Source organism: Semicossyphus pulcher, unplaced genomic scaffold (genome assembly GCF_022749685.1).
Source record: "Semicossyphus pulcher isolate SPU_LCO1_2020_fin unplaced genomic scaffold, fSemPul1.0.p SCAF_15, whole genome shotgun sequence".
NCBI classification, from domain to species: Eukaryota; Metazoa; Chordata; class Actinopteri; order Labriformes; family Labridae; genus Semicossyphus; species Semicossyphus pulcher.
In genome coordinates, this window is record NW_027211659.1 from 9,050,038 (window position 1) to 9,284,000 (window position 233,963).

Below are 233,963 nucleotides of genomic sequence, written 5' to 3' on the forward strand. Positions count from 1 at the left end.
TGCTCGTTAGGTCAATTAGTGATTAAAATTGTCAGTAGGTGTGAATGTAGAAAGACTGTTGATACCCTTCATCCATTAGCCATCATTCATCATGCCACGTTCTCCTCTCTCTCCCTCTCTGTCCTTACTGTCTGGTGATCTTCTGATTATGGGCGTATACTATTTAAGTACTAAACCAACCAGAGTTAGCCTCGACCAATCGTCCCGCCACTGTCAAATTTTAAAGATGTGATCCTCTCTTCCACAGACAGTTTGAGTCCACCAGCGTTTAGACTCCATCCTATCCTGCTCTCGACCTCTCTACCCCTTCAAGTACACGAAGATATCACCATGGAGTCTAATCGCTTTGCAGACTTTGCACATTTAATTCTTTCCAAACTTGTAAATAAATAATTGTTCAATCTTAATGAAGTCTCTCCTGATTGAACTGTGAGTGTGAAAGGTTTTCTGTCTCTCTGTGTCAGCCCTGTGATTGACTGCCGATCAGTCCAGGGTGTACCCCGCCTCTAGCCCCCCCTGCGACCCTGAACAGGATAATGGATGAGGGATGGTAAGGTCTCTTAGGTCTCGTATTGTTTATAAAAGGTGGATTGGTTTAGTCATTTGATGTTTGCTCATTGATTTTTAAAACCAGCCTTTCACACAAGTGTATAACTCTTATAATAAAGTTTCTTCAGTAATTCTTTATTATAAGAGAACAAAAACATGCTTATATAATGCATTACCAATGCATGAATCTTGATGATTAAATATATGTATCATAAATTAATCTATATCTCTGCTGAGTCATTTCAAGTGAGTTTATGTGGTTGGCACACGCTTCAGTGATCATCACTTAATGATTCTTCACTCGCAGTAACTTAAAGGCCTTTTTACACTGCAGTCCCACCACAGCGCCGTAACGAAGCTCTGCCCTCAAAAGTGCACAAGGTGCACACACAGTGCTGTTCCACCCTGCTCAGAGGCGGAACAACTTTGCCTCACCATTCAGAGGCGTAATAATCCCACCTTGAACTGGCAGTGTAAAAGGGGCTTTAGAAATACATTTTCATTGGCTGTATTATTAAATATATTGAAAGGCTGATGGAATATTGGGGAGCAAAAGGCTGTTTTTTATTTTCATAAAAATGAATGTTATCCTATGATATTGTGAAAGAGAGTGATTGTGGATGGGCCGCAGCAAACAGAAGACAGACACAGTTAGCGACTAGCTGGAGAGCAAAGTGGAGCTTTAAGCATGTAAAGGGGTAGTTTAAGAGAATATGAATGAATATTGGACTTGCATAATGAATAATAATGTTGCTACATATATGCTTGATTCTTGCCTGGAGAGCCAAGTGTTGGCCTGTGGAGGTTGGGTATCAGGGCTTTGCAGGCCAGTCACTTTGCAGGGCGTACACGGCCCTCAGGCATCACAGGAGAGGGAACGAAGGAGAGCCATTTCCACCACCACAGACGCAGCTGAGAAAGCATCAAGACGACTCTGGCTAAAGAGGGCAGATCCTTGGGTTTCTTCTAGGGACAGGGTGGGGTCTGAAACACCCGATGACCTCCTGATGATGTGCCTTAGCGAAGCATCATGAAGATATTTCTGGAAGTAGATCTGTAAGGATGCGTTTGCTTACTTGTTGTGAAATCAACTTCAATGTGATTTATGTCAACACTGTGTTCAAGAGTTGTGTCTACTGCCCTCTAGTGGCCAAACACAATCAGAATATTGGTAGTAAATCTAAATGGAAATTTGCAAATTGTTTATCAATATCAACACATAGTAAACAAATGTTGATAAATTAACGTTTTTCTCAATAGCTTTGATGCTTCTTCTGTTTTCTTTTGCAAAAGGAAAACACTTTGTTGGGTTTGTCGCTGTCTCTGTTGTTCTGCCAAGGTCACTCCGGCTGAAGGGGAGGGAGGGAGAGCACCAGGAAGACAACAGCACTCACCGAGACGAGAGCTCTAATCAGAGAGAGTGAAGCTATAATCAAACATGGACCTCTGGCAGAAAACAGACAAAGCGTGACAAAAGAAAAGAAAAAAACATAATCATAGCGAGGCAGCGAGGTATTTGATGAAAATACATCTGAAGCAAAACCTTTAATCATACCGAGAGAAAGGGACAAAGGAAAGCCATGTGGAGGAGAAATTAAAAGAAAATGAAAGAGACTAAAGACAGAGTGGGAGAGGTGGACAGAAAGAGGAGCCAGAAGGCAGGATGGAGGAGATGGAGGTGGTGCAGGGTGGTGGTATTTTAAACATGTTCTGTTCAAGGCCGGCCCAGCAAATGTCCATTTGCAAAAACGCCCTCTCAGTTAATCAGAGCGAGAAAATACAGAGAGAAGTTTGCCAGATCGAGGCCGTGGAGAGCCAGTCGCAAATATGCCGTATAAAGAGGAGGTGTACAGCATACGGAAATGAGGACAGAATTGTCCTCCTTGCGTAAATCTTTTCCGCATGAGAAATTCTTCCCGAACACTCGGGGACTTAATAAACTGGCGGGGGTTGGGTTGTTCCCCCCCGGTCCTGTCTAGTCCTGTCTTCAGCCAGCTCACTGGGCCGAGAGAGAAAAGGAAGAGGAAATGAGTTTGTGTCTGAAGGCAGAGAGGCGGACACCTCATGTTTGCTGGGGTTACTCTGTTCTCACTCTGCACCTTATAAACCTGCTGGCACAGACTGTCCTATCTGACAATTTTAATGAATCCCAGCAGATTAACGGAGGCAATTACTCTAATCCAGAGGACACTCAAGTAAACCTTATGCTCTTTTCAGTCACCAATCTGCTGCAAGTGTAAAGCGCTAATAACGTGTACATAAGTCATAAACATACATGGAGTGAAGTTCGTCAAAGGGGTATGGTACAGTTCATGTGGTAAAAATAGACACCCCTATAAATGTTTATGTGTCTGTAATAGTAATTTAAGGGCAAATTTCAGTGTACTCTACTTGTTACTCTATAAGTGTAAAACATCAACAGGTCACTAGACGGCACATAGTGGGTTTTTTTGCCTCTTTGTTTCTACCACAGACATAGAAAGATGATGCGTCTCCATCTACTCTCATTGTACTTAGTCAAGTCAAAATAACCCTGAGGTGGGCGCTGCCATCTGGCACTGGTGACGTTATTTTGGAGTCATAATCTGCGCAGTAGAGAGAAGCTGCGGTAAGATGTCACACATTTAACCTACCGAGAAAAACCTTGCAAAGATACCTCACATCAGCGTACTTAACAAACATTCGCAGATATGGAAACTTGTGACTGTAAGTTGCTGTACTTTCCTCTCACCGTTCCTCCTCTACTCTGCTACTCGGGAACAGATCGGCTGTAGAAGCCATATTTGTCAACAGAGCTGTCAATCATGTCGTTAGTCCATTTTTATAGCAAATAACTACTTAAAACTAAACTTGTCAGGCAAATGAACACTTGGACATAAATCATCATGATAATAACAAACTATTATGACAGAAATGAATTTCACTCTGTGATACCTGTGGAGTAGCTTAACATAATTTAAAACTCCTCATTTTTCTCACACTGGTGCTCCATGCGGGCCCTCATACAGCCTCTGCCTGAAACGACTCAGTCAGCTGTCTCTTTAATAAACCCCGCCCCTACAAGCCTGCTTTCTTCTGTTTGGCAGCTTGACGAGCAGAGCTGTTGAGCAGAGCGGTGAAGTAAAAAAAAAAAATGTGCGAGGCAGATTGAGCTGCTGGGTGGGCGTGTCCTTGAACTGTGCCAGGGGCAGGAAGTTCTGCTGTGTCTCGGGCAGATGCCCAAATAAAGACTTCCTCCACTTTGTGACTTCACAGAGTGAAGCGTCTGGTGAAGTCTGTCTGAAAGCAGGCGTTCACAGCAGCCTGCAGACAGACTTTTTTTTCGCATGGGATTACTCCAACATACTTTTTCCTACAGATTTGAAACTTCAGCCACATTAAGTGTGGACATCCAACATTGTAATATTGTATTTATGTCTTAAAATATGAAACCGTATAATACCCCCTCTTTAAAGTTGAGTTGTTTTGCAGTAACGTCCAAATAATGATGTTTAGCTGTCATGCTAGGCTAATGAATCTGTCGCTAGAACTACCGTACAACACTGAACTGCTAATGAAACATGTAAAAGGGGGTTTGTTTTGTTTCAATAACCGCTCTGAGGCTGCCGGGTTTATGAACACACTCCTCCCTCGGCCAGTTTAGGTGACATACGGTAAAAGTGTGTTCTAGCAAACGATTTCATATTACAATCTCCCCGCAGACAGACGGGCAGGCCGTGTGTTTGAATTCTACCATTGTTTTGAAAATGCGACCAGAGAGTTTTTCACTTCTGCTTGTTCTCTGTGAGGAATAAATTGTTTTCTGTACCTCTTTATGGCTTTGATAAATATTCATCTCGCCGATGCTTGCGCCCTGCTGCCGTGCGAAAGCGTTTCAGAGCCGAGCTGTGAGGGATATTGATGAGCTGCGGGTCTGAGGATGCTCAAATCGCACAGCAATCAGGCCTCATCATGGCTCCTGTGGCTCGCTGATCAGTGCAGGCTTAACACTTAGGTACATCTCGCCTTGTTTTTTTTTTTTCTTTTAACAGGGCATGACTTTCCCCAGCCATTAGCTGCCTGGTTTCTCATACAGACGGATACGTTGTGGTGTTTTCTAAGGTCTGCTCAAGGGACAGAGAGTCTAATCCAACACAGAGGCGTTCAGCAGCATCCAGAGCGTGGCGGGACAGGGCAGCGGCTTGTATGCAGCTACGCACTTCCAGCCAGTGAATTCAGAAGGGAGTGGGATCGTGAAAGCCTTTAAATGCGTCTAGGGGTAGGATAGTGGAGGTTATTATCCAAAGAATCATGACAGGAATTCAATAACGGGCTTTTGTCCTGTGAAATTTCACTCTTCCCATAAGGATCCTTCTGTTTCTGCCTCCCTTTCCTCCCTCTCTCTTTCCCTCTGCTCCCTCTGAGGGGAAGGAGTTAAAAGCATAATACTGGGAGTACTTGAGTGCTGAGGATTCCTCTTGAATGCTAAACAGTTTTATCAAATAGCACGCTGCAGCACAGGATCTGAGGTACTGATGGGCAGTGAGAGGCAGTACAGACATCTGACTGCATACTTAATGCTGCACTGGTTACAGTTGTACACAACCTTCAGGAAGGATTTAATTTATGTGTCAGGGAATTCAAAATGTATTTCAGTTAACATATTGAGAACTTTTTGGATGTGTATTCTTAATGTATGGAAATGCAAACCTTAATTTTTCATATTAACATCATTTCAAGAGGCTGCACTGAGGAAATGTTCCTCGTACTGCAAAAGCATTTGAAATCTGCACCTCCAAAAAGCTTCAGTAGCTTGATAGTTCACTGTTTCTGTTCACATAAACCCACTGGAGGAAAGAAAAACTCGAGTTGAAGCTACCTTCCTGTCATAAAAAAAAACAAAAGGTAAACAAGAGAAATGTGTTTAAAGCAGAACATCCAACAGGCTGAGACACTGAAATGTTTCTCTCATTTAGCTGAGACCAGGAGAGGGCTGGAAAGAAACCGGGGTTTATTTTTCTGCATTGCAACATAAAAGGTCACACAGGATGTACATCATGTTCAGCAGTAGTCTCGTAATGACACAGAGCCACTTCACACGTGCATTTTCACTTAAATCTGCACTTAAACTGGAATCATTTCCTGGTAAAATAAAGGTAAAATAAATACAAATTTTCACTTAAATCACCAAAGAAATTGCAGATGTAGGAAGCAGTATTTTTAACGCGTTTGACTTAATAGATTCATTTTATTTACTCCGTTTTCCCGTGATAACGAGTAATTTCCGCTTGTTTTCTCAAAATCTCGACTCATTTATCTCGTTATCTTAAGATAGCGTAACGTCTGATGATCATAGCTCCTATCCCCAAAGTTGCAAAAGCACAAAACAAACATAGAATCAGGCTTAACTTACCTCATCAGTGTGGGCGATGGCAGCGTGACCTGGTATGTAATATCACAGCGACCAGCCTGTTGTCTTGTTTTCTACATCGGCAGAAAATTATCTGCCTATCACTAGAAAATAAGCTTTATTATCTTGAAATAAAGTGATTAATTGATCTTTTATGATGGGAAAACCAGCTTTGTTATCTCAAAATAAAGAAAATTAACTCGTTATCACGGAGAAACAGAATGAATAAACTGTATGGATGCATGTCCGCTTAGGGCTTGTGTAATTTTCTGACATTTTATAGACCAAACATTTCATTGATTAATCGAGAAAATAAATGAGTATTTTCTGTCAAATTCCTTCTCTTTATTTGGGCCTCTGATAAAACTGTGATCTGTTGATAAGATTAGTTAACCACTTTGTTAATCATAAAAACAATCCTACTTGGCATTCAGGACACAGATTTGGCTTAATGCTTTAAATCACAGTCTCTCACACCCTCTCTCTCTCTCTCACACACACAGAGACACACACACACAGAGACAAAACATTTTTCAGTATAACACTCTGCCTACACTGTTCCTATCTGAGCCTCAATAAGAAGCACAGTGCTGCTGTGGGAGTATAAGTCCTGACTGATTGCTTGTGCAAGTGGAAAGGATGCTGCATGTTTGTGTGTGTGTGTGTGTGTGTGTGTGTGTGTGTGTGTGTGTGTGTGTGTGTCTTTGTGTGTTTATGTCGTGGCAAAACCCATTTCCATCCTCCAGCTCTGCTGTAATTACACATAACAGTTTTGTCAGTGAACGATACTTAAAAACAGCGTAGAGACAGAAAACAGAGCACAAACAGACACACACGCTCCCTCTGCTTCCCGCACAAACAAACACACACACACACACACACACACACAACAGCAAGACGCATAGCATTGTAAGAGAACTGCTGCATAAAGATTTAATGAAACCGTAAGGGATGTCGTCTGGTGGGGTTTAAATGTTTAAATGTTGCTATTTCTTACAGCGGGATGAGAGAGTTTCCTGTGACAGTGCTCTTCTTCCCCTTCCTGCTCCCTTTGCTACGATAATTTCCCCCACGGCGTAAATACATCTATGTGCGTATGATGTAAGATTTGCATGACACAAGAGCTGCTGATCGTAGCAGTCAATGGGCAGGGGCTATCACACGGGGTGGGTAGTGATTTGTACTTTTTACTTTTGGAGATGCCTTTTTTTTTTTTTTAGACCTCCACCCATCCATCCATTAACTACACCGCTTATCCTGTTCAGGGTAACGGCGTGGCCAAAGCCAATCCCAGCTGTCATTGGGCGAGAGGCGGGGTACACCCCGGACTGATCACCAGTCAATCACAGGGTTGATACATAAGCCGCTAACACTCGGCTCGTTTGCTTGATGGGAGAGGCTACAATCTGCATTCAGACCCGGGTCAAATGACTCTGCAGTAGACCCGGGTAATTATCGCCTCGGCTCCCATCGGCATTGATGGGAACACCAAACCCACGTCGACACGTTAATCTCTTAATCTCTCTTAAGAGACCGACAGGAGTATACTCCACTGGCGATGGGAACAGAGACAATCGGCATTTATAAGCGGGTCTTCCCGCGGTGGGAACGGGGTAATAGAGACAGACAACCATTGCCCAGACAACCTTTCATGCTCACAGTCACACCTAGGGACATACAAGCATGTCTTCGGACTATGGGAGAAAGCCGGAGTACACAGAGGGAACCCACTCATGCACGGGGAGAACATGAGTGGTGAGGCACTTACCACTGCACCAGTGCAGCCTTGTTGAGACCTCATGGAATTCATTTTGTGTGGGACCCATGGTAATGTGAAGGTAATGTGATGATTATTTATGAAGAAAAGCACCAGTAAAAGTTAAGTATGTAACAACTGTGTAATGTAACAACTGTGTCTACCTTAACGCTATTTGTTAAAGTAGATATAAATAGTAAGAATGGTTCATAATTATTATTCAGACATCTTTTCCGCCACCCCATCCTAAAAAGTCTGGACACGGCCCAGGCAATGGGAGCTGTAAGTGTGCTACAAACTGGGCTTCAAAGAGCAATTTCGGAAACAAAGAACAAAACAGAAATAGTTTGAAGTTTGAGAAAAGACAAGAAAAGAAAAGAAAAGAAAAGAAAAGAAAAGAAAAAAAAACACTTAACCCCTGAGGGTGTCGTGCCATGTGCTGCGAGCATCGTGCCACCTGTTCAGAGATGAGTACTGCTCCTGGAGGTTTTCAGGGGAGCTCAACTCTCAGAGTGCATTCTGGGTAAGCTACCAGTGGAGCCAATTTGGTAGCAGGCAGCAGAGGAAGGAGATGTCTTGGAGGAAACCTGGCTTGAGGCTTAATTTAACATCTAAAGAAAACAGTGGTACTGACATAGATTTCATTTGACAGCCACCGCCCACTCACACTCAGCTGCTCCCTCTCACACACACACACACACTTATTTTCACACTCTCTCTCCTCTGCCGCTATCTGACATATACATACACATTTACAAAATGTGATGCAACAGCTCCCTTCAGCTGTAATCCAGCGCAAGCATCCATAAAGAAGGCCTCTTAAGATGTTCAAAGGAAAGCGCAAAATATGACTGGAGCCGGCAGCCAAGCAGCGCCATTAACCAGCCACCAGATCTGGATGTTACCACACTTGTGAGTGTGTGTATGAGTGTGTGTGTTTGGTTAATACTTGGGTTCTTCCAGTCGCAAACGTCATATATTCCATTGATCTGTTTGTCTATATGCTCATGTAACCGCCACAAAATACAACCAGGAAACCCGCTGGATGATCTGTGTGTGACATTTCCCTCTGCTGTTTTCATTGTAGCTTAACAGACCCACTCAGGTTGCAGCTCTGTAAAGCTACGCTGGCATTTATATGAGGTCATTAAACTCCATGTACTTATAAGATGATAGAGTTGTAACTTGTCCTGCGACGCACTAACAGTAGAGTGAGAGAGGTGTCCGTCAAGCTGAGTCTGTGTGCGCCCTCACAGTCCTGAAAAATAGTGTCATGAAATAATTATAATAATTATTAGAAACTACATGTGGGGGTGGAGCATGTTAATGCAGGTTTATTGAGTTCACTGACAGATGACGAAATCTGAATTTTAATTTGCTTCCAGCTGCTTTCATTTTAATACATGAACAATATAAAATCAAACCTGCATGGTCTCTAAAATCTACACATCTTCATACTTCTAATTTGTCGATGCGGTAATAATATTCAGTGGACTTTTTTGTAAGTGTAACAATAATAACAAAACGTGGTAAACAATGTGTAACTGTCTGTTTGATTAGGTTTAGGCACATATGGGTTTAAATCGAGTAATTACCTCCATGACTGTAGAATGAAGCCGACACAGGCCAACTTTGTAGCAGAATTAACATGTTAACAAGCTGGTACAAAAACAGTTTTGGCCTCTATAACTAATAACCTAATAAGAGTTTGGAGCTTCTAACTACAAAGAATACGCACAGCAACAGCTGAATTGCTGAGCTCGCAGGATTAAAGCAGCAGGCTATGTAGTTTTCTTAGACACAGTCTTTGGATTTAATAAGTATGTCAGCAACGACAGTTAAATATACAGTACATCACTGAAATTATATACTTGATGCATGTAACTTTAAAATAACCAAGGTTGATTTTTGTTTTCACACAGTTTATAAACCTGTTTGTTTAAAGGGGGGTATTATGCTCATTTAAAGCTTCATTTTTCACCCTGTGATGACTGTGGAGTAGCTTAGCATAATTTACAGTTTAAAAAACTTTTCTCTCACTCCGGTGCTCTGTGCAGGCCCTCGTGCAGCCTCTGCCTGAAACGTCTCAGTCAGCTATGTCCCTTTTAAGAAACCCCGCCCCCACAAGGCCACTTTCCTCTGATTGGCCAGCTCTCTGAAGCCTGCTGAGGCTGCACTTTGTGACGTCACAAACTGTAGAAAAAAAGACTGTGTGAAACCTGCCGTTCACAGCAGCCTGCAGACTGAGCTGAGAAGCCTGGGGATTACTCCGACATACTTTTACCTGCAGATTTTAAACTTCACCCACTTTAAGTCTGGACATCCAACATCGTAACTTTGTCTTAAAATGTGAAACAGCATAATACCCCCTCTTTAACCCATTGACACACCTGACCTCTTTCCCATGCAGACTGTGTCACTCTTTATGGAGTATCACCTGCATGCTCAATCTGACTTTTGGGTATGCACTGAACACATCAAGAAAATGTGGAAAGTAAAAAAAAAATCTGTGTTTTTTGTACAGTTAAAGTGGCAAAATTGTCTCTTTTGCAGGAGCTGTTTTGATTATTTTCATGTTCCCAGCCACAAATTATCATGTCCCCTTCTTTCATTATGCTAAAACCAATGCAGTTCCCACTGAGGGCAGAGTTTCACACACACAAGTGTCAGATTGTGGAACAACATTTGCATATTTAAGAGCTCAGCTGATGTCCTTCCTCTGCAGCCAGAGTGTTTGATCGGAAAGGTTAGAAATACAAACAGCCTTATTAGCAGATCAATATGAGACACTTATTGTAATCATCAGAGAAGGTTATGACCATGTACAAGAATAGATCTTTGTTCCTGGTGTCTGATTCTGTCTGCATTGCAGCAATTACAGGTCATGCACAAGCGAGATGTAATGATATCCAAATTTCATATTTATTTACACACACGAGTCAAATCGTTAGATTATAAGTAGGCCTTTATGCACAGACAATCTTCTTCAAAACCACTTTGAAGAGGAGCTGCAGGAAACCGGTGCTTTTCCATACTTTAATTTATGGGGAGCACAATAAGGACAACAAAGAGAACAAACGGAGGAGAACAATAGTGTCACTGTTCATCGACAAATAATGGATAAAAGGTGGCATCGTGTAGCTGCAAGCCTGCTGGTGGGGACAGATAAAGTCAGGGACACGGTGCCATCTTGTGGTCAAAAAAGAAATGTTGATTACAGACAACTAAAGGGAGGCAGACTGTGTTTATGTGGTTTACATCCATAGATCAGGATGATTTAAAGTAAACGTTTTTTGTGTTGTTGTTTACATTAATTTTAAATCTTAATATGTACTTTAAACACACAAAAACCCAGTTAAATTTAGGGTAATTTGGTGGGAAATGTTTATTATATATAATGTTTATTTATATAAGTTTTATTTAACATTTTCAAAATGAGTAATGATATTGTTACGCAAAATTTTGACCTAAAGATAATCTGACAGCTGAATTAAAAAACTAACCCACAAGTCTGCTGTGGCACATAAGGCATCAATTTATGACTTTGTAGGTTCAGTACAGTATATTCGCTTTTTTGGGCACTAAACAACTGTTTGCCCTTTTCTTACAGAGGATTAACCAGGGAGAATAAATTCTAGATTATGTTCATCTAACTGCACAAGCCTTCTTGCACTAGCTTGTAGTCAAGTTAGCCGACGCACCAACGGCGTTAGCATCACCCTGTGTCTTGTGAGTAAGAAGACAAGTAGTTGTCAAGATTTCTGCTTACCATTCGGATACCTCCTGGGAACTCCTGGGTTGCTGCGCTTGCTCCGGTGTATCGTCTTCCCACTCAGGGTCCGATTCTGGCCCGTACATGTAAGGACGAACAACCGATCCTAGAGCAGCCATGTTTTCTACAACTTTGGAGTGACAGTGCAGGGTGGCCGCTACCCCACATAGGATCTCACACATGGGGGAAAGGCTACGCGGTCACTCCAAATACTGTCAGCCAATCAGGGCTTTGATCAAAGCTTTGAATGGCAAAACGGCTTGTTCGCTTCAGGAGGAAGGAGAGGCTCCGAAAAAACAATGAAATGAAAATATGTATACAATTTTTAAAATGAAACAAACTTTACCAACGTGATTCAAAAACATATTTGAATAATAAAAAATTTATTGCATAGCTAAGATATGTCCCCTTTAAGAATATATACTATAATAAATTGTAAAAAACAACCCAACAAAAATAGCCTACAATCATTATAGAGGACTAAGAGTCTACAGCCATGCTACCTGCTCTGAGAGGCTAAAGCACAATGCTAACAACAGCCTGCTAACATGCTCACAATATAATTTATTATGAGATATAAATGTATGTCGACATTAATGTTGTCACAAAACACCCACCCATTATGAAAATGCTAACATGCTGATGTTCAGCAGGAAGGAGTTAACCATGTTTACTGTCTGTCCGCATGTTTAGCATGCTAATGTCTGCTAATCAGCTCTATTTATAAAAGTAGCCTACAGTGTTACTTTTGGATTTAGTAACAAGCCAAAGTATTGGATGAATGCTAAAACTCACTAAGCTGTTACTGTTTATCTTGAGAGGAATATTTATGCCAGGACCAAATTTCATAATAAGTCCTAAAGAAGCATTATATACAGTTAGCATTATATATTTCACGTTGACGGACTGACCAACTGATTACTATCTCTAGTGCTAAGTTACTAGCTTGGCTAAAACATGTTGTGGTCAGGATTAAATGCCATTGTAAAATATGAAGGAGTCCATGACACATACTATATATACAAATAATAAAATCTTAATATCGCAGTTGTTTAAAATAATATCACACTGATATTAAAGTCCTGTGTTCAGATCAGATTTCAGTGCCATATTCTTCTCATCTTTCTTAACTGTCGTATCAACATAGTATCAACGATTTTAAAAGCTTCCAAGCACCATTCAGTGTGTGCAGACACCTGTTCATTTGTTGCTCACATCACGTCACATTCACATTATTTGAATATATACAGCCAATATCAAACAACAAACATTTATCAGCACGGAAACATTTTTTTTTTTTTAAAAAGAAAAAAAAAAAGAAAAAACAACTTTTCTCTATCTAATTATAAATGAAAGACAAAAAGAAAGTACGATATATATACAGCATTTGATATAATGAGTGATGGGTAACCTATAGATGGCACAAGAGAGCTAAAACTGTAGTGCTGAACTTTGACCCTGAAGCCTGACTTTGACAAACCTAAGAAAAACATGATACTAAAACACACTGTATGTAATGGCACAGTGCTGCACATTTGATGTTAATATAAGAACCTTCTTCCAAACCACTGAAGGATAAATGCCCATGTTTAGGAAGCTACAAGGTTTTTGCAAAATCCAAACCTGTTTGTGTCTGCTTGTGTTTGAAGATCTGTGTGTGTGTGTGCTTCCGTCCCAGGACGCAGAGACGCAGACATCCAACAGTGAAGAAACTTTGGAGTAACTTCCCAGCGTGCTGAAGTTTCCACTTCAGATTGTAGAAGGTTTGAAGTCAAAGTCAGAGAGTGCTTTACCCTCAGATCATGAAGGACTGAGTCTGTTTGTAGTGCTTGAGCTGTAGAGAGCAGAGAGACATGCATATCCTTTAATTAGCAGGGGACCAGTGTTATCAGCAACTTATCAACACAATTTAATGGCAACCTTAATTCAAGGCAGCGAGCAAAACAAGCCCGGACACGATAACAACTCAGATCACTCACGTTGCGGATGGGAGGAGGAGGTGGGGGAGGAGGGTTGTAGGACTTTGTGCTGAAAGGCAAAGAGTGGCAGTTCAGTGAGAGCTAATTACCACTGAATAACACACACAGCTACAGGGCAAGATAAGAGTCAGACTGAAGAGTGAAACTCTCACCTTTTTGTTTTCTTGTTCTCTGTTTGAAGAAACATCAAACGGGGAAAAAAGAAAAGAACAACAGAGTTAACACTATCATATGTGATGAAGAAGTTGGGCCTTTATGTCTGTTTCTAGATAGAAATTAGAACGTAAATACAAGTATGCATTAAAAGTTGTGTTTACCTACACCAAAAAATGCAATATAGGTTTATCATTCCCTTCCCTTCAGGTGTGCTGGCGGAAATATCTGTCTGTTTGGCGTTTTTATGCTCCATGAGCTAGTTCACATAACATATCCAAGATGGCGGAGTCATAGGCAATGATGTTTTTGCTTTGATATCAATGCTACATGTTTACGACATGTTGGACATATCAAACATATCAGGGAAAGAGTGGAAAAGAACATACTGGCAAGCAGAAAACAGTACGGATGTTTGTGTTCATCCTGTTACGTGTTGCTCTTCTGGTTTCGCACCAGTCGCCTGATTAAAAACCCGCCCGCTTGCTCGCGGTGAATGTTCGATGACTATTACCTGCTGCATGCACAAATTAGTTCACCCCAAATTTTGGCAGACATTTTACTAGAAGGCTGGCAGGAAAATGTCCGCAAAAAGTCAGTCTTTTGAGTTCACACCTGCACCCACTTTTCAGAAGTGCAGTGCATGTGGGAAAGGGGCTTTAGAGAGCATTTTTACTGAAACAGTTGCCTTAGACTTATTAAAACAGCAATGCTGCCACAAAAAGTGTCCTCAAGTGTTTAGAAACTTTTATTGACCCATTTCCATTTTTCCATAGATATTACCAGTCATTTTGCAGATGACACTGTGGTATTTTTACCTAAACAGGATTTTAAATGTAAAACCTCACTCACAAAACACTTTAAGCTAAGTAAAGACTTTGAATACTACACCCATCAGTCTGTAAGTACACCGATACAACTCTCTCTCTCTCCAGCTCTGTTTGTCATCATTTAAGCAAAATTTTATATTTTGACTTTTGCCTTAAAGATTACAGTTCTGTCAAATAATCCTCCAGCTCAGAGTCCTTACGACTTCGCTCAACCATTCTGACTCTGTGCATTTAACATTAAAGACGAGATAGAGGCCTGCCTTTAACTGGCAGAGTAAAAGGGGCTAAAGATGGAACATGGAACTGTTTACTGATCTGGTTGCCATATTGCTTGATGTCAATGAATAGACACTCACCTTGAGAAATAAATCAAAACTCTAATTCACAGCAGAGCAAAGGGAATATTTAATGAATCGGCGGGATGGAGGAGAATTTTGGATTTTTGTTTGAGAAAAAACGTCAAGATTCATTTATTGATCGTCTGTACATTAAGAGCAATGATTACATGACAGACACAAGTGGATGCATCTCTCTCTCTTACACATACACACACTCTGAAACAGTTGCATCACAGTACTCACTCTTGCAGCAGCCTCGGCGTCGGCAGACACACACACAGATGCAGCAGAGGAGGGTGAGCGTCAGAATACCTGCAGCTCCTGCTATCAAAACTGTCATGTTCAAAGGATCTAGAGAGGGGAGAAAGGGAATGTTTCCACAGTCTTTGGTGGGTTGAAGAATAACATTTGAACTCTAACAAAGAGCTGTAAGTAAACCACTTACATTCAGTAACTTTCAGCTGCTGGGCCACACAGCTCTTTGGTGCCCCCACATTATTGGAGGACTCACAGCGGTACATCCCTGCGTCTGTTTTGGACACGCTCTTAAACTTCTGCTCCGGACAAAGACAAATAAGAGACAAATTCAAGAGAACAGCTGTGTGTCCGTGTATATGTGTATAACTGTGTTTATATACTCATTAGTGCATTTAGTGTGTACCCACCAGTGTGCCCTTGTTGGAGTCGATGCTGTATGGAGTATCTGGTGTGGCCGTCAGAGCCTTGTTGTCTTTGAACCATCGATAGGTAGCAGGAGGGACGCTGAGTTTGTCCTTACACTGAAGATCCAGCCCTGCGCCCACAAACACAGAGCCCGGCACCTCGCAGGACGGGACATGAGGAGGCACTGAAGAGGCAGAGGAAAAACAGATCAAGATACAGCAAAAAAAGTCACATGGATATGCATGTACATGGAAAGACAACCCCACCATAAAACACTACAGAAAAACACAGAGGTTCCCCGTCATACCGAGCACGTTGAGAGTCACAATGACCTCTCCGAGGTTGACGTGGTCCTTGCTGGCAGTCACCTCACAGCGGTATTCCCCCGAGTCTTTCTGAGTAACAGAGTGTATCGTCAGCGTCGCTCCCTCTATCTTTGCCCGTCCTTCATAAGGTCCTACAGTGGAGGGGGTGGAAAGATAAGAGGGGGGTGGTCTTTTACAGTTACAGGGGGCAGATGAGTTGAAGCAGTAAATGTTTGTCATTACTTACCATTAAATTTCTGATCATAGTACACAAAGGTCACTCCCTTTCCTCTCTTCTTCCACTCGATTCGAGGGCTCTGATCTTTCTCTGTCCTGAACTCGCAGGAGAGAACAGCGTCTGAACGGGCAGGAATCAGATTAGCACAAAAGCCATCAATCCACCATAGATATACTTTTGACATTGTCTAAATTTGCAGACATCTTTCAAGTAATGTTGCTTATTTTTTTATTTAAGCCATAATGCTGCGTTAACATGGATTCAGGCAGGCGGTAGACGGCAAACCGGATATCATTTTAGAGAACGAGAGCAGGACGGTAAAATGTAGTGAGGCCGGCAGAGATCGCCGGCAACGGTAACGGTAAGCGGCATTGCGGTGCAAAATTAAAATTGTTTTAACTTTTTGCCGTCCTCCGCAACAGAATTTACAACCGGATGTGACGTACCTCCCTATCACAACAAGAAAACACGGGCGAACTGACGCAGACGCAAATAAACAAAGGATATACCAAGTGCAGTTCTCCTGTCACTGTCCATATTGTAAATGAAATAATTAGCTTACGTTTTAAGGGAAATCTAACAATATGTTTTTGCTTTGCAAGAGAATATCAATAATAACAATCAATAATTACATAGAATGATGACACTAAATAAATGTATTATTCGATTATAGTTTATTTAACATCACCATAGCAACATCTCGTCATACGTGTTTTGATTTGCCGTCCTGCCTTTCTGTCGGAGTGTTTGTTTACTTTTCCCGCGCCGTGCAAAAGGTGTTGTCCATCTGCCGTCTACCGTCTGCCTGAATCCATATGAACACAGCATAACTCATAAATGTTCCTCAGCACAAGTAATAATGGACGTGTTGATGAGGTTTAAATTACCGTTCTAATGAACAGTGACTGATTTAGCTCATTTCCTGTTCCTTCCTGCAGAAATGACTTGTAATATTTGATTACAATAATATTTATTATAATATTTGCATCTTTGTACGTTTTTTTTGTCATACAATTTGTGTGCAGACTCAATCAGTTGCAAATATCTGTTGATTTGTGTCAGAGTTTTCCAATTTCTGAAGCCAAATGTTCAAGTCACGATGGCGTGTGAAGCTGTTCTTTAACCAAGGTGAGTCAATAAACATTAAAGACGAGGAAATGTTTAAAGCCACCAGAAGTTTCAGTCACATTAGAAAACGTGTTCCTCTCATTGTGTGAATTATAAGGACAATGAACAGATATTAAAAAGCGGTCTCACCTGTGTGCTCGTGGACCTCCACTTTAGGTTTACTGGTGCTCACTGTCACTGACAGACACACAGGACCTGCAGGGTAGAAAGGAGCCCTCTATTATTTTAACTATTAGACGTACAACAATGTTACATGGCACCTTTAAAATGGACATGTGTTTGGGCTGCAGTGCGATTAGAGAGAGCAGAAGCACAAACTGACACGTAAATCAGGATAAATTACTCTACTACATTAATTTCCCACAACAGAATATGTGCATATCCACACACACACACAGAGTGTGTAGCTACATCCTGGTGGTGCCAGGAGCGGTGCTAAGGAGGAATGCAGGTGATGGATGACTCTCTGACAAGCTGCTTTATCCCGAACTGATAACCTCTTTTAGTGATCTGTCCCTTCTGCCAACGCGAACACACACACAAAACACACACAGAAAGTAGAGCCTGTATATTCCCCAAATGTGTTGAAGTTAAAACAAACTAGATGTACAAATGAAAAACAATTAAAGTAATACTGTAGCCTGCCCAGAATAACTTAGTCTAATAAAATAGTCTAATGTGGCTAAATTTAAATCTATTTTAACAACAGTAACATAAAACAACCAAAGCTTTACCAAAATGAGCTTGAATGTACTTATTAGAACAAGTCTGGAAGCTGTAAGGAAGATGAGAGTGTAAAAAGGCATGTTGAATTAATGATACCACAGAGATGGACAGAAAGAAATTGGACAGAGAATTGCTGTAATTTTGTGAAGTTTATATCGATGCTGTGTTGCCGTTTGAGTTGCAAAAACTTAAATCCACTCTAAATTAATTGTAACTTTCATAATGCTGTCCTCAGTTTTAGTTTCCTGTAAAGAACAAACTACTTGAAAACAGCCGCCACTCCAGACGACAACAAGCAAATGACAAAAGCTAGATAAATTCTCAGTGGATCTTGAGGAAGTAATTTATGATTAAAAGAACATTTGGGAACAAAAACATCAAAGCTTAAGGAGGCAGACGTTCAAGTGTGTGTGTGTGTGTGTGTGTGTGGTGCACACATTCAAAGAAAGCGTGCTTTCCTTACGCAGACAAAGCAGCTCTATGTGACGGTAACCTTACCCTCCTCAGCTGGCACAACACACACGCACACAGATATCTGCAGCACACACTTGTGAGGGATGACACTGAACCCTTAACCCTCTGTGGTTTACCTTGACCCTCTGCCTAACCGAAACCTGATTCAGATTTTAACACTAGTCCTGAATTGGTGCCGTGAGCCAACTTATTAACATCACACACAATAATTTATGTGACAAAAATGGTAAATGATCTTTTAAATGGAATCAATGTTGAGTTATGAATAGCTTAAATCTATTAAAATCCAATATTAGCATTCAGGCCATTTCATGACGATGCACTGGACACTAAAGAAAACATGCACTTGGGCCAAAATATTCCAAACATGTCCTTTGTCGTATCTAAAGATAAGTATTTCAATCATTTAATCTCTGTGAGGACATTTAGTCCTCTTGAGTAAATACAAGAAAGATCAAACACGCACGTCATAGCCGCAATTATAAACATAAAGCAGTTTGTTTGGAAAACAGCCTCTCCTTTAAAAAGTCTCACAGCAACTTCAAATGCATTTTTTTCCAGATAGCGAGTGGTCGTTTTCATCCCCGTCCAATTAACAACAGGGTCAGTCAGGGGTTATCTTCAAACTGAGAGGGTGGGATCTGGGACTCCTCCATGTGATGTGTCTGATCAGCCCGTGAATCTCGGGTTCAAACAGCTTCAGAGCGGGTTCAATGTAAACATGGCACCCCACCACACCCACTCCATCTCTGCACAATCTCAGCCCCAGTACACATCACACCTCCCCCCCTGCATATGGCTTTAACATGCACCCACACAATCACCCAAACTAATGACCGTTAAGAGAAACATTAAGAGAAACAAATCACCTCGCTTTTAAGCACGACAAGGTATCGCAGTTCACAATTTCACATAAGAAATCTTAACTAATTAGTTGGACCAGGAACCAAGCAAACCCTGCAGGCCATGTGAATGTCTCTTTTATCTAAACACTCTTTAATCAACTAAATTCCAGCCAAATCATTATCCTGCATTTCTGAGGGACTGTGCCAAAACATATCAGGATAACAAGGGTGAGAAAATGGGAGGGTAACTCTGTTTTGCTTTTGGCTGTGAGAGGAAAAGTTGTCTTTTTTTTCCTTACCAAAGATTTCTATTTAATTTAAAGTTATCTTTGAAAAAAGTTTTTTAGGGTACACCATATTCATTATTTATATTTCTCCTCTTTGAATTTCTGAACCTACCTGTATGAATATCAATATTGTTATATTATTTTAGAGTTGATGTGTGGGTAATGCTGTGTATTAAGAGGAGTCTCCAAAACGATGCTAGAAACAATGCTGATTACCTTTACAGTGAAGCAAAGTTTTACACATCTTCTTACACCGGTAATTTGCCCACAGTCCTACTATTTACTACCTACCTACTTTTTTGAAATGGACAAATTTAGATACTTCACTATTCATTTTAACATGAACTATTGCTACTTACACCAACCAAAATGTAAGTGAAAACAGTATCTGTTATTGTTTAATATCTTGTAAAACTTTCGGGGAATGTAATCGAGAATTTCATATCCAAAACACACTACATCTACTTTTTCACATGCCTGTTCACATCATAAATTGACCTGTCCATTTTCTGTTGAATAGGCTAACCCACTGCTTCTCCTCTAAACTTCTAGCAACAGATATATCATGGTGTACAATTAAGTGTTAATTTTAGTCAACGTCAGCAAATTGTTTAATAAAGTTTCTTAAACAAAAAAAAAACTTACTTTGCATTAAAGTGATGAGAAGAGGCAGCGCCACAATCTTCATGGCGTCCATGGTAAGTCACGGGGAGTTGAGGTCTATCCTGAGGTCTGTGGGGGTCCAATGAGTCTGGATAAGATTGGTTTAACTCCAAACTTTTAGCAGCTTCTTCAAGTTTCATCTGCAGCACGCGCGCGCGCTCCCGCGTATCCTAGACAACTGACGGAGGGCGCGCGCAGGCGGGAGACCAACAGTGCAAACGTGAAATATGATCTTTTACTTTGACTTGACCTTATCTCTCCCGTCAAAAGGTTAGTAACTCATTAGGACAATATTTAAACCAATCTGGTATTTTTTCTAGTTTATTTTAGTTTATTTGACATCATGAGAAGATTCAAATTAAAACGTTGTTAAGAATGGTTAGGATTTCACAATAAAGTCCAAGACTCATTACCATTGTGGCACTTGGAACATATAGCAAAGATGCATGCATGATTACCATTTTGTAGGAACAATTTGACATTGTAAGAGGACTACTGACGGACCTACAGAGAATTATCATCTAAATTTGTAGTTCTTATTGCTTGCTTATCTAATTGCATAATAACAGCAGGAAGCATTTTTTCTCCTAAAAAGCACCCAAAAATGACTACTACCTGCTCAGCAATAAACAGCTGACTGAAACAGTTAACAGCTAGCTGGTGGAGCATTTAGTAGCTCAAGACCCAGATAAAACCTCAGAAATTAAGGTTGACAAAAACAGGACTCTAACTGAATGATAATGTCGCTTTCTAACCGCTGGATATACAGTGTGTTGTGTATTTCAATTTTATGCTACCTTATACTTCTGCTACACTACTTTTCCTGGTCAAATATGCCACTTTTCTCCATATTTCTGACAGCTCCTTTGGATAAAATTCACCATGGTTAGAGCTGTGAGTTTTCTGCATGTCACCATGGATGAGTGTAATAGGAGGTGCAGAGATGAGACAGCTGCCGGCTGAGCTACTGTGTCCTTGGCTATTAGGTTTCTCACCAGCAGTGCCCACACAACAGCACATTGTCCCTCATTCTGGTTAATGTGCACACATGTCTGCATTTGTGGCCACATGCATACACAAAGACACACACAGGGGCCATACGTGCAGACACGTGTGCATAAACACACGCAGAGAGAAAGAGAGAAATACAAGCTCTGAAAATCTCTGCCGCGGCACCTGTTCACTATCGACAATCCCAGCTGCTCTGCTGTGAGTCGGACACACTGTTGACATGATATAGGCGAACACACACAGACACACAACCACATATAACAACACAGCTTGGTGCCCTCTGCTCATACATAAACAACATAAATATCTCTCCCACATTGTGAATCTTATATGAACCAATTAGACATGAAGGAGAGATTTCAAATAAATTGCATCTTTTTCAAGACAGCCGGTTCACGCATGATTTTAACAGCTGTCCTCCTTACTTTGCTGCACACAAGCAGCTTTCCAAACAGTGTGATACGTAAAATTGATTCAAATTTACAGTTTAATCTTCAACTAGCAGTGTTGAGACCAAGTCACCTTTGCTCAAGTCCCAAGTAAGTCTCAAGTCATTTGGTCCAAGTCTCAAGCAAGTCTCTTGGTCAAGTCAAGTTCGAGTCCTTAGTTAAGGCAAGTCAAGTCCCGAGTCCCAAGTCACTTTTTTCCACCTAAGATACAGCACTCTTACCTGTAGTATCCGGTCTTTATAAAGTGAAAAGACAAGGTGTTAGTAGCTCGTTTAATAATGATGTTATTGGCCAATTTATATAACCTGTTCAAAAAGTATGACAGTGAATTGTATCTGTATTATCTTGGCACAGACGCAGCCATGATGATGGTCTGCTATGAGACCGTATTGAGGAGTAACGAGTACGACCGATGAGGCTTCTATTTGGGGAAAAATCATCAGGTAGTGGGGGTGTTTGATGTTGCGTGTTGCCATAGCGAGGAGTTTGACTGACAGCCAGTAATCCAATTATGACATTCACATACCGGGGAGCTTTTTGAGTCGTCAAATCATGATTCCCAGTTAACATACTTGATATTTAGACAGAAACTTGAAAACATCGAATTTTATCATTTTATATTTAACAGCAAACATTCAAACTTATGAACACACGCAAGTCATCCGAGTCATCATGCCTCAAGTCAAGTTTAAAGTCATTAACTTGCAAGTCCAAGTCGAGTCACAAGTCATCAAAACAGTGACTCCAGTCGACTCGAGTCCAAGTCAACAAGTCTTAAGACCACATCTCTGTCAACTAGTGACATTTTATACTCACCCTTTATCTTGTAGCTTCCTGGAGGCGTGGAGGAGGACCTACAGTGCAAAACTCACAAAAATGTAGAAGGCCCTCTTTAGAATCTGGCCTACTGTAGAAACAAGACTGACTCCATGTAAGAGAACCTGCTTCTCCTGTTGATACAGGAGACACAGTTATTCCTATTTTCAGGTAATTATAAGAAGTCTTACACACAGTCCTTTGAATACTGTCAAATATTAACAAAAAATGCTTTGATAAAATTTCTGTAACACCTGATTTTAAATGTAATTTCACTCAAACAACACCATCCTCGTAGCATCAACTATATTGGCCAAAGTTAGCTAGCACACACTCACTGTGTTCATACATCTGTTACAGTGTCTCAAGTTCACATTCAGCTCGACCGTACAAGATATTTTGACAACAACAGAGACACAGACAGGTGCAACTCGTTACATTTACGATGGCTTGGCCCTCGTTACTGTTATGTGTCACACCTGTGCCTTTTATGCTGTTTAGGGTCAAAAGGTCAAAAGGGCAAAAAAACAACTTTTTCTGACTTCAATCACCAAAGTTTTTTTATGAGATATCTCAGGAGGAAACATGCCGAGTTTAAAGGTCGACTGGCTGTGAGAACATCCAAAAGTGGATGACTGAAGTAAAAAAAAAGAACATTCATTCTGAGTCAGTGAATCCTATTTCTGTTGAGACATGAGGTGTTAGGAAATACTGTGACTCACCCATTAATATTTATGCTCATCGATTCACAATATGAGGTACTTTTTTCTGAGCACATTTCCTCCTGACCTCAGTCTGCCCTTCCACTTTACAGCAGAATTTTGAGTCATCCAAGAGAGACAGGAAATACAAAATAGTTCACCAGTCGAGGCGGGGGTGAAATACACACTGAAATGTGGTTTATTATTCTCAGTAATTTAACAGGTCAGAGTCCAGATCGAGGGCCTTGAGTAAATTGAGGTTGTTGTGAGCATTTGAGAGATAAACTTCTACTTCTTTTGGAGATACAGTCAGATTTTTGTAGCTAGTTTGTTTGCTATATTGTGAGCATTGATTGTGTAAAGTTATATCCTCTGTTGTTTAAATAACCTGCCAGTTTAACTCTTTGGCCTCCAACCAACTTTATTCTTACCCACTTTCAGTTGAAAAATCATTTCAGCATATTGCAGCCGTGTTGAGCTTCTAAATCATCTGATCTATAAAGAACTTGAGGTACAGTTATCACGTATTAATGATTAATACCTTCTATTGAGTTCTTTGGAACCTTTACGATGTGAACTTTCTACCCTCTTAATTATTCAGTGCATGCCAACAGGAAACAAGACGAGAAAAATAAGCTTTTGAAAAGATAAGGGAAAGGTAAGGTTGCCCTGGTTTATAGTTCACTGAAAGAAAGTAGACGTATAAGGGGCAGGACTAATGTTGCTCATAAAGATTGGGAGAAACAAACAGATAAATAGCAGTGGGAAAGAGAAGAGTAGCATTGGGCACTTAAACAGGTAGTAATAACTCACTGGTTGTACGCGTCTAGAATTCTACATTTTTTCTATACAGATCAAGATGAAGACCCTGGTGTTACTCTCACTGAGCCTAGCAGGTAAGAGATTTCAGTATGATTTTTCTACAGGTGCATTCTCCCAAGATGGTTTGCATCTTTTTTTAGTGTCAGGAAAATTTGGTCCGTTAAATTTGCAATAAAAAAAAAATCACAGCTGAAAAAAATCTCTGGAGAAGTTTCGATCACTTATTATTTGTCATGACTGAAGTTAAACGCATCTGCCGTCACTTGGTTTATGAGCTTTGTCACGTTTTTAAGGAGAGTCTAGTGTACTATCATTTCATGCTCATCTCGTCATATCATGTGCTCATTATTCTGTTTTTGTTATTGTTCGGGACAATTGTAATATATATACATACCTACACGCTATACATACACATTGTGATTTGGCAAAAAATATATATAATATATATACAAAATATATATATAAAAACAAATTATATAAAAAATGTTGTCAAAGTTGTATAAAATGAATTAAACGGTATTTTCTTTTTTTTCACATCTATGCAGACATGACTCGTTTTCCTTCCTTATAAAATGATAACTGAAAGCAATGATAGATTACTGGACCGAGGGTTCGAATGGGGCAGAACCCCTGATTTAAGTGACTCTTGACATTTCTTCTTGGAAAGTCAACAAATGTCTTCATGGAGACCAAAATATATGAAACGTCACTGAAAGTGACCAAAAAAGATTCCAAACGACCGCAAAAATTAAAAACAACAACCATAGAGACGTAGAAACACCACGAGATACAAAATTACTGCAAAGAACACAGGCGTTTCTTTCTGTCTGAGAGTCTTGCTCCTACAGTCTAAAGGAGAAGTGGAGGGTCTTTTATTAGAGGTTCCAAAGGCTCATTGTCTCATAAGCCTTCAATGGATGTACGTAAAATAATCTTATGTGTTGTTATCTTTTTGCAGTGGCTCTGGGAAGGCCTCCTCTTGCTCCTGGTGTGGAACAAAGTCCTGTGTTTGCGAAAGAAGAGCAGAGCCCCGTGCTGGGAGATCTGGTTCCTGTGCAGGGCCACGTGGTGGTGGAAGATCCTCGGCCACAAGTCAGCCTGGGAGATAAGGAGGAGGAAGTTAAGGTGAAGCCAGAGGTTAAGGTGGAGCCAGAAGTTCAGGTGAAGCCAGAGGTTAAGGTGGAGCCAGAAGTTAAGGTGGAGCCAGAAGTTCAGGTGAAGCCAGAGGTTAAGGTGGAGCCAGAAGTTAAAGTGGAGCCAGAGGTTAAGGAGGAGGCAGAAGTTAAAGAGTTAGAGGTTAAGATGGAGGAAGAGGTAAAGGTGGGGCAAGAGGCTAAGGTGGAGGCAGAGGTTAAGGTGGAGCCAGAAGTTAAGGTGGAGCCAGAAGTTAAGGAGGAGGCAGAAGTTAAAGAGTTAGAGGTTAAGATGGAGGAAGAGGCAAAGGTGGGGCAAGAGGCTAAGGTGGAGCCAGAAGTTAAGGAGGAGGCAGAAGTTAAGGAGGAGGCAGAAGTTAAAGAGTTAGAGGTTAAGATGGAGGAAGAGGCAAAGGTGGGGCCAGAGGCTATGGTGGAGGCAGAAGTTGAGGTGGAGCCAGAAGAGGAGGATTTAAATGCGTACATGGAGTCAGAAGTAAATCTAAATCCAGAAGCTGAGGCTGAACTTGAGTTTGAGGAGCAGCCAGATGTTGCGGTGGAGAATGAGGCCAAATATGACCCAGGCTTTGAGGTGGAATCAGAGGCACAGGTGGAGCCAGGTGTTAATGAAGTGTTTCCCATGTCTGACGAGGACCTTCAAGAGGAGTTTGGGGTGCAAATGGAGCTCCAACCAGAACCTGAAACAGAACTTGACTCAGCTGACAGGCCCATGGACATGGAGGGAAAATATGAAATGATGGAGGAGCCAATCATGGAGCTCTTGCCACTGGATGAGGAGAACGTGCAGGGGGAGGAACCGAGCGATGCAGAGCTGTTAGAAGAGGAAAAGTATATGAGTGAGGCTCTGGCGGAGGAGGAGGGGCTCATGAAGGACGATGTTTTAGATGAAGAGGAAGAACCAATCATGGAGCTCTTGCCACTGGATGAGGAGAACATGCAGGGGGAGGAACCAAGCGATGCAGAGCTGTTAGAAGAGGAAAAGTATATGAGCGAGGCTCTGGCGGAGGAGGAGGGGCTCATGAAGGACGATGTTTTAGATGAAGATGACGAATCAATCATGGAGCTGGAGCCCGAGACAGGGGAGGATCAAGAAGTCATGCCAGATGCTGCTTTCATGGAGGATGGGCCAGCTTTGGACTTTATGGGTGAGCCGCTGTTATCTTCAGCGGAGTTATTCTCAAATGAAGAGGCAAGGATGGGGATGGAACCTGGAGAACAGGGAGGCACTTTCCCAGTGGAAGAGTGGGACAACTTGATGATGGAGGAACCAGGAAGTGAGTTTGTTGAGGAGGAGCTGCCTGAAGAGGGAGGTTTATTAGAGCAACAAGACAATGAAGGTAAAGTGTATATTACACACACACACACACACACACACACACACACACACTAACTGTTCCTTCTCACTCTTAACCACCCTAAGACACATAGAACTGTTTTCTAGGTTAGGTTAAAGTCATGTTTTGTTCATCCAACCAGCCACTCAGACTTGCTGCTCTTTCACATCACAGGACTTCCTTCTTTTCTCCTGTCATATTATTACGGCCACTAGAGGTCATTGTCGCTCGATCAAAAACATATACCATTTAAGGTGGAGGAGGAAGTGATAGGGACGTGTAGAAGGATTACTTCCCTTATTGTGACCATGATTTGTTTAGATTTGAAAATAGGGGTAAGATAAAGATATTATGTACGAAGAGACACCCATGGCTAAAATAAGCGATACAAACAAACCAACAAAACAAATTTAGGGCTTAGGTCACGGAGCAGATGAACCAAAAAAACACTAGAAGGGTCTTTTTGGTTAAAGTATATTACTATTTCCATATCTGTTGATAACTATTTAACTTAATACTATCTGACTTGTCTCTGTTAGACAGCTGGAACCTCATATAAGCTGCAGCTAAACATATAAACCAACTAATAAAATAATTTTATTCATACGAACACTGGATTCTGGGTGCTGGTTTAGCTCAGCAGTTTAATCCCACCACCCACGTACTGAGGCTGTGGTCCTCCATGCAGCGGCCCCCAGGTTCAGCTCCCACTCTCGGCCCTTTGCCACATGACATCCCCCACTCTCTCTCTGTTTCTGACACTATCCACTGTCCTCTCACTTAATAAAAACATAAAAGGCCAAAAAATAATTTAAATAAAGAAGAAATAAAGACTGGATTCTGTCCTCAACCACATGTATTGGACTCATGTTACAAAGTGATCTCTTCATTCACACGAGGAGAATGATTACAGTGATGAAAAAACAGATTGAAAACAGTGTAATTTTCCCTTTCAGCCAGCAGCCAGCGCTATTGTCCTGGTGTGTTACTAGAGGGGAAGTGTTACCTGTTCTTTAATGAGACAATGAGCGCGGCAGATGCTGAGGTATTTACACAATCTCCACTATCTTCAAAATGCACCATGGCATCTTTATAAAGTTTAACCTTTGCGATGTGCATAACCCACCTGTTGCTGTTTTCATTGCAGTTTTTCTGCCAAGAAAACTTCCCTAGCGGCCACCTGGCCTCCATCACGAGCCAACAGGTGCACGGAGAGGTGATGAAGATGATGCTGAAGCAGAGCGAGGCTGTCACCAACGCCTGGATCGGAGGGCTGCGATATTTGGATGTAAGTGTGCTCAGTCAGGGAGTCTGTTGTCATAAATAAAGCTTCTGCTGATTGCTGTGTTTGTGCATGGAGAATGATAAATAAGTGACCCCTCCATGTGAGTGCACTGCCTAATCTCCTGTTATCCATCAGACCGGTCACTTCATCTGGTTGGACGGATCCCACTGGGTCTTTGCTGATTGGCAGACAGGAGAGCCCAGTAACACTGAAAAAGAAAACTGTGTGGCCCTCGGTAGGAGTCCGATTTTTGTTCAAAGTTTCACTGATACTTTGTTTTAAATGTCATGCTGTACAAAGTATGAATATGTAACACTTGTGTGACTGTCTTTCTGATCCGCTGTCTGTTTGACTTCCAGGAAAAGGAAAGTTCAATGACTCCACGTGCTGGGAATCTCAGGCCTTTATCTGCTCCTTCCCTTATCAGTGAACGTGCAGCAGGCCCTTGACATATCAGAGTTTATGGCTTGAAGGTTGACGTCACATCTGGGAAGGAAATGGACACACAATGACTTACAGTAAAAACAATATCACAATAACAGTAACCAATACTGCAGGAAAATCAGACTTCAGGAATGTTTGTCATGTGTCATGTTTACATTTTATTGTAATATGGTCTTATTTGTTTTTAATAAGATAAATCGTGTGTAAATAATTTTTGAACTTTTGAAAAAAAAATGCCCATAATTTAAGTATACTTCATGTTCACTCATAACTGAATACTAATCAAAGATGGTTTTGTATATATGTATATTTAAGCTACACAATATTTCAAATGTGCACTTGTATGTTTATACTTGTTTTTCTTTTAACTTTGATCACATATTATCACGTTTATGACTCTTATTCTTGTTATTGCACATTAGCCTTTTTAGTACAATGTTTAAAGTGTGTCAACACCACAATAAGAAAAAAAGTTTTGCACTACACTGAACTGCACTTGAAGGGGCAATTTCGAGATGCCGATTAAGAGAGAATAAAGTGTCAGTCAGCTACATCAATGCATATTTAATATAAGAAATCGATTTCAACATGATCTATTATGTGAAACATACATAGAGAATATTATATGTTTAACTAAAATGTGTCCACAAAAAGTGTATTTAATACATTTTGTGCAACTTAATGTTGTCCCAAAACATCCACAGCAAAGTGCACTGAGGTGTATTTCAATACAGTGTGTGTATAGAGTGTGTATAGTCCTTGTAAATGAACCCAAATGTGTCAAAATTCAATGTTTACCTTTAATTGTCACAGTATACGTTTTAGTCTTTTCTATTTTTTCTGTGTTATTTGTTTCAAACGTTTTGGGGCTTTTATTTTGAAGTGATAGGCCACGGAACACCATCATTATCCTCTCTCTGCATGATTTAGCAAGCAGCTGGAAGGTGTACAAGCTCTTACGGTGTGTTTGCGGAAATTACGGCACTGCGTAAGAAAAAATAAAAGTTTCATAAACTGTCAGCCAAAGAGTCGACCGTTGCTCTAGCTGGGGATGCTACAGTGTGTCTACATTCAGAAGTATAATGTTTTTAATAGAGTTATGACATATACCGTATGTCATATGCATTAATCAGACTTTTGAGTACAATTACATATTTGTATACTTTAAATGAGCGTGAAATGCAACCCTGTAGAATGGGCTGTTTTTAATGTTTAGGCACTGACACCACCACCGTCTGTTAGGTGTAAACGACTGACGTCTCCTTTTGTCACATCAGTGAGCAGATCGCTCACTATTGCCAAAACACTGCCAAAACTATTCGTGACTATTAAAGCTGTTCACGCCTAGATTTCATATGTTTTCATTACCTGGCCTCCCCTTTAAAATTACAGGAGCTTAGCGCCCATTAACTTATACATTCACACACTCCGGCTCACATGTTGCTACCGTAAATCCTGCTGGGACTCACATGTTGCCGTGTGTGACCGTGACTCATTTTCCACTGGCCTACACGACCTTTGGACACTGAGGTGAGGATTACCAACTGGAAGGTGATGACTGGCAGCTCCTTATCCTCCTATTTTAATTGCGGGCCTTTCTACACAGACATAAATCCATCATTACTACACAGAAACTCATTCACTGATCTGAATATTTAAATAGTTTGATGCTACATGAGCTATTGTTTGAGAAATACAGTATTTGGCACGTGTGAGCCGAGCAGATTCTCCATTGTCCCCTACCAGGAAAACAGACTTTTCCTGGATTTAAGAGCTCAGAGTTGAGTTTGCATCTTCGATCTATTACTGGGGGGATTTCTCTAAAAGCTTCGCTGCACATTACGAAACTATATTTTTAGACTCAGTACGTAATCACATCTATTTAGTCATCATCAGGCGAAGATAAATGTTGGAAAATATGAAAAGGAATTGAATCCAGCGGGAGTTATTTTGGCAAAACAACAAAGTCTGTGCAGTAAATCACTCGTCATCAGTGACTGACAAATGAAATACGGAGCGGTGGATTCATTGCGATGCTCAAATCCCCTAATACTTTGAATGATTATCAGAGTTGCTGTTTAGGTGAGAGTGACTCAGTGTTGCTGTTTGCCATCCGTCAGCTCAGGTCATTTTCAAGCCTCACACAGCTGTCTGCTGGCGCGTCTGTGTGCGAGATCGAGCACCGAGGCTGTGAAATCTCCCGACTGAGCCCCAAAGGCCGGCTTACAAACACATGTGGATGCCACTGTATCAGTGCTCAGTCATAAAGTCTGTATTACAGGCTCTGCACACCGTCTACAGCACCGCCTTTTATAGTGCAGAAGCATACCGGCAGTAATCTGTGTGCTTTTCTGCATGTCAGAGGCAGCTCGGTATGAACAAATTGCAGACAACAACAGATTTTGAAAAGCTCACGAGTAATTCTCCAACTGCGTGTCGTCAAATATGACAGTTTTTTTTGGGAGAAAAAATACTGTTAGCTCTTCTTGACATGTTAGAATGAACTAAAAATAATGTGCATGTGTTCATGTACTTTAAAATATTTGTTACCATTTTTGTGCATTCTTTAAATTTTGAGATAAATTTGATTTATTGATTCCTTTCATTTATGAAGGGTCAGTTTATAGACTCACTAAAACGTGAAATCCATCTGAGATTGTAAATGTGACCTCCGATCAGTCAGTTGAAATAATTATTGATTCAATAATTCTGATCTGCGTTTACCTCATAACAATAAAGTACATAGATGCAGAAGTGCAGACCCCAGTTAAAACTGATGGCTGTTTTAATAGGAAGAAAAAGCATATTAAACATATATAGGCCCATTGCACACATATCACCTAATCTTTAAGTCACAGTTCATTCTACAAAACACTCTGTTTAGATGTGCTCATGCAACAAATAACACCTTTCTACATAAGCATCAGCTAAGGGGTGACATAAGATAAGATCCTTTATTTGTCCCACAACGGGGAAATTTACAGTGTTACAGAGTGGATAGTCCAACATTACAATAAAGGGTAAATTAAAATAAGTGTATCCTTAAAAAAATATGTACAGAACTAATAAGATAAGTAAAGAAGTATTGCACATGTTCATGAAGTGAAGTGATATTGCACATGTAGATTATGGAGCGTTACAGCACTCTTAACAGGAGATTTAATGCATGTTGCGTCTGTTTTGGTGCGAGTGTTAACTGTTGATTATAGAATAATAATAATAATGATACAACAACTTTGGCAGCTCTATATAGTCCCATGGTTGTGTAAAAAAATTATATAATATGCAATTATTGTTTGCATCCTCTCAGGTGATTCCATCTGTGATCACTGTGTCACTTTACAGAGGCAGTTAGTTGGCATGTGTTGTGTTTCGCTTGTCACATTAAGGGACTGTATGCAAATTATTAGAGGGGGAAGTGTAGGGTGTTAGGCATGGTAGTTATTATATTGTATTATTTTAATTTTTTCATATCACGTCATGTGATGCCAAGCCAGGGTTGCCATGTCAACCCCCTCACAGTTATTTTCACACAGTCCCTAAAACAGTTTTCCAGTTTCACCAAGAAGATGCCACAGACACCAAACCGTATTCTAAACTGCAACAACTCACCTCTGTGGCGCTTTGTTTGTGCTGTTGACTGATCCAACTTGAGTCCAGAGTGTTGTGTGTGTAACACAGTGAGGAGGACCTAGAGGAGAGGAGAGAGACATATCAGGGGGATGAAGAGAGGATGGATAAATACATGATAAAGGTATATAAGATGGACGTCCTCCATCTTTGTCTGATACATTACCTCATTCCTCTTGGAGAATGTCAGCTGGCACACATCCATAACACACCTCGCATAGATCTGCTCACCGTCCTCCGAGGATAAACAAATATGCAAATATATTAGCACAGTGTGAATACATGTTGTTCTCTTATGTTTACATGTCAAAACCGTCCCACCTGAAACTGTCCTGTGACACAGATGTTTGTTTCATTCATGTTAGGAGGAGGGAATCATGGGAAGATCTCTCTAAGCCAGAATGTTAGAGAGCTGATGTTAGAGGTGCTGGGAGGGGTCAGGGGTTGTTCATCTCTCTGTCAGACATTATTGTCTCTCAAATCAGGCTGTGAGAGACCCCAAACTCTCCTGCCTCTTTCAGGGGTGTGTCACACACAATGCTGCACCTATAAACACAAGAAGACAGCGGAGAGACCTTCAGACACAACGAGAAAAGAGGAATAAGAGACAACTGCTTCATACAGGTAAGATTCATGCACTTAAGTCTTTGAGAAAATCAGTACATCTATCATTCCATCAATCTGTTACCTTCATATTTGCATGCAGCTGAATGTTCCGTGCATGTGATGTAAAAAGCCACTCACTGTATCCATGAATGCAGCATGTTGACCAGGGGGGGTTTAACCAGCTGTGTTTCAGGCTCCAGACTGGAGTCAGTGGCGGCCAGACTGACTAGTGGACTAAATCTAGTCACAACTTTTACTGAGCTTCAATAAGCCACAAATCATATCAACAAGCGTATGAAATATTCAACATGATGTCCAGAGTCTGGAAACAATGCAAGTTTCCATACTCTGTCTGTTTCTATTTTACGCACCTATCCCAAATCACGTCAGTCGTCAGGCACATCTGAAGGGAATCCATCCATACTGGATGTCCAGACGACAAAGGAATAACATGGATTGAGTTTAAAGCTTAAAAGAAGTGAGGAGATGATTTCGAAAGGTGCTATTTAGTTGCATTATGGGAAATGTTGGCTGCAGGGGCCAAATAAGAAGGAAAGCCAAGCCTCTGCAGCACCTATTTTGACCATTCCTTTACATATCATTTTAACTGTACTATTTTGATGGAGCACCTCTTAAACATGCCTTTTTTTTAACAGTATGCAGAGATTGTCAAGAGGCAGCCAATCAGTGCGACAGGAAAGACCAGAGAAAGAACCAGAGGACAAGAGACAGGATGGGAAACAAAAGATGGAGCAGGGGAGCACAGATGAAGGTAACTCTGAGCTGAACACTTTATAGTGCATCTATTGTATTCTGCACTGCCCTCATCAGTCTAGTTTCTGTGCTGCAGAGGAGAGGAACAGGTGAACAGAAGGCTTGTAGGCTTCTTTACTCCTTAATGTCACAGTCTCCTCTACAGCGTTAACAGAGCAAAAAGCGATGGCAGGAGAAGCTCTGGACAGGAGGAACATCTGGGAGCCGAGTGTTTACTACGCGCTGGGGAAGGAGTCTTTTTACTTTGCCGGTCATGACATCAGCATCCGCGAGTCTATGGATACTTACGGTGCTCTGATCTGGCCTGGGGTACGTCCCAGCATGAGTGTGTGTATCTGTATATTCTCTGATCCTGGTTGTTGTAAATATGATTATGAGGATGTATTTTGTAGGCGATCGCTTTGTGCCAGTTCTTGGAGAATAACCAGCAACAAGTGAACCTGATGGACAAAGCGGTACTGGAGCTTGGAGCTGGGACAGGGCTGCTCTCTGTAGTGGCCAGTCTGCTTGGTAGGTTTATGAAATCAAATTGAAATTAATCATGACATATTTATAAAAGCTGCTGTTTTGTATTTCTTAAGATAAATTAAGAACATTTTTGTTCAATTTGGCAATTGAGGCCATGACGAGCTTTTTCCCTTGGATGCATAAATATGCACTTAATTTGCGTTTATCTCTTTTTTTTGTACAAAATGTACATTTTTTGCCAGTTTGTGGAGCTGGAGGAAATATCAGAGGGTCACTAAAACACAGCAATTCATTGTCTGAGGAACATGGCTGTCCACCCACATCACATTTTTTGCATTGCAAACAGGCAACAGACAGAAACTTGACAAAAAGAGTGATTATTAGACTGATATGACATTATTTTGTCTCATTATTAAGCATGCAGGGGAAACATTTTACATTTCACAGGGTGCTTTGTGGGAGGATCGAGGACCAAGGGAAGTCATACATACATTGGAATTGCAAAGTTTTATCATCCAAGTTTAATGATTTTCAAAATTAGCTCAGTATTTCTGAAAAGACACACTATTACAGAACAAGTTATTTACTGTTGCAGATTAACATTTGGTGCATTATGTAGTATTTGCAGCCACTGGCTAGTGTCACAAATATATAATACAGTGGCTGTTATTCCAAATTAATAAAGGAATTTGTGCAAAAGTGCAGCTCACTTAAGTAATGTTAATTTTTTTTTACAACGAGATTGTTGTTTAACTTGCAGGAATAATCTGTCAGACCTAGCAGTGAGATAATATACACTATTTGCTGCATTATAAATATCTTAACATTAAAATAACGACCTCACAAACTGCATTAATTGGAAAGTTAGCCAACAATCTGAAACTAACAGAGTATTTTGGTGCCGTGTTCTCATGTAACCCACAGCACATGGTGAAAACAAAATGACAAATGGTCTAAAGTCCAGCTAGAAGCTCTGTGACACTGTGCCTACTAAGCTAAATGATGACATTAGCAATAAAAGTAACATAGCTAAAGTAATGTTTGCAATGCTCACTCTTCTTTTTGTAGTGTGTTAGCATGCTAACATTTGGTAATAAGTGCTAAACATAATAAACAAATTGTTAAGCACATATTCAGAGGACCACGATTGTCTATTCAATATTTTACTTCAATTAAATCTGTAGTTGTATTTCAGCCTGGAGTGGTGGAGAAAATAACTGACAAATTAGCATTGCATCTTACTGTTAGCCTAGCTTAAATAGCACATATTTCTTTAACACGTAGTGTTTGTGTTTTTCCATCTGTACTTCAGCTGCCTTGTTGTTACTCTAATCTTTTCCAGGTGCGTGGGTGACAGCTACTGACCTACCAGACATCTTGTCTAATCTGACCTTTAACCTTCTGCGGAACACCAAAGGTCGGTCCCGCTACACCCCTCAGGTAGCTGGGCTTACCTGGGGCCAGGACCTAGAGCGAGACTTTCCCCATCCGTCCTACCAGTACGATTATGTGCTCGCAGCCGATGTCGTTTATCCCCACGACTGCCTTGAAGAACTGCTGGAAACCATGCGTTACTTTTGCCAACCAGGAAGTGGAACAACGCTGCTGTGGGCCAACAAGATCCGGTTCCAGTCAGATTTGAGGTTCGCAGAGAGCTTAAAGAGCAGCTTCAACGCCACGCTGCTCACTGAGCTCCCACAGCAGGAGGTGAGGATATACAAGGCCACAGCGAAGGAGTGACAGAAGCTTCCTGAGATGTTTTGAGATGAAAAAAAAAGGGAAATGCCGCCGTCTTCTTCCTGCTGATTTAAATCAATATAGAGAAAGGTTTGGTTTTAATGTGCGTTTACACGACATTCCTCTGCAGCAATGAGACCGTCAAGGTAAAAGCAGAAATGAAGCTCCTGACTCAGATGTCCATTCTCATAAGCTATTTTATTTGCCAGTGCGTTTTTGTACAGTCTCTGACTTTATTCAACTTTTGCTCAACAACTTTGTTTTTAAAAATAAACTGATTTGCTTTCAACTTTTCTTCATATTTAAATTTGTCTCATAACAACTAAACTATGTAAATGTTTAACAAAGGTGCTCTGATTGCTTTACATTAGAGCAGATGGGCAGTTGTTCGGCGCTACTGTTGCTTGGAAGCTTTTTATGCCAAAACTCTAAATCCCTTTTGCTTCAAAATGTAACGTAAGCTAACAGAGAAATTTTCCTACAGTTTGAGGGTATAATATTGTGTGTGGAGTGAAAAGTGTGGGCTGTAGGGCAAAGTGTTTGGAAGTGCTTGAAGATATTTTACGGCTCCATTCCACTCTAGCGACGACATCACCCACTCTAGACACGAACATTCCGCGCAATACACACTCATAGTAAAACTGTAACCATCTGATGTTTTAACGTTAACTGTGTTTACGTGAAAACTGTGCTAGCTATAAAAACTCCTCTTTAGGCTAATAAAGTCCCGAATCTTGTGACTTGTTTAAACTTTCAATGATCTTTCTCTGATAACGTAGGGCGAAGCTGTACGGTCCCAAAGACGGACAGGTTTGGGCTCGGATTTTATTTTTTAGGTTGTCTGTTTGCTTTTCAAACCAGCCACCCTAATTAGTACATAAGAAAATGTTTCCAAAAGGAAAAACTTCTTGTTTCTGGTGTCTTACCCTCTGATAATCAGAGAGCAGTATTAATTTAACAATACACAAAAGCTAAGGGACAGCTGACCCAAAAAGAAACAAAAACACTCTCCATTAAATGGCATAAACTTAATGGGAGCACAAATGCAAAAGTGGAACATCAAAATTTTACATGTTCAACATGTGACTGTCACTTAGCACCAGGGATGTCATGTTACTAAAAACCTGCTTAATTTTCAAAATGCATTTTAAATTTGAAAGCAACACGTAATTAAACTCTAAATCTATTTCTATGTTCATTCCAGGTCGACAATCCATCTTCATTCTGTCCTTGTTGTTCACTGCGCTCAACAATCAAAAGTTTATAGTCTCAAACTGACTCTGTGATCAGAAAGTTCAGAAGAGACTTGAGTCTGTCCTGAGTATCATGCTGCATGCGCTGAAGGAGTTCAAGTCTGTACACCGGATAGTTGATGCATTTTAAATATGTTTTCATGACTCTAAGATAGACAGCAGGTTGATGACTTTGGCTGCTCTAGTATGGACTCCCTGCGGAGGTCATTGGGGATGCTGCCTTCAGGGCCCCAAATGTTGAGCTCTCCATAAATGCCCATATCGATCATCTCCTCCTGCCAGGGGATGGGGATGTTGCCCGAGGAAAACTCATCAAAAAAGGTCTTGTCAGGGTCCTCCAAGGTCACTCCCTTCACGGAGGAGAAAGCCCCGACGTCATCCAGACTTTTAGCGTACACCACTTTAGGGTCAGGGACAAAAGGAGGAGGCAGAATACCTGAAGAGATGAGAAATGAAAAGTCATTATCCTTAGGATGATTGAAACCATTTTAAGGACTAAAAGAAGACAGATATGCACTTATATTTTGGTCGATACGCTTATTCATGGGAAAGTTATATACAACCCTCACCAGACAACCAGACGAATCTGTGAGCTCATGTATGCATCCTGTTCAGACGGATTTGCATCCGACCTGATTTAGGTCAGGCCAATCTCATTTATCTAATATAGGGCTGGTTTGATACGATGGCTGATACAGAGGCATTATTAAGTGTTGGCTCCTAAATCATGTCGTGCCAAATGTCTGTGTAATATGTTGAGTATAAAGCCAAATGAATTGGATGTCGGAACAAGCTATGTGGCCTAGCACGCTTATGCTACGTCATCAGTTCTGTTGTACCTGTTGATAACGCCCCTTGGAAAATCAAAATTAACCTCCAGGTCCCAGACTAATTCTGTTGTCTCATAAAATCGAGCTAATACAACCCTGAAAGTATGAAAAATAGGTACCTGCGTTCAGTTTCCTCCAGTTGATGTCACTGAAAAATGGGTGGGCTCTGATCTCATCGCAGCAGTCATTCTTAAAACCCATCCTCTTATCCACCTCTCTGGCTAGCAGCCCTTCACAGAGAGACTTCGCATGCTCGCTGAAATTATCTGGATAGGCCACCACCCGCGTCAGCATTCGCTCTTTCATCTCCTCACGATCGACCTAAACAGGAGAGAAAAACTCATCCTCTCGTTATTTCATATGATCAGCCATTATGTTATCCTTAAGGTAAAAGGCAATAAAAGGCGGCTAACCTTTTCTCCCCTGTTTCTGAACGGGTTCTTAGCAGCCATGAACTCAAACAGTGTCACTCCCAGAGTGAAGTAGTCGACGGAAGAGTCATACTTTTCTCCTTTCAGCATCTCTGGAGCCATGTAACCTGCAGGAACCAAAGGCAAACAATGCTGAAATGATCTGATCAAGTGTGTTACAGTAAAATAACCTCTGACTGCTTTGTAGGTACAGATGGGACCCACCTGGTGTCCCTGCATATCCTTTAGTCAAATTTTTGCCTTCTTTTAGCTCCACAGCAAGACCCAGGTCAGATATACGCACATTCCCTGATCGACAGCAGACAAATATCTTTATTAGCAACTTATTACACATAAAACACTTTATGTGTATTCCTTTGTGTTTATTATTACCGTCATTATCTAGCAGCACATTTTCTGGTTTGAGGTCTCTGTAGATGATTCTTTTCTGGTGGAGGTGCTCCATGCCTTGGATGATCTGAGCGATGTAAAAACAGGCTCTGGGCTCCTCAAACCCGGGTTTGTTCTCATCCACCAGGTAGATATGGTACCTTTAGGGAACACAGAACAGGTGAGCTCTTCTTCTCTGACATATAAAAAGGAATGCCATTTGTATACATTTGAGGCCTTACACAAACACAGCTTGTTGATATGTTGTTGTTACATGGGTTCTACATACATTTCACATTCAATCCTGTTGTTTCTGTTAGGGTGTGATTTGCATGCTAGTCTTATTTAGGTTTGAGTATTATTTATCATGTAACAGAATCAGTTGCAGCTTATTGAGGAACCACTCAGTGTTATTGTTGTTATTGAGGGTAAATATATACGCTGTGTGTCTTTTGAGAATAACATATATTTGCATAACTGTTACATGCTGTTTTTAGCGCACACATGCAGCTGCACCCATGATCCTGACATCCAGATATGCAGCAGTTCAGCTGTTAAGAGCTTAATGTGCTTATTACTAATAATATAGTCAATCCAAATGTAGGGACGCTATGTAGGTACAGTTTGTGGATGAATTAAGGCACATTTCTGAGATGATAATGGAATGGTATTGTAAAACAAATAAAAAATAAAATCTGGCTGCCAAGTTACACACATTGTAAAAACAACAATACAGTAGGAAAGGGAGGAAGAATATGTTCATGTAAGTGCTCTGAGATTTGAGTGTGAAGTTACTTGAGGTCTCCTCCATTCATGATGGTCATAACCAGACAAAGTTCCTCTTTTGTCTGGAAGGCGTACGCCAATGACACAATGAAGCGACTGTGAACCTTCTCAAGAATCCTCTTCTCCACCATCGCCCCCTACAGGAAAACATAATACAAGACTTTGAACTGTAGAGACAAAAATGTAAATCTATGGAGACCTTTTTTCCCTCCCTTGGTTTGAAGAACAATATGCTGATGTACATGCCAGTTGAAAAGGTCCATTTCAAAGAATGACCTCAGACAATTCAAGGGCAAGATGTAGCTGTGCCAAGAAGTTCCATTCAGCAGAGCTTTTCACTAAAGCTCCCAGTAATCACTCTATCCCCGTCTCAGTGTTTAATGCTGCAGGCTAAAGCCAAATGAGACAGAGGCAGGGACAAAGATGATTAGCACCATCGCAGGCCGGGCGCTTTCTCTGGAACACGAAGCCAGCGGAATACCTTCAATTATCATGTAGTGTATGCATCGCATTTAAAAGAGCTTTGTGTTTCCCTGAAGTCTCATGTGACAATATCAAGCTCATTTACTACTGCTTTATGAAGTACAGCAAGGGCCATCCATTGATTTACTATCATTTGATTGATAAAGGGATAAACTATATTCGCTGAGTGCTTAGAGGCACCAATATGTCAGACAAAAATGTCCCATTTCAAACTGTAAAGCTCCCCAAACTTGTGTTTCATTTTGTCCCTAAACTTGTCCTTCATTATAAACATGTTCGGGCTCAGCTGATAGAACAGGATCAGTGTAAATGTAGTCATACTTACTACATATCAAGGCTGATAAAGAAGAATAAATGTTGGCCTAATGCATAAGATTGTTCTCTCACCTCGTAGCCTTTCCTCTTCTTCAGCCTCTTCTTGTTGAGTTTCTTACAAGCGTACAGTTTCCCCGTAGCTTTCATCTGACAAGCAGACACCTCCCCAAACCCGCCTTTCCCCAGCACACGAAAGTCTTGGAACCAGTCTGCATCCATGGGCTGCATCTCCAGCCACTTCCACTGCAGGAACCTCTTCACATACATGCTCTCCAGGAAGAAAGTGTACGGGGCCTCGCGTAGGAAGTCCAAAGTTGTCGCCAGTGCTGCAGCAAACAAATCATCTCCTACAGCCTCCTGGCCTTCCTTCACTTTAGCCATGATGTCCTCAGACAGGAAGGGGCAGTAATGTTTGGCAGAGGGGTCCATGTAACGCTGGACGATCTTTGAGGCCTTCTTGGCCCGGTCAGAATCCTCGGCCAGGTCATACTCCTCGATGTCTCTCCACAGGCGACAAGCACCGTGATACTCTTTATTCGCGTTCAAGAATTCTCTAAAGAGGCGTTTGCCGATGGGCTGATTCACGCAGACCGAGTCAAAGGACAAATCCAGGGTCTCCACCAGGCCCTCGCACACGGTGATGTGGGGCAGTTTGAGGCGAGAATGGTACTTCTTGTCCCGAGCTGCTGCTGAATTAGAGCCGTCGATGCTTCCACGAGCATTGATGTAGGCAGAGTTTGCAACCACTGTGGTCAGACCTCCGATATCCATGCTGAGGGAAGGTGACTGTTAGGCAACGCAAAAAGAAGACATTGCATAGAGGAAACAGAAGCAAAGCGTAAATCTTTCTTGATGACGTTAAACGGTGAGGGTGTGTAAGGAGGAAGCAAAGGTGAGAAAACAGGCGACAGATCACAGAGCGGAGCAGGAGAGAGAAAAGAGAACCCGAGACTGGTGTGTGAGCTAGATCCCTGCACACTTTGAGCAGCGTACCACCCTCACCCTACACACACACACCTGAGTCAACACCTTTCGGTAATCCACTAACACCCTAATGCCCCAGACAAAGTGTGCGAGCACAGGCTCAAACAGAACAACACAGGCCGCATATGAACCTGGAGCTTCACCAATCAACTAGGACATCACGTTTAGCGGCAGGATGTTCATGTAGAATAAAGATGCGTTCACGTGCTGCTCTGATGGTCCTGCTCACCAAGAGAGGGGAGGCTTGAGTCTTACAACTTCAGAGTGTTCAAGAGCTTTCAGTTGTAATGTGGACACAACACGGATGCTTCAAAGTAATTTGAGGAGTTGTAATTCAAGGTTAAGAATATTTAAAAAACATTTTGACAGTCGTTTTTCCTCATACTCCTGCTCGTACTTTTAGGATCCAATATAAATGTAAGCTCCCCTAGTTTTCTGTATATAGTTACAGCTTTAATATAGGGATGCACGATATTGGATTTTTGCCGATATCCGATATGCCGATATTTTTTTCCCGCACACCCAATTGCAGAGATCATCAACTCTCTTCTGTATTGGAATTAGCGTACAGTATAATGGTGATACTGTTATCACATTTGTTACAACGGTCGGGGTGACGGGTCTTGAGATGGTTAATCAAGTTTGTAGTGTTGAAAGACTTTGCCTTGGCTCCTCCTCGCATCACTGAAGCTGAGCAGTCATTGCAAATAGCAGTTTTGTTATCTATTTCGGACACTTTGAAAAACTTCCACACCACTGACATTTTGGCTTCTAACTCTCTCATGCTGCAGGTAGACACACGTGACTTCATCAGGCTGCGCCGCGCAGGTCTTCTTTGCGCCAGGGACATTGCGCCGAGGTCGGGCATTTAATCAAGTATGCAGCAGCCCATTATTTTATCGGTTAAATATAACGGCGGATATTGGCGTGTTGGCCGATATCTGATAGTTCATTTTTAAGCCAATATCGGGCCGATACCGATAACGTGCAGATAATATCGTGAATCCCTACTTTAATAACTTGTGTGATGTAAGCACATGTAGGAAACCCAATGTGTAAACTGTTAACAGTAGAAGTAAAAGCACACAATGGTATGTATGTTGAGTGCCGGCGGGCAGGGTGAATATAAACATAGTTATTATGTAAATGTAAGTGTAGCAGGATAAATGGATGTATTCTGAGTGAACTAACATGTGGCTGAACTTTTTTTTCTATGGATATAAACTGCATGTGTATAAAAGACTGGAAAAGAGATTATTGTAAGAAATATCCAATTGCTATCTATTTTGTGATGTTACCTTTTCCAAATAAAGAATTTAAAAAAAAATAAAAAAAGTTTTTTTTCACGTGAATTATATAAGTTAAAGTGATAATCTCGAAGATTTTCATTTAAATAAATGTCTGTTAGGTCACTCTCTATCGCTCTCTACCCTAACCCTAACCCAGGTAACACAATGGTGATTGAGCCGATGGCCCACTGATGAAAGCCTTTGCATTTGCAGTATATAGTATTATTATGGACTGGCTGTCTGGAAAATTACAAGCAGCGCCCAGTTAGTGACGCGTTTTCCATCACCCAGCAGTGGTTGGTCTGCCAGAGAGGGTAGGCGGAGCTAAGCAGATGCATTTCCAGTTTCTGTAAATGTTGCAAGTAAACAGTAATCTACTATGGCTGAACAAACAAAGAAAAGATGGATGACTACAGATACAACTTCAACAAGAAGTGAAAATCCAAAGAAAAAGAAACAAATACGACGCTCAGATGAAGGCAAACAGTCTAAAAGGGAACGCGACCATCAAGAGTTACAACCGTTACAAAGGGAGTCAACTGTACAAGTCTGGTTAAATAGGGAAGCGTCCTCCAACTGGTACTGCATATCACTATGAGGTGGCGCCCATGAGAATGAAATTGAGTTCTTTGAGCTTGTCAGTTTAAGAACTGGTGTTTTAGATTATTCTGGTACCACATGTATGCAGGGTTATTCAGCAATTGCTGGATATTACCCTTGGAAAAGCAATCATGTTTTGTGATCAACTCCGGAGATTCCAGGTAGGCTCAATACACTTGAATGCTTTTTTTCAATACAGGAGATGGTGTTTATATAAAGAACTTGAATAAAATTACTTTGTGCATGAAATTATCTCTGCAGTGGGCAATATTATTGGACATGATCACCATTTCTTCTGCAGTCTGAAAGGACAAGAATCATGTTACAGTTTTATCTTCCTGCCAGAGCTGAGCAAGGAAACAATGTGGAAGCACAAAGAGGGAAGAGATCAACTTTACCAACTTGATTTGTGAACGTTTAAAAAGTTTTGTTTTTTTACAGAAACCACATATCTGCATATTAGTGTAGCATAGAGATAAAACTAAATCCTGCTTTAACCCACTTGATTTGACTCAGACAGCTTAAGTCTCATAAAAGCTTCAGCTGAACTTTAAAGTTATTCTAGCCACAACAAAGACTGTGTATCGTGTATGTTTTTTTCCATCAATAGCTTTTAAGGGTGAAAATGGAGCGTAATGTCAGGTTCCAACATGTTCTCCTACTTAAGATCAGACTCGTCAGGAAGACACAGAAAGAAAAAACCTTCAGAGTGCCTGCAGCATGTGCTTCACTTGGGCCCTTATCGGTTCTCCATGTCAAAAACATTTGGCCACACCTCATTTAAAAGCCCAGTGTCATTTTAAGCAGCTGCTCTTATGAGCCCATCTCTGTTAGATTTATATTAATCAAATGCAGACGGACATCAAACAGAAGCACAATATAAAGACTAATAGCAGGGTGAATAAAGGAGCATATGATGAATAGTCTCACCTCATCGCTCTCCTCTTCCTGAGGATGTAGCATTTCGTTTTACTGTGGCTCTCCTCTCGACGCCCTCCTCTCTACAGCACACGCAAGTCTGACAGCAGACCACCCTACTCCCTGGGCTCTTAGAAAAGATTCAACAGTCTAAAAACAGGTAAGGGTCTAAAAGACTGACGTTCTCCGAAAAAAAAACCTATACAACATGTACAATTTCTAACCTTTAAACAGACATAATTATAAATACAAAATTATTAAAACAATCTATATTTATTTTGCAAACTTATATTAGATTACAGAAAAGGTATTTGGAAGAGTCAGTACATGTGTTGCTGAGTTTTAAAAGGGAGATCTTTGAAGGGAGTACATAAAGACCTAGGCAACCACACATTTATTTTTACATCGATAATTTTTGAAGGTCTATCTTTACCACTGGCCTCTAAAAGGATACTATAAGCTACAATCGTTGAAGGATTCATATACGTAATTCACAAACAAAGCTTATTTACCTATCAGGAGCCTGGGTTATAAAAGTCTTTACCTTGCTGGTGCCATTATTTTGTAAACACTACCAAGGCGTTAACAGGGCGGTGACGGAGAAGTCCTTTTAACTCCAGAATACAAAAAAAACAAAAAACTAGCAAACAAGATCAGGAAAAGCAGCTGCCTACAGAACAGAAGGAAGCCAGCCCAACACAATGGGGGATAAGAAACTATTTCAAATTATTGCCCAGAACAGAAACAAAAAAGTATCAACACATCCGATGGAGCCCCATCCTGTGCTGCCATGGCAACTGCATCAGGCCGTTCAGAAACCACGGTGTTGCGCTAACACGGCATGTGCGAGCAGACACTTTGGCCATCTTGGAACATTTTGATCATCGTCATGTCTGCCACATGTCATTGCAAAATAAAAGGAATAACTATTCAGACAGGTACATTATACATTCTCCAACAGCAGTAGGTTTTACAGAGGTTTGTTTTTTAGTGGGATGGCTTATTGAGAAGTGGATTAGACATACAAAGACTTCAGCGTGGTGGCCGGGCCACCGACTACAGTTCCCTTGGACGACGCCTCCCCCAGAGCTGTGGTGGTGCAGGTGCACGTGATTCAGGAGCAGAAAAAAAGATGGGTGCCTTACACACCTCTGTTCCTTTAATATTCATCTACACCCCTGAGAAAGCCGGACAGAAATACAGGCGTGGGGAAACAGGGGGGGAAAGGTTGAAGAAGCACACACACAAAAAGGGGGACTTAAATTCCCACGGTGAAGGTGGTGGACTGTGCTTGTTGGAGTGGCGCGGTGTAGACAGTTTAGTCCTCATCATCGTTCTCATCATACTCGTCCTCGTCGTCCTCGTCGCCCATATAAGACACTGGAGTCTCCACGCGGGAGCCGCTGTAGTGAGAGTCATTCGAGCTAGAGGCCATGGTGCCGTCAGTGCAACCGTCGCTGAGAGGAGAAGAGGAAGAGATTTATTAAGGTTAAAAAAAATGCTGTGTCACTTTTACAGGCTGAATTACAGAAAAGAGCTCTCACCTGCTTGCAGGGTAACGGGCTCCGTTGGCAGAGGACCCTCCAGTGATGTAGACGTTACTGATGGGACCCTTTGCCATTTCTAGAAAAATACATGAAAGCATGACTCCGAACGCTGATATATAACATGAAACTGCTGTATTCACTGGTTTTAATCGTCTTTACTTTACAAATAAAGCCTCAAATTGTGCGATAGACAACTTCAGAGCAAGTTATTGAGCAGCAGCAGAGGCCAAATTGAGCATGTAAGTGTTGTGGCACTGACCTATAACGTAGGGCTCCAGAGCTTTGGGCACCAGGCTGCGTGCGACCTTCAGATCCTCTGGAGAACACTTTCCCACCTCCAGGCCACAGGCCATGCCCATCCGCTTCAGCACCTCGATGTCATCGTGGATCTCAAACATGCTGTCGAAGTTGAACAAATACTCGAACCTGCAGGAGAGAAACAAGAAAGTGTTGATTATCAATTTTTAGAAAAGAGATTGTGTTCCCAATGTCTTACAACAACAAAGATTTGTGGGAATTCTTGCTAATTGTTGCAGTGCAGGAGATCCTCACTGACCACTTCCAAGGAGGTTTATGTTTTCGGTGGCATTTGTCTGTTTGCCAGCAAATAGCTAATTCCAAGCTTCATATTTCACTCTGTGATACCTGTGGAGTAGCTTAGCATAATTTACAGTTTAAAATAATCATTCTTTTTCTCACACTGCTGCTCTGTGCAGGCCCTCATGCAGCCTCTGCCTGAAACGACTCAGTCAGCTCTGTCCCTTTAAGAAACCCCGCCCCCCACAAGCCCACTTTCTTCTGATTGGCCAGCTCTCCGAAGCCTGCTGAGGCTGCACTTTGTGACGTCATGTAGAAAAGCACTGTGTAAAACCTGGCGTTCACAGCAGCCTGCAGACTGAGCTGAGAAGCCTGGAGATTACGCCATCATACTTTTACCTGCAGATTTGAAATTTCACCCACGTTTAGTCTGGACATCCAACATTGTAACATATACGTCTTAAAATGTGAAACAGCATGATACCCACTCTTTAAGCACGGGCTAAGGAAGAGCCCAATATATTTTGAACCAGATCCATCAAATGAACAAGCAACAGTAGCAGATCTAACCAAAGATTGAGCGCATTCGGTTTCTGCTAACAAGCTGCCATGTTCATAACGTCATTTCAGTCACGCATTTTATATTTGTACAAACAAATGTCTGCTTTTCAAAACTGTATTTTTACTGTGTGAAATATTTCACTGTACATTACATAATGAATGCACAGCCAGGGCGCCGGTTTAGCTCAGTGGGTAGAGCGGGCCCACAGACGCTACAGTCTTTGAAGCAGCGGCCGCAGGCACGACTCCCACCCTCGGCCCTTTGCTGCACGTCATCCCCCACTCTCTCCTCCTAATATTTTCTGACTGTCTTTAGCAGTCCTGTTAGAGGCGCAAATGGCCAAAAAAATAAAGACATATTTACCTCTGCTAAGGCCAATAGCCTTTCTAGTTAAGCATGCATTCTTTACATTCCCTACAGACAATTAATGTTCAACCAGGCGCCTGAAGAGTCGTGCATTAAGTGTATGTTAGGTGCAGATCACACTATGATGGTTAAGATACGCTTCTCCACATGCTGATGGGAGTATTATACGTTATCATAGAAGTTATTAGAGCTCAAAGAGCAAAGCTTCATTTAGCCCCTAAAGCTGCACACGGGCCTTACACCACAATACCGTGGATAGCATACAATCCTTTGTAATGACAGACACTTGTTTGAAGGACTGGAAGCAGCTCAGGGCTGCTATAGCATGTCAGTGGACTGTTCATGTTGGACCCTTGGTCATAGTTTAAAGCTGGAAGACAGTTTGCTTGCACTAACATATCAGCATACTTTACTAGCATTGATTATTCTGCATTAAGGGAAGGTGTAACATGGAGGATTTTAAAGTCAGCAGTTGACATACTGGATTGTTGAGTCATATTGTAGAGAAACTGTCTTCATGTGTATCAAGCTCATCCTGACGCCCAACCTTAATTACTTGGCTGTCAATATTTTGAAAACCCTTTCACCTTCTTGCCAAGGGCTAGGCAACTACTGAGCTGTAAATCATTTTTTCCAGCATTATAGACACAACTATATAACATGACTTGCGCACATGGCTAGTAGAAATCCTTTCTTACTAACCAAGTAATCCTAAAATTCAAACCTGACTAGTGGAGAATAACTTGACACAATATAGACGTCAAATACAACTAACAATATTTAAACATAAAGTGCTAAAAAAAGAAGGCAATCACAGTCACATACTTGTCGTTAGAGATGCTGCAGTCGATGACAGTTTTCTTGCTGGTGTTGACGATAATGAAGGGAAGGTGGATGATGGAGTTGGGCGGTGGAGGTCTGTTTGCCTGCTGCTCTGTCTGTCTGTTCCTCTGAACCAGGTTCTTAAAAGCTATTTGCTGTAAAAGAAAAGATCAAAGAAGGATGGAAACTTAGAAGCAGCAGCAGAGAGCTTTGAGTTTGTAGTACGAGCACATTCAACATTTCAGAAACATCCTTCAGCAGCTCTTTAGCTGCCGTTGGTTGTTAATCATAAAATGTTTCTAACTCATTGTTCTTCCACCACCATGGCACTTACAGCACAAACAATTTATTACATCCCCAAGTCATAATAGATACACTCACTAGACAGTTTATTGCGTGCACCTGTAAAACGGCGATCCATTTCAGCAGTTCAGCCATAAACGTCCTTTACAAAAGATGGCAATGTTCAGTTTTGATTGACACAAACAGAGAAGTATTTATTTAGCTATAAGCTTATCACTGAGCTAATATACACTGCCTGGCCAAAGAAAAGTCACCACCTGGATTAAACCAAGCAAACAGGTAAGAGCCTTCCATTGGATAATTACTGCAGGGATTAATATGTTTCAGCTGGCAACAAGTTATTTAACCCTCACTGATGCAGTGAGTAGCTTCTCATTTCTTAAACAACGCTGTCAGAAGACACATCCTGTGGTCGTGGAAAAGATGTTACTCTAGTCACTTTCCCACTAGTCAAAAAACCCGCAAATACTCAGCTTTTTTGCTCAGTGGGAAAGGCTACAATCAGCAAACAGACCCAGGTAACTTTCGCCTCGGCTCCGATCAGCATTGATGGGAACACAAAACCTGTGTTGACATGCTAATCTCTGCGTGCTATGCTCCGTCGGTAACTTCTGCGACTCCTTGTCATCTCCGCTACAAATTCCGCCCGTCTCCGTCCGAGCAGCGCTCGAACATCATTCCAAATTTGATGGTGCCGAGTTTGATACACAGACTAAATGAGTAATAGATACAGTAAAGACCTAACCACCGTAACATCTTCACTGTTTGCTAACCCTGTCTCCGGCACATTTGTGACGGCAGGCGGTGATGCAGCAGAAAAGAGACCGAAAGCAGGATACTTCACTGGCAATGGGAACAGAGACAATCGGCATTTATATGCGGGTCTTCCCGGGTCTGAAAAACCTGCACCAATAATTGCAGGGGGAAAGGGGCATCTGTTTGAGAAGGGTGAAATTGTTGGCCTGCATCAAGCAAAGAAAACAGTTACGGAGATGCTGAAACTACTAAAACTGGGTTAAGAACTGTCCAACGCATTATTAAAACCTGGAAGGATAGCCGTGAACCATCACCTTCAAGGAAGAAAGGTGGTCGGGAAAAAATCTTGAATGATCGTGATCGGAGATTTAAACCAGTGGTTCTCAACTGGTCTAGGCTCAGGGTCCAGCACCACCTCCTTAATGACAAATAGCGACCCAAATTTCTGACAGTTTTCAAGCACTCAAATGTATTTAATAAAAAATAAAAAAGCCGAGACAGCTAACTGACCAGCAGGTAACAGTGCAAGGAAAATAGTCCCTCTATAATTCATTCAACTAGCAGCCTAAAACTAAGAAAGTGCGACACAAATGCAACTACTGTAGAGCTCATCTAGTATCAAGAATGTAAATGTAACTGTGGCTGGGATTACCCAATCAGTGGATACATGATAATGAGCTACACTTCTACTGCACGCATGTCATAGGAAATGTCCTTCAAAATAAAAGTGCAGCATAAACTTTTTGCCACAACTTTTTTTCAAGCACACATCCACGACTAACTGAAATCAGCTCCACGACCCACCAAAAACTCAACGGTCGGTCGCAGAGGCGTCACAAAAGTTGAACTGTTTTTAAAAGAGAGTGCTGAAACCGCTGAACTGCACTGTTTTTGTATAGACAACAGGCAACACCATTAGTGGACACAGGCCCTGATGCTTCCCTCTTTGTTTTAACCAACTTTCAACCCTTTCCATTAACCTCACCAGAAATGAACTCATCATAAAGCTGACTTAAAAGGCAATTATTTTTACCATTCCAGTACAAAAAGTTTATTTGGTATGTTGCTACATTTCTGTGACAATTTATATAATACAAGATCAAAACCTTGCATCACTGTGTTAATATAAATCTGCCACATCAAATATTGAGACGCTAGGCTGTATGGATTTCTCAGCAACCCCTAAAACATGACGGGGGCTGAATAAAAGAAACATCTCAAGACCAGTGCAACCCCATTATAAACTACAGCCTGACTAAATGCTTATTGTTTCATTCAGTGGTTTTCAACCGGTGGGTTGGGACCCAAGAGTGGGTCGCGAAGCTGTTTTCAGTGGGTCACAGATGTGTGCTTGGAAAAAAAAAGTTGTCAAAAAGTATTTTATTTTGAAGGATACAGGTTTCCTTTAACATGCATGCAGTAGTTGCGTAGTTAAGTCACACTTCATGTATGCCTGTTCACTGACTGGGTAATCCCAGCTGCAGTTACATTCTTGGAACTTGATGAGCCCGACAGTTGTTGCATTTATGTTGCAGTTTTTAGCAAATTTCTGTAGAGGGAATATTTTCCAAACTGCACCATTTTCCTTTAAATAAATTTAAGAGGTTGAAAAAAAAATCTGAAATTTATGTCGCAATTTGTCACCAAGGAGGAGGTGGTGGGTCCTGAGGCGAGACCAGTTGAAACACACTGGTTTAATTAATGCTTTCTCACACTGTACATTATAAAGACCCCCTCCCTCGAACACACAAGAACAAGCACTCTGCTGATTCCCACCTGCAGAATGAGCTCCTGAAGCTGTGATTGTTTCTGCTTAATCCTCTCCAGCCGTCTTTGTCGCTCCACCTACAGTGAAAAAAGGAATAACGATGAAGAAACATAAAGGGAGAAGACTGGATATCAATAACACAAGCCGTCTCCACTGGTTGTTATTTTACCTCTAGGTTTTGGCACTCTTGCGCTGAGTTGGTCGGAAGGCCGATCCATTTGATTTCCTTCTTCTCCTTAGAGATAATGTTCATGGCCATGAGCACATTAAGTGCGTCGTACACACGCCGCCGAATGTTCTTCTGGTCATACACGTGCTAAAACGGAAAAAAGATTCCAAGTATTAGCAAAAACTTGTCCGTTGTTATAAGATATAAAGCACAATATTCCCCCTTTTTAAATATTTATTCGGTTTGCATCTATGTGAGAAAACGCAGCCGCAGCACTCACCGAGTCATTGGGTGACATGTGGTTGTCTGCAGAGCTGAATTCTGCGACCAGTTCGTCTGCCACCTCATTGTAGGTGGTAACTCCCTTTTTCTGCACCTTCTCGCACACTTTCATAGAGAAGTGCCGTAAGCCCTTTCCATTCTTCTCCCCTTTTTTACCGCGTTTCCTGCAGACAGAGCAGATCCCCACATCACTACATGTTTACATCAATCACTACTATTGAACGTCATCCTTGATTGAAATGACACCAGACTTGATATTTGTTAAAAACACCAACTCTATATAAAAATAACGACGACTATGATGATCAAAGCTTTTAAATGAACAAATGTTTTAAGACGTACCCTGATGACCAAGGAGAGGCGTCCGATGGCTGACTCTGAGCGAGGAACTGGGAACTGGGTGTATGTGGACTGTTTAACAAAATGGCATTGGGTACCGTAGGCCTCTGTGGTGTTCCAATCACCTACAGAAGGAAAGAGCAAAAAAAGGAATGAAAATATCAAAAAGATTGTTTATAGTTCTGCTTTAAAATAACAGTCAGGAGTTAAATAAAAACAGGCTTTACTTGCTGATAAAAGATTATTGTAATTTCAATCTTAGTGACGATGACAAAATTCGCAGTCCTAATTGCTCTGTACAAAAACACAGTCCCTCCACTCCAGCTCTATAACGAATTACTGTCATTGGAAAAACAAAGAGGTATTCCTTTTACTAAACAGACTAACTTTGGTATTAGGGCGGAGCAATATATATCGTTAAAACAATATGAAAATGTCTATCGTATGTGTTTTTCTATATCGTCGTTCTCGTGATGTCACAAAACCAGCAGCTGAACTGCTTTACTGCAATTTTTACATCATTTTGACAACGCTTTACGTTCTAATCCTTGCACGTGGGAGTGAACCTGAAGTGAACCATAGAGGGAGGCGCTGTTTTTTTAACATGGACATTAACATGCAGAAAAGGACTCAAGGAACTTTTTATTTGTCAAGTATTTAATTCACACAAGATTATCCAAAAATAGGCTTTACCATGAGGTTATTCCATATGGATTATTTGTTAAATTACCAGAAAAGATGATATATGGTGATATACGTCGTTATCGAGATATGATCGTGATATTGTCTTATTTGGAATATATGAATTTTATATCTTTGGAAGACATTTTTACACTAAATAATGAGGATTTTGTCGAGGACAGTCCCTGCTTATTTGAACACAGAGCTCACAATTGCATAAATCTCTCTTATAAACAGGAACCCTGTAGTTAGTGTCAATACAAACAAGAATCATTGTCTGGTTCCAGGGCCGAGTAATAACGTGCACAGGCAGCTCAGTTAAATGACTTATTTTATCTCATTTGTGACTCAGCAAATTTCCTTTTAATTCACATTATTTATAATATAAACATATTTGGATTGTGCTGAAGAAACACGCATTGACATCTGTTTAAATACAGACCTACTGATGGAAGAATACATATGAAGTGTTTTACACATTTTTAACGTACTAATTAATCCTTTATTGGTGAAATAAAGTGCTTAAATTTGCATCCCTGTTGGTAATATGAGGAATCTAGGAGTGATATAAGGTGATACTACTGAGGTGATACTACTAAGGTGATATCTAAGCAGATTTTCGTTATGTATACATTCCATATATATAATGGGATGATGGGTGTAATCCTGCTGACTGTAGAGTTGATAAGCTTAGGATCAACTGCCTCCACTTACCCTCCGCCCGGTCACCTCACAATGATAATGGAGGGGCTTACACAACCGTAAGACACAGCAGAGAAAACTAACATGCATATCTATGTACAAATGCATCTGTGGATCATTGACGATTCAGAAAGCTGAACTTTATATTTCTAGGTTGTAAGGGCTCAAACATTTGTGGTTAAGAAAGCAAAAAAGCCCAACACTATAAGCCCAAACAGGATGCTAGTTGCGTGGGGTATCACTCACCATGTGTGGCAAATGTTGCATGTGTGCAGCAACGTTCACATTGGATGGCCCAAGAGTTTTGGGTAGTAGCTGTTTGGCCACAGGGGTGGCTGTAGGCTGGACAGTAACCAAAGATAGGACACCTAAACAACAGGAGAAGACCAATAATGAGTCAAGCTATTTATTTATACTCCATTGCCCCCTATGGTCCAACGGCAAACACATAGGCCTACACCTGAAGACACATTGTTACCCTTTATGGGCCAATTGTAATTGAAGTAATAAAGGCAATTATGAGAAACTTGTACCTTTGCCAGGGCTCAGATTCTGATCGATGAAAACCTTTAGCTCTCCATTTGTTTCAATCAGACCAGCCTGCGAAGAACAAAACAAGAACTTAATACACTCCAAGAATCAAAACATTAAAGTCCAGTTAAACAATAACAGTACTAAAGGAGACACATTAGTGTAATGGAGATGTCCTATAGCAATACCGCCATCTAATATTTCATACCTTGAGGCACATGTAATAAATCAGTTTTCATGCTTTTTATTTGAAACAAAAAATGTAAACAAATACTTACATCTTTAGCCATGATCCCAAAGGACCGGAGAAGTTGAGCTTCAGGCTAGAAAGGAAATTTTCTTCGATTTGTTACTTTTCAGACCCCTGAAAACATAAAGTGAGCAAACCATTTAAGTGTGGTAAAGTGTGGTAAGTTTGTAATTTCACAAAATCTCACAATTCAACCATATTTCCCAAGCTTTAACATATTTTCATTTATTGTTGGTGTAAAATTTAAGACTGATTTTTAAGGCCCATCTGAACTGCCAGCTGCAAGCACACTGTACAAAGCTACATCACCAACGTTAGCTTGAGTTACCGGGTATTCTTCTTACAAGACAAAACTGACAAAAATGTGAACATTTTACACCAAGCTCGATTCGTATGAGCCTTTGATGGCCATTTCAAAATGCACAGTATATGGAGAATACCATATAAAAGCACCTCTTGATGCTCACAACTTTTACTACGGTAAGTGTGCACAAGGCCTACTTCAGGTACCGAGCACGTCCGGAGGAGAGGCACCGTCGAACTTCTGCTACAGGTCACGCAAACGTGCTAACTTTAACACACAAGCGCAAAACTATTAGTGTGGCCTAATTGATAGTGCAATATGGTTACATATGCTACTATTGCAAGCAGTAGTAACAGCATTCATTTCATACGACGATAGCAATGAATCTTTTGTTGAATGCAGCTAGCTAACAGTCACTGCTAATGTTAGCTTTACATTGAGCTTGCTGGCGTTAGCTAGCCAGTTAGCTTCTGCACGTTTTCAGAGGATTCATATTAAATACAGCGATTATTGTTTCCGTGCTGCAGATTCCAGACAAAGTTGAATGCGGCTTAACATTTAAGAAACGTGTGTGCATTAAGCACGACGAATGAAGTTGTAATAGTGATTCTGTGCACTTACGAGGCACTCTGCTGTTTCTTCGACGGCTGTTGTTGTTGGCATTTGAGAATGGAGGAAGAGGAGGTCTAAATCCCTACCAAACAGGAAACAAACTGAGCACTGTCGAAGTACTTTTCATTAATTCTGTAGTTATTTACAAGGATAAAATATTGTTTAAGTGTCGAGTAGTTAAGTCTTAAGTTTATTTTCCCCAAAGTTTCTATATTTTGGTCTTATACAGGAGGTAATGCCAGGCTTTGCCTGATGGTCGAAGCTGTATAAAAAGTGATCGTTTTCCATTGAAAGAAGACGAACCACTGAAAGAGTAAACATATAGATAACAATGAAATAAAAACAAAACTAAATGGGCTTTTTTCTGACTGTAATAGTGTAGAGAACTCACACCCAAAATATTTCACAACTTCCCTTTACTCACTGCTAATAAGGTTGTTGAGGGTTAAATTGTTTATTGACAATCATGAATCTCTACTTGTCAGGAGCCAAACAATCGGCAACTAACAGTAATGATAAAGCTGTCGCCCCGAAGTTACATGCAGAAACCCTCTATCATTTATCATCAATATATATCCAACTACATATCTTCCATGCCTTATTATTATTATAATTTGAATAAAATATAGTCTTTAAGATGAATAATTTTGGCTACAAGTGAGATATGTTCAAACTGACATGAACACACATTTTGAATGTTTGTTTTTGTGACATTTCATCTTAAAAACCTCTTTAAAACGTTTTCTTTCACAGCAGATGAGTAAGTTAAATGAACCAACCGGATCACTATCGTCGTTGACCGTTAATGTTAAACTATATAAAGCTCTGCTAATGAGTGGTTTGCTAGCTGCATAGGGTAAGTTAGCTTCTCCGACGATAATATTAAAATAAACCCATATAACACAGCGACCACTTGCTAGTACTAGTACATGACTAGACAATGCATACTGAGTGTTTAAGCAACGAGCTAACTGGCGATCACGGTTGAAATGCCAGGACCACCGACGCTTTGTTAGCCAACGCTAGCTAGTAGCTCGCGGTGGAGCTAATCCACAGCTGTCATCCAGAACACTGTCACAACTAGCTGCAGTTTCACAATGCTAAGCTCCGTGTCTGTTTTCAAAACGTTTAAAATCACAATAACAGGTGAAACATATATCTAACATCTAGAACTTTCTTTTGCAGCAGCTTTGTAGCGAGCCACAAGTGGATAAATGTGTCTTACCGGTGCACTTCACAAGTTAGCAGAGTGTCTGTTAGCCTTTCCTATCCACTCTCTGCTAGCAGTGCTACAGCAGCGCGTCTCACAATCTGATCTTGGCGGTGTCTCGCTTTAGCGGAGTCTGATTGGACGGCATCGATGAGACGAAAGCAAAACAGGCAAAGTAGTTCATGCCCACAACCTACATCTCCTGGGATTGGTCGATACCGTCCCGCGTCAAAGATACACACACCGCCATCTGCTGTTCAGGAGTATGATGACGTGTTTGACTGCTGCACTGTTTTAGAACAGGACTCATCACTTACTTTTAAAAGTGGTTCTCTGAACAACAAAAAATGGTCGCCATTTTTAGTCACCATACATTTTTAGTAATTAAGAAATTAATCTTAATGATGAAATGTGAAGCATTATACAGGATATTGTTGGCATATTATCGGTATCTGCAGATTATGGCTTGAATATGACATAGGCATGTCATTTTTCTGCCGATATTTTCCACAGATAAAACAACACTTTAATTATGCCTAAATGCTCGATGATTCCCTAAAAAATGTTGAAAAGCACTGTATTATGTTATTTCTGCATCTGCCAGTGGGCCACTACAATAAGAGTAGGTATGATATTAATTCCACTACAGAGGAGACTTCATGTTCTCTGCAATTAGTTGGGAAAAAAATATGTGCATAATATATCAGTATCGAAATCAGCAAAAAGGGTTGGAAAATATCGGCATATTGGATATGGGAAAAAAATCCAATATTGTGCATTCCTAATTTGACTTTGATGTTAGACTTATTAAGGTGTTTTTAAATGCCTTTCAGTATATTTTCAAATACAGTTCAAATCCAGTATAATGGGATACTTTGCACCCAAGACAAACTTTTGTCAGTGTAAACAGTTTGCATTTCAAAAAACGTTCTATCTCACATTCAAAAATCTTAACTTCCCTATTCCCAATCTTCAGACCAATTTCTAAGTGATAGGACTAAACACATCATGACACATGCAGGGTCGATGTATGACTTCTAATGAATTAAACACAAATGAGCTCCTGACTGGACTGAAGAACCAACCTTTTTGTAATGTATGTATATAGTGAAAACACTCCAAACTGTACCTGCAGCATCAATATACAGTAGATAGATTTTACTAATCCATTTCACCTGTTTTTTGTTTTGTTTTGTTTCTAATAACTATCAAAATGTTTCTCTGCACAGATGTTGACATGTCAACCAGCAACCAACTACTCTCTTCCCAGCTGTCATACAGCGACCATAAAATCGCCATAAAATATGAACGTAAACAGCTGTGAGTTTATCAGGATGTTATCAGACACCTGATAAGAAGGCAGATCTCATAATGAAACTGACACGAGATCAAGGTTTAGACTCTAAATGAGTTTTTATTGTGTAACCTGGAGCGCTCAAAGAATAATAAAAAATGGTCAGATTGGCTGCAAATCTTTCCTTTTTTATCATCATGGAGCCTGTAATAAGAAGTTTATATGAATGTGTTTCAAAAGTAGAATTAATAAAATGAGTTTTCCCTTCACATAATTGTAACAATCAGTCACATGCTGCATCCTGGGAGTGTGCTGTGGTCTGAAGCCTTTTTTTCACTGTATAAAATAAAAGGAGGAAGGCTGACGTCCACAGATACTCTATCAGCTGCAGTGCTGTGTGTGCTTTCACGCTTGTTGAAGGGTGTATTCATAATTTTCACAAGAGATAAAACTCAGCTGAGCTGGACTTGGCCCAACAAACTGTCTTTGTATAATAAGAGCACAAGTGGGTTTTTTCTAATGTTATATGATAACATTAGAAATGTCTTACATGTTAATGTTATTACACGACAAATAAAGATGACAAAAGCTAACCCTGGAACAATTTTACAATAATTACATTAATGTTCAATAATGTACAATAAAAATTCAATGAATAAAGAAAACAAAGTGTTCACCTACAACTCTACATATACTCTACATTTTCCAGTATTCATATGAAAGCTATACTCACACGTCAAAGAACTTAAAGTGTAGCACAGATCTCACTTGAGCACAGTTTTGACCCCTGGCAAGATTAACCTGTCAGGGGGCAAAAAAGGCAAGGCCCCATTAACCCCCTGACCCACATAATCCATGTGTAAAGTGTGCACATTTTCTGTGACTGGATACTGCCCGGCCCCAGATTAGTTTGGTCATTTGATTAAACAAGATGATTTAAGAGTATGCATCTTACAGTACATGCACAAAACTAAAAATGTTTAGTCCTTTTATAATTTCTGATTATATTGGAAAAATTGGGTATTTAAGGGTCACTAAAACAAATGGTAAACCTCGAGTTCTGGGGCCCTGAATTACACACGCTGCTTTGGCATATCGTTGTTTGTTGGAGAGAGATTCACTTTCAGTTTTGGATGACCACCAACTCTTAATTCTCGAGTCTGAATGCACTTATCATGAGTCAATTTGAACAAAACTGTCGGATGAATCCTATGCAATGTCAATGGTGCTGATGCATGCAATCGGACAGTGTGTGTTGTGAAGTAGATGAGGGACTACTTTTTGCAGATGCAGTATTTTATTGTATTTGGGATGGTGTATATGGATTGGCAATCAGCAAGAGTGTCTGGAAGAAGCAAAAAGGGTTAAGTTTAGGGTTCGGTTTTATATTCAACTATGTTGTTTGCAGTTTTGAGGAGTTTTCCTGTGGTGTACATATTTTAAAAATGTAGTGTAAACATAGCTATCTTTCTCTCTATACACATACACAATTATTCATTTTAAGAAATGATTACAATTAAGTCAAATAAAAACAGCAGTTCCTGCAAACCTCATATTTCCACTGGAACCTTCAATAACTGCTCGACTACTTCCGCGCAGGCGCACAATGAGCGACAGTCGGGCTACCAAACTGGTCAAACAGCGGGTGTGAAAATGGTAGGTAACCAAAATAAACACAAACCCAGGCATTGGCTTTGGTGCCATTAAGGCTTACCTTCAAGACTATTGTTGTAATATTAAAGTACACGCTCTGTCGCGTTTTGGGCGAGCCTACAATGGTCAGTTTCTTGTGTTCGCTGCTATTCTAGGGAAGGTCAGTTGATATTTTGAGAGCAGCTAGCTAGCTACACGTCCCTTTTTGGCAGTGTGTAACTTCGGCTGTGAGCAGGTCAGCAGTTAGATCTCAAAGACAGACACACAGGGTCGTTCGGGTAAAATTGGACACATCTATAGCCATACTGTCAGGGTTTTCCCGTGTTATTATCCCCATCGTTGATGTCAGTGATACATCCTGGCTAACTTAGCTAACGTTAGCCTGTATAAGTTACTAGCTGGTGGTCTGTTGACAATGCTAACCTAACGTTACCCAAATGGTCGCACAGTAATCCGTGCAGTTTGAACACCAGCCAGGACAGACGTTTGACTTCTTGTGGTCGTTACTAACAGAAATCATTCACGGTGGGTGAAGTCACAGAGTTTTAGTCTCCGGTTTCAGGAAATGCTGCTCTTCTGTCAAGTGCTGTGATGCTGCAGCTGCTGAGAGGAGATGGCATGGGGATCTTTTTTTTTATGCCGCTGTGGGACATCTCAGGATACTGTTGCATTGGGCAGGAATATAACATTACTTACAGTATCGATTTATTTATGTTTATCTACTCAGTTTTAATTGTTTGGTGTTGGAAATGTCAGAAAAATGAAGGAAGGTTTACATCACAGGCGTCTTCATTTCGATTGTTTTGTCAAATGAACAACCCAAAACCCAAAGCTGTTAAATTTACTAACATACAAGATTAAGAATAGAAACAAATCCTAACCAGTTAGCACTTAAGCGCTGGATGTTTGACTTTTTTTCTATAAGAAATCTATCATTAAAAGTGTTTTGCTAAGCAATGCAATGATATGCATATGGTTTTTGGAGGCCAGATAGCCCCCCTTTTCTTGTCATTCATAATTAATATCTTAAAAATGAGTATAACGATAATACCACAAATTATCTTCAAAATAAAAGTATATTTCCTCCGATTTTTTTTTAAATATTGGCAAGTATTTTTGGTGGGGGGTGCTTGTGTTACACTCCAGACTTGTTGCACCTCTAGGTCCTGGTAATGGCATCCCATTTCCCTACTCATGTTACATCTATGACTGTAGTTATCTGAGGGGCCCACCCGGGTACAGCATGTGCTCTGAGAATCCACAACATCCCCCTTCAGAAAAGTCCATGTTGCTTTTGGACTGGACATAATCACCACCACCACCACCACCACAGCGTCTTGGCTCACCACCTTTAACGTGTTTGTCGGCGTGACAGACTAACCTTTGGAAATGTGCGTCAGAGTGTTTCCAAGTGTCTCCCTGTCTCTCCTGTCCTCTTCACCGTTGCCTGAATGCCTGTAGATGTGTGTGTCTCGCTGTGTGTTTTTGTTTGTGTGTCGCTCTGTGTTTGCGTCTTGTTGTCTGTACTCCCTGGTCTGCTCACTCCCGTGTCTGACAGCCCCTGTCCTGTACTTACGCAGCATAAGCTGAAGTCTTCGCAGAAGGACAAGGTACGGCAGTTCATGTCCTTCACACAGGCTGGGGAGAAGACAGCTGTGTACTGCCTCACGCAGAATGACTGGAAACTAGAAGTTGCTACCGACAACTACTTTCAGAATCCAGATCTCTACTGTAAGGAATCCATGAAAACATCAGTCGACCGGAAACGCCTCGAGCAGCTCTACAATCGCTACAAAGGTAAGTGTTTTATGCTGCAGTTTATGAATATTTACAAGGATAGTTTTGTTCCAATTATAAACATATTCTTGAAAAGTTATGTGCTTCTTGTTTGTGTCAGTGTAACTGTTTGTTTTTCCTTCATAGATCCCCAGGATGAGAATAAGATCGGTATCGACGGGATCCAGCAGTTTTGCGACGACCTCTCGCTGGATCCAGCCAGCATCACGGTGCTGGTCGTAGCGTGGAAGTTTCGCGCTGCCACTCAGTGCGAGTTCACCAAGAAGGAGTTTCTGGATGGAATGACAGAGCTGGGGTGAGTGTTGACATCAACAGGGTGTGACATGCTCTCAAAGTGGGACACAAACACTGAGCCTGAGGTATCTTCGCATGGCGTTTCTCTTAGTGTAGCTCCAGAGAGGGAAGGCTTTCTATATTTAGACTCACTCAACCACAGCTTGAGTATTCTGTGTCTTGATGGAGTGACTCAACGGTCGAGCTGCGGTGTTTTGACTTTTGAGTTTCGTGTGTCAAAGTTAACTTTAACTGATTTCTCATCTGCGTCAAGACTGTCATGTTACAAGTGGTTTGGGTGTCTGTGTGTCTTCAATTACAGCTGTTTACAGTTGTCTTTTTTTATTGCTTAAATTGTCTGTTTATTTTAGGTGCGACAGCCCAGAAAAACTGAAAGCCCTCTTGCCAAGATTAGAGCAGGAACTCAAAGATAGTGGGAAGTTCAAGGACTTCTACCAGTTCACCTTTAATTTTGCCAAAAATCCTGGACAGAAGGGTCTAGGTAAGAAGAGTGACAACAACAAGTTGCTCAATAGTTTCACTGACTCACAAACTGCTGGAATTAAGTGTCTTGTATTTTCTGTGTGCAGATTTGGAGATGGCTGTAGCCTACTGGAACCTGGTTCTGTCAGGACGATTTAAGTTCCTCGACCTTTGGAATAGATTTCTTTTGGTGAGTTGGAAAAGTGAAATTATGGATCCACTAATGAAAACAGGCTCGAGTCAATGAGATGAACGTCCTCAACATCGATTCATCAAGTGGCAGCCAATCATTTGTATGGTCACAGAAAACTTCATGCTACACAAACAACATTTCAATGAGTTTTGCACATTTAAAATTTTAAACCTGAGGAAACAGTTGGTGTCAGATCAGTACTGAGTTCAGATATCAGTGCCGATATGAGGTGAGATAAAGTTTGATTGTTGCATCACTCATTGAAAACAGTTTGTCCTGGTGATAGTGTTACAAAGAATAACCTGCATACTCGGGGTGGGACAAAATATCGCTACGGCAATATATCATCGGCATGAATGAGGGTAACGAGAATGGAAATTAATTGGCCTAAGAAGTTGTTCAGATGTGGTGATGTATCATTATATGAATTATGAATTATGGCAGAATCGCTGTATCGTGATATTATCATTATCATGGGCCACGTATCCCGTATCATATCGTGAGTTACGCTGCGATTCCCACCCCTACTGTACACTAACTTACACTGTTTTGTCATAATGGCTAAAATGTCAGCAATTTTTATTGAATTGAAAACAAGCTGTGTGAAACTGTATTTACCGATATGTTCACAGGAACACCATAAACGATCAATCCCAAAGGACACATGGAACCTATTGTTGGACTTTGGCAACATGATTGCAGACGATATGTCAAACTATGACGAGGAAGGTGAGCTTGGAATGACAAACTCATGATTTCTTTACATGGTGCATTCACTGGGATTCAGGCAGACGAGAGGACGAGAGCAGGAAGGTATAATGACACGAGGCTGGCAGAGAACTACTTCATTTTTCCCTCCTCTGACAGAATTGAGAACCATATGTTACGCAGCTCCCTTACAAGCTGAAAGCCAATAACTTAGTTGCAACACACCGTCTCTTTTTCAGACACATGTAAACAAGTTGTCTGTCTTTATGTGTCTGCCCTGTGATTGACTGCCGCTCAGTCCAGGGTGTACCCACCTCTTGCCCAATGACAGCTGGGATAGGCTCCAGCCCGCGACTCTGAACAGGATAAGCGGTATAGAAAATGGATGTATGGATGGATTATTCTTTCACAATAGCAACATATCTTAATACCTGTTTATTCTTGCCCTCCTTTCGTTCAGTTGGTTATTTTTCTCGGCCCTCTGAGGTCTGTCATGAGGCGTCTACCTTGTCCCTGAATCGATGTGAATGCAGCTTAAAAATGGAAACATTGACTTCCTCTTTAAACTGTGACACTGACGTCCTCTCTGTCTTTCTTTTTCAGGAGCATGGCCAGTCCTTATAGATGATTTTGTGGAATTCGCTCGACCGATTGTAACAGGATCCAAACGTAAAACTCTCTAAATCCAACCCCGCCTCTGGAAATCCAGAACCTTGTTTCTTTTACAGTGACTTCATAGTTTTTTTAAGACTTGTACAAAAAAAAGTGAAAATTGTAGAGCAAACAGAAGCACTTGAAACTGTCAGGAAACCCATCTTTCAGGGAGCTGAGGAAAACTATGAGAATAACTGGCAGCAGGTTTTTTGTCCTTGTGAGACTGAGGCGTCACACGGACATCGCCAGATTCACCTCTGCCCCTGCTGCTGGACTCTCAGCATCCTGGACGCCTCCTCTGCTCTGCTCCGGGAGGAGCCCCCACCTGTCAGGCCCTGTGAGTGTGGATGCACACGACACTGGGAGGAGGTTCTGGCTGTGTGTACTCTAAAGGGACTGGAGAGGAGGAAGCTGTGTGTTTTAGGATTTTTCCTAGTCAGCTTGGTTTTGTTTATGAAGCTCTGCGTGACTGTGCAAAGTTCCCACGTCTTACTCCAACTTTGGGACAGAGTGCTCGCGACACCAGCACCAACAGAACTGTTGCAGTTTTTACTGTACATACTGTATCTATTGGGACAGTTTACAAAGACAGCTATATGAAGAATAATATAAATATGTTCAATTTATAAATGCAAAAGATGATTCTTTTATGTACAGTAAATGCTCAGATCTCTAACGGGATGCCTCAATATTGTGGATGATATGCTGTTGGTTTAATTATTAGGTGGATGTGTCGAGTCATGGAGTTGTGAGCTTCTCATTGAAAGCATGTTGAACACATTTTACGTCACCTCGGGCTTCACAAAGACATTTCACTAAAGTAAAGGCAGTGCTTTAACTCACATGTCCGGTTGATCCCAGTCGGGAGACGGTCTTGGATCCTAAATGTAACCCAGCACCACCACTTTGCTTTCAGAACATCGTTTCTTTCTCACTGTTAAAGAAAGAGTTTAATCAGTTGATCCCTCTGAGAGATGAATGATGCTGAAGTAACGCTTTAAGCTAAGAAACAACTGACCCTTACGGATTGCATGGCACATATCTGTATGTTAGAGATGCAGAGCCCTCAGATCAGGAGCCAGGACACTAAAGACGGTGACGACAGGACAACAAAGTAAGCCTTAAGAGTGAATATCTCTGTTCAACCTTTCTGTTTCTGTTAAAGCCCATCTGTCCAGTGTTACTGACGGTAGTGAACATTTGAATATATTGTTGATACATCATGTAAGTAGCCTAACTATATTGTTCATTTGAGAAAGATGAATAAAGCATGAGTTTTTTTCATAATCGTACATGTAAGGAGTTCTTTTGTCGCTGATGGGTTCGATTGTAGACGCACAATCACACCTGAAGCAAGTTGATGGGGAAGATCAGCAACAGCTTCGAGCTGCTATCAATGGACAGGTTTTTGTTCTTTTATTATATAGGACAAGTTGACAGGAAATATTGGGAGAAGAGAGTGAGGATGACATCAACCAAAGGGCTTCAAGTCCGAGTGGAGCCGACAGCCGATGCAAAGAGAACTTTGCCTCTGCTCTACCAACTGAGCTAAACCAGCGGCCCGGGTTCACTTTTCTTAAACACAAAAATAGTCAGGTTTCATGTGGATGACAGTCCCCATCTCTTGGATGAGCCTTGGATCTCTAAACAGCAAACATGTTTCAATACACACCTGGCAACCCTAAATAGATAGATCGATACTTTATTGATCCCGAGGGAAATTTCGGCATCCAGTAGCTTACAAAACATGAAATCACTTGAATCACTTGAGGAGTTGAGCAGACTGTTCAACTCCTCTCGGTGATGGCAGGGGGAAGCAAATGTTGTCCTAAGGAAAGACATGAAACGATGTGACCCTATTCTTTGAGAACACCAAGGCCGCGTCTTTTCCGGTATCTTTAAACGACTACGCTGATTATATTTGGGGTCCTGTTCTAAGGGAAATATAGTTTAAATCTGTTTATTCACTGTTATTTAAAATAGAGAAAAACTTCAGTTTCATAGGACAGCTGCGTAAGTAATCTCCCACACACTGTCTAACTTGCAGAAAATACATTTATTTGCTTGCAACGTTTCGGTGCTGGACCTTCATCGGGTTTGCCTGATGATCAGATGTGCAAGCAAATAAATATATTCTCTGCAGGTTAGACCGTGTGCCAGAGCTCTCTTGCAATTTACTCACTTGTTTTAGAGAACAAATTAAACCAACATTAACTTGGCCACTTGAGGACAGCTGAAACTAATTTGAGACAATATTTTACCAACGTGTTAGCAAACAGTGTGTCCTATCTGCACATCGCACATTTGTAGCATTTGCAGCTTTTTTGTTTGGTTCTGAGCAGCTCGTGTACAAAGACTTTATCGGTGAGCTTGAACCAAAAGAGCAAAGTTGTGGACTGAAAACCCAAAACAAAGAGCTGAAAGATGCTAAAACATTCTGTAGAGGTAAAGTGGACCGGCGAGTCATGTGATCATTCTCGTGGTTCATCATGAACAGCACCTTTAGCATTTAGGAAGCCTTGTAATCCAACAATATTGACAAAAAGACATTTTGCTTTTATTTATAAGTGTGTTTTCATCTGTGTATAACAACCTGAAAATACATAAATACCTTGTGTTACCTACAAGGAGCCTTTTACGTCAGCAGAGGGAGTGAACGCTCTTCCATTGAGTCCACTATGTTGCATTGACATGTTCATACAGTAGCCCAGAATGGACAAACAACACTGCCTCTAGAGAGAGTTTTTTAAAGTTTCGGGCCACCGTAGATCCTCCTTCATACTTGCAAGAGTTTTTTGCGATCTGCAAACTCCCCACTAGATGCCACTAAATCCTGCACTAAGATGTATTTAGTCTTCTTACATGAGTTTGATTATATTCCTGGCAGTGTGCTTATAAAATACTTGCAGCGCTTTGTGTTACAGTGGAGGACTTTGGACGCTCTTAAATCCTCGCTCCGAGGCCGACTAGGACATTTTACCATCTGTAGAAGGTTTATAAAACTTTATTAAATTTCCGCTGTCACTTCTATTAACACATGTATTGCAAAGTGTTCCCACTATTGTATATCATGAAGAGGAATTTAAAAGGGGATATACAAGCAGATTTGACTTGTTTCTCTTCCTCCCATTGTTTTGCATGCAAATAAAGCACCTACCTGTGTGTGGATGTTACCTGGGTGTTACTTAAAGTAGCCCCTCCCCTCAGAGAACGCTGTAAGGTGAGACAGTAGAGACTCGGACCGCTCTGTTATTTACTTTGACAGCAGTTCTTTTCCAACTTAAACAAACAGAATAAGCTCCTCGGTGCAGGTTGTCTGTAGCCTCGGTGGACTACTTTACCTGCAGCACTTTACACGTAATGGACATGGAAATGACAGGAAGCGCTTCTCAAGCGCTTACAAGTAGCAACGACAATGAAAGGTGAGCTCATGATTTTACTTACACTTGTTACATGTATATTCTTCTTTCCTTCATGACCTGTGATGACATCAGCTTCTTTCCTCATTGTGTGTTTGCACTTTCTGCTTTATGTAACGCACCTGTAAAGCTGCTGTTGAAAGTAAACTACCAAGCTTACTAAAACATTCTATAAGATATTACTTTGTTGATTTCTAAGAACATTTTTTATGTTATTTTTTGGCTTGAGTTCTGCTCCTTGCTCCTAATCCTGCTTGAAGTAATTTAAAACTGACTAATCGCCCAGCCGGGGCATTTGATCTCCCTGCTACAGAAACTCTATCCGCCCGAGGTTGTTGTAGTGTCTTTCATCAGGGAACAGAGGAGAGAAAGACGGGCGGGGAGGGAAGTGGCCCTGCTGGTAGTCCTTTCATCAAAGATGTGTTTTTTGTGCATACATTCGGATTTGCCCCAGCAGGGTCGACCCCTATGGCTTTGAAAGACGTCACGATTTTGAATCGTACAAGGAGATGATGAACGAATACGTAGCTGTCCTCAACAGAAGGTCGCTGAGATGGTCCAAGCTCCTTCAAGAGAAACCGCACGTGGAGAAGAACCTGACAGGTACGACTAACAAACAGCATAAGCACTTTTTGTTTTGGTCAGTCTGGTGCTCTGTGATCATGTGATGTAATTCTAAAATCTCTTTTAAAAGTGAAAAGGTATGTGCGCAAAGGAGTGCCGAACGAGCACAGAGCCAGGATTTGGATGGCAGCTAGCGGTGCACAGGAACAACTGGAAAGCAACCGGGGTTACTACCAGTCTCTACTGGCCATGGAGCACGATTCCACGCTGAAGGAAACCATTCGAACAGGTAGAACGATTTTTTACAGAAGACTATTTCAAAAAAGCCAGCGAAAATAATTAAATGAATAATGGTTTAAAGTTATAATCTAGAAGGTCTCAGTTTCGTTCTCTTTGGCGGAGCCTGTGGCGATAAACGGTAATTGCGGGAGCACACTTCCCAGATATCCAGACAGTGTCAAATGTGTGACGTCCACGGTTGGCTCCGGTTGTAACTCTTGATTTTCCTCACTGACAGTCGCTTTCCTTTTTAGACTGTCCGCCTTCATCTGAGCGTCGAGTTTGTTTTATTTTTCTTTGGATTTTCACTTATTTTTGAAGTTATATCTGTAGTCATCCATCTTTGTTTCTTCAGCCATAGTAGATTACTGTTTACTCGCAACACTTGCAGAGACCGGGAAAGCAGCCGCTTAGCTTCGCCTACCCTCTCTGGCAGACCACTGCTGGGTGATGGAAAACGCGTCACTACCTGGGTGCTGCTTGGGATGCCTTCCACAAAAGTCGCACCAGCCACCCAGTCCACAATTCTGCAAATGCAAAGGCTTTCATCTGTGGGCCACAGGCTCAATCACCATTGTGTTACCTCATTCGGCGATAGAGACTTAACAGACATTTATTTAATTGAAAATCTCTGATATTATCACATTGGGTCCTGTTTTGGGGTTAATGTCTTGATGGTAAAACTAGATTAGGGAAACTCTCTCACATTCTCTTTCATCCAGGAGCCCGCCATTTGTTTCACATGTCAATGTTGACCTTGATTCTTGTAGCCCAAACCGTGATCATTTTCAAGACCTTACCAAGTGAGGTTCCTGGTTCGAATCAGACGTTCAGACGTAGGGGGCCTTTCTGTGTGGAGTTTGCATGTGTGGGTTCCCTCAGGGTACTCCAGCTTCCTCCCACAGTCCAAAACCATGCTGGTCAGGTTAATTTGTCACTCTAAAATTGTCCATAGGTTGGAGCATGGAAGGTTGTCTGTCATGTGGTTTAACTCTGCCTCTCACCCAATGACACCTGGGATAGGCTCCACATGACCCTGAAAAGGAGAGCGGTATAGATATTGGATTGGACACAATCACAAACAACACGCACAATGAAGAAACAAATCTAAGGTTACCATCTAAACACGACCCTGGTATTGTTCATGCTGACTCACTGTCATTGTTTGCTGCAACACTTGAACACAGAGGATCCATTGGTAAAGTTGTTATTAACACCTGTCCTGTCTCTTCATCCCCCACGGTCCACCATTCTCCTTCATTGTATCAACACACAGCTCCATGTCACAGTACTCTTCTTGTTTTCTGGCAGACATGCACAGGACCTTTCCTGACAACGTCCTCTTCAAGAGCAAAGCAGAGCCGAGCCTGCAGAGGGCTCTGTTCAATGTGCTGCTGGCCTACGGACACCATAACAAGGAAGTGGGTTACTGTCAGGTGAAGAAAACACTTTCTCTCCTCTCACTTTAAGAAACCTCTGTTTACATTAAGAACAGGACCGCCTAGTTCCTTAACAATTTAAATACATGTGAAGGATTTAAACCAAATGAAACTCTCTGGTTAAAGCTTTTCCCTGTTAGCTTTTTGTAAAGCATTAGTAAGTTACATTAGTAATTCCGGTTTTTAGTTGGACTTAGGTTTGCTGAAGGTGTGTCTCCACAGTAAGAACTTTTTCCAAGGATGAGGGACCTACTGTAGCACTCAGTGCATTTCCACTGCAGGGACCAGGGTCTAAATCAACTCTCAGGGACCTTTTTTATTGTACCCCCTTTAAGGTCCCTGCTAAGTGGGGTACAACCCTCTGAAAGTACAGGTACTTTGGGATGGAACCGTTCTGATTGTTCGAGTTCTCGCAGCTTTCAGAAAGTCTGCAGTAGAAAAGCAGACAAAAATGGACGGAAGGAACCTTTTAATCCCTTGAAAAGCAGTACCAAAGCTCCCTGGTACTTTTGGTGGAAACCAAGCTTATTGGATAAAATGACAAGTGAACAGTTGCTTGTGTATTTTGTCTGTAAATCAGTGACCGAAAGCAAGTAGGGTCACACGTTCATATTATCATTGTCTCTGTTTATTTTAGGGTATGAACTTCATTGCTGGTTACCTCATCATCATCACCAAAGATGAAGAGAATTCCTTCTGGCTCATGGATGCATTGTTGGGCAGGATGCTCCCAGGTAGAGGTTTTTTTTTCTTTAATGTACACACAATCTTTTTCCTCAGATCAGAAAAACAAAATGTTTGTAAATGTGCTTCATTTTCCTTTTTTATTAATTTGCACCTGGTCAATAAGATAAGTAATCAGTTTTAATTAGATTTTTCTCTTTTTAAATCTTTCAACCAATTAACTACTTTTAACCAGGTGTTGGGTAATTGATGTCAGAGTCGACTTTTAACGCAACTAAGGAAGGTTTAATATTTGTTTTCAAGTGATAAAGAATTGTGTATCATTAGCTCATGATTAATCCTAGTTTTAATATTAGAAATAAAGAGTAGTGGACCCAGGTTGGAGCCTAGGGGCACCCCACATGGAAAATTCCCTATTGCATCATTCTCTCAAACATGTGGATTTGACATCACAAACAAAACTGGTTCACCACTCTATTTGAAGTGCAAAAACAACATTACTGCACTGATGAAGACAAGGCAAGCTTATATATTTTGGTTATATTTTAGACTACTACAGCCCGGCCATGATGGGCTTGAAGACTGACCAGGAGGTTCTTGGGGAGCTGGTGAAGGCTAAATCTCCTGCAATAGGACAGCTCATGGCCCAGTATCCTGGCATATGGACACTAGTAGTGTCACGCTGGTTCATCTGCCTCTACATTGACATTCTCCCGATTGAGGTGAGCAAAAGATGGGGTTCATTGGTAGAGGCAAATGAGCCATTCACAAGGCATTGAGGTACGTCATTTCACAAACATCTCTCTGGTTTCTTGTTCTTGCAGACAGTACTGCGCATCTGGGATTGTCTTTTCTACGAGGGCTCCAAAGTTCTTTTCCGTGTCGCTCTGACGCTCATCATTCACCACCAGCCGGAGATCCTGAGAGCTCGCTCTTTGATTGATGTGTGCGAGTGCTTCAAACAAATCACCAGTGGAGCGTTCACTTTGGATTGCCACACCTTCATGCAGGTGCGATGAGAATATTTTGTGTGCATGACTTAAAAGGAATAATTTTGAAGCTTAATCCATTTTGTGAAATTATCTCAAACTTTTTATTTATTTATTTTTTTTACAGAAAATCTTTACAGAACCCGGGAGCCTCTCTATGGCAACTATAGATAAACTGAGAGAGAAATGCAGACAACAAATACTGGAGGAAGAATCTAGACAGCCGTAACTTTTTGGCACCAACAGTTTTCATTTGGTGTAAGAATGAAAAACTACTATCAGGGAAATGTAACTATTACCAAATGTGTATATACTGATGACTCTGCTATTTTACACTCTAATCCAGCTGACAGGAAATCTAAATGATGTGCTGAAGCTTCTCATCTGATGTAGAATATTTCTGCTGCTATAGACACTTCAAGATCATCGAATTCTATACTTTTTACAAAGTACTAAAATCAATGGTTTTTTTTACTTGCACTGTAGTCATGGTTATTTTGGGAGTGATAACATTTGTTTTGCTGCTGTGGAGAAAAGGGGAATTAATGTTGCTTGTATTGGAGCTGTTCAACCGTACATCTCTTCTTTTTATGAGTTAAAATGTGTGGTGACTGTTGTCCTAATGAACAGAACCATGAGTTTCACTTTGTTGATAATTGGCTTAATGTTTTTAGGCCTTAGGTTTGGGGGTTGTAAAAATAAGACTCAAAATAACTAACAGTAAATTAATTGTACATTATTAATGCGTAAAAAAAGAATATATTCTTTGATGTAATAATATAAATAAAAAGCTATTTTGAGAACACAGGTGGAACACTACATGATATGACATCTACAATGACAGAGAGTAAAGGCTCTCTTCCGTTTGTTATAAATAATATGTCACTTAAGCCTTCTCTCATTTTATTATTTTGTTTGTTCCTGGGCCTTTTTGTCTCCTTTTGTTTTGTCTCTTTTAAGTAATTTTACATCACTTTACACTTAAGTCTCTGCTATCCAGTAAGAAAGTTATAGCAGGGCGCCAGTTTAGATCAGTGGTTAAATCTGCGGTTAAATCTGCAGCCATATACAGAGGCTACAGTCCTCTATGAGGCGGCCCCGGGCTGACTCCCACCCTGTGCCATCCCCCACTCTCTCTTCCCGTGTTTTCAACACTATCTGCTGTCCTCTCTATAAATAAAGGCATAAAAAGGCCAAAAAATGGTTGCAGCAGTCAAACATCTTTGGACACCCTTGATGTACAGAAAACACTGTGAAAAGAAGTGGTTTAAGCTACTGTGAGGAACTTGAGGACAAAGCCGTACCTCTTATCTCTCTACTGATTTTGTCCTGTACTTGCTTAAGTGGTTGTTTTAAACAAAAAATCTTACCCTGCTTTCTTCAACAGTCAGTTCAATTTTTACTCTGGAAAATGTAAACAAAGGCAGCGTTTCGTCTGACACCTACCCCCCCACCAGCCGTTTCAGGCACTAAAAATAACTATATAGAAATAATCAATCTTGTCGCTGATGGTCTGGTTTGCTTTTGTAGGTCATATAGAGCAATCAGAATTAATTTCAGACTGTTTCATAACCAGCAAAAAACTCGACACAGGAGCTTTAATGTGGCCAAAAACGAGAGAGAGACTGAATTCATTTTAAAGACATAAAATCTACATGAATGAAAACCATTTAAGTTTATCAAACCTCAAAATTCAAACTGGGGCTTAACTGGTCAAAAAATTAGTAATAACAATCTTGTACTTTAGTCTTTGATATGTTACAAAAGCATTAGCAGTAACTCTTGAACCTATAAACATCTAAGGAGTCCGAGCAAACAAAAAGAACCGGGAACAGGTTTGACGGCTGATCAACTGTATGAAGGCAAAACAAAGTCAAACAGTGGTTCGTTCACTTTTATTGACCTCTCCTTTAGAAAACAGTTCAAACAAACACATTAAAACCTTATTAAATCACTACATGGATATTTAGATGAGGGAGGAACATAAAAAACAAACATCTGTATTTTTTTCCTACTACATCAATCAATGATTATTTATGGTAGTAACAGTACATGAAGGCTATGTGAGACACATGTCCCATACATGACAGCACGCGGTGTCAGTGAGCGAGTGAGTACCTTTGTGGTATTGGCTTTACTTTAATCCCATCTCTGTCACAGCTGGGAAGGCACTGATGAACACTGACCAGAGCGTTTTGGCCACTTTAATCATTACTTGGGGCTGTTTCTCACGACTTTAGTGCAACTTCTCTCCCTTCAGCAATCAAAACCCCCCCAAGTGGGCACATATTCAGAGAACAAAAAACAAACAAAACCACCCAGTGGACTGTAACACTTCAACATAGTCTTACAGTGATGTCCTGAGCTTTTCAAGCACCTAAAGTGTACGGGTACTCTTATTTTATTTAAGCTTCTCCTGTTTTGTGCACAATGTAACAGCAGAATCCAAAAGAGTGGCTACTTACGACTCAAGAAAGAGGAAAATTTGCATCCTCCCTAAATGTTAGATGAGAAGATCAACACCACGCTCATGCCTGTGAGCCAGGAAAAGGGTTAGCTTAGCTTAGCATAAAGACTGGAAACAGGGGGGAAAAGCTAGCCTGGCTCTGCCCAAAGGTAAGCATCTCTAAAACTTACTGGCGTAATTTCTCATTCGTTTAATCCATGCAAAGAAGAAGGTGGAAAAATAACACAATGATAAATGAAGACACACAAAACCTTGTAAATCATCAACGTGTTGTTTGTACACTTTAGTTTTTCTGCTGGTTTTGCGCCAGGAATGTTTTTCACTTTCATTTCCAGACTTTATGCTAAGCTATGCTAACCTCCTGCTGGCTGAGCAAACAGGAGAGCGGTATCGATCCTTTCAGCCAACTCTCAGCAAGAAAGCAACTACACCTATTTCCCAGAATGCTGACCTATTCCTTTAAATGAAAATGCAGTCTCCATACAAAATGTGTAGTGTACCTATATGAGGAAAAGGAGGACAAATCATCACTAATCCCAGAGGACAAAATGAATCCCTACATGCATCTTTACTCCTAAGGAGACTCCTCAAAAATCACGATTAGGTTTAGTTACTGTGTTTTTAGTGTGTTCCCAAAAACCTGCATACTCAGGGCTAAGTTCAGAGTCAGCCTTGCGTTAATTAAAATGTTACTCTCTGATGTGGATTAGGTCAAACAGCCTGAAATATTCCCTTTATGTAACAAACATCATTCAGAGCGAGACCACTAAAAATGGTCGCAGATAAACAATAAGAAACGCTACAGGAGCAATTCCCTCAAATCCCATAATCCCTCAAAATTCCTTTCATAGAAATCATAAATAGTACAATACAATGAGGACGCGCGCATGACCCTCTGATCAACATCCAAACCCTGCTTTACTTGGTTTTTTCTCATTTCATTGCAATCTCCAAACAAAGTCCCCCTTTTATAAACTGAAGGAGCGGGTCAGTTCATAGAGCGGATCAACCTGCACAACGTGAGAGTGACTAGTGTTACTGATGAGGGCAAAGAACAGCACACACAGAGGCAGGGGGATGGAGGGTGGAGAGATGGGGAGGGGGGACAGGGTTGAGTGTTAAGTCTCAGAGAACAGTGGTTAATCTGGAAGGGGAGAGGGGGATAGCGCGCTCTGGCCTCTGCAAGCATTAAAGTGACCTCAGATGGTCTGGTAGCCGGCGTGGCTCCTCTTCCTACCGATGAGGTAGGCCAGCAGCACGATGAGGACGAGACCGGCTAAAGCCGCTCCGACTATGATGGGGATCAACATGTCGTCTTCATCCAGCTGACACTCCTCAGCTGTGAGAGAGGAAAACACAGGTCAAATAAGAGCAAGAAAGGAAATGATGCATTTAAATATTCAAATGGATAGAAGCGCTGACCTGCTCCAAACTGATTCCCGTTGAGGCCAAAGGGCTGCACCTGCAGCTGGAAGGTGTTGATGGAGAAATCCTGGGCAACATCCAGAGTTTGCTCCTCACGGCACATGTAGGAGTAGCCCAGGGTGCCCCGCAGGTAGTCCAGGCTGTTGTTATGGGTGGAGAAGGGCTCTGTAGCAGAGGATTACAGAGGAAAGAGGTTTAAAGTTAAACAACAGGAACAGAATACAAAATAAGAAATGAGAAGACCTTTAAACCCTGGATATATTTTGGGCTCTTAATGACTTAAAGAACCAAAAATGTTTTGAACTTCAGAAGTAGATCACCTCAGCTGCCAAACTCGCGGTTATGGCTGCAACTAATCCTGTTCATCTGCTGTATCCGATCAGAGTACGTCTTAGTTCTTGCACTAACAGGCTCAGACTGTTATTCTAAGGGTCTGACAACATAATACTGCAGCTGAATTAACACATCACTGACACAGTTTTTAAATACTGGATCTTTTGCATTTGGCTGCTGTGTTGAATTTCATATCAGTCAGGTTGTTAATATTTTTCTGATTAGATATTAAGAATTGTAAAAAACATACGTGGGGGTCTGCAAAGTGTTCCCTTTGTAATATTCATTGTTAAAGTAGAGCTGCAACGATTAATACACTAATCCATCAGTCGATTGAAATAATCACCCAAGAAATTTGATAACTGTTTAAGGAATTTTTCATGCAAAAATGGCAGTTTTGGGACAAAATATCAATAAAGCAATATATCGTCGCCCTGATTCGTGCAATACAATTATCAATAGGCTGATGCCAAATAATGATATTTTAATTTACAAACATATGGCGCTCTAAACAGATTTTCCTGCGATTTTGACTCACCACGTCACTACTTCATGACTCCTCGCGGTGGCGCTTATGACATGAATGAGGGTAAAGTGAACGGAAATGAATTGGCCCAATAAGCACTCCTTCTTTTTTCTGTTTATATCATACTTACCCAAATATCTTAGGGTGTCACCTTTGTCTTGTAAGAACTGATATGATTTTTTCCCCACTATTTTCTGACATTTTATAGACCAAGATAATGAAAGCAATCATTATTTACAGCCCTTCAACAAGGCACTTTCAATATTTTACAAAAACACATAAAAGGATTGGTTGGACACATACTTGATACTCTTAGACAAGGTAGTGATTATAAACCCCAGGAGTTGAAGTGTACTCACCTTTCATGTCTGGCCAGACTGCAGACAAAGACACTTCACTCAGGTGGTACTTATTGGACGTAGTATTCTGCAGAGAACAAAAAAAACACAAGGCAACATTTTTACTTTGAGTGCCTGCTGCCATCTAGTGGCTGTTTCAGGAACTACAAGGTGAAAGTGCATGCTACAATATAGACGTGACAGCTGGTTTTATGCACACGGTTGTGAGATGCAGTAACTCACCAGGGTGAAGAAAAAGGTGAGGTTGGTCTTATCTGCATCGGTTGTGAGCCGCAGGGAGGCGCTCTCCGCCTCACATGACCCAGAGCTCTTGGTCACATTGGGCTGGAGGTTCACGACATCCTGCAGAGTCTGTAAACAAGTGATGCAACATGAAGCATTTCACACCTGCTCAAGTGTTAATACGTTTAGCTCTGACAGTATTCATAAAAGTGTACCTTATTCTGGGCGGAGGTGAAGGTGAGGTTGAGCTGCAGACCCATTGTAGCCAGTAAACAGGCAGTGCCATTGTTTCCAGTGACCAGGTAGTTTCCTTTGTCAGGTCTGCCAGGGTCTTTGTGCGGGGCGGCCGTGGTTGGCGGGGCAACAGTAGCAAAACCCTGGTGCAGGACGGCAGCTGCAAATAGAAATCAGATAAGAGTCTAGTACAACAAAGATGCAAGGTGTTCAACGCTAAGTAAATACAGGGTTTCTGCAAACAAGTTAAAACTTGAGACCTTTAATCTTATATCACATAGATTAAAATGTATTCCATATATCAAGATTATAATACATATAGTTTGAAAGTGATGGAAAACCTTTAGAGATAACATTGCCTGATGTTAGAGGACACTTTACACTACTTAAGAGCAGTTCATAACACTTGTTTCTTATGATCTAGTCTAAATGAATGCCTCTTGAATCTGGATCAGTGGCAGAAAATGGATGGATTAAAGATGGAATAATTATAAATTCAATTAACTTCTTTGATTTAAGTTCCTAACTTTTTCATTTAAGCAGATTTTTAGCTTGAAGCAGCAAAGAGGAGCTTTCATCGCGTGTCGATTCTGAGCAGAGCCGAGCCTTACCATGCAGTGGAAACATTATTTTTTCCTAGCTGATGGTTAAACTAGTAACTACAGCTGCAAGGTAAATGTAAGGACGAGTTAACTGACAATACTTTGTACTATAGACGAATCAAACAATCATTCTAGCAATTAATTGATTTGTTGTTAAAAATTTAGATTATTAAAACACTTCTATGGAGCCCAATTTTACATGTTCACTTTAAATTTCTTGTTTTGGATGCAATTTTTTACAAAGTGTAATATGGTCAAATAATCTTTCATGTAAAAACCATATTAGAAACAGATGATTTATCAAATCCATTCAGTGTTAACATAAACAGTGTATGTTTGTCAGTTATTGTTGCTTTTTTGCTATGTATTTATACATCTTTTTTTGTACTTACATAACACAACTGGGTTTATTTTTTGCCTCTCTTTGTTCAGCTTTGTTGTCCTTGTTAGCTGTGAATCTATTTCTATCTTCCTGTATCTTGGTACCGTGCCTAACAGTGAGAGCAACTCAATACCAGAGTCAAATTCCTTGTTATGTTTACATGCACATACTTCGCAGATATTTATCTTGTGGGGATCTTTCAGATAGTAAAGTAAAGCAGAAGTACCCCACAATAGTATTTAAGTACGCAACTTGTTTTTTTAATCCATACTTTCTAACACTAATACTAGCAAACATCCATTAGGATTATTAATTTTAAAAATTGACTAAATCATCCTATTCAGTTTATTTTTCCATATCTTTCGGGTCTTCTGTACTTATTTTGCGGTAGAATAAAAGGTGCTGGAGGAGTGAAGTGCCAACACGGCTCCTAAATTGACCCTTTGCTCCATGATCATTGATTGATCAGCCACAGACTCAACAGAGACAAAGCTAACTTGCGGAGACATGAACTCAGCATTATCACAGCTTAACATCTATTCAAATGTGAAACCAACACCCTGCCATGTTAGGTTTACGCATATGTAGCCCTTAAAAACAAGTCAATACATGTATTTGTAGTCATTACATATTTAAATCTTTAAAATTACATATTGTTAGCTAAATAGATGTAAACGGCGCCATTCCTACTAGTTTAGGGTAGGTTATCTGTGACCTTCGGAGTTGGTCTGGTTATTGTTTCGTTCGCCATTTAAACCGCAGTTTAAATGGCTTAAACCGGAGCCGATACTCACCTAAAATCAACTGTAATGTTACCCCCAGGCACCATGACTGGACACCGCCGATCTGCGTCATGTTTCACGGGTTTCTCTCCAGCTGTTTCTAGCGCTCGTCAGGGCGAAATCACGGCTGCAGACGGGACGCAGCTAGCTAGGTTAGGCTATGTTGTGCTAGCTCGGCTAACGTTAGCGTCACAACAAACAAAAGAGAAAACAAAAGTAAAGCGCACTGATCTGTTAAGATGTTAGAGTCTTGTTCTTGGTAACAAAAACCGCAAACGTTTCTGGCTGCTAGTTTTAACTTTTCAGACCGCGTATAGGCTACCTAGAAGGATAATTTTGCTCGCCTTGTAACACTTTATCGCCGCTGCAAAGACTGACATCAGGATCACGTGACAGGCGGTTTAAGAAACACCCAGAAGGTCACGTGGTCAAACAGCAGCCCGACACAACCCGATTATTAAAAGTTTTAGAAAATTTCACATATAATCTCATTTTCTGAGTTAATATTAACTCATTACCGCCATATATACTTATCCAGTGTTGTCCTCTTTATACAACTATATACTTCCTTTCTAATACAATTTAAAGGAAAATATTGTAACGTACTTTTTACTCCCCTACACTTACTAGTTATACATAGGCTGATGCCAAATATCGATATTTTAATTTACAAACATACGGCGCTCTAAACCGATTTGCAGTTGCTACCAATTACTTTGTAGGTTATGATTTTTTGAAAAATGTTGAATAAATTGTCAAAGATTAAACCTGTGTTTCGCTGGTTTTTGTCTTTTTTGCTGAAGGAAGATTTCCCCTCTGCTCTGACATGGTTTTATTTGTATTGAAAGATGTAAAGTGTTCTAATATGTCAGTTTGGAGAAAGGAATAAGGACTGAACAGCAAATCTGAACAAGAACAAGAACTTTGTTTTTAATTGTTTAATCTCCCATTAATCATCTTACAACCCCAAAGATGTATCATGTGACCATACAACGTCACACACCATACCATACAAACCCCTAGTTTGAAAAAAGATGGCTAAAACAGTATCCAACTTAAGCTACCCATCTATAATTTTTTTAAAGAATGAGTTCTCTTTCTTTTAATACTTTTAATTACTTTAAATACTTTTTAGATTTTTTGAATTTTACAAGAGTATTTATACGTTGTGGTGTAGGTACATGTTCCTATGTAAAGGACCAGAGTATTTCTTCCAGACTTTATAGTATAATAGTAGGCCTATATGATAATTATTGGTAGCTCTAATCAAAACTCTTCTGTATACTGGCCATGAAGAGACCTACAATGTAAGACATATGGAACTAAGGCTGGTATGAGGCTTTAACTGTGTGATTTAGTCAAATCAAATGAATAGTTTTTTAAAGCCTAGTTATTTGAGGTCCCCTGTAAAAACTGGGCATGGGACCTTCCTTGTACATTTAGAGCAGAGTTGTTATCCAAAACAGAGACAAACTAGGAACATGTACAGAGTTGTGTTTATACATTAGATGTGTACGTACAGGAAAACGCTAACACAGGTTATGTCAACACATAAATTCATAAATTTGATATACATTTTGATCCATAGACTGGCAGTTGACAACTTATTCTGCTTTAAGTTATCATTATTAAGTAAAAGTTATACAGTGCTTTCAAGTTACTTTTCAAATATTTAGATGTTATGGTAATATATAGGTTAAAATAGAAATGCAAATTGTAATGTGTCATGTCCAAACATCATTATTTGTTTCATATTGTTTTGCTAATGGTGCTGTGTCCCTCACAGTGCAACGATAACCACTTCATTTGGTGAACTAAGGCTCCAGAAGTTTGGATGTAGGCGTCTAATTAAAGGGCCCTAAGGTCAGACCTCAGTCAGAGGTCCCTGAACATTTTGCACACAGGTGTCAAAATGAGTTCTCCTCTCTGAAACCTCACCCGGCCTCACTTATCTGCCTGCTGGTTCAATAGCTTCCGTCAGTGTCACAGATGAGTGTGATTATGCAACTTAAGACAGACACGCTCTTTGGAGGTCTTGTGTCTGTAACCCTTTCCTTCACACAGACAAACACTAACATTCAAGCGTCATAGGGGCAACATATCTTCTGACCTTTTGAACACAGTTACTTAAACAAGCTGTGACTGGCTGCAAATGTCGAATCAATCCCTCTGCAGACAGGATAACCAACAGACACATTTTCCTCATTATCAAATTTTTACTCTCAGTTTGATTACCAGTGGTTTCATTTTTTAGCCACATTGTTAGATACTGTTTATCTCCTTCCTGTTTCGGTTGCGGGTCACAGCGGCAGCAGGCTTAGCAAGTTAGTCCAGACATCCATCTCCCCGGCAAACTTTTCTAGCTCCTCCTGGGGTATACTGAGGCCTACAGAGGCAAGATACGCTAACCTATGTAAGTTTGGGACAACAGGTAGCACTGAAGGACCCAAACACGTATACAAAAACAAGCAGACTGGTGCAGATTAATGATTTTTTTGTCCTGAAGGTTGCATAAAGCAGGTACTAGCAAGTAGGCAAACTGGTAGCAGGTAACTTACAGGCAGGTAGGCAGGTTCAGGATGACAAAAAATACCAAAAGGCATGAATAGAGCTATAAGTCAAATGGTAACCACAATGAACTGGGAACTAAACAAATTCAATGGTCGGAGTGAGGCAGATGAGGGAAGGGGAGACAGGTGTGCGGAGAAGGCCTAGCAACTGCAAGACTGTTTAGACAAGGACATGGGTGTTGGAGGGGAAAGAAGGTATTATCCGAGGATACAGGCTGTGACACATCCTGATCAAATGCCCTCGCCCTCAAGCTGGCTCCTTTCATCACAAAGGAACAAGGACTGCTCTAGAAGCTCCTTACAGATATGTAATCTACTTATATCTCTAAGGCCGAGCCTGGCCAACCTACAGATGTAACTCATCACAGTTGTCTGTATCTGTGATCTCACTCTTTTGACTGATACCTAAAGCACATGGCCACGGGTGAGGGTTAGAATGTAGATTGACGGGTAAAACAAGAGCTTTGTCTTCCAGCTCAGGACCCTCTTACCAATTAAATTGTGACATAACACCTGCTTTATTCCTGACACCACCCATTTCCATTCATAGATATCCTGATCCATTTTGGGTGGGATAGATTACAGTTTAAATAAGCCTACAGAACAGCACAGAATCACATCATCTGCAAAAAGTAGTGATGCAATTCTTTCCAGTCCCCCTTCAAAACCCCTTCGCATCACCACCTGGCACCCTGCTGCTGAGGAGCTCTGTGACCTCTGCTAAAAATATGGATCTTTGAAGTCTACCCCCTGATGTGTTGTTTGGGTTCAGGAGTTCCTCAAAGTGTTCTACCACTGGACGATAACCCCAGCCTTGGGCAGCAGTTCTCCTCTCCTACAGAAAACAGCTTTGGCCAAGACTTGCCTTCGCCTCTTGGGTCATCACAAAGTTTGCCAGAAGTTCCTTGAGGCCAACACTTCTCCATAACCTCCCCAAACTCCTCCAATAACTACATTTTTGCTTCCACAACAAATGAAGTCACAGGCTTCCAGGACTCCAAGGAAGACTCCAAGGAAGACTCCAAGGCGACCGTGTATTCTGAACTACCGTTTGATGGATAACTACAAGCCTGTCATAGCCTTCCTGCCTGACAACCTTCTGGCCCAAATGCAACACGTGATCACATAGAGGCAAACCACTGGATCTCCAGGATGAACTCCAGCACAATGGCACTCAGCTTGGGGCTTGTAAGTATCCTCACAACCTGCAGGCGACTCTCACCCTTGGGAAAAGGAAAGTCCAAGGAAAGTCCAGCCCCTCTCTAGGAGATTGGTTCCAGCACCAGTGCCCAGCTCAGGTTCCTTCCCTGCCAGAGGTGATGTTTCCAAGAACCAGTCTGCAGCAATGGGGGTGCAGACAGGTCGCCCAGGTCCCAGACTTTAGCTGGAAACCGGCTTGCAATGAACTCAATGAACTCCACAAATCTATCAAGGCCAAGCCACCAGACACTCCCGGGCGTGCCCCCTGCCCCCATGTCTGCCTTCAAGAGCCCCAATTTCCCTATTTCATGCAACGTCCTGCAGCCCTTACTTGGCCGATTTGTCAGTGGTCCATGAATGACATGTAAGTACCTGTTTATGTAGTCTGTAGTCTCGACCCTCCCTTGGGACCAATTCACAAAGGAACAGCGGATGGCCACTCAAACAAAACAGTATCTTATAAAGCATTCACAAATAGTTGGTATGTTTGTCTTAAAGTTGCTAAAGACACAAACACATTTTTTTTTACAGTTTATAGATGTCTGAGGATGTCATTAATGTCCATAGTGTCTTAAATAACACAAGCTTATTTGTTAAATCGTGTTACAGGCCTATGCGATATATTAATTGAATGTATAGTAAATGGTCAAATCAATTTGCTCTTTCACCACCCTTTAACTCTATATCTAAAAGAAGACTCACTCTGCTTGTTATGTATCCAGAAGACTACCAGACGACGAAGAGGAGCTCATCAGTGATGCTAAGAGGAGGAGAGATTGACTGTGTGAATTAAAGGTTGTACGATGCTTTCAAGTTCAAGCAGCTGACGCTGAGTCCGTTGGCACGTAGGCAGTTCAGCCACTTCCTCTGATCAGAGTGAGGAGGAAACTAAAGGCAACCAGAGACAACCTGGAGAGAGACAGAGACATGAGAAGTGTGTTTGTTCATACAGACAGAAGAGAGACGAGGAGGGAGAGACATGGATGTGGGTAAGTGATGACAATACATAAAAACTATAACTAGAAGTCAATGTAAAAAGACGTGTTGAGTTAACGTATAAAAAATTACATCCTGGAAATCTTTATCGTTTAACCCTTTAAATGATCTTAAATCACTTGTTTACTTGCTTGTTGGAGGAATAACATCTATAAGGAGCGATAAGGTTCCCCTCTCAGATTGCTGTATTGCATAACAAGATTGAAAGAGGAGATATTTTCTGCACGCAGCATTATCTTATGGAAAAAGTAGAGCTATTTTTTGACTTGTTATATGTCAAGGAAATTAACACATGATAGACATTTTCCATTGAGAAGTATCAAAAGTAGTCGTCTATATTTAGCAGTGGAAAAAAAGTGTGTTAACAAGCTGCTGCCCATTAAGGATGCAGAAAATGAACATCATGTAAATTGCTGTTAAATGTGACACCTTGCAGATGCACGTTGGTCCAGTTCTATCATTGGGTTTAAGTTGAGAAGTTTGTGTTTATTTTTCTTTCTTGTAGTTTTTTTAAGGGGATCAAAGACCATTTTCTAGTCCTGTCATGTATTTCAGTTATATTTATAGTGATGAGGAGACAACAAGAAAGCCTGTATGAATAAAGCATCTCCCTACTGTGTAAGAAGGCGCTGAAGGTGGATTTCTGATGTTTGTTTTCTGCGGCAACTTACGATATCAAAACATAAAACATTAAAACTCATACAGCAGAAAAACACACCAATATAAGTACGGGGTTGTTTCTGCCACTTACATATTAATACATTTACTGTTTCAGACTTTTGAACACCAGGATTGATTGACTGCTACTTGTTGATATCTCTCTTTATATTGAGAAAAGACAAAATATATTTCTTTCATTTATTCACCCTGTATTTAAAACTTGAGGAATCTTGAGGCACACAAACAGACTAAACACAAAGAATGGCAACAACACAATTAAAAACAGTCACACACAAATGCAGAGTAGTTTGTAATTGTGGTTTTAAAACCACCCATACGTACAAATGTGTTAAGTTTTACAGTATGTTGTAAAGTGAATGCAGCAGGAGTTTAACAGTGGGACTTTGAGCATCAGCAAATGATGCTCAAAGTGGTGATTATGAGACTGGATTTAATAAGGAGGTGATATGTGGCGGCATATTGTAATATAAAGTGTGTTCAGTAACATTTTCTAATGCTTTAAACCAAAAGCTGCACGGAACAAACAATTCGTTCTTTGACGGAAACAATCCCTTTTCTAAGCCCCCAAGCTGTAAATAACTCAGTGTAACTTAGACATTATCAAAGCTACATGATGTTAATATCAGACATATCAGACACTTTCCTTCTTTTTTTCCAAACCTAAGGATTGTAATAAAGTTTTGTGAATTATAACAATGTTTTTTTAAGATAATTTTTTCTGGCCTTTTGCGCCTTGATCGAGTGAAAGGACAGTGGATTGTGTCAGAAACGTTGAGGAGAGAATGGGATATGACAGAGGGTGGGAGTTGAGCCCGGGGGCCGCCGCATCCAGGACTGTAGCCTCTGTACACGGGCCGTGCGATATAACTGCTGAGCTAAACCGGTGCTCAAGTCCTGTGAGTTTTACCGTTTGACCTCACGTCATAAGTTTATAATAATAATAATCAGCCTGTCAGGTGTCTTTTTAAGAGAGAAAATACTTTGAAGTTTTGGGAAATAGCTCGTTCACTTTATTGCAGTTCGGAGAGAAGTTGGATTCCACTACCACGCTACAGCCAGGGGCTTGTTAGCTTAGCTTAGCATAAGGACTGAAAACAGGGGAAACATCGAGCCTGGCTGTTGCCAGTGGTAATAAAAAATCAATATAAATATTATAGATTTTATATCAGTATTTAGAAAAACTCCAAAATATGATAAAACTGAGCCGGACTCACAACAGAACTCACAACATGTTGTGTTTAAATCTCGTGGAGGTCCTAAAGGTGTCACAAAACACAACATTTCAGGCTTAATTTTAAACAAAGGAATAAAGCTTTGCAAAACGGCCCCTGGTTGTAGCTTCAAATCTAACAGACTGACAGGAGAGTGGTACCAATTTGATTATCTTCCTCTGTGTAAAAAAGCACGCACACTTATGTTCCAAAATTTGCAACTTTTCCATTTAGGGTATTATTTCTTATACTAAAAAAGGTAACATATTTATTTGTTAACAAACAACTTCTAAAAAAAATATGAAGAGCTTAAGAGTTGCAACGGAAACATTTTGCGTCTTTGACCTCAGTTTTACAGTCTCATAAATTACAGTTATTTCACAGTTCCTTTTTGAATCATAAAAACAATCTAAGAGCAGAACTTGTTCCATCCTGAGGGGACTTAACACGATAAAGACTTGATGAGGAAGTTATAGGTTCATTGAAGCACCACCACTGGCTGCATTCTCACAACAGTCAACTTGTGTTCCAACCGCAGAGCGAGAAAACCAAGCCTCAGCAAACCTCAGAGCAGCACCCCCCCCCCCCCCCCCCCCCCCCCACACACACACACACACACACTCAACTGCAAATATGTACTTCTTTTATTTCCTGTCTTACTCAATTCTGCCCCGTGCCTCTGTATCTGTTTTTCCATCGCATGTTGCTAAATGGACATCCTGTATGCCATGTAACAGACGAACACACAAACACACGCTGAGGCCTCTGACCTACTTTTATAGTTTTAACTTACTAACTTGTGTTTTAATAGCTTAAATGATGTAATAATATGGAGTACACTTACTTATTATAATATGGAAACACTTCATCAGGTAAAATAAAATAAAATCATAATATATAACATTATTTATTTAAAATAAAATATTGTAATGTGTGGCACTACTTATATATGTTGTAGATATATAACATACTGTATTTAACTGTTGTTTATATTTTTTGAATATTTTATGTAAAATAATGAACAATACAACTTTTACCCAATTTATATTATATATAGTTCATAACCTGCAGCTACTTAGAGGGAAACATTAAAGATAGTCACTTTATTTTGAAAAAGAAAATTTGGCATACAACTTATTTATTTTGACAATATACCAACAATAACCAGCACCAACAGTAAATGCGGCGACTTCAAAAAAATGCTACTTTTATCATTAAAAACAACCAAACAAATACAACCAATAAATCATTAAACATCCCACTTTGTGTTATCAAGATAATTGTAGACTTTTCCAAATCTAATCAAACAACATTTTATTAGTTTGATGTGAAATATTATGTTAGAATATTCATGTTTTTACTTATAAACAGCCCTAAAGGAAGTTCAGAGCTTTTGCTGAAGTAAAAGTAGTAACAAGTAGAAATACCATCATATTATATATTATATATATTATATAAATATTAAAAATAGTATAGTATAGTATAGTATTATAAATAGTGTTCCAAATTGAAGTTAATGAAAAATAAAAAATATATTTTCAGTAAAATGTGCTGAAAGTATGAAAATAAAATGACTTGTTAGCCACAAAACTGGTTAATTAAACTACATTTTATTACTATATATCTACTAAATTAATTACCATTACAATACTAATTGTACTAATACTAATTTTAAGGAATAAGGTTGCAGTTACAATTAATCCATCATATTTTATTTGTCACATGCAATCATAAATAAATAATTAAAATACTTTTAATAAAAAAGAAATAGAAGTAATTCTATCTGTATGGACGGGAGAGAGGAACTCCTTATTTAAGAAAATTAAATTAAAGAAAAAAGATTTAAAGGATCCAGTTATTATTTACAATAACTCAGTAAGAGGGTTTAGTGCACTGAACAAAGCACAATATTTTATAAACCTATAAACATATATTTTCAAAGTAAAAAACAATGTTTATAAGATACATTTTATGATTTACGTGCTTCAGTTTCAGGGTCCTGCTTTTGTGCATGCTGACTGTTGCCCTGTCATGATTTATTGGCTTATTTGAATAGAACAGAGTCTCTGCTCTGCTCGGGCTTAAAGTAGTGGTTTAGAGAAAATGAAAATAGAAACATTCAAGCAAAAATTGTACAGATATTTTCGCCTCGATATTCTACCTGCAGTTTGATTGTCCTCTCCTGTTTGTCCTGCAGAGACTTTCTTCTCTGAGCCGTTCCTCTGTTGCATCCTGGATGGCGTCCTGATAACCTACTGCCTTGTTGCCACAGCGTTCTTCTTCAGAGAGAAGGTGAGTTACAGCACAGGGAGTGCAGACTTCCTGGTGCCCTTCCAGTGGAGAAAACATGTTAAAGTGCTCTTCACATTAATGTATTAATTTATAAAATATTTCCTTTATTCTTTCCTCTCTATGTAGTTTTCCTGCCCTCCGCCTGTGCCTGTTGATGCGCATGTAAGTGTCCATTTTTTGTCTTTCTATTTATCATTGACTCCTAATCATGGCCAATTAAATGACTTAAACTTCACTTTTGTCTGTATGTCTCTCACACTTATTAGGAGGAAAATGGCTGCATTTACCAGGTGAGGAAACTCCCACAGCTTATAATTTTTATTTCTTCTTCTCTGCTGAAAGTGAATATTTATGTACTTCCTGTTTAGGAGCTTGAGAGACCAAGAGATGCAGATCCGTACCAGGTGCTTGAACCATCAAAGAGAAAGGTACGTCTCTAAAGGCTTTTAGAAGTCATCCGATGGACTGCGACGGCCCCTAAACTGTTCTCTTATTTTATCTCTAGAAAAAAGCTGCAAAGAAAAAGAAACCTGCGGTAAGACGATTTACATACTCACAAAAATCTTTTTTTAGACATGTTTCTTTTGATTTGGGTCATATTAAATGAAGAAACAAGCTTATAAAACACTCAGCAGTGTTTTATGGAACAGAACATGTCCATTTAGGCACATTTCACTGTGTTTCCTCTGGTAAACTGATCAGGGATTGATCATTCGGAGTAAAGGCGTGCAGACTATGTCTCCGGAAAGATAACTGCTGGTCTAATCAATACAGAATTAACCTTTGTCTTTTTCCTCTACAGTCGGGCGCAGCTGAGGGAAGGGACGAAAACCACCATGAGTTTCTGGTCCCCCAAGGCTCATCTTCTCCTCTGCCTCCACAGTGATGTCCTGCCTGGTCCCTACTGTGTCCAGAGGCAACACTGCTAATCAGACTGATATCATTTAAATGGCTCCAGGTTCTCATAAATGTCAAGTGACTATTTTTCTTTGTTGTACCTGATTGAAAGTTTTGAAATATTGGTCATACAGAAACAACAAAGCAATTTGAAGACAATCGCCCTTTGTTTCCAGCATTGTGATAAGCCGTTTTATAATATTTTACATTTAAAAAAAAACATGAATTGATGATTGATTTATCATGTTGAAAGACAGATGGACTTTTAACACTTATTTTTGTACATTTTCCATCGAACGTTTGTCTAAATAGAGAGGCGGTTGCTAATGTGCTAATGCTACCAGTGACAATTTGCTAGCATGCTATCATGTCTTTTGACACAGCTAGATGAGGCTGTGATTTTACTTGTTTATGCTAACATTGACAATGCTAGCTTGCTGATGTGTATAGGTTTATTATCTGTTAGTCTTATTTTAGTGTGTTAGCGTGTTAGATTTTCTATTTAGTACTAAACACAAACTACAGGGGGTAGACATGTACTGACAGCAAGGACATTTCTAAGTCACAAGTCAATTATTAGAAGTCCAGATAGACATTAAACTCTTTGTTTTTTCTCAAACATTTGTCTGAATACAGTCTAACAGTTAGACTCTAGCTAGAGGCTGTTGCTACTAGTGCTAACAGTTACAGTTGGCTAGCATGTTATCATGTCTTTTGTTACTTCATAGCGGCTAGATGAGGCCTTGATTTTAGCACAGCGCTTGCTAACTTGTTTATGCTCACAATGACACTGTTAGCATGCACATGTATAGCAGGTTTGCTATCAGGTAAACTTCTTTAAGTGTGTTAGCATGCTACTATTAATTACAGGAAACACTGACAAGACATCTCAAAGTCACAAGTCAGTTATTAAAAGTCCAGATAGACATTAAACTCTTTATATATATATATTTTTAGATTTTTAGCATTTATATGCCATCCACCATTTGTCTAAAAAAAGTCTAGACATGCTAACGGCTAAATGAGGCTATAATTGGTTATGGCCTTTGCTAATGTGCTAACCTATCAATAACAATCTGCTAGCCGATATCATGTAGATATGTAGCAAATATATTTTATAGTTAACCGTATATAGCTCGCAAACATTTTTAATTTAGCACTAATAAAAATTACAAGAGACCCTGATATATTAGTATTTTGTGTTACATTTAAATCTAGGCTTCATGCTAGCACTTGTGACTATCATGGCTTAGAAATGAGTTTCTGTGAGGTTATCTGCTGTAAATTATCACACTTTTTTTTGCTTCATTGTGTAACCGAATCCCAATAAAAGACTGAGCACATGTCAAAACACTTGGAAAATGGTTTAATGATGTTTACAACAAAAGAAAACTGTACATTAACAGTAAAAGATTATCTTTATATGTGTATAAAAACAAAACAAACAAAAATACAGCAGACAAATGCATCAAAATCTACTATGTATCCTGATTCACATACTTAAAACTCCTACACAATCTTTCAGTTCTATGCCGCCATGACTGGAGGCGATTTTTTTTGTTTTTGTTTTTTTCTCGTAGTCAGATCGGAGCAGTGTCCCTCAGTGTTTTTGTCCATGATGGAAACCAGAACTCTTTACATCAGAGTGCTGGAAAGACATTTTTTAATCAGACTGCAGAATAAGAAAACAGGGAAATAAAAATCAAGGACACATTCCTTTAGATGAGCCCAAGCTTCCACAACATGAGTAGTAAATGTTTACAGAATGCATTTCTTGATACACAGACGTAATATGTACATGGTTGGCGTTTTCTTTTTTTTTTTTCTCATTTATTTCTCTTGTTGAAAGCCATGGTCACTTGGGCTGTGAACTGATAATCACACACATAACACACCCAAAAAACATACAAAAATACTATATCTTTAACCTACCAAGAGTAAGACAGTTCTGCAATTAGTTCCATGCTGTGACAGAAAAAAGAGATTACAACAAACAAACGAGAAACAGACGCTTTTTCACGCAAGTTTTTCTCAGAAATATACCAAAATATACATCTAAGCTTTGGAATTACTGAGGCTAGGACTAAAGCCAGTGCTGGGTTTGTCTCTTAATACACATGCTGCAGGGTGAGAGGAAGAGAGGAACAGAGAGAGAGACACAGGACAGAGAGATATCTTTGGTATCTGCATTTGTCAAAAGTTAAATATTTGGATTTTTGCTTTGGGATAGCGCTTGCGAGGTCCTACAGCCTCACTTGGAGTAAAGCATTAAACAAAGTGTCACTGAAGCCCGTCGGCCAGAGAACTGAGCCGGAGGGACACAGTCCGTGCAGAGAGACGGACCGTGATGCATAGTGTCACAGCTGATCAGAGTCTGTAGTGAAGAGACAATGAAGGAAAGAGAAGAAGAGGAGAAACAGGAGGAGGAGGAGGAGGAGGGGGACACAGCAGTGAGTGTATTCCTGGAGACAACAGGGTAATGTTTGAGGACTTTACAGTGTACAGATGAAGAGGAGGAGACACACTGTGAGAGGCAGGAACAGCATTTTCACCACAGTCTTTGAGAGAAGAAGAGAGAGAGAGAAAGAGAGGAGGGGGGGACATCCTAGCAAGAGCGCTCAAGACAAACATACAGAGTCCTGAGCATGTACAGTGTGCACAGGATTAACCCTCAGTGTGTATTAACAAACATCACCCAGCTACCACCGGATCGGTTCGTGTCTGTCGGAGAAGCCCGCTCAGCCTCGTTTCAAACCCCTCCTCCCTCCTCTCGTGTCCCCCCGCCCACAGGCACTGAAACCGCAGCACCGACAGGACGCCGGAGCATGTGTGTGTTTTTTTTTTTGTGTTTTTTTTCCGGGATACACATTCGCATGCAGTAAAAAGCTTTAACAGACGAGTCGAGGGTGAGAGCGTGCGAGGCCGGGATTTGATGCTGAGCAGTGAGGCGGGGGGGGGGGGGCGGGCGAAGGGAAGATGGCGTCGTTCAAATACAATCAAGTTAGAAGTCTTTGGTTAATGTTGGTACCACAGGAAAGCGAGAGCGGGATGCGACGGCGCACCAACAAGAGGGGAGACGTGAACATACCAGCACCTGCTCAGAGTGAGAAGAACAATAAAACAGGATTGTCAAACTTAAAGAAGTGTTCAAACACGGAGGGGGAAAACTTTTAACTGACAGTGAATAAAACACATTAAAATAACAAATCGTTTCCACCCGATGCTGAAATCAGTGTGCAGCATAAAAACACCAAATTGTGAAAGAAAAACAGCAGACATTCATAAGTACTGGTATGTATTATGTCTCCCCCTTGTGGTGGCTTTGTGCACAACCCTTCACAAAGCACAGGTATGAACGGGCTTCTCCACCGACACAAGTTTGTGTATTTTCACCTTTTTTTTGTGATTTTTTTTTAATAATGTTTTTATTTCTTAAGTAGATTAAAGCAGGTTTCACTCAGTCTTGAGTTAGAAATGAGGTATACAACAGCTCCATTTTGCCTTACTGGTGCTCTACACTTTCTTCGTCATCGTTTAAAAACCAGCAAACCAGTGTGGTGGGTCAACGTACTACGACTCGACGCGCGGCTGATCCATGAGAACATCTTCGAAAAATCTCAGGGTCACGTAATGAAACTAAAGCGTTAAAGCAAAGCCAGTCATCATAAGTTCATTATTAGAGATAAAACAAAAAGCAGTTTTACCTTTATGAAACACAAACTGGCCTGCTCCAAGCTTTAGCTCATCAGTAGAGACCCCCGTCTGGACAAAAACACAAATAAGTAAGCTCATGTCTCATCGTCTTTTTAAAAATCATTCTTAAACATCTGCTGGAAGATGGAAAAACAATGCACCATAATGGTTTGCAGACTGCCCTCCCTAGTCTCTCTTTTTAAGACACTCTCACGCTCACACACACACACCTGCTGGAATTATTAGTAAAGCTTTTCTCACAGGTTTCCTCCACCTGTCTAGAGTCACACCTAAGAAACATAGGTAGCAACATAATCACGCTCTGAAATGCCCAAAGTACATCGTATTGTTCAGTGAAAACAATGTACCAGGTGAGCTCGACGCTCAAGCTCGCTCTCTCTCACACACACGCACACACAACGATGCTACAATGCTCATGTCTTCTACGTAACAATAAGGCATAAATGATAATGTTAATCTTCTTTGTCAAACTAAGAAAGCCAGTGATCTCGCCCTCTCACACTATACAAACAATTAAAGGCATAAAGTAATATTTTTAAAAAACAAATGATTGTTAAAGACAGCACAACAAATCAAGTCCACAACGACTCAAAAACACAAACAAAACTCTATGAAAAGATTAAGATCAGATGCGTCAGCGTCAGGAGAACGAGCCCCTCCTGTTCAAAAACAAAAACAAACCTCACAGGTGTCGGCGACTCGCGCACCTCTGCGGCTCTCACGTTTCAGCTCCTATTTTTTGGTCTTGAAAATTTTCAAACAAAAATTGCTCTTTTGCAATAATAAAAAAAGATTTAGGGGAGTTTTTTTTTGAGTAAGCATGATAAACACTACATTCAGTCTTGATAACATACTGATTCAAATATAAAATATGAATATCTTACAAGTGTTTATATATATATTTATATGTATAGAATTAAGAAAAGATCAGATCTCTAATTCTTAAGTCTTTCCTCAGATAAATATTTCAGTAACATCCTATGATGCTGACGGCAACCGCTTCATCTTGCTATCACTTGTTTTACTCTTCAGTAACTACATCAGCACTGGAAAAAGGCCCGTTGTGGCCTTAAAGACGGGAAACCAGCAACATGAGCAGCCAGACACCCGCCTAGCTGCAAAGAGAAAGGCTTTTACTTTGGCAAGAAGGATTTCAAAATAATATTTAAACCTGGAAATACCCCATAAATAGTAGTACTAGAAAATAGCAGTAGTAGGTTGTCCTTTTATGTATGGTTCCTATGTATGGTTCTTCAGTATAAACTTTGAATGGCGAGCCAGACAGTACTTATACATTCTACACTGTTCTATACACAGAAATGTCTACAGGTGAACCTTGTGTTTAAGTGCTGCTGAGGTATATTCAGTCAAAATTATTCAACAAAAGAAAAGAAGTACACAAGAGGAGAACGTGGACACGTTTCACTGCTTACAGTCTCAGTGTTGTAATCCAGTTTGTTATCTTCCAGCAGCAGAACAATGCTGCTCTATGTGGGGTTTAGCTGAATGTGAAGCACATTAGCAGTGCTTAGCCCGACTCTGCGTCGGCTAACAGAATTTGGCAGGTTTCAAAACTAGTCCACAGACAGATTCAGGGAGCAGCATATTGTTTCATCACATGCTGGTTCAAAATGGCGGTGCAGAGAGGAAGTGGAGTATGTTATCTGATGATCACTATGCATTTACATATGTGAGCCCTCCCCACAGGAGGGTCAAAACCACAAACCTGATATTCACAGGATGTAGTCATAAAGCTATAGGAAAGCATGCAGGCCTCTCAACAGCTCCGCTCCACCAGGAGCGTCAGCAGCAGGTTGTTAAAGCTAAGTTTCTGTGATCCTCAACCAGCAGCACCGAATCAGGAGCATCGGGTGTTTACTGAAGAGGGAGAAGAGGATAATAATTTATCAGCAGTGTGGAGATCATGTGAACGGCAACCTGTGTGCTTGGACAGGCACAGCAACTACTGAGGAAAACCACTTTGGTTCAAGCTGTTGTTTTATGGCTGAATATTAGTACAAAACCAAAAAACAGAACCTTTCCACTATGCTTCAGAAAAGCCCGAAACTGCTACCAAAATTGATGCAAAGGAAACAAGCCATCAAATGGCTCAAAGGAAATTAGGATCAGGCGAAAGGGGCGAGGCCCCGGTGATAAAAACCAATTCAAAAAGAGTAGAAAGGAACTACTTTCTCATGCCCCGACCTACACACGCCTCTCTTTTTGGTCAGTTGTGCTGCCAATTGAAAAGTTGAGCAATGAGACACTTTGTCAAATTAAAAAAAACAAAACAAAAAAGGTCATCTTTGGAAAATGATCATCAAAATATTGCATTTCTATATTCTGTTGACATGAAGAGAGATTCTGCACTCATAAATATGTTGACTAGACTAAGCTACACCGACTACACACAGCAATTATTTTAACAAATATTTTTGGTATATCTTAAAGTACGTAAGCCAGTCGAACGACTGCAGACAGAAAAAAAGACAGAATTTCATTCCTCCCAAAACAGGCAGACTGCAGCTCATCAATCCAGTTTTTTGGTACAGATACTGTGCACAAGTAGATACGACGGTACTACTATTCAAAAAGAAAACAAAAACACAATACGATAACCCCACCTAGCCAAAAGCCACCACACATTTGGTATGACGGCCGCGCCGACTGACCGAACAGAGCAGCCGGCCGCAGAGCCGCGTGGATCATGCAGTTACTGAACTGTCAGCGTCTGCCTGAGCTGTAGACAACACATGCAGACTTCTAGTTTCTACCTCTGACTCCAAACATAATATACAGTTTTCCAACGGACCACCATCCAAAACAAATCACCCTTAATCAGACACGGGACTGCACGTCGGCAGCTCTTCTTAAAGCTCTCAATGAAAGGTTTTCAGTCATTTTCTATCAGTGTCAAAGATCCGCACTCAGACCGCCGTTTTACAAAAGCTTGGTCGGCTACTTCGCCACCGCAGCGAAATGTAAAAGTCAGTGTTTCCAGAAAGAGAGACTCGGAGAGACGCGACCCGTCCCTCCGACTCTTAAAGCAATGATAACCTTTATATCGGCCACTTATTACTTGTTTTTAAAGCCTTATAACCACGATTAAAAATTGATAGTTAAATCTTAACTTAATATTAGACTTACAAAGTTCTGAAAATGTCAAAAAATATAGACAGCAAAGATAAAGAAAAAGTCTCTACAATATAACTTTGATATGATTTACGTCAAGGCCTGTTGAAAAATAAACCCAAAAGAGATAAGTAAAGATGGGGTGACACACAAACCCCCATTAGTGATGATGAATATTGTGAAATTAGTAGTAAAATCAGTTTAGTTTATGTTAAAAGAGCAAAATCCTAAAGTTTTTGGTTAGAAGTATTTCAGAGAAAGTCTGACCTGGAAATAGGAGGATTTTTATGTACAAAAAGTGAACAGCTTGATGGTGCCGAGGATATTTTTCCTTCCTGGACACTTGTCAAGGTTCGTGAGGAAACGGCAGGCCAACAACAGTGTCCATCTGGCTACTGTTTGTGGAAAATTAAAAAAAACATCCAAGAATCATAAAGTTAAAGACAGAAAACAAACTAAAAAAAAAAAAAAAAAAAGTCAACCCCAACCTCATGTGAGGCTGTTTTCTTTTTGGTGGCAGCAAAAAGGATTAAATAATGATAGATACAATGGAAAGAATGTGGGGTGGTTAGTGAAGCGCAGAGCCTCCCTGTTCCCTACATGGTGTGATAGGAGTAGTGCACGACGTAAGGAACAAGGGCGTTCGTTCAGGACGCGGGCCCCCGGCTGGCTTCACTGGGCCTTGGAGGCAGTGGTAATGGTCGAGGCTTGCACAGGCACGGCGGCCGTGGTGGCTTGGTGATGGGCGTCGGTGGTGACCTGCAGCCCCCCCGCGCCGGCCGACACCAGGCTGACGGGGTTGCTGGTGAGCAGCGACAGGTTCTGGGGGTTCAGGAAGAGCGGCGTGGTCACCAGGTTGGGCGTGTTACCGGAGGAGGTGTTGGCGAACAGCAGGTTGCTTCCATCCAGGGAGGTGATGGGGATGGTGCCGCCAGAGGCCAGAGCTGCAGAGGAGAGTTGGTGTGTTTAGACAGAGAGTAGTTTAAATGTATGAGTGCATCAAACCTGCCTTATGGGTTAAAAATGTTATAAATAGCTAGTGCTGAGAGATCTGTATTCTTTTTAATTAGTATTCTACACATTACACACCTTGGATGGTAGCCAGGGTGCTGTTGCTCATGAGGGCAGGACTCAGCGCGCTGCTGAGGCCACCAGGAGTCAGACTGAGCAGGGCCCCCCTGGACACACACACACAGACCAGACAATTAAGATCAATAAGGAGGTCAACATTGAGACTCGTATGTAATAATCACAGGCCTTGTTTAACCTTTACTTACCCTGGTGCGAACTGGGAGGAGGCCATCAGTCCCGGGTTGAGCCCAGCAGCAGCAGCGGCAGCCATAGCAGCAAAGCTAGCACTGGTGGGTAACTGAGCGCCCTGCAAGGCCGCAGACAGCCCGGGAGACGCCACCATCAACTGACCCGTCCCTAAGGTGGTGGCTAGTGACGTCGGAGTGTGGGTGACGATGGTGTGCGCCTGAGTGCCGATCATCTTGCTCTCTGTCGTCTGCGTGGACTGAATAGTCGTCGGCGAGGGGCTTAAAGACGGAGAGCTGGCTGCTGTGGTAATCATAGGTGCTGTGGAGATAACAGACGCCGTGTTCGTGCCTTCCAGAGGAAGGGGAGGAGAAACACAAGTTAAGCTTAATTTCTATGATTCTGTGTGAGATTAACACTTTGATTAAATACGCACCGGTGAAAGACAAATTGGAGACGCTGGTGCTGGTGAGAGGCATCACTGTGTTTACAGTCAGAGTGGTGGGTGTGTTAATCGTTGGACTGCTCACAAGGCTTGCTGTGCTGGCCACCTGGGAGACGGAAAAAGATGGAGGATTGAATGAGCTTCAAACAAATATAATGAGCCTTTGGCACTGACGCTAAATGCAGAGAACAAATAACAAAGTCCATATGTCACAATAAATATATAAGTATTATATACAACATTATCCTCAGCATCATCCTGTGAGTGCGTCCATCCTTACCAAAGGGCTACTGGGGGTAAAGATGGTTTTGATGGGGGCGTTGCCTCCTCCGCTGTTGCCGCTGCTGGGGGGGTTAATCCTCTTCTCTTTCTGCCGGCGGTTGCAGAACCAGACCCGGATCACCTCCTTCTCCATGTTGAGCTGGTCGGCGATCATGGTGATCTCTTCAGAGGTAGGTTTTTGGTTCTGCTTGAAGAGGGCAAAAGAGCCAGGGATTCCCTGTGAGCACTTGGGAGACTACTACAATGTTGCTGTAATCAATCTATTATCAGATAAGGCACTATGACTAACGTTTATAACATGATTTTGCTTTATACAAACACTTTTCTTGCTAAGATCAATATTTTTAACTTCAGGAATTTGAGTTCTCACCTCCAGAAAGCTCTTTTCTAAGGCCACTCGGATGTTGGTCTCGATACTGGTCCTCTTCTTCCGTCTGCGGTTGATCCCCTCTATGCCCATCCCCGGGGAGCCCAGCGCACTGGGGCTGGACAGGGCCTGGTCAGATGTCAGGTTCTCTGCACAAACAGCACCGACACAAACAAGGGAAGGGAGGTAAAGACCAGGCACCGTAAAGATACACAACACACACTGCCCTGTGCACATTACACACGACTGAGTGTGAGGGAAACAAATACCCCTTTCCCACCGAAATTAGCGAGTTGGCGCAGGTTTTTCAGACCCGGTAAGACCCGCTTATAGCTGCCGATTGTCTCTTTTCCCATTGCCAGTGAAGTATACTCCTGTTGGTCTCTTTTATGCTGCGTCACCGTCTGACGTCACAAACACGCCCCAAACAGGGTTAGTAAACAGTGAAGATGTTACGTTGGTTAGGTCTTTATTGTATCTAGTACTCATTCAGTCTGTTTATCAAACTCAGCGGCGACAAATTTGGGACGATGTTCGAGCGCTGCTTGGACGGACACGGGGGGAATTCGTAGGACAAGGAGTCGCAGAAGTTATTGACCCGGGTTTTGCGTTCCCATCAATGCCGATCGGAGCCGAGGCGATAATTACCCAGGTCTGAATGCCGATTGTAACCTTTCCCATTAAGCAAAAAGCTGAGTGTTTTTTCACCAGTGGGAAAGCGGCTATAGAGTACATATGCAGGCTGATAGCATTCTCCCATCGTGCTATGTGCTCCTTCAGGTGGGTTCAGGGACAAACCTGCATCGTTGAGCCACTTCTCCAGCAATGGCTTGAGTTTGCACATGTTTTTAAAGCTCAGATTCAAGGCCTCAAAGCGAGAGATGGTCGTTTGGCTGAAGTCGTTTCCGTACAGCTTCCCCATGGCCAGGCCAACATCCCCCTGCAGGGAAAGAAGGAATCACAGAGATGTAAAAAAATGTATCCCGAGTATGAGAAGATCCACATATTAATCAATCAACCTCTTCAGTCTCAGACAAACCTGTGTGAAGCCCAGTTTGATACGCCTCTGCTTGAAGGTCTTTGCAAACTGTTCCAGTTCCTCCAGATCACTTGGCTCCTCCAGAGTCGGGGTATCCAGCCGTTTGGGAGGTGTCTGACTGTGGGGCAGGGTCTGAATAGGTGTGGCTGCTGTTGTGCGGGTTGGAGTCGCAGGCTGCAGGAAACAGCAAAGCATGATTGGTATTAAGATTCAGAAAGGGTAAAACATATTGACTATAAAGTGATTTAAACGTCGCCTCTGGATTATATCTTGGAAAGTGAAATAACTACTCGGATAACTATAACAGACGCAGAAAAGAGGTTCTTGTATCATTACTAACCTGAGGTGCAAGGGTGATGCTTGGTTGAGTCGGCAGGAGGTTAGCTTGGCTTTGAGGTAGTTGAGTTAGAAGACTCTGGGCTTGCAATATGCCTACAAAGGGAAAGTCGTTGGAGTTAAGATGAAACAGAATCACACACTTGAAATACATCTCTTTTATCCTAACAAGGCATGCGCATCAAACACTGCGGGCGTTTTGCTCACTCTGTTGGGCCTGCGGTGTCTGTGAGATGATGAACTGAGTGGGCTGCAGCTGCGTGGCGATCGGGTGGCCGGGCTGCAGCAGGACGAACTGTGGCAGACTGAGATTCTGCTGCTGTAGCTGCTGCCAGAAATGGACAAGAAAAGACTTTACAACAGTCCTGAAGCAGAATTAGCTGTTTATAGTCGCATGCGCCGATCGGCTACAGATTCCTCCTCGGTACCAAACTGTACGTATCAACAGAGACACAGTATGTTCATGAAGGAAGATGTAATGTGGTCCTTTACATTATAAAGAAATTAACCTACAGTGGAGTTTTGCAGCACATCTATAACAAGATGTAGACTCATGTGGTTGTCACTTACCGGGGCAATCTGGATGGGCTGGGACAGGGGCAGCTGGGTAATGGGCGTGGCTGCGGAGGCCGAGATGCTGGCCCCAGTGGTGTTGTTCTGCTGGCTGGCTGAATGCTGCACGGCCGCAGCCAGGAGCTGAGCCTGGGCCTGCTGGAGCAACAGCTGCTGATGAGCTGGGGTCAGGGTCAACTGAAGATACAAGGAAGAGATGGACAGAAAGGTCAAGGAGGTCAGGGAGAGAGTGACATACAGAAACAAGTATAGCTTTTACAAACCAGTTTGTTACAACTAGAGCTGGGCAATATAGACATGGTTAATGTTTATGCAACATACAACTCCCAGTCGGCTGTGTTCCTCTATTTTACATGCTGGAACAATTCAGTCGAGCTCTACAGCCGATACTCGAGGTCAGGAGTGAAAAATCGAACAACTTCCAGATGATTGAGGAGACTTGTTAGGAAACAAACCCCTCCTTTATTAGCTCCATCTAACGAGGTCTCTAAAGCAGCTACATCCCGTTTTAAATAATTCAATTTACAGACAGATTTATCGCCCAGCTCTAGTACCATCATAGGCATCGGATGTGTTAGTGTTGTCACGATACTTGAGTTCAGTGGCTTCGATACCCGTGGAGAGTTTTAACAGTTTACACAAAAGTCTTTGCAGAAGAAGAAGAAAAATTTGCCTCATTCGGTGCAAAGACTGAACAGTTTGGTGCTGTTGTTTAAGAAACTGCTCCAGTTTACTGTCATGAACTAGATAACAGCTCTCTCTACTCCCTTATTTTATTATTCCAATTTGTATGAGCACACTCCAACAGATGATATTGAAGTGGACTCTCTCTGAGGTCAAGGCATGACTTTATTGAGTTTTCCGACTGAATTTAACTTTTCACAAAGGTATCGAAGACGTATTGAAGCTTGAGTTATCGTGGCGACACTACAATGAGTCCTGACAGGCAAATGGAGGGAAGACTCATGCAGCTGAACCAGGGCACAAGTGCAAATGAGCATGTTGATGTCACGTTCAAAGTCATGCACGGTAAACATTCACTCCCGTAGCAGATCGACGGCCGCATTTAACCCCGCTCATCTTCTCTACTACAGAGGAAACATGGATGGGTGTGAAATGTGTCATGTGGTCGGCCTGACCATGAGTGAGCAGACACATCAAGACTATGTCCAAACAAATCCATTCATCTCTGTGACGGAGGAATTCGGACATAGCTTCAGAACACCACGATGAGCAGGCAGACAGGCAGAAGAGACACCAGCCTCAGCCACAGAATCAGGGCAAGCCATCATTTCATCACCCAATCTTTCAGCCGGGGGTTCATCGTGTCGATGCACGGCTGCGATTAGGTTGTGACTAAAAGCAACGAGGCAACAGGCCACTTACTCCCGCGATCTGTCCTCCGGCCAACATTAGCTGGGTTTGAGGCAAAACGCTCTGCTGGACGGAGGTCGGAAGAGCACTCGAGTCTTCCGACTTTGACTAGTGGAGGTGAAGCAAAGAGGAGGGGCTTTGAGGAAATGTTCCTACAGGTAAAACTCAGCATGTTGACAGAATAAGACTGATTTGGTTGAGAGTCAAGGTTGGAGAAATATCCCAAACATTAAAAAAGGCAAAAAGTAAAGAGTCTGAATAAAATCTGCATAAGCTAAAAATACATTAAAGCATGAAATCTCTGTGCTACTTTAGCTGCTCTCTGAAAAATGAGCCTTCAGTCTTTAAGCAGGGAGAGGAATTTAAATTCAAAAGGAAGTGAGAAAGTGGGTTTTTAAAAATGTGCTGCAGCCATCAGAGACAGGGAAAGTGAATGGAAAGGGAGGGGAGAGTTGAGATGCTAATTAAAATAACTGTTATGCAGTGCATGTAAATTCTGCATAGATTTGCATATTCTCGGCCATCTGTTTCCGAGCAACCGCAGAGCAGCTAATTAGCATACAGGGTTGATTAATCTGCCGTGTTGCCAGGCGACACAAGGAGAGCCTGGCTCATTTAAATGAACTCTTTCTGCTTGCGCATGTGTGAGTGCAGATGAGCATACCTCTGTTTAAACTTCACCTCATTGCATCGTGGCGCTACAACAAAGCTGCGTCGCTACACCAAAAAAGCATTCGTTACAAACTAAATAAAAGGTGTGCGATTGTGTGGTACCTGTTGGAGGAGGGCTTGTGCGTGTGCATTAGTGATTGCACTTGTGGTCGGCACCATCTGCCTCTGAAAGTCCAAGCCATTGGTTTGGATTCCTGAGGACATAAAAGGCAGATCATGAAACGAGCTGTCAGAGGAGTTTCTTATTGTGGCATAACTGGAAACATAAGACACATTTTTTTGGTTTTACACACAGAAGAAATGAGGAACACTGAGGATTTCTAGAGGAAAACTTAAGGAGAACAAAGTTCTGTCAGATGGAAGGAATACCGAGTGTGACTAAAAAGCTGCTTTAAAATGACAGCACGTGTAACAGTAAGAGTTGAGTCATTATAAAGCTGCAAAAATGTATTCGACTCAGGCGGGTGAATCATCACAGAATTAAATATTAACGTTACCGGCTTATACAGAGGATTGGAATCAGACATTAATATTTACTCACTTCATCATCACACAATAGGAATATAAAGCTGAGCATCCAATCTGCAATGTTCGCTCTGAGTCTGATAATTCGTATCACAGAATCACTGGAGCACTGACACGGAGCGAATTACTGAGATATTCAATAGGCACGAGTGAGGGGAACTGCTCTGCGAGGTAAACAATTCATTTGACAAAGAGGACTGCTCGCAAGGTTTTGGAAAGCTGCCATGTTTTGAGTCAATAATACAAAAAAAAGGTGGACAGTGTGGCAGTGAGATTTGTCTGATTTGCGCTGCAAGAAACGTGTCTAGAAATTTGAAACCTGTTGAATGAGGAGGTGAAACTCATTGATTGCACATCTTGATTTCAGTCCAGTAAAAAGAAAAAGAGCTGGAGGTCACTCACCGGTGTTCCCGTCACCACTTTCCATTGCACATTTAGTAGTTTCTGACTGATTATTCACTTTAGCATCTGGAAGAGCCAGACAGAGACAGACAGTGAGACAAACTCACACCCACTGCCGGTACAAACATAACAGCCCTGTCTCAATGAGGATGAAGAGCGCTCTCACTTTTGTGCACCTGAGAGTTCCCCTGATATTCTGCAATAACACTTTCACCAGAGGAAGCAGCGAACATTACCGCGCAGGATTTGTCGCCGACACAAACCAGAAGCAGCGTTTACAGTAACAAGACTGGAATGACTTCACAGCTGATGTCACGTTAACACAAGAACCTCTTTAAAGACATTTCAATGCAAACTCTGCTCCATCACCCAACAAGGACGCCGAGCAACGTCAGCTCCGCTCCATCGCAACCCCTCATTTAAAACTCACCCGCTCCTGCTCCACCTGTGTTTTCCAGCATGGCTGCAGAGCCTATCATGGCAACTCGCCTCTGCCGGGGCAAACCCTCCGACAGGGGTGTCCGGCACTCCTCTTCCTCCCTCCCTGCTCCTCCCCTCTCTTCACTCTCCACTGGTCAGCAGCGAGCAGAGTTCAATACAAGCAGAGCTACACAGGCAGACACGGCGGCACTGTCCGGCGCACGGTTCACTGAGCAACACTGGGATACGCACACTGGGAAAGCCAACAGGGTTTAGGCAAACAGCTCTCCTTCGCTCTCCCTGCACTCTTTTCTTTTCTTATAGCTCTGCCTCTCTCTCTTTTTTTACAGTGCCTACTTTGCACTCTCTCTCTCTCTCTCTCTTGTGCCAAGATTGTCTGTACTTCTGAAAAAGTTCAACCTCTCCCTCTCTTGCTGGAATGAAACAAACGACGAGTGCAGCTGGCGGCCTCCTCTAACTCGGCTCCCCTCCCCGCAACTCTATAATGAAGCGTAATCAGTATTCAGCTGATTAAAGCCGTATGCAAATCTGCTCCTGCCTCGTTAGCAATGCAAGGCTTTGAAGTCCTGCGAGCGACGCATTTCACACCGGGCTCTGAAAGCTTTCTGCATAATTTAAACCCCTATAAATATTTATCAGCTCATTAGCATATTAATTGGATGGCTTTTGGAGGACGATAAAAAACAGGGGAATAAGGACGACACAGAGAAGAGTGGGGAAAAAAGTGCTCAAACTAGCACTTGGCGCAGCAGAGGGAGGGGAGGCAGCAGCACAAGACCAATTATTGTGCCAGTGCACGGCTAAAAAGTAATTAGCTAAGAGCAGGTAAAGGGCTGAAGATATCCCAGAATGCAGTGTGAGGCCTGTCGGCGTCGGTCTGGGCATGTAAGCAAGGCGGACTGCATTAATAGGACGTCTAAGACTGCTCATTCGGAGCATCTCCAGGAGTCACGGGGACCTGGACTAACTGCTAAAAAGGGGTGGAGGAGGGGGTCTGGGGTATGAGAGGGAGGGGGACTCGCTCAATCGGAAATAAATAACTCCACATTAATCCAACACAAGCCCGTCATTACTGCGGGACCCCCTGTGGCTAAAGCATTCCACAGCGAGCGAGTACAGAGAGTGGGCGGCGGGCTGTTGCTGTCTATGTTTATGAAGTGTTTAGGGATTAGCATATTTAGATTAGCTTTACATTCCATTAGTATTTCATTTCAGAGCCCTTTTAGATTCATTTTCAGCCTGTTCTGAGGGGAGGCAGCCCGGCTACGTCGCCCGCACAGGTACCCAGTGAATCTGAGCGGCTGGACAGGAATGCATGGCTGTATTGTGGTCTACTGGGGAAGGGGCTTTACAGCTAAATCCACAACAACTGCTCGTGGCTAAAGCTGCAATCAGCGTCTTCACTTAGCCCGCCGCCTGATGAAAGGCATTAATATAGAAGTTGACAACGTGAAAAAATGCAGAGAGGCTGCTGTGGTGTTAATGCATTGAAAAACAGGATCATATTAGCAGAGTGAGGACATTAGGGCTTCAGTCACTAAGCCATGCTGGTAGATGTTTGTAAACATCTTTATGGCAAACAACTTGAGATCTTAAGGCCACAAACACACTCATATGTTTTCCTACTAAAATAAAAATAATATCTGATGTCTGCATTTTCAATTAAGCTTGGATTAAGCTACAATTCATATACTTCTATTGGAAGAGGAAGACGATTTTGCCTTGTCGATTTCAACTTTTCTGCCCACATGATGCCTGGCCTTTTAAAGCTAGTAGTTTTTTTATATTAAGATAATAAATATATAGGAGCCTAAACGCAGTTTGTGCTGTTTATTGTTAAGTTAATATGTAAAATAGTAATTTACATGGTGAATTCATTTAAAAGTATTCGGAAGCAATATTTACATTATGTACCTTATTTATAGATTGATGTAATGACAGTAATGTAATAAGTTAAGTGTTTAATTCCTTTAACTGATTATGTACATGGAGTATTTGAATGTAAAACGTCACTAGAAGTTAGACGACTTTATGCTTTTTACTGGTAACTGCTCCTTTAAGTGGCTTTGATCTAGCGAGAGAAGGCAGCAGTCAGACGACAGAAAGTGGAGTGGAGCCATACAGTTTTTTGACCTCTCTCTTTTCCTTTTTTGGCTCGTGTTGGAAAACATTTGAAATGTACATTTAAGTTGTACCTGTTGCTTATCTTATTTAAGTAAACAGTCAAACTTTTTACCGAGTGGTCCTGTGGATTTTATGGGTGTGGAATACTATCGAGGGAATCGTTAGAGCGTCAAGCTAGGGCTTCATTTAGCGAAAAGCTATATTCAACATAAGGGATGCACCTATACTGATATTGGTCTAATACTGCTATTGGAAATAATACATCTGATCCTGGGTCAAACATAGACAATACGAATGTCATGCATCAGACGCATCTGGCAGCCAATTCACTTCAAGGAAGAAGAGAGCTACCCCGCCCACAAGGAGGGAGCTTGTGCCGGCTGTATCGAGGTTTATCTTGCTATACTATGCAAAATAAAGTTTTACTGCAAATTGCAATATCAACAAAGGCTGTTGCTTTCTGTTGTAAATAGTAAGACAAGCAATGTTTAAGTCAAACTGATTGTTCCTTACACATACAGTTTCTTCTATACAATGAGACATACAGCTTATTAATCACACAGGTATATGATTGGTATTCAGACTCTTTGCACCAACTTGCAATCCTATTTATGTGTCCAAGTATGTGTCAAAAGTGTGAAAAAACGGATCTTTAAATGGCGTGTTTATGTAAGCAACAGCCCAAAAGCTATTCAGTCTACATTAATATAAAGCAAGCAAAAGCAACCTCATCTACACTATCTATGAAGCTGTAAGTAAACTTCAGAAGTGTATCTGCCCTAAGCAACAAATACACACTCTTATACTTCATACCACACTCCCGTGTTGATCTCCTCAAACAAAGCAGTGTTTAGTTAAACTCCAGCCTTCTGTTTACCAAGAGGGACACTGTGAGAGCTACAGATGCCACTCTAGTGTAAAAAAAAAAAAAATCTGTAAGCAATCCGTCTTTCTGCCTTCTTCGACAATCAAATCATGCAACCAAATGAGAAAACAAGGCGGAGGCGAATGCAAAGGCAGTTATCAGCGGTGCACTTCAACACATGTACAGTTACTTGGATGAACAGTTTGCAAAACCGCGCTGCGGAACAATGCATTATACAAATATCCTGCACAGAGAATTTTAAATAGGTGTCTCATTAGCACTGTATTATGGGAAGGCTGGCTGAATACTGCGGAGTCGTTAATGTGAGCACAGAGATTCGACATGAGACAGAGCTAAACTTAATTAGCACATCCACATTCAGCCCCGCTATCTATATTCTCCATCATAAACACAGAATACATCAGGACCACTTTTCATAATGTGGAGCGGTCTGAGCTTTAAGCAGGTTTTTAAACAGACGGGATGTATGGTCACGACAGATAATCTTTCAATTTGAGGGGAAATAATAAGCAAACAACCTAAAGCTTTCATGTAGATTCATCATTAGTGTCCAAACTATTTAAAATAGCTTTTAATTCTGGTATTAAAGCAGCACTATCTGACAACAGAGAGCACAAACTGAATCCCACAAACGAACAAAATACAGGACGCAGTGTAACCTGATGAGCAGTAATGGGGCTAACAGCACTCTGAGCTGCCGTGGTCCGTATCTCTTGGGTGGTCATTAGCCGACTGTCTATAGGCTAAAAGGGAAACTCAATCTAACCAAATTTAAGAGAAGTTTCTAGAGGGTGGCAAGGAGGAATGCTGAATAATGAGTAGGAATATGAATCATAGATAGGAAGCTGCTATTAGCACTAACTGCAGGTTATTTATGAGGTGTGTCTTGCAAAAGCAAAACACTCAATTTTAAGATTTTACCAAAGACCCTGACTGTGAACCGCAAAGCAGAGCTAGGCGATAACTTTTCACAGAAAATGATGATAAACTTTTGGATATTTTGACTTGATATGGATCGAACAAACAGCCAATCACACAACAGCCTAAGGCAGTTTCCAACTTTCATTTGAAGTATAATCCACAGTACACGCCCACTTCCCTCTGCAAAGCATTGTTTGAGCTGCATGTGAACATAGCAGTTAAAGGTAATTTCCATTATCCTCTTTAGACAAGGAAATAGTTGACACACAGAGCAACAGCAGCTCGCTTAATCAGCCCCCAAGACTTGCTGTGTCCACCAGAGAGCGTTGGAGAGATGCTGATTTTGAGAGTGTGAAACTCATTTATTAAGATTTTTAATTATCTTTTGAGCATCTAAATAGAATAAAGCAGTTAAAATGTGACAGAAAACTGTATTCTGAAATTAAACTAATGAACCGTTTGGTTTCTTCAGGCCTCCTTCATGAGCAGTATACTCCTCCAACTGGCAGTATTTGATGGGTTTATGTAGTATGATAAATATGGACATTGATCAATATAGAAAAAAATACTGGGATCCTTTTTAAAGCATTCATTATTTGAATAGACTGAATATTTTATTCTCTTTTTAAAACATGGTGTTGAATATAGTTTAAAACAGTCTCTTAACTTTAAAGCTGCTGTGAGGAACTTTCGGTTTGTGTTGATTTTGGCGCCCCCTGTGGACAAAGCCGTACCTCTTATCTCTTGGCTGATTTTGAACTGTACATGCTTAACAAAAAATTTGCTTTCTTTGTAGCACTAACTTTACATTTTTTCCTTAGAAAATGTAAACAAAGGCAGCATGCAGTCAATCATTTATATATATTATATATTTATTCGTCTATAGAAATAATCAGTCTTGTCGGTGATGGTCTGATTTGCTTTTGTAGGTCATAAAGAGCAATCAGAATTAATTTTAGTCGGTTTCATGACTAGCAAAAAACTCCTCACAGGGGCTTTAAAAAACTTCATTAAATTGTGGCGATTTTAATACCGTTGGAGGAGGACAAAGGGGAGTAATCAAGGCCAACATGGAAGGTGTTGCCTGCTAAATGCAACAACTTGTAGGTCGTCCACCAATCACAACTCCTATGTGTCTACCTTTTCTGAAAGCACCCATCCGCTGTACCTGATGCATTATCTTGGATCCCCACTTTAAGGCATTTCCAACAGGTACCAAATGTGTCCCTCAATCTGACAGGTAAGAATGTTTTTTCATTAAATCCTGCTTTTACAGTGAGAGGGGCCAATCTTCAGCAAAACTTCTGCTTTACCTTGCTTGTATTTTTCATGAGGCATGTTTTGCTTGCATTGTTTAGTCATGCTACAGATCACCGCAAACAAGTATTTATCTGTTTTGCGCACACCACACTGCTCTGATTAGTTATGAATTTCCTCCTCCACAGTTAAAAAAAGCCTGTCTGACTGGAGCCTTCATGGAGGCCCTCTCAGTGCTTTGAGATGCCATGTCCTGAATTTATTACTGCGAATGATGCATTATTCATAACAACTGTGTTTACACCCATGAATATTCATGATGGAACTACAAGGCTGGAATGAGGGTGGAACTGTAAAACTAATTAAATGAGAAAAGTAGCCTAAGTGTGAGGATGACAGAAGTACTTCTCGTCTGTTCTTTAAGTTGCCCGGTTTAATAAGTTAATTATATGTTTTTAAGTAAGAGAGCTTATTTCCAGACAGCAGATATAATTCCACAAGTGAAACTAAAAAAACTCTACTCTCTCAGCTTGGACTGTCTTATAATATATCACATTGTACTTTTAGGAATGCAAATATACCAAATTCATATCATGCCTGCATTTTAACAAGATGAATCACGGGGTAACTTTGCCCACAGCAAGAATAGTATCACAAATTGTTACAAACAGGGACTCTGACACTTTTTTGGCTGACTTCTTTATAGAAGCAACTTAAACAGAGAAGTTCAAGCCCGTAATGTGATATAATCTTCACCATGGGCGAAGTTACCCCATGATGCTTCTTGTAAAAACGCAGGTATGGTATGAATTTTGTGTAATTTGATCACAAAGAATACAATTTAAATCCTAAGTAGGGCTCAGACATAGAGCTGCATTTCATTATTGAAACAAACAAGGCAAAGAAACACAAGACACTGCAGTTGTATTCAAAATCCTGTTGTAACTTGTAACAATACTTCTTTCTAAGCTTTTTGTCCTCAGTACTCACAACAGCATAATTACTGTAATGCAAAGACTACAACAAACAACAACATGGTCTGATCCAAACAAATTGACATGTCAGAAAAAGGCGAACGTTTGTGTTTTCCAAAGCTCAATGCGACTTCATCAAATGTGTTGTTTTGCACACAAGCTTAAGATTTCAGTTCACTGCCATGAAGGAGTAAAAAAAAATTCACATTAAAGAAGCTGGAATTAGATCATTTTTACTTTTTTGTCTCGTAAAAATACAGATGGATATTACTGTCATTAGGAAAACTAATTGAAAGTTAACACACTGACTCTGATACCTTTTAAAGTTAGCAAAAAGATTGTTGCATCACAGATTAAAACAAAACTTAATCTGCAGTGGTACACAACAGACAGTAAAGTAGTACTGTAATACAACACACTTTGTATGCGTTTCTTTACACTAACTAAACGGGATCTACTTTGAGGGGGAAAAGAGTGCCATCATGCTGAGTCTTGCCCGGCCATGAAACCGGCGGAGTGAATAGTAAGAATGTCCTGCCTGTTATTATTGTGGCTTTCCGGAAGTGGGCCTCACCACCCCTCCCTGTGCCCGGGGGGATACACAGGTACAATCTTTGTATTCAGTACAGACAGACTAAGTCAAAACTCCTGCAACAACGAAGGACACAAAAGACAGACAGTTTTTCTACCCGCTCAGACAGAGGCAATGAAAAGCAGTTAAATAAATTAAATATTCTAATGAGGTTGGGTAACAGTTCGCCATCCACGCCGACCCGATGCCAGATACTCCCACTTCAAGAGCAGAAAAGTACTCGGCCCAACTTCAGTGAAACTGTAGTATAAGTGCAAAAACACTGGCGACATCGACAGACACAGTAAACACATCACTAACAACAACTTAAGTTAACTGCTGCTTTCTTTATTTTAGCTGATTTACGTTCACGTAAAATTAGCGTCTAAACGGCTGGACGACTAAGTTAGAGGGGCAACGTTAGCCCGTTAGCCACTCGAAAGACAAACGTCTAACGTTCGAATGGACGAGATTCAACGAAGGCTCTTCGGTCATTATCGTCACAAAGTGTTGTGTTTACGAGCAGTTATTGTGTCGCGCAGGATGAGCTCCAGCTTCGGTTGCTGGAATATGCTGAACTCCGCACTCTGGTTCAAGCAGGCCCGCATGAATAACACAACAGGCATCTGCTGAGGCTCCACTGCGCCGAGCACAAAAGGCTGAGGGGAAAACGGTGTGCTATAAAATCACGTCGACCCCAAGCACACAGAGTTGACACTGTTTGATTCAACAAAAGCCGTGTTTGCTACAATTTCATTTATTTCCATCTAACAACACGTAAAAGAAACACGCGCAGCCACTGCCCGGCTCGCCGAAAAATGAATATGCAAACCTCTTTCAAAAGCTTCACGCCGCTGTGTGCATCAACACAAAGCCAAGCGTTAGCAGACGAGCTAACGCTAGCTTGCTAGCATCCTCATTTCAATCAAACTGCGTTAGCGAAATATCTAAATATGTCATCTAAGAACTAGAGTCACGTCGGCGATTACTAATAAAATATGCTAAATTGTATTTGTCGACAGAGGTATGAATATGTAGCGGCGTACAGCCGTCTAATCACACAAAGGGGGGAGGCATGTTTCCATGTAATTTGCCGTCGCACTGCAATAGCTCGTTTCCTCCTCTGTCAAATTACAGTTGGCTAGCTGTGTGTAAACTAACACAGCGCCCGATATCATCCTCATCTGTTAGTCAATCTGCGTTTCATCTGTATTCCGTTTATCATAAATTGTGAGCAACACAGTTTGAATATGAGTATGAATATGTAAAATTCTGTAATCATTACCTGGTCCTGAACTCTCATCTTGACTCGCTGCTCCTCCGTCCGCCATTTTGAATATTTAACCCGAAATCCTCCCAGCCCTGAGCCTACCAGTGCTACACACACACACCCACACACAAACACACGTTCACACACGCGTACAATCACGGGCACAGGCACGCACACACCCACTTGGACCTGAGTAAACTAGAACAAGCAGTGTGTACAGGGTGTTGTTATGAATGACTTACTTCACGTATCATCTTGCGTTTGTATTAGACTACATCTATTTAAACTCCGGATTTGGACCAAACGAGGCATGAAGAACCTGAAAGGCCTACACCCAGCACACAGGACATTATCTACTTTTGACAATAGTAATGACATAGCCCGACCAAGTAGACCTACTTAATATTTGCTTAATAAAACTTAATAAAACTAATATTTGCTTGACTAACTCCTCAGTGCTTGTTGTTAGGTAAAGCAAACCTGCCTTTCAAAATCGTACCTGATCATTTCCCATCTATGACTCAGAACCTTTTAGACAGGAATAACAGTTATGAGTAAGCTAATAGTAATCAACAATAACGCAGCTTTACTAAAGATGCATAAAAACTGACTCAAGTTTTCTTTGTGGCCACAAATGTAGCTACAAATGATTTAAAACACTTTTAAATCCAAAAAAGTTTTTAAAATCATAAGCAGCGTTTGAAAAAGAGTGTTTTTTAGTAATTTGTGAATCATGTTTTGCGTGGATGTAGCCTGATTAAAGTTGTACTTTTCTTTAATATCATGGGTTTTTGTTGGAATTAGTCATCTCTGGTACTTATTTATTTATATTATTTATTTAGACATTTATTTGTTCATTTATGTCCAGAAACCATGTCAGATTTAAAAAAAAATGCATCCTATTAAAAGAGAGAGAGAGACAAGTTCGGAGATATTTTGGTCACCTTGCCTTGACCAGAGAAAGGAAATTTCACTTCTCTAACATGTTGGGATGTAAAGTGGGGACACGTTTCCTTTTATCCCTTCCACTTCCTGAAATTTTGCACATTAATCTATTCTTAATATACCAAGATAACCCATTAGATTACATCACCTTCTATGATTCACTCACCCCATGTGCAAATGATTTAAAGTCAAAGAAGAGCATGTAAAGGACCTTGAAACCAGAGGCCTTGCATGTTTTAGCGCTCTTATTGTGTATTACAAATACTGAAGCTGGTCATTGTAGAAATGTAGTCAGTAATTAGACCTTGAGTTAAGGTCGACAGTGACAAGTCAGGCTCCACACCTCTTATACAGTAGAGACCTGCCTTTTTAATAATACATATTTAATCACTATAAGGAATACATACACTATACGGATTTGTTAACACATACACATCACACCTCATGTTTCACATACATGTGATAACATCAATTTAACACTGTTATCAATTGGGGGTTTTTTTCATTCACTTGTTATAAACGCTTTATAGGTAAGAATATATAACTGCTGATTGGTACAGTTACATATAAAATAAGATGATATTCTTATATCTGCTTACAACTAAGCAACAACTGAAGTACTTACAACTGCAAAAAGGGTGTTAAAGTGTAAATCATTTTGTGTGTATAACTTTATATATCATTTTGTCTGCATTATATTTTTTTGTAAAAGTACAAGACAATGCAGAACATTGTATTAAAATCAATCTGCACCTTAAACAATGTAGCACTAAGACAATAACGCAGACTTGACCTTTAATGTGGTTCATTACACACCTCCATAAGTGTTGATTACTTAACGTCAGTGGGGCAGTCTGACTCTGTCCCCTTGCTTTTCATAGATTAATTAATTGAACATTTGCACCATGCTATCCTACGGAAGCCCTAAGCGGACATGCATGCAGACATTTTATTTACTCCATTTTCCCTTGATAATGAGTATTTTCAGGTTGTTTTCTCGAGATCTCGACTTTTTTTACCTTGTGATATTACAGACCAGAACATGCCACGCTGACACACTTAAGCCTGCTTCTATGCTTGTTGTGTGCTTTTGCAACTCTGTGGATACAAGTTATGATCATGTGACGTTACGGTGCAATCAGATATTAACTTATCACAGGAAAACAGAGTAAATATAATGTATTGATGCATGTCTGCTTCGGGCTTCTGTACTATTGAACTGTAACAGGTTAGGGATAATTACCTTACGATGTGGCCCTGTCTTCTGGGGGCTACCTGTGTCAAAACATACTTTTAATACCTGTATTACTGTGCTTCAAATTATCCTCACATTGCACATAAAAACAACACAGAAAACTTCTTGCCAGTTTTAAATATTCCAGTAAATGAGAATAAGTTTGGAAAATGTCGTGTGCAGTCCGTAAATGGGATTTTGGAGGCAAGGGGTATGTACATTACACACAGGGCAGTGACAGAGGGGTATTAAGAGGCTCAAGTGTTATGATTTATTACCTTTTGTGACTTTTACTTTTTATGTTTTAGATATATTTTTGCTATTAGTTTTCTACATTTATTCTTAAGTACAATTGTGAACACAGGACTTCATATTGGTACATGTGCATTTAAAAAAGGACCCTAAAACATATTTTCCATCACTGTATAAAAGTAAACATTATTAGTGTTGTCGAGAAAGATAGGTGTAGTTTGTCCCTTTTCCCCTGTAAAGACTCTCACACACAACAAATGGTTAACCTGAAGTATCCAGTGCATCACATGGCTTAACATAAAGCCTATGACAGGCTGAATACTTCACTTCCACGTCGGACTGCATCATTGTCAGGCTTAAATCTGCAACCTCATGCCACAAAAGCCACTGAAAGAGCACACTGTCTTATTGGCAAAGTCACAGGAGGAAGAGACACTAAAGGTCTTAAACTATTCATACCTTAAAAACAAAAGCATCAATACGTGGTCGGGTCTCGGTTCATAACAGCACAGAGCACTGCAGAGGAAACAGAAGCAAAAGTCCACTTATATTGATGTTCTTATCAGTGTTGCTTTTGTATTGTTTGTAGATGTACAGATTTGTTATGTTACACATGAAACATCATTGTTGGTGCAATACTGCCGCCTGCAGGTCAAGCTGGGTACAACAACAGAGATGGATACACAATATAACTTTCAAGGAAGCTAACTTATCAATCAGTCTATGAATCTATAATGTATTACATATCTATTAGGGTCAAATAACAGTCTGTTTTTTATTTGTTATTTATGGAAAATAGAAAATACTTTTTGCATGCAAAAGGCAGAAATTTGTCTTCACTTGTGTGTGCAAATACAGTATATGCCATATAAAACACAGGGTCATTTAGGCTCTTTCTGTTGCATATCCCCCCTCCTAATCATTTATATTTCTACTGGGCAGGTTAAATAAAAGAAAAACAAGTCAGTGATTGGCCCTCTGCTGACATGTGACCTCCAACTGTTGACTTATTACCCAGAAGAGTCAACTTCTCCATACTTGGGAGTTCACCCTGAAGGTTAAGGCGGGCTCTCGCTCTCTGACTTAAAGCATCAATTTTCCATCAATTTTTCTCGTTTCTGGACTTTTTCTTTTATTATCATCTTTCAGCAATGACGACAAAAAGTCAGCTCGGATGGGGGAAGTTATTTCTGATAGTCACAGGTAGGCTTTATGCTTGTATTCTTTCTCTTTTCTATGAGCCACTGCCACACCTGTATGATTATCACTAGTGTTAATGATTAATCCAACTTCTTGTCGCCTAACCGGAAGCAGGATTGTGTTAAACTCAAAAGAGGCCTGTGCAGGAAACTATTTATTTAAGTTGCCCTAAACGAATGATACACGATATACTAGTAAAGAAAAAACACACAAAATAAATCAGACGAGGAAAGAGATATCATGTACAATTATGCCTTCCTTTTCCTTTAGTTCTTTCCTGCTGCAGTGGTGTCCAGGTGTCCATTACCAAGGAACAATATGAGGTTGCAAAAGGAGGTGATATTACTCTGACGTGTTCATTCACCCCGGCCAGTTCAGACTTCAAAAATCTCGTCCTCAGATGGGAAGCTAACCCTGATCAAGCTGGTGATCCAATGGTGAGAGGTTTAACAAGCCGCATGCAACATGAGTTTTTAAAACATCTCTGTAATACAGAATAGTGACATGATATTACTCGGCCATATTTGTGGTAAATTTCTAAGTGAAAGTAAAACGGAGGATGTGCAGAGTGTAAATGACAGAAGTGTTTACGAGACAGGAAATTCAAATGCAAATCTCTTTTCTTTTTAAAACAAATGATCTATGCATTTGAGAGCTGCATTATGGGAAGTGTAGGATGCAGCATTTTTGTTGCTTTCTGATGTCGTAATTTATTAAATCTGTCCGTCGAAAGTACCCTGATTTCAATATGCTAATTGGTGAAGTACCCTGTTAATCAAAACAATCCTACATTCCCATTTCATATTTATATTGTATACCTTTAAATAATTTAATCACATTCTTCTCAAAAAATGTAGCACAAAAAGATTACTCACTTACTGATCACACAATAATAAATGAGCAGGTAAAGGGTCAAAACAACCCATCACTACAGCATAAAGTTAAACCATAATTGTGGCAGTAATTGTTTATAAGTATGGAATATATATCAAGACTGAGACGTTGCTCTTCTTAAACGGTGATTGACTGCAATGAACGTAAGTATCCATAAGGAGGGGGTCTCGCGCTTTAGGCTTTAACTGAATGTGACACTTCAAAAGTTTAGAGCTCCTCCCTACTGCATGCAGTGCTCAATGACCTTTGACCGGATAGTGAGCGAAAGGAGATTGCTTCTTGCTCGTAATCAACCGCTGCACAGAAGAAAATGAAACTAAAGCACTAATCAATTCTACAGCTATAGGGCTGAAACTGACATTTTAATTAATGATTAGTCTTCGAATTATTTCCTCCTTTAACAAGTAGCCCATTAAATGTCAGAGAATAAACAAGTGGAAAATGCCCATAGCTGTCTAAAGTGAGGTCCTAAAAATATAAAGCAATTTAGATGGCTATCACTTAATACAAATTTAAAAAATATATATTCTTCTGGCTGCCAACTACTCCATTATTTGACTCAGAATTTTTGCTTAAAATAGATAATACTATATCCATGGTCAATTTCATAGGCCAAAGTCAAAGGGAAGCAAAGTACATCAAGGGTACATCTATCTATCCTTACCGGCTAACGAGCTAGGTAGGGGGATGAGCTTCGTTTATACTCAGCATTAAAGTGAAGAAACATTGTTAGCGGCAGTAGCTAGCTCCTTAATACAGAGTTAACAGTTAGCATTTTGATTCTAATGATGGTTCTCAAAGATACACAACTCAAGGAAGATCAAAAGAAAAAATATCTCTGTGTTGGCTAAGGCTAACAGCTAGCTTAAACAGACTCGTCCCTTCGATGCTGATCAATTAGCTCACATGCTGGTCTTGCTAGCTTGGTAGCATACACTTACTTGTTAAGCTAAGGCTTAAAATCTACTGAAGTTTAGTTACTGTGTGCATGCTGCTTATTTGAATTTGTTTACAACATAAGCTTTGATCTTGCTGTAGCTAGCAGGAGCTAACTGGCGGTAGAATGCTGGTAGGTGATAGGCAGAGAGGTGAGAAGGCGGTGACGACACCACTGTCATAAAAAGTGACCTTACGTACGAAAAAATGAAATGACGGCATTACATTTTATAATACAACAAGGTGGTAAAAAATATGTTTGTCTTTATTTTCTAGAAATCTGTGGCCAGCTACTTCTTAAACAGTCCGGTTGACATTGCACCCGCCTATGAAGGCAGGGCAACTATGGATGTCGACATTATCAAACGAGCAAGCACACTCCACTTAAAAAAGGTGACCATGCAGGACAGCCGCCTTTTCCAATGCAGTGTGCTGATCCCCAATGATGATGAGGGAACACCAGCTGCCACCACTACCCTTTTGGTTCTGGGTGAGACTTAACCTCCGATGCATTTCAATTCTGTCTATTGTGACATTTTATGTGTGTAAAATCAATTCTGCATGTTGGTACAGTTCTCTTGTGATTAAGTAGAATGTTAAATTCTGTTTTTTTCCAGTGCCACCCTCCCCGCCAATCTGCAGGATTCAGGGAACAGCGGAGTTCGGGCATAACATCTCCATCACCTGCATGTCTGAGGAAGGGTCCCCACAACCCAGCTATAAATGGAAGGGCCACAGTGTTGAAAACATTCCCAGACCATTTCCACCTAAGTCAACTGAGAGTATGTATTTCAACCATCCATGTGTAACTTCAGAGTTGATTAGTTTCTGTGCTAATTTTTGTCATTATATTGCAGAGGATGGAATTTTATCTCTCTTCAACATTTCAAAAGAAATGTCTGGTTTCTACGTTTGCTCATCAACAAATCGAATTGGTTCTGCCAACTGCAACCTTACCTTAGCTGTGATGCCTGGTGAGTGTTTATAATTATTAACCTATTGACCGTGATGACTCCACAGAGACTTACCATTAAGTTCTGTGGTTCCTTTGCAGGCTGTTCTCACTACATTCACAGCAACTAATGCCTGACAGATTTAGCAACTAGCTGGTGAATATAGTTGAACATGTACTTATGACAAGGACAGATATTGGAAGTTGGTGGAGACCAAAACAGTGATAAAAGGAGGGTGAATATTGGACTAGCTTCAATTAGGTGGCTAGAAACATATTTCTAATGTTGCTCTTGGTCTGCTTGATGTGTAATTAGGCAATCAACCATTTACAAAACCCCTCCTACACAGCAGTTGTCCTAGCTTGATGACTGTAACTAGGCACATTGTGTCTGTTAAGCTTTCTTGTTTTGTTGTGCACTGAGTTGTAGTATGAGTGGTTTTTGGTTTTAAAAGAGTTTGATGGTTAGTGGTTTTGTTTTTCTTCCTTTCAAAAACCAACAAACCAACGGTAAAGGTGAACCAAACTGCATGTGTTAGAGTGTCCGGCTAACTAGCTTACGACCGTTATAATGCTTATTGCACTACCACCAAAGCTAGGCCACTAACAACAGTTTACAATATTTAAAGTTAAAATTAGTTAAAAGTTAGGCTTGAAAGGCCCCCATATGACTAAGACCTACATCTTTAAATCTTCGCGTGTAAGCCACCTGTGGATGCTAGTAGCCTGTATCAGTGTAGTTTGAGAAACAACTCCCATTTAAGGAAAGTTGACACTCCAGCACGCCAGCTTAACCTGAGGTAGCTTTACATTTGCCAAGGACATTGGTTAGTCCTGGATATGAAATGTAAAAGTAAAAGATAAAGTTTGAAAAAATTAATTATAAATCATCTTCTAACCCTCTCTGAATATTGCTTTTCCAAGTAAGTTATCACGCAAGCTAAGCATCCAAACTGGTATATGACACAGCAAAATAACTGATTGTCCTTTATTATACTGTTTGTAGTTCTATGGCTAACTATTCAGATGCTGAATTTTGCCTCAGTCTTTGAACTTAATTTTCAGTCTTTGGGCAATTTGCAGATTCCACCATGAAAATATATGAACCAACCAATGGAGCTAACAATTATTAGCTAGCTAGAAATATTAGTGATAGTTTGAGTCTGATAAATGAATTGTTGTGGGCTAGGGTTCAAAAGCTTTCTTTTTGTTTACCTGTATATAAAATGAAGGAGCCATTGTTGAAATAATGAGAAAGAATTGAGTGAATGGTAAATCTACATATGTATGTAAATATCATGTGCCCCATGTGTGACTGGAAAGACAAAAGGGGGCGGAGCTTAGCAAATGGTGATTTGTTTACTAAGAAATTCACCCCAAAAACATTTTTAGAATTATTAACAAGATCTTTAAATTGTCTGATATTGGTGTTCCATTTCATGTTTGAGAAAATGTAATCTGTCTCACCACTAGAGAAAAATACAGAACAAAGGCTCAAATATTTCAAGTTTCACCAGTCCACAATGGCTCATGAAGCTTTAAATGCTGTCTTTCTATTACTCTCCACAGGCAGCATGAACATGGGTTCCACTGCGGTTATAATTGGAGGCGTCCTCGCAGGTGTTTTGTTTCTCGGGATTGTCATTTTCTGTTGCTGTCGGAAAAAGGGCAAAAATGACGAGCAAGCTGAAGTGTATGTATGAATTGTCCCGCATGTTTCTGCCATCATAAACCGATAGCAAAAATAATGTCAGTGTGTTGATTAGTATTTTCTTATTTGTGTTTACATCTGCTTTAATGAAGAAAGGTGAAAGATGCAGTTTGAAAATATCAACAATCGTCTCATAACCTTCGCTGACCTGGCTTGTCACTTGGTAGTGGTAGTTTTTGATTCAACCTGCGAAATGAAGAGTTGGTGTTGTGTTTGTGGGGCCTTAAGGAATTAATCCAATCACTCAGCTTTTCTCTTTCTTGTTTTGTGTTTTGTCTTAGCTCCCCGGAAGAAGTGGCGTATTACGACAAAGACGCTCCTGAAGCTGAGCAGTACTTGGATGACAAGTCAAACAGCAAGGCAAAGCAGCAGTACAAGGATGAAGACAAAGATGTTGTGCCTCAAAGCAATTACAGCGTAGGAACAGCTGCACAGAAGATTGAGGACGATCAACAGAGTTATAATAGTGGTAAAGGAAGACATGACGGTAAGGGCAGTGATGTTGACTCTCGAAGACACCAGGATGACCAGCGTGATCAGTATCGTGGCAGTTGCGACCGACTTGATGATAAATGCCAACACTACGGAGGCAGTCGTGATCGCCTTGATGACAGGCGTGATCAATACGGAGGCAGTCGTGATCGCCTTGATGACAGGCGCGATCAATATAGAGGCAGTCGAGATCGCCTTGATGATCAACATGAACGACACGGTGGCAGTCGAGATCGCCTTGATGACCGACGCGATCGACATGGAGGTAGTCGTGATCGCCTTGAAGATCAACGCAATCATTACAGTGGAAGTCGAGATCGCCTCGATGATCAACGCGAACGATACGGTGGAAGTCGTGATCGCCTTGATGATCGCCGTGATCGTAACGGTGGCAGCCGCGATCGTATTGATTAAGGAGACCGATACGATTAACCGCGTGTTACCGGATGTTCTTTTAATGCCCTCACAGTCCTTTTTTATGTCGCAAAAATGCAAAAGTAAAGCAAATTTTCAGGTAAAAACCCATATTCAAATAATATCATGAGGAACGGAGGAAGTTAGAAATAAAGGATATTCTTGCGCCTTTACCAGTCAGATAAAATCTTTCAATCTCTATTAAGTACTGACATGTAATTTTGAACTGTTTTGTTTTGTATGTTAGTCTTTATAATGAAAAATTGGCCTGTACATAAAAATGTAATTAAAACACCATCCAATACAATAATAGCTCACACATTCAGGCAACCTGTTCTGCTTGGTTGAAAAGAAATGTATCTTTCTGTCAGTCCCTCATATACAATGTGTACATTATCTTGATTTTAAGTCTTTTTGTTACCCTGTAATTTGTGATTAAAAGTAATAGTGCCTTAGCTGCACCTGAGCTAGATATACAGCTTAACTAGCTTTTAAATTGTTTTTTAACTTGTTTTTTTATGTGAAAACCTCTTTGTGTTGGTTCTTGCATTTCTGCGCTTGTAAGTACCATGACTTTTACTTGAATTGATTATTTGTAAAATTTTTGTCAGCAGCTTTTTGTGTGAAAAATGATTGTGATTAGCTGCGTTTGTTTATATGAAGCAAAAATCAAGTTGCGTTGAATAAAGACAGTTAGTCAAATATTGCTTTTTGTGTGCTGTGGTGGAATATAAAGAAGTACATTCACTAAAGTACTGTATTCAAGCACACATTTGAGATACTTACACTTCACTCAAGTATTTGCTTTTTTATTCCACGATTGCTGCATAAAAAAAATATATGAAGATCTTTTACATGTTTCTGTTAAACTTAGCCAAACAAAAAGTAGGAATAGCCTACATATACAAATACAGCTAAAACAATTAGTCTAGTCTGATCTAATCAGATAGTTCATTGACAAAACAATTATTTGGCAACTTTTTTGATAATCGTTGAAGTAATTTAAAATAAATAACTACAAGTAGTATACATGTATTGATTACTTTTAATTGCCTAAATGAAGTAGCTACATTTTCCAATTTAAACCTAAAGATTTTTCTTAAAAGCAGGGATTTTACTTGGTATTTTATTGAGTGAAGGATCTGCATACTTCACCCACCATTGCCTGTGTGCAGTAGAATTCCTGAAAACTCACAGATTAGCCTGACCTGGTTTTATCATGGAGCTGCCCCCCTCCTCCCTCCACTTCCACACCGGGCAAAACTCTCTATGTGCCCGGCAGACACTGCTGCTACACCCGCTGCGGAAAAACCTAAAACTAGAGCCCGGAAGATCAACTAAAGAAAACAGCTGCACTCACTTTGAGTTTTAATAAAAGAGCAGCAGAGGAGTGGCGAGTAATTCGGAGCAGTGTTTTAGTGCTGGGCTCACCTCTGCGTGAAGTGGTACAGTCCCGTTAGTCGCAGCGGTCTGGAGTCTTGTTAGCAACAGCAGCAGTTAGCGGACGACGAGAATGACCAACATGCGGATAAACTGCACTTTACTATAAAAACGGACTGTATAATGAACTTTTACCTGCTGGCTTTTTTACTGGGAGCATCCGGTAAGTCTTATTCTCTTCACAAAATATGTCTTCTTAACTTGAATCTCTCATATTTACGACAACAGCGCAACAGGTTGATCCTAAGCAAACTTATGCCAGGCACCGTGAGTACACATAAGACTTAGTTTAGCCTACAATTTATTTGTACAATTTAAAAGAGTTATAGTAATGATTAGCCCCGTTATAACGAATTCATAACACATAAGCTGGTTTATGGGACATTAGTAATCTTTATAGTTTCTGGTAGCCTATTGAATATTGTGTTTCTGCTTTATAGTTTAGGCTACTTATGTTATCCGATATTAATTAATATTCACTTAGGGCTTAGCTTTTCTGTTACAGGCCTATTTATATATCACTACTGTTCACCATAAAAAAAGCATAAACTCTTTTAGGTACAATGTTTATTGGCAGAGATCTACTGTACAAAAACCATGGCAGAGCTTCGATGAACAATCGATTCATCTGACAAAAACGGTTATCCGTAATTGTTTTGGTATTCGATTCATAGTTTTATTAAGTCTAGACTGTCATTGTGTAAAAACGTCATTTAAATACATCTCTCTGGGGCTGTGGGAAATGACAACTAGCATTTCTCACTATTTTAACTTATTTCACTTAATAGGTGATTTATCCAAACTAAAAGTAAATGCTAAGTAACAGCCCCAAACTACATCCATAAGATCAGTTATACATTTACAACTACATTTCACGACTCCAAAATGCACATCGGGTCTCATTGAAATCCTTTATCAGACATGTCATTGTGTATTTTCTGTTGAGTCAATGTGAAGGAATGTAGGACACAGTAAAAGCAGGAAATGTGACAGCTCTAGAGAGGAAAAGAAGTCTGACTGTATTCAGGAAACCCGCTGCGTCCTGTAGCAGAACTTTGACCTGGAAAACATCAGTGACCACACGTTATTTTAATAAAGAGCAGTCTAATCTTACAGTGAGGCATGTATGCAGGTGGAGGAGGAGACCGTCTGCTGCCTCTGTAACCTGTTCATTAACCTACAGTGAGTCACACCTGCTGTAGACTCCTCCATGTGAAGAATAGTTAACAGTCACCGTCTCACTTCTCTCCACTGTTTGTTTGTGTATCCAAACCTCCTCTCACCTCAGACTGAGGCCATTCATGGAGTAACGGTTTGGTTTAAATCTCTAACAGTTAATTGGTCTGTTCACATCCAGCTGGATGAAGGCGGAGATTCTCATTGGCTGGGAGTTTTATGACCTCCTCCCCCTTCAAGTTTGGGGGGTTAGCAGAGCCCTAACAATGGACTGGTCCATGAAAAAAGGAAACAAAGGGAAGACTAGAGCTCCATCGTGGGAGGAATTTAGGCTCGGTCGCCCCTCCTCTTGTTCTCTCATCCTGTAAAAATCATTTGAGTTAATCGCCACCATCAGTGTACTTAGAAACGTGCAGAAGAGTAGTAACTTTTCAGAAGGAGAAGAAACTGATGATGCTAATCTGACCAGATATAGTATGCAATTTATATAGTTTGAGGCTGTGGCTTTGGGAAAAGACAACTACCATTTTTCACTATTTTCTGGGACTTTATAGACAAAAAGGTCAATTAATCAGAAATGTAATTGGCAGATCAATCGAAAATAGAAAGAAAAAGTAGTTACAGTCCTTAATCGAAGAAATTAAAATGATTGAAACTGTCTCCCAGCTGCAGTCCCGGAAAAAAACAAACACGTGAAGGAAAAAGGAAATATTTTAGATAAATGCTATAAACGCTCCAAAGGAAAGGCCTGCTGCTGGCTTTTGTGTTGATTTCCTGTCTGCTGGGAAATGTTTAGAGGGAGTTCCTGCCCCACCTCGACTTAATATGACTCGCAGAAAGCACCGACGACTACGTCTGCGCTCTCCATCCCCTCCCTGTGTGATGACAACCCCCTGCCTCTCCACAGGCCTCCCCCACATACACACAGGAATTTAACCTCCCTGACCCTGGCACGGAGCAACAGAGGATCCCCCCCCCTACGCACCTAATCCCTGTTCCTGTCTTTAATATGAAGCAGAATATCTCCCAGGTGTAGTTCTTAATGCAGACAAAGAAGAGGCACAGCTGCTTCTTCTGTGATCATGATATTATCTGCATCCTTTTCCTGTAGTTAAACTGTTTTTGTTTCCATCCAGTTGCTACGTCATTTGGTACACTCAGCTAAAACTAATTTAGGTCATCAACAGTCCTGAAACAATGTGTCCACTATATTTATATTAATAAAGCAGATATGATATGACTACAAGCAGAGAAATAAATCAGAAAAAAAAATATTTTTACGCAAAAAAGGCTACAAATTCCCAGAATCTAGCTTCTAAAATCTAGACCTTTTTGATACTTAACGTAATATCTTAAGTTTTGGACTGTTTGTTGGCACAAAACAAGACATTTGAAGTCATCACCCTGGCCTTAATGAAGCATTACTGAGCATTATACCAGATCATCCATTATCTATACCGCTTATCCTGTTCAGGGTCGCGGGGGGCTGGAGCCTATCCCAGCTCTCATTAGGCGAGAGGCGGGGTACACCCTGGACTGATCGCCAGTCAATCACAGGGCTGACACACAGAGACAGACAACCTCCTACGCTCAAACCTATGGTCAATTTATAAATAAGATTTTCACGAGACCCAGTAGAGAAATCTTAAATCAGACAGGAATGAAAGGCGAGTGATCTCCCCGTATCCACGGCAACGATCAGAGTGGGCGGTCCTTAATGTAGCCCAGGACACGTGCGTACTAACTACCAGATGTATGTAAATGCATGCGTCCCAGACCACCTCCGTATGTGGATGAGTGATCGGATCTGAATGCCTCTCTAATCTGTCCTGGGTGTGTTCAGACCTGTACTTAAGGTTGTCTACTTGTGATCCGATCATGAAAACCACATGTCAATACCAGGTATGATGAGGGCCTTAGAATCACCAGTTTACCTTTAATGAGCATGTCTTTGGACTGTGGGAGGAAGCCAGAGTACCCGGAGGGAACCCACGCATGCACGGGGAGAACACGCAAACCCCACACAGAAAGGTCCCCAACGTCCAAACCAGGAACCTTCTAGCTGTGACGCAACAGCGCTAACCACTGCACAACCGTGTAGCCTATACCAGATCATAAATTGATTAAGACAATAAATAGCAACAAAATCAGCTTTACTCAAAACAGCTCTGACCTCTCATAATATTGCATCCACTCAAACACTTTCAAGACAAACTGGACATTATCACCATCATATAAATAGGCTGCATTCTTGTATTCGCTTGTTGCAACTCACTGAGGATTGAAATCAGGACTCTGAGTTATTTATTTAAGTCATTCATCAAGAAGACTGCCAGAAGCTAATCCTTTCTTCTGTCTGTATTTGTTTTGTGTGTGTCAGCGTGTGTGTGTGATGGCGTGCACGTCACAGTGCGGGAGAAGCAGCGCCTGGCGATGCTCTTCCAGTCCGTGGTCCTCCCCTGTCAGTACCAGACGGCCTCCTCTCAGACCCCGGTGGTGCAGTGGTGGTACAAGTCCTACTGTCGGGACCGCACGCGGGAGTCCTTCACCCTGCCGGAGAGTCTGGCCGTGCAGACCTCCGAGCTGGGTGCCTCGTCCCACCTGGAGTGCTCGGACAGCGTGCGCACGGTCCGGGTTGTGGCGTCGGCGCAGGGAGCCTCGATGACGCTGGCTGAGCACTACAAAGGCAGAGACATCGCCATCGTAAACAGTAATGTCACAATTTAATCTTTTTTATCCAGTGAAGGAGAAAGAGTTGCTGCAGCTGTTTGACCTCTGCTTTGTGTTTCCTGTTCTCTAAATACACCTCCTTTGTCTTTGTCTCACAATAGAGGAGAGAGCTACACACACACACACACACACACACACACACACACACACACACACATACACACACATGGTCACAATAACCCCCTGCGCTCGCTCCAATTCATGTATGACTCCCTGTTCAACCTCAAGTCTTATCAGGACAAAACACACGTCTTCTATACAAATGTGTCGGCAAACACACCACGTTCATCAACGTCCTCCTGTCCTCATTTAAACGGTTAAGCAGAAGAAAGTGTACTGACGTGATGATAAATTAAACTATGATGGTAATCACTTAATTAGTTTTTAAAAGTATTTTTCTTGTTTTTCATCTGTAAATGACTCGTACCAAGAAGTATCGATACTGCTCCAATTAAACGATACCTGCATTTCCTTTTTGTACCCAGATCTATAAAAACGATCAGTTGTTTGGTTTTGCTTGCAGCCAATCACTGCAAAGATTCTTTGATTAAATGGGAAATTGTTTTTGTATTGGCCCAACACCACGTCAGATTCAGCCCACGCAGTCTCCAGTGTGGAGTCAAGTGGTTCGTTTGAAATGACGCTTCTTCATCAATACTTAATCCAGCAGTTTTGTACAATTTCTTTTAGGGATAGACCGATTATCGGTTATTATTATCGGTATTATTATTATTATTATTATTTTTTAAATCCGACGGCCGATAAGAGTTCATTTCTTTGCAAATTTTATTTAACTTTGTTTTATTTACTTTATAAAACTTCAGGAAGTTATTTATTTATTTATTTAAATTTTCAGTTAACTTTATCAGAGATGCTGCTGACCCTGGGAACTCCCTGCGCCTTTTGTTTGTTTGTTTAATAAACATATGCTTAAAGGCATTTAAACAAAGTTAAGTGTTGGAGTTTGTATTATTCAAAGTTTTGACGCCAATATTTTGACTTTTACTGCAAATGAATATCGGCTCCAAATATCGGTTATCGGCCTCCTTGACAACTAATAATCGGTATCGGTATCGGCCCTGAAAAAAACATATCGGTCTATCTCTAATTTTTTGTATTTAATAATTTGAGTTTAGAAATGTATCAGTGTAAAAATCATATGGACGAGGAGGTGTTGATTAAGAAGATTATATAGGGTATTGATTTAACATCAAAAATGGAACGTATAAGGAACTCTATCGATATCTGTATCGCTTAAATGTTACTGGTATACGTACTGGCATCCTCATTTTTAACATCATGTTATTGTACCAGTGCTAGTATGAAATATTCCTAACAAAATCCAGTCTTAATATCGGCTTAGAGTCAACATGCTGCTAAAAATAGTCAGAAACCAAGTCGTTATAATCAGTTTGTCATCAACGTCGATCAATTTGAATGCACTAGTTTAACCCTGAAGTGCTCTGTGAACATGATCTGCCATTTGACCTTTCGACTCTTACATCACCTACAACCTTGTTTCCTGTCTCTTTGCAGAGGCAGACCTGCGTATTGGGGAGCTGCAGTGGGGCGACAGCGGAGTTTACTTCTGTAAAGTCATCATTTCTGATGATCTGGAGGGGAAGAATGAGGCCCAGCTGGAGCTCCTGGTGCTCGGTATGCCTACATTTATATATATATAAGATTCAACTTTAAGCCTGATCATTAAGGTCAGTGAAGGGTCTTTCTGTATGTAAGTAAAGGTTTTAGAAAGAATCTTTTTGCCTCTTCACACAACAAAGACAACAGCTTCCTCCACATTGTTGAGGACCTGCCTGGATTGTACTTTAGATAAAGCTCCATATGGGATGACGTGTTCAGCTGTGTGCGATCATGTTATATTTGTTACTGTTTAATTCATTTACAAAGCTAAGATTTCATTGCTGAGATTCTCCATCTCCTGTCATTAAAACGTGACGTCCACTCAGAGAGAGAAGTTGCAGAGGCTTTTGTTGCCAAAGCCACTCCTTAAGCTGTTACCATGGCAACCTGCTGTCTCAGAGGAGGCCGGGGCATGTTAAGGGTTGCTGTTGCTTTAGACTTGAAGAGAGGGACGTAGGGAAAAAAAAGAGACCGAAACCAGGCTAAAACCCTGACAATGTAATCCAAAAGTTGACCCAAATTTTCCTTAAAGCCTGACTACACTTGATGTACTTGTGGTTTTAAAGTCTGCTCATTCATACAGCCGTCCTCCACTGAGCGTTAATCTGATTATAATCAGCTCACAGGAGAGAAGAGGGGGGTTAAACGTGTGAGAATAACAAGACTACAGTGGGTTTTGGCGCTAGATTATTTGCAGTGAAGAATTTGGAATTAGATACGTGTGTGAAGTCTCTTTAGCGGCGGATCATTTCTTAAATTTCAGTCGTCATGCTAAGCTAGGCTAACTGGCTCCTGCTCCATATTAAAGGAGCAATTCGCCCCTGGAAAAAGCCGCTGTCAGTCAAAGCTGGTGTTCTCTACAGATAGAAGCATAAATAATAATTGAAATTGGCGACATAGCTGTGGAGAAAGTTGTACAAACAGCTCGTGGTTTCGCCCATTCTACATTCCTACAACACCCAGCGTGCATTGCACCCCTCCCTCTGAAAGGAACGGCCCAGCGAGACAGGCTGGAGTGAGATACTACCGTTTTCGCTGCAGGCAACGGCTCAGAGCGGTACAGAATCCGTAATATGACGAGAATATACCGGTGGATCGTCTAAAAAATCTTCGCGTCTGCAGTCTACATTTTAAACCTGACTATTCTAAGCGAGACACGACATCGGAGGCGGGCGTCCTAGATTGAGGAAGTGTAGTTTAACAGGTGTTATGTAGTCTGGGGGAGATTTTCCAGGGCCCATTGGAGAAGCAGATAGAGCGAAATTGCATTCTTTCCTACCATAGCGCCATTAGCTCCCTATAATAGCATGATAGGACTGAGGTTGAAAACCGGCGAACCGGCCCTTTAAGACTGTGACTGAGTGTTCCCTTACGCAACAAGCTGTCATGTTTCTTCTCTCACCACGTCTCTAATCTTTGGGTTAATTTGTCTTTTCGACGTTCACTCCCTTCGCTCTCCCTTTTGTCTTGCAAAACCTTCCCTTGCACTCCTCCGCTTCTCACTCCTGCATCTCTCCCTGCCTCCCTCCCTCGCTCTCTGGGCTGCATAGCTCCTCTGCTCTCTCAGGTTACTCAGCGTTACTGAGCTTCATGGTATGTAGACGAGTGTGCCAGGTCAGGGAACCAGGCTCACTTTTTTTTATCAGGTGGGGAGGGTACGCCGTGTGGTTTTTTTCTCCCCTCCAGAGTAACAGTCTACTCAGCAGTCTCTGGAGCCAGTGGGTGTTTAGTCTATCCCTGTAGACAGACACAGTGACTCTTTACTGTAATTATAGGCCTTCTTACACCTCACCATTAACACAAACTGAAAACATGAACACCTGCAGTCGTATCACACCTGCTACAGTCCTTTCTTCTTAAGTTTGATAACAGCCGTGTATGTTTAGTTCTCCTTCTCTGACCTGTTTGTTTGGTACATAAAGCACAAAAGAGGCACTGTTTCACAACCCTACAGCTTGTGTGACCTTTTTATTATGAGTTCCCATGGTAAATAATTGCCCCAGAATTGTTATGTGCCCCAGTTTCCGAAGCCCCCCCTCTTTGTCCTCATATGCTGCCCCACTATGCACATCCCAATAGTTGTAACAGAAATGAAATGTAGTACAGTCGGCCTCCTGCTAAAATTAGAATCAAAGTGAAGTGTGTTATGAACTCTGACCTCTGACTAACATGACTTATGTTCATGACCACAGGTCAGTATTCACTTCTCAGAAACTCTGTGACATCATTTTTAAGTAGCATGAGCTCTGGACACCAAAACATATCAGTGTGATACAAGCGTCTACAGACAAGCTAGCAGCTCTGTGAGGCTGAGGTAATTAAGCAATATCACATGAGAGGGAGGGATGTACTGAATATCATCACGGCCGTGTCACAGCCAACATCACCACCTAGAGTGTGATATTGCTTTCATACAACAGTTACACAAGAAGCAAATAGTAGTAAAAAGTCGTAATCAATAACAGAAATTTTTTTGCCCCACCAACTCAACTAGTTCTACAACTTTGTTGCCAAGCAACCCAAACATTCTCCTGCACTCTGCAGCTGTTTTTCATCATGTACATTTATCTGTATGTTTTAATTTAAGCTCAACCAGTGAAATAAGAGTCTGCTGTGTGATTCAGAGGTACCAGCATGATCAGTGTAGACATACACGGTCTGCTGTAATTATTAATTAATTAATTATTAATTAACAGTATTCAGAACACCTGACTGGGGCGGAGTGACACACAGAGTGAAAAGTCCAAGTGATGTTGTTGTTGCCTCTTGTCCAATTGGATTACTTAGTCGGAACTAACTGTTGTGTAAATTCTAATATCATCATGCTAACAAGGCTCACACCAATGCTAACATGCTAATGTTTAGCAGGTATGATGTTTAGCATGTTCAGCTTAATAGAATGCTAATATGAGCCACTTAGCACTAAACATTAAGAAAAGCAGAGGCTCATGGGAATGTCATGGGCTGATTGATGATGATTGATTGATGATGGCAGTAGATGAAAGTTTCAGGGCTCCTATTGTTGAGGGAAGCCAGGCAGCCTTCCATCCTTAAATCTATCTACCCTAGTTATATATATATTACGTGAAAAACACTTGCAGTTGTTACCAATGTTTTTGGGATGTCTGAGCCGAGCTTGGCACAGCTCTTCAGTCACTATCATTTGACTTAGTCGGTGGCTGTGAGGAAGTAAAAGCTATTCCAGCTTGGGTTTGTGATCTCTGCATTTGCTTGTATTGCAAACTAGCTACGAAACTATGCTACAAAACAGCTGTAAAGGCTTTGGGAAAATATTATGTTGAGAGTTTTATGTACAATGATATATTTTATAGTGTTTTGGCTGACTTGATATTCACGCAAATCAATCTGAGTATACAACCAAGATATGCAGCATTTATTGGACATCCAATGATCATTGATGGACGTCCAATAAACACGGTTAAATCCTAATGTCTTAATTCTTATGTCCTTAGGATTCAACCTCAGAGGAGCAGGGATGTTGCATTACATGTTATGGAAATCCATCCACTAGATGTGATGAGATTGACATATTTCCGTCCGAACCGAACCTAGAGCTATGTGTCTAGAGTGGCTAAAATGTCCTACCTTATCATGGCATCATGTTTATGATCATCATCATGTGATCCTTTTTTCAAAATGTATACAGGCAGGTACATTAAACATAAAGTAGAAGATTCCAGCTTTGTTGCAATATTTTTGCTAAATTTAATTGAAAAGAGAAAATTGTCCCTTCAGTTCCCTCCATCCTCTCTTTGCCTGATCTTTTGACTCTTGCTTCCTGCTTCCTCTGCCGCCCTTCACCTGTGCTCTCCCTCTCTCTGCAGGCCGGACAGGTCAGCCGGACGATCTCCTACCTGAGTTTGATGTGGAGATTATGCCAGGTACGGCCCCCTCTCCTGCACTCCTGTCTCACTGCATGGCAACTTCCGGCTTCCTTACGTTTATTTCTCACTGACCAATCAAAACTCTCCTTGACTAACATATACTATCTTTCACCTGGCGTTTATTACAGACTAATAAAGGAACACTTACAGAAAGCAGTAGTAGTAGTAGTTCTTATCCCCTTCTTCTGCTCATGATTTAAATTCCACAGGGGATATATGTTGACACAGAGAGCGTTTTGAAGAGGGTATTGCTTTTGGACACACCCTGAGGAAGTGTGTTGTTACAGTCTGGATGATTTAAAGATGTGATGATGGATAAGAGTGGATGAGAGTTCCCCAGAGTTTTACACTCTTTGATCTCTGGATGGAAATGTATGTGCTTATACCCAGACAAACATAGCTGTTTATCACTGTCAAACAGCTTATCGTGTAACACCTTAAACTGAATCATACCATGCAGTAAACAAATGAATAATGTGTGTGTTTGTGTTTACATTGCAGAGTGGGCGTTTGTTGGATCCGTAGTCCTCGGCAGTGTCTTGTTCCTGCTGTTGTTGGGGGTCTGCTGGTGCCAGTGTTGTCCTCACTCCTGTTGCTGCTACGTCCGCTGCTGCTGCTGTCCCGACACCTGCTGCTGTCCACGACACTGTGAGGAACACAAACACATGAATTACTTATGTTTCTCAGTATCTATCTACATTCATCTTCATTTGCTCTCCTGTACAGTGTATGAGGCCGGGAAGATGGCAAAGAGGGGACCACCTGCTCAGGTTCCTATGTATCCGTACTACATTCCTGGCGTTCCTTCTGTGGTTCCTCTTGCACCTTCGACACATGTGGAGCCGAAGATCGCCTCCATCCCCTCAGTGGAGAATAACCTGGCTGGAGGTAAGCAGCAACGTAGCAGTTTTTAAGCTGCAAAGATCATGACGTTTTTTAGGTTTTAATTTAAACAGAAGCATCTGATAAGTCAGATTTTAATAGTTTTGTCTTTTGTGTTTATGTTTAAAATAAAAGTTGCCTGCTTTTTTGTCTTTGAAAGAGGTGAACAAAGTGAGCAAGTGGAGGTTTCGTTTGTGTGGATTCTTTTTTAGCTTTAAGTTATTTTTTCTTGTGTGAAAATGGTGAAAACTTTTTTTTTAAGGGAAAAACAAAAACGAAAACAATTTCTGTTGTAATGCTAATTTTAGCCACAAGGGGCTGAAGTACACCACAACCCCAGGTTCAAAATAGGACTAAAAGCAAAACTCAGCAGTAGAGAAAGATGAATCAAACGGTTTGTGTAGTAATACTCATTTCAACCTGAAGAAACTGAAGCGCATAACTACCTGAAGTTCTAAAAAGGATTTTAAGCATTTATGTTTTCTTCCGGGCTGCAGTGGTTAGCGCTGTCGCCTCACAGCTAGAAGCTTCCTAGTACGAATAGTGGGTCTTTCTGTGTGGAGTTTGCATGTTCTCCCCGTGCATGTGTGGGTTCCCTCCGGGTACTCCGGCTTCCTCCCATAATCCAAAGACGTGCTCGTTAGGTTCATTGGTGACTCTAAAATTGCCCGTAGGTGTGAGTGTGAGCCTGAAAGGTTGTCTGTCTCTGTGTGTCAGACCTGTGATTGACTGGTGATCAGTCCAGGGCGTACCCCAGCTGGGCTCCAGCCTCCCACGACCCTGAACAGGATTAGCGGTATAGATTATGGATGGATAGATGTTTTCCTCCAGGTGAAGGCGATAGTGGTGCAGTTCAGCCCCTTGTGGACAAAATGAACATTTATAAATAAATACAAAATTCACAGGACAATACTTTTTTACTTTTTTTCCCTGCCTGTTTTAACAATTTTTTTAACCACCAAGTATCATAACAGAAACACAAAAACACAAGAAATTATGCTGAATTTTTTTTTTTTTTTGCCTGTTTTTATGGGGAAAAAAAGCAGACTTCGAAACAAACTTAATCCTATGATTTTTTTATGACCAAGCAAAACACTTTGTTTATCTTAGATCTTCAACACAGGAAAGGAAACAAGTCAGATTTAGAAATAGTTTTTTTTAACACTTTACTCACAACGATATCTCCATAATATCATAATGTCCTCTCAGAAACACTGACGTGACTAACACTCATTTCATTCATCATCCTCGCGTTGTGATTGTTCTGTCCTCATGCACGTTTGTTATCTGATACTTATCTTAACATTTACGAGTTTGATTGTTACTTTTTGTTGTGTAAAACTTCCATTTATATGTGTTTGTCTTTGCATGATCATGTCCCTGCTGTACGTATGCTTGTGTGTGTATGCGTGTGTGTCCACATCCACAGTGCGCACTGGTTATCGACTGAAAGCCAGTCCCCACCAGGACTCAATGAAAGTTCTGTACTACATAGAGAAGGAGCTGGCTCAGGTTCCCTCTGCCAAGACGGCTGCACTCCAACGTAAGGCTGCGCAGATTAGGACAGTTTCTGTAATCTGTGAGGCTGTGTGTCCGTGTTTGTGTGTTTCTCTTATGTGCATGGTTTGTGTTAATTAACTAGCAAGTTTCCATCTAATTCATGCATCCATTTCATTACATCTAACTGTGCATAGACATCTCGCAAGACTCTCTGATTTTCTCTCTATTGCTCTCAGTTGTTCGGTTCTGACTAAAATGTAGTAGATCCAAAAATACAGAACCCAAATAACTTCTTTTTAAATGGTCAATAATTTGTCTCTTACAGCTGTAGTTTTTAGCAAACGATACTCGAACAGGAGTAAAAAGTGCATTTATTTGGGACTATTTTTAGCGCTGGATTAATACCCATTTGGAACAAGAAAAATTAGTTGTGTCATGATTTGGCAACATACACAAAAATGTAAAATGTAATAGTGTTGTTTAGGGAAAGATATTCCGGGCCGATATTCGGCATTTTGACGCATATCGGCATCTGCCTTTTTTTTTTTTTTTTTTTTTTTTTTTATAATTTTTAAATTTATTTATTCATTTATTTATTTATTTTTTTAAATCTGACGGCCGATAAGAGTTCATTTCTTTGCGAATTTTATTTAACTTTGTTTTATTTACTTAATAAAACTTCAGGAAGTTATTTATTTATTTCTTTAAATTTTCAGTTAACTTTATAAGAGATGCTGCTGACCCTGGGAACTCCCTGTGCTTTTTGTTTGTTTGTTTAATAAACATATGCTTAAAGGCATTTAAACAAAGTTAAGTGTTGGAGTTTGTATTATTCAAAATTTTGACGCCAATATTTTCACTTTTACTGCAAATGAATATCGGCTCCAAATATCGATTATCGGCCTCCTTGACTACTAATAATCGGTATCGGCCCTGAAAAAAACATATCGGTCTATCTCTATTGTTGTTAGTAGCATCAATCCATTGTTGGTCCTCACCCTTTCATAGAAATCCCTGAAAATAGGGAAACAGAATCTCTGAAGGCTGATCCTTTTAAGTACTTGTAATAATAGTTTAAGGAGGCACATGAGACATTTCTGCCCTCAGTAATTTACAGTCTGCTGTAATCACTGCTTATGATTATACAGTCAAAGTCACCTCAAACCAGAAAGTAGGTAATGAACTATTTGCGTCATGTTATTATCCCAGACACCTACACTGTACTTCCGTGGCTAATTTGAAATAAGATACCTGAAAATGTTTTCGAATTAAAATAGCGAATGTCCCTCCGCTGATGTTTCTGCCCTAACAGCCAGCAGCCTATCGGAGCTGAGCTCTCTTCACGATGGAGGGACGACAGACTTCAGACACACCTATCAGACGGTCCAGATGAAGGCGCTCCCGCCCATCGCGGACCTCGACGAGCAGACAGTGGTAAGAGCAGCTCCGCCTGCACAGCACCGAAGGTCCAGGCGGGAGCGAGGAAACCACTCAGACGATGAGCTGGACAGAAGGTAAAATTATGGTTTTACTTAGCATAAGTTCATGTCACCCACTACCTGTCACCACAAGGGATGCAAAAGTCTTCCACTCAGTGTGACCTGACCACATCGCCCACTTTGCTTCTCTGTGCTGTAGGTGGAACCCGCACTCAGAGCACCTGCAGAGGAAGACGTTAGGCAGAAGAGGGCGCACCGGCTCCCTGGACGAGCTGGAGGAGTTCGCCCAGTCCTACGACTCCCGTGGACGTCGGGCTGACCCTCCAGACCGGCTCTATGAGCGGGACTACAGCCCCCCCAGGCGTTTCTACAGAGATGATGACGACGGATGGCGCCGTCGCAGCCCCTCACCTCTACCCCAGAAGAGAAGGGACACGTGGGACAGCGATCGTCCCTCTCGGCCGCCCCAAAGCAAAGGATACGACAACGCCTTCCTCAGCAGCGTGCTGGACAGCAAGGCAAGGGGGCGGGGAGGGGACAGAGGGGGCGCTAGACCAGACGAGGACAGTGACACTCCCTCTAAAGGCAGCTCCAGAGGAAAAGGCAGCGATAGTTACTACAGCCGCTCGCCAAGCAACCGTCCAGAGGAGGAGGACGGTTTGCCTCCGTACTCTGAGTGGGAGGCCGAGCGGTACCGCAGGGCCGACACGACCACAGACCGGTACCGCACTGTAGAACCCCCCCGATCAGAGCGATACAGGACCACTGAACCCGCCACGAGGCCGTTCTCTTACACCCGCCCCAACCGGGGAATGTCCCACACAATACAGGGGGGCAGAGAGGAGAGAGAGAGGAACCGAAACCTGGTGAGTTACTTGTAGCAGGAACAAGGACTTCCTTCCTCTGCAGCTCTTCAGGAAAGAGACTCTAAATCCTGACGCAGGATGAGTCCGTCTATGTTCTATATTTTACTTATTGTCATCAAATCCCACAAAAAAAGTCCAAAACCGGTAAAAATCTGAGTGAGTGTTTGGCCAAAGCCTGATGAAGCTTCCTCTGTGCCATTGTGCTAAAACTATTAAACACCAGTGAGCCAGACTGTTGCATAACTGTTCTCCTCAGCCATCAGGACAGGAAGATATTCATCCTCAAAATACACAAATATATGTCAATACAAAGTTAGAGGATGACAGGGACAGAGGAAGAATAAAGAGAGCGAGAGTGACAGCAACACAGATTTCATGTCATACTTAAGTAGTGGTGCCAAACTTGTTCTCTCATATGAACATGACCTGTTAGATTAACACCTGTATGATTGGGGAGAACGAGGGAAAAGACAAACTGCACCACTTTAAAAGTAATTATAGCAAAAATACCATATTAGCATTAGCATACTTGTACTTGAACATTAGCATGCTTTCTGTGGTTTTTTAGATTAATTGTATTGAATTATTGCAGACTGTTTCTCCGAGGGACGTCTGCACTAGCCTAACAAGAGTGTAGTAATCCGCAACTGAAAGTAGTCCCCAACGAATGCCTTATTTACTCCTGTTAGGGTATGGTTTACTGAAAACTACATTGCCCAGTGGTTTTACGAGATAAATAAGCCTTATTAAAAAAAATAAAAAATACTGGTTGGAGTCCAGCTGGAACCTTCGTCATTTCTTCTTTATCTCTACCTCCGTGTTTCTCTTTAGCTGAAGGCTAACACCCCAAAAATGAATGTAAACAAAACTAAATATTTGACATATTTTCAATGATTTACATCTTCAGGACTTTGTTTCAGTGCTGAAAGATGTTTTTGGTTTTGGTCTTTTAATGTGGTTTGATGACAGTAAGAATAAAATAGAATAACGCCAGCTTTTGCCTCATCAATGTTTTACAGTATTTTGTACATAATCTGAATATATCTTGTGCAATGTACATACAAGATTTATGGTCTTAACACTGAATTGTTATAATGTAGCTCTGATATAATTTTATCTTCTATAGGTAGCTGTAAGAGTTTACTTAAATTACATATCTATATAACTCCATTATACACAGTCTATCATGCTTGCAACCATCTCAGTGTTACAGATTCTTACTCACTTGCCTTCTAAAGGTGTTGTTTACACATAAATCACTATCACAGTCATAACTACTAACACAGCTTGAGCTGCAAACGTTCTGTGAATGCAATAAACCACCAGGCTGCACTAACACAGCACGAGCATGATTGAAAGTCTCTAACGTGTGGCTCTCGGTGTATTTCTTTAACAGAGCACTGCACTGAGCAGGGACTCTCTCATAGTGTGACAAGGGTTCCCAGCCTGGACCCGCTCAGCACAGCGCTGCCAGTCTGCTCGTTTTAAACCGTCCTGTTGCTACTCAGGAGAGGCTGAACTGTTCTGCCACCAGCCACATGAAGTCTGGCTCGTCTCACTGAAATAACCGCGGCTGAAAAATAGTGGAATGGATGGAAAATGCTGAGAAAATAATGTGCACGAAGCAGCATGTGCAGTCACTTTCAGGACTCGTGCATGAATCATATCTGGATATGTATGCATGTGCAGTCTTCAGAGGTTGCGTATGGTGAGTGTGCATCATTTTCAGAGCGACTGGACTTATCCTAACCAGTGCCAAGAGGTTTTTTTACCATTATTTTTACCTGCCAATTTTGATCTGCCAAGTTTTTATAACATATTGCAATAGTCTTATTTTCTCCTGCACACTTCATATTTCTCACTCAGTTCCCTGCAACTCAGGTTCACCTTGTATTTGTGTGTTTGTCTGTTTTTGATACCGTCTGTATGTAAGTACTGTATCTTGAATTTGTTTTAATTGCACTGCTTTTGAATAAAACAATTCTAAGAAGTCTTTGCTGTCTTACAAGAATGTTTTTATTATCTTGGCTGAAAGAGAAGATGCGTAAAACTTGGACTGCTGCTGCTGATTGTTTTGTTTTCTCAATAAATCATAATATCAATCCATCCATTATCTATACCGCTTATCCTGTTCAAGGCTGCAGGGGGGCAAGAGCCTATCCCAGCTGTCATCGGGCGAGAGGCGGGGTAAACCCTGGACTGATCATCTGTCAATCACAGGGCTGACACATAGAGACAGACGACCTTTCATATTCACACTTACATGGGCAATTTTAGAGTCACCAATGAACCTAACAAGCACGTCTTTGGACTGGGATTCGAGCCTAGCTTTGAGTCGACAACGCTAACCACTGCGAGAATAGTGAGAAATACTTAGAAACATTTCCTAAAGCCAAAGCTGAGGTTTTCAAATGTCTACAGAACAGGCTTGAATGTGTCTCTGTTGTTGTTTTGTGCCTCTATTTCGCATCTTGAGAGTATTTATAGTTGTCTTGCAATTCTTTGTAGACTTTTAGTGTCTCTTTGTTGTCTTTTCACATCTCTTCCTGGTAATTTTGCTATTTTTTGTGGTCATTTTACAATTTATGTAGTAACTCTGTGTTCATTGTAATGACTCATTGAAATCTCTATTTGGGACTTTTTATGGTAGTTTAACATGTCTTTGTTGTGTTTTTGTGTCTCTTTGTAATCATTTGATGGACTTTCTATCAGGAAATTCAATCAGCCACTTCATACAGATTCTCTGATACAGCAGCCCAGTCGGCCTGTTCATGATACTGACAAGCCCATAATTTCACCTTCTGCCTCTGGTAGGGGGACGTCAGGTCCCTCTCGCCCCGCCCCTGCACACTCCTACTCTTTATTTAGACACAATGATAGTAGAGACAAAAAATTGTGTAGCTTTATAACACAATAGGCAAATGAAAGTTTAATTATTTTGTAGGATACGAAGTGGATACCAATCATAGGGAAATGAGGGAGTGTTTCCTCTCCTTTTATACTGATAAAGAAGGAATTTAAATATTAACCCGTCTCGAGCTTCAGAGTGGAGCCAGACACAGATGTGATGGCAAATCTTTTCTTCCCCGCAGCATTTTTCACAGGACTTCAAGAGCACTTCAGTGAGCTGAGAGCTGCACTTGAGCTGAGCTCAGGCAGGCTTGTTTTGTGTCAACAGTGAAGCTCGCTGGGGTCCATATCGAGGATAAGAGATGTAAACACCCTCGCACAAAAACTCCCAACACCCAGACATGACTCATCCCGAGAGTGAACTTTACTCTCAGGCTGTTTGCCACAAAGGAGTTAATGAAAGCGGACGTGCCAGGCGCACTGACCTGCTTCTACTCCATTCATCTTATTCAGATTAGGCTTCACTCCTTTTAAACTGCTTCTAGTTACAATATATTAACATGTTAACATTAAATAAACAACAGCATTTTAATAGACTCATTAGAGGCAGTGAACTCACCAAAAAACAGCAGGACATAAAGTGCAGAAAGGATTGAATGTGACTTATTTTAAAACGTATTTTATTTTGAAAAGCCTCCTTTTAGGGATTCACACACCTTTACGCATGTTTTAGCTTGGTTGTGCTCAGGGTCACGCAACCCCTGAGATTTCTCTTCTGCCCCCCTGAGCTAAAGCTAACTCTGTAAAGACTTAAAATCTAGCTTCACCTCAACTACCTACACACTGATGCATCAGTATTAACGGAACTACAGTATGACATACAGGATAACATGTCAGTCACAGTGGCAAAATTAGGACTGTACTTTGTTCATCTCTGTATATTTCGCTGATAGCTCTTGAGTTGGCTTCTGTCTACTGAAAGAAAGGATGTGAATACATGAGCTTTTAAACGGGGTAAACATCACCTCCCTGCTCCTCCTGCTCCGCCATGTTTCTTCCTCCATGTTGCACCTGTCACAGGGGGCGGGGTGATGATGTCACCTGCAGCCGCAGTGGGGGAGGGGAAATCACTCTGTGGGAAAGTTGTTCCGCGTCCGTGCAACTCGTCTTTCACCTCAGGAAACAAACACAGACTGCCTAACATGTCGTTTTGAGTTAAGACTCGAGTTACTATGAAGAGCAGCGCCTCCGTTACGTTTTCCTTAAAATATTCCGGATTTTTGGTGGATTTTGAATCGCCGACAGGATAGAGAGTGACGCTTCCAAGGGAGGATAAAAAGCAGCACGATGGGAAATTTGATACTAATGGTGCTTCTGCTGGCTCACCTGCCAACAGGTGAGGTTTTAAAGGCTACAGTGAACACAGTTTCTATCTTATATTTTATACCAGTGTCATCTATTTTGATCTATTTTAAGGCAGGAATTCAGAGTGAGACACACAAGCAAACAACCGAAACTGTTTGTGGAGTGTGCAAGTTAATTATCGACAGGTGTAAATAGGGCAAGGCCGAGTAAAGTCACGTGACTGCACACTGATAGTTTTTCTATGCATATTCTCAGACATAGAGCAGGTGTAACAGTGGAAGAAAAACGTAATAAATCAGGTTCTTTATTATGTCAAACCTTAGTAGAAAAAAAACGTGGAAGACATAGGGGTTGTTAATAACGATTATTTTGATAATAAATCAATCGGCTGTTGAGCTGACACAATTAATCATTTAATATACAGGGAGTTAATTCATCTTTAAGTCTTTATCGTTGGTCGTTATTTAGGCATAAATGTTATAAATTATTCGGGCTGCAACTAAAACGATTATTTTCGTAATGACTAATCTGCCTATTCATTTAACGATTAATCGATTAATCTTTTAGTTCACAAAATGTCAAAATGTGTTGGATTTTTTTTTTGTTTTTCGTTTTTTAAATCATGACCTCATGATGATTTCCCAGAGCCAAAAAATTACGTCCACATATAACAAATGTTCAAAACCCAAAGATTTTTAATTTACAAAATGTTTACATCTACAAAGCTGGAACTAGCAAATGTTTGACATTTTTCTTGAACATAAAGATTAATAAAATATAACACTATTTGGCAATTAATTTTCTTGTCATTGATTTTAAATGTTTTATTGTTGCAGCTCTAAAAAATAATCCACTTTAAATCTCTAAAATTTGAGAATTTTTTGCTTTTTCATTTTTATATTCTAGTGGATTAAATAGGATTGAAAGTTAAGTTATTTTCATCACTGAGTAATCTCAATGATTAAAATGACTTATTAAAATTTAATTTCTGTGAACTATCAGAAATAAAGTGCAAAATCCCGATAAGCAAGAGTCCAGGGTGAAATTAATCAATGTATAGTTTTGTGCGACCAAGTAACACCTTAAACTCTGACATAAAGTATTTTTATCAAACGATTAATCAAGCTGTCCCAATATTTATGTAGCCTAGAAACATGTTTGTGCGTGCATTGTGGGTGTGTGAGTTTGATATCTGACCTCAAAGCTTCACTAATACAATTAGCAGAGGCTCCTGTCATCGGCTTCTGAAGCGTTGGTCCTGATTGACGGCTGTTACCACTTCTAATGATGCAGTACAATGTGTGCACTCTCAAAGGACTAAATGTAACCAGTCTGCTCACATTCTTGTCACTCCAGAGTTTAAGAGCGACGCCGTGGCACAAATACAGTTGTTTTTTTAAAGGATATTTAATTTGAATGTGTGTCATGAGTGCTGCTGTTTTACATTTTATCTCATGCCTTCTTCCTGTTTGTGTCAGAGCTGCTGTCCATCCAGGTGACCGTTTCAGAGACGGAGAGGAGCACGACTCTGTTTGCCTCGGTGATCCTCCGCTGCGATTACTCAACCTCAGCAAACCCTCAGGATGTCCTCGTCACCTGGAGGTACAAGTCCTTCTGTAAGGACCCGGTGCTGGAGTTCTACTCCACAGGTGAGGCTGCAGGTGGAGGTTGAGGCATTTCACTTTCTCATGGCAAGTGACAAGTCAGTAAAAGTACAGTTGTTACTAATACGTAAAACACTGCCCTGCTCCAAATAGGTGTTCCAGTTTCAGTTTTGCGCACACAACTAAAGGAAACAGATAAATTATTAATGCTGACTGATTACAGCTGTGCTTTTTCTGCAACACCAAGTCAAAAACCGACCAGGAGCTTCTCGTGGTTGAACAGACACTAAGGTGGATTTTTGTGCTCAGCTGTCAAAAGACAACTCACTGGGACTTTAACCAGTCACCACGTTTGAGCCCGCCGCCCTCGTCAGGTTTCATACCTGATGATAAAACCCTCTGTTTGAATAAAGGGCAGGTTCTTTGTGCTGAGTCATGTTTACATTTGACTGTATTATGTTATTTCCAAACAGAGACGAGCCCAGGGCCAAAAATGGGCTGAGCAATTGTTATAATAAAAAATGCTGTGGATTAGGTAGAAAAAGGTGCATTCCTGGATGCTTTTTTGCATTTTTGATTACTACATTTTCCACTGAATTATCTGTTTTCCCCAAACAAAGTAACGACAATGTCTATAGAACAGTCTAATATTCATAGTATTTGGAAATTGCTTTGACAGAATACTAGCTAAATAGGGATACATCTCACAGTCCCAGTAGGCTTAATCAAAAGTCAGATGTTGCTTATTCTATCTATTATACATAAACACTTTTTTAAAAGTTATTAACGAAAAGTGCAGAGAAACATTAGCAAACTAATGACACCATTTTAGATGGCTGAATGTCATTTATGTCAATTTACTCATGAAAAAATACTTTAAAAAGCTTTGGACAGGCAAAGTGCTGATGGAGTGATCTAGAAGAAAAATAATATGTCGTTAAATTAATCCTATGTTTCCTCTGTTCCTGAAGCCTATCAGGCCGCTCTGCAGCTGGGTCAGGACCCTGATGATAAAACCCTCTGTTTGAATAAAGGGCAGGTTCTTTGTGCTGAGTCATGTTTACATTTGACTGTATTATGTTATTTCCAAACAGAGACGAGCCCAGGGCCAAAAATGGGCTGAGCAATTGTTATAATAAAAAATGCTGTGGATTAGGTAGAAAAAGGTGCATTCCTGGATGCTTTTTTGCATTTTTGATTACTACATTTTCCACTGAATTATCTGTTTTCCCCAAACAAAGTAACGACAATGTCTATAGAACAGTCTAATATTCATAGTATTTGGAAATTGCTTTGACAGAATACTAGCTAAATAGGGATACATCTCACAGTCCCAGTAGGCTTAATCAAAAGTCAGATGTTGCTTATTCTATCTATTATACATAAACACTTTTTTAAAAGTTATTAACGAAAAGTGCAGAGAAACATTAGCAAACTAATGACACCATTTTAGATGGCTGAATGTCATTTATGTCAATTTACTCATGAAAAAATACTTTAAAAAGCTTTGGACAGGCAAAGTGCTGATGGAGTGATCTAGAAGAAAAATAATATGTCGTTAAATTAATCCTATGTTTCCTCTGTTCCTGAAGCCTATCAGGCCGCTCTGCAGCTGGGTCAGGACCCGTCCAACGACTGCCGGGACAGCCAGCGCACAGTCCGCACAGTCATCCAGAAGAGAGGCATCAATGAGCCCATACTGGGAGCAGACTACAGAGAACGCAAAATTACCATTCAAAACAGTAAGTTTGTTCCCATCCGAAGGAAAATGTTTTAAAACTGTCAATACAGACTTACTCACTGATTTGTGATATGAGATTTCACACCGGCTGCGTGTATTTGAGTACTTATTGTGGTGCGTGAGCATGCTGTATGTTAAGTAAGTATTTACTTATCAGTGCATAAGTTTGTCTAAATACTGATTTCATAGGCAGAACAGGAGAGGATGTATTGCCTGAAGTTAGACAATAGTAAACATGACGAGTAAAGAGAGCAAATAGAAGACACTAAAACACCTAAAAACATTTCTTCTTTTAAGGTTATATTTACATCTCTGTTATCCTGAAGTGATCCAAATTTGAAATGTATAAGTAATGTGACATATCTGTGCACAGAGGCCGACCTGGTCATCACTGAGGTGATGTGGTGGGATAACGGCGTCTACTTCTGCAGCATCGATGCTGCTGGTGACACGACAGGAGACTCGGATCGGGAAATCAAACTCATCGTGTACCGTAAGTTTTCCCTGTCGAGCTTTTTGCACTTCGATACAAGTGTTGGTGTGCAAAAATATAATCAATACTTCTGTGTCTTCTGATCTGTTCCAGACTGGCTGACGGTCCTGTTGATCATCCTCGGGGCTCTGCTGCTCATCATGCTCCTCTGCATATGTTGCTGTCAGTGCTGCCCGCAGAAGTGCTGCTGCTACGTGCGCTGCCCGTGTTGTCCACGGACCTGCTGCTGCCCTGAAAAAGGTAGAAGAGATGCTTTTCGTTGGCTCAGTTCCCCTTCTTGAAAGCATAAACTACAACGACCTTAACAGGAGTTGGGATTGAAGTATTTTCCATAAATCATCAGGGATGTGCAGATCCGAGTTTGTCTTCTTGCTATTTTTTACTTTGAGGACATTTGGCATGTCACTCTAAGATAAATAATTAGCTGCTTCAGTTTTTCCTGTTATGACTTACAGGGACACTTTAACCTCTGACCTCTTCTTTGCGCTGCTCTGATTTCAGCTGTGATGCAGCACAGGATGATTAAAGACGCTCAGAAGGCGATGGTTCCCTGGATGAACGGTCAGCCCATCTACGCTCCCATCAGCTCCAAAGCCTCCTCTCAGGGCGTCCCCATACTGTATTCAGGTGCGTGACACAAAGGGACAACAAGGCCCGCCTTTGATGCTTTGTTTCGAGATCAATACCATCAGAAACCAGGGGCGTATGTTTGCTTGTGGTTCTGGCAACTGTGATTTCATAGACACAAAATGAATTCTAAAGGTGCTCTAAAACTTTCTGCTGACGAGATCTATGCATCAACTTTCAAAGTTGGAAATGTGTCAATAAGCGTTATTCTGCTGCCCCCAAGTCGGCAAAAAACAGCTCATGCAGACCTAGCATTGTTGTCTCTCTAAAACATAATGTAAATACATTTTGTTCCAGGCTCGTACTCGGACCACCCTGTCAAGCAAAACTTTGCCATGGCCCCCATGCAGCTGTCCCCCATGGCCCTGCAGCAGCAGTACCCTCCTCCTCCTCCTCCTCACCATCACCATGTGAACGGCAGCGTGAGGAGCAGCATCCAGGGCACCAACCATGTGTTGGACTACCTGGAGAACCAGGTGAGGGGGCTGGATGTGGTGGCACCTCAACATGCTCCGTACGCTGTCCAAAATATGCCACCGTTACAGCCTCAACCACAGCACCACCCTGCCCCTCCTGGTGTTCCCTACACACCCGGACCCCCGAGCATGCTGTCCGCCCTGGATGAGATGGGGGTGAGAGGGGTGGAGAGGCGGGTGATCACCCTGCCTCCTATTATCCAGCGTGGACCCAGCTTCTCCTCGCGAAGGGCGCCTGGAGGTGGAGATGGAGCAAGAGGTGCCAGGATATCCAGCCAGTCCAGTGGGAGTACGAACCGCTCAGGAGGAGGAGGAGGAGGAGGAGGTCTCCCCCGCAGCAGTCGAGGCTACAGAGACGTCTCTCCCACCAGACGGGGGATCTTGCGGGATTACAGCGATGACTCCGATTGGGACAACCGGCGAGGGAGAGCGCCGCACACGAGCTCGAGGAATCAGAGAGGAAGCTCGGCCGGGAGGAGAGGAGGAGGATCCAGGCCGAGAACTCGCAGTCGTGACGACCTGTTAGGGGAGCTGTACAGCCGAGCAGCCCGGAGGGAGAGGAGCTACTCACCTCCTCAGCGCCGCAAAGACTCGTGGAGCTCAGACGAGGAGGACAGCAGGAGGAGGAAAGGAGGCAAAGTGAAGGATTGGCCGGAGAAGCCCCCGAGCTACTCCTCCATCGAGATCCAGGCTGGACACGGGAACGGGCGGAGGAACTACAACCGCTTTTCTGTAAGACCCACAGATTTTGTTTCTTTGCTTCCTATTGATCTACTTCCTGTTTTTAGTCTATCTTGGTTGTTTCATCACTTTATATCCATGCTAGTCTCCACCACTTTGATCCACACTAAAATATATATTTAAAATTTACTGATGAATTCAACAACTATTGATTTGATTGCAATGACATTGGGTACAGACATTTATATTCTCCTCTGGCTATCAGGTCAAAATTTTAATTTCACTTTGCTTTATATCCAAACATCCGTAAAAGAACTACATTTCCCCTCAGCTTCACCTAAATGTTTTGTTTTCGTGTTAATAAGCACATGTTAGCATGCTAACACACTAAATTAAGATCGTGACCATTATATCTGCTAAACAGCCACATTTAAGCATCATCATTGTAGCATCTTAGCATGCAGATGTTAGCTAAGAACACCTTTTTAGGTTGTGCTCTAAAATGGTGTTTATTGACTCATCACCCCTTCCTCTTTCACTAATCCTCATCTCTCACTTCTCTCTCAGGATAAAAGCTCCCACAGCAGCACCAGCGTCGTCATCTGAAGCATTTCTATCTTTTTTTTAATTTTTCCTAAATGTTTCCAGAACGGTGAAAATGAAGACAAACAGGTGGAACCGTGATCTGTTTAATCAGCCAACAAGGAAGAAGTTGTTGTAAAAGTTGATGTCATGTACTGTACTGATATACTTGTTCTGTGTATGCACTGTGTGTGCCGCCTCTTGTTATTGAGATAAGTGTGATTCTTGTGCTCACTTTATTAAATTGTGTCATTTCTATGTGAAGTGAGTTTTTTCTCTGGTGATGGATAAAGTTTCCTTCTGCTGGTGTTTGTGAAGAAAATGTTTCACAGTTGCAACAAGCAGATTGTTTGATCTTGTGGGTTAATTAGTTTCGTCTTCTTGAATATGTAATGCATGTTTTTGTAAAAACAGTCACACTGTGTGTGTTAAGTAATTTACTATATTTTAATTTCTTGTATTATTTAAAGTGTTTTTCTTTATAATTTTTAATTGTTGTGAGACTGTCAGCAATAGAAAGGACGTTTTAGGAACTTTGTAGAAAGATGGACTGAGGACAGTTTGGACACATTTGTTGGAGCAACAACATATAGTTGTAATTTTCATGTTTGCTTTTGTAACCTGTATGTTTTTAATAAACTGTTTTAGATACAGCTACTGTGGTGTTTGTACATGGACTTCATATAAGGTCTTTTCCAACCAGACACAAGTGGACAAAATAGTTTATTTGCCTTAGGGGGGCTCAGATCACCAGGTTATTAAGATATCAACTGGTTGCTGAATTATTGTGTTACACTGGGCTGCTGTCTTTATAGAGGAGTCTTATGTCAAAATGTAGCTGGAAATAATTATGCTAGTTCATATTTGCTTACAGGATTATTCAAAATTGTTTCATCAAATTACCACAAACTAATTCACAATAATAATCTACAAAGTAACATAACAGTCGAAGAGATTTTTTTTAATACAATTTCCTTTTATTCTTATATACTTACACTTAAGTATCATTTCAATGCAGCAATATTACTTGAAAAGACTAGTACAGAGTATCGTATCAATATTTTAATTATTTCAAAATGTCTCGGCTAAATAATCTCTTCAAGGGCTACAAACCCGTTCCAACATGACTGTACCCTCAGGAATTCAGACCTCACTAGAAGTTTCTCTGTCACATTAACATTTGATAAATGTCCAGCAGGGGGAAGCAAAGTATATAATTATAATCTGCAGAGTACAGACTGATTTGAGATCAGTGCTGTGTATGTCTGTCTATGACTAAGGGTTGAAAAATGTCAGTTTTTTTGTCATCTGCTGGTTTTATGAAACATAATATTAAGCCATAAAACAGTGCTAAAGTTGTATTTGCAAGCTAAATGTCAACGCCTGTGTCACTAAGGTACATATTTAAGGAGAAATGCATGTGAGTTAGTATATTGAGGCTGAAGATGGAGCCTCTGTTTACAGAATCAGGGGAGGGAGGAGGCGGGGGCTGGCCCTCCTCTGAGCCCGCCACACTGCTGTCCGATTGGTGGCTCCTCTGCTCGGAGAGGCCCACTGACTGGGGGAGAAGTTAAACTGTCAAAGTCAAAGGATCCTGGATCAGCTGTTAGCTGTCGATCCGCCCCAACATCCACTGATAACAACAGCACTGATCGTTAACAGGAGCAAAGAAGCGGCTCTTATGAAGATTTGAAATCCGAGCTACAGCAGCTTCACGTCGGTTTCAGGTGAGGCTAACTGGATGAAAGCTGCATGGCTAGCTAGCTTTAGCGGCTGCGCAGATTGTTCCATTAAGAGAACTGATTTTCCTTAAAGCAGCTAACAGCAGCTAATAGCGGCTAGTTGAGCTGATGCGGGATGATAGCAGGGGTTTCACATGAACACATTGGCTGGTGTTTAGTCTCTACTATTGAATCATTTCTAAACTATTATTGTATTTATTGATTTTATTAGCAATAAATAATAATGGCTGCTTCACCTGTTGTTTTTCACTGTGACTCAGCCTGTGTGAAGCTAACGTCTCTGATACTTGCAGCAGGTTGTTTACAGGAGCACAGACATGCTGAACTCGTGTTATTCACGGTATGTCTGGTGTTTTTAGGTCGTGCGTCCTCTCTTTGACCGGAGAGGTGACTCTTACCACTAACGGGGGTTACTGGCTGGGTGTCACTGAGTGTGTATTTGCTCCTGGGTTGTCTGCAGGCAGCATGAACTCCCTCCCTGGAAGAGCCGCTCTGTCCCTGTGCAGGCGCACGGCAGCGGGCGGGATGAGAGTCTTCGCAGGTTCCCCGGGTCATCCTGCCGGGGTCATGCCGGCCGACAGGGCCTTCCTCCAGGCTGTACGGGTCTGCCACTCCGGGACGGGCCGCAAAGGCAGCGTCAGCACCAAGAAGAGGGGCTACGACATCACCAGAAACCCACACCTGAACAAGGTGAGCTCGCTGGAGTGTATGGTACCTGCCTCTGTTGTTCTTCCAAAATGTTTATTCATATTCATTTTTATCTCAAAAGACAAGAAAATATTAACATTTAAAAGTAAATTGATTGAACAAATAAAATAGACAAATCATGATTAGGTCTACTCCGTTTTCCCATGATCCTCCTTGATAATAGTAGTAATTATATGTACAGTCTATGATGACATCATTTGTGTTTACATTCTTATAGTATTCTAGTGTTAGGCCTTAACATGGGTTCAATCTTGTTCATGACATGGTGGTTACATGAAACATGGGAACCTGGTTATTTATATCCCTCCATACATGATCATGACAGTGTCCGAGTTTCTGATCATATGTTCGCTGCTGTGTCTCGATTTCTCACCATCTCAGACACTACTCTGTACCAAGGAAGACTATTTAGAAACTTCCAAGGTGTTTACATGACACAGTACCCTGCTTTCTAAAGTCTTCTAGAGTCTTAAACTGGGATATGATGATGTCATGCACATCAAATAACCAAGATACTTTAAAAACCTCTCTGTGAGATGAGAGAAACATTACTAGGATGCATTTTAACAGAGTAACGCTAATTATCTAATTACCATAAATAGCTTCAATGTAATAAATCTCACCATTCTTGTTTGACATCAGTGCAACTTTGTGCATCGAGGTGCCTCAAACAATATCACCTGTTTTGTTTGCACTGTCCCTGTAGTGGTCACATGACTGTTTCTACAGACAACAATATGTCCCGCATATACCATGTTGTATGGTGGTGGAAATTGTAATCACCACATGAGTGCCATAGCTGCCGACTAAGTCAGATAGCAGAGAGTTTAAACATCCACCTCTGGAGCTATTGTAAGTCTTCATGTAGATCCCTCTCGTGTGTGTGTGCTGCTCTGCCTCTGTCTTGGTAAAGCATGCTGATTGGTTTCTAAAGATAATCCTTACATGTTTTATCCGCAGAAAGTGTGATAAAAGCGCTGCATTAGCAAAAGGTAATGTGAATGCTTTTGAGATAAGATTTAAAAAATGCTGCAGTTGCACCAACTGTGCCAGAACTGATCTAAAGCAAACATCAGCTAAGAGACCCACCAGAGGTTTTACTGCACACTGCAAACAGCGAATACTTTTCGCTGCCTTGCTAGCTCTAGCCGGAGTACAGGTGGAGAGATAGTGACACTTTCGCTGAGTTTATTGCTGTGATTTAGGTTTAATGGGAGGTCGTTCCCTGTTCCTTCCTCTGCTGGTGCTCGGTCAGCAGTAACGTGTTGACTCACAGGTCGGTTCAGAGGAAGGAGTCAGGGAGTTCAGCCTGAAAGTATTTTCATGATGAAGTAAATGTCGGTTCTAAAATGTATTATTCAGTCAGATTCAAAGGTTAAACAAACAGTTTTCACATAATCATTATTCTAATTTGGACTCAATTTTCCAGCTCAAATCGGCCACATTTCTTCCTCTCTGGTATAAAACATATTTACACTCATCAGCTAATAGAGGACACATTTCTGTCACTAAACTCTGTCCTTCTGCAAACCTGCCAAACTGATTCCAATGTCCTCTAAGATGTCAAATGATTATGAATCATAACCATAAATATTACTCTTCTCTCACTGTAATTGGTCGTGTTGTTATAAGCAGTATGTTGTATCTTAACAGTAATCTTTGATAAGGTTGGATTGAAGCCGTTATAAAAGCAGTTTATACCTCTCACACCCACATTAGCTTCACTCTCTCCCTGCGTGTTTAAACATTGTGTTGATACTCGTTTGTTTAAGCTGCAGGTTAGAGAGTCGCCTTAATCGGCTTACTTAAGTGCCTCTTTACCTGCTCGCTCTAATAGGTTTAGGTTAACTCTGTTAATCTGTGACTTTCTCTCTGCCAGGTACATTAGCTTTCCACATCTGTGCTGTTAGATTGTAGTTTTGTAAGCCTGCCCTGCACTCTGACTTTCTCTGTCCTTGTCCAGTGTTAGTCTTGGTTTGGTATTTAAGTCGTTAGAGCGTCTCCTTTTAATAACCTCTGGCAGACAGGCCTCTTGTTGTTTGCAGCTATTAAGTGTGCGTAGAGTGCTGCTCAGCTGTTGAGCATCAATGGGAAAGCATGCAGCGTGTGGAAAAACTGTAGACGTAATGATTGTAAGATGAGAGGGTGAATATCAAACTGCAAATATTCCCAGGGAAATTTAACACCAACGTTTTTAGATATAGGAATGGCTGTGCTTAAAACAACACATTTAACTGCCGGTGCAGTTGGTTGTTAATGTTGATAAGAAGCCCAACTGTCATCGCAGCATATAAAATCTTGAAATAAGATATTGTAAATTCAAAATGTGCAACTTTTACCTCAAAAAAAGGGTAAGTTTTAGCGTCATGTTGCTTAAAATGTAATATCTATTTATAGTTTACACTGTAGGCAGTGACTTGGATTTTAGGTATGCTTCTAGTCCAAGTAATATTGACCAATCACGTATCAGCAGGCTGCGGTATTGCTGTGGAAAAACAGTCCGTCCGGAGAGCAAAAGCAGGCAGATTGGAATCCGCCCTAATGACATCCCAGCTCCCGTCAGCGTCAACTGATGATGTTGTAGCTTCTTATTAATCTCTATAAACAGACATCTGCATGCTAACCGCTAACTATCTGTTCTAGATTTAAAATTCAATTTGAGGCTAATCCCCCTGATGCTGTGTCACGAAAGCGGTTCAGTGTTTAGATTTCCGGACTTCCGCGAATGCATCAGAAATGATCGATCCGACCTCAGTTTAACTAACGAGCATTTTAAAAAATTTTTTACAGTGAAGCTGAGACTCACCAGAAACAGATGAACGGGCGCTCCTCCGGGGGATTTAATGAGCCATAAATTTACAAACCGTTTATTTCGCTGACATACCTGGAGGGGCGAAGTTTGCTTTACTTTTGATCTGAACACACGGTCGCTTCTCAAGTTGCTAACTGGACTGTAAACAATGTAGACTTCTTGGCTGGAAGTCGCTAACCGTCGTCAGCCCACAGCCGATGGTTTCCCAGATTGCTTAAAATGAGAACAGAACATAAAGTCTTGAAATCAGACAGGGAAAAAAAATCAAGCAATCTAGTTTAGCCTTTTTAATTCATATTATTACTTAAAACAAGCATCAAAGTACCTAATATAAATCTAAAAACATGACAGGTCATTCCAAAAATAACGTGTCTCATAACAAAGACCCATAGCAAAGACTCAGGAATTCACTAAGGCTTTGCTAATAAAATGTACACTCCCACAGTGGATCAAACAGGGCCTAGAAGGCCACTTTATTCCCCATGTAGGTCAGTGTTTTCTCTGGCGTGCGAGGAGCGGGAGAAAACGGAGGGAGCCGTGAGGCAGAGGGGATGAAAGAGAAGTCGAGCTGACAGGGGAGTGAGTTCGTGCTCCAAAACTATTGGACAGAATAAATAGATTAAACCTCACACTCCCCTCCAATCACTCTTTGGTAAGCGTGCCAGCACATGAGCTGCAGCTCTAACCAGAACCAGGAGGCAGAGGGGTGCAAGGCTGCTGCCTACCAAAATAAAAGCACGGCCTTGTGTTCTCATGTTATATGTACGTATTTGTAGGACTTTCCAATGTCGCTTTCCTGGTATTGTGTTCGTCTGTTGCAAAGTTTCCAAAGTGGAAACGAATTCATAACTCCGAGAGAAAGGATCAAAAAGACCACTGTATTTGGGCGCAGTCTGAGTCATAACTAACCTCAGACTGTGATGACTAGCACATGAGTCACAGTGGTCTGTTTTTTTTCTGACTTCTTATTTAGTTTGTGGACTTTACCCGGAGTGAACTCTTTCAGGGCTCATCACAGTTGTATAACCGCTCCCTCTCTCTCCCCACAGGGGATGGCGTTCACCCTGGAGGAGCGCTTGCAGCTGGGCATCCACGGCCTGCTGCCCCCCTGCTTCCTCTCCCAGGACGTTCAAGTGCTGCGCGTCATGAAGAGCTACGAAACGCGTGTCAATCCTCTGGACAAGTGAGTGAACAGACTCAGAGACAGTTACAATAAAGTGCTGTGGAGGACTGTCACAATCAGCTGCAGATGTTCAATGAGTTCAATAAGTTATTTAGTGACGCATCAAAGAATTGTAAAGCAGCGTTCAGTGAGCCAGTATTTAAGACACATGTTTGATTCTTGCCCTTTTCATCTCCCTATAACTATTAACTGTCCAATGAAAGGCAAATACTAAAATGTCATCTTTACAAAAGGAAGACAAAGTCCTCTAATAAGAACGGAGACGTGTCACACGGACACTGAACTCTGAACTCCAATCGTATCAGTGTAATTCATGTGATAAAAGTCTACAGCCATGCGGCAGGCAGATCGAGGCTGAGCTAAATGCTAACATCCGGATGGATCGTCTAAAACATCTTCAGGTCTGCAGTCTACATTTCAAACCTGACGATTTTGAACGAGACATGACATCGGAGGCGGGCGTCATAGATTGAGGAAGTGTAGTTTCCGCGGAGGTTTTCCAGAGCCCATTGGAGAAGCGGATAGCGTCCTCCCAAGGCACAGAACATTTTTTTCTACCATAATGGCATGATAGGACTGAGGTTGAAAATCGGTGTACTGGCCCTTTAAGTGTGAAGTGGAAGCAGTAAGGAGGTTCCTGCATGAGGATCTAACATGCTAACATTTGCTACTTAGCACCATTTAAATTACAAGTCATCATATGGGGACCATGAATGTCTGTACAACATTTTATAGCAGTCATCACATAGACGTTGCTATCCCTTGAGCCTTGCTGCTTACAGATAAACATGTTATCCGTCATGACATGCAGCTGGCATGCACTTAGTTTTTTGATGCATATGTCCCTCTGGATAGATGATTATCATCAACAGTTCACTATAACCAAAGACGATCTTGCAGCTTTCTAATGTCTCTGTCTGTCTCTGTCTTAGGTACATCCTGCTGATGACCCTGCAGGACAGGAACGAGAAGCTGTTCTACCGCGTGCTGACCTCTGACATCGAGGAGTTCATGCCCATCGTGTACACTCCCACCGTCGGCCTCGCGTGCCAACAGTACGGACTCGCCTTCAGGAGACCCCGGTGAGATTAATCACATCCCCCTCAGCCTGTAGGCTTACTGGGCTTTGCAGCACCACACATACTGCTGCTTTATAATTAAAACCTGCTTGTTTACAGAGGACTCTTCATCACCATCCACGACCGAGGACACATCGCCACCATGCTCAACTCCTGGCCTGAAGAGGATATCAAGGTCAGACAACAAACACATGCATATACGCCAGAGAAATTAGATCTCTATCATACATGCTATGCTAACTGTTGTCTCTGTTTAGGCCATTGTGGTGACAGACGGGGAGCGTATCCTGGGCCTGGGGGACCTGGGGGGTTATGGGATGGGGATACCCGTTGGGAAACTGGCTCTGTACACAGCCTGCGGTGGTGTGAAGCCACAGCAGTGTCTCCCGGTGCTGCTGGACGTCGGCACAGACAACCAGGTGATCATTAAGTTTTATAAGCTGCTGCAGCACTTCATATCTGCCTCTTATCAGTCACTACTTCTTCATAGTTTCCATATCACACTAGACTTGGTAATAATTTACTGATCCACACAGATGATGCCTCTTATTGATTGACTGATTGTCTGATTGATTTTTGGTCCAGTCGCTGCTTGATGACCCGCTCTACATCGGACTGAAGCACAAGAGAATCAGAGGAAAGGAGTACGACGATCTGATCGACGAGTTCATGCAGGCAGTGACGGACAAGTGAGTGAAACCACAGCTGATCAAAGAGCGTTCAAGCGGTCATGATGTCTGACTCCGCCTCTCCATGTCCCGCAGGTACGGGATGAACTGCCTGATACAGTTTGAGGATTTCGCCAACAGCAACGCGTTTCGCATCCTCAACAAATACAGGAATCGATACTGTTCCTTTAACGACGACATCCAAGGTACTCAAACACATCGGGCAGCTGGTGCCAAAACTAGCTTTTGTTGTGTCCATATAGCACATTTTTCTGACAGAAGAAGTGCTTGCGTTGTAAGAGGAAAAAAAATAAAAAACACTGCACGCCGGTTTGGTTTCTATGACAACAGTAAGTTTAACATACTACACAGCTAACAACGAGCTTACAACGCGAAATATGTAGCCTACAGCTCGGCCAAAACAGCTTGCTCCTCCACGGTTACCAGGGTGACAAGTGGCGCCCCATCTGATTGGTTGCCTGAAACAAAGCTGCAGTGCATCACCAGCGCCTTTCTGAAAAGTTCAGAGATTTTTAACTTGAAGCGCTCGGAGCGAAGCATACGTTCTATACATACTGTCTGAACAATTGAAAAAAGACCCTGATGCTCAGAAAAAGGTGCTATGTGGACCAGGACCATAGATTCAAGGGACCCTTAACCTTGAAATAACCTTGGCCCAATATGTTTCTGATCACAAAGAACAACACAGTTCATGTTATCTTGAACATCAGTAGCTATAATTAAGGAAACTTAGCAGAATATGGGTTGATATTTAAAGTTACCATAAAGCAGAGAGCTGCTTGATTCACATATTTTGTGGTTTCCTTTACAAACAGGAAGCTAGGCAGGGACGTGTCATGGATATTGGTTGGTGTTTACGGTAGCTAACGGCGCTAAATGTAACAACTTTCAAACACAAACAAAATGACTGACAAATCATAACTGCTTCCTTTTGGATGTTTCCAGGAAATTACTTAAATATTAAGCAATATCACAGTCGAGGTTGCGATAGTGATGATGTTTAGTATAACATCACAACCTCAAGTGTGATATTGCCTTTATACAACAGTAACACAGGTGGCAAAGAGTAGTAAAAAGCAACAATCAACAACAGATAATTTTTTTGCTTCACCAACTGAACTAGTTCCACAACTTAACATAAACTGGACTTTTGTTGCCTAGCAACCCAAACATTCTCCTGCACTCTGTGTCGACGGGTTACAACAGATCAACTGTTTGTTATCATGTACATTTATCTGTGTGTTTTAATTTATTAACAACTACTGCAATAAGAGTCTGCTGTGTGATTCAGAGGTACCAGCTTGATCAGTGTAGACATAGACGGTCTGCTGTAATGTTAATTAACAGTATTCAGAACACCTGGTTAGAACACCTGATAGTGATGTATATCAGCACTCATGGAATGCCTCTTATCCAATCAGATTACTTGGTCTGATTAAACTGTTGTATAAAAAGAATTACTACGAAATTCTTTTGACATGTTGCGAAAGCTGCCTGCACACAGGTGGCGATCAGTGCAAGACAAACATAAAAAAACAACTTTGATTTAATGGGAACTTTAAATCAGCAGGATTACCTCATTTCTGTTTTTCTCTACGTTTATGGCACTTTTTTTATACACGTTGTCTCTTTCTTTCAGGCACGGCATCAGTAGCTGTAGCCGGCATCTTAGCTGCTCTGAGGATCACCAAGAACAAACTGTTAGACCACAAATTTGTTTTCCAAGGAGCAGGAGAGGTGAGAAGATCTGCTCTCTAAGATTTGATCCTTTTTATTAATCCCTTTGAGATAACTCCGTGCCTAAGCTCTGGTGACACATTTTGAAGTAGCTGAGGATGTGATAGAGAGAATAATCGTTTTGTCTTCACCAGGCTGCTCTGGGAATCGCTCACCTGCTTATAATGGCGATGGCCAAAGAGGGAGTGAGTAAAGAAGAAGCAGCAAAGAGAATCTGGCTGGTCGACTCCAAAGGCCTCATTGTGAAGGTAAAGTGTCTGTCCGTCAAATGACATCGCTTCTATGTGAATCACCAAACTGCACCGTGTCACAAGGAGACACTTTTTTTTACAATTGTAGGGAAGGGGCCATCTTAACCACGAGAAGGAGGAGTTCGCTCACGATCACCCGCACATAAAGACCCTGGAGGAGGTGGTGCACACCATCAAACCCACCGCAATCATAGGTGAGTGTAGCTTTGAGGAAAGAGAGGGTGGAGTTTCCTCGAGACTCGAGAAATATCCCTCTTTTTATGGTGTTCAAAAAAACCTTTTGTAACTCAGGTTTGTTTCATCCATCTGGTGTTTCCTGATCTGCTTTGGAGAAACAGAGAATCTCTTTGAGGGGAACTTTGTGTCCTCCAGCTCTGCTGAGAACGATAACAAATACAGATCAACTCATTCACTCTGTTTATGTAATCGAATGCCCCGGATGTTTTAGATCTGACTAAGTATAGTTGGGACTTTATTCAGGTATTGCATAAAAAGTGGAATAAATTTCAGGGTTGTAGTCGACACTGGGATGACATGCCCGCACTGTTTCAAGTTAGCCTCGTTAACATCGTAACGGAACGACAATTTCTGGGTTAAAAACAACAAACATTTAATTTGATGCGCGACAATAACTCTGAATCTTTTCTGTTTCCTGGACATTGAAGGAGTGGCTGCAATTGCAGGAGCATTTACAGAGAAGATTATCAAAAACATGGCGTCCTTCAACGAGAGGCCGATCATCTTTGCACTGAGTAATCCTACAAGCAAGGCCGAGTGCACCGCCGAGCAGTGCTACAAGCTCACAGAGGTAACAATCAGCCTCACAGACTCTGGAAACAACTGGAAACGTATACGCTGCATGTATCAAATAGATTGACCTCAGGTTTACAGGTTTGAGTAAATAACTATTATGTTTGAGATCCTTTCGGCTGACCCAGCTGTTTTGTATTTGTGGAGTAGCATAAAACTCATCCATGAATACAGCTGCTGTAGTCCATTGTGTATGTTAGACTGGTGTGTGAACACCACTTTAAGGCACCAAAGCAAAGTCAACACATTAAAAGTCTTTTCAAGGCTTGGTAATAATGATCTAAAAAACATTAAATGTAGATAGTGAACTTTTCTTTTAGCACGGGGATAAAACGATCACATGAGTTTGGTGGAAAATGCCTTCAGCTGCTCATGAAAGAGTTGAGTTCAGAAGGTGGAGTCATCCCGTCATGTATTAATCTGCCCCTTATTTCTGTCGACATTTTCTGAACCGCGCTTTACTGCCCTCTGCAGTCACAGAAATGAAGAAAGTGAGCAGTCTTTAAACAAACAAACTGAAAAGAAACATTCCTCTTTATCTTCACAAAACCTGACAGTTTAAAGTGTTTTGTCTCCTGTTACCGTCTGTCTTCAGGGCCGGGGCATCTTTGCCAGTGGAAGTCCATTCGATAAGGTGACGCTGGCCGACGGCCGCACCTTCTACCCCGGCCAGGGCAACAACGCCTACGTGTTCCCTGGAGTCGCTCTGGGCGTCATTGCCTGCGGAGTGCGCCACATATCTGACGACGTGTTCCTCACCACAGCAGAGGTATCGCCTCCACACCCCGCTCATATCAGTTATTCACTAAAAACATACATACTAAAACATTCTCGAGGACGTGCTTTTGTTGTTCTTTTAATAAACTTTATTTGTCGCTGTCTTTCTCTCTCAGGCGATCGCTGACATGGTGACAGAGGAGCACCTGGCTGAGGGGCGACTCTATCCTCCTCTGAACAGCATTAGAGAGGTGTCCTTCAAGATTGCAGTCAAGGTGGGTCACCTCTCCCTCACTTCTCACAACTTTAAATGGCATTTTTATTTTGAATTATTTCACTTTTAAAATGTATTTTACCTCTGTCATATGTTTCAAATGTGAGGAGGGTATTGTGACAAGCTCATTTGTCATAGTTTGTATAATGAGCTGAAAACTGGATCAACTAAATCAGCGGTTCTCAACTGGTCTAGCCTCAGGACTCAACACCACCTCCTTAATGACAAATCGCCACGCACATGTTTTAAGCACTCAAATGTATTTAATTAAAATCTGTGCAGTTTGGACCTGAGACAGAACGAAACAGTCAACATCACAGAACTCAACAGTATGGTAGTCAGCCAAAATGACCAGTAGGTGGCAGTGCATAAGGAGAACATATTCCCTCTACAATTCATTTTATTAGCAGCCTTTTTTCAACAGAAATATACTAAAAAAGTGCAACATAAATGTAACTACTGTACGGCTCATCTAGTTTCAAGAGTGTAACTGTAGCTGGGATCACCCAAATCAGAGGATACATGTGCTGTGTCCGAAACCGCATACTAACGTACTGCCTACTACATACTCAAACAGTATGTACTGCATACTGCCTACTAACCTGACTATTAGGATGCCGGTGGCATCATACTCAGAGCCGTCTTCTCTGTATCACGTGACTTAATCGTTTACGTATGTCCGGTCTGATCTCCGGTCAATCTCCGCCATAGCAGAAGCTGAATAGCCGCAATGCATTTTGGGACGGTTGAGTACAACCAGTGAGCTCCCGTCTCATACTCAAATATCCGGGCTGATCTCGTATACATCCGGGCATTTCTCGCATACACAAAATTGCATACTATGACATGGGAACGCATGACATACTCAATTTTACGTCACGGTTAGTATGATTAGTATGATAGTATGCGGTTTCAGACACACCGATAGATTGTGAATGAACTACACTACTACAGCTCGCACGTCAAAGGATGCCCATGTCCTTCAAAATAAAAGCTCACATCCGCGACCCACTGAGAACCAGGGAACTAAATCGTATTAACAATGTCTTTTAAGATGTCATTTTTTGTATTTACAGACAAAAATGGTCTGAATGTCTGCATAGTAAATAATGAATATCGATTACTATTTAATTATAAATGTATTCTTTAATAACTATTTACTAGAAGTAAAATTTTTAAGTCCATCCAAGTTGTTTTAGTTGAGGATATTTTCTTTGTAAATTTAAAACTTTCTCAATAATGTATTTATATTAATACAATTAATTTTAGAACGATAAGGGTCTATTAAAAGATATTAAAGCAGTTACCTTTAAATGTGTCCTTCTGGGAGATTTCGATTAATAGCATATAAATAAAAAAACTTTGGTTTAATGACTAAATATGACTAAATAAGTCACACTGAAGAATCTTTAGTTATTTATATCCAGAGTCTTCCTCCTCATCAGGAGTGTTTGGATTTGATTTGGTTTAAACAGAATTCATTGATAGTGAAAACAATTAAAAACCCACAACCATCCTAATGTTCTGACTGAGTTGTTGCTAAATCATGACATCAGCCCGCCCACTTCAGACATGACAGAAGATCACAGTGGAAAAGTGAAACATTCTCTTGTGAAATAACTACAAATTTTAAAAATAGAATTCTCTTGAAATATTATTTCCGTTACCACCCTCTAACTTCCTGTTTCCCTCTCTTCCAGCTTGTCAACTATGCATACAAACACAACATTGCATCACTGTACCCGGAGCCTAAAGACAAGGAGGCGTTCGTGCTGTCTCACATCTACAGCCCTGATTACGACTCGTTCACTCTGGACACGTACAGCTGGCCTCAGGAGGCCATGAATGTCCAAGACGTGTGATCCTGACTGCTCTGTCTCTCAACTCGACATGCTGCCGTGGCTTCAGACTTCTGCATCGCCTCCTTTCAGAATCTTTGCCAACATTTCTTTTTTTTTTTTGCCTTTCTGTTGTTTCCTGCTGTCCTTTATAAATGTCTGTAGGTGTCTGCTCTCATGTCAGATGGATTAATGGTGTTCATTTATATATTCTCTATGATTCTCTACGATGTTAAATGTTTATTTTACTCTTTCAGTGCCGTGCTTATTGTCAGTTTTACCAGTGTACGTTTATCATTTCTCTGTACCTGATTAAGTCTGACTTAAATGTTTTATAGCCGCACAACAGCATATCAGATATCACAAGAACGACCTGCATAACTCTAACTTAACTACACTCCTTTTATTAGATTCTCCAGCTCAGCTGCCTCAGTTTTCAGCACTCGCAGTGACTCAAACTCATCTTTTGAGGGCTGAATCAGAGCTGCTACAAAGCAGTCGCTTACAGAGACGCACAATGCTTTCTTTTGACACAAACAGACAGAGGACTCATTTTTAAGCCCGAACATTTGACAGGAACTCTTAGTGCCTCTTTCTGTGTGACCTCTCGACATCACTGCTCCATGTTATGAGTTGAATCCTCTGTCTTAGCTCAAAGCAGTCGTAATAGCCTCACCTGGCTCCTCCAAATAAGCTGCTGCTTCATATTTTACACTCCTGTCAGTCTGCACATGTTAAAACCTGCACACAGGACCGAAAACACTCCAGAATCAGACATATTTCTGAGACTCGCATATTGGAGGCACTGCTATTTAGTTGAATGTGTTCAGAGGTGGGATTGTCGGGGGTTTAGCGTCAACATCAGGAGGTTTTTGTATACAATGGGTGTGTTTCCTTTAGTTTTGTACAGAGCTCTGCCTGTTGTTGTATTTTTGCCAAAGTTACTGATGAACTGTATCTTATCTTTGACTCCTAGAGAACATGATGCTCTGCCAGCTTTAGTACTGAGAGATTTGCTTGAAGTTTTCAAAGGGAACATGAAACTTTTTGAATAAAACTGTCAAAAAAGAGTAATTATTGGTGTTTTGTCATTTTTGGGGATGATTTTCGCATGAATTTGCACCTTGATGGCTGCAACAATACTCTGTCTGTTAGAGCCAGGATGTAATATTTAGTCACAAACCTAATTGTTTATGTTCTGGTTATTCCTGTGAATTATTTTCTCTGCCAAACGTGTTCGAGTGGGGGAAAAAATACGACCAAGAAACACCATCATTGGCAGGCGAATTCTAGGGACATCATGTGACACTTATTGAACTCAAGGTGGCGCTATTACAATTAAGTTAAAATTTTGTAAACATCTTTTGAGGACACTTGAACCTACGGAAGAGGATTAGGGCCACTGGAAAAAAAAAAAAATTAAGGTCCAATAAAAATTTGTTGTTTTTTTTTTTCGGAGAAAAAAAGTCAGAATTCTGAGAAAGTCTAGAACAAAAAAAATTCAACAAATGTTTTATTGGCCCTTTGAAAAAAAGTCAGAATTCTGAGATTAAAGTCAGAATTCTGACTTTAATCTCAGAATTCTCAGAATAAAAAAAAATAAAAAAAATTTATTGGAGCTTAATTTTTTTTTTCCAGTGGCCCTAATCCTCTTCCGTATAAACCAGTAGACAGGCCGAGGTGGGAATTTCGACCACCAGTGCTCTCTCTAACATTGCATCAGAGATGAGGCCCCTCTGTACTGAAGATCATTACATACATTACAGAGATACATTAAATAATACATTAGCCTTAAAAGAAAACTACTGCATTTGTCGGCCTAAACAGGAGAGTTAACACCAGGAGGGGGGCATAACATCAAAACACAGGTCTCTCCGTCTCTGTGCAGAGCATGTGATGGTCAGTAGACCCTAAATGCGTCAGTTCATCCTTGAGGCAAAGTTCAATTGTGTTCTAAACAAGGAAATAGTCACACTGAAAATATAAAATCAACACACAAGAAAGCAGAATTAGTGAGACCGATCAGAGACTCATTGCCTCCATCATTAGTTTATTGAGTTGCAACAAACGCTTTAAGATCAAGTAAAGGCATGATCAAAATGAGGCTAATTAATTCTACTGATTCTCATAGCTCTGTTCAGCTATATAAATATTATATAGACATAATCACCCAGCTCCATCTAATACGTCCTCTTACCGCTTGATTTAACCCGGATACAAGCATCCAAATACAGTCATGAGCTGCTTTTTAAACAGGTAGAAAAGCACACATTTGGCATAGCAAATCCCGGCAAACATGACGGCATCTCTGCTCTTATAAGTTATGACAAAGTCTCTTTATAGTCTGCCTCTGATCGCTGTCAGGGGGTAACAGAATTAGACACAGAAATAGGCACATTTTCTCGTTGCATCACACAGGTCTGACCCTAACGCTCCTCTCCAATCTTCACCGTCTTTATATGATGAACATGGGATGACATGTGAAATTAACCCTCAAATATTCATATAAAGCCTTTAGTATTCAAATTTAACATGGAAATAGAGTCATTATGCCAATCGAAGGTTGCTACTTGCTATTTGTACAAAAGGACTAACATTAGACACGTATGCAAAGCCTCGGAGAAACACACAAAACTGCCAGCATTTGGTGGATCAGTGTACATTTAGGAGAGCTGAGAGGCTGAGAGGCTGATCTGCTAGATGCAGAAGTTAGCGGGTAAAATTAAACATTGTGGCGGGAGCTGAATAAAAAATAGCACAGCCAGAAGTTAAAAGAGAGTGAAAGTAAGAGGATGTGAAAGCCTGAATGTTCCTAAAGTTACATTATTGTTGCTTAAAGAGTTGTACAGTTGCAGGTTTTGTCTTTAAAGCAACGTGTTCTTTTTAAGACACCAGTGAAATAGTACATATGAATCACTCTTTTCACCTTTATCTTGATTTCGCAATCACCTTATGTTTCCTTTTTAAAGCGGTAATCTCGACAATCTCAGTTTCGATAAACGGTAATTGTGCAAGCACACTTCCGAGATATCCAGACAGTGTCGCATGTGTCACTCTCACTGTTGGCTCCCGTTGTAACTCTTGCTTTTCCTCGCTTTCCTTTTTAGACTGTTTTCCTTCATCTGAGTGTCGAATTTGTTTCTTTTTCTTTGGATTTTATTTTTGAAGTTGTATCTGTAGTCATCGATCTTTTCTTTGTTTGTTCAGCCATAGTAGATTACTGTTTAGACCTGAAAAGCAGCCGCTTAGCTCCGCCTACCCTCTCTGACAGACCAACCACTGCTGGGTGATGGAAAACGCGTCACTAATACCCCTTTCCCACCAAAATTAGAGCGTTGACGCTGGTTTACTCAGAACCGCTAAGACCCGCTAATAAGTGCCGAAGGTCTCTTTTCCCATTGCCAGTGGAGTATACTCCATTTGTTTTCTTTTCAGCTGTGTCACCGTCTGACATCACCAACGGAGACAGGGTTAGTAAACAGTGAAGATGTGATGGTGGTTAGGTCTTTATTGTATCTATTACTCAAAACTGGCCGCCGACAAATTTGGAGCGATGTTCGAGCGCTGCTGGGACGGAGACGGGTGGAATTTGTAGCTGAGATGATGAGGAGTCGCAGAAGTTACCGACGGCCCTTAGCAGCGTGCCGGAAAGTGGTGGAGATTAGCATCTGAATGCCGATTGTAACCTTTTCCACTAAGCAAAAAAGCTGTGTGTTGACAGGTTTTTTGACCAGTGGGAAAGGGGCTTAACTGGGTGCCACGTGAGACGTGATCATCAGTGGGCCATAGGCTCAATTACTATTGTGTTATTTTGCGATAGATAGTGACTTAACAGACATTTATTTACATGAAAATCTTCAACATTATTACTGAAAGGAATAATAACCCCTAAACTCTCCCGGACATATTATCTTGCTTGCCATCAGGGTGTGCGTGGGTGAATGAGATACAGAGTACAGCGCTTGTCGTGCTGTACAAATGCAGCCTTTTGTTTTCACATTTCTCTGTGTCATGAAATAGACTGATGTTCATGATCTGTGATGTAAACACCTGAAGTAACCTTTAAAACTATAAACCAAGTTTGGCTCACATATGGATGTAATGTAACGACAATGTACAGTTAAAAAGAGAGCTGCATTTCACTGTATGTTAAAAGCAGTCATGTAGAGACAACATGGTGATCATGTGCGGGATCATCAGAACACATTTGTAACATCGAACAGCCTGAGAAAGGAGACCTCACTGAGTCGTCAGCTTTGGCAAACAAATATGACGATAAATAATAAAGAAATAAAACTGTGACTTTGAAAGAATACAAACGGTAAATTATTGCAACTTAGGTAAAAATACTGCTCTGACACACACATATAACACTTTGGTAACGAAAACAGATGGGCAGTAACAGTCTGCCAATAGTCTTTGGCATTTTCAAACTAAAACTCGTCTTGTGGGATTCAAATTAAAAATAACAGGCAAGTAAACAGCAACCAGCCTTAGTCTGGCAAATCTCTCAGTACGGACGGTATTTAAAGGGTATGTAGCTGTAGAGAACACTTCCATGTTTAACACAGCCTTCCTCTATTGAAAATTAAGGAACTGATCGGTTGATGCAAAGGGAAATTTCTCAGTTCATTCAACAGCAAGGTCCAATTTTATCCCTCTTCTTCTACGTCTCTTGGCTCTTTTTCTTCTCTGGGCAAACGTGAGACAAAAGCACGTCGATCATGTTCTTGACGATGACTGGAGGCGGATGGAGGGCGTGAGGAAGGTGGTGTGCTGAGCTCATCTGCCAGGCGTCCACCAGCTGGACGTTCAGTCCCTTGAACATGGCTCTGAGCACCTCGTCCAGCTGCAGGGAGAACCAGTCGCTGTTGAACAGGCTCACCTCCTGGTCCAGTGCCTGGAGGTTAGCCGATCGGATCACGACGGTCGTACCCGGCGCTCGATCTAGAAGTCTCAACACGGCACGTCTAATGTGACGGAGCCGCCGTATGTACACCTCCACGGGAAAGGTGCTGAAGTGAGCCCAAATGCTGAGGACCACGATGGTGTCCGACCCCCCGGCCAGGCCGTCCAGCTCGTTTGAAACGTAGCGCAGCTCACTGGCCGTGACGGTGGAGAAGCGGATGGGCGGGCCGTGGCAGCGGTACTTCAAGAGGATATTGTGGGTGCTGTCCACCGCCATGAAAGGCCCGACGTTTTTAGGGCTGTGCAGGTTGAACTCCTTTAGTTCTGGAGAGGATGGAATAAATGGACTTTAGAGTGGGACAGATACACGCAGCACAATGCAGAGTGTGAAGTATAAAAGCCCACACCTACCTGGTACTAAAGCAATGAGGTACTCGAACCACTGCCTGACGGTGGAGTCTCCGTACATGTTGATGACCTTGTTCCTTAAACACTGAGTGATGGCAGATGATTCATTGAACTGGCGCATTGTTACACCAGCTAACGCCCGCCAGGAGTCCTCGTAGTAATATCCAGATGGTGCTAGCTTAATAGCATCTGGTTTCACACTGCTGCTCTCTACATCTACTTTATGTGACACAAAGGGAATGTTGGAGGCAGGATTAATTGAATGAAATAAATGCACATACAGTGACACAAACTACAAATGTTAGCAGGCCGTACCTTTCCTGGGAGGCAGCACGTTGATTCTGTCGGCTCCTGAGGCGTGAATGTGAACTTTGATGTTCACACCGCTGAGATCGAACAAACAGAAGTCATCAAGTTAATTTTTACTCGATATTTTGGTTGAAGTCCACTTCTTACAACTTTGCTAGCATATCTGTGGCACTTAGCGCTAATGCTTCCTACTGAAGACATGCATCTTTAAAAGGTCAAATGTGGCTCTGCCATGTTTTTAGTTCTTCTGGTCGTATGGCTAGAGTTATGATGTTGGAAAATGTTTGAAACTTCATAATCAACTTGAGTGTGAAGTAAATCATATTCTGTGTGAATAAAATGTGTTTAAGGATCAAATGTTTTCATTTTAAAATAGTAACATAACTCTGTGAAATGTTTTCTGACACCAAGTGTCGCACCTACAAGATAAGGCAGCCCTTGTAGCTGTGCCTGTTGCTCCTCATAAGGCCATGAGAAGATAAGGCTGCCTTGGAAAGCCCCTGGGAACCAAGTCCACCCTGAGAACTCAGTTTATTGCTGAGTCAGGATTAGGGGAGGGATTGGTTTTTGCAAGGGAAGAAGTACTTGAAATTTGGGACAAATACAGTCCTTAAGGATTGGTTAGATTTCTAAAAAGGGGGCCAAGTCAGGATAGGGTTAGCTTCAAGTTTTAGCATGCGTAGTTAGTGACATTCCAGAGTAACTCAGAGTTTGTTGTTTGTAGAGAATGTCTGTACAGGAATAAACTCTCTTTGCATCAGATTCTGCCAGTCTCCATTGCCTGCTTGTCTGCTGAGCGTTTCTGAAGACTTCGACTATATTTTTAAGAAAGTCCTTAATTTCGTTGTGGCAGGGGGTCCTGGCCCCATTCTGGCCCTCATGGCCGGACCTTTTTGACACAACAATGGCAATGTCAGTCTGTCGATGTCCAAGCACTTTGATGCAGACTGAAATATCACAACAACTATTGCTAGACTAACAGATTTAAAAACTCATATGTCCCTGCTGTCACCCAGCTTTTAAATCACTCTTAAGTGATTTAACTTATGTTACTTATTGATGTTGTTTTGTGCTCTGTTTTATGTTTTATTGTTGCACTAAATGTACATCTGCTGGCTGCCCTCGGGGGATAATAAAGATTCCTTGATCTCGATCTTGAACTATTGAATAGAGTGCTAAGAAAGTTTGGCTGTACACTAACTTTTCTCTTAGCGTCACCATTAGATTCAGACTTACCTACCTGGAAACACTAAAGCCTTTCCACTCAGCCTCAGCTGTATTTGGGCTTTTTGTTCTAAGCACACATGAGCGTGCCAGCATGCTAAACTATGAAGTCCAAATATAAAACATGAAATATTGGCCTGTTTAATCTTCTTTGAGACCAAAAATGAGTATGCTAATGTTAGGGCTGTCGCCTCACAGCTAAAAGGTTCCTGGTTCAAACCCTGGTTCTGTGTGGAGTTTGTGTGTTCGCGTGGTTTCCCCACCGCAATCCAAGACAAGCTCGTCACTGGGGACTGGGAATGTGAGCGTTAGTGGTTGTCTGTCTCCAGACAGCTGGGATAGGCTCCAGCCCCTGTGACCCTGAACAGGATAAGCAGTACAGATAATGAATGAGTAGATGCTAATGTGTCTGAGTACGGCCTCATAGAGCTGCAAACAGGGCTGAGGGAGATGCTATCCAGTGCTAAGATCTGGCTCAACTTTTTGTTTATGGTTTTGGAAAGTACTGGAGGTTGGGTTAAACAGACAATTCTTGTTAATCAAATATATATATTGTCGCTTTTTATACAACATACAATATAAGTGACAATGTTTCCCTTATCTTATAAAGGCACAAACCTCTGGAAGAGCAGTGCTTCTCTGTTGGTGATGAGGTGTTTCAGATAGCCTCCTTTGGCGTGATTGATTCTGGTGTCACAGCTGAGCATCTTAGGCTTGTAGCAGTACCAGGGCTCCCCTGTGTACAGGTCTGTGTAGTTGCACAGAGGCTGCTGGTCGGGAGGCAGACACATGTTGCACACCGTAGTTTCAGACAAGAAGCCCTGGCGGAAGAGGCTTTTGAAAAAAACTCGATCAGGCCGCTCTTCTCTCAGTCGTCGCAGCACGACCACAGCCTCGCTTGAATGCACCAGCGTGACCTCAACTTGTGCAGACCCCACCCAAAGGAGCGGGAACAGAGCGGAATAAAACCCATTCCTGTGGTCCAGCACCTTTCCTGCTACACTTGCTCCAAGCTCCGGGGTGTGCAGTCTGGCCAAAATGAAATCCCCGCCGTAGTGTTTGGGTCGACCCTGGAAGTCATGCATTTGGACGAGGACCTCCAGCTGGTCGCCCACATGCCACTCCCTCCCTTCCTTCGTGGGAAGGATGGCGAACAGGCTGTGCACAGGGTCACTCGTCTGGCGCAGGGTGGGTGGTGTAGAGCGAGGGGGAGGCCCAGGCCAGGCGATAGAATCCAACAGGTAGCGCTCTTCCAGTTCATCTTCAGCGGAGGGTTTTTGGCCCAGGTGGGCACAGAAGGTGCGGTTGTTATAAAAAGTGGGGAGATTCACTGGGATGAAGGATGACTGGATCCTGCTCTGGAGCTGGTAGATGGCTGAAACAGTGTGGCATTTCCAGTTCTGAAGAGAAAGGGAAGAGAGTTAGGTGGTGCTGCGGGAGATAAACAATCAACCCTCCAAAGTTCCACTGAGCTGGAGCATCAGCCATCTTGGAATTTCTCTCTCTTCTGTATACTTAATCCAGATGTTTGGGTCTGGATCAGTTTTTTTCAGCAGAACTAATGTCTCTCGCTCTCTTTTGGTTCTTTATTACTACTGTCTGAATAACCTGCTTTAGCTTCACTCTTGTTAGTCTTTATAGTCTGTCCTCTTTCAGGTCTCTATAATAAAGAGAAGGTTTTGTTGCTCAGGTTTGTCTGGTGACACCAGGTTGCTTATTGTCCTCCTTTACAGTCTATCTATTCAAAAAATACAACAGTTAAAAACACACAATCTACACACTCTTCCTCACCTCTACAGTCTGGATGTTGCGCAGCAGGAAGATGAAGCCGGACAGGGCTAAGAAGAAGAAGATGAGGGCAAAATTGGAGAGATTTCGGCACATGGTGACCTCCTTCTGTCTCCCATGATCAGGCCCTGTTTCTCTCTGTGCTCTCACAGTGATGATGGCATCATTTCGCCCTCTGGACATTATGCTGCGGATGGACACTGCCAAAGAAAAGGATTGAAAAAACAGAGGAATTACATTTCTTCTATTTAATATAATAGCAAAACCGAAGAAAACAGGAGAATACAGATATTCAGAATTGAGATTTGGTCCCACATTTGTTAGTGCAGTTGTTCGTCTCTTTAGTAAAAAGTAACACGTTTTCATTCTGTAGCGAATTCATTTTAGCAGGGCAGACCTTGAGACACCGGATAAACAGAGTCCAATTTTTTAAACCAAAAATAATCTTATATAGCTATTTTCAGTTTATTTAACCATTAGTAAAATAAATGTTAATAAATAAATAAGACTTAAACCAGCAAGTATTCATATCTTAGGAACTGCAACCAGTTAATTTTGACAATTTTGCTTGAAAAATAACTGAATATTGATATAATCCTTCCTATTAGTTTTCTGTCGATTACTCTCATTAATTCTCTTATCAAGTCTAAATCATTTAGTTGTTTTTCTTTCTGCTGTCCAGCCTGTACATTTAACTACCTTTAAACAATTGTACAAGTTGTTAACACAGGCAGATTTAACACCCACATAGAGGGTCACTTGTGACTGGAAACATCCAATCGGTTCGCGTCGTCAGGCCAACCTTCCATCTGAAGACGTCACGTAAAATAACGGTCAGACATACCGGTCAGCTGCTAACTACCATTCAAACGACAACCTTGCAGCAAGAATAAATGTATTGAAATATCCACCAATGCATATGTGGGGATTTCAATACCCTTCATTTTATAATTCATACAAACAAACGGGGTTTCCTGTTAGCTAGCACAGGTGATTCAGGCGTTTTAGCCATAAAATGCTCCCGTACTTACACATTGCGACGACGGATTAACATGATGTCGAGCCGTTAGACAGCCGGGGCAGGAGGGTGATGAGTCTGTCCGATAGAGAGGGGACAGCGGCGGTTTGAGAGGCACATCAGAGGCGATGTAGTAAACAAGAGGAACCGCCTGGTTATACAAAGCTCACAGTAATCACGATGGGGGTAAAATCAGACGTAGAGGGGGTGGGTTTGTGGGTCGAACAGTCTTGCTGCGTCCTCTGGTGGTCACTTATTTATGCGCAAGTACCCTGAAGCAACTCGAATGTATGGAAGCCTTCTCGAAAAGGAAAAAACATTCATTAAATTTGAATAATTGAGTGTGACAGTTTTGATTAGCAAAAATAGTTTGTTTGGTTTACATTTATACATTATATACCCTTCTGTTTTTATGCTGTAATGGCAACTCATGACTATTAATTTAATAAAGTCATACCAAAACTATTATTTCTTTTGAATGACAATTTAACAATTTAATGTAATTATTCTAAATGTTCTGAAAAATGTGTCTAAAAAAAATCACTATACAGACTTAAAATCTTCTTAAGCAAATAAACTCACAGGAGACAGTTTTTTATTTAACTTAAATCACAGGTGTGATCAATTTAACAATTATTATCTTAGCAATATTATTGATTAACAACAGGTGAGCCTGCTGCTAGTCAGCATAATGACTGGAGTCTTATTCATATCCCTTTGCTGTTATTTTCAACACTGTAGACTTTCATTAAGAATCAGATTACTTCACAATAGAAATAATCATTAACTGCAAAACATTCTACATAATATAAAACCAAATGACAATAATTGGAAAATTCTAATTTTGATTTATTTACATGTTTTAAATAATAAGATGCTACAATACTTTCAGGTGATGTGCTCTCAAGATTATAAAAACAGCTATTACCTCTGTATGTGATAAAAGATTGAATACTAGTTTATTATATTATATGTCAGTAGTTACAAATACACTGTGTTTAACACATCAACTCCTAATCTTATTAGTTTATACCATGTCTTCATGGAGTGGATATTGATAAAGAGAAAAGGTTATACCATGCCTGGTCTTTGAAACAGAGACGAATCAATCTACTCAATGAAGTTGCTAATATCCTCCAAAGCTACATCATTGTCTTTACACAGAGAGGAAAATGTCCATGGAGTTATACAACAGATCCAAGTTTAAAAAGCACTTTTACCTTCACAGGTAATGTTTAGATGTCTGCAATGGGTTCAGTCATGAATAACAAAGGAAGCTAAGTGCACTGCCATTTGAGATCTGGGTCAGTAATCAAGTTGAGAGCATCTGTCAGACATGCCATCTCAATACTACAGTCATTGTCAAATGTACACCGATCAGTAGTTCTGTACAAGTGCGCATTAGCTGTAGTCCCTCAGACAGCGGCAGGAGTGCCTTCCTCCCTTCTTTGCTCCTCTGATTGGTTGTCTGCTGCCTTCTCCTGGGAGGCGCTGGACTGTGCTGCTTTGTTGCGCGATACAGGTGAGGAGGGCTGTGGTGTTTCTGTTCTATCACTGATCACCTCCTCGGCCTCCTCCTCCCTCTGCTGTACAGAGGAGAGGTACTGCTCCAGCAGGCTGCAGTCTGCACTGTCCACACCTTCGCTGCAACCGCCGCCAGCAAAGCCGCTACGAACAGGGCTAAGAGCTAGCACCGTCTTCAGAGAGTCTGCTGTCCCACTGCTCAGGAAGCTGTCCTCCTGCGCGGCCTGCTGATAACCTGTCGACGGAAAGCCTGAGTCTGGGAAGGAGACGTTTGTGCTGGGCGGGTTCTTTGTACTGGATGTAACAGGCGGGGCAGCCTCACAAAGTCCAGGAGCTGAGGTCTGAGCCTGGGTGACAGCCTGGGTTATGCTAGCCATCTGCTGCTCCACAGACTCTTTCCACTGCTGCATAGACTGGAGCTACAAGGAGAACACAGGGAAAGCATCAAGCTAATGAGGCAGCAATATCAGACAGATTTAGATGTATAATCTCCATTTTTAGCAAAGCTAGTAACAATAAAGATGCGAGTTTGATGGACTAACAGTCAGTCCGTCACTTGGTCCAGACTGTAATATCTCAACTCCTATTGTGTACAGACATTACCCATGATCCTTTCCTCTAGCTTCAGGGTCAATTCTCTAATTGATCTTATAGTCTGGTATACGACCAGATACTCTCAAAAGTAACAACATTTTTAGAAGCCATAGTGAGCAGGTTGCTATGTTACAGCATTAGCATTTAGCGATTACAGCCTCACAGAGAAACTGGCGTGACTGTAGAGTCCTATTTGGAAAAAAAAAAGACCACAGGAGTCCAACATCGCACTAAACAAATGAGCGAGTCCTGGTAAACTGACCTGTTTCCACAGAAACTTCACAGCTTCCTCTTGAACCAGCCTTTGTAACCGTTCTTCTTCATAATCATGCTGCACCCTGCAAAACAATCCCTTTATTAACTAGCAGTAAATCTTTGAAAATGCTGGATAATACACACACCAAAAGTGACATAGAAAACAGAAAGTGCTGAAGTCAGTTACCCGTCCAATTTTTGAGAAAGGAAGAGGATGTGTTCTTGCATCCTGCGCAGGCGGATTTCACTGCGCACCTCTCTGGCCATTGGGTGACAACAGCGAGTGTGCTGTCCCCTCCACCATGACTGTATTTTAACCGCTGCTCTGTCTGCTTCCATTGAACTTGATTTACTTGCACACATGTTAGCTTCTTCCTGCTTGGGGGCGTCTTTCATCTCTACTTTTCCAAATTCAGAGGATATTTGCTGATCATTTTGTGGCGTGCCAACTCTGACCGCCAGAGATCCAGCTGTTGTGGCTGCAGCAGAAATAGCTTCTTCTTCGAGACCCCTCTCTTGCTTATCGACAGGTGAATGATGCGTTTTGTTTGTGTTGTGCTTTCTTGGCTGTGCGGGCCGCTTTGGAGCCAGTGAATCGGGTTCAAATGTCTCTGTCTCATCCTCGCTGTCGGAGTGGGTCGTATGTGGCTCCAGATCAGATGTGACGGGAAGAAACGTGGACTCCGAGGAGAGCATGCTGCCGTTCAGTTTGTCCTCATCTGTCAGCACGTCCTCCAAATACATGTGCTCCTCTCCCAGCCTTGGGCTGCGAGCTACCGGTAATGATGTGTGGGAAGAATCACTGCTCATCCAGGTATTAAACTGCACGACTGGCTCTGTTAAAAGCAGACAAACCAAACAGTTAACATTATGAAGAAAATGCCTCTGCGTCAAAGTCTCTTTTTTAGAGATGAAAAACTGCCCCATAGAGTGACAAAGCAGCTCTCCTACCTGTCTCCCGGACTGGTGGCGCAGCAGCCGGTGCAGGTGGGCTGGTTTTCCTCACCTCTCTGGCCCCCCCTTGTGGTCCTTCATGTGAAGGACTGTGCCTCTCCACATCAAGCTGAGTTGGACGAGGAGGGCTCGGGCATCCTCCTCTGGTCTCCTCTAACAGCTGCCTCTGGTGAAACCTGGGAAAATCGTTCAAACATGAGGTCATTGAACACAATATTTTCCATTTAAAAAGGACCTATGGCAGGGTTACTGTAGCAGTATTAGTAAATGTATATTTATACCTCTGCTTACTGAGGATCTTCTCCAATTTGGCATCTTCTGCCGTCTCCAGGGCCGGTGACGACGTCAGAGGGCAAACAGTAGCCAGGTACTGAACCAGCTGAACATGCTGACCTGGCCGATATGATCGTCCTTTTCCCTGACTGTAGAGCCACTCTGCTTTGAGACTGGTATAATGACAATAAAAATAACATCAAAAACTGTTGATATTCCTACTGTTATCTTATACATCACATTCTAACAGCGTAGGACTGCACGCACCCTTCTTTCTGGGACACTACATAGCCATCCAGGACTTTTATATTCAGGCACCAGCTCATGATATACGGCCGGTAGTCAAAACCCGGCAGTGAGGGGGTCGACATTACACATGGGTTGCTCATAATGGACAGCTGCTCCAGGTCATGGAGAGGTGCCAGGTATGACGCCTAAGGAATAATCAGTGAGTAAGTCAATCAATACAATTAGCCTCAGTATCATTTTAATGGAGATTAATGCGGCTGTATTAAGTACAAGAAAAGACAATTACTTCATTAAGATCCCTTATCTCATTCTCTGCCAGGGAGAGGATGGATAGATGGGCAGGGAGGTGAGCGGGAACAGTACGGAGGGTTGTAATGCTGTTTCCGTGGAGTAAAACAGTCTGCAAAATTGGACAAACAAAGATGCATTAAAGACAACCAACACTTTTACCGTACATCATTAAATATTTTTTTCTAAATGTAGGATGCACTCACCTTTAATGCTACTAGTTTAGTAAGATCACCGATGATAGATATGTTATTGTCAGACAAATCCAGGTGTTGAAGCGAAACACAGTTGTTGAGTTGCTCAATGACCTGTGCAAAAGCAGATAAAATCATTAAAAATGTAAAATATTAAAACACAGGCTGAAAGTAATTGTTTCATCTATGCAATTACATTTTTGTCAAAAATGTACGTATGAGAATGATGATGAGAATTACCTTAATATTGTTCCCAGACAGGTTGAGCCATTCAAGATTTGGCAGATCTCTTAGCCCTTCGATGTATCCAATACTGTTATTGGGAAGATTGAGGACTCTCAACTCTGTTAGTCGAGACACGCCCATCATTCTCACCAGGCGGTTACTGGCAACAGATAGCTAAAAAGGAAATGGAAAAAAGCATTGAATCAAGAAAAATGACAGTGATTAAGCACAAAATCAAATGCAAGAGTTCCATACGCATGTGAATAAAGGGAAAGGTAAACCTAGCCAAGGTTTCAAAAGATTTAACTACCTGCTGAAGACCTGGGCTCCGCTCCAGATGGTCCAGTTTCATTATGTGGTTACGGTCCAGAATGAGGGTGTGAGTGTCCTCAGAGCACATGAAACTAGGGTCCAGCTTTTGCATACCCCGGTTTGAAAGATCCATCACAGGGCCTTGTTGGGGTGGAAATTAGACAGACTGGTAAACCTAAACTGTCATTTTGCTAGTTACCATGGCTACACAAAACACAAGATCGGGATAGCTGGGCCTCTGATGCACTGCTTTGGTTTAATCTATTTTTTTTTACCAAGTCTTTAACTTGCAACACATGTACAACATATGCAAGTGTGATACTACCTCGCCTTCTTAAACCCCTTTATAAAAAGAGAAGGAAAGACATCAAGAGCAGGAAAAAGCAGTAACGTTTGCAATGCAGTTAGTGAGAAGTATTATTCGGTCACACATCTAAATATCTGCCAAGTAACACAAGAAAATATGTTAGTCATTATAAAAATCTTTCTTTCACCAGCTTGTGCATTGGTTTAAGCCATATACTGGTCGAAATGTTCACAAATAATTGTTTCTGCAGGACATCCAGTGGCACGAAACCTGACCATCAAATGAGCACTAACCGGGACATAAAAGGTGGCAGCCCTTCAAAGGACTGACACGGGATGTTTTGATCTGGCTCCTGTGACACCATTGATTTAAGTAACGCAAGCTAACGGCAGTACTCTGAGGTGATGCATGCTAAGTTAGCTAACATTGTACTGGTAATAAACACACTACCATTCAACAAAAATTAAACCTCGCTGTCTGTCTGAACAAACCAATAATCACCCCACTTACCAGCATTTGTATCAACCTGCAAATCGGATACACCCATCCTGCCGCCTCAGCCAACACCAAACGCTAGCTAACAACTCTAATAGCTGCAAACTGTAGTGTGAAAGACAAGAAGCGTCTGTGGCTTGTCAACGACTAAACCGGGGAGGTTCTGGGAAATGTAGTTCAAATAGTCGGTCTCGCTCACTAAAGAGTAACGTCTTTGTGGTTTGGAAAAACTACAATTCTCGTCGTAACCGATCCCAAAATGTTAGTAGTAATATAGAAAAACATCGGTTCGCTCTTGCGATAAAAGTCCAGAAAAAACTTTTAAGTTTTCATTTAGTCATTCAACTACTTTATTATCGCATTATAAAGCCAGATAGTGTTACTTTACCGCGCACTGATAAGCTTGCTAAGCAACCGCCAGATTGTGACGTCATCCGTGTGACGGTTGGGCAAAGTATAAATTAGATTTTTACAGAATCAAAGATAATTTACAAATGTATTTCATGCATAAAGAATCGCGGATCACTGCCACTGACTAAAAAATATTAACTTTTTAGTATGTCATAAATGTCGATTTGTAGTCTCCCAATCAGTTTCCGTATCCGTCATCTTTCTTTCCGGTTTTGTGCCCTCTCGTAGCCATCATGAAGTGAGTGTTCAGAATATAATCAAATGCCATCTAAGCACTTAAATAAACTTTCTAATAATGCTATCTACATTAAGAGTAAATGTGTATTGTTTTCTTTCAGTGATGCTGTATATTTCTCATTTTCAGGGTCGAGTTGTGCAGTTTCAGTGGGTATAAAATATACCCCGGCCATGGCCGCCGATACGCCAGGATAGACGGAAAGGTAAAAAGTCTACCCGACACCGGCTTCCACTCGCTCTGTGTATTGATACGAAATAAGGCACACTGTTCCGACTTTCGTCTGTTTTATTTGTAGTGTTTGCCACAAAATGGGTGTTAATATTTTTAACACTCTTTGGAATGGGCCTATACAGTTCAATTGAACCCTTGAAACCTGCTAACGCTAGCAGCTAGCTTAAACTGTTAGCACCTGAATTCAGCATCTAAACACGATACAATTTAATTGAGTACACTGCTCTGAAGTGGCACTGCTGAAATCTGGTGTTATTTTTGTAGCCACCTATGAAGAGCGGTGTTGACAAAATCGTTTGCTTATTCTTACTTGGACTGTTTACTGAAACACCCCTCAGTTATAATGTCATTCCCCTTACTGGACTAAGTTATTTTGGTGTATGAGTTACTTTTTATGCCCTGCATAGGGCCTTTTTAAGTCCCGCATTTAAACGGTATATATTTTAATAAATAAATATTTTAAGTGGCAAGGACACTACTTTCAGCTTACAGTCCCAAAAACTATAATCAGAATCAGTATCAGGTTTATTGCCAAGTAGGTTTACACATACAAGGAATTTGTTTTGGTGGTTTTGGTGCAGAACACTGTCGTAATGTCATATTTTGTGAACACCTGTAAGTGACAGTTATAATCTATTTGTGTCTGAAATCTCAATTTAGTTTGCATTATATATTAAACAGGTGTCTTACTACACAGGGATGAGTATTCTTAGGGAGTGATGATTGACACAGCTGTTTGAAACACAATATACAAGCCATTCAGTTGAGTCTTTTCTTTCATTTTAGGTGTTCCAGTTTTTGAACGCCAAGTGTGAGTCTGCCTTCCTGGCCAAGAGGAACCCAAGACAGATCAACTGGACTGTGCTGTACAGACGCAAGCACAAGAAGGGACAGTCTGTAAGTATCACGCTGTATGTGCATGTCTGTATTCAAAGTAACAAGAATTTGTCTGTTGAATTTCAAATAAACATACAGATCAGTCTATTTTACTGTTCAATAGGACGGTAGCAAAAGCAGCTAACATCTGCTCAAAAACTATGACTTAATTGTGCTGATCAGAATCAGAAAGCCTTTATAGTCATTGTCTAGGAATACAGTGAAATTGGTAGCGACACTCGGTGATGCATTTCCAACTTAAAAACACAAGACATAGGACAGCAATCAATAAGTATAATTGCAGATATTTGTCTTAATAAATTGACAGACGTTTTTGTAATATGTCATGTTGATGTTTGGTACAGACAGCAAGACTTCTAATAACTATAACATTATGCGTTGTGTCCTTAGGCACCATACTGTGTAGACCTAAGGAATTTTTATTGGCATGAAATACAATATCAATGAGTCTGTGCCTATTTTTAGATTATTGACACAGTAAATTGGCTGCGGGTGAATGGTGTGCACGGTATAAGTCTGTGTTATGTGTTGTTGCTGGACTGTGTTTTGCAGTTTTAGCAGCAGCGCTCACTCCACACCTGCAGCCATAGAACAACCGGAGATCATAGTACTGGCTCTTGACGTCTTTATAGACCTTTCACCATTGGCCAGCCTCCAAATTCTCCTACATATGAAAATGTCAACATTTTAGGGATCCTGCAGTGCCCATCTTGATATCAAAATATAGTTAAACTACTTTTCAGTAGCAACTTATAACGTAATCAAGATTATGTAGTTTACTTGGATAGGGAGAAGGTACTGTAATATGCTGAAAAGTTTTTGTATGTTTGACACCTGTTAAATATTAAATAATGAGAGTAAATGCATCATTTTATGTTTTATTGAATGTATAATAGGTCATGTTCTTTTGGATGGCATGGTATCAGAATACATCCACTTATGATTATTTGAGATGCACTACACAATGCTGCAGAGAAATGTCAGTCAGGTTTCATTCATCAAGGAAGGGATGTACCTGTTTTAAGTTGCACTGATAAAAAAAGTAGCAGGTTTAGCCTGTTTCATAACATGTAGTTAAAACAAAGGTGACTGGCACCCTGGCATATGGTCAAACTGTTGCAGCAGCTCTTGCAAAGTTTAAGGTTAAAACTTTAAGAGTTGAAGACAGATGTTTAGTTCTTGGTCAATGTTTTTGCATGCGTCTTGAACCAATATCAATGAGCATCTTGATCCACCTTTGTCCTTCAGTGAATAAAGGTCAAGCTGGTCTAAACATGTTGGTCATGTGACCTTGTGGAGCGTATTGTGATATTTTGCTTCCAATTAACTAAGATGTTGTCTCTGTGTGGTTTTAACAGGAAGAGGTGGCAAAGAAGCGTACCCGCCGCGCAGTGAAGTTCCAGAGGGCCATCACTGGGGCCTCCCTGGCTGAGATCATGGCCAAGAGGAACCAGAAGCCCGAGGTCCGTAAGGCCCAGAGGGAGCAGGCCATCAGGTGAGAACACAATCTTTATGTGTGGGGGTGTGTTTCTGAATTTTTTTTGTCAAACTCTGCTTCCTCACACGTCTTAAATCAGGCTGAATAACTTGATCATTGATGGGCTGTAGTTGAAGCAGGAGAGACATGCACTTACAATTGTGGGATTTGAGTTGTCCATCTTAGCAGCAAACCTGGCAAACATTCTTTTAAACCCACTATGATATTTACTTCTGGAAACTTCTGTGAGTTGCAGCATTTTCAAAACCTTTTGGCTAGACTGCATCTTTTCTCTCCGTCTATTCTTTCATATGAGCGCAAGCTGCCATTTCTGCAAATCTGAGTGGGGATGTGTTTCATTATCCATTTTTTGTTTAACAATAACATTAAATACCAAAGATGACTGGGACTTTCATCCATATCGTTCATTCCTACATGTTCAGTTTGGCTGATTTGCTTCTTTGTATTCTCTCAGAGCTGCCAAGGAGGCCAAGAAGGCGAAGCAGGCAGCCAAGAAGCCCGCCGCTCCAAGTGCAAAGGTGAGATCTTAGGTCGTGCAGAGATGATTGTTAGTGCTATTTACCTGTATTAGTATTAAAAAAATGTGATTCCTTAGTGCTTGCATGTATTCAAGATATGTCAATTGGGAACACAAACTGCATATTTAACCCCGATACTAAAGACTGAACTGTGAACTTTTGTTATGTAGCAGACTGTATACTAAATGCTTCCGCATGCTATAAGAGGTTTGGCTGTTAAATAATAGTGCAATATGGTGATGTGGTGCAGGGGTACTGAACTTTGTTTCTCCTTCTGCAGTCTTCCACAAAGACTGCACAGAAACCCAAGATCGCCAAGCCCATGAAGATCAGCGCACCCCGCGTTGGTGGAAAACGCTAAACCTGACTCTTGTTTATGGTTGTGAATAAAATTTTGTGGCTTACCATTTGTGACTTGTTATTTTGAAAGAAATAATTTAATTATGAAACTTACAGAGCCATACCAGTGTAACATCATCTTTGTCTTGTTCAAAGTCCACATTAAGTCCAAAGCTGCAGGCCAGCACACAGCAGCATGTGAGAAAAATTGAATAACTCAAAGAATAATGTTTTCTTTAGACACTTGTTGAGGAAACTAGCGGCATCGTCTCTGTTAAACCAAATTATTTGGTATAGTAACAATTCAGAGTAGGGATGCATGATACTGAATTTTTTGCCGGTATGCTGATATTTTCCAACCTTTTTGCCAATTGCTGATTTCAGTACCGATATGTTTTGTTTTTTTTCCACCTAATTGCAGAGAACATAAAGTCTCCCTTGTAGTTGATAGCATGCCTACTCTTATTGTAGTGGCCCACTGATTCTTGAGATGGGTGATTAAATCTGTAGTGTTGAATGACATTGACAATGAATTTGGCCCCTCCTCGCACGACTGAGTACAATTTTGCGGTCCTTGCACTCTTCTTCACGCTTGACGGAAGAGGCGGTGCAGGCAGTGCGCGCACACTCGCGCAGAGTTAATGTAGCATTACGTCAAGCTTTTTTAGGGAATCTTTGAGCAATTGAAGCGTTTTTATTGGTGGAAAATAGCGGCAAGCCATAAACTGCAGATGCCAATAACGCGCCAATAATATTGTGCATCGCTAATTCAGAGTCTGTAGAGGCAGACCATACAGTTGATGAGGGAGACCAATTGAGGTAATTCAAACCCCAGGTTACAGTAATTTTGTTTAATGAAAAGGAAGGCCAGCGCTAATGCAAAAATATTCCTGCCAAGTCACGAGACGGCCTGAGTCCATAAACGGGAAAAATGTAGTCTAAGATGGACGTGGTATGATTAAATCGACTCAGTCTGGCTAGTATCTTGGATGTTAGAAATGGAGATTTATTCATCTGTAGTGCGGGATGTGAGCAGCAGAGGGAGATGAAGTTTCAGGAAGTCTCGTTTCTCCTGATCGAAGCGAGACAACGGTTTATACCAGGAACAGTAGCTTACGTGTATCATGTAGCCAGAGGCGCAAATAAAGCGGTTCAAAGCCACTTGTTTCAAAAGTGACAGAGACATTCATATGAACTCATTAATAGTAGTGGAATTTAACTTGAGCACAAATTTGAGGTACATATATTTACATTTGGTGCACCTTTTATTCTTTCTCGCCACTATCTTTCCTTACAATGAAAACCACGTCTCAAAATTTGAATTTTTCTGACAAACTGAAGGATAAATTGTTGCTATTAAATCTTAAAACTACATAAAAAATATATAAAAAAACATGGGATGCTGCTTTGAATCTGTAAACTATGAGATGTTCAATCTTTAAACCATCTGTAGGTGTCAAACAAGATTTATTATTATCACATGTCCATTACACAGCCACAGAGCCAAAATGATCAACCTTCAAAGTGCCATTTGTTCGAACAGTCAGCAGATCAAGAGATATTTCAAAGTGATGACTCTAATTATTGCTAAAATATTCAGGGGATGATGAAGTAGAAGTATAGTGGGAACATGGCAGGGAAAGAAGTGTTACACAGAGGAGATATAAAACACCTGTCTAGGAACAAAGAGGTATTGAACAGTGAGATGTTGATAATGAAAGTTAGCAAGTCAGAACCAGTGTAACAATCAGTAAAATACTGCACTCGTTAAATATGTCATATCTGAGTAAGTGTACCTGATAAGAAGCAGAAAAATTATATTTCCATACAGTTTTCACTACATGAGAATGATTTTTTAAATCAAGAGATTCATAAATTATGATTTGCACTCACACACGTTAAAAAGAGCTAAAGCCATTAAAATGGAAGGAATCATTACATGGTAATCAATAATGATTTAATCATCAATGAGGTACAGATGCCGTGACAGATACCAAATTATAAACAGTAAATGAACACACAAATGTGATGACATCCTTCTTGTATTTCATTTGGAAACATTCCTTAAACTACGTTCAACACAAGTCCAAGAGTTACATTAAGTTATGTTTTTGGGAAATGTTACATGAGGTATTGATTGCTACACCTGAAAGACGATGATGGAAAAAGCAAAAAAAACTTCCCAACTAGTGCACAAGATATAAAGCATGAACTTAAATTAAAGAATGTACAATCATACAGCTTGTTAACAAGTTGTACTTGTGCGTTGATGACCTCCATTCTTGACTGTGTGTTGACAACAGTTAAAAAAAATGTCCTCTCTCTTTTTTTTTTTTTTATGCCCTGAGGAAATTTGAAACTTAAGGAAAAGTGCACATTTCCAACAGGGACGACAGGCTTAAAGTGGTAGAATAATGGTTATGGCATGGATGTTATGGAGACAGCATGGGATGATGTGGAGATGACGAGAAGGGGCAGGTTTGTGCCCGAAGTGGAGTCTCCCTCTCAGTCCACAAGTGGAGCGTTGGCAACAGGAAAGCTCTCAGGACTCTGCAGCCTGTTTAGCCTGCGCCTTCTGCTCCTGATTGTAGCTATCATGGAAAAAAAGCAAAAAATTAATATTATAAAATGTGTCTGTAAAACCTTTTAAACTGTATCTGCTTCATGGACACTCTCATACTTTACGCACTTTCCCCATGGACCACCAAGCAAAATGTAAACGTATTTAAAAACAACACCCCTCCTTGATTTGCTACCTTTCAATAAACGTTAAGACTTTAAAAGAATAAAAACATGCTTTGATAATTATTCACTTATTTATTGTTCTTTGTAGCCATATGTTACTTTACGCACATACAGTCTCTTTCTCTGTCTGCTAATGTTATGCCGAGGTCAGTCATGTCTGAAATAAAAACATTAGATATGTTGCATTACGGAGCATTAATCTTTCCTAAAGCTAAGCTGATGACAGCTCGCAGTATGGAGATAAAACTCTGTGGCCTACAGATAGCAACTTTTTTTGGCCTCGGTTTATGTCAAACCACGTACTTGTTTTTTTTTCTTAAAGGCACAGTATGTAATTTTTGACGCTAGGGGTCTCAATCAAAACAATAACAAGCCACTTAGTTTAAAGCTCCTGTGCGGGACTTTTGGTTTGTGTTGATTTTGGCGCCCCCTGTGGACAAAGCCGTACCTCTTATGCGTTTGCTGGCTTTGCTGTTTAACAAAAAATCTCTTCCTGTTTTCTTTGACAGTCATGTGTATCCCTCACTTAAAATTCCTGCCCTGGAAAAATTAAACAAAGGCAGCGTGCAGTTACCGCCAGCAGTTTCAGATAGGGACAGCCCGATTATCGGTGCCGATATTCGGCATTTTGACGCATATCGGCATCGGCCTTTTTTGTTTGTTTGTTTTTTTAAAAAATCCATCAGCCGATAAGAGATCAATTTAAAACTGGGTTATTTTGGCTCTGATGCATATGCTTAAAGGCATTTAAACAAAGTTAAGTGTTGGAGTTTGTATTATTCAAAATGTATCTCTAGTTTCAGACATTAAAAGTAACTATATAGAAATAATCAATCTTGTCACTGATGGTCTGGTTTGCTTTTGTAGCTCATATAGAGTAATCAGAATTAATTCCAGTCTGTTTCATAACCAGCGAAAAACTCCTCACAGGAGTTGTGTACAATTTATTTCAACACTATTTCAATTTATTTTCATTTGAAACACATTCAAAACACACACCAAATTACAGCCTACCATCTGTTTATGCCATGTCGAGTTTGCAATTCTGCTAGCTACCGGTGCGGTAGTTAAGCTCAGCCTACGGTAACGTTGATTGTTGTGAGGATGGCGTCAGCACTGTCCATGACGAAGTTTTAGGTAGATTATAGCGCCATCATCTGGGTAAGATACCGTAACACAATAAAATACCTCTCCGCATTTTATACAACCAATATACAAATATTGGTCCCACCGGAGCCTGCGGTCAGTGCGTCGAGGACTGCAGCCTTCATCCATGGGGCGCCTGCTCGACCAACTGAGCTAAACCAGCGCTCCATTTCATTTTAATACAATAGCCACGTTAGTTAGCTAATGTAAAAGTTTGACGACTTCCTTGCTCACTCTCTTATGTATTTTCTGCCGTTTCCTGAGTTTCCCTAGAAGACAGGCGATCAACTAAAAAAAACCCGCACCTCGACATGACCTTGAATAAAATGATTGATTTCTCTGTATTCGAACATTGTTGGAAACAATACTTAACAGGTGAAGTGTCTTTAGGCATTTAAATTAGAATTGTTATATATTTATGAATAAGAATATTTTGTATGATTTTCTCCACCAAAAATGTTTCCAAGTAACAAAGTTCATATACTCATTTGTATAGGTTTCAGGTATTAAGGTGAACTGAACGTCCCCGGGCTTCGTCTCTCAGGCCAAATACAGGTTGCCCTACATTGCAGACTACGATATGGTCTGACAGGGATCGATTATGTTCCGTCATTCGCTCTTGTCTAGTTCGTTTACCTCCCTGGTTCTCTGAAAAATTAACAGTCAGTCAGTGACTTTTACTCTCTTTGGCAAAGGTTTTAACTCAGCCGGTCAGTTGTTGACATTGAAACACAGGCAAACTACTGTATGTTATTCATTTACTGCCATTCGTACTGTATCACCTGCACTCAGCTAAACATTAACCTGCTGCTATAATATCTAATCAGCAATAAAAAAAATCTTATCTTGCCTCTATTATTATAATTGATCATATTCCTAATAGAGATCGTGAGGTGTGTGATTGATTGTTTTATACTTGATTTCTCAGTTACGCTGTAAATTAACCACAAACCTCCAGATCCTGTAGAGCTGGGAGGCTCCTGCGCCGCCCACAAAGAAGTTGACGCAAAACAGGTTCCAGTTCTTTGGGATGATGACCAACGAGTATCTGGACCAGATCAGGCCTGGCGTAGAGGGACGACAGTAAGAGTGAAGGTTATGCACACTGTTGGTAGACAGGCCGTTGATCATGAGCACAGAGTCTATGTTTTGGCAAGAGAGCGACCGATAAGATTTGTTTGAAGAAACATGCTGCAAAAGCTGACGCATAAAACAACCTTTAGCACAGATTAGTGAAAATCTCTCAGATATAATCGACTGATAACTTACTAAATGACGTCAAGAATTCAAGGCAGTTTTTACTTGTTGTATAAAAGCAACACTTTCTTGTAGCACTTATATTTCCCTGGATCTCTATTGTTCCATTAAAAATATGCTGCACACTAAGACATTGGAGCCTGATTAAAAGGTATAATAAGTAGGATTTTCCTAAAAATAAAATACAGACTTTTACTAATATAATATAATATAAATCATCTCTTATGGGCCTCTATACATGTGTGTTGGTGAGTGTGTGTGCAGACCCTTGTGAGACCCTTCCCTCTGCATCTATTCTGTTGTTTTGCTTTGCAAGGGACGTTTTCAGGAGGGGCGCTGTCGGGGTTCCCTGACCCAATCACAACGTATAGGTGAGAGTGGGAGAGGTTCAAATTAGCAATCCCCCATCCAGACCGGCGAACATGGCGAAAGAGCGATGCAGAGTTGGCCTTCTTTCTGTTGGACAGGTAGGTGCCTCAAACCGGGTAGGACACGCTAACTGGCGGTTAGCATGCTAGCGCAAACTTAACAGTGATGCTGTCTGTGTTACCTCCTGGTGTCAAAGAGCCATGGAGGAGGGGCCCAGTTTGAATGAGTTGTTGACAAACTGCAATCCTACTTATTATACCTTTAAGTCTCCGTTTGGACTTCATATTGAGATCTCACCTGTGGCTGTCAGCACTGCAGACTGGGAGGTACTGAGCTTGTCTGCTGGTCGAGTCATATCAGCCAAACCAGCTACAACCAGACCCTGTAACGGTAAAGAAGAGCCCATGTTTGCTGCAGTCTGAAAAAGACTGCTGTTGATTATATACAATGTGTTTTCTATATGTTAGCTGCTGCATTTTGATTGGTAAGATTTTAATTACACAATGAATAAGCTCCTGTCGATGCTTGGCAGTGGGTGCCAACCTCTCCGTTGGGTGAATAACCGGATGATCTTAAATTCTAACTTTTACATTGTAGGCCCTCTTTAAAGTATTCAGATAACACAATGTGAATCATTGATCATTGCTGCACAGTTGTTATAAGCAACATGTAACAGAGAGACTTCATGTAAGCTTTGTTGTTATGGTCACAACAATCAAACTAGGCATTAAGGGCATTTACAGAAATCAAACAGGCTGAACAGTGTGGAAAATAACTTACCCATTTAAACATCGGGGCCCAGAAGAAAACTGTTTTTGGACCTGTGATCAAGAGGAAAAAAGAAACTGAATCATCTGTGTTCTAATCATTTGACCTCTCACCACCAGTTTTTCAAGGTTTCCCCCTCATAGAGCTAATCGGCCCGCTGGGACATATTAATGGGCGTAGATGAAACATGACTCTGTCAAGCCCGAGTAGCTGTGCAACAGATACTCAGACACCTCAGTGTGTCGACGTGCACTGTCAGCAGACTCAACTACACTGCAACTGAACTAGAAGAAGCTGAAGAATGTTTTTTTAATTTGCAATTCAAAAATAAAATTTAAAATTTTACCTGTTTTATGGACAAAAAAAGCTGCAGCAAGTGATCATTTTTATTGTTGGTAAATCTGTTAATAATTTCCTCGAGTTATCGATAACCTGTCTGACCTACAAAAAGTTGCAAATGGTGAAAATGGTGTAATCAGTGTTTCCTAAAGACGTCTTCAAACACCGCGTTTAATCAACAACCCAAAGACTTTCTGAAGGTTTACTGTCACAGGGGAAGAATGACACCGACTCCTCAAACCTAGAAATCTAAAAAGTGGTTGCAGATTAATTAAATACTGGTAGTTGACAACTAATCGATTGTTTCTGTGCTAAAAGAAAACAAGTGATTAAAAAAGAAAATAGACTGACGCGTATGTCAATAATTGTCAGTTAGCCTTACCCGAGTTAATAAAACACCACATGGCACCACGGCTCAAAGTTTAATTCAGATTTTGATGTTTTAGTAAGTTTAAACTCCTCTCGACCCCCACACAGAAAACCACAAAAACACTGAATGCAATAATTGGCTAAAGGACCAATACAGCAAAGCAATGACAGATAATATAATGTCCATACCACTGAACAGCAATAAACATACTCAGCCCTTAAAGTATGGGTTTTTGCAGTTAAAATATGTTTTACGTGTTGACTTCATTTACGTTTTCTCACTGAGAAAGTTTTCCTTCCGACCAGGCTTATCCAGTCAGTAAAAAGATAAGATGTAAAACCAGACAGTCAAGTGGGAGCCTCACTTTAAAGACTGCAAAGAGAAGAAAATGTGCAGGACATGGAGATAAAACTTGTTGTTTGGAAGCAGCTTTCCTCACACTCTCCCGCCCCGTGCTGTAGGCTAAACTGTTAAGTGGGACTTCTGTCGCTGCAAATCATTGTTGAGGGAGTTGGCTTTTTGTTGCCGCCCCCTTTATACCTGGTCAGAAAGTCGTCCTTGACATGCACAGCTCCAGTTTTCTTCCACAGACAAAACATAAGATCAGACTGTCCCCGGTGACGCCAAAGACTCTGTAATCTCAGTCCCTTCTCGTTAATATGCACGTCAGAGAGCTCAATGTGTGTGCAAGATGTACTGACTGAACGGGAGAAACATGTTTAGTTTATGAGGAACTCTGAGCTCTCAAATCCTACTTTAATGAAGGTTATAATATCAAGAAGAGGCGCTGCTGGTTTGGATTTACTGGGAGTTTTTCTCCTACTATTTATAGTCTGTCCTCCTTTATTGAAAGCGAGTTGCCAAAATAAACCTTCATGAAGGTAGGATGTATTGCAGAGCTGTTGTATTACACAGGGCTATCAGTAGAAGTAGAGGTTACTTCAATCTTCTACATTGTGTCACATGTACATTCGATAAATTAAGGATGCTACAAACTGTGATAACGGCTTACACTGACTAGTTGATTATCAAAATTTAAAAATATATTTTCTTTGTTTTATTTTGTTTCATAAAACATAATAATTAATAATATAAGAAAAGCTAATTATTACTTTGCATGTAAATTATCAATAACAGCAGCCCATTTAGAATTATTAGTCATTATTTAGTCGTTGTCCATTTCCTAAGTTGTTATATTTGTTTTATTAAGTAAGTTATATAATAACACATCAGTCGGATCAGTTAGGAGATGTTTAAATTAGTAAATTATGAATTTTTCTTTTATCGCAATACCTTTGATCCCCTCTCAAACCCAGATTTCAACACCTCAACAACTCCTCGCAACACTTTTCCTGCCATAAACCCAGCTCCTCTTCGCAGGCAGAGCTGCTTAGCTGGTGTTATCCTAACAGATTACAGTCTAACACAGTAACACAGTAACACTGGCAACAGTAAAACAATGAGCTTCAAACAGATCACACATTAGGAATAGAGAGGAGCTTAGGGGTTAGTGCATCCGCATCACTACCACAGCTGACACATCCCAAACAAAACGCACCCTGCTAACAAGAAGCTGGATGATAAACCCCGAATTACCTGCCGGGTGGTTGTACAGAGGTCTCAGTTTGGAGGGCAGCATATGCTCAATCTTATCCAAAATCCTGTGATAGGACGCTCTCAGCGCAGCCATGATTGTAGATGTTCTTATGGAAAATAAGACACTGAGCGGAACTTGAAGCTAGCTATCAAATTTTTTAGCTAGCAAAAGACGTTTGTTAAAAGCCACAGTATTTAAAAAGTACAAGTAAATTGCGCGCTGCTTTCAAGTGAATAAATTACAGGTGGTTTGAGCGATAGGAGAGGATGCTGCTGTCCTACTGTCGACCTTCCCCTTGCACCGCTGTGGACATGCTAGCTCTGCTAGCTTTTCAGTAGCTTCTGTCTGACCGACACGACGAGGTGACTTTCTGTACGACGCAACCTACCGCGTGAGGGGCGGGGTTACATGTTCCGTCTATTCTCATTGGTCCGTCAAGACAGAACCGCCATTCGATTGGTTTAAATAATATTTTTACTTTTCCTGCCCAGCGTATCCGAACTGGGCGGAGACGAGTCATCATATCTTTGACAGCTAATTTTGCTAAAAACATTTCTTAAGATTACGATATCAACACAATTTGTAGATGTATATTCAAGATAGTGGACGATATTTCTTTTTTTTCTTTTTTTGTATTTTATGACTTATGTACAGTGTAGACCTTTGATAACATTTATTGCTAAAACATCTACAATGCAGTCTGCCTTTTGTTATTCATTGTAATTACTTTATGTTAAAGTTGTATTTTTTTAAAGTACATTCTCATTAATATTGTATTTTTTGATAATACCATCAATTATAATTGTTTAACACTTGTTAAGAAAAATTTAATGTGTGGATTCTATGAGGTTGTAGTGTTCCCAGGCCAGAGACACCCCAATTAGCTTCAGGCAAAGTGTGGAAACTGATTTATAATTGGCAGAAAGTTACTTTAGAAATATGCATCACTAAGGGAAAACATAAATAGACATGTTAAACACATTACAGACATGATTACACCCATCTCTTAAACACATTAAGAGAGGGGTGGTACTGACTAAATGTCAGGAAAAACTGGGGTGACTATGGTAACTATTAAATAAATTTAAACGCCTTACAAATGAATTAAATGCATTTAAAAGCCTTACAAATTAATTTTTCTCTTAAACACATTAAGAGATGGGTCCTGCTTGATAACCTGAACAGAAAGGCAAAGACTGGTCTTTGGTAAAGGCCTGTGCGGAAGGGGTCCCTTTGTCAAATTTTTTTTAGACCTTAATAAATTCCATATTGTTTTGATATTCTGCATATTCCACATTAATGTGTAAATAAAACCCATACTGTCCCACACTGTCAATCAGGATAAAAACAGTACACACTTTCTGGGGCAAGTGAATCATCAAATGTCTCAGATTCACAGACAATAACTAAATGTCAGGAAAAACTGGGGTGACTATGGTAACTATTAAATAAATTTAAACGCCTTACAAATGAATTAAATGCATTTAAAAGCCTTACAAATTAATTTTTAATAGTTTTCTGGATAAACTCCGCCCCGGCAGCTGCAAGGCTTCTGAAAACGAGCGTTTCTATTTTATCTTTCACTTCCCGTAGTATATCGCGTTGTTTGGACACAGCTGTCCGCTGTCCACTAGAAGAAATAATAAACCAGGCTATGCTAGCTGAACGGGCAGAGAGTTAGCAGCGCAGAGAGCAGCGATACAGTGAATGTAAACTCGGGAGGACAGCGGACACAGGACAGGAGCGAGTCTTTCACGTCCAGCAATGAACCCGTTGAGTGTCGCAGCTAGCTAACGATAGCACTGCCTACAGACAGGCATTTATATCTATGGCAAACCCGGAGCGACGATAAATACAAGGCGACATCAAACGGGGAACGGGTTAGCTTGGTTTCAATGTTATTGTTAATTAAAACTCACATTTGGCCACAATGTCCTGCTCTGGAAACCTGGTTTGGGATGTAAATAAACGCTTAATTGGATACAACGAGCCTAACACCATCAGGACCAACTACTTAGGTAAGAACAAACAAGCCTCTTTAATGCTAACTGGTAACGAAAGAAGAAAACGTAGTATTTTAACAGGTAACTCCACTGCAGGCTGTGTGTGTGGTGCTGAATCAGATGAGCTGACAGCTAGACCCAACATGACTGTGCTCCATTAGACTGTGAGCTCCTGAGTTACTCCTTCTGCAAAGTCAGGACCGTCCAGTGTAAATACAGCAGCTACCACCTGTGTGTTTAATTCAGCAGCATCCTCTCTCATCACAGCTAAAGCACTACATAGAAGGGATTAAATGTTATGTGTTACGCTAATCCTTAATAGTGCAGCTCTCTGTGAGGTAACAGCAAGAGCAAAATTATGTTTATCTCCTCATTCACAGGGAAAAGATTCTGACATACGTGATGTGCAGCAAGGCAACCATCTGAACTCTGCAGTGCTGCCCTGAACTAGCAAACATAATGAAGTTAAAAGCAGGCATCAAATGTGTGATGCTTTTATGGAGGCATTATAAATGCATTGTAAGTGCTTTCAGGTAGGGAATTGCAGGAAGTATGAATGGAACAAATGATGTCCCATGCAGTTTAGCTGAATCTTGGCTATTATAGAAATATTGTATTAAGCTGTAATGACACCAATCAATCAGAGTTATTGTTAATATACCAGCATCCTTGAAAGATTTACTGCCTCTGTGTGATCATGGAAACTTAACCACTTAGTTTAAGTCCAATTCTTGTGTCCAAGCTGAAAATATTGCTCTTAATATTAGAAGAAAAACATATAAACAGAAATCAGTATGTTCAATTGATAGGAATAAAAACAGACACTTACATTACATTTGGTGTAAATGATCTAATATTACTCAGCACTTCCGGTATATCAGACGCAACACAACATTCCCACATGGAATAAAGGAAGGAAGCTTCTTCAGCTCTACATTTAAAAAAGAGTGATAGATCTTTGCAACAAACAGAAGCAGTTTATATTTTGATTTATTAACAATATTTGAAACCCCTGAAAACCGGGCGTGCAACTATACATCTATATGGACTGATAGATTCATTCAGTGATTCGCTGGCTGATACATTGGCCGACCAATATATATATCAAAATAAAAAATAAATAAGCTAGAAGTTTATTGATCCTAAAGGAAATTCTAGTGCCTAGTACAAAATAAGAGTGATACAAAAACAATATGTAAAGTGTGTAAGGGTTCAATGCAAAAGAGGGCCTAATAGAATAACAATATTGCAGTAAGTTATTTACAAAAGTTGTATTTGCAGTGACAATAGGAAGTAGTACAAACTTGTAATGCACCAGAAAATTCTGTTGTTTATTGTGAGTTTGTGTTAATGTAACTGATTGGATTAAATCAGCCTATGAGGAGTCTGCTATCGATCTCAGGCCTCTGACATGAATCAAATCAATATCGTGTCGTAGCAGACTTTTTGATATCAGCAAGTATCGTCTTTTATTATTATAAATATTGTCCACCGAACCGATATAGCGCCATCGTGTGATTTACACCCAATAAACAGTGTTATTATACATATTATAATAAAAAAAAAGGACTGTATATGAGAGAGCTGCTGAGCTTTTTCTAGTCCATGGATATTCATGATAAAATTGATAACCAAATTACCACAGTGGGTGTTTCTTATTGTGATCCGTGACAAAATCCAGTGTCGTCCCGTCCCTACTCACTGCTCTGAGCTCGCCTGCAGTGACTGTCCTCTGTATTTAGATGTTTAAATAGAACTCTGTCATCTTTCTGTCTCTGTTTCAGTTGTTAGAGAACACAGTTTAAAAAGAACAACGGTAAGGCACCGTGGTGTAAACTGAGGACAGCCCAGCGGCTCACAGCCAGACACAGAGCTTTATAAGACCTGCCTGCTGTCACACAGTCAGCGCCTGACAGTGTTTGAATGAAGAGTTATTGGCCCGTCGAGGTGGGGCAGGTGCCACAGAGGTTTAGTCAGCGCTGTATTTAGCCGGCCTGAGATATGGCTGGAGCTGGTATTGTGTACGTGTAGAGGATACATGCAGCGACGTGCGGGTCGGGATATATTTAGCTTCCAAAACGAGGGGGGATGGGGGCAACAAGTAGTCGACGACATTAAATTCCAGCACAGATACTTCCGGAGAGGTTACAGGAAATTCGTCTGTTTCTGAACTTACGGATTTAAGTGTTATTAATGACATTAGATCCTGTTCTGCATCGTGGCTGGAGACTCCAAGGTGACTCTAAGGAGGAGAAAAAGATGTATTAGTTGAAACATAGTGTCACATTCACCGCTTCACTTACACATTCATACAGGATCAGGATTTAGCCATCGACATGTAGACTGCAGGAGGATCGAACAGCCAACCGTCCGATTGGGAGACCGCCTACTCCTCCACTGTGCCACAGCCGCCCCACTCGGGCCCACTTTAAGAGCCTTATTTTCATGTTTCACAGGCCAAACGCACGCTGTGTATTGTCAAAGTGAGAAACAATTTGTGATGCAACAGTGATGTCAGTTTTTCTGTCAGTCCAGATGCATCTCAAAGTATTTAATTAAATGTATCATAAATGTCAAACGGCCCATGTTTTCTTGTTCAGCATCTCTAATGTGACGTTTTACAGCTTTACTGTCTTTATAGCAATGCAAGTAGAATATCTTTGGCTCTGCCTTAGGTGACTGTAATGTGCAATATTCAAACTTGTATGGCTTTTTTAGGTTAAAAATTCAGAAGAAGCCGTCAAAGCAATTGTGATGTCATTTGGAGCCAGAGCTGGAGCCGCTGTAGACACTTCCACTCACCAAAACACACACTTAAATTAGCAGAATAGCTTCTTGTGTTGGTCTGAGGTTAACGTTCACAGATATGGAAACTTCAATGACTGTAGTGATTGTTTTAGTTACGTTTTCTCTCGTCGTTCTTCCTCTACTCTGCTAATCCGGAACAGATCGGCTGCAGGAGCCGGATTTGTCAACAGAGCTGTCAATCATCCTTTTTACAGCATCAAAATACACTTGTCAGAAAAATGAACACTTGGACGAACATCAGCATGATAAGAACTAACTATAATGACAGAAACCATGTTTGAGAAACATTTATTTGGCGTGTATTTTGATTTTATAGTTTGACTCATGTCCCATCTGTTAACATGGAGGAGGTGGGCTTTATGACCTATACTGCAGCCAGTCAGCAGGGGGCGATAGAGAGGGTTTGGCTTCACTTTTAGGGAGCTGTCATGTCGTCCATCTTTTTATACAGCCTGTGCATTTAACCAATGTTTCCAGTCCCTCGTTTTTAGAACCAAACTTTGGCAAACACTTCGTCTCAGAAAATATCACAAAAAAATGATAACAGAATTATTTCTATGATTATCAATGAGCCTTGAAGGAATGACATTTTAGGAGGTTTAACAAATGTTCAATATAATTTCACAAATTATAATGTCATAATATGACAAACAGTGTACGGCTGCAACCTTAATTTGTCGCCGTTCATTTTTAAATTACAACTTTCAGGCACATTTAAAACAAAGAGATATAACATGACACATTACATAACAAAAGAACAGACGACAAATGAGGGCACCTAAAGGGAGAAGCATTGTGTGTTAGCTGTCTGATCGTGACTGCAGTGCGGAGGGAACATTTTCATATTATTAGGCAACATTTTCATACGTGGCGTTATTATGAGTCATTGTTACTGTGAGATCCAGAGGAGGATATGGCGTCACTTTATTATAAACACTCCTGCAACACTAATAAAACCTGTCCGTGCAAGTCGGAGCTCTTATTTGCATGTACAGCACCGGGCTTTCACAACTTCTCCTTGTGTGAGAACAGGACACTCACTGGATTCACTGGGTGAGTGAGTTTGTGGGGCTCTTTGGATAAACTCTTCACTCTCTTTTGTCTTTATAATCACGGCCTGGTCATGTTACACCTTAAAACAAACCCATTAGTAAGATGTTTCAGCATCAAGCCTCTTCAGGAAGTCAAAAGACATTTTATTATCGTAGCTCCATCATCTTTAAATGGGTATTTTGCTAATGTCAAGCTTTATATTTCACTACTAGCTTAGCATAATTTACAGTTTACAAAACTCCTCTGCCAGAAACAACTCAGTCAGCTCTGTCCTTTTAAGAAACCCCGCCCTTACTAGCCCGCTTTCCTCTGATTGGCCAGCTCTCAGATGCCTGCTGAGGCTGCACTTTGTGACGTCACAAAGTGCAGCGTATGGAAAAAAACTGTGTGAAACCTGGCGTTCACAGCAGACTGAGCTGAGTAGCCTGGCGATTACTCCAACATACTTTTACCTACAGATTTGAAACTTCACCCACGTTTAGTCTGGACATCCAACATTATAATATATTTATATTTTTATAATTATAATACCCCCTCTTTAAATCTAACAGAGTAATATATATTTCTAACAGTGAATAAAAATAACTTTGATTTATAAGCGAATGATTTGGGGGTCAGGTATGAGAATATATTATATTTTTGCAGGTGTTAAACAAGAAATACAACATACTTATTATCTTTTCTAACATGTTAAATGGAACAAAGAGGCAGCAAAATCTAACAGCTATTTTTGGTTTTCAGAGTTTTTTCACCTCCGTCAACAATTAGTGTTTGTTTTGAGCCATTGTGCATTGCATTGTGGGAGAAAAATGTCAACAGAGCACTCGTAGCTGAAGTTTTGTTGTTTTAGCCTACATGCTGACTGTGAGGAGAGTGTTGACCTTTTTTACAGCATGAACACACCAGAAAACAACCTGTGGATGTGGGTCGAAGCTCTGGACTCGTCGGCGATGAATGTATTTTATTAAATTTAAAACATGTACGTTTTAAGTTAATCGGTTAGAGGCGGCCGTGGAGCCTGTTCATCGATTCGTTTCAGCAGCTCAGATCTATATTTATCTCTCAGAATAGGTTGTAACTCTTCAGGGGAAAGAATAACGACTTTAATATGTGATGCATCAAATCCTGCTACAGCTGCTCCTTTAACCATGAAAGAGTTATCGACCCAGGGATTCAAATATTGAGTCTTTTTCACAGTTAAGTTGCTGAATTTATTTCATGATGCAGGAATGATGGTCCATAAAATACACTGAACTTGAATCTTTGTTATTGATGACGTTTAAAAATCAGTTTGTTCCTATAAAACAGATGATTCCCAAAATTAAACATGATAAAGAATATATATAGAGAGATAAATGGATCGATTGATAGATCGATCTACAAACCCTGTCACTGTCTTACAGTTGTTTTGTCTCTGTTCACAGGTAGAAGAGAGTTTGTCCAGAGGCTTAAACTTGAGGGGACGCTGAATGTACACGATGGCTGCGTAAGTCCACACAACTCTCTCTCTCTCTGAAAGACATGCATGACATAAAGTCTCCGCATGTGGCTTAAAGTGTCACATTTTTGCACATTATTTTGGATTATTATCTCTGAAGATTGCAAATCATCTCTACACTTTATACCAAGAACAATTGCATATTCTACCCTCTGCAATTTGTACACTGTGCAGCTCTTTTCTGTTTATTGTCTTTATTTTGATCCTTAACTTTTTTAGTACTTTCCTCCGACCATGTTTCGTTGCACCAACATACCAAAGCTACCAAGCTGAAATTCCCTAAATTCTAGATTAGATGTTGAATCCACATCATGCCACTTTCCCTCAGTCCGACCCTGAGGCCTCTTCCTCTGACAGGGAGCAGCTCTCTGACCTCGGGCCAGCTGGTTAATGCCTGCTGAGAAACCTGAAGCTGACACGACAGTCACACGTCCTGTCACAGTATCGGGCCGACTGTCACTTCATCCAAAACACCAAAACAACATCAGCAAACACGTCCCAGAGAAGCACAGCAGCAAACAGCAAACAGCGTTTTATAAAAGTAGCGTATGTTCACGGAAGCTCAGAGAATCTCTGTTAACAATGTGGACTGTTACAGGCAGGAAGGTAATTAACTGTAAGCAGCCTAATCAGTTGGCTAATAAAGCAAACAAATGATAGTGTGGAAATATTGCTGCGTATAGTTATTAAGGCTATACTCTGGGGGGATGTTTTGGAAGAAATCTAATGATATCACAACACTTACTGGACATTTAACATAAAGTATTAATCAAAGACATAATCACATGCTAATCAGTTTTCTCTTAGACAATATTTTAAGCCAATGAAATTCAGGGGAGTGGATGATGTAGCACATTTTCATCAGGAAGTCAGAGATGACAGAGACTGCAAAGTCACGAAGGAGACGGGTGCTTTGGCTTCTTATTGCTGAACGTAACTGTTGAATCAAGAAGACTGAAGTTTGTGTGGCGATTATGTTAAACTAATAGGTTTATTATTTAATCTAATATACTGTAAAATTCTCATTATTCTCTTTTGCTCTGGAGTGGAGGTTGTTAATTTGTGGATACAGAAAGTAGGCAAATGTTTAAATCAAATATCCAACAGAAAAATAATTAACATTACCCATTAATAATAAGTATTGAATTTAAAGTTTAAGCTACGACTCAAGAAAAAAACACTCAAAGAATTTCTCTGTTTCCAGATTCTCCTACGTGAGCTGTTTTCCTTTGTTTTTCTTGACAAGACGACATTTGACAATGTCCCCTCGGACTGTGGAAAACTTTGATGGGCATTATTTCAAACTGTTTTGTCAGATTTAAATTTAATTTTTTTCATTTTCATTTGAAATCGGCAGAACAAGTGAAAGAAAGCAACGTTAAAAGTACTTAATTTGAACATGTTAGAGCTAGCTAGAATGCTAACATACACCCGCAGTCCCCAGGCAGGTTATAAAGACAGAAATGTTCAAGTGGAAACTTACAGCTACAGATATTCAACAGCAAAGACATAGTGCAACATGTCAATTTAGATCTTGGTTCTGTTTTTAATGTTATTTAATGACATTTCATTGACATCATGAAAAAGTCAGCAGATTAATTTAAAAGAAAGCTGATGGCCAAATTGATCATCTGTAACACTGATAAGCTGCATCCTGTTAATCTCTGGATGGTCTCACCGTAGACTCTACTGTGTCAGCTGTTGGATGTTGGAGACGTGGTGATTTTGGCAGCACCAAACTGCGTTGCAAAATCATTGAAAAGAAGGAAGTATCTGTGTCTTGCAATCGATCTGAATCATTTGCGAAACACATCGTGTCTTTGTTGTTCCCAGTCAAACACAGAGAGGAACAGCCTGTGGACGTAGCTTTTAACACATCTGATCAAATCTGCCCGCTGGTGAAGCTGAAGACTGATTTTTACACCTGATGTGCCTTTAAATTCTTCAGATGATGAGCCGTCTCTTTGATTGATTTTAAACCTGCTATAAGATTGTAAATGGACACACAGCCGTCAATAAAAGGGTCAATACAGAGAGTGTGATTTCTCTGAATGCAGTGGTGTGAGTGTGTGTGTGAATGAGGAGCAGCAGTGTGATGAATGAAGCTGCAACAAGCAGCTGTTAATGACATATTGATCCAAGGAGTGACAGCCGGCAGTCAACTGACACGAACAACACCGAATGTCCCCAACATCCTCGGACAGATTTTCAGTCATTCATTCACATTTGAGGATCTGGAGCTAATGAATGTTTTACTTGATAAATGTCCACCGCATTGCGCACAACTGTCAAAAAAGTTGTCAATTAATTTTCTGTCAGTCGACTAATCCTTTCAGATCTGATATAAACTGTAATATCAGTAAAATCTTTGTATAATCCCGGTTGTTCTCTCTCTGCAGGTCAACACTATTTCCTGGAACGACACGGGGGAATACATCCTGTCTGGGTCAGACGATACGTTTTTGGTTATCACAAACCCATACAACAAAAAGGTACGTCACACTTATCATTTCTGACATTAAAAAGGAGGGCATGAAGCCACATTTTTCACAGCTGCATTTGTCATTCAATCACTTGTAGCTCTGTTGGCAGTTTAAAAAGTTGGTGCCTTTAGTTTTTAAATGATTTAAAGGTGGGGTATTATGCTAATTACAAGCTTTATATTTCACTCTGTGATACCTGTGGAGTAGTTTAGCATAATTTACAGTTAAAACTCTCATAATTTTTCTCACACTGCTGCTCTGTGCAGGCCCTCACGCAGCCTCTGCCTGAAATGACTCAGTCAGCTCTGTCCCTTTATGAAACCCCACTTTCTTCTGATTGGCCGGCTCTCCGAAGCCTGCTGCCAAATTATCAAACCAAAAACCTGTCAGCAATAATGACATCACTGTTGCTCTGGGTCACTTTTGGAAATATTAAAAAACAGTGACGTGGAGTTGGAGTTGGTTCAAGTCTAGTTTAGTTCTGTCAGAGGTTTTCATAGAATGTATTGATTATAGCAAGATTAATAAATTATAATTACAATGTATTTGTTTCCTCAAAATACTGTAGTTTCAAATTGTTGCAGGTAAAATGATCAAAAGTCTTGTTGTTTTGTCCATTAGGTGTGACTAACATTTTTCTAAATAAACAAAATATTTGGTGAATCTTCCACTTTTTACAGCAAAGAATGCAAACATTTTTTTATTGAATTTGTTATGCAGAGCGCCACACTAAATCAGCGCAGGAGACGTTTAACCTCCTCTGCCTTTTTAAATCGAAGTGTTTGGTCATAGAGATTTCAAGGGGGCGGCTGTGGCTCAATCGGAGGGTTGGTGGTTCGATCCCCGGCTCCTACAGTCTACATGTTGAAGTGTCCTTGGGCAAGACACTGAACCCAGAGTTGCTCCCGGTGGCATAGCCATCAGTGTGTGGATGTGATGACTGATTGACAGTTGGGCTCTTCGCGTAGCAGCCTCTGCCATCAGTGTATGAATGTGTGTGTGAGTGTGTGATACTGTAAAGGGCTTTGAATGGTCGCAAGACTAGTCCATTTACCATTTAAGTATGTGTTCCGGTGTAGTGTTGTTCTGTTGCTGCTGAGGTTTTGTTACCCCTGTCTCTACTTCCTATTTTGCCATGGATCGCACTTGAAGCTGTTTGTTGGCACCTACTGACTTCGTTCCCTCCTTGATCTTTGCTTGTGTTGTATTAACTCTCAGATGTACGTCGCTTTGGACAAAAGCGTCTGCTGAATCAAACTGTAACATTTAACCATCATGTTTGTTCTCTCCTTCAGGTCAAGAAGTCGATACGTTCAGGTCACCGGGCGAATATCTTCAGCGCTAAGTTCATGCCCCACACCAACGGTCAGGAGATCATCTCGTGCTCCGGAGACGGCATCATCTACTACACACACACTGAGAAGAGTCCCGAGCACAACAGACAGTGTCAGTTCACCTGCCACTATGGAACAGCTTATGAGGTACTGAGCCGGAGAAATGTTTCACTGCATACAGATTTTTCTCTCACGGTTTCTGACTCCTTACCTCCTTTTTTATTTCCAGATTATGACGGTACCAAATGACCCCTACACGTTTCTGTCCTGTGGGGAGGACGGCACGGTGCGATGGTTCGACCTCCGCATGAAGACGAGCTGCACGAAAGAAGACTGCAAAGATGTACGGTGACAGCTGTGATGTTATTTTCTCTGTCATTGACATTTCCTTAAGTTTCCCACCAAATTTAGTAGATCATTTTAACAGATTTTTTTTTTTTAAGACAATTTTTTTTGGCTTTTTGCTTTTTATTACCAATGGTTGCTGTCAGTTAAAGGAGCAGTTCGCCCCTGGAAAAAGCCACTGTCAGTCAAAGCTGGTGTTCTCTGTAATCATTAAAAGCAATAAAATTAGAAATTGGCGCCATAGCTGTGGAAAAAGTTGTACAAACAGCTCGTGGTTTCAGCCATTCTACATTCCTACAACACCCAGGGTGCATTGCGCCCCTCCCTCTGAAAGGTACAGCCCAGCGAGATGCTGGAGTGAAATACTACCGTTTCGCTGCAGGCAATGGCTCAGAGCGGTACAGAATCCGAAATATGACGAGAATATACCAGTGGGTCGTCTAAAACATCTTCAGGTCTGCAGTCTACATTTCAAACCTGACGATTTTGAACGAGACATGACATCGGAGGCAGGCGTCCTAGATTGAGGAAGTGTAGTTCAGCGAGCTCCCTGGCCTCCAAAGGCACAGAGCGAAATTGCATTTTTTTAATGGCATTAGCTCCCCAACGTAGCAGAGGTTGAAAATCGACGCTGGCCCTTTAAATTCTGTTTGTTGGGAAAAGATTTGGCAGGTTAGGAGCAAAAATGTTCTGTTGTTTTAAGGTTATTGGTTTTGGCCTTTAGCTAAAAATATTCAATGCATAATTGGCTGCAATGCATTTTTTGCATTTCTTTCCCTCATTTCCCCCATTTCTTTATTTTATCTATGTATTTTTTTGCGTTTCGTTGAAGCTATTAGAATAAGTATTCATTTGCTATTATTGGTGTTGACAGTATTCATCTCCCACATTTCTTATATGAGTTGACAGCTTTCTGTCTCTGGAGTAATTCAGAAAACAGTTTTCTTGGCGTCTGTCCAGCCTGCAGCCGAGTGCCTGAGTGTGCGAGTGAGAGAGGGAGGGAGAGATCCTTCTAGATAGTGTTGCATCTTCTTGTATTTCCTTCTTGAGATCCGTACCTGTGACCTTAAAACTGTCAGAGTACTTTTACCGGACTCTGTTACCTCTGACTCTTAATTATCCTACAACCTGTGAGTGTCACACGTGCACGTCCACGGCTGCAGAATTAAACATCCAGTGCAGATCATATTTCTTAATTACTCAGCTGAACCTCCCTCTTAGAGTATGATCGTCCTTTAAATCTATATAAAAAACCGACCTGTACTGTTGGTGCTGACTTTAAAGTAGGGCTCATGTTGCTTGCTTAATTAGCTTTTAAATGTAGTTGTGTTTGCTTTGATTTCAGGACATCTTGATAAACTGTCGAAGAGCAGCGACCTCTATATCCATCTCTCCTCTGGTGCCGTACTATCTGGCTGTGGGCTGCTCTGACAGCTCAGTGCGGATCTACGACAGACGCATGCTGGGCACCAGAGCGACGGGTAAACTGTCCTGCACTGTGTTATCATTCACTCTGCTCCCTTTGTCTCTATAATTATGTAAATAAAGTTTAGTCCCAGGAGTATTTTAGGCTATCTTCATGTTTCAGACCTAGAATAAGTCAGGGTCTCTGTTTCTCCTCCTCAGGTAACTACATGGGCCGGGGGACGACGGGCATGTGCGTCAGGTTCGTTCCCGCTCACCTCTCCAACAAGTCGTGTCGGGTAACTTCCCTCTGCTACAGCGAGGACGGTCAGGAGGTGCTGGTCAGCTACTCCTCCGATTACATCTACCTGTTCGATCCCAAAGATGACCAGGCCCGAGAGCTGAAGGGCCCGTCTGAGGAGAGGAGGGAGGAGGTGAGCGCACACACGTCACACATCACATGAGTTCTGATAGGAGCTGTGTGTTACCAGACGTGTCAGCGGCCTGGTCCAGAGTCGGATATCTAAATGACCTCTAGTTGAAGTGGTGTTTGTACAGACGCTCATGGTCTCCAGAGGATGAATCGTATTGAATCTGGTGATCCCCTGACTTTTTCTCCTCTCATGAGGTTAACATTTGTGTTTTTTTTTATTGAAATGTAGTTTCTTTAACCAAAAACTTAAACAATAATTTCATAATAAATTGTCTTTTTTTGTAATGTGATAGCTAATGGAGTGATAGCTTCGTCTCCATGCTAGCAGCTCAGTGAGGCTGTACTGGGACACGGCTTCGTTATCAGCTAGGTGCTAACATCCTGTTGCTAACAGGCTCAAAATAACAGTGCTATTAGTGTTGCGGGGTATCTAGACGGATGGAGGAAGAACGAGGACGAGGCGATGTGCGATGCTAGCTCAACAGAGCCCAGATTGATTTCCCTGTTATCCGAGGTTGAGGTGTTCCCGGAAAAACAACAAACAAGTTGGCTAACTGCTTTTCTCACTTAGCTCTCGCTTAGCTTCTACCTAGAACGCTGAACTCCCACTTAAAAGTAGCTTTATTACAATAACTCCCTCTTCCCTCGTGTGGAACTATTTCTCAGCCATTCCCGCAATAAACAACTGTTCACAACAACAGCAAACATAAACAGGAACTCATACCCAGCCTTACACTATTGTGGTGATGTTGATGTTCACCAGCTCAGTATCGGCCCAATCCCAATCTCCAACCTAGAGTTCATTGCGATCTTGGTGACATGAAGATTATGGTCGTCCAGCCCTGCACTAAATGTAAACAAATGTTTGTATAATGAAACAGTATTAAATAAAGTTTGTAAAAAAATAAACATATTCTATAATATGATAGTTTGCTAAAAAATAAAAACACTCTAATGTACTTTAACCAAGTTAACCAAACTATAATGTAAGGTCTGTTTTTTTTCTTATTATTGAAGGCACATTTTGTTTCCAGGCAACCTGTCATGTCATGGTAGCGTGTCCCATTTATCATTTTTACACCATCTCAAGCCCTCACGGACTCCTGGCGTCAGTAAAGCCATGAGTGTTCAGTGCTTAAACTTCAGGGTGGAGACTGGGATTGGGCAACAGTGTGTTAAGCATTAGCAAACATTAGCATTAAACAGACGAGGCTGCAGGTATTTGGTGATAGATGTGTGAGAAGCATTTAACAGTTGACGCAATGAGGATGAAGGAATCTACAGAGACAAATAAGGAATCACCAGAGTTATTACGATTCATCCTGAAGAGGGATGTTTATTTCGTCCTTCTACAAGTGGTTGAGACATTTTTCTTGAATGTGAGCCTCATGGTGGCTCAAGGGAGGAAGTAAGGAGGGGTGTCCTGTAAAGCTATGAAGGTCTTAAGTTATGGATCAGTTGCCAAGGAATTTTGTAGACATATTCAAGTCTGGACCAAGTTGGTGGACTGATGGACAAACATTTGCATCCCTAGAGACACACTAGCTTAAAACATAGTAGAACATTACCATCACAAGTTCTGAGAGTTTAAGATATCCACTTTGACTGTTTTGCTTTGTTGTTCAGTTCTTCCAAAACCAAAAGATATTAAATTCAATGTAATATAAAACAAAGAAAAGCATCGAGTATCAAATCTCCTGCTGCATTATGAGTTCCAGCTCTCAGTGAAATATTCTGCCGCAGAGAAAGATACTGAAGCGTCTCTGAGATCACAAATGTTTGAGCACGTATTTCCGCTAACCTTCCAGAAGCCTTTATTAGGCTGCACGCAATTGACACTTCTTGTATAGAAAATCAACATAACCAAGATAAACACACTTCAGGGGCTCCTCTAAGAGCACTGCAGACATCAGTGCTAAATCTGTACCGGCTGATGCAGTGCAGCGAGCGCAGCAAATGACCCTGAAGAGAAGAGGAGAGGAGGGAAGGAACACAGGGAGGACGAAAGAAAGAAAGAAAAAGCACAATGTTCTTCAGCGTTTTTCTGAACTGATATCTGTTTGCTTGAGCTTTTAGTTTGAGAATCAGTTGAATGAAAAATCAGGGTAATATTCGGAGCTCGGATAAAGTGTTTACTGTCAGTACTTGTCTTCTCGTGTGTCTGAATGTGCTGGATCATGGTGCCAGTGCTTCAAAGCCTCGTGGTGAGTTCAGCTGTGTCGAGATGCAACCACCACTCACATTCCTTTCCAAATACAGCGACGGACGCACGCAGTGTTCCTCTACCGTCTAAAATAGTTCAGGCCGAGGTGCAGGGCACAGCCAAGCAGCGGCTCAGCGCCCCTCTCTCCTTCTCCCTCCACCTGTAACCTCATTTCTTCAGGCCTCTTTTCTCTCTGATTAGTTCTACTATCTCTCTCCTTTTCACCACCTCCAGCCCTTATCCAGACCTGCTGACATTTCCTGAGTAGGGCAGTTGATAGTCTCTGCACTAAGAGCCCCCTTTTTTCTATTTCTGGCTCCCCGCCTGTTGCCCTGCAGTAGGAGCCAGGGGACTGGAAAGTGAAGGCAACCTCACCGTGCAGCCAGGAGGGAGGGAGGGGAGGAGGGAGGGAGCACATTAAAGAGGACACTGACAGAGACGAGCAGTGTTTTGCTTTGGCAGCGGAGCTATTTTTGACCATGCTTTGACTGACAAACTGCTAATCTTTCCCTGTGTGTGTGCGCGCGTGTGCGTGTGTGTTTCCACAGCTGAGGCAGCCTCCAGTGAAGCGCCTCCGTCTACGAGGTGACTGGTCTGACACGGGACCTCGAGCTCGTCCAGAGAGCGAGAGGGAGAGAGACGGTAAGATCAGAGCAGTGGGTATCGCAGCTGACGTGTGTGTTCTCGGTCATTTAATTTAGAGCAGAGGCCTCAAATTACAGATGCAACCTCCCATGAAAATTAATTCAATCAATCCCCCAAGACCCCCCAAGACTTTATAATTCAACCCAGTCCAAAAAATTCCTCTTTTGCCATTTAGTTTTTTTCCCCCTCTGCCTTATTCAAAACAAATATTAATAACAATGTTTCTAATGATATCACAGGGTATGTCTCAAATTACTATGTTAGCAGTATGCTACTATGAAATGTCATATTTTTAGGGCTGCAAACTTGAAACATTAAGATAAGGGTTGTTCCAATGTCCCCAGAGCCGCCAAGTACAATAGCAAACAACAGTGTCGTGTCGTGCCGTTTTCCCACTGGTCAAAAAACCCGCTAACACCCGTCTTTTTTGCTCAGTGGGAAAGGCTACAATCAGCATTCAGCACTCGGGTCAAATGACTCTGCAGTAGACCCAGGTAATCATCGCCTCGGCTCCGATCGGCATTGATGGGAACACAAAACCTGTGTCAACACGCTAATCTCCGCCCCCTCTCCGGCGCGATGCTATGCTCCGTCGGTAACTTCTGCGACTTCTCGTCCTACAAATTCCGCCCGTCTCCGTCCAAGCAGCGCTCAAACATCCTTCCAAATTTGTTGCACCGAGTTTAATAAATAGACAGAATGAGTAATAGATACAATAAAGACCTAACCACCGTAACATCTTCACTGTTTACTAACCCTGTTTCGGGCGCGTTTTTGACGTCAGACGGTGACGCAGCAGAAGAGACAATCGGCATCTATAAGTGGGTCTTTTGGGTCTGAAAAACCCGCGTCAACGCACTAAATTTAGGTGGGAAAGTTGTATAGGTCAAAGCCAATGAGTGTATATAAGGATGGATCACGTTTCTCCATCTGCTCTCATTGTACAATATTGAAGCCAAATTAGCCCCTGTGACGGGCGCTGCCATCTTGCGATGGTGACGTCATTTCGAGCCAGAGACAGCGCAGTAAAGCTGCCGTAGCCCCTTCCACTAACCAAAAACACATACTTAACTTGTAGTGATTGTTTTAGTTACATCTCCTCTCATCGTTCCTCCTCTACTCTAATCCGGAACAGATCGGCTGCAGGAGCCGGATTTGTCAGCAGAGCTGTCAATCATCATTTTTACAGCATCAAATAACTAATTAAAATTAAACTTGTCAGAAAAATGAACACATGGATGTAAATCAGCATGATGAGAACTAACTATAATGACAGAAACCATGTTTGAGAAAAATGTATTTGCTGTGTATTTTGATTTTATAGTTTGTCTCATGTCCCATCTGTTAACATGGAGGAGGCGGGCTTTATGAGCTATACTGCAGCCAGTCAGCAGGGGGCGATAGAGAGGGTTTGGCTTCACTTTGAGGGAGCTGTCATGTTGTCCATCTTTTTATACAGTCTGTGGTCAAAGCCAGCAAAATGTTTCCCATTAAACCTTCAGAACACAAAATAAAGCAGTTTCCTGTAAGAGAATACTGAGCCTAGCTATACAATAAAAAGAGTCATCACTGTCCAAATCAAGTCATCCAAAGTTAAAAAAACTACAGTGAACAGTGAAATTAACTTCCTCATTTCATGTCTGTGGCCTCACATGAGAAACAACGGTCCTTTAGTTCTGTTAAAATCTTATATCACCCTCTTTGATTGCATGTGAACAGGATGTTGTGTGAAGTCCCTACTGATGTATCAACATTGCACCTTTTGTATTCGCCTTTTATCATGTTGGTATTAATATATCAAGTATTGAAGAAGCAGCAGAAATAAACCTGTGAACATTTCCCTCCTGCGCTCTCGCAGGGGAGCAGAGCCCGAACGTGTCGTTGATGCAGAGGATGTCGGACATGTTGTCCCGGTGGTTTGAGGAGGCGAGTGAAGCTCAGACCAGCAGAGGGACTCGGCCTCAGACGCGACCAAGAGGTGAGACGTTAACTTGTGCTTACATATCACATTATTAAAGGTTTAAGTAATGATCTTCTGTATCTGATACCTTCATCTGTACTTGCAAAACTTGTAGCGTTCATGAAGATGGTTAACAGGCGTTTATTTTCTTGTTTCAGGAACTGCTGCTCGTGCAGAGGGGGCGTCGAGTACTCCAGCCGCCCCCGCAGGAGACTCCACTCAGGAGTCCAGCGTCCCAGAGAGGCCCGCGGGATCAGACGCCCCGGAAGAACCTCCTGCTCCTGTCGCTGCCGCCGCCATGCCTAAATCCACTTCCTCTTCCTCCTCAGGGTCATCATCAACAGTCACAGCACCTCCTCCCTCCAGCTCCTCATCAGTGGAGGGTTCGGTCCCTTCCTCCTCCCCCGTCACATCCTCGCCCGACTCGGAGCAGAGGAGTCAGGCCGACAGCGCCGGGACCCCCACGCCGACGCCCACGCCCACCTCAGAACACGCTCTGTCAGGTAAGACTGAAACACGCAGAAGTTCCTTTTTCACGTTCCAGAAATTCTCATTCCGCTCCCCTGTGTGTGCGTGTGTGTGTGTGTGTGTGTGTGTGTGTGTGTGTGTGTGTGTGTGAGTGTGTGTCTTTGTGTGTGTGTTTGTTGGAGCCACTCCACTCAAGCAGCAGCCTCACTTCACTCTCTTTTCCTCCAGCATCCTTTCATCCTTCCTCCTCCTCCTCCACTCTCTTCTCCCTCACACCCTCCCTTCAGTCTTTAATCGTGCATCACTCTCCCTCTCCTCCTCTTCCTCTCTGTCAGAGTACGGTCCTCATCGGCTGCCCATAAGTTTAGTGTGTAGGCGTTTGCAGAGGTTGCTCCGGCTGGCCGACCCACCAGGACGGGGTCAGCGAGCGACCGCGTCTTCTCCCTCTTCTTCCTCCGCAGCCCCTGAGAGACAATCACAAAGAAGCGCTGCTGCTGATGCTGCTGAGACGCAACCCCCTACAGGTTACCCTCCCCTCCGAGCTCCTTACCCGCTCCATGCAGGCTGATCGCTTGGACCCCTCCCTCCCCTGCCATCTTACCCGTTGTTTGTAGAGACGGCCAGGCTCCAGAACTGACCACTAACCCCGCAGTGATTCTCTTTCCATCCCTCAATAATGCACCGTGTACTTTATAACCTCACCGTGTCGCCTCTCTGCTGTTTGCTCAGCCCCTCACTCACTAACGCTCTCACTCCATCACTCCACCTGTTGCTTGAGTTTTCACCTGTTGGAGTGGCACCAGCCTGTGTGAAGCTCTGCTTCGGTGTCCTCATGGCTCATGTGGGTGTTCACCAGTGTTTGATGTCACACGCACTGATCAACTGTCTTAACCACGGACCATAATGCACTTTGGTTTGATCTAAAGGAGAGCCCTTTTCAGACATGAAGTAACTGTACTGGCTTCACTTACTGTATATGTTAATGTGGAGGCTCTTTCATATTCAGACAGTGTTATTTTGGAGGTTATATCCTTGATTCATTAACATTTTGGGCCTGAGGGATTTGATCATTTAAGACAAAGAGGGCTCAAGGTTGCAACATATTAAACTCCAGATGAACGCCAGGTGCTCTTGAAGGCTAAAAAGTTAACTGCTGAAGGAGGGAAGCCACTGGGCTTTCTTCAGGCACACTCGCACCGAGCCAAGGATTTAGTTTAAAATGCTTTTATTAAACCAGTTCATCTCTTGTATAAAAAAACAACAATATCAAAGAATAAACGGCGAGCGTTTCGACCCTCACTGAGTCTTCCTCAGGGCGAGGCCGGGAAGAGTCATGAAACCGAGTGAAAGGTGAGGTTAGGTTACTTTGAGTGAGTCTGCCTCCGTTAAATACACACATAATAGACGGCACAAACATGGAGGAGGCGGGCTTTATGACCTATACTGCAGCCAGTCAGAAGGGGGCGATAGAGATGTTTTGGCTTCACTTTGAGGGAGCTGTCATGTCGTCCATCTTTTTATACAGTCTGTGGTCAAAATGTTTCCCATCACACCTTCAGAACATAAATAAAGCACATAATAGACAGCACAAAACAGAGTTGTAAAACATGATACATAAAGTGACGACAGTGCTCAAGACTAAAACGGTAACCCTCAGTAAGAACAAGTTTTTAAAAAATGAGTAAAAACAGGTTAATAAAAGCAAAACAAAAATGAAATGTGCCGTCAGTATAAACAAGATAAGATATGCAGATATCCATACGTCTCACTGATGGCTGCTGGGACAAAGCTATTTTTGTCCCGCTTGGTTTTACAGGCTGGTACCCGACACCGTACCTTCATCCACAAGGAAGAAGCTGAAATGCCCCCCGTTTAACGGGTGGGTGGTGGACGGGGATTCTGGGTACAGCTGCGACTCTCCAATCAGCCTACTTGACCATTTAACAGTGTGAGCAATGTTAGCGACAGGTTTCCAAACCGTGACACCGAGCAAAGTGATGAAATGGATTCAATAAAAGCACGATGAAATACAGTCATCAGGGTTCTGTCAGTGTGGAGAGAGGACATTGACAGAACCCTGGTGACTGTATTTGATCGTGCACAGAAGTGAACCTAAGTGAAGTGGTGAGGTGTATGAATAAATACATATATCATAAATAATCCAGTTGGAAAAACAAGTAAACTAAATCCTTTGATTTGTGATTTTATTTGAGTTCATATTAATAACATTTCTTGGAGGTAGACAGAAATAATCAGTCAGGCTAATCAGAACAGCTAAAACATTAAGGATGAAAGCATTCAAACAAACATTTAACTGCACAAAGGTCGTCCAGTTGTTCATTTTCCAGCTGCATCATTTATCAGAGAGAAAAATCCAGCTGCTTATTTTTCTGTCTGACAAGCTGCAAGAATAACAAGATGTTCATTTGGGACTCTTATTTCATTTGTATGAGCCAACATGTTGTTTTGCTGGATATTACTTTATTCATTCAAGGCAAGTTTTTTATGTAGTACCATTCATACATAGAGTAATTCAAAGTGCTATACACGCCTGCAGCAGGGTACTAAGTAAATGAAAGTTTCATGTCTGTTCCACCTCTGACGCCCTGCATCACTCATGGGTGGGGTTTGTTGTGGTCAGAAATGCTTTACATCACTGCAAGAAGAAAGAAATAAAGAAGAAAGTTAAACTACTGGAGGTCAGCAAGGACAAAAGTTTAAGAATGTTCAGGAATTTCATTTTTTAAAGGTGCAATAAAAATACACAGCCAACTGAACCTTCACTAATCCCCACGCCCAAAAACAGAAATAACACATTAAGATACAGAAGACAAAATATTGTCAAATATAAGAACCTGTTTGTTTTTACAATTTCCAGAACTCTTTTTTGTCCAGACCCCTGAGTCCCAGTAAACAGATTAAACTGTAAGATCAATTAAATATAGATTAGAATAAAATAATTGAGTAATAGATTAAAAAGATAGAAATTAGAGAATTAAAATTAAAGTAAAGTGTGAAAAAGGAACGTTTTTAGCTTCGACTTGAAGGTGGTCAGAGTCGGAGCTCTAACATCATCTGGGAGATGATTCCAGCTCTGTGCTGCATGATAACAAAACGCTGCTTCACCGTGTTTTATTCTCACTCTTGGGACAGTCCAGCCCCAGATGTCCTCAATGGTTCATATGTCACAAACATATCAGAGAGATGTATAGATCATATCAGATTCACAAAGTTTGCACTAATAAAGTTGAAAATATTGTAATAAGAGAATGCTGCTCCCATGGTAACTGTTGTTGGATACTGTGTTTTATTCATTCTAAATCTCTGTAGCCTGGCATTGAGACGAAAAAGATCCTTTTTATCCGACTTATGTGACATAAGAAATATTGTCTTCACGGTGTAAAAAGATTAAAGTGTGTTCTATGGTTTTATTATTTTGTACAGCACTTTAAAGCAATCAAGGCATAATATAGATACATAACATGTTTGGGGAAATTCATGGTGTAGAGAGCAGAAACTTTGGTTGTTTTAAAGAGGTTAACACAGCCAACAGAATTTAAATATAACATTTATATTTAGCTTAGTGACCTACAGGTAGCTAGACGTGAACCCTTTATCAGCAGGACGTGTGAACGCATGTGTGACTGTGTCATGTTCATGTGTTACTTCAGACAAACTAATCTTTGATGCTCATCAAGCTGCACAAACAGAATAAGAATGATTGACAGCTCCTCCTCCTGCTCGGCCTGGATCGTTGTTGTTTTTTTTAACGAGTTTTTAACCCCCGTGCGTCTCGACTGTGTGAGTCCTCAGGTTTGACCTGTGTGTCGGATGTTTAGTCGGTCTCATTTGTGTTCCAGATTCCCCCTCGTCTGTGGTAAACAAACAGCTGGGATCCATGACTCTTGATGAACAGCAGGGTGCGTCCTCCCCCCACCCTCACACCCCCACCCTGCTACCCGCTGTGTCTCCTTCACCCTCCCTCATAAACACATTATCTTTGTCATGGGGATGCACTGATATCACTCAGTCAACAATACTGACACCTGTTATTTGCTACTGATGTAGTGCGTGCACAAAGATGTAAGCCTTTCGATTCAGCTGCTTGCGTCAGTATCAGATCAATATCTGATATCAGTATTGGATTGGTGCATCCCTACATCGTCTATACTTGTTCACAGTCTGTCTTACATTGTTCTTTTATTTGTCTCTGTTCCCCACTTTGTCCAATTATCTTTTATTCCCAGATAAACAGAGCAAGTCTGTCTGACCCTAGCACTAATAATAGTGTGTAATTAGCAATGTAACAACCAGGTAATAGTTTGGTATTAACAATAGGTTTTTCTGGCTTATATTAGACAGGATAATAAGGGGCTAAACATGTTTATTATGGGGAAATATATTTGAGGATTGCAAATATATAACATCTATAAATAGTACAGTAATATTTAGGATAATGATACGGTCATTTACTAACAGGCGAGGGCCTTTTTCATTGAGAAATATGTTTTAAATTAAAGCAGAAAATTAAATGTTAAATATACCGTACGTCTAATACAAGCCTGGTTGTTCTATCACTGTAACAACCAGCTGAGGCGTGTAAGGATCCTTCAGGGGCTTCCACTCTTGTGTCTCGATGTGTTTGTGTCTTGTTGCTGTGGCTGTTGATCGTCCACACGTCTCTAACGGCGTGTCCCCTCTCTGTCTGCTCTCTTAACGTCCGCTGCATGTTCCCATTACTGTTAAGTGTTGTTAACCAACGGGGAAGTGATGCAGCAGAAGTTTGCATGTTCCCTGTGTGCTTTTACGCAACCAGTAACATGCTGTGAACAAAGGGACATAATAGTTATTGAGCTTAGCAATCAGATAATAATAACACTTTCAATTTCTTCCCCTGTGTTTCTTCCTCTCGTTACAGGAGCAGCAGAAGCTGCAGGTTCATCCACCGATCCGCCTGTTTCTGTACCAGTCAGCAGCAGCGCTCCGACCGCCTCCACCTCCACCTCCTCCTCCTCCTCCTCCACCACGCCCGGCACCAGTCGACCCAGTGCAGCAGAGCCAGTCCTCAGCCTGCACTACAGCTCAGAGGGAACCACCACCAGCACCATCAAGCTGGACTTCACTGACGAGTGGTGAGTTTTTTTATCACCTTGAAAACTGTGTTGAGTTTTTTAATGGAAGTTTAATAATTAGCACCAAATGTTCCATGAAAATACATTAAATATCATTAGACGTGGAGGTGTTACCTGCGCTCATTCTGCTCTTTTCTGCTGTTTGAATTTCCTTTCATAAAACCGATATTTTATGTAGGAACTCCACTTCATCACAACAAAAGTTCTAGCTAAGCAACAATTAAGAACAAATGTAAACCATGAAGCCAAACCCTCAGAGGCCCTTTCTCCACAGGAGCAGCAGCACATCCAGCTCTTTGGGCAGCGGAGGACCCAAAGCATCTGAGGCTGTGACCGTACAGAGCAGAGAGAGTCTGCAGTCTACAGAGAGTTCAGTGTCAGAGCAAGGTGAGCCCTGCAGCGGGGGTACTAAGTAAATGAAAGTTTCATGTCCGTTCCACCTCTGACGCCCTGCATCACTCATGGGTGGGGTTTGTTGTGGTCAGAAATGCTTTACATCACTGCACGAAGAAAGAAAGAAAGAAGAAAGTTAAACTACTGGAGGTCAGCAAGGACAAAAGTTTAGGGATGTTCAGGAATTTAATTTTTTAGAAATACACAGAGCCAACTGACCCTTCGCTAAGCCCCTCCCTTGAACAGCCACTGTCCAATCCTACGTTAGCAACTGTAACTACGCACTGGAGGCCTGTCAAGCTTTCGTATTGAGGTCCTTTCTGTCAATATCTCTGAAATTTGCTACTATTTCCCTGGGAACATCTCTCACTGTTAACTCCATAATACTTACACACTGCTGCGAAAGCTTGACAGGCGTAGCAACAGTTACCAAGGGGGGCGGGACTTAGCAAAGGGTCAATTCTAAATATGCTACACATAATTGCTCGTTGTTTTTAAGGAGGTACTGTGTCCTCAAGGTCAAGGTAATCCTCAGTAACAGCATTTTTTCTGCCTAAAGAGAAGATGTGTTTGTTGTTTTACCTTTATCGGTTAATACATTTCGACCACACACACCCACAACCAACCACCATACATCACGTTTACCATCACATGTAAATTTGTATTTTCCCCCTCAGCCCGCTCAGACTCCTCAGCTCAGCAGACAGCGCCCGCCGTCTCCGCAGACCCGCCCTGTGCCGCTTCTTGCTCCACCACCCTCAGCAGCTCGTCAGCTCAGGCCGCGGCGCAGAGCTCCTCCGAGGGGGGCACCGCGGCTTCTCCGTCGCTGGAGAGGAGCCAGCCGGAGGGTACGGAGGACACAACGGGAGGCTGCAGGAGAGCCGAGCCCACTGCGGAGGAGGGCGGGGAGGAAGGACAGAGTCAACCTGCGCGAGGACACCAGGACTCTGACGACAGCGACGACGATCCCATTCTCATCCCGTCGACCAGGTTCAGAGGACAGGGACAGAGGTACGTAACTTAGCAACCATGTCTTACTCTTAAATTATGACATTCCTCTTTTTTAATATCACTTTTTAAGAGGGTGGGTGCTGTTTTTTTCCTTGTGATGCCTTGCCCTTGACTGTTTCACTACACATTCAGATTAAATTCCAGAGGATCTGCAGTAGGAGATAGGATGATCAGGTAACGTTGTATTGCACTGGAAAGCATCTAACCTGTCGGGTGTGTGACGTGAAGCAGAGCATTAAAACTCAACAGCACTTCTTCATGATGTGTGGAGTATGACGATAACAGGGTTTGGTTCAGTCACGGAAAACTAACACACACAGCTAACTGTAGAGTTGGAGTGACGTGCATGTGAGTACTGACTCCACAAGCGGTGTGAGACGAGGCATTGAAGCAGCATTTTGAAGGTTTGAAAGAGAAGACGGAGAATGAACAGAGAACGTGCATGAAGTTTTACTTTGTGACTTTTGATTGTACACAAACCGTTTCAAGTACATCTGATTTAACTGTGTGACACTCGACTGCATAACAATATTAAGACAGTCATGCCTTGTAAGTTGCTGCTTTCTAGCTTGTTATTGGTTGAATTGTTGATACCAGCATAAATTCCACTCAGGATTCAAAGCATGATGTTTTTAAGCATCAGTGACAGCATGGCTTTGTGTTGTTCTTTCTCTTTGTTTGCTTGTTTAAAGGGCTTTATAATCGCATGTCTTGCTTTTCTTGTTTTCCTCAGACGCTCAGCAGCTGCTCGTATCCAGGAGCTGTTTCGCAGGAGGAAAGAGAGGCGGGAGATGGAAGAGAGCGAGACGCAGAATATCAGGAGACCTTCAGTCAAAATGGTCTACAAGGGCCACCGCAACTCAAGGACAATGGTACATCTCACCACCGTTTATATTATGTTACTTTAGGCATCAGGAAAAAAATGTCTCTCAAAGGAAGCGTAAAAAGGATGCGAGGATCCAGACCACTTACATGTCTTAGAAAGGGGATATTAAGTTTGGCTTAAGCCCTTTTTACACTGCGTAACGAAGCTCCGCCGTCATGCAACCTTTGCCATTTTACATTGGATCAAGCAACGGCGACGTAAAGCCGCCCCAGTGTGTGTTCTGGTGTTGTGGAAGCAAAACGTGCGTGAGGTGTAAACAAACAGCGCATGCTTCAAATACACACACACACAGCACTGCTGGCTCCGCTGTTTACACAGACGCAGTCTTTTACACCTCTGTTACTACCTCCGATGCCGGCTCAGAGGCGGAACGACTTCTCCCCACCATTCCGCCTCCGTGTGTTTTACATAGAAGACGGAACGTAACAGACGTGTAATAATCCCACCTTTAACCAGCAGAGTAAAAAGGCTTTAGATTAAGTTGTTGTTGTGAGCATGTGTGATGGTTTTTTAAAGGCACAGAGGGTCGAAAAAAAGGGGAAACAAAAGGAGAAAGAGAAGATAGATCACATCACTGTGTTGGTCCAAGATGCGTCTGCGTTTTACTTAATGGCCAACAATGTAAAAATCGAAGGTCGGGGGATCGATCTCTGACTGCTACAGTCCACATGTCGAAGTGTCCTTGGGCAAGACACTGAACCTTAAACTGCACCTGAAAGCACAGCCATCGGGTATGAATGGGCATAAATCTGATTGGAGATTGTCACTTCGGCCTTTGCCATCAGTGTGTGAAAGGGTGAATGTGACATGTAGTGTAAAAGTGCTTTGCTTGGTCTGAAGACTAGAAAAGCGCTATGTGAGTACAGTCCATTTAAATAACACATAGTACCTCTGACACACAGAGATGTGACAGTGGTGTCAATCAAATCAGCTTGTTTCCTAAAATGTGAGAATATTACTTATTTTTGAGCGGTGCAACAAATAACCACGCTTGTTCTTTCTTTGATGTGCAGATAAAGGAGTCCTGTTTCTGGGGCAACAACTTTGTGATGAGCGGCTCAGACTGCGGTCACATCTTTATCTGGGACAGACACACGGCGGAGCACCTCATGCTGCTCGAAGCGGACAACCACGTGGTGAACTGCCTGCAGCCGCACCCTTTCGACCCCAGTGAGTCCCCCTCCGGCTTCGGCTCAGATGACCCTCCGCTTGCAGAAGATGAGACAACGTTTACTTGTATGTTAACGTGTTCGTCCTCTGCTCTGTTTCAGTTCTGGCTTCTTCAGGGATAGACTATGATATCAAGATTTGGTCGCCACTCGAACAGTCGGCATCTTTCAACAGAGTCCTCGCTAATGAGGTATGACATCAGTGGATTGGTTGATGATGATTGGTTAATTTAGTCGCCTTGCACAAAACGATGATGGCGATAGTTTAACTCACATAATGGAAGTTTCGTCTTTTTTCCTTTTAAGGTAATAACTCGTAACGAGCTGATGCTCGAGGAAACCAGGAACACAATCACAGTCCCGGCCTCATTCATGCTCCGAATGTTGGCCTCACTCAATCACATCAGATCAGGTATGCAAACCTTTTTTAGCATCATGAAATGTGTTTAGTGTAAATTATATCACACTTGAATATTTAAACTGCTTTTTGACTCTTGCAGATCGAATAGAAGGTGATCGCTCAGAGGGTTCGGGCCAGGAGAACGAGGACGAGCAGTAGCCTGCTGGCATTTTATTTTAAAGAAACACTATTTCTTTTTGCTGTATAGCACTTGGAAAAAACTGAGATTTGTACAAGTATAGTGTAGAATACTTCCTTTTGAAAGTTAGTGTAATTTCTAGCCCCCCTGTGTTTTTTTAAGACGACTTTCTTACTGATGTTTCTGTATGAGGATAAACTACGTCTGTGTGAATGCAAGAGGAAAGGACGTCAGTATATATATATTAAGTGTGAGAATAATGGCGGCTGGTGTGCAAGGATGTTAAGTGCAATATTATTTTGTTAGGAGAGAGTGAGCTTTGATCAGTGTTAACGTGTGACATTTTGAATTTGTAGCACAAAGCTAAGAGATGTTGATGTGCTGCTCCAGCAGTTACGCATGTAAACAAGGACTTTAAGTAAAACATACTTGGAGAATGCTTTAATTTTCTTGTCGAGGAAACAATACGGGACAAAGCTGTTGCTCTTCTCCCTGAAGGGACTTTTCAATAAGTTATAATCTTTACAAATAATAAAGCTACGGCATCTGACAGATGTCTGCACTTAGGTTTTGGCAGATAAAAGCTTGATAAAAACTGCAACGAGCAAGCTAATAATTGAAAATCACTCAAGAAATAAACAACAGTCTTTACTCTGTGCACTCGTTCTTGATAGAATCAGGTGTAGACAGTTGAGACGATGCATCATCTGCAGAGAGAGGCACGTCAACATGAGAGCTGCTCTGTCATTAGCGTCAGTTTACAGTTTGAGACGGGTTTTTTTATATGATTTTTGTTTGCCTTTATTTATAGGACAGCTGAAGAGAGACAGGAAATGTGGGGAGTAGAGAGTGGGGGATGACATGCACCAAATGATGAGTCAAACCTGCGATCAGTGCATCGAGGACTGTAGGCTCTGTACATTGGGGCGCCTGCTCTAGCAACTGAGCTAAACCAGCGCCCATTGAGACATGTTTACATTTGAAGCATCACGCTTTAGTTCTGTGTATACCTGCCCTCTCTCGACTCCTGTAGAGTTCATTGTATCTGATGTGTGACATAAACTGCAACAGTCCCAGAAGCTGCAGGTGAATCAGCTGAGGAACGAGGTCAAAAGGATGAGGAGCAGAGATGGTAAAGGTCTAACTGAGCTTTAAGGTAATCACATTCAGTGGAAGGGCTTATTTATTAAGACTAGATAATCTTATTAAAGTTTTACTGTCATGTCACAGAGCAGGAAATCCAAAACTAACTGGCAACCTTCAAAATACAAAGAATATAGTTTGACACTGGCTGCATCTGAGTGAAAATTAATATAAAATATAAGTTTGGTTTACATTGTACAAAGAAGCAGCTCTCTTTGGCAGCCATCTTTGTTTTGATTATGAAACAAAATCCCAACTTGTGAAAGAGATTTCTTCTTCCTCGTCAAAACCTGGTGCCTACATTACCCACAATGCAACTAAAACGCCATCAGTTCAGTCGGAGTGTGTTGTGCTTGTTGCGTTTACGAGAGCTGACATGAGGAGAGGGCTACAGAGGTATTTATCATACCAACTCCAAACTTCTGTTTTTCTCACTTTAAAACTTGTAGTCCGACTCAAGTGACATCATTTAAGGCAGCCCCCCCCTAACCCTTTTATCACGCGGTCGTGCTTCTGACAACAGACTTTGATCATAGAAGAAAAATGGTTTGGAAACGTTTCTGTAAAAAGGTTTAATAGAAGAATCTTGATACAAAACTTGAATGAAAATATTTGTATTAATACTTATAGTGAAAATCAAAAGGTTACATCACGTCTCAGGAGTATAGCTTTTTCATACAAAAGAAGTACCATTCAAATATAATATGAAGATACGAGGTAAGACTGAAGCACCAGATTTGTGCTCTACTTATTACTGTCCTAAGAGTTCCTTTTATATTATTAATAAGGAGTAGTGGAGTGTAAACTGAGGTAAACCACATGTACCAGGGAATATTTAGTAATACACAGTTATTGAACACAATTTGTTTTCGTTGAATTAACTTTCTAACTGTACCAACACAGTCATTTGTTTCTGATATTGTGACTTCTCAGTATGTGCACAACAGTATGAAATGTGGACCTTTGTTGAAGCATTTTCATAAATACAACAATCTTAAAACACTGATAACCATTATTCTGACCTTCATTTACTCATGAACCCATTTGATTGTAACGTAACGTTCGCTACCTATGAACAAACACTGACCCAACAGTAATAAATCTGACGTACAGTGCGAGTGGTTTCTATGGGAACAAGCAATGTTCAAGTGCAATTACTGTAGCAGATCATTAAGACATGTAAGAACACACCTGTGGTTACATCAGGTACCTGCACAATAAGGGACACACTCTGCAAGTACCTTATCAATAGTACAAATATTGGCCAACGGATTCAGGTCATATGAGAGACGGGCAATATTTAGACAAACTGTAATACATTTTAGATTTTCCTATGATGAAAACACAATTTATAATCAATTTATTTCCTATACAAATTAATTCTTATTCAGGTTCATGATTGGGAGGTTATCCCAGCATGCACTGGTGTCAGAAACAGTCTGCAGGGCTCACAAACACTACCACAAACAGGTTATAAACTGTGAGCACAGGATATGCAAATTCTGAGCACATACAATAATAATTATAGTAATGAACAAATAACAGACTGGTCGTTAAGGTTACAGTAGTTAAGGCCTCCTATGTGATTACATGAATCCATCCAAAAGCTTGTAAAGACACTGACGGTGTGCACTTGGTCCAACATAGTGGAATGAATAATGTGCCGCTTCCTGTTTGCGAATAATTTCAAGTAAGGAGTACCCATGTGTGGAGAGTCTTCATAAACTGCACCACAGAGCAGCACGAGCACCTGTCGTCATGGTCACGTGGTCTTGATTAGGGTGTGAAACCCACAGTTCACAAATAATTTGGGTGAAGTTCAGGCTGGTTTTTCCTCCTCGTCCTCCTCTTCTTCATCATCTCTGTCGTCTTTAACGATACCTTCATCGATGCTCTCCAGCCTCAGTCTCTGACCGTCCAGGTATCTGGGTCTCGGCGCTGCTCTGGTAGTAAACAGTCCCCCCGGTAAAGACAGACCTTCCCCGAACATGGTGAGCTTAGCGTCACTCTCGATAGCCTTCGCCAGACAGGAGGCGAAGGTGTCGAGAGATTTGTGTACCTCTGCGTGGACTTGAACCGAGGACGTGTTGGTGTTTTCTGCTGAGGAGGAAAGGGCAGATACTGGATCAGTTGTGAGGTCTGGTTAGACAAATCTAAATTAATGTTATGGGGTTTTTTTTGGAGCTTGCAGACTACAAAGCCAGTTAACTCCCTCCCCTTTAATCTCTTGAGGGACGGGGGAAACCACAGGTACCTTTGGAGTGCTCCACCTGGTCTTCAAAGGTGACCGAGCTCCTCCTCTTCCCGGACAGGTTCCCGCTGAGCTGTGGGTGGGAGCAGCCGTCTGTGGAGAAGTTATCCAGCAGCATCACGTCCGTACCTGCATGCATTCAAAAAAGTAAAGTGTATTTTTTTAACAGAAAACTTAAAATGCTAAAACGGAAACATCTTAATGAAATACCTCACATTAGTTCAGATGTTTCCTTGTGGTACACATGACATTACTTGCCCTACCTATGTCATCCTGCTTTGAGAACATGAGCTGTGATTCAGGAATGTGTGAACAAAGCGGTGGGAGCGTGACGCAACAGAGTCAATAAATACAAGTTCTCAAAAGCAGGATGCAGATGTGGATGGTACCACTGCATCCTATTTGTTCACCAAATAAAAGGGCAACACAAAACAGAACATTTTACTGCTAAAACCATTAATTAAAGTGGCAGTAAGCAATATGTGCATTGCACTGGTGTGTGCCGTGCAGCCGTTGTGCCGTGCGTCTCTCTGCAGCTCCGAGGCAAGGACAGAGAGAGGAGAGATGCTGTTTATTCCAAAAAGTATGCTTTACTACTGGCAAAATGTTCAAATACTACTAACGTTATCATTACAGTTATGATTCTTGGTACGGACCACCTTTTTACCGCTAGGTGTTCTAGCTTAGTGCTACCTTTAGCTATTACCGTAAACCATGAAGCCATCCATGTTAAGCTGGAAAAAACATTCCTTAACAGAGGTGGTGGCCTAAGGGCGCGATCAGACAGCACGTTTTAGCAGCTGGGGGCGGCTTTTTTGTAGTTGTTTTCAATGAGAGGGAATCTTTTTGCACACTGCTTTTACGTTGCAGAGCGCCTCGCGTTTTTCCGCTCAGAGCGCCTCGCTTTTTGAGGAAACGCTCTGAGGGCCTCGAGCTGAAAAAACTTTGTCATGGACGTTGGAAGTTGCGGTAAGCTCCTGACTGACACAACCTCTGCATGCGTGCTGCTGACACAAGTCACATAGAAGCCACATGATGCTAGTTTGTATAGAGTCGCTGTGATTGGCTAGTTGCGTGGAAAGCTAGGCGTGATTGGTTATTTGATTCAGACCGGACAAACTAACAAACAAACTAAATACAAAGGGGCGGGCATTTAGAGTCACAGATCAGCAATCACTTCAATTTAATATTGTTAGGGAAATGCAGTGAAATGACTATCTTTACATTTACACATGGGTGAGATAGGTAAATAACAAAAATTAAGTATTTTATCTTGAGAAAGATGATGTCACGTGTTTTCTCATTATGTGTAACTACTATCTGATAAAACAGTATACTGCAATGATAAGTATATGCTGTTTAGAATTTGAACATAGTATGGGTTTGAAACAAATCAAGTAAGTGATTTTGCCCCTCTTCCTGTGTGCAACACTTACACGAGTCCTGAGTGAAACTGAAGCCAGTGTCTCCTGTGCTGCTCCCTGGAGCCAGCAGGTGACCTCCACCGGCCAGCATGGCTGTCAGGTGTGGGGACATGCCCAAGTCTGAAAGAACACAGGCAAGTTCTCGTCATACAACATCGTACAAGAAATCACAGACACAAACACAGGAATGTAAATCTAAACAGGCTGTATATATACTTAACATATATGTCTACCTTGTTTGTACATTAAATGATAAATGACATCATTCTGCACATGAATTCATGGTCCAAACATCTCAACATTGCTTTGACCTGATTTGTACGTCACACAGAGCCTCTGCTTCTTTCCCACCTGTGATTCTGTTGGAGATGCTGAAGAGGCGGGACGTCCTTTGCCGCGTGGCGAACGACTCTCTGTAGTAGCGATCTCCGAAACACATCCCCAGCAGCTCCTTCCTCACCGTTTTATTCCACAGACCGTAGATGAGCGGGTGGCACACTGCGCTGCAGAAAGACAGCCACGCCACCAGAGTCTCCAGTCCCTGAGACACACTCCCCTGTCCCCACAGAGCCTCCGTGCACACCACCCCGACGTACGGCCCCCAGGTGACGAGGAAGGTCCCGATCACCACTAAGATGGTGACGAAGGCCTTGCACTGACTCCCTGCGTACACGAGGCTCCGCCGACTTCCATTAGAGGAAGTCGAGGTGCTTGAGTTTTTACGTCCGTTCCTCTGAGCTCCAGCAGAGTCGTCCTGCGCGACAACGACCGTCCCGCAGTGAACTTTCCTGGCTTTCATTCGGGCCACTCGGAAAATGACACCGTAACAGGCGAGCATGACGAGGAACGGGGGAAGGGTGCACCAGGTGACCCAGAAGGCCGTGTAGCTCGGCTCTCGGTGCCACGACGCAACACAGGTCCACTTGAAGCAGTCAAACTCGAAGGAGGACCAGCCGAACAGAGGAGGCAGGCAGCCCACCAGGGAGTGTAACCACACGTAGGCGATGACGACGACTGCCCGGTTTCCTGTGATCTTCATGGGGTAGATCATCGGGTAGAGCACAGCGTAGTACCTGTTGGAAGGAGAGAGGAACACCGTGAGGTAAGCCCTACAGGGAGGAGACTCAACACTGGTCTCAAAGGACAACTTTGGTCCAAGTATCACAGAAGCGTCTCAGATGTGAGTGAGTGATACAGTAGTTAAAGGCTGCATTTTATCCCCCAGAACAATGCTGTGAAGTGTTTTCTGAAAAACTGCAAAGAGAGCAGAAACGAGAGGCTCGGCCGGGGAACAAAAACATGCACTGTAATCAAAAGTCCCAGAAGGTGCTGAGGGTAATTAGAAGAGCAGCGAGAACAGAGAGGACTGTATGCTGCAGAGCTCGTTTACAGCAGATCTTAGCCGCTACAATTTACAGTCCTTTGTGATCCTCAAAACAAGGAAAAACGATAGAACCAGAGCAGTACTCAAAGTCAGATCCAAGCAGCCTGAAGTGATTCTACTTAACTTTAAAGCTGTAATAAGCATATTTTTCATTAAAGAGTTATTTGTTGCTCATTTTTCCCACTATAAATTAGGGATGCACGATATTGGATTTTTTGCCGATATCCGATATGCCGATATTTTACAACTCATTTAGCCGATTACCGATACCGATATTTTTTTCCCGCACACCTAATTGCCGAGATCATCAACTCTCTTCTGTATTGGAATTAGCGTACAGTATAATGGTGATACTCTTATCACATTTGTTACAGCGGTCGGGGTGACGGGTCTTGAGATGATTAATCAGGTTTGTAGTGTTGAAAGACTTTGCCTTGGCTCCTCCTCGCATCACCGAAGCTGAGCAGTCATTGCAAATAGCAGTTTTGCGATCTATTTCGGACACTTTGAAAAGCTTCCACACCACGGACATTTTGACTTCTAACTCTCTCATGCTGCAGGTAGACACACGTGACGTCATCACGCTGCGCCGCGCAGGTCTTCTTCGCGCCGGGGACATTGCGCCGAGGTCGGGCATTTAATCAAGTATGCAGCAGCCCATTATTTTATCGGTTAATTATATCAGCGGATATTGGCGTGTTGGCCGATATCCAGCCAATACCGAAAACGTGCCGATAATATCGTGCATCCCTACTATAAATGTACCTTTAAGAACATCCTTCTGTTAGAACCAGTAAATTTGCAGTGTATTTTCATGTACATAAAAAGAATAAACAATCGTACTTTTTATAATTTGGGACTTTTACGTCTATTTTCCTCTAACAAAACAAATGTGTTCGTTGACAGTTCACAGGAAGGTGACGCACAGACTCTGCAGCACAGCTGTCAGTTCACTCTGTGGCTGCACTAATGTGATATCAGACACATTTTCTGTAGACTAGTCAAGGAAAACTAGAAACTGGAGTTTTCTTTTGCACCGAGCAACAACACAGAAGCAGCCTGACACGCTTCACTTAATTTCACTTAGTTTCACTCTCACACGTCCTGCGATGTGAATATTGCACATGCGATATGTAAACGATATATCACGCAGCCCTATTTTAAACGTCTTAACACACGCTGATAGGAATCCCCAATTACAATACCCGTACCATAAGGCACATTTTTTTAAAGACTTTTCTTTAAAATGCACCAACCTTTAATTTTATCTTAACTCAAAACAATATTAAAAGAATCTTGAAATAAAACAAACTGGTATCAGTCAAAAGACAAAGATAAAAGATTCTGTGACATAAAAGGCAAAGTTCAGAATGCCTGATTAGCCGTATCTGTGTAGACTTATTTCTAAAAATAGGAATCAATGGGATATAATCTCGGTCCTGCAGCACATGAATGGTGCATTCATGTCAGTGAACATTTAAGGTTACCCTGTGTAAGCCTGTCTAATGCTTGTCACTTGAGCCGGGAAAATCTCCAGAAAAATACCACGACGCAAGTGTGTGGTTAACCAATCTTATTTGCGAGGCTACACACTGACCTTAAAGGAAAACACATGACAAACTACATTTCACAAGGTTGTGAGCTGTTTCAAAAACAAGCACGAACAAAGCAAATCTCATATCCACTTTAGAAGAAAGAGGAAGATATGTCTCGCATACACTAAAAATAAAGACAACTATTCCTATTTCAAGAAAAGATAGACTTATACTGACTGCTTCAAGAATACACTAAAATCCCTGTTTATTGGCTTCATTTAAGACGATAAAAAAGTTATATGTTGTCACTCAATGAGGATTCGTATCGCTACACAACGAGCATATTCTGTAAGTTCTGTTATTTCCTTTTTATACCAACTATGCTCTTTGTATTCACCCTCCTGCTAATTTCATACAGATGTCCCGAAGAATGGTTGGGAAGGAATTTTCAAGACGGAAGTAAACTAAATGCAAACTTCTGCTGGTAAGTCTCATGCTTACTCCTAAAAACTGAACACTTCCACCGACATAAACAGACATTTGTAATAAAATCTTAAATTCTTCAAGCCCTTTATCTGTGCTTTATAAATAAAAGAAATCTTTTGCTGACTTAAAGGATGTTCTTATATAATTTTCCTTCCTTTACCAATTCTGATACCTGAACTTGTATCGGCTGATAGCAGGTATAAATGCTGTTTTAAGGGTTTTCAAGTGAAGACATTTTTCTATCTCTCACTAACATGTTTTTGTGAGAAGTGGTAACTCAATCCTCTCCACCGACAGCAAACACTGGGTAAAATTTGTGAAAACAGTGGCTTCATTCTAGAAAAGGCGCCTTTTCTCAATCGTGACTCATTTAATCACAATGGAACGAATGTTGAGTCTAAAATTCCTTCTCAGCAAAAACCTCACCCCTAAACTTTAACATGTGGGAGCTGCCCAGTCCAACCACAATCCGATACCAGTTGCCTGTGATTAGCTGCACTGGTTGTGGCGTTTAAGTGATCTGTTAAAGGGCGTGAGAACAACTGTAAGCATTAAGCCACTTTGACAATCAGCATCAAAAGATCACGTTACAGAAGGAGGTGTCCCTCTTTTTAACAGAGCATCTTTCAGCTCATTGTTTTGGCTTTATCGCACACAACTTCATTGTTTTTGTTCAGTTCATCAACTTTGTTTCCTGCTCAGCAGGAAGTGAGCAGTGGAGATCAAAAACAGACTGAATATTGGACACGGTTGGCTTAAGAACTCTACAGGTTTATAAAATGTTAATGTTGTGTTTACTGGTTGCTGCACTGCCCTCTATTTGCCATAAAATAGAAGTAATTAATTAAGGTTTAAAGACACAACATTCCCTCCTAATATTTTTCCCTATACTGGGATTAGTGCCTGCAATCATTATCCAGCACTAACCTGTCAATGGCAATGGCTCCCAGGGTGAGCATGCTGGCAGAGCTGATGAGCAAGTAGAGCAGGGCAGTAAAGTTACACCACACCACCCCAAACACCCACTCTCTCTTTGCCGAGCTCACGGCCACAAACGGAAGCACCAGCATGGACAGCAGCAGGTTGGACAGGGTCAGGCTGAACACAAACTTGTTGCTGGGTGTGAGCAGGTAAGGCCTGCGATACAGGGTTACCACAATCAAGAGGTTCCCCAGGCAGGCGAGGAGAGTGATGGTCACGATGGAGATCGACTCCAGGGCAGCCAGACCCTCTCCATTTCCCACCGTGGTGCAGTTCCTACTGATGTTCATGGTGAGAAGAGGCCGGGCCACCGGACAGGTGAAGGAATGGTAGGAGACTAGAAAGTGAAAGACATAATGTTTTAGGATCTTATAGAGAATAGTTATCAACCATTTGGTTTAACCTTGTCAGAAAATACAGCTGAACATGCCTGGCTGTATTTCCACACCCCAAGGCAACCTCTTCCTGCAGCATGTGTTATCTAACCAACAGTACAAAACATAATGATATCTCACAGAGCCTGAGATTTGATTTTCATACCAGTGGCTGCCAATAATGGTCAGTTGTATAAATGTGTGATTTTAACTAAATTAGCTATAATTGAAGTATGACTGTATTCAGACGAAAGATCTTAATCACACTGAGCACTTTCAGCTACCGTCCTGTCATGGCTTTAAAATCAGAAGCATTTAATCCACAATGCATTATATGCACAGTTTTGAGGAATCTGTACTGTACCTCAGTACTTCCATTCTGTGCTACTTTTACTGATCTACATTTAATAGGCAAACATTGTACATTTTATTACATTAAATTAATCTGACAGCTTTTTACACATTTATGCATTAATAATAATACTTTAGTTATAAAACAATGAGAACTTCTGAAAGTAACCTAAAACAATTTTAAATACAGGACTTCAGATCAGTTTTATTGGCCAAGTATGTGATCACATACAAGGAATTTGACAGGAGACAATAGTGCAATGACCAGTGCAAAGTTACAGAGATAAATATGGTTGTGAATCAGGTTGTTATATACAAGAGGCAGATGGTTGTAGTATTTAGTATTTTTTCCTCTAACTTGAGAAAGATATTTTCACAATGTCGTAAAGCTACTTACAAAAGTCAGTGAAAGGAATCGTATACGTTTTTTAACCACTGTCTTTCTACCATCCAGCACAGACACAACACAGGATGCAGTCATGTTACTGAGCCAATATTTACAAGTTTTAACATTTACCCAGCCTGGAAAGCAAATAGGTTAATATAATTACCGATATATCATCTGTGTTCAGAGTTAACAGCTCAAGTTTTATTCTAGCTAAGCTGCTAACTATTTGCTAACTAAACGGCATTAGTAAACAGCAAGAAAAGAATATTTGTTACAATCTGCATGGCGTTAACTTAGAGTTACGCGGTGACAGTAAATTTTATATAGTTAACTAAAATGGCATTTAAACCGAAGTTGAACAAAGTTTGGGTGTAGTTTTAGTTCAACACTTACTAATGTAAACTTAGTAAAAGTGTGAGGAGGGTGCAGCGCAGTGATAACCACTAGTTTTGCTCGCAGTAGTAGCACTAGCTCAAACAACCACCGTTAGTTAGCCTGGTTAGCTGAAACTTTCTCCCATTGTCCCCCCGAATCACATATTAACTATCCTTCTTTACCTGCTTTGGTTTGGCGCTGTGACTCCACATTTTCTCCCTCTTAAAGGAAAACCGTCCATCCTATAAGTCCGTATCCACACAACAACCAAGTAACTCCTGGTTTAGACGTAAAAACCTCTGAAAGCCCCTCGAGTTTTAACGCTGGAAACGTTTGTCCCTCCTCAGCCGAATCACTAACGGCCAGCTGCGGCTGCAATGGCGTCCTCCTCCTCCCACCTCAGCAAACTCTCCTCCTCGCAGACTCCTTCACTGTGTGGGTGGTCGCCGATTGAGAATTATTGCCTTGTTTTCCTATCGCCATTGTAGCAGCTGAGATTACTTCTCTGGTGGTAAAAGTACGTTGCTTATTATGCTGCTCTTGAGCTTTTTAATCTTTATTAAATGTGTGTGCTAAAAACCGTTAAGGTACAGTTTAAGTGTTGTTCTGTTTGAGTTTCGGTGTAAGACTAGGCCTTTGTATTTATGTTGACAAAAACTCTTTCAACGTCCTATTATGTGTTTCTTTAATAACAGACAGCCGGTGTTTATGAATGAATTACTACGTCGCATCGTATTCATCTGTCTGGACCACCCATGGAGATCAAAGCTTCCCGCACTAACACGTTATCTTCCGTTATCCAATCAGAAAACCGGCACATTGCCTACTCCGTCCATTAGATGGCGCACTTTACCTCTGTGCTCAAGCCAGTGGTGGAATGTAAACAAAGTACATAAACTCAAGTACTCTACTTCGGTGCAAATTTGAGGTACTTGGATTTCACTTGAATAAACTCTTTTTGCAACTATTCTGCAAATGATTCTTCTACCTCACAGTACCATTATTTTACTGCATTATGTAACAGCCTAGTAACTATATTTTTTATTTTAAATGATTTTACAGATTTTTACCAATCTACCAGAAAAACAGGTACAACACAAATACAACGTATTTTGGTGAAATATGCCTTTATTTAACGCTACAATGGAGACAGACAAGTGGTATGTCATGTAACGGTTCCCTGCTGGAATCAAACCAGAAAATTGTGGTTTTACTGTCATTTATATCTGTAACTAACCATTGGGTCAACAAGGTGCCCATGCAATGCAATTTCAACCAGTCACAGTTGCATTAATTACATGTCATCCATACAGATGTGAAGCAATACCTTTGAGAAGCGACTTCAGATGGTTAAATCTATTGTCTTATTGTACTGATTCAATGATGTAAACCTTTATGGCATACTCGGAGAAAACGGTCAGTTGTATAAAAACATTTACAGCTGTAAACATCATAAAGCAGTACTATGGTCCATTTGGAGTCTGACATTAAAAGCGTTTAGCAGTGAAGCTGGAGTTATACTGGTGCCAAAAGTGGCAAATGTAACAGTACAACAGGATTACAGTGGCAATGTAAAGACCATTTGGAAACTGAATTGAATTAGTTAGGAATACAACTAGTAAGTTTAGGTTGAGACATGGTCTCCATCAAGTTTTAATGCTGTTGTAGACAACGTAAACATGTAGTGGAAAGGCTAAAAAATATCTTCCTTTTGAGGTAAAGACGTGTAAACCTCATGTTTGCAGCAATCTTTGCCCCCATTCCAGTAAAAGTAAACACATTTTGGCTGTTAATGATTGAACATCAGTATTTGGTTGTGTGCAGACAACCACAGACTGGTTTCTGTAGTCTGCTCTTGAACAGCGAGACAAAGCAAACAATGCCATCCACGCTCTAAATGTCAGAAATTAAACGTTAGAATTTAAACACAATAACTTTGGAGTGTAATCCATATAGTATTGTAATGTTGTTATTAATTACTTAAAAATCGGAGAGTAAATGATGTATCAGTTCTCATACAATATGACACATGAGTAAAAGACCTGATGTTAAAACTTGAGCATGGGGATCTGTGGAGAATAGTCGGTCAAAAGAGAAACCATCAGACCCTGAAAGAGAAGACAGTTGTGATGATCATTTGGGAGGGAATCAAGCTAGAGGAAAAGACTATTCAGAGAAGTGTGAATTAATAAAACTATACATTAAATAAAAGTGTTTTTTCAGCAGGTTACTCACCATGATGGTCCACTTCCTGTTCTCTGCCTCAGGGAAGACGAGGGAGCGAGATGAGTAGAAGACCTCATCATCCACCTCCTCCATTTTCCGAGGAAGACAGTGCAGGAAGGTCCAGTCTGGTTTGGCCACACTTCCTGTCTGTAGTGCCAAAACAGCAAGAGTTAAGACCCACCCAAAGTGCTTTTTAGCCTAAAATTTTTTTGTTTATGTCCTTATCTAACATCATTATTGTCCTTATTTTTATTTATTCATATACCTTATATAGAAACATACACCCAGAGTCAAATTTGTTTAGGTTTACACATACTTGGCGAATAAACTGGATTCTTATTCTGATCGTATAGGAGTTAGTTTCTCTCAAAATTGTCAAAAAATATTTACTTACCAGATAGAAATACGTATATTTTATTGAGGAAAATAACGACTGTAATTTTTCTCAGAAAATCATTTCTCCTATATAATCATGTCCCGTGCTGGAGTTATATTTAAAGCTTGCTTAGTGATTTATGTGACAGATAAAGTCTATAATTACTGTTAGACTAGTTTAACTTACAAAAAAATGCACAAGGCTAAATTGTACTGCTTTGTAAACGCTTTTTTTCATACAGTAAGAGCATGTCTGAGACCAATCAATTGCTTTGCTTTGAACTGATTTGCTATCATTCAGGGACTGTGATCAGCTGTCACACATTTGGCAACCGTCACTGACAGAAACAAACTTCTTACTTCTCTAAAAGCTTCCAGTATGTTGTAGGTGCCCCTTTGTGCCTTATTAATTTCAAAACAAAAAGTGAACATTCGCCTCTAAATGATATTAAAACATTGCCCTTCTTTACCTGCATTGTGATCTGGTAACCTTTAAAGTCATTGAGCCTCTTTTTCTTCTCATCCTCCTGTCCCATGCTGACCCACGTGTCGGTGACCAAAACATTGCTGCCGTGGGCGGCCTCCATGGGGTCAGAGGTCAGAACGAGCTGCGTCCCATGCTGAGAGAAATTACAATGTTATGAATTTATAATAAGTGCTTTGACAAGAGGTCTGTATATAATTGACATTACATGAAGAAGAACTCACCTCTTTGGAGAGCCTTTGTGCCTCTTGAATAACACTCCTGTCTGGCTCATATCCCTGCAAATGAAGGAACAATTGTGGTTTATTAATAATAATAATAATAATAATAATAATAATAATAATAATAATCTGATAATTCACATATTTTACAAAACATAAACTACCAGTTCCCCAAGCTTCCCTCCTCAAAGTTGACTACATGTTTCTATAGCTGTAAACTACAAATAAGAATCTAATACAAAAGAAGAGGAGTGCTCCAATAGGAGAACATAAAAAGAGGTAAACCTTTGGTGTAGCAATCTTCAAATGAACTCCCAGTTTGGCTGCAGTCATCATGAAGGAATGCAGGACGTTGTTCCCATCTCCAATCCAGCTCACTGTCAGTCCACTAAGGGACCCATAATGCTCCTGGGAGAGAATAGATAACAAAACATTACGTCATTCTTATTTTACTGGATAAAAACTGTAGGATATTGAGCAGCTGCTACAGTACCTGTAAGGTGAGGAAGTCAGCCAGAATCTGGATTGGGTGGTAGAGGTCAGACAGACCGTTAATAATAGGGATGGAGGCCTCCTTATCCAGCTCCTCCAGCGTGGAGTGGCTGTACACTCGTGCAAGGACAATATCACACAGCCCTGACAGGACCCTGTGGGGGGAGAGTTCAGAGATTACACAAGTGGTAATGTACAGTGTGGTTCATATACTACTCTTCTTTCCTTCAGTAAGTAAAAGTAGCGGAAAAAGAAGCTAGATGAATTGCCATCCTGAAAAACTTCACAGTGTTATGTGAAGAGTGACACTGAAAACACCATGCTAATTCAGATGTCCCTGGTTAAAAAGATATCAAAGGCGCATCTATGTTCAACCTACTTCAAAAAAGCAGGAAGTCATAAGACTCACCTGGCCGTGTCAGTGCTACTCTCATTCACTCCAAGGTGGATGTCCTGAGAGGTGAGGAAACAAGGGTGCCCACCCAGCAAAGCGAACCCTGGAATAATGGTATAAAGGCAACTTTAATTTCCCTAATTTCCAACTGGTAGTTAAAGTGTCTTTTAAGAAAGCAAGCAAACACCATCATGTAAATGTTGAAGAGGGACAGCACAGGGGAAAACAGGTTCAGATGTAGACTGTTTTGTTCCGGGGATGCACTCAAAGTTGCCTTTCAGCAGTTCTTTTGTGTCTGTACTAACAATGACTTTTACACAGCTGAACTTGCTAATGAATAGCATCAGCCTATCTAACACTATGAGATAGAACACTTTTATTAGATCCATCTTATTAATGTAATATCAAGTGTAAATCTAGCACTTGAAAGCTGCCTTTGAAAGTTATTCAATGGCTGTATCTGTTAGTTACTTACATGCTTAAACTACAGCACATGGCATACATTAATGCAAGTACTCATATACAAAACAGACACCTGTTTCGGTGGACATTCTTGTTCTGGTGCTCCTCTTCTCAAATATCATTGCAATGGACTTTCCTTGGAGAAGAGGAAGATACTGAAATAGAAAGAAAAGTTAGCTTCCTTAAATGACAGATGGTAGCCTACACAGTAATACTGGGGACATTTAGCAAATGCAACGGAACTTAGCATTAGTTAGCAAACGTTAGCTACCTGTTTTTCATGTTTGATTCGATGTTTTAGATCCCCTGACACCCACAGCAGCTTCTTGATTTCATCTGAGCTGAAATCTTTCAGAGTGAGACAGCTGCGTCCCTTTAAATTGACTGAACCGAGAGCGGCAGCTCCAGTGCTGAAAAAGTAAAAACAATAAGTCTTAGTGCAAGCGTTATTGCCTGTAATAACAACAGAAATAGAGCTGACGAAACATTCACATAAAGTTTTCTGGGGTGTCTTACCCGAACCCTCGCGGACAGCTGTTGTGAAAAGTTTTCAAACATTTGAAAACCGTGCTGTTTACAGACAATAGTTTAGTAGACATTGCAACTCAATTCGGAAATACGTGGAAATACGGTGGAAGCGAAATTTTGTGGGACTATTTCATCAGAAAGAAAGTAACTTTCATTCATTGCCAGCCCCAAGCGACATGCTGCCAGAACGTCAAGCCAACCGACAGCACGGTTACGTCTGACGTCACCACAGAGCCCGGAAGCGAGTCTTGGCTTCCTCCAATACTAGCGATGCACTAATTAAATTGGGAATAGGAACACTTTCTTCAACAGTTGTGCAATTGGTTGGCTCCTAACTTGAAAAATTGAGCGCAATGTAATGTAAAAACAAATTTGAAACTAGCTTTACGAAAGCCACAGCAGAGTTATATTACTCAGGGATTCAGAGAGAAACTCTCAGTATTGTCCAACAGCGGGCTACACTTTCAATTGTGTATCGTGATTTTATAGCATTAAACTTTACAATTAATGTTTTGATTCAACATTTTCACCGATTGTCCAACTGCCCTCGTCTGCTTAAATAAGGACACGCGGGGTCATATGGGCCGTTGCCGTGATGCAATGCAAGTGAAGGTGGAGTGGAGGTTTGCTTCGCCCCAGGCAAATATGTTATCATTCTGGGCGGATCTTAAAAATATTTGACAATAAAAGCTGCGTCCACTTAAAATAATTATAAAAATAACGTTTTCAGTTTCCCCCTGTGGTTTATGTAGGCCTAGAGCGTTAAACGGCCGAATTACAAAGAAACAAACGGGAACCTCGGCGGATTCATCTTTAAAAGTACGTTCACAGTTAGCTTGAATTATTATTAACAATTACCGAGTCAGTAATATCATTTTAAGGATATATGTTTTTTTAAATGTAACATATTTTGTCTGGCTTAAGTATTAAATCCAATATTAGTTTTAAAAGCAAAATATTTGTCAGCAGTAATTAATAATTCTGTCATGGTTGGCATTAGGGAAGCTAATTAACTCGTTAGCTCGTTCCCGCCCCCCTCTGACGTTTCCTTGAGCCACCTGTCAGTGAGCACCAAGCTCCATGCTGTGAGAAGGTGCGAGGTGAGCTGCTGTGGAGATGACAGGACAGAGAGATGAGGACATACCCGGTAAAACGTTTAATTTGGTAGCATATTGTACTTACCTTTTTGCAAGGCATACTTACCTGCCCATTCTATTTACGGTTTTTACAGACTGTAAGTGTGTGTGTAGTAAACCTGTGGCTATTTCTGTCAGGCTGCTACTTAGCTCGCTTGAGATGTGACAGCAGGTTGGGTCGGGATTTAACCGGTGTTAAATTAGAGAAGTTGAGAAGTTAGTGTAGCTGTTAAGTCCTGCTATTCCTACCATGGGTGTCTATAAATGAATGCATGTACTTGTCATCAGAAACAGGAGCCATCTTCACATTTGGAAAGAGCAGTTTTGCTGACAACGTGCCTGGCAAATTCTGGTTGAAAAATGACCAACCACTGCAAGTATCCTGCGGCGGAGAGCACACTGCTGTCATCACAGGTGCAGACAATTTATTTATGGATAATTACTGTGTTCTAATGAGAAGTATGTGTCAGAAGTATAATCCAACTTTAATATCTGTAATGATTTTTAATATCTGCAGAAAATGGCAGGCTGCTAATGTTTGGTGACAACACTTGGGGCCAACTTGGGCTTGGATTGAAGCCTTCTGCAAGCAAACCCGCCACTGTGAAAGGTAATTTTATTTACTCTAGGGCTGATACTAATAATTATCTTCATTTCTTATTATTATGCAAATTATTTTCTCATTTCAATCCTTCAATTACTCAAGCTATAACTCATGCCATTGCGATGGTCTATTTTTAATTCAGTTTAGCACAACACTGACCTGTATACCATTATTTATGACACATTTGTTTTGTTTTGGAAGTCCTCACTATTGAAAATAGCTTTTTTTAAGCCTATTTTTCTCAGCTCTTATTCAAACACAGGTTGAGGAGTGATTAGTTTTTGTATTTTTACCTTGTTTTTAGCAGATATAATGAGTCTGTGTTTCCCTTTCAGCCTTAAAGTCTGAAAAAGTGAAGCTTGTAGCTTGTGGAAGAGATCACACGATTGTCTGCACAAGTAAGATGATGAATCATTTAAGATTTTACAGATGTTTCCTTGAGTATTCCCAAACATTATTCCTGTACTAAATGTAGGTTTCTGTTTATATTTTCAGTGCGGGGAAGTGTGTATGTTAGTGGCAGTAACCAGGAGGGGCAGCTGGGTTTGGGCCACTGCGACAACACTACATCCTTTCACCTGCTGCATCCCTTCTCTGACAATGCACCGATCAAGATGCTCTCTGCAGGATGCAACACCTCAGCTGCCTTAACAGGTTGAAACAGCGAAAAGTAGTTCCGTAATAAGAGTCGCTGCAAGCCCAGCTGGTCTGGCCAGGGTGAAAGCTGCATGTGTGTGATGTGTTTGGCTTTTCTTCACCCCCTGTGTGTTTGTAGAGGACGGGAGGCTGTTCATGTGGGGAGACAACTCTGTGGGTCAGATTGGTTTAGGGGACGAGGGATTTGCAGCCGAGCCCAGGGAGGTGAAAGTCGCGGACGCTGTGATGTGGGTCTCCTGTGGGTATCACCACTCAGCGTTTGTCACAGGTACACCACAGTCCAACCGACCTTCGGATGCCTTTTAAGGGGATTTACCGCTCTGAGAATGTTGTGTTGTTTTAGTGGACGGAGATCTCTACACGTTTGGTGAGAGTGAGCACGGAAGGCTCGGTCTGCAGGAGGAGCAGCTGGCCAATCACAGAGTCCCCCAGCGAGTGGAAGGGATTCAGGGTCGTGTCATACAGGTGTCCTGTGGAGGGGAGCACACTGTGGCGCTCACTGGTAAGCTTAAGGTAGGGGGGTGTGATTCTAAACCAATCCCTTTGTCATGTTCAGGAAATGTGTTTATTGTACCATTGCTGCTTATCAAAGGTGTATTTCATGACGTCTGTTTTTCTGTGCCAGATGAGAGCGTGTACACGTTTGGGAGGGGTCAGTACGGTCAGCTGGGCCATGGGACGTTTCAGTTTGAAGCCGATTTGCCAAAAACACTCGAGCACTTTTGTAACAGTAGCATCAAACACATCGCCTGTGGAGAGAGCCACACCGCTATCATCACAAGTAAGCAATATTATAGCTCATTCTAGTCATTGCTATGGTTTTATATCCCTCCTTGCCCAAGGCAGCTGAATTTGCTGGAATATTTATGATGTACTATTAGACTTTGAAACAAACAGTACAATGCAGTTGTTACAGTACAGGATGATTATACATTACGGCACTTGTTCAACACTGTGTTTTCGTCCTCCACAGACAGCGGGCTTCTCTACACGTTCGGTGATGGTCGACATGGAAAACTGGGGTTAGGGGAGGAAAACTTCATCAACCGGTTCAGCCCGACACTCTGCACACGGTTTCTCAAGTACAATGTTCAGTTAGTAAGTGCATGTGGAAGATAGAGCATGTTTTTGTCTGTCAGTCACACTGTGGTTGTGTCATGCGTAGCTCCTCCTGTGTGCATGTCGAGTGTCCTTACGTACAACCCCCAAACTCTTTGCCTGAAACGCTGTGTGAGCGCAATCATCCTCTAAAGTTGTGTATCACGCTTGTCTGAAAGTAAGTGAGTTTAATGAGGGATTACCCAGAACTCTTTGAGCTGTTGTGTTTTCTTACGTGCAGGTGTCCTGCGGTGGTGACCACATGTTGGTGCTGGCTGCACCCAAACCAGCAGAGAGCCAAGAGGAGGTGCCGGAGAAGGACGTCAGTGATACAGAGAACTTTTTAGACTCAAGTTACGCAGACATTCTTCTTCTGGACTCATTGATTGATCATAACTCACTACTCCCGCTCCCAG

The 233,963-nt window shown here is 41.3% G+C and overlaps 20 protein-coding genes and 1 non-coding gene across 30 annotated transcripts; 11 read left to right on the forward strand and 10 right to left on the reverse strand.

Annotated features, from left to right (window-relative positions):
- Positions 1–11,868: 11,868 nt before the first annotated feature.
- Positions 11,869–20,147, reverse strand: jam2b (junctional adhesion molecule 2b). Its single transcript, XM_069663592.1, has 10 exons — positions 20,078–20,147; positions 17,230–17,295; positions 15,982–16,092; positions 15,737–15,886; positions 15,432–15,613; positions 15,212–15,320; positions 15,010–15,117; positions 13,598–13,616; positions 13,446–13,494; positions 11,869–13,300 (listed from the first exon to the last, which is right to left on the reverse strand). The coding sequence occupies exons 1-10, from the start codon at positions 20,127–20,129 to the stop codon at positions 13,262–13,264; spliced, it is 885 nt and encodes a 294-aa protein (XP_069519693.1). The 5' UTR covers positions 20,130–20,147; the 3' UTR covers positions 11,869–13,261.
- A 12,857-nt stretch (positions 20,148–33,004) lies between these two features.
- On the forward strand, positions 33,005–35,329 carry mettl21cb (methyltransferase 21C, AARS1 lysine b). The gene is made up of 4 exons (XM_069662869.1): positions 33,005–33,119; positions 33,267–33,430; positions 33,514–33,631; positions 34,932–35,329. The coding sequence occupies exons 1-4, from the start codon at positions 33,005–33,007 to the stop codon at positions 35,327–35,329; spliced, it is 795 nt and encodes a 264-aa protein (XP_069518970.1).
- A 1,396-nt stretch (positions 35,330–36,725) lies between these two features.
- LOC138592179 (rhodopsin kinase GRK1-like) lies at positions 36,726–40,564 on the reverse strand. Its single transcript, XM_069662868.1, has 7 exons — positions 39,866–40,564; positions 39,005–39,132; positions 38,213–38,370; positions 38,045–38,128; positions 37,823–37,947; positions 37,529–37,730; positions 36,726–37,015 (listed from the first exon to the last, which is right to left on the reverse strand). The coding sequence occupies exons 1-7, from the start codon at positions 40,562–40,564 to the stop codon at positions 36,726–36,728; spliced, it is 1,686 nt and encodes a 561-aa protein (XP_069518969.1).
- Positions 40,565–43,838: 3,274 nt separating this feature from the next.
- Positions 43,839–55,392, reverse strand: tfdp1a (transcription factor Dp-1, a). 2 transcript variants are annotated; one of them, XM_069662990.1, is made up of 12 exons: positions 55,341–55,392; positions 53,228–53,313; positions 52,952–53,018; positions 52,665–52,786; positions 51,039–51,160; positions 50,695–50,860; positions 50,415–50,561; positions 50,254–50,322; positions 47,422–47,573; positions 45,391–45,557; positions 45,129–45,207; positions 43,839–45,041 (listed from the first exon to the last, which is right to left on the reverse strand). In XM_069662990.1, exons 2-12 carry the CDS (start codon positions 53,237–53,239, stop codon positions 44,903–44,905), a joined length of 1,242 nt encoding a protein of 413 aa, XP_069519091.1. In that variant the 5' UTR covers positions 53,240–53,313; positions 55,341–55,392; the 3' UTR covers positions 43,839–44,902. The 2 variants fall into 2 exon arrangements, with proteins under 2 accessions (XP_069519091.1, XP_069519090.1); XM_069662989.1 differs by lacking the exon at positions 55,341–55,392 and adding an exon at positions 54,125–54,185.
- A 2,849-nt stretch (positions 55,393–58,241) lies between these two features.
- On the forward strand, positions 58,242–63,661 carry dcun1d2a (DCN1, defective in cullin neddylation 1, domain containing 2a). 2 transcript variants are annotated; one of them, XM_069663582.1, is made up of 7 exons: positions 58,242–58,275; positions 59,853–60,069; positions 60,196–60,364; positions 60,714–60,844; positions 60,933–61,015; positions 61,651–61,747; positions 62,330–63,661. In XM_069663582.1, exons 1-7 carry the CDS (start codon positions 58,273–58,275, stop codon positions 62,407–62,409), a joined length of 780 nt encoding a protein of 259 aa, XP_069519683.1. In that variant the 5' UTR covers positions 58,242–58,272; the 3' UTR covers positions 62,410–63,661. The 2 variants fall into 2 exon arrangements, with proteins under 2 accessions (XP_069519683.1, XP_069519682.1); XM_069663581.1 differs by lacking the exon at positions 58,242–58,275 and having other exon boundaries at positions 59,724–60,069.
- Positions 63,662–65,697: 2,036 nt separating this feature from the next.
- LOC138592718 (growth hormone-regulated TBC protein 1-A-like) lies at positions 65,698–70,595 on the forward strand. The gene is made up of 8 exons (XM_069663580.1): positions 65,698–65,802; positions 66,257–66,402; positions 66,494–66,652; positions 67,954–68,078; positions 68,719–68,815; positions 69,315–69,487; positions 69,590–69,775; positions 69,882–70,595. The coding sequence occupies exons 1-8, from the start codon at positions 65,741–65,743 to the stop codon at positions 69,981–69,983; spliced, it is 1,050 nt and encodes a 349-aa protein (XP_069519681.1). The 5' UTR covers positions 65,698–65,740; the 3' UTR covers positions 69,984–70,595.
- A 1,039-nt stretch (positions 70,596–71,634) lies between these two features.
- Positions 71,635–77,461, reverse strand: lamp1b (lysosomal associated membrane protein 1b). Its single transcript, XM_069663801.1, has 6 exons — positions 77,099–77,461; positions 75,302–75,480; positions 75,087–75,215; positions 74,865–74,931; positions 73,644–73,811; positions 71,635–73,560 (listed from the first exon to the last, which is right to left on the reverse strand). The coding sequence occupies exons 1-6, from the start codon at positions 77,157–77,159 to the stop codon at positions 73,421–73,423; spliced, it is 744 nt and encodes a 247-aa protein (XP_069519902.1). The 5' UTR covers positions 77,160–77,461; the 3' UTR covers positions 71,635–73,420.
- A 4,277-nt stretch (positions 77,462–81,738) lies between these two features.
- cd247l (CD247 antigen like) lies at positions 81,739–88,281 on the forward strand. Its single transcript, XM_069663702.1, has 7 exons — positions 81,739–81,845; positions 85,942–86,036; positions 86,163–86,198; positions 86,303–86,326; positions 86,405–86,464; positions 86,542–86,571; positions 86,839–88,281. The coding sequence occupies exons 1-7, from the start codon at positions 81,836–81,838 to the stop codon at positions 86,920–86,922; spliced, it is 339 nt and encodes a 112-aa protein (XP_069519803.1). The 5' UTR covers positions 81,739–81,835; the 3' UTR covers positions 86,923–88,281.
- Positions 88,282–91,601: 3,320 nt separating this feature from the next.
- On the reverse strand, positions 91,602–101,530 carry pou2f1b (POU class 2 homeobox 1b). The gene is made up of 14 exons (XM_069662982.1): positions 101,482–101,530; positions 101,052–101,117; positions 100,227–100,318; positions 98,076–98,255; positions 97,713–97,833; positions 97,510–97,601; positions 97,170–97,343; positions 96,929–97,070; positions 96,134–96,279; positions 95,762–95,950; positions 95,473–95,587; positions 95,057–95,387; positions 94,869–94,957; positions 91,602–94,723 (listed from the first exon to the last, which is right to left on the reverse strand). The coding sequence occupies exons 1-14, from the start codon at positions 101,528–101,530 to the stop codon at positions 94,452–94,454; spliced, it is 2,058 nt and encodes a 685-aa protein (XP_069519083.1). The 3' UTR covers positions 91,602–94,451.
- Positions 101,531–113,017: 11,487 nt separating this feature from the next.
- gpa33b (glycoprotein A33 (transmembrane), paralog b) lies at positions 113,018–118,525 on the forward strand. Its single transcript, XM_069663737.1, has 7 exons — positions 113,018–113,129; positions 113,397–113,563; positions 115,233–115,446; positions 115,574–115,738; positions 115,814–115,930; positions 117,478–117,601; positions 117,901–118,525. Exons 1-7 carry the CDS (start codon positions 113,078–113,080, stop codon positions 118,523–118,525), a joined length of 1,464 nt encoding a protein of 487 aa, XP_069519838.1. The 5' UTR covers positions 113,018–113,077.
- A 1,269-nt stretch (positions 118,526–119,794) lies between these two features.
- Positions 119,795–136,096, forward strand: ildr2 (immunoglobulin-like domain containing receptor 2). Of its 3 annotated transcripts, XM_069662996.1 has the most exons (10): positions 119,795–120,128; positions 123,522–123,851; positions 125,408–125,527; positions 129,358–129,414; positions 129,919–130,065; positions 130,144–130,305; positions 131,729–131,842; positions 133,112–133,313; positions 133,438–134,104; positions 135,501–136,096. In XM_069662996.1, the coding sequence occupies exons 1-10, from the start codon at positions 120,089–120,091 to the stop codon at positions 135,534–135,536; spliced, it is 1,875 nt and encodes a 624-aa protein (XP_069519097.1). In that variant the 5' UTR covers positions 119,795–120,088; the 3' UTR covers positions 135,537–136,096. The 3 variants fall into 3 exon arrangements, with proteins under 3 accessions (XP_069519097.1, XP_069519099.1, XP_069519098.1); XM_069662998.1 differs by lacking the exon at positions 131,729–131,842; XM_069662997.1 differs by lacking the exon at positions 129,358–129,414.
- A 2,002-nt stretch (positions 136,097–138,098) lies between these two features.
- On the forward strand, positions 138,099–145,177 carry ildr1b (immunoglobulin-like domain containing receptor 1b). Its single transcript, XM_069662999.1, has 8 exons — positions 138,099–138,350; positions 139,798–139,968; positions 141,516–141,665; positions 142,038–142,157; positions 142,251–142,397; positions 142,659–142,784; positions 143,082–143,992; positions 144,509–145,177. Exons 1-8 carry the CDS (start codon positions 138,302–138,304, stop codon positions 144,545–144,547), a joined length of 1,713 nt encoding a protein of 570 aa, XP_069519100.1. The 5' UTR covers positions 138,099–138,301; the 3' UTR covers positions 144,548–145,177.
- Positions 145,178–146,106: 929 nt separating this feature from the next.
- me3 (malic enzyme 3, NADP(+)-dependent, mitochondrial) lies at positions 146,107–159,428 on the forward strand. The gene is made up of 15 exons (XM_069662819.1): positions 146,107–146,250; positions 146,726–146,955; positions 150,835–150,968; positions 151,901–152,050; positions 152,147–152,222; positions 152,305–152,466; positions 152,633–152,736; positions 152,812–152,921; positions 154,376–154,473; positions 154,608–154,721; positions 154,813–154,918; positions 155,390–155,532; positions 156,130–156,303; positions 156,428–156,526; positions 158,226–159,428. The coding sequence occupies exons 2-15, from the start codon at positions 146,731–146,733 to the stop codon at positions 158,385–158,387; spliced, it is 1,857 nt and encodes a 618-aa protein (XP_069518920.1). The 5' UTR covers positions 146,107–146,250; positions 146,726–146,730; the 3' UTR covers positions 158,388–159,428.
- Positions 159,429–160,385: 957 nt separating this feature from the next.
- Positions 160,386–168,116, reverse strand: nxpe3 (neurexophilin and PC-esterase domain family, member 3). Of its 2 annotated transcripts, none has more exons than XM_069663033.1 (6): positions 168,032–168,116; positions 167,004–167,200; positions 165,831–166,612; positions 163,995–164,065; positions 163,683–163,895; positions 160,386–163,595 (listed from the first exon to the last, which is right to left on the reverse strand). In XM_069663033.1, the coding sequence occupies exons 1-6, from the start codon at positions 168,033–168,035 to the stop codon at positions 163,030–163,032; spliced, it is 1,833 nt and encodes a 610-aa protein (XP_069519134.1). In that variant the 5' UTR covers positions 168,036–168,116; the 3' UTR covers positions 160,386–163,029. The 2 variants fall into 2 exon arrangements, with proteins under 2 accessions (XP_069519134.1, XP_069519133.1); XM_069663032.1 differs by having other exon boundaries at positions 163,683–163,898.
- Positions 168,117–168,605: 489 nt separating this feature from the next.
- On the reverse strand, positions 168,606–173,785 carry cep97 (centrosomal protein 97). Its single transcript, XM_069663166.1, has 11 exons — positions 173,704–173,785; positions 172,885–173,027; positions 172,590–172,748; positions 172,362–172,463; positions 172,154–172,267; positions 171,886–172,052; positions 171,627–171,791; positions 171,343–171,521; positions 170,579–171,227; positions 170,399–170,474; positions 168,606–169,961 (listed from the first exon to the last, which is right to left on the reverse strand). Exons 1-11 carry the CDS (start codon positions 173,738–173,740, stop codon positions 169,434–169,436), a joined length of 2,319 nt encoding a protein of 772 aa, XP_069519267.1. The 5' UTR covers positions 173,741–173,785; the 3' UTR covers positions 168,606–169,433.
- Positions 173,786–174,298: 513 nt separating this feature from the next.
- Positions 174,299–177,888, forward strand: rpl24 (ribosomal protein L24). Its single transcript, XM_069663049.1, has 6 exons — positions 174,299–174,337; positions 174,464–174,539; positions 175,355–175,465; positions 176,824–176,960; positions 177,418–177,481; positions 177,762–177,888. Exons 1-6 carry the CDS (start codon positions 174,333–174,335, stop codon positions 177,840–177,842), a joined length of 474 nt encoding a protein of 157 aa, XP_069519150.1. The 5' UTR covers positions 174,299–174,332; the 3' UTR covers positions 177,843–177,888.
- Positions 175,957–176,137, forward strand: LOC138592936 (small nucleolar RNA SNORA23). The gene has a single exon (XR_011308240.1). It is a non-coding gene; the product is annotated as a small nucleolar RNA SNORA23 (small nucleolar RNA).
- Positions 177,889–179,268: 1,380 nt separating the features above from the next.
- mpc2b (mitochondrial pyruvate carrier 2b) lies at positions 179,269–186,776 on the reverse strand. Its single transcript, XM_069662618.1, has 5 exons — positions 186,411–186,776; positions 184,118–184,158; positions 183,635–183,719; positions 182,664–182,775; positions 179,269–180,411 (listed from the first exon to the last, which is right to left on the reverse strand). The coding sequence occupies exons 1-5, from the start codon at positions 186,502–186,504 to the stop codon at positions 180,363–180,365; spliced, it is 381 nt and encodes a 126-aa protein (XP_069518719.1). The 5' UTR covers positions 186,505–186,776; the 3' UTR covers positions 179,269–180,362.
- A 1,277-nt stretch (positions 186,777–188,053) lies between these two features.
- dcaf6 (ddb1 and cul4 associated factor 6) lies at positions 188,054–215,184 on the forward strand. Of its 4 annotated transcripts, XM_069662611.1 has the most exons (21): positions 188,054–188,429; positions 193,700–193,761; positions 196,173–196,265; positions 197,552–197,737; positions 197,820–197,933; positions 199,281–199,416; positions 199,562–199,773; positions 202,524–202,617; positions 204,479–204,598; positions 204,739–205,083; positions 205,384–205,572; positions 208,909–208,968; positions 209,967–210,180; positions 210,455–210,567; positions 211,251–211,584; positions 211,717–211,758; positions 212,318–212,456; positions 213,484–213,640; positions 213,742–213,830; positions 213,946–214,051; positions 214,140–215,184. In XM_069662611.1, the coding sequence occupies exons 1-21, from the start codon at positions 188,342–188,344 to the stop codon at positions 214,196–214,198; spliced, it is 2,952 nt and encodes a 983-aa protein (XP_069518712.1). In that variant the 5' UTR covers positions 188,054–188,341; the 3' UTR covers positions 214,199–215,184. The 4 variants fall into 4 exon arrangements, with proteins under 4 accessions (XP_069518712.1, XP_069518713.1, XP_069518715.1 ...); XM_069662612.1 differs by lacking the exon at positions 211,717–211,758; XM_069662614.1 differs by lacking the exon at positions 208,909–208,968.
- Positions 215,185–215,892: 708 nt separating this feature from the next.
- gpr161b (G protein-coupled receptor 161b) lies at positions 215,893–225,204 on the reverse strand. Of its 2 annotated transcripts, none has more exons than XM_069662617.1 (6): positions 225,053–225,204; positions 223,329–223,719; positions 219,348–220,069; positions 219,009–219,116; positions 217,576–217,701; positions 215,893–217,418 (listed from the first exon to the last, which is right to left on the reverse strand). In XM_069662617.1, exons 2-6 carry the CDS (start codon positions 223,670–223,672, stop codon positions 217,141–217,143), a joined length of 1,578 nt encoding a protein of 525 aa, XP_069518718.1. In that variant the 5' UTR covers positions 223,673–223,719; positions 225,053–225,204; the 3' UTR covers positions 215,893–217,140. The 2 variants fall into 2 exon arrangements, with proteins under 2 accessions (XP_069518718.1, XP_069518717.1); XM_069662616.1 differs by having other exon boundaries at positions 215,893–217,421.
- A 797-nt stretch (positions 225,205–226,001) lies between these two features.
- Positions 226,002–230,123, reverse strand: otc (ornithine transcarbamylase). Its single transcript, XM_069663258.1, has 10 exons — positions 230,041–230,123; positions 229,796–229,934; positions 229,598–229,679; positions 229,078–229,165; positions 228,670–228,823; positions 228,462–228,584; positions 228,180–228,233; positions 227,942–228,091; positions 227,106–227,243; positions 226,002–226,978 (listed from the first exon to the last, which is right to left on the reverse strand). Exons 1-10 carry the CDS (start codon positions 230,121–230,123, stop codon positions 226,919–226,921), a joined length of 1,071 nt encoding a protein of 356 aa, XP_069519359.1. The 3' UTR covers positions 226,002–226,918.
- Between the last annotated feature and the right edge of the window lie 3,840 nt (positions 230,124–233,963).

Coding starts and splice junctions, on each gene's coding strand:
- jam2b (XM_069663592.1), bottom strand. CDS start 20,129: ATGGACGCCATGAAGATTGTGGCGCTGCCTCTTCTCATCACTTTAATG. Junction 15,614..15,736: donor TGTGACTCTCAACGTGCTCG/GTATGACGGGGA, acceptor CTGCCTCTTCAG/TGCCTCCTCATGTCCCGTCC. Junction 15,118..15,211: donor GCAGCTGAAAGTTACTGAAT/GTAAGTGGTTTA, acceptor TCCCCTCTCTAG/ATCCTTTGAACATGACAGTT.
- mettl21cb (XM_069662869.1), top strand. CDS start 33,005: ATGCAGAGATTGTCAAGAGGCAGCCAATCAGTGCGACAGGAAAGACCA. Junction 33,431..33,513: donor GTGCTCTGATCTGGCCTGGG/GTACGTCCCAGC, acceptor TGTATTTTGTAG/GCGATCGCTTTGTGCCAGTT. Junction 33,632..34,931: donor TGTAGTGGCCAGTCTGCTTG/GTAGGTTTATGA, acceptor AATCTTTTCCAG/GTGCGTGGGTGACAGCTACT.
- LOC138592179 (XM_069662868.1), bottom strand. CDS start 40,564: ATGGATATCGGAGGTCTGACCACAGTGGTTGCAAACTCTGCCTACATC. Junction 38,129..38,212: donor TGTGCTGCTAGATAATGACG/GTAATAATAAAC, acceptor GCTGTCGATCAG/GGAATGTGCGTATATCTGAC. Junction 37,948..38,044: donor AGGATATGCAGGGACACCAG/GTGGGTCCCATC, acceptor TGGTTCCTGCAG/GTTACATGGCTCCAGAGATG.
- tfdp1a (XM_069662990.1), bottom strand. Junction 52,787..52,951: donor GAATCTGAGCCCTGGCAAAG/GTACAAGTTTCT, acceptor CCTGTTGTTTAG/GTGTCCTATCTTTGGTTACT. Junction 45,042..45,128: donor GCCCGTTACCCTGCAAGCAG/GTGAGAGCTCTT, acceptor TTCTCCTCTCAG/CGACGGTTGCACTGACGGCA.
- dcun1d2a (XM_069663581.1), top strand. CDS start 59,724: ATGCCTGTAGATGTGTGTGTCTCGCTGTGTGTTTTTGTTTGTGTGTCG. Junction 60,070..60,195: donor GCTCTACAATCGCTACAAAG/GTAAGTGTTTTA, acceptor TTTCCTTCATAG/ATCCCCAGGATGAGAATAAG. Junction 60,365..60,713: donor GATGGAATGACAGAGCTGGG/GTGAGTGTTGAC, acceptor TGTTTATTTTAG/GTGCGACAGCCCAGAAAAAC.
- LOC138592718 (XM_069663580.1), top strand. CDS start 65,741: ATGGACATGGAAATGACAGGAAGCGCTTCTCAAGCGCTTACAAGTAGC. Junction 68,079..68,718: donor AGGAAGTGGGTTACTGTCAG/GTGAAGAAAACA, acceptor TGTTTATTTTAG/GGTATGAACTTCATTGCTGG. Junction 69,488..69,589: donor TTGACATTCTCCCGATTGAG/GTGAGCAAAAGA, acceptor TTGTTCTTGCAG/ACAGTACTGCGCATCTGGGA.
- lamp1b (XM_069663801.1), bottom strand. CDS start 77,159: ATGACGCAGATCGGCGGTGTCCAGTCATGGTGCCTGGGGGTAACATTA. Junction 75,216..75,301: donor TCACCTCCGCCCAGAATAAG/GTACACTTTTAT, acceptor ACTTGTTTACAG/ACTCTGCAGGATGTCGTGAA. Junction 74,932..75,086: donor TCACCTTTTTCTTCACCCTG/GTGAGTTACTGC, acceptor TGTTCTCTGCAG/AATACTACGTCCAATAAGTA.
- cd247l (XM_069663702.1), top strand. Junction 86,327..86,404: donor AAAATGGCTGCATTTACCAG/GTGAGGAAACTC, acceptor CTTCCTGTTTAG/GAGCTTGAGAGACCAAGAGA. Junction 86,465..86,541: donor TTGAACCATCAAAGAGAAAG/GTACGTCTCTAA, acceptor TTTTATCTCTAG/AAAAAAGCTGCAAAGAAAAA.
- pou2f1b (XM_069662982.1), bottom strand. CDS start 101,530: ATGATAGGCTCTGCAGCCATGCTGGAAAACACAGGTGGAGCAGGAGCG. Junction 97,834..98,075: donor AGCCCATCCAGATTGCCCCG/GTAAGTGACAAC, acceptor CATTTCTGGCAG/CAGCTACAGCAGCAGAATCT. Junction 95,388..95,472: donor CTCCAATTTGTCTTTCACCG/GTGCGTATTTAA, acceptor TTCCTCTGGAAG/GCACGAACACGGCGTCTGTT.
- gpa33b (XM_069663737.1), top strand. CDS start 113,078: ATGACGACAAAAAGTCAGCTCGGATGGGGGAAGTTATTTCTGATAGTC. Junction 115,447..115,573: donor CACTACCCTTTTGGTTCTGG/GTGAGACTTAAC, acceptor GTTTTTTTCCAG/TGCCACCCTCCCCGCCAATC. Junction 115,931..117,477: donor TACCTTAGCTGTGATGCCTG/GTGAGTGTTTAT, acceptor TACTCTCCACAG/GCAGCATGAACATGGGTTCC.
- ildr2 (XM_069662996.1), top strand. CDS start 120,089: ATGAACTTTTACCTGCTGGCTTTTTTACTGGGAGCATCCG. Junction 120,129..123,521: donor TTTTTTACTGGGAGCATCCG/GTAAGTCTTATT, acceptor TGTGTGTGTCAG/CGTGTGTGTGTGATGGCGTG. Junction 130,306..131,728: donor GGAGAATAACCTGGCTGGAG/GTAAGCAGCAAC, acceptor CCACATCCACAG/TGCGCACTGGTTATCGACTG.
- ildr1b (XM_069662999.1), top strand. CDS start 138,302: ATGGGAAATTTGATACTAATGGTGCTTCTGCTGGCTCACCTGCCAACA. Junction 138,351..139,797: donor GCTGGCTCACCTGCCAACAG/GTGAGGTTTTAA, acceptor TGTTTGTGTCAG/AGCTGCTGTCCATCCAGGTG. Junction 141,666..142,037: donor CAAAATTACCATTCAAAACA/GTAAGTTTGTTC, acceptor ATCTGTGCACAG/AGGCCGACCTGGTCATCACT.
- me3 (XM_069662819.1), top strand. CDS start 146,731: ATGAACTCCCTCCCTGGAAGAGCCGCTCTGTCCCTGTGCAGGCGCACG. Junction 152,051..152,146: donor CTCGCCTTCAGGAGACCCCG/GTGAGATTAATC, acceptor GCTTGTTTACAG/AGGACTCTTCATCACCATCC. Junction 152,223..152,304: donor GGCCTGAAGAGGATATCAAG/GTCAGACAACAA, acceptor GTCTCTGTTTAG/GCCATTGTGGTGACAGACGG.
- nxpe3 (XM_069663032.1), bottom strand. Junction 166,613..167,003: donor GCAACATCCAGACTGTAGAG/GTGAGGAAGAGT, acceptor CTTTCTCTTCAG/AACTGGAAATGCCACACTGT. Junction 163,899..163,994: donor CGTGCTGCCTCCCAGGAAAG/GTACGGCCTGCT, acceptor TGTCACATAAAG/TAGATGTAGAGAGCAGCAGT.
- cep97 (XM_069663166.1), bottom strand. CDS start 173,740: ATGGGTGTATCCGATTTGCAGGTTGATACAAATGCTG. Junction 172,053..172,153: donor AGATAAGGGATCTTAATGAA/GTAATTGTCTTT, acceptor ATTATTCCTTAG/GCGTCATACCTGGCACCTCT. Junction 171,792..171,885: donor GTAGTGTCCCAGAAAGAAGG/GTGCGTGCAGTC, acceptor TCATTATACCAG/TCTCAAAGCAGAGTGGCTCT.
- rpl24 (XM_069663049.1), top strand. Junction 174,540..175,354: donor ACGCCAGGATAGACGGAAAG/GTAAAAAGTCTA, acceptor CTTTCATTTTAG/GTGTTCCAGTTTTTGAACGC. Junction 176,961..177,417: donor CAGAGGGAGCAGGCCATCAG/GTGAGAACACAA, acceptor GTATTCTCTCAG/AGCTGCCAAGGAGGCCAAGA.
- mpc2b (XM_069662618.1), bottom strand. CDS start 186,504: ATGGCTGCGCTGAGAGCGTCCTATCACAGGATTTTGGATAAGATTGAG. Junction 182,776..183,634: donor TGCAGTGCTGACAGCCACAG/GTGAGATCTCAA, acceptor CCTCTACGCCAG/GCCTGATCTGGTCCAGATAC. Junction 180,412..182,663: donor CAGCTCTACAGGATCTGGAG/GTTTGTGGTTAA, acceptor TTTCCATGATAG/CTACAATCAGGAGCAGAAGG.
- dcaf6 (XM_069662611.1), top strand. CDS start 188,342: ATGTCCTGCTCTGGAAACCTGGTTTGGGATGTAAATAAACGCTTAATT. Junction 197,738..197,819: donor ACTATGGAACAGCTTATGAG/GTACTGAGCCGG, acceptor TTTTATTTCCAG/ATTATGACGGTACCAAATGA. Junction 213,641..213,741: donor GCCGCACCCTTTCGACCCCA/GTGAGTCCCCCT, acceptor GCTCTGTTTCAG/TTCTGGCTTCTTCAGGGATA.
- gpr161b (XM_069662616.1), bottom strand. CDS start 223,672: ATGAACATCAGTAGGAACTGCACCACGGTGGGAAATGGAGAGGGTCTG. Junction 219,117..219,347: donor CATCTCCAACAGAATCACAG/GTGGGAAAGAAG, acceptor GTGTTCTTTCAG/ACTTGGGCATGTCCCCACAC. Junction 217,702..219,008: donor CAGTTTCACTCAGGACTCGT/GTAAGTGTTGCA, acceptor GAATGCATGCAG/GTACGGACGTGATGCTGCTG.
- otc (XM_069663258.1), bottom strand. CDS start 230,123: ATGTCTACTAAACTATTGTCTGTAAACAGCACGGTTTTCAAATGTTTG. Junction 229,680..229,795: donor GAATCAAACATGAAAAACAG/GTAGCTAACGTT, acceptor TTTCTATTTCAG/TATCTTCCTCTTCTCCAAGG. Junction 226,979..227,105: donor ACAGGAAGTGGACCATCATG/GTGAGTAACCTG, acceptor CTTCTCTTTCAG/GGTCTGATGGTTTCTCTTTT.